The sequence below is a fragment of the Amblyomma maculatum genome, chromosome 1, assembly GCF_055883805.1.
Source record: "Amblyomma maculatum isolate TAMU_Amacu chromosome 1, ASM5588380v1, whole genome shotgun sequence".
Lineage (NCBI taxonomy): Eukaryota > Metazoa > Arthropoda > Arachnida > Ixodida > Ixodidae > Amblyomma > Amblyomma maculatum.
The window spans coordinates 62,427,288-62,668,406 of NC_139344.1; the positions used below are offsets into that span (position 1 = coordinate 62,427,288).

The 241,119-nt window shown below is 45.9% G+C and overlaps 5 protein-coding genes and 1 non-coding gene across 7 annotated transcripts; 3 read left to right on the forward strand and 3 right to left on the reverse strand.

Moving 5' to 3' along the window:
• Window positions 1–27,272: 27,272 nt before the first annotated feature.
• TRNAE-UUC (transfer RNA glutamic acid (anticodon UUC)) lies at window positions 27,273–27,344 on the reverse strand. Its single transcript has one exon. It is a non-coding gene; the product is annotated as a tRNA-Glu (tRNA).
• A 22,676-nt stretch (window positions 27,345–50,020) lies between these two features.
• LOC146202570 (1-acyl-sn-glycerol-3-phosphate acyltransferase beta-like) lies at window positions 50,021–62,876 on the forward strand. Its single transcript, XM_084584830.1, has 6 exons — window positions 50,021–50,217; window positions 52,451–52,584; window positions 54,523–54,704; window positions 57,428–57,523; window positions 61,840–61,912; window positions 62,283–62,876. The coding sequence occupies exons 1-6, from the start codon at window positions 50,021–50,023 to the stop codon at window positions 62,549–62,551; spliced, it is 951 nt and encodes a 316-aa protein (XP_084440956.1). The 3' UTR covers window positions 62,552–62,876.
• Window positions 62,877–83,187: 20,311 nt separating this feature from the next.
• Window positions 83,188–88,385, forward strand: Vps39 (vacuolar protein sorting 39). The gene has a single exon (XM_084588230.1). The coding sequence runs from the start codon at window positions 83,342–83,344 to the stop codon at window positions 86,087–86,089; it is 2,748 nt and encodes a 915-aa protein (XP_084444356.1). The 5' UTR covers window positions 83,188–83,341; the 3' UTR covers window positions 86,090–88,385.
• Window positions 88,386–95,836: 7,451 nt separating this feature from the next.
• Window positions 95,837–177,002, reverse strand: LOC146202572 (eEF1A lysine and N-terminal methyltransferase-like). The gene is made up of 13 exons (XM_084588231.1): window positions 176,542–177,002; window positions 176,210–176,438; window positions 175,842–176,050; window positions 175,574–175,709; window positions 171,383–171,501; window positions 165,270–165,413; window positions 155,718–155,904; window positions 146,903–147,083; window positions 142,977–143,093; window positions 142,808–142,884; window positions 121,303–121,435; window positions 115,068–115,196; window positions 95,837–96,110 (listed from the first exon to the last, which is right to left on the reverse strand). The coding sequence occupies exons 1-13, from the start codon at window positions 176,631–176,633 to the stop codon at window positions 95,854–95,856; spliced, it is 2,010 nt and encodes a 669-aa protein (XP_084444357.1). The 5' UTR covers window positions 176,634–177,002; the 3' UTR covers window positions 95,837–95,853.
• Window positions 177,003–177,201: 199 nt separating this feature from the next.
• Rop (Syntaxin-binding protein Rop) lies at window positions 177,202–216,211 on the forward strand. Of its 2 annotated transcripts, XM_084588232.1 has the most exons (16): window positions 177,202–177,329; window positions 178,125–178,256; window positions 178,419–178,495; window positions 184,174–184,252; window positions 184,367–184,470; window positions 185,951–186,099; window positions 186,739–186,823; window positions 189,011–189,249; window positions 190,608–190,818; window positions 191,060–191,198; window positions 192,223–192,332; window positions 201,060–201,146; window positions 205,431–205,532; window positions 211,056–211,150; window positions 211,615–211,769; window positions 215,070–216,211. In XM_084588232.1, exons 1-16 carry the CDS (start codon window positions 177,302–177,304, stop codon window positions 215,129–215,131), a joined length of 1,854 nt encoding a protein of 617 aa, XP_084444358.1. In that variant the 5' UTR covers window positions 177,202–177,301; the 3' UTR covers window positions 215,132–216,211. The 2 variants fall into 2 exon arrangements, with proteins under 2 accessions (XP_084444358.1, XP_084444359.1); XM_084588233.1 differs by lacking the exon at window positions 201,060–201,146.
• Window positions 216,186–223,257, reverse strand: RpL28 (ribosomal protein L28). The gene is made up of 5 exons (XM_084588234.1): window positions 223,201–223,257; window positions 222,911–223,002; window positions 222,713–222,836; window positions 222,495–222,616; window positions 216,186–216,316 (listed from the first exon to the last, which is right to left on the reverse strand). The coding sequence occupies exons 2-5, from the start codon at window positions 222,995–222,997 to the stop codon at window positions 216,224–216,226; spliced, it is 426 nt and encodes a 141-aa protein (XP_084444360.1). The 5' UTR covers window positions 222,998–223,002; window positions 223,201–223,257; the 3' UTR covers window positions 216,186–216,223.
• Window positions 223,258–241,119: the final 17,862 nt, after the last annotated feature.

Consider the following 241,119-nt stretch of genomic DNA (forward strand, 5'->3'; position numbering starts at 1 on the left):
CAGTTGCGGGCTACCACTAGGCACGGGCCCCCGCAAGCCGTACGAATGTGCCTGTGTGGCCTATAGAGTAATGGGCCTGAGTCACCATCCAAGAGCCCTGGAAAGTTGGTTTCTGTCCCAACCTTCAATCTCAAACGAACAGTCCGAGTTGGCAGCTCCTCCCAACTTTGTGATATCATGCGGTCTTGTTAGCTCATACGAACCACCCAAGAATCAGCACTCGGCCATAGGACCTTCCATCCGCCGCCTGAGAGCGCCCGTGAATGCTCATTCAAAACGCAGACAACGCCAAATTTTATTTCCAATGAGGCATTTAACGATCTCCTTTCAAACAGTGAAAGTGAGCAGGAGTTCAACGGGGATAGAGGAAAAGTATCTGCTGCCACCAGCAGTCCCAGAAAAGAGAATGTGTCCGTGCTCGGGCTGTTTATGATAATGATGATGACCTGAGACAAAATGGCACATACCCACGGCGGGGGATTGGCCAGGGTACATTGCAGATTGTAAATTTTCATGTTCAAGGACTGGAGTACTCAGATAAATATGGATATTTAACTAGAATTTGTAAAAAATAAAAAGGAAAAGAAAAGGTACTGAAATCGTACCTAGCATAGGAATCTACGTGCTGAAATTATGTAATCATGAATAAAATCGCAAATTGGTTTTAAGGCATATCCCTTGACGCTTGCTTCGAAGGAGAGGAGAACTGGAAGGGTTAGTGGAAGGCCTAATCTCGAAAGGGGAGTTGCTAAGTAAATTTTGCGGAGAAATGCGAACCTCCGGCAGAAGAGAAAAAAATGATCTATGGATTCAATTTCTTTGCAATACTCGCAGAGGTTAGTAGCGGATAGCCCCGAACGACATAAATACAGATTTAGTTTCGGTAATCTGCAGCGCAAGGGAGTTATAGACACTTCACATAGCCTTGAAACACACATGCGGCCACGCCAAGGCCATCTGAGGTGTTGGTAATCTGGTGCAAAAAGGAGAGGCTTGTTACTGAGGTGATGGAGACGTTGGAAATTTTGAAATCGTGCTAAAGTTAAGTAAACGGTATTGGAACAAGACGTCCACTAAGAGCGGATTTTGCTAAAAAATCTGCCCTTTCATTATATGTAATACCACAGTGGCCTGGGACCCATTGAAAACGCAAATCTGAAATGTGAGGAGGAAGGGAAAAATAATGTGAACGGCAAAGCAGAGTGTCCTTCGAATTTTCAATCGATGATAGCACGGATAGGATGTCAGAAAGAAAACTACCCTTATAAATATTACTAGGGATTTTAGTCAAGGCCAACGCAATGGCCAGAAACTCAGCAGCGAAAATTGGCGTATAGTGTGGGACCAGAAATGAATAACTCCAGTCAAGAGCCTGGGAGTATATGCCAACAGCTGCTTTTTCATCCTGCTGAGACGCATCTGTAAAAATGGCAATATGACTCGGAAAATTGTCTAGGTAATAAGGGCATTTAATACATTGGCAGACAAATGCTTAGCATTCCCTGGGAGGGTGTCACCAAATTAAATTATAGTATCAGGCCGCCGGTGGTCAACTTGTACTAAAGAGGTTACTGATACTGAAAGTTACGACAGCAGGGAATTAGTAAACACAACCTGAGGGAGCTTATACCTAGGCCAAATATTATCAAAGACGTATGATGGGATCGAAGCAATAATGGGGTTAGCCACTCCAGGGACTGGCTCCAAAGACCTCAAATACGTTCGCACAGTTAGAGGCTGAAACCGTGAATTTAGGTTAGGTATCCGAGCTTCCAAGTATTGCAGTGCATTGGCCACTGATTTGGGCAGACCTAAACAAAAGCGCCGAGCTCGTCGTTCCAAAACAAACAGGGGCTCAAGCTTGTACCTTGGGCACCCAGAAAAGAGAATGGAGCCGAATTCAAGTATTGGTCGTACGTAGGTCTTATAAAGCAAGAGCAGAGTGCCCCGACGCATACCATATTTCTTATTGCTGATTCTTATCAAACGGCCAAGGGCATGTTCACCTTTAAGCACAAGGCTTCTAATTTGAGGCCTCCAGTCTAACTGTGGGTCGTATAATACACCCAAATATTTAATAGAATCAACCTGCGGGATTAGGACAGAATGACAAGACAAGGAAATGTTAACAGGGGATGTCTGTGGAAATACTAGGACGGCACATTTGTTGACATCTAAAGTTAGCCTTAGGCTGTCCAGCCAGACCTCCAGGGCATTTAGATGATCTTGCAACAATTGATATATGGTTTTAAAATGTGTGGCAGAAGCGAAAAAAGCTATATCGTCTGCATACACATAAACCTTGACGGCCGGGTGAATAGGAATGTCTCGCATTAATATATTAAACAATAACGGTGACAGGACTGCTCCCTGGGGTACACCTCTTGACTGGGTGCAAGTGTTGGAATTTAATGCATTCTTTGTGCAGAAGAATGATCTATTCTTTAAAAATTCCTTAATCCACGCAAAGATGTATAATGGAGGATGTAGATCAGCTAGCTTATGAAGCAAAATGCTGTATTCTACGCTGTCGTATGCCTTGGCAATATCTAAAGTAACTAGAGCTGAAACCTCTTTTTGCCTCATGGCAACCCTAATACGACTCTCGAAGTCTACGTGTGCGTTCCAAATCGAGCATCCCTGTCGAAATCCAATCTGAGCCTCGCTAAAGCCTTGGAAAGATGGAACATGATCCGTGAGACGAGAGCAGACTATCAGTTCTATAAGCTTAACTAAATTTGAAGTGATAGCAATCGGCCGAATGTTCTCGAGATCAAACCCTTTCCCCTGGTCTTTAAGTAGCAAAATAATTTTCGATGTTTTCCAAGCTTGTGGAATCCAAGCTTTTCCTAAGACCAATTCACAATCTGCAATAGGTCCGAGGCAAAGTCTTTAAATAGTATTTTCAGCATGGTAAAAGATATTCTGTCAACTCCAGGGGCAGCCGAATGCAGGCAATTAACTACAGACAATAATTCAGATATAGTTACCTCAGTGAAGTTTATACCAAACTGCAATCGGGCTGAAGAAAAGGTAGTGCAAGCTTGAAAGCGCGCCGCAAGGCCTTGGGAAATTGATTCCAATTGATCTAATTCATATTTTTAGACAAAACAGTGGACTGGTTGGTATGAAAGGAGGGCAAAACTTTTGTACGTTCCATGTACCTATAGAGAGATTTCCGGTTGACTGGGTTAGACAAATAGGTGTTCAGATTCGCATTATAGTCTTCCTTAGCCTTGGACATTATTCTTTTAAATGAAGCTGCAAAGAATTTGTAATTAATTCAATTGTTTGGGCACTGATTATGGTCTAGGCGCTTCCATGTGGCTTTCCTCTGACGATAGGCTTTTTCGCAATCTTCATTTCACCAGCTCGAAGGAGTCTTTTTTTTAATGGCAGATTGAACTGTAAACTCTGATAGCCGAGTTGCGTCTAAAACTAAAGACAATACTTCAGGACCGCGATTCGATTTATCATAAGGGGCAGATGACCTGAATGCCTCTCCTAGACATTTCTTGAACAGGGTAATGTTGACAAATTTACACGATGTACCAGTTGACTTAATCGGATTACATGCAATGTTGAAAGTGATAGGGTAGTGGTCACTTGATGTACCGATGTCTATTGTAGACCACGATGATACTCCAATACCATTTGTAGCTAATGTTAAATCAATAGTTGAATGAGAATTTGCTCTCATTTAAGTATAGGCGCGACTATTATAGCATTGCATATCATTTCTAGACAACCAAGACCAAAGTAACTACCCGCTATAGTCTGTTCTGAAACCCCATATGACATGATGGGAATTGAAGTCCCCAGCCAAAACTACATTTGAATAAGGTGTTGGCAAATCTTCTAAACAATCTGTCCTACGGACGCCTGTGGCAAAGTAGATATTTGCAATTATGACCGGGACACACTGCGGGACAATTAACTCAACGGCAAGTATCTCACAATCATGCCCAATAAATTCATAAACCACTTCAGCACGATGAACTAGATTTGTTGAAATCAATGGTAACAAGCCTCTGCCCCTGCCGTGTGGGCGATCAGCTTTAAAAACCCGGTAATTTCTAATTGTGAAAGGACGATTAGGAGAGAGCCAAGTTTCTTGCAGTAAGATAATATCAGGGGTAATTTTAAGAATAAAGTACTGTAGATCGTCGAAAGAAGATAAGATAGAGCAACGATTCCACTGTAGTACAGAGATTCCCGCCATGATTATTGCTTTAAAAATGAGGCAGCAACAGCCTGTTTCAACACAACCGTTTTCTTTGCAATCCTTGTGTACCTTTCTTAGATTTCACATGCGGATGGTCCGATTTATTAGGAGAAGAGGAAGTACGACGCTTCTGAGATGGGCAGGCCATCTCAACATCTGACTGACATACGGTAGAAATAGGGATTGAGTCAGTATCATTTGCTTCCACAGGTGTGGACGCAAAAGAGGAGGTAGGTTGAATGTTATCTAATGTTTTATAGGCAATTGAGCAGGTAGACGGGGTTAGAGTATCTAAGGACAACGATGCAGCCTGTGCGGAAATTACTTGCTGCAAAGCATCGCTGAATGTATTAATCAAGCGATCAATTACCCTAGCAACAGCCTTCTCTACTCCAGCAACAGCCGAGTTTGTTAAGCTTGCTTCAACATCAGGAGTTGAGGTGCGGACAACATTTGCGTATGCACTCTGTTTTTTTGTTTTGTTTTTTTTTTGCTACTAGGGTATAAGCTTCTGCTCGCGAGCACCTGTCGCGTTGAATAATGTCTAGGACACTGCTCATCGGCTCTCTTTGGACAAGTGGGATCATCCGCTGTGTGACTGCATTGGCAAAGGCAGCAGTTAATAGACTCAGATGTGCAGTGATCTGAAGCATGATCACCGCTGCAAACGCGGCAGCGCGTTGCCGACTTCCACGCTTTGGCACTGTTCCCAAAACGCCAGCACTTTTTGCATTGTAATGGCCGAGGATGCACAGGGTCAACATGGTATATAATTGGCCAAACTTTAATTTCACTTGGGCAAGAGGACCCTGCAAATGTGGCAATTACTGACTCCGTTGGTACGCGTGAGCCTCCAGCCTGTCTGCTACAACGGTACACTGACATGATACCAACACCGGCCTCATGAAGGTCCTCAAGAAGGTACTCAAGAATCTCTGCTTGCGTAGTGGATGAATCAACCCCGCGGATTATTCCCTTAACGCATGCAAGCTGTTCTGGAATAAATGCCTTCACAGGCAATGAGGCAAATGTAGTGCGATGCAGTAAGTCAGCAACGCAATCCAAGTCATCAGATTTGCATAATAAACCTCTTCTATCAAATGCTCGCACCTCCGAAATATACAGGTATCGGCTGGCTGCAGCTTTCAGTTGATCTTGGATTAGACGAGGATTTTTTATTTTAATTAATCCATCTCCAACAGGAATAAGTGCCACCGGAATATGTTTGGCATCATTTGCAGAAAAGCCTTTTAGAGGTAGGTTATCTGCCGGCCAACTGGCGAACCAGTTTGCGGGACCTGAGCCCGGCGAAGACAATGTCATGACCGTAGCCCTAACTGGGCATGGGACCTGAGCCATAAAGGGGAAACGGCACTCGACTACTGTTCCCAAGGACGCGGGATCGAATCCCGGCTTCGGCGGCCGCTTTTCGATGGAGGCGAAAAGCAAGGTGCCCGTGTTCTGTGCGATGGCAGTGCACGTTAAAGAACCCCAGGTGGTCGAAATTTCCGGAGTCCTCCACTACGGCGTCTCTCATAGCCTAAGTCGCTTTGGGACGTTAAACCCCACAAACCACCTAAAGGGGAAACCTGGCAAAATCCCCCACTCGCGGAACGGCCTCACCAGTGCACAATCAGAAGAGTCCAAGACAGGCAGAGGACCAAGCCGCAGTGGGTCAGGCAACAGAAAAAACTAGGTCAAAACGGAAATGAGGACATTATACAACTTTTCAGAAATCAGGCTTCCCATTTGGACGATATAATGGCTGGTTTGCCCAAAATAACGGAGTTACTGTGTTTTTCTAGATTCTATGCAGCGCTGCTTGTCTTATATTTACAGCAACGTTTCTCGTTATTCGGATGCAGAAATTTTTCGTGCCGGTATTGCAGTAAAGATAATTAGGGACATAACTTGATTAAAAAGTTCGAAGCTGTAGTTTTATTCTGATGTCAGATTTAAGATGAGAAAATTTGACGCTAAGCGGCACTGTGGACACCAATTCAGGTGTGGTATTTGCTGCGCCCATTGGGTTTTTCCAATATATATAAAGTGTGTGTGTGTGTGTGTGCGTGCGTGCGTGCGTGCGTGCGTGCGTGTGTGTGTGTGTGTGTGTGTGTGTGTGTGTGTGTGTGTGTGTGTGTGTGTGTGTGTGTGTGTGTGTGTGTGTGTGTGTGTGTGTGTGTGTGTGTGTGTGTGTGTGTGTGTGTGTGTGTGTGTGTGTGTGTGTGTGTGTGTGTGTGTGTGTGTGTGTGTGTGTGTGTGTGTGTGTGTGCGTGTGCGCGTGTGTGTGTGCGCGCGCGTGTGTGTGTGTGTGTGTGTGTGTGTGTGTGTGTGTGTGTGTGTGTGTGTGTGTGTGTGTGTGTGTGTGTGTGTGTGTGTGTGTGTGTGTGTGTGTGTGTGTGTGTGTGTGTGTGTGTGTGTGTGTGTGTGTGTGTGTGTGTAAAGAAAGAAAGAAAGAAATAAAGAAAGAAAGAAAGAAAGAAAGAAAGAAAGAAAGAAAGAAAGAAAGAAAGAAAGAAAGAAAGAAAGAAAGAAAGAAAGAAAGAAGGAAAGAAAGAAAGAAAGAAAGAAAGAAAGAAAGAAAGAAAGAAAGAAAGAAAGAAAGAAAGAAAGAAAGAAAGAACACAAGGAAGAAAGCACTATTGCAACCTGTAACCTGTCTGGAACTCGCAGGCTGCACCAGCTTTGGTGTCCTCCAGATCATCATTATCGTCATCATCCGCCGGACTATATCCACTTCAGGGCGAAGGCCTCTCCTATTTTCCACCAATTAACCCAGCACTGCGATAACTGTATCCGCTCAACCCCTGCGAAATTCTTAACCTCATCCGCCCATGTAATTTTCTGCAGCCCCCTGCTACGCTTTCTTTCCCTTGGAATCGAGTTTGTTACCCTAAGCGACCATCGGTTATCCTCTCTTCGCACTGCATGTCTTTCCCATGCCCATTTCTTCTTGATTTCCACTAGAATGTCAGTAACTTTAGTTATTTCTCTGGCCCACTCGGCATGCTTCCTATCTCTTAACGTTACCCCTACCATTTTTCGTTCCATAGCACTCTGCGTTTTCCTCAGCTTAAGTAGAACCCTCTTCGTTATATAGCCTCCACGTTTCAGCCCCATAGGTGAGTACAGGTAAGATGCAACTGTTGTATACTTTCCTCTTGAGCGATACCAGTAAGCTGCTAGTCATAATATGAGAGTACTTTCCAAATGCGCTCCATCCCAACCTTATTCCCCTAGTTAGTTCCCTTTCATGGTCCGGATCTGCGGTTACTACCTGTCCTAAGTAAGCATATTCGCCTACCACTTCCAGTGATTCGCTACCTATTGGAAACTACTGTTCTTTCTCAATGCTGTTGAACATTAGCTTAGTCTTCTGCATATTGATTTGCAAATCTACCTTTTCACTTTTCCTGTCTAGGTCACTAATCATATTGATTTTAAAGCCTACCCTTCTACTTTTCTTGTCTCGGTCATCAATCATTATAATCATTATTTGTAGTTCATCCCATGAGTTACTTAGCAAAGAAATGCCATCAGCGAATCGCATATCACTGACACATTCTCCATCGACCCTGATCCCTAATTGCTCCTATTCCATGTCTCTGAATACATCCTTTAAGCAAGCTGTAAATAGCACTGGGGAGATTTTGCCCCCTCGCCTAACGCCTTTCTTAATTAAAATTTTATTATTTTCTTTACGGAGAACTATGGTTGCTGTGCAGCCATTATAGACATCTTCCAGTACTTTCATGTATGTCTCACCTGCAACCTGATTTCGCAATGCCTGCATGACTGCTGAGGTTTCCACTGAGTCGAATGCTTACTCGTAGTCAATGAATACTATGTAGAAGGGCTGATTATATTTCAAGCACATTTCTATTTAACGCTTGATAGTATAGATATGATCGATGGTAGAATACCCTTTCCAAAAACCTGCCTGATCCTACGGTTGATTGAAGTCTAAGCTTGTGCTGGTCCTGTTAGTGCTTACCTTAGTAAATACCTTGTATGTAACGGATAGTAAGGTGATTGCCCTGTAATTTTTGAAGTCCTTGTCATCTCTTTTCTTATGAATTAAGATAATGTTAGCATTCTTCCATGATTCCGGTACATTCGACGTCATCAAGCAATGCGTATACAAGGCGGCCAGATTTTCTCGCATGATAACCTTCACGCCCTTTAACAAATTTGTAGTTACTTGATACTTTCTAGCTGTTTTTTCCCTTTCCATAGCTTCTAAACCTTTCTTAACATCATCATTCATTACTGGCGAAGCGCCTGATTGGTCTTCACTACTGCCAATCTCATTATTGTCCCGACTACTTCGGCTACTGTACAGGTCAATTTAGAACGCCTAGGCTATCTTGATTATCTCATCCAAATTAGTAGTGACATTGCCCGCCTTGTCCCTCAGTGCATACATCTGATTTTTGCATATGCCCAATTTCATTTTCCCTGCTTTCAGGCTACGACCGTTCTTTAGAGCATACTCAATTTTCCCCGTGTTATACTCCTTTATGTCTGCCACTTTATGCTTATTGATTAGCTTTGATATCTCTACCAGTTCTATCACGTCTGTTGGGTTGGAGGCTTTCATAGTTTGGCGTTTTTTAATCAAATCTTTTATCCACATAGATAGTTTACCAGTATCCTATTTAACTATCCTACCGCCTACTTCTTGCGCGAACGCAGTAGTGATATCTCCAAAATCATTGTTCTTTGCTTCTAGGTTAAAGTCGGCTTCTTCCGTTAGCGCTGAATTCTGCAGCGAGATCCTGAATTCTTCTATTTCCCCCTTACCTTTAATTCGCTGATTGATTTCTTCCTCACTAATATGTTCCGTTCTCTCTTCGGGTCCAGATTAATTCGAGACCTTACTATCCTGTCTGCCTCGAACCTTTCCGCTTACCTCTACGTCCTGTACAATTCCAGGGTTAGAACACAGTATGAAATCAATGTCATTCTTAGCCTCCCCGTTAGGGCTTTTCCATGTCGACTTCCGGTTCTTCCGTTTGCTGAAGAAGGTGTTCATGATTTTTAGGTTATTGCGTTCAGCGAGCTCAACTAATAACTCCCCCCTGCTATTCCTTGACCCAGAGCCATAGTTACCTACTTCCTAGTCTCCAGCTTTCTTATTGCCTATACCTTGGCATTGAGGTACCCATCAGCCCACTATACTGTGCTGTGTTTTTACTTTCCCCATTGCCAATTCCACATCTTCGTAGAAACTTTTGACCGTCTACTCATTATGACATGTTGGCGCGTAGGCCTGTACAACCTTCAGGTTACACCACTTATTAGGCTTTATTACGATGAATGCCACCCTCTCATTAATGCTATAGAACTCATCTACATAACCAGATATATGCTTATTGAGAAGGCACCCCACTCTTAGTTCTCGCTTCTCCGGTAAACCTCGATAGCACAATACATGCCAGCCCTAGTATATGCCTAACTTGACCTCCTAACCTCACTAAGCCCTATGACATCCCATTTCATACCATCTAGTTCCTCTAACAGCATTGCTAAACTAGCCTCACAAGCTAGGGTTCTAGCGTTAAACGTTGCCAGGATCAGTTGTCAATAGCGGCTTGCATGGAGCCAGAAATTCTTGGCACCCTATGCTGAGTCACAGGTCTGACCACCGCCGTGGTCAGTTGCTCCGAGCCGCTGGGGACTGAAGGCCAGGGATTTATTAGAGTATTGATAGAAGGTTGTCCCCCAGGTGGTGCTTTCTTTCTTTTTTTTTTAGAAGTTTGCCATCAGGCATAGTGAAAAGGGAGCGGGGAGTAGGAGGAAGCTAGACGTGTAGTGTAAACAGGTTAAGTTGCCGATAAAATGATTGTTTAGCGTCCACTTTCTGTATACACAGTCAAGGTCCCACCGCAGGCCTACTTTAAGTAGGTAGCACTATCTCACGGATGCCGTAGCTGGTGTTACGTTTCGCCACCGACAAGTGGGACAGCTAACGCGGCCACCGCGTAGCAACAGGCAGAACTGCGAGCGGATCGGCCATTTCGGCGCCGTTCATCGGCCGCCCAACGCTTCCTCCCGCGGGCAAGTCTCGACGTGATCCTGCCACGCGCCAAATGTATGTGCGTGCGTGTGTGTGCAAACGCCTGCCAAGCCCGGAGCTCGAGGGAGAGTGCGTCGCCCTCGCCCGTCTGCAGGAGCTGGAGGAGATGCGGTCGGACCACCGGCGATTGAGTCATCCCGTCTTACCCAGACTTGTCGGGCTCTCCCTTCCCTGTGAGGGCTCCCCCTTTCCCTGTGAACTGGCATGCCTATAAAAAGCAGAGGCAGACTCCGCTGCGACAGAGACTACTTTGACGCGCCGTTGACACGACGCTAGACACCAGCTGTGTGAGAGTGTCTGTATTCTCTCTGGGTCAGCTTCTCTGCCCGTTCCTTCATGATGTTGTAGTAAAGGTTGTTTCGTTAGAAGACGCCTCGTCTTTGCTGGGACCGTTGATGCCGTCCGCCAAGCCACGGAGCCGCCAGGCCAACGCTACCGAGGGGCCGCGAGCCGCACGTAATAACTGGTGGCAGCGGTGCGATACCCGGGCACGAGTCTCAAATCTAATAACTGGTAGGCAGCGGTGGGACGACCAAGCCGTAACCGGGGTCGGAGGGACGAGCCAGGCGATACCGTCGCCCAACAACTGGTGAACAGCGGAGGGACGAGGACGACCAAGCAGTGACCGTGGTCGGTGAAACGAGCCAGGCCTGACCGAGGCGCAACATCTGGTGGGAAGAGCGGAGATGTCCGAGGCGTGACCCGTGAAACAAGCAGCTCAGCGGAAAGCCGGGAGCAGTGCAACGAGCCCTGTGTGATGACTGGTTGCCTGCAGCGGAACGACGGCTTTGAATTCTTGGCTGCGAGGTTTGGTGAGTGCGGGACTTTCTTCTACTCAGTTTTGCCAGGCTTTTGTTAAGTAGAGAACAGAGCTGGTAATTGTGTTGTCGTTGTTGCTGGGTTAATTGCAGCAAGGTAATAGTGGGCAGTAGAGAAGGCAGCACTCGGAACAGCCATGGATTTGGATATGAAGCTGTTGCGCAAACCGAAATTGCTGGAGCTTGCGAGGGAGTTGGGTCTGAATGTGTCAGACAAACTCAGAAAACAAGAAGTGTTAAAGGCCATTCTTGCGTTGGAAGCTGAAGATGACCAACTTTCAGAATGCCTTGAGATCACTGACGAACGTCAAGAGGAACGTGAACGTCATGAGAAAGGGGAACTCGAACGTCACGAGAAAGAGATTCGTGAACGTAGGGAACGTCACGAGAAAGAGGATCGTGAACGTAGGGAACGTTACGAGAAAGAGGACGCCCGCGTAAGGACACTGATGCAGCTGGAGATTTCAGCACATAGAATGAGCGTGGAAAGGATTAAAGCGTGCAATGCCATTCAGTGTAACGGTTTAGTACCGCGAGATGGTCTACCACCGTTCTTCATCGCCGAGGATATGACAGAGTATCTGGCAGACTTTGAGAATGTCTGCAGAAGTAAACGTTTCGAGCGAGATAGTTGGGCGCAGAAGTTGGTAGCTCTTCTTTCCGCTGAAGCGTCGGAAGGAATCAAGCGATTGGTTGGCGACCGCTTGAAAAATTACGATGCACTAAAAGAGTCATTGCTGATACGATATCAGATAACGCCTCATGATCTTCGGAAAAGATATGAGAGCGAGAAAAATTGTTACAAGTCGTACTTTGATTTGGCGTATCAGTTGAAAGCCGCTGTAAGCGAATGGCTAGACACTGCGGAAGTTTCAGAGCAAATTGAACTTGCACCGGAGTGTGAGGCACAGCACACTGAAATTAAAACCACGTACGCTGTAGACACAAGTCAGCCTGAAAAGTCAAAGGTACCAGAGAGTGAACTACAGCTTGGGGAAGCAGCCGAGCAACGTGACCGCAGTAGCGAGCCGACCGAGCCTCGAACAGAAGAGCATCGTGTTACCTTGGTCGAGCCACTAGCTGAGAATGTTAGCTCCGGCTTCAACGGCAAGAAGTCCGAAGTGGCACCGTTAAGCAAGGTGAACTGCACGCCGACCCACGTAGCTGTAGGAGATACAGTTCCATCAAATGAGTGTGGGGAACTGATAGTAACTGAACCGCCTCTCGAGCTAAAAGCAGAAGCTTGTGTAGAGCGTGGCGGAGATGGAAACCAGGTAGGAAATGAGAAAATTGCGGTTTCCGAAATCAGCTGTGTCGTAGAGCAAGGCACGCCGAAAAATAAAGTGCCGATCAGGGAAACTGCGCAGCCCGCGAGTTGTGATCAGCCAGGGCAGACCGACGAGAAGTGCGCGTACGCTGTAAAGAGCGAGACTTGCGAAGGCGACAGTGAGCGACCAGAGCAGAGTAAGAATCGTTCGTGCCCCAATACCACGCTAGGTTGTATTCGCGAAAGCAACCCCAGTGCGAACGCGGACGTGGCACACATGACCCTCACGCAATCCGAAGCGCCCAAGCTGTCGAAAGAGCTTGGATCGTGCGCCGGTTAGCTCTGAGCGAGGCGACGCACTGAGTGGCGAGTCGCCAGAGCAAATGCCTTGAAGGGGGACTGACGCAACTGACGTCAGCCGTAGTTGTGGTTCGGAATTGACTGAAAGTGAGTCCTGCGCTGCTGGCCGCAATGCAGACGCTGCGCCACACTTCGACGACACCCGTGTCCTACTAGCTCCAGTTACCGCTAGAACGTTGACCGCTAGCTTGCCAGAGCTCGCTCCGAAAGAAAGTAGGACTAGAGTATTCAAGTGCTGCCACCGAAAAACGCGGAAAGGCAGACGCGAGAAAGAATGCTATCATCGTAAGGAGAGCAAACTCAAACGATTGCAAAAAGAAAGAAGAAAGCCTGTGTTCCAGTGCTGCCACAGAAAAAAGCGGAAAGGCAGGCGCGAGAAAGAATGGAGAAAATTGAGGCTATCCCGAAAAAGAAAGAGACTATCCCAAACGCACAAATGCGCCCGGGTCGAGAAAAGGCGTGGCTGGTGCGCAACCCGTAAGGAGAGGGATAGGTTGTTTAGAAAAGTGAGCGACTCACGCTCATGCGTTTCTTTGCACAGAAACAGGAAGGTACGGTTGTTCCGTGAAATGGACCGCTGAAGCTTTAGTGAAAAGGGTGATCTCAACGGTAACGCCGATGGCTTAAATCGGAGCCCCTAACGTGAGAAGAAGCCTGTTTTCACTTGTTGGTGTTTTTCTTCCTGAAATAGGATTTTGAACATATTGTACTGTATTATCTTTGTTTCAAAGTGATGTTTTGAAAATGCAATTTTCAAATTTGTGGACGCGTTCCAAGTGCTGCTGAGCTGCCCTTTAATATAGATGGGGGCATAAGAGGGAAATAGTCTGGCATAACTTAGTGAAGATTGTGCCGTGCTTGCTGGCTGAACGGTTGAGTCTTTAGCGTGGTTTGTGACGTTGTGGGTTGTCAGCAAACTCTCCTGAAGACAAGTTGCAGAGTGCCTTGGAAACCCGGACTTGCCAAGGACTTCTTCAGGCTGACTGGCTCAAGAGAAACAGAGTCGGACGACCCCGGCAACATCCCTATCCCTCCGGACAGCGGATGCAGTTCCCTGCCCTTCGGGATCTCCTTTCCCCGGCGGGGCAGTCTGTTACGTTTCGCCACCGACAAATGGGACAGCTGACGCGGCCACCGCATAGCAACAGGCAGAACCGCGAGCGGATTGGCCATTTCGGCGCCGTTCATCGGCCGCCCAACGCTTCCTCCCGCGGGCAAGTCTCGACGTGATCCTGCCACGCGCCAAATGTGTGGGTGTGCAAACGCCGGCCAAGCCCGGAGCTCGAGGGAGACTGCGTCGCCCACGCCCGTCTCCAGGAGGTGGAGGAGATGCGGTCGGACCACCGGCGATTGAGTCATCCCGTCTTGCCCAGACTTGTCGGGCTCTCCCTTCCCTGTGAGGGCTCCCTCTTTCCCTGTGAACTGACATGCATATAAAAAGCAGCGGCAGACTCCGCTGCGACAGAGACTACTTTGACGCGCCGTTGACACGACGCTAGACACCAGCTGTGTGAGAGTGTCTGTATTCTCTCCGGGTCAGCTTCTCTGCCCGTTCCTTCATGATGTTGTAGTAAAGGTTGTTTCGTTAGAAGACGCCTCGTCTTTGCTGGGGCGTTGATGCCGTCACGGAGCCGCCAGGCCAACGCTACCGAGGGGTTGCGAGCCGCACGTAATAACTGGTGGCAGCGGTGCGATACCCGGCGCGCGACCCAAGTGCAATACTGGGCAGGTCCACAATAGATGCTGTACATCGCACAGTTCCGATGAAGCACCATAATGCGGTCACTTTTCGGTCACTTGAAAGCGTTCGTCACGCCACCGATGACGCAAAGAAGGGGTCAGAGCCGCTCCTTCCCGAATCCGGCGCACAGATACTTCCTCCTCCCGAGTGAGATTACGGGGGGTGAGGGTGTTCGCTGGCGCAAAGATTATTTCTCGGAAACATGGGACAGGAACGGATCTGGGGAAAGAGGGGAAGGTGGCGGGTTGTCTGATGTGTCAAGGTGTGTAACTTTATCCACATAGATATTGTGTAGATCGTGAGCATGGCCGCGAATCCAGTGTGTACACACAAGACAGGGGTATTTTTTGCAGAGCTGGTGAATGGATTGTGTAAAATAAGTGTAAATGTGAAGAGTATCAAATGTGGATTCGAGTGGGAGGGAACTATAATTGCGTTGTGCATTGCCTGAAGCTCCAATGCAAGGGGGGTGCATTTATCCACGCTATACGCTGCGCGAGAGTTAAGATGAGGATGGGGGTAATGTACACAGCGGTAACTCCCTGCAGTGCTGTGCGTGATGCAGCGGTGTAGTATATTATGCACCCTGGAGGTAAAAGCGCGGCTGATATCGGTGGCGAAACAGTGGAGCGATTGTCTGTAAATTGGCAGTACGACTAAGGAGGACGAGTATGTGAACGATGGAGCTGAAGTGACGTTTTACGTGCTCTGTTTGGCTCACGCTGGTCGATGAGTTCATTTAATGTATTAAATTGAGCATACCCTTCCAGGACGGGTATGGGTGCAAGACGCGGGAGATAGGTTATGGCGCGCATAGCCTCACGATTGATAGCTTCAAGGGAGTCCCATTGTTGGCGGGTGAGGCGATGGAATTGTACCTGGTACACTGTCCGCGGCTGAAGGAGGGAGCGCACGAGCCAACGAGCAGTATCAGAACGCGCTCCGCGTGAGCGCATAGCTGTGCGACGAATCAGACCAAGTGTAGCGTGAGCCGATGTACGGGTAGCGTTTAGCCAAGGTGTTCCAGTCCCAGGTGTATGAAGAAGACCTAGAGCTCGAACAGTCTCCGAATTTGAGAATTATCCGTAAAAGTGAAAGGGGCTGCTCTCCGTGAGCCAGATTTGTTTCTGATGTGAATGAAACATGATTTATTACACGATAGGGACCGACACAAAGTGGCGGAAGGGGGGGGGGGGGGGATAGTAAAAGGCTCTTACATTTTCAACTTCATTCAGTGCACGTGGCGTGTCGTTAAAGGGGTCATAACACCAATTTTGGAATATAAACTGCTTACTTCATCTTATTCCTGATTGCCAAGAAATTAAACCTCAAAGTTTCAGCTGCATATTGGAGCTGCAGATATTGTTAAAGCTAGTATTTTCGTTTCTTCGTGAACAGCTTGATGATCTTGCAACCGGCGCGGCCGGTGACGACATAGGCCGTTGCCGCGTTGTCTGCTGCATGTTCTGTGTACGAGAAGCGTCAACCGCGGTTACGCGAAGCCGCAGTAATGTGGGCCAAAGAGCATTCATACCGCTTACTGAAGGTATACCGCATACTGAGCTTTTCGTGGATCTTTAATTGTTACCGCTTTTAACCTAATAGAGGCGGGATTCAGGTGCACGTCGTCGCCCGAGTACGAAGGGCGCACAAGCTGACACGCTCGAACAGCGTACACATTGCACACTGAAACATGCCTCAAAAGCAACGCATAAAATGCGCAATCTATATAGTGTCGTCTGACGGCGATTTTGTACGATCTTCGGGTGCCGCCCGACAGCGCAGCACCGTTTACGCTGCTCGTTGTCAGGCCCAAGTATGACCCTAGCCGCATCATGAAAGTAGACGATAAGCTCACGATGCTTACAGCGTGCACCTGATGCCACAAGCTTACAGCAACGACGCCCACGAGCGCGAAGGACGACGGCACTCTGGCTGTCTGCTTCTCCCTAATCGTTGATAGGCCTAAATTACTTCGATCTCATAGAAGGCACAGCGGAAGGCACTTTGTAAAGATCAGTGAGGCGTTTTAGTAAATGTACAACTCGATCGTAAAACTTCTTTAAACTCAACCGCACTGTTTAGTAGTAAAGGAAATGATTATTTCCAGCGACGCCTTAGCAGCGTCGCTATAGCGTACAAGAACACGAGCACCGCACCGTGTGGCTGTGAGCAGCTCCCACGTATGGGTCGGCATTTCACAAGAAGCATTCATTTTTGAAATTGCTTTTTCGAGGGCCTATTATTATTACGAGAAAAACAAATTATAGCACGCTTTTCTGACACTGGTGCAGGGGATCCGCCGTACCGCTGGCGCGGACGACTTGCGCGGAAGTCACGGCCGGCGCGGATCGGACGATGGCGGCGGTCGCGCCGAAGGTGGATGCCTGGGCAAGAACTGAATCGTGCTTCACTACATTCTGTGTTCTGTTTTCAGAAACATGCTGAGTACACTTATTGGAAGTCATGTTGGCAAGCGCGAACACAGTGTGCGTATCGGCAGCTTATCGGCGCCGGCACAGCAGCAGACGATGCCGGTGTCCGGTGTCGCTCTGTGACGTCACCAATCTTCTCAACATGGCGATCGCTGTCGGTGGGAGGAGCTTCACGGTGACAACTTGAGCCACTTTTTTCGAAATAATTAAGGAATGCGTCAGGTGGCGGAAGGAGCGCAACTGGAGAACACGAGAAGGGGGGGGGGGGGGGGGCACAAGTAGCAGCGAGCGGTGGCAGAAGTGCGTGCTGCCTCGCCTGCGGAGCTGGTTACGAGGGACAACGCCGATGCGAAATACAGGAACGGGCGCCAATGAGCTGCGCTCTAAAAAGGGTAGAAGTTCAACTATCCCTGAATCAAGTTTCCATAGGCCTCAGTCGCTGCTGCCGCTTTCATCTTGGCTTCTCGGCAACGGGCCTGTCTGGCTTCTCGTTCGGGAATCTCGGCAGCCTTTCAGGTAGGGCTGCTCTGTCTTTAGCGAGAATGGCTTGTCGCCGAGCTACATTGTTTGAATGATCGAATTAGTATGATGCTTGCGCTGAAGCGAATGCACAAGCGGCCCAATCGGCGCACCATTCACGCCAAGACTGAAGGCTATGTTACACTCCGACGTACTCTGTTATACTTTGACGTGTCATTTGGCAAGTCAGGCTGTCGATGCCGGAAATTTTCTTCCCCTTCCCCATACTCCAGCCAGCGCTGAGCGACTGGCGGCTCGCATGCGCAGAACGCCATTTGTTCGGTACGCCGCTTGTCGCGGAATTCACGAAGCAGCGTCCCAGTAGCGGCTACGCGTTGTGCGCTGCGAGAAGGCTCAAGGTAACGGTGACGATGATGAATAACCTTGGGCGACAGCGTAGTAGGGATTACGTTCAAAAACATTTCGACGACGAATATATCACCCACAGGGCTCTCTAAGCTTTCAATCATTTTGAGCTGGCTCAAATATTGTGGAATGTGGTCATACGGGGCTTGAGTTTTGTAAACGGAGTGCTCTGCCTTTTGTCAAAAACATGACGCACCCTTGAAGTCTGCCAACTGGAGGCTGGGCGTTTTGCATGTGTACTCGATAACTCAGCTACATCCCCAACGCTGCGAACCAGGATGCTAAGGTGGTCCACCCTCGAAGCTGGTGGGCCAGCTCCACTTTGAACGCTAAGTGTCTCGCTATGTGGCAGGTGGGTCCAATAAATGTACAAAATACTCTCAACTCCATGCATATGTACCAGTTAGGTAGTGCGGACAAGACTACTCGAGGCGCTATAGGAAGTTCCTGCGTGAGTTCTGGCATCTTCATGAGTCAACAAATGATGTGCGATCAGGTGGAGTTCGAGGCGACAAGGTGGAAATAGGAAGGGGTCAGCATGTCACCCCTTTCCTGTGTTGCTCCCACAAGACAACAAATCAACGGATATTGACAACACGACAGGAAGTATTCCCTTACGCGAGACGAGAGCCGACTTCGTCAGGACCAGGAATGTCATCTACAAAATCAAAACTCAATGCTAATGCAACTGCCAAGTTATTCCGCCTTTCTGAATTAGGCGCGCACACTGCAAGTTACTCCACCGAATGATGCCGAGCAAAAATGAGAGATCAACCAAACGTGTTCACTGCGGGCTCAACGAGCAGGCTGTGAATTGAGATTAAAATTGGTCTTTAGCTTTCAAATGAAAATAAATGACATGATACTTGTGGTTATTAAGGCGAAAGTCTTTAATGCCTCATCGTGGTCGACAGAAAGTTGTCAGCAGAGGTGTCACGCTTTCGAGAGCGAGAGTTAAACATAAATTAATGAGCCTTGTCTCCACAGGGAATCAAACCTCCATCCCTTGAAACCCCAGCTCAGCGCTTTACCAACTGCGCCACACCCCGGATCGTTCATTTCCCCCTTGTCTACCTTCAAGATGATAGCGGAATTCCGCGAGTGACAAATACTGCGCCCTTCCTTTCCTGTAAACGAATTATAGAACGCCGGTGAACTTCGATGCGTTCATAGAAATGCTGGTTGTGTTCGACAAGGGGCGCGCGATGTACCGTCATGACAAGTCATGAGGTCACCAGGCGATTCATGCATATACGAAGCTGACCCCGCCGTGAGTCCGATCCAGGCATTCGTGCGGCGCCTTTCATTTGCCGCTTCCTCGACCGCCGCACCACACAGCAAACAGAAGCAGACCCTGATGTATAGGAGGCGTTAGTACAGCAGGCATCAGCGGCGTTTGAAATTGATTTACAGGATAGAAAAGGCACATTATATATATATGTCACAATTCTCCGCGGACAAATGTAAAGGAAGGGAGGAAGGCCGGAGTGAAAGCAGAGAGGGAGATAGAGGTGCCGTAATGGAGGGCTACGATCCATCGCGCTGTAATGGCTTTCGCCTCATCGCACTTTAGTGGTTCAAAGTACCCTCTAGAATTTTCTGCCTCTTAGTGATATCGTCTTTTGAGAGGTGCCGTAGTGGAGGGTTCCGGAAATTTCGACCACCTGGAGTTTTTTAGTGCGCACTGACATCGCACACTGCACGGGCTTTTCGCCTCCACTGAAGGTGGCCGCGGCGGTCAGTATTGAACCCGCTTCCTCGGAAGCAGCGATCGAGAGCCCTAAGCACTGAGCCACCATGGCAGGGCGAAGATATTACCTTACTTATGTCATTTGAAGTAAAATTAATTTATAATTACAACAATTAATTTATAATAATTAGCACGTTGTTAACAAAGGACTGCAACACGGGGTTTAATAAGAGAGATGTTAGATCACTAGAGTATATTTAGAGAAATACATACAAGTGAAGGTAAGGCCGAAGGGCTCTGTTCGCTCTTTCATATTATTTCCACCAGGTTAGAGCAGAGGGAGACGGGGCCGAGATAATTTTATTGAGTGATATGAATAGACACATTGAGGATCTGGATGGATACACCGACGGCAATGGGAAGTTAATGCTAGAAGCCTGTGAGCAGTTTAACCTAGTTATTGTGAATATAGAAGGTAAATGGGTGAAGGCCAGATCACGTGGGAATTCCGGAATAGGCAAATGACCATTGATTACTACTTGATATCACCAGGAATCTACAATAAACTCGCGAGGAATGAAATAGATGAAGAAGGCTCGTACGGCTTGGGAACTGGCCATAAACCTATTAGCCTGCAGGTGGGACACCTGGTCGAAAGTAAAGACCAAGAAGCACAAAGAACAAACGCAAATTTAACCGACAAACAAACTAATAGCATTGAGCACTGAGGAAACGATAAACACCCCACGAAGGAGTGGGATTATGAGAAGTTAGCACAACTCATCCGTACAAAAAAATCAGAAAGTAAAAGAGCCAAATTATTCGAAAGGTATAAGAAGACTCCTCGAAGCTGGTGGAATAGTGACATAAACAGGCAATCGAACAAAGACAGATGGCTTCCAGAGAACATAGAGAAGCTAAGAAAGCGCAGCTATCTCAAGAGGAAATAGACAGAAAATGGAAATCATATCGGCAAAAGAAACTGGAAGTGCAGATACTGGTGCAGAGTAAAATAAATCAGCGCACGGATCGCTGGATGACCGAAGTGCGCGACTCAACTAGAGACAGCAAAGAAGTTCTGGAGCCATATAAACTGCCTGGATAAGAGAAATCAGAGAGAGCAGGAACAGATTCAGGACACTGAGGGAAAATATCTAGAGGATGATGATGACATAGAATATATTACATCAGTTATTGCCGAATAATTTAGGCACGATGATGAGGTAATATCTCCTAATGAAGAAACACTATATCAAGCAGCATGAAGGAAAGAAGCTTACAACTGACAAAATTTAGCTGGAAGAAGGCGGACACAAATATTCCCGTGTGTACAGCCATGGGAAATGACGAAATTCCAATCAAGCTAATTAATGGGGTCCAAGAAGCAAGGACACTTTGTTAAAGGCATTGGAAACAGTCATAACAAATAATGAAATTCCGGACAGCTGGCGGCTGAGCAGGACGAATGTAATCTATAAAGGTAAAGGAGATAGGAAGAACATTAAATCATTTAGAGCGATCGCGATAACGCCAGTTACGTAAGCTGGCAATGCAGGCAGTGAAAGTAGAAATTCAGGCATGGATATTAAGTAATAATGTACTGGGAAAACTGCAAAACGGGTTCTGGAGGGGTAGGCGCCTAAATGATAGCATTTTCGTAATAACCCAATGCATAGAAATAGCCAGCACGGAAAACAGATCGCTGTGTGTAGCCTTTCTGGACATAAGCGGTGCATACAACATTAACATGGAAATTCTATGGAACATGCTCAAATCAAAAGGCATCGGTAAAGGAGTAATTGAATTGCTAAAGGGAGTATACAGAGATAATAAAGTTAAGATTGCACGGGAGGGGTTAAGAAGTACGTCTACTGTCGAGGTATTCAAAGGGCTTAGGCAAGGTTGTCCGCTGTCACCGCTGTTGATCGTGATATATAAGAAGAATATGAAGAGTGCAAAAAATCAACCTTGGTTTTAATCTCAAAGCTAGGCGGAACGGAGGTGCAGCAAACGCTTTCAGGATTAATGTGTGTGGACGACATTGTTCTTTTAGCCAATAGCCAGGAAGATTTACAAGCATTGGTTAATATATGCGAATACGAAGGAGCTACAGTCGGCTTTACCTTCAGCGCCCTTAAGTCGAGTCTGACGGTATTCAAAGATTTCAGTGATAAAAAGCTGACAATACAAGGGAGCGAGATACCAAGACTGGCAGGATATATGTACCTCGGAGTACGGGTAAACGAAGGACGAAGGACAGGTGTACATGGAAAAATATGAACAGGCCATCAGGGCGAAGGCGAGAAGGGATGTCGCGATTACGAAGCACGGAGTATTATGGGGGTACAACAGATATGAAGTATTTCAAGGTATTTGAAAAGGAGGAATGGTACCGGGGTTTACCTTTGGGAATGCGGCTAAGAATTCCTGGCTCCGCTGGACAGGCCGCCATTGGAAACTGACCCTGGCAACGTTTAACGCTAGCACCCTAGCTAGTGAAGCCAGTTTGGCAGTGCTGTTAGAGGAACTAGAGGGTATGAAAGAGGATGTCATAGGGCTTAGTGAGGTTAGGAGGCCGAATGAGGCATATACTGAACTGAAGGATGGGCATGCACTGTGTTATCGAAGTTTACCAGAGAGGCGACAACTAGGAGTAGGTTTTTTTGAAAATAAGTATATAGCGGGCAATATAGATGAATTCTGTAGTATTAATGAGAGGGTGTCAGTAATCGTAATTATGCTTAATAAGCGGTATAAACTGAAGGTTGTACAGGCCTATGCACCTACATGTAGTTATGATGACCAGGCCAGTTGAAAGCGTCTACGAAGATGTAGAATCGGCAATGCGAAAAGTAAAGGCGCAGTATACTGTACTAATGGGCGACTTCAATGCCAAAAGGTAGGGAAAAAGCAGGCAGGAGACCAGGCAGTAGGTGACTATGGCATTGGTTCTATGAATAGCAGGGGGGAGTTACGAGTTTGCAGAGCGGCATAAGTTAAGAATCATCGATACCTTCTTCAACAAACGGACGAACCGGGAATGGGCATGGAAAGTCCTAACGGGGAGACTAAAATGAAACTGACTTCATACTGTGTTCAACCCCGACATTATGCAAGATGTAGAGGTAATCGGGAAAGTGCGATGAAGTGACCACAGGATGGTGAGGTCGCGAATTAGTATAAATCTCCAGAAGGAACGCAACAGATTAGTAAGAAAGAAACCCATCAACGAATTAGTCGTGAGGGGCAGGACAGGAGAGCTCAGGATCTCGCTACAGAATAGATATTGGCTCTGACCGAGGATGGCGACATTGCCCTAGAAGCAATGAACAATAATTTCAGAGATATCGTTACTGAGTGTGCTGTAGAAGTAAGCGGTAGGATAGTTAGAGAGGCAACCGGTAACCTGTCTAAGGAGACCAAATATTTGATTAAGAAACGTCAGTGTATGAAAGCTTCCAATCCAACAGACCAGATTAAATCGGCTGAGATATCTAAGCTAATCAATAAGCGCACGGTGGCCGATATAAGGAAGTATAACATGCAGAAAATTGAGCATACTGTAAAGAGCGGGGGAAGCCTTAAAGCGGTGAAGGAGAAATTGGGCATAGGCAAAAATCAGATGCATGCGGTAAGGGATAAGGCGGGCAACGTCATCACGAATATGGACAAGATAGTCAAAGTAGCTGGGGAGTTCTATACTGATCTCTACAGTAGCCAAAGTAGTCAGGACCGTAATGAGATTGGCGGTAGGGAAGAACAGTCAGACGTCCTACCAGTGACGAAGGACGAGGTTAAGAAAGCAATAAAAACTATGAAAAGGGGGAAAGCAGCTGGAGAGGATCAGATAACTATAGATTTGTTGAAGGACGGGGGGGATATCGTGCTAGAAAAACTGGCCACCCTGTATACGCAGTGACTGGTGTCATCGACGGCACCGGAACCATGGAAGAACGCAAACATTATCCTGATTCATAAGAAAGGGGACGCTAAAGATTTTAAAAATTACAGACCAATCAGCTTACTGTCTGTTGCGTATAAGGTATTTACTAAGGTATAATCGCTAATAGAATCAGGGCAACCTAAACTGCAATCAAGCAAAGGATCAATCAGGGTTTCGGAAAGGGTACTCTTCTATCAATCATATCCATACCGTCAACCAGGTGATAGAAAAATGCTCAGAATATAACCAGCCCTTATATATAGCATTCATTGATTACGAAAAAGCATTTGACTAAGTAAAAACCTCGGCAGTGATGTAGGCATTGCGAAATCAGGGGGTAGACGAGCAGTACGTGGAAGTGCTGGAAGATATATATAGTGGCTGCACAGCAACCATAGTTCTGCATAAAGGAAGTAACAAAATTCCCATAAAGAAAGGTGTTAGACAAGGAGACACGATCTCTACAGTACTATTCACGTCTTGCTTAGAGGAAGTATTCAGAGACTTGGAATGGGAGAAGTTAGGGATAAGGGTAGATGGAGAATACTTCAGTAATCTGTGATTTGCTGATGACATTGCCTTGTTAAGTAACTCAGGAGATGAACTGCAAATAATGATTAATGACCTAGACAGGAAAAGTAGAAAGGTAGGCTTGAAAATCAGTATATGCGGAAGACTAAGGTAATGTTCAATAGCCTCGGGAAGGAACAGCAGTTTACGATTGGTAGCGAGGCACTGGAAGTAGTAGGCGAATATGTGTACTTAGGACAGGTAGTAACCGCAGATCCGGACGATGAAAAGGAAATAACAAAAAGAATAAGATTGGGATGGAGCGCATATGGCATGCTCTCACAGATTATGACTAGCAGCTTACCGGTATCGCTCAATAGGAAAGTATACAAGTTGCATCTTACCTGTACTCGCCTATAGGGCTGAAACGTGAAGGCTAACCAAGAGGGTTCTACTTAAGTTGAGGACAGCGCAGAAGGCTATGGAACGAAAAATTGTAGGGGTAACATTAAGAGATGCGTTAGAGATTAAGAGACGTCACGGCGAGCAGTGGCGGCAGCGCGCGCTGTCCCGGCTGCGGAGCTGGTTACAAGGGACAACGCCTGCGACGCCGACGCTGACGACGCCGCGAAATGCAGAAACGGGGGCCAAAGAGCTGCGCTCTAAAAAAGGTTGAGCATGGTGATGACTGTCATCACCCCGTTTCAAAGGGACGCTCCATCCATCTATCCATGAGGAAATGGGGCTGTAACGCAACGACTGCTACAACGTTGGGTTTCATTGAGCGTATCTAACTCTTTTAATCAGTAATGTAATCTGTTTAGGGGAGAGATAATTAAACACAAAGTAGAAGAAAATACAACGTGCCGATGGTGGGATCCGAAACCACGACCTCCGAATATCGCGTCCGGTGCTCTTCCAACTGAGCTACATCGGCCGCTGTCCCCCCTGCTACTTGCTTGGGTATTTATGTTGTCTGTATACGAACCTTGAGAGTGTTCACCAGCGCCACCCTCAGCCATAGCGGCGGACGTAGAACGTCCTTTGTTACCGCCAGCGTCACGTAGAACGTGATCAAGAGCGAGGGCGAAAGCTGTGCTAGAACCCTCTTACGCTACCTGTGGCTTCAAGACTGCCAGAACCGAGACCCCCGTAAGCTACAAGCAGATCAATTAAGGGGAAATGAGGGTGCTCGTTATAATACATGAAGGAAAGAAGCCAACAGTCGGCGAGGCCAAGGAAAGCGTTGGGGATGGTACCTTTATGTCTTTTTTTTTATAAAGTTTGCTTAGACAATCACAGAAATTAGTAATGTAATCTGTTTAGGGGAGAGATAATTAAACACAAAGTAGAAGGAAAAACAACGTGCCGATGGTGGGATCCGAACCGACGACCTCCGAATATCGCGTCCGGTGCTCTTCCAACTGAGCTACATCGGCCGCTGTCCCACCTGCTACTTGCTTGGGTATTTATGTTGTCTGTATACGAACCTTGAGAGTGTTCACCAGCGCCACCCTCAGCCATAGCGGCGGACGTAGAACGTCCTTTGTTACCGCCAGCGTCACGTAGAACGTGATCAAGAGCGAGGGCGAAAGCTGTGCTAGAACCCTCTTACGCTACCTGTGGCTTCAAGACTGCCAGAACCGAGACCCCCGTAAGCTACAAGCAGATCAATTAAGGGGAAGTAAGGGTGCTCGTTATAATACATCCTCGCTCTTGATCACGTTCTACGTGACGCTGGCGGTAACAAAGGACGTTCTACGTCCGCCGCTATGGCTGAGGGTGGCGCTGGTGAACACTCTCAAGGTTCGTATACAGACAACATAAATACCCAAGCAAGTAGCAGGGGGGACTGCGGCCGATGTAGCTCAGTTGGAAGAGCACCGGACGCGATATTCGGAGGTCGTGGGTTCGGATCCCACCATCGGCACGTTGTTTTTTCTTCTACTTTGTGTTTAATTATCTCTCCCCTAAACAGATTACATTACTAATTTCTGTGATTGTATTTTGTGTTTAATTATCTCTCCCCTAAACAGATTACGTTACTAATTTCTGTGATTGTCTAAGCAAACTTTATAAAAAAAAAAGACATTTAGGTACCATCCCCAACGCTTTCCTTAACCTCGCCGACTGTTGGCTTCTTTCCTTCATCTTTTAATCAGTGCCTGTCAATGGTACTTTTGCTTTCTTCATCGGGGTCGGATCAAACATGCGCAATATTTCTGGTGTTTCAGGGAAGCACGCCCATAATTCTTTAAAGGCTTTTTGAGATATGAAGACAGACGAGTAACGTTAAATATGCTGAGCTCGTTAGCTGATTTCTGTTTACCTTTCTCAGTTGCTAGAATAATGCGTCTTATTACAGTTAGAGATTTGCAGTGGGACATTAATAAAATATCCATATCAGTTTTTGAGAATTTTGAAAGCGGTTCGGTGCTGTGATTGAGTACATTTTTGCTATCTCCTTTCAAGACACGTGCAACTTTGCAAAACGTGCGCGCTATCCCCGCTCTCAGCAAGCACCACATCGATCAATGGCACAAGTGCCGCATCGCCTTTTGTTTCTCACATACGCTGGAGCAGCATGCTGAACAGAGACAATGATGCGGCACTTATTCCACTGACTGACGGCGCAGGCGGCGGTGCCTGCAGCGTGGACTTTCCTAAAGCGCGTCTCTTCGCGTGAGATGGCCAAACTTCGTTCAGCCAAAGCACCGAGGGTAATCGCGTTTTCAAAATTCTAAACACTAATTGATGATGGTCGGTTAAACATTTCTTACGGCAACTAACGCCTAACTATTATAGTTAAAAACATTAATCGGAGAATAGTTAACCAGATTGATATTTAATATTATTCTCTTTATTTTACGTGCTCCAACACATGCTGCAATTGCGCCGTGAAAGCTGTCTTCTTATCCCAAAAAGATTGCTTTTCAATATTGGTGAATGGCTTCCTTGAAACGCCTGGCATGGTTGCCTCTGCAGGCGCTGGCGAAGGGGAAGCAAGAAGGCGACCCATGCGAGAAAATATCCTTTTGTTTTTCCAACAACCCAAACTTTTTTGGGGCCATGACATGTAACTAGATTATATTGAGAACAAGTTTAACCCGAATGCATATAAAGGGCACCGAAATTTTCATCAGCGTATACATACTGCCTATAGAATGTCCACTTCAAGCGCTTCAACGGCACAAATTCTTTTAAGCTCTTTTGTGCTCCCCACGAACTACATTGCAATAATTAAAGCAAAGTTATAACATGTTACCATTACAGATTACAATGACAGGAAGTACTAATATTAACGACCTATCGAAAAGTATGCGTCGGCCGGGAATCGAACCCGGGTCAACTGCTTGAAAGGCAGCTATGCTAACCACTATACCACCGACGCTTGCGTTCGCGCTTTCATAACTGTGGATGTCCAGGCTGCAGCGGCAATAAAAAGGAGTTCTTGTCTGCCCAGATCGGTTGCATCCTGTCACGCGCATCCGGCACCTGCGTTTGCTTGTGTTCTTCTTTTCTTTATTTTCTTTTTAAAGCCGAGCTACCGAGCGCTTCCTTGTCAGAACAGCTGTGCAACTGCTTCTTGCCTCTGATAGGCCTGGTGCCATTTCACAGCGCTGAAGATAGAGGGGAAAAAAGAGAAATATATCTCGAGGATGCATGAAGGAGGAGGAGGAGGAGGAGGAGGAGGAAGACGACAAAACATCTTTATTTATTTATTCAGCGGGGGGGAACCCTCGCCTGATACTTGGCGTTTCTTCAGTCAATGTGGGAGCCTACTGCGCGCTCTAGAAGAAATATTTCTGATTTCGATTTTATTTCTTGACTGCATATTAGTGACGCGAAACTATAGATCTTTTCAAAATCTTCGGAGAAACTGGTTTGGCTGGGCTATTAAGGTGGGCAGTCGGCAACTCTTTCCTGTGCTACGAGCACAGCCATATGGCCGGTCTCGAGGGATAGCGCGCGCTGCACAGCCAAGTATCGAATATAGCAGTGCCACCCCGCCGGGGTGGCGCAGTGGTTACGGCGCTCGACTACTGTTCCCAAGGACGCGGGATCGAATCCCGGCCTCGGCGGCCGCTTTTCGATGGAGGCGAAAAGCAAGGTGCCCGTGTGCTGTGCGATGTCAGTGCACGTTAAAGAACCCCAGGTGGTCGAAATTTCCGGAGTCCTCCACTACGGCGTCTCTCATAGCCTGAGTTGCTTTGGGACGTTAAACCCCACAAACCAACCAAACCAACCAATATAGCAGTGCCATTCGCCCTTCTGTGAAAAGGTCTGTACATAGCGCCGCACCGATGTTATCACGATAGTTGAATCATTATCGAATATTATGATAGTATCACTATCGATAGTACGGATAGCAAAAACTAACCGTTCTTACGATGTATTTTGACTACACAATTACGCCGATCTACCGCGTTGGTTACGCAAACACTGCTGTATATTTTATATTATGACCTCTAAAGCTTTACTCAATAGTTTATCGCATCACGTCTGTGCTGCGCTTGACCTTGGCGCATGAGGGGGCAAATTGGAAAAGAGTTAGGGCAGGAGGGGGGGGGGGGGGGGGGGGGGTCACACGCTTTCCTTTGCCTGGGAATGTTCCATGCTCTTTTCAATTTGTGTACTAACGACGTAGAGTGTAGCTAAGAGAACCGGGTGAACAGGTGTAAAAAATTAAAAGAGGTTAAATTGATCGATTGAAAGCCCTTTATTGAAATGGAAGGCCCATGGCTATGGACGGGGGTAAAGGGGAGTAGGCAGAATCTTCATTGTTTGCACAGGTCGTCACTCCAATCATATTGCTCTGACCAGGGCACTAAGGGAGCCATACATGGCAAATATCATCTGTGTGTTAGCATCAGTTTCTAGAAGGGAACGGTAGTTCAGGCGGTAGGGTTCGATCTCGGAGCGTCCGGTAGAAAAAGCAGGGCAATCCCAGAGTAGATGAGATACGCCGCCGCGTGTTAGAGTCGTACAGTGGGGGAAAGTAATCATTTCCTCTGTATACTGATGCCAGCGGGTCATAATACGTGGCATGTAAGCCGCATGGGCGATGAGCTTATTCAAGAAGACTTCTTGACTTCGGGTGAGGTAGGTTTTTCGCGTAAAAGGTGGGTCTGGTGTGACCACATGCGTATTCTTCCTTACTCGACCTTGGGCGGGCAGCACACCCCTTCTCTTGCCCTTATGCACTATACACGGACCAGTCTTCGTAGCCTGAGGTTAAATATTTTATTCAGCTAAAGCTTCGCAACATGGTTACGCTTGGTAGAAGTGTTTATTCATAGATGGTTTGAACTTGTGGTTCTCCTTGATCTTGGCTTTTACTATCCTAGTATATCAGCAGGATGATCGGACGTAGCAAACGCCAAAGGGTACCGTTGCAGAGCGCTAAGCGCACAGCCGTGTCCGTTGTCTCCCATCGCCGTCTCAATTGCTCCACGCTCATATAGACCGTTTTATCATGGGCACTGCCGATGGATGGATGATGGAATATAGGAGCGCCCCCTTTGAAACTGGGTGGTAGTATTTGCTATCATGCTCATTATTTTTCCATCTACCCTAATTATTGTTTTAGATTGGTTAACTATACCATCATTCTATTTTTTGAATTTTTGTTTCTACATTACTAACAGTATGTCACTTTTCTGCTTTTAAGCCACCAATCTTCCAATCGTTTTTTGCTAGCTTCCACCGCAGGTTCATTCACCCGGCCACTGGTATCTCTAAACCCCCAGAGCGTCAGGAAGAGTGACTGCACCTGCATCGACTTCCGGATGGATACCATTGCATTCGAGTGTAATATGGTCAATTCTTTCAGTGGAGTTACAACATACTGCACATGCGCCATCTTCATTGTTAAATTTCATTTTGTAGCTGCGTGTTCTAAGGCACCCTGATCTAGCTTCAAAAAGTAGGGCACTGCCTCTTGAGTTATAAAAGAAAGCTTCCTTCCTGATCTGCCTTTTCCACTTTCGGTATAGTTCCACACTCTGTTTCTTTTCCATCGGATTTATCTAATTTTACCTTCTGTGTTTTTCACCTCTTGCTTGACGCTCTTTATTTCTTCGTCCTTGTGACTAGCATACTTACTAGTTAGTTTCCTAGTTCTTTTCCTCCATTGTGAGTGAACGCTTTTTATGTATAGGTATTTAAATACTTTAGCTGCCCATTTGTTACTGTCGAATTTCCTCAGGCGTTCCTCATATAATATTTTACTCTGTACTTCGACAAATGCCCAGCCCATATCTTCCTGTTCCGCTTCATTTGTGGTTTTGCCGTGGGCACCCAGTGCTTATCGTCCGACGGCTCTCTGATTTATTTCTAATGTCGACTGTACCTCTGATTTTGGCACACAACCGCATTTCCGAAAGTAAGCCCGGGCACCTTAATTCCTTTCCAAATACCCCTCAAAACCTCATACCTGTTGTATCCCCACAATGCCCTATGCTTCATAATTCCGGCATTTATTCGCCCGTTTGCCTTAAGTGATTGCTCAAGCTTTTCAAGTATGCCAATCCTTCGTTTCCCAAACCCGAGATATTTATGTTCTGCTACTCTGGGTATTTCATGGCCTGTAATTTAAGACGCTGATCAGTTGAGCTGTTGAAAATCATCAGACCCGACCTAACTGCACTAAAACTGACGCCTTGAGCGTCCCCTTCGTCTCCGCAATACTGAACTAGAGTTTGCAATTCTTCCTGACTCTCTGCTAGCAGCACAATATCATCTGCATACATTACACCGGGGAGGCGCTGCTCTACCGCCTTTCCTCCTAATCTATATGACAGGTTAGAACCTAGGTTACTTTCTTGTACCTCCGTTCCAGATTTATCATATAAAGCATGAACAGCAGCGGTTATAGAGGACAACCTTGTCTTAATCCTTTTCATACCTTGACAGCTTCCGTAAATCTTATCTCTTCCCATGTAATTTCTACTTTGTTATCCCGGTATATTTCCTGTAGGAACTCTATTATCTCATAACCGATACCTTCTTCTTTCAATATGTTCCACAGGAGTTCCCTCTTTACGTTGTCGTACGCCCCGTTTATGTCTAGGAAGGCCAAATACAGAGGTCTATTTTCCACTCTAGATATTTCGATGCATCAGGTAAGCGCGAACAGGCTATCATTTAAGCGCCTACCATTTCTAAAGTCGTTCTGAAGTTCTCCGAGTATCTTGTTATTTTCTACCCATGCTTGCATCTTTAATTTCACGGCCTGCATGGATGGCCAACCTGTATATAACGGATGTTATAGTAATCGGCCTGCAGAATTTTATGTGCATCCTTTCTCCTTTTCCTTTATAAATCGAATTCATTTTACTCTGCCGCCAGCTGTCCGGAATTCGCTTATTCGTTATGGCTGTTTCCAAAGTTTTAACAACGTTTTCTTACTTCTTGGACCAAGTTCATTAATCAGCTTGATCGGAATTCCATCTATTCCTGTAGATGTGTTTTTAGGAACATTTTTTTCTGCCTTTTTCCTGTTTAGATTGGTCAGTTCTAAGCTGCTTTGTATTCTGCTATCTTGTGTTGCTTCCTGATTTGCGGAGATTAATCTATCGTCGCTCTTAAATGACTCGGCTATAACGGATGTAATGTAGCTCACTGCGTTGTCTCCCTTTAAACAATTTCCCTCGTTATATTGAATCCGGTCCTGCTTTCTTTGATTCTTTTTACCTAGCTAGCATATATGGTTCCAGAATTTTCTTGGTCCGCCTCTAGTGGAACCGTGTATGTCAGCCATCCAGTGATCGGTGGACTGCCTTATTTTATTTTGGACGAGGGCCTGTACATCAAGTTTCTTTTGTCGATATGATTCCCATTTTTGGTCTATTTCCCCCTGAGATATCTGTGCTTTCTTTGCCTCTCGGTGTTCCCTTGAAGCTGCCCGTCGTTGTTCAATGGCTTCCCTGATTTCCTTATTCCACCATATTCGTGGCTTCCTCTTTCCATTCCAGCGGTTTGCTGCTTTAAACTCCTTAATTTTTCTCCTTGTGAGTAGTTCTACCTGTTCATATTCCCAGTCTTCCCTGGGGCTTTTCTCTATTGTTTCCTCTATGTCTGCTGCTATCTGCGCTATTTGATCCTCGTTTAATTTGGCGTTTACTTTTTGTCTAAATTCCATTTCTCTTTTCATCAAGGGCCCCATCTGCAGACTAATACGTTTATGATCACTTCCCGACTACACTCCCCTTCTTCGTCTTTTTCCATTTTTGTGACCTTGCTATAAATTCCCTGCGACATTAGACAGTAGTCAATGGTCGTCTGCCTCTTGCGGAATTCCCACGTGATTTGTCCTCCGCATTTTGTTTTTCTATTTACAATAACTAGGTCGGGTCGCTCACAGAAGTCTAGCATTAGCTTCCCGTTATAATCCGTGCATCCACCCACATCATCGATGTGGCCGTCCATGTCCCCCAGTAGAATAATATCGGCCCCGCCTCCAAACTGGCTTATATCGTCACTGAGACATTCAACGCGTTACTTGTTTTCTTGCCTGCATTGGTGTCTTGTTCCTAAATAAACTACCCTAGCCATGTCCTTATGCCGGCAATTGTTCCTGATACCCAGATATGTTCTGTGCAAGATGATTTTATTCTTTGCCAATTTGTTCCTTGGTGTATCAACATGCCTCCCCCTGTCCCCCTTTTTTCCGTTCTCGTTCTATTGCACCCTTCCCAGACGTAACCTTCTATAAACGGCGGATCTTCTAGATCCCTGAGATGCATCCCGTATAGAGCGTACACACCTATTTTGTCACCCTTCGACTGCTGTTCTATCTCTAGCCATTTCCCTCTTTATCTACCTCCTTGCAAGTTTATGTAGCTGATCCTCGTGTTAAATCTCTTTTTTTTTTACTTTCTCGACCTCCTCCTTGCCACTTTTTTGGGCGTAGCCTCCGTTATTACGCTTTCTTCTACTTCACTTCCAACTACCCCTGTGCACGGAGCCCTCGCGGACCCTCTAAAAAAGCTACAGCCCTGCCTGCCAGGCGCCAGCCGATCTCTACTCCCACCCTTCTGTTAAATGTATGCCATCTCGCTGAAAAGCCCTGCCAAAACCTGATTTATGCACCTCCCTGTTACCTCAACCACTTCGAAACGCTTCTCCAGGCTTAACTTTCTTGTGTCCTGATTAACTGTCACCACGTCCTTTTCAAGATTACCGTTTTGTGAATGCGGCGCCGTCTAACGGCCAAGTTGAGAACAACCGCATTCTGATATGTTCGGTCTCATCCGCGGAACGGGCGACAAGTAGCGCACATCGGCATTTCGGAACTTTCGCATGCAAAGTTTTGCTTTTTGGAGGTACCTGGCTGAAAGAAAAAAGTTTTCAGCAGCACCCAAGCCATTCGGTCAGAAGTGGCCAAAATTTATGCTCCTGATCGGGTCGGCTGAAGGCTACAAGCCTGATTACAGTTAGTGTGTAACTTTTAAGTGGCACAGAGAGGCGGTGGTGCACCACTGGTCGCGAGGGCGGTGAAACAAGCCAGGCAGGGCAGCTTTCGATCTACTTTTTATCCTTTTATGATTTCTAGAGACGGGCTACCGTAACAATTTGAGCAATGAAAGAAAGCGAATGTAGCCGTTTCATGTCATATTTAGGAGCAATGCTAATCGCGCTACATTTGTTGGATCAGGCGATCAATCATATACTCTTTTCTGCTTGAGCAGCTACTGCGGGAGTTCCCACACCTCCGTTGGTGTTCTATTCTTAAGGATACATTATCCATTTCGGATCCATTTACTCTGCCCTGGGCTACTGTTGGGTGACAAAGGCGAGGTGTTCAAGCGTCTACTACCAGGCAATCGAATTTCAGCATTGCCTGCATGACTCAACCACCGGTTTGCCGGTATGTGCGGGAAGCGGCGATGACTTATCGACGGCGGGAGCTGCTATCCTTCAATTTATTTAACTGGGCGCTAGCTGCGTTCGTTTGACGCTGCCGTCATGCTGAGATCCAGATGAAAGAGAAAATTGACCATTGGTACTTGTGGACTAATGACCTTAAATTATGTCTCATAATATCTCATCGAAAGTTGCTTTTATCAAAAATTTTATAGTCTATTTTATATATATATATATATATATATATATATATATATATAGAGAGAGAGAGAGAGAGAGAGAGAGAAGTGTGAATTTTGCAAAGGATGTATGATTAAGGTGCGCTAAGGTAGGGGTGGTGCTTAGGTAGATTGGTGAGGTGCAGTTGGCATAAATGGAGGAGCAATTGTGGCAAGGGTGGTCTGAATGGAGGCGATACTGTAAGAGATACACTGCGGAGAGAAGTGTGAATTTTGCAAAGGATGTACGATTAAGGTGCGGTAATATCGGGGTGGTGCATAGGTAAATTGGTGAGGTACAGTTCGCATAAAGGGAGGAGCAGTAAGTTTGCATAAAGAGAGGAGCAATTGTGGCAATGCTGGTCTGAATGGAGGAGATACTGTAAGAGACGCTCTATGGTGAAAAAAGTATGAATTTTGCGAAGGATGTGTGATTAAGGTGCGGTAAGGTCGGGGCCCCCTTCATGGATCACTGCCTTGTCGTGACGGAGGGGCTTGCGAAACTCGATGAAGTCGTGAGCTCTGCTGTGTAGGGCCACCCAAGATAGACAGGTCACGGCAGAGAGTTCTGACAAAATGTGATTCACTGGAGAAGGTAATGGCAACCCACTCCAGTATTTCCTGCCAAGAAAACTTTATGGCCAGTCACAATACCATTAATGATATGGCCCCGGAAAATGAGCCCCCAGGTTGGAAGGCGTCCCACATGTTACTGGGGATGAACAAAGGGCGATTCCTAGTAGCTCCAGGACGAATGAAGCGGCTGGGCTAAAGCCAAAAGGACGCTCAGTTGTGGATGTGTCGGGAAGCGACCGGAAAGTCCGATGTTGCAAGGAGATATATCACATAGCAACATGGAATGTAAGATCTATGACGCAAGGTAAACTGGATGTCGTCAAGCGAGAAATGGACAGATTGAACATTGATACCTTGGGTATAAGCGAGCTCAAGTGGACCGGAATGGGAGAATTTAACTCCGGCGACCATTATGTCTTTTATTGTGGGCACGAATCCAAGAGAAGGAATGGGGTCACTCTCATAGTAATCAGAAGAATGGGCAAAGCAGTGCTAGGGTACAACCCCAAAAACGACCGAATGATTTCACTTCGGATCCAAGGTCACCCTTTCAACATAGCAGTTATCCAAGTCTATGCACCGACCACTACTGCTGAAGAAGCTGACGTTGAGAGATTGTATGCGGACCTAGAATGCCTTTTAGACCGCACCAAATCATCAGACGTCGTTTTTCTAATAGGAGATTGGAATGCTAAGATCGGGAGTGAAGAAATATCCGGAATTAGAGGAAAGTTCGGTCTTGGCGAGCCAAATGAAGCTGGACAGAGGCTAGTAGGGTTTTGTCAAGAAAACAACCTGACCATGGCGAATACTCATTTTCAACAGCACAAGAGGCGCCTGTACACATGGACTTCACCGCACGGTCGTACAGGAATCAGATCGATTATATTCTTTGCCGGCAGAGATGGAGAAGCGCTATGCAAGCAGTAAAAACAAGGCCTGGTGCCGATTGTGGCACCGATCATCAGCTTCTTGTTGCCAAAATTAAGCTTCGATTGAGGAAAACGCAGAAAACTAGAAGGCCTTTCAGGTATGATCTGGATCAAATTCCATTAGAATATGATGTGGAAGTGAGGAATCGATTTCAAGAATTAGTTCTAGAAGACAGAGAGCCCGAAGAGATGTGGACTGATGTTCGTGATATAACACAAAAAGTTGCTACTAAGGTAGTTCCAAAGCAAAAGAAATGCAAGAAAGCAAACTGGTTATCTGAAGAGGCTTTGCAAATAGCTGAGGATAGGAGGATGGCAAAAGTTATAGGGGAAAGAGAAAGATACAAGGTTCTCAATGCGGATTTTCAGAAAATAGCAAGGAGAGATAAGAATGCCTTCCTGAATATACAGTACCAAGCAGTTGAGGACAACAGCCAATTAAGGAACACAAGAGCTATGTATAAGACAATCAAAGATATCAAAGGAAGCTTCTGTGCTAAGCTGGGCGTGATAAAGGAAAAACAAGGCAAGGACCTCACTGAAGCCTCAGAGATAAAGAAGAGGTGGCAGGAATACACAGAAGAACTGTACAAGAAGGACCTGAATGTGCAAACCCGACATAAGACGGTTGTGATTACTGACCTCGAGCCGGGTATCCTGAAGAGTGAAGTTGAATGGGCCTCAGCCAGCCTTGCTAAGAACAAAGCTAGCGGAATTGATGCAATTCCAGCTGAGTTGCTTCAAAACCTCAACCATGACGCTGTTAACATTCTGAATACATTATGTCAGAAGATTTGGACAACCCTGCAGTGGCCACAGGATTGGAGGAGGTCAGTTTACATCCCCATTCCAAAGAAAGGCAGTGCCAAAGATTGTTCCAACTACCGCACGATCGCGCTTATTTCGCATGCTAGCAAGGTGATGTTGAAAATCCTCCAAGGTAGGCTGCAGCAGTATGTGGATCGGGAGCTTCCGGACGTGCAAGCTGGGTTTCGCAAAGGCAAAGGAGCTAGAGACCAAATTGCTAACCTTCGCTGGATCATGGAAAAAGCAAGAGAGTTCCAGAAACCCATCTACTTCTGCTTTATTGATTATGCGAAAGCGTTTGACTGCGTAGATCCCAGCAGATTGTGACAAGCTCTCCAAGAGATGGGAGTTCCACTTCACCTCATCTGTCTCCTCAGGAACCTGTATGAAGGGCAAGAGGCCACAGTCAGAACTGGGCATGGTCTTACTGATTGGTTTCCGATCGAGAAAGGAGTGAGGCAAGGCTGCATACTGTCGCCCTGCCTATTTAACCTATATGCAGAGTGCATCATGAGGAAGGCCGGTCTGGACGAGTCTTCAGCTGTAGTGAAGATTGCTGGAAAACGTATCAACAACCTTAGATATGAGGATGATACCACTTTAATGGCAGAAAGTGAAGTGGAACTCAAGAGACTTCTGATGCGCGTACAAGAGGAGAGTGAGAACTTTGGGCTTAAACTGAGCGTTAAAAAGACAAAGATCATGGCGTCTTGCCCTATCAAGTCCTGGAGCATCAATGGACAAGAAGTGGAAGCTGTGACCGATTTTCTGTTCTTGGGCTCCAATATTACCTCGGAAGGAGACTGCAGCCATGAAATTAGGAGACGCCTGCTTTTGGGAAAGAGAACAATGGTTAGCCTTGACCGCCTAGTAAAGAGCAGAGACATTAGTCTGTCAAACAAGATCCGTATAACTCGTGCTATGGTCTTTCCAGTTGTGATCTATGGATGCGAGAGTTGGACTGTGAAAAAGGCTGACCGCCGAAGAATTGACGCGTTTGAATTGTGGTGCTGGCGAAGACTCTTGAGAGTTCCTTGGACTGCCAGAAGATCAAATCAGTCGATATTGTCGACCATAAACCCTGACTGCTCATTGGAGGGTCAAATTTTAAAGTTAAAGCTCAGCTACTTTGGTCATCTGATAAGAAGAGAGGAGTCGCTGGAGAAAGATTTGATGTTGGGAAAGGTTGAGGGTCGCCGGAGAAGGGGTAGGCAGCGAACGCGATGGTTAGATGGCATCCTCGAGGCACTGCAGATGAAGTTATGTGATGTTAGGAAGATAGTGAGAGACCGGAAAGCGTGGCGTGACATGGTCCATAGGGTCACGAAGAGTCGGACACGACTGAACGACTGAACTGAACTGAAGGTCGGGGTGGTGCATAGGTAGATTGGTGATGTACGTTCGCATAAAGGGAGGAGCAATTGTGGCAATGGGGGTCTGAATGGAGGCGATACTGTAAGAGATGCGTTTGGGGGAGAGAAGAGTGAATTTTGGGAAAGATGTGTGGTTGAGGTGCGGTAAGGTCCCGCTGGGGTGAGAGAAGTGTGAATTTTGCAAAGGATGAATGATTAAGGTGCGGTAAGGTAGTGGTGGTGCATAGGTAAATTGGTGAGGCCATAAAGGGATGAGCAGTAAGTTTGCATAAAGGGAGGGGCAATTGTGGTAATGGGGGTCTGATTGGAGGCGATACTGTAAGGGATGCGCTGGGGTGAGATAAGTGTGAATTTTGCAAAGGATGTGTGACTAAGGTGCGGTAAGGTCCCGTTGGGGTGAGAGAAGTGTGAATTTTGGAAAGGATGTATGATTAAGGTTGCGGTAAGGTAGGGGTGGTGCATAGGTAAATTGATGAGGTACAGTTCGCATAAAGGGAGGAGCAATTGCTGCAATATCGGTGCAGCGGTGGCGTAGCGGTAGAACATCTGCCTCGCATGCAAGAGGACCGGGGTGCCGCGCAATTCTCCACCGGATAAAACTAAATCCGCGTATCGATGGAATTGCATAAACAGGCTTGGGATGCAACCTGATGCCGGTGAACGCCTCCAGCAACACACTCCCTCACCAGAACAGGCGTTTGCCACCCAGTAATTGGCCGCAACATCTCATGATTAGTTCCATAAAACCCCGGCCCTCAGTCACCAGCGGCTGCGGAACAACCGCGGTCAGACCTGTGACGCAGCAGGGGGTGCTAAGAACTTCTGGCTCTGCTGGACAGGCCGCCATTGGAAACTGACCCTGGCAACGTTTAAAGTTAGAACCCTAGCTAGTGAAGCTAGCTTAGCAGTGCTGTTAGAGGAACTTGAGGGTATGAAATGGGATATCATAGGGCTTAGTGAGGTCAGGAGGCCGAATGAGGCATATACTGTACTGAAGGATGGGCATGTACTGTGTTATCGAGGTTTACCGGAGAGGCGAGAACTAGGAGTTGGTTTCCTTGTCAATAAGTATATAGCGGGCAATATAGATGAATTCTATAGTATTAATGAGAGGGTGTCAGTAATCATAATTATGCTTAATAAGCTGTATAAACTGAAGGTTGTACAGGCCTATGCACCTACATGTAGTTATGATGACCAGGCCAGTTGAAAGCGTCTACGAAGATGTAGAATCGGCAATGCGAAAAGTAAAGACGCAGTATACTGTACTAATGGGCGACTTCAATGCCAAAAGGTAGGGAAAAAGCAGGCAGGAGACCAGGCAGTAGGTGACTATGGCATTGGTTCTATGAATAGCAGGGGGGAGTTACGAGTTTGCAGAGCGGCATAAGTTAAGAATCATCGATACCTTCTTCAACAAACGGACGAACCGGAAATGGGCATGGAAAGTCCTAACGGGGAGACTAAAATGAAACTGACTTCATACTGTGTTCAACCCCGACATTATGCAAGATGTAGAGGTAATCGGGAAAGTGCGATGCAGTGACCACAGGATGGTGAGGTCGCGAATTAGTATAAATCTCCAGAAGGAACGCAACAGATTAGTAAGAAAGAAACCCATCAACGAATTAGTCGTGAGGGGCAGGACAGGAGAGCTCAGGATCTCGCTACAGAATAGATATTAGCTCTGACCGAGGATGGCGACATTGCCCTAGAAGCAATGAACAATAATTTCAGAGATATCGTTACTGAGTGTGCTGTAGAAGTGAGCGGTAGGATAGTTAGAGAGGCAACCGGTAAGCTGTCTAAGGAGACCAAATATTTGATTAAGAAACGTCAGTGTATGAAAGCTTCCAATCCAACAGACCAGATTAAATCGGCTGAGATATCTAAGCTAATCAATAAGCGCACGGTGGCCGATATAAGGAAGTATAACATGGAGAAATGTTAGAATGCTGTAAAGAACGGGGGAAGCCTTAAAGCGATAAAGAAGAAATTAGGCATAGGCAGAAGCCAGATGTATGCGGTAAGGGACAAGGCGGGCAACGTCATCACGAATATGGACAAGATAGTCAAAGTAGCTGGGTAGTTCTATACTGATCTCTACAGAAGCCAAAGTAGTCAGGACCGTAATGAGATTGGCGGTAGCGAAGAACAGTCAGACGTCCTACCAGTGACGAAGGACGAGGTTAAGAAAGCAATAAAAACTATGAAAAGGGGGAAAACAGCTGGAGAGGATCAGATAACTACAGATTTGCTGAAGGACGGGGGGAATATCGTGCTAGAAAAACTGGCCACCCTGTATACGCAGTGCCTGGTGTCATCGACGGTACCGGAACCATGGAAGAACGCAAACTTTATCCTGATTCATAAGAAAGGGGACGCTAAAGATTTTAAAAATTACAGACCAATCAGCTTACTGTCTGTTGCGTATAAGGTATTTTCTAAGGTCACCGCCGGTCTCGAGGGAGAGTGCGTTTCTCTCTTCTCTTACGGCCTCTCCAATGGGGCCTGTTTCCACCGCCCGCCGCGCCTCGGTGGGGTCGCCACCGCCCCACTGCTGCTCCTCCGCTACAGCCGTTCACGCGCAAGGGAAACGTGCGCTCGCTCTTCGCTCCGCCCGCATCGGTTGCAACCGGCAGGTCCTGATATTTCACCCCTTATGGCTTATAGGAAAAAGCCGTAGTCAGCGTCTGATTTATCGTGTATGAGCAATAAAATAGCCAATAATGCGCGTGCGTGCGAGAGCGCGCGCGGACGAATGAAGTTTCGGGTGCACTTACATCAACACTTTTTGCCCCTAAATATTTCACAAAACTATATGTACCATTTTATGCAGTGTGCCTTTGAAAGCTGTAAGCAGGTATAGCGCGACCTGACGCTTGTCTGCATGGCAAACTGTTCGGTGGATATTCAAAGTATTCTGTCAACCGCTGCCGTTTTCGTTTAGAGCAAAACAGGCACTGACGAAAATTCATAGCACGTCTCAGATTCAGAGTGTAAGGAACAAAAATTTACGCATACAGTTAAAATTTCAATTGTTTTATGAAGTGGGCTGTTCTATCTTCGTTTAAAACAAATCAGTAGGTTGAAAGACAGCATATGTATACGTAGTCTCGCGACTGACGCACACGTAGACAGTCGTAGTCAGTTTAATACCAGTGATAAAAAAAAAAAACATTTAATCAAGGAAATGGGCATAAACAGATATGCATAATTGAAAAGAGCAGCAAGAAATGAAAAAAATGTCCTTCAAAGTTAACACATGCACTCATTCATCAAAACGGTACATGCGGCTAGAAAATTAAAGACTCAAAATCCTTCTGGACGGTTTGTGCACATAAGGAGCTTGCCTTTCGTTCCTGTCTGTCACCTTCTTAGCATAATTGACAAGAAGGAGTCTGAGAAATTTCTCACATATTAAAGAAGCTGACCTTGGCTATTGTCAATGCCTTCCGGGCAACTCAGCAAAGGTGAGTTCTCAAGTGCTGGCTGTATTAAGATTTGAAGGACTTCAAGGACATTTGTGTGTGGTGGTGCACGACAGCTTTTTCAAAAAAAGACACAACCTTGTCCAAGAGGGCTACAAACTCTGGTTGTGGATAATGCAGTCCGCTAGAATCTTGTCCTCGCAGAATAGTGTACATGGGGCTGCTTCTTTCGCTGGTTTGAAGAAGGATAGCACAAGCGTCACACCCGAAGTCACTGATTAACTTCACAATGTATTCAGCGACGTAATCTAAACCAGAATACGTGACAGTGGGTAAAGGGATGACAGGAGATACCATCACTTCTTTCAGTTCCTCGGTTACTGATTGCGGTAGAGCTGAAATGATTTCGTCGGTGTCGACACTAGGTGCCTAGGCACGCAATACAGCGCGACATACAACTCCTATAGTCACCTCTGAATAAATAGCACAGAGAAAAGCTTTTATATCCATTATTGAGGAGTGTCCCATGAGTAACAGTGGCGAATGTGTAATAAGCAAAGCATTCTACCAAAATAATGGGGCAGCGATTGCTCTCTAAGACAGGCATTACTGCACAGATAGTTACAAGGAACTATTAGTTCAAAAACATACTAGAAAAAGAAAGAAAATATTGCTAGGAATTAGTGCTTGAAATTTATTTCCTGTTTTTTCATGAAATAATCATGATATCATGTAAACATTTCATTAAACCAACGTTTATTTGCAAAATTAAAATAATGTTTATAATACCACATAAAACATTTGCTGATCCATAAATTATAGCAAAATTGAAAACAAAACTTAAAATCGTTTACTCTGACGTTATACTACTAATATTTTATGTCATGTAAGCATTGTGCAACTTACATTACATTTTTATAAAATTATTTTCATCTTCGGTGTTACCTCGATGGTTTCTCATCTAGCGCTGAAAGACGGTTTTGCCATTGTTTCTGTTATGTTTGCCTTGAAGAAGCTTCGATGTGATCACTGCTCATTCACTTTTTTTATTCATCTTCTTGTACAGGCTTGGGCGAAAATTCAGATTAAAATGAACAAAAGTAGACACCATGCCGCAATACATGTCATATGCTTGTCGAACGTTTGCTGAGCGACAGTGTTTTTTTAATATAAAGATTCTTTTCACGTGTGCAGCACGCTGACAGGATGCCGCTGCAGCATCTACCTTCTGTATTCTTTCATTTAGGGGCTGCACTCACCACGAAACCCGCGGGCGACAGCGCGAAACCAGGCAAAAGCCACCCGCCGCTACTGAAGCAGATGAGGAGCGAACAGTGAGCAGGTCGCGCCCCTTGCGGCGGCGGAGAGCGTGACTCAAGGAGAAAAGTTCCCATTGTTCACGCGGCGATTGAGAAAGCCGTAAGAAAGAGCGCGCGCTCTCTCACTCGAGACCGGCCATGCTAAGGTATAATCGCTAATAGAATCAGGGCAACCTTAAACTGCAATCAAGCAAAGAATCAATCAGGGTTTCGGAAAGGGTACTCTTCTATCAATCATATCCATACCGTCAACCAGGTGATAGAAACATGCTCGGAATATAACCAGCCCTTATACATAGCATTCATTGATTACGAAAAAAGCATTTGACGCAGTAGACACCTCAGCGGTGATGCAGGCATTGCGAAATCAGGGAGTAGACGAGCCGTACGTGAAAGTGCTGGAAGATATATATATAGTGGCTGCACAGCAACCATAGTTCTGCATAAAAAAAGTAACAAAATGCCCATACAGAAAGGTGTTAGGCAAGGAGACATGGTAAACCCAGTACTATTCACAGCCTGCTTAGAAGAAGTATTCAGAGACTTGGAATGGGAGCAGTTAGGGATGAGGGTAGATGGAGAATACCTCAGTAATCTGCAATTTGCTGATCACACTGCCTTGCTAAGTAACTCGGGGGATGATCTGCAAATCATGATCGATGACCTACATGGGAGAAGTAGAAAGGTAGGCTTGAAAATCAATATGCAGAAGACTACGGTAATGTTCAACAGCCTCTGGAAGGAACAGTAGTTTACGTTAGGTAGTGAAGCACTGGAAGTAGTAGGCGAATATGTTTACTTAGGACAAGTAGTAACCGCAGATCCGGACCATGAAAAGGAAATAACAAGAAGAATAAGATTGCGATGGAGCGCATTTGGCAAGCACTCGCAGATTATGACTAGCAGCTTACCAGTATCGCTCAAGAGGAAAGTATACAGCAGTTGCATCTTACCTGTACTCACCTATGGGGCTGAAACGTGGAAGCTAACCAAGAAGGTTCTGCTTAAGTTGAGGACAACCCAGAGGGCTATGGAACGAAAAATGATAGGGGTAACATTAAGAGATAGGAAGCGTGCAGAGTGGGTCAGAGAAATAATTCAAGTTACTCACATTCTAGTGTAAATCAAGAAGAACTGGGCATGGGCAGGACATGTAGTGCAAAGAGAAAATAACTGACGGTCGCCTGAGGTAATAAACTGGATTCCAAGGGAAGGAAAACGTAGCAGGGGGCGGCAGAAAGTTAGGTGGGCGGATGAGGTTAAGAAGCTCGCTGGGGTCAAGTGGATGCAGCTAGCACAGAACCGGGTTAATTGGAGAAATATAAGAGATGCCTTCGCCCTGCAGTGGATATAATCAGGCTGATGATATATATATATATATATATATATATTGCAACGCTGCTTTACTAAATACGTTGAGAACCAATTTATTAGGTATTGTTGTAGTCAAGTGGGACATGTCCTTTCATACTTTAATTAACCTCAGGTGACTGAATCGAAATGGTTTTTCCTAGTGGCGGCATCTCATGAATATTTGCCGAGAGAAATATTACCCGCTTGTTGCCCAAAGGTTGCCGTTGTTGCAATGATATTCAATTTTTCCTGCCCCTTCTCTAAAAACACAGTGTTCGTAAGTCGCACTAAAGGCTGCCAAGACGAAACATTTTCGGTTGGGGTTTGAAGTTCAGAGGCTGCTCGTCTTCGCCCGACTGAAAGAGTTGCAACTGGAACAGCGTAGTGCGACACACGCGCATACCACTGCTGTTAATCTTCTTTTATCTTCTGTTAATCATCTTCTTTTGGTTGTTATTTTCTTGTTAATGCGAGCAACAGATAAAGAAAAAGGTTTTGCTAACCGCTACACCTCTTAGGAGCTAAACTGCGGCCGGCGGAGATGAGACGATCAGGGAAAGGAAAGAAAGAAAGGGGCGAAAGAAGAAAGAAAAGGGATGGGGTATGTAAAAAAGGCTTAAAGATAGCGCATCGCTCTCATTAGCTAACCAGCTTATACACTTTTCGGCTATTCAAGACATTTTGTGTGGAAAAGACTGCGCAACGCGTACGCTTTCTCCATAGAATGCCCTGGCGTCCCCGCTGCTATCACCGCGTCCTCACATACCAGAGAGGAGGAACAGCGCTGCGAGCGTCCGGTTCGGGGCTATTTTCCTCCTCGCCGCGAAAACTGTCTATACCCCAGCCGCAGCTGACGTCATAACTGTTTCCATCATGTGATGGCGCGGTGTGACATCATGTGACTAATCACGAAGCTCCGCCCCATTCATCGCTCTCGCAAACCATATTTGAAAACTCATCCGACATGTCCAAGGTCACCCGAAGGTCAAAGGTCATTGAGGTCATTCAAGGTCAAAGTTGAAATGGTCGAAGTATGACCTTATGGTAAGACACCAAGGTGGAATGCAAGGTTAGGCTGAAAGACGAACTTTCCTCTAAAGGGTTTTAATTGTTAATAAAACTCAGGCGCTGTTGCGCAGAGTGACTGCTATCGAGCTTGGGACGTGAACCATAATGCGTGTATTGGTACAGCGGTTTTTTATTCCTTTTATTCCTTTTTAATATGTTGCAGCTCAGCAACAAATGCCTCCAAAAAACAGCCACCCCTTCGTGTGTGTTTCTCACTTTTTAATGCATGTCTACGCAGTGTTTTTTGCCAATTTATAGACTCTCAATAGAAATCTCGCATTTAAATAAACTTCAAATGCTATTATTCGTTGATTTTAATTCGTTCAACTGAATGAAAAATAGTCTTACTTCTCGATTAAAATGGCCAGCACTATGTTTTGAGTGCTATCTTTCACCAACGTATGGGCACGTTTTTAATCAGTGGTAAACCTTAGGGAATCTCCATCACATTAATTTTGTTCCATTCATTTTGTACAAATTTTGTTTTTTGTATGCGTTGTATTTTAATGTTGCCATTACGTTTGTTAAAATTCCCACAGAGCATCTCAAATTTTACGCACGCAAAGAGAGAGAAAGAAACATGGCAGAAAATTAACCCCACAAGGCATTCGTATCTGGAAACTCGATCATTCATTAAGAATGTAGGGCTCGTGGCGCGCCGCGCATTCGAAGGCCGCGCCACTTCCCAATGCTCCCTGCGCGGTGCCTGTTTCCCTCTCCCCGCTCGCTCGGGGATAACCGGTCCCGCGCGAGGGGGCTATAAAAGAAGGCACGCGCCGCCGTCTCGCTCTCTCTTGGTCCCTGGCTCCTCGTTCCTGCTTCGCCCCTGGCGCTCTCCACGGAAACGACCCGCAGCCACCCGGACGACGACCTAGCACCGGCTTCAACGATCCCTGTGAGATTAAAGATGTTTGTCATACGGCCCACTGTGTGTTTGTCGTGCGCATCCCTCGGGCAGAGGAATCGCCCACAAGAAGAACGGGGTATATTAATAGAGTTCGTTGCATGTCCATGCCAGTGTAATGAAGCAAACCGATATTGAGCCACAACTGTGTGCTATCATCCCTTCTTTGTTATTTTAATCTCCTTCTGAGCTAGCTTGACGGAGGAGCTGCAACCAATAGGAATATATGTTGACCGACGATTAAAGTACCCATGCGAAATTTTAGCACCGCACGCTTCTCACAGGAGCCACCCCAGACAGACATCCGCGCCTCCACCTATGCACGGTGAACGGACTGGCCGACGCTGGAAGGGCCTCCTTAGTAATAGGGTGATGGGTGCTGCCCGTGCGCTATTTTTGTTTCGGTGTATTTCTTCAGCCGATCTGCCATACTAATGGCAATACGCTCAAATAGATCATACCATACGTCTTTACATATAGATTGTATGAACATTTACGTTCGCTTGCTTGCACTTATTTACTTCACCACTATTAAGTCACCAATTTCCCAATTGCTTTAATAATGTTTTCCTTTGAACCATTTAGAATGTCTCATGTAAACCCTACAGCCTCTGAGAGATCAACCGTACCTGCGTCGATACCCGAATGGAAACTGGCCCACGCTATTGAAACGTGTTCCAGTGTTTCTAGAGACTTCCCACAAAGTGCACGTGGGTCATCTTCACGACTAAATTTTTTCTCAATGGACTATTGCTTTTTGTTTAAATTTTATATTTTCTATACAAGTTTATAGAGTATCCTTTTTATTAATTGAATTAAGCCAGTCCTTACGTTCTGTGTTTTGTACCTGACGTTTACAGCTCGTCGTTTTCCTCCAATACGAATAGACGGATGGCGCACATACCTGCGGCACCATCTCTGAATGAGAGGTGGCATAACCTTCCGCTCCTCATGAACAGAGGGCTCTTGGATACTGAGTAGGGGGACCGAGGTTTGATTCCGGCCGCGGCGGCCATACCTAAATGGAGGCATTACGCAAGGCGCCTGGTGCTGTTGAATGGAAGTGCATGTTAAGGAACCTTTTGTGGCCAAAATGACCTAAAGCCCTTCACTGTGACGTCCTTCGTAGGCTGAGTTAATTTGGAACGTTAATCTCCATAAATTTAAATCCTCGCACATATTATCAGAATATGCACTGAAAGTGCATTGCACAAAATATTTTAGAACCGAATTTAGGTGAATTTAAATACTGAGAGTAGAGTAAACCGTGTGTGACGAATCAGTGGCATGTATTTTGAGAATTTACAGCACGATCTCTTGGTTGCGTGGTTTATGATGTTTAACGTCCCAAACTACTCAAGGCTATGAGGAAAGCCCGTGGTGGAGGGCTGCGGATAATCTCAACCACCTGAAGCTATTTAACTTCTGCTGACGCCGCACTGTGCACGGACACATCGCATTACGCGGGTTCCGTGTCCCGCCTGCAATTTTTATATATTCTGTAGGTTAAGGGGGTGATATAACCTTTCTCGACATTGCGATAAGCGCTTTGTGAGTTGGTGATAATACAGTGGTGTGAACTGAGGCGGCGAGAGCAATGGCTCCCTTTTCAGCATGCGCTATAGAGTTGGCCTTGAAGGTTAGACCATCGACTATGTCGCCATTGTGTATGACTGCGGCGGCCGTATACGCCACCCCCCCCCCTCCCCCTCCTCCCACCTTCCCAGACGAGGGCCGTTCGCCTAAATTGCTGCCCCAGTGGCGAGCCAAGGCTTCCACCAGCGCCAGGCGCCAAATATAATGGTCGTCTCGTGGCATGTTGGCAGGCAGAAGCCGCGCTCGAAGGGCATCTCCAGAGTTCGAAGATGCGGAACCTCACTTTGAGCTGTTTGTGATTAATGTTTAGCCGGGCAAGAAGGCGGCGACCCGATACTGTCTGTGTACGACGAATACGCTTCCTGAAGCTCCCTGAAAGTGTTCATCACTCCTAGGACCATTGGACGACCGTTGGAGAAGATGAATATTGAGAGGTCGAGGGCATGTTTCATGATTTTACGAACGGTGACCTCGACGGTATGCTTCTCATGCTTCCGCAAGTGTAGGTAAGGATTCGAATACAGGATTATGCTGGTTATACGAAGGCATTTTCCAGCCGCAAAGCGTCCTCATCTGTGGCCGACATGCTCTCCATGTACGTGGATGTGGAGCATAAAACCTGGGACCGAATTCTCCTATACGCCACGTACAGGAGCGCCTGTGCGCTTGCAATACGGCACTTCAGGAGACGACGCGGCTCCTTCCAGCTTCTATTCGGCCCGCATATCCGTACTACTAGATGCAGACTACTAGATGTTTGTCTTCGGCATCGCCACTTTTGTTCACCGTGCGTAAGAAGCTCGGCTACTAGGAAGACAGCGAATACATCTCCAACGGCAGTTTGACGCTGACCGCTAAAACCAGAGGCATATACATCACTTCGTTACCTTCGAGCCTGGCGACTACGTGTGTGTTTGGACGCCCGTACGTCACCGCGGAGTCTGAAAAATTACTGCCCGGATATTTCTGTCCTTACAGTGGCCTCCGCCGGATTAGCGACGTCATTAACGAAGTTCAACTTGCCACTCACGACCACTCAAGCCACAGACGCGAGCTTACTGACGTTGTACACGTCGTCCGGAACAACCACGACACTATCGGCAGGCCGATTCAGCTGACTGCTGTCCCGTCCTATGTTGTGATCCTCGTGTTGTGATATTTTTCACCTGTGTTTTTTTTTTTTTTTTTTCACCTGCCCGCAAATTATTTGCCATTACCCGTGAGATGTTGCATTCGGGGATATTTTGGAGCCAAATTCGGCATTTAAAAAACTTTGAAAGAAGCCGGGAGGCGAAATCTGAACTTGGAGCTCTGTGCCGTTGCGCGCGCGTAGGAAACAATATCTCGTGTCGGCGAATGTCAGGTTGTGAACAGGGTTGTCTCTCGCTAGGTTGTGCATGCGTTGCGTGGACGAATGAGACCCACCGTCTGTATTCGCAGGACTCTGTTTAACAGACAAACATTCTTCCATACACGTCATCCTTTTCTATGCCTTCAAGCAATCATCAATGCATAAAAAAGGATAATTCACGCACTTGTCTTCTTTCTTGGCGTGAGTCGCATGCGCTTCCTCCAATGAAGGTGATCAGCTGAGATTGCTTCGACGAACGATGATTGCGGCCGAAAGAAAAAAGACGAAGACGCTACAAGAAATTTCAGCGATATAGAATAACATGAGGAAAAAAGTAAACCCTATACTGTGCCCCAATTAACTCTACGGCTAGCCCCTGGGACGTTCGATAAAGTTTTTTTTTTTTTTTTTGTTTCCTCAAAGGGTCATCACTGCTGTCTCCTCAGTCGCGAAAAAACAGTGAGCAAGATTACTACCGCAACGTAACAATTCAAGCAACTGTGGCTGCCCCTTAGCCCTGAGGAACGTCCCTTGCACACGCAACGCAGGAGGCAGGCCGTTTTGAACAATTCCAAATACTGCACTCCCTGAACCGTGAGCGCATTCTTGCGACAGCGGACTTCGAACATCAAACATTTTTTTGTAGTTATTATCTTGCAGCGCGAGGTGGTGTGAGGTCTCCATGAAGCGCTTGCGCTGCACAATTTCTTGCTTCAATCGTTTATTTATATCGTTCTGAATTCGCATCGCCAAATCTTTGTGCGCCAGGCGATGACGTGAAAAACCTCGATGATTACATCCCATCCTGTCGGAAGTATGCTCCCGAAAAAAAAAAATTATTTGCAAATTTTCCTCCCAAAATTAGCGTTGCCATTTACAATTCCTATCCTCCTCTCCTTCGGTGCAACTGTGAAAAGGCATGCACTAGAGCCAGTGTAAGTGTGATCTACTTCATAGGTACAATATTGCAACCAGAAGATTTTTCTATTTGGTCTGCGCTTACTTTTATTCACCATTTTTTTTTCCTCGAATACAATCCCTACTACCTTAATTTTTTTCTTCAAAAATATTTTTCATCGATAGTGAATACTAATTCATGATTTATGTATGGTAAAGCCTAAGTCTGGATTAGTTATTCGTTGCTTGTGCCAGCACCAAACACTGGCAAACCCTTCTCCCCCTATGGGTATGTGCCATGTCTTCTGAGGCGCGAAGAAGAAGAACAGGCCAGCAGTGGCGGCGGCGGTGGCCCCGGAAGGGCGGCGATCAGCCATGCGGCTGGGCAAGGTGGTCGGCCCCTGGGGCCTGGGGACAGGTCTCATCCTCGTGGTCGTCGCGGCGCTGGTCAAGCGGAACCAGAAGTTCCGCTTCTTCTTCCGCTTAACCATCTACGTCGTGCTCCTGACGGCGGTGTGTGCGCTGTCCTGCTTGCCGAGTCTCTTCAGGCCCTTCAACCCGGCTAACATGCTGTGAGTCCCCAAGGCCATTAGGCACTCATTTCATATCGCTCAACAGGCCATTTCATTGGGGGTATTTTCTTTTTCGTACAGCGGGCGAAGGCAGTCGCTCTCCTCGAGTGCAGTGATTCGCGAGTGCCGTAACGGCATTTTAGATTTAACACCTACAACTGGTACGTGGTCCCGCTCCTCATTTGGTATTTAGCCACATAAAGCTCGGGTTCCACGAGTCAAAGCTGAATGCTCAGACAGCCTTCATCGTGCATTCGCGCTGCCATTTCAAATGAGTCAATGCGCTGAATTGAGAGCGCAAGTATTTGTTACAACGTTAGCTGCATTACAAACATTACACTGATCAGACCTCAGCACAGCTCATAGCCCTGCCAAGTAACCGGAAGCGAACCAGCGGAGCCGCGAGGAGAAGGTGAACACTACAATCGCGTTTCGTCAGAGTTAAAGGTTCTCGCGTGCAGCGCCGACACGTTGTTTTGTAGAGTTAAAAGTCCCCAAGCGACTCAGACTATGAGGAATGCCGCAGTGGACAGCGCCGAAAATTCTAACCACCTGGAGGTTTTCAACGTGCACTTACATCGCACATTTCACGGGCGCCTTGCTTTTCACCTCCATCTAAAAGCGGCCGGAATTCGGTCCCGCGTCCTTGGGTTCAGCAGTCGGGCACCCTAAACGCTGAGCCACTGCGTTTGGGCCGTGAGAGTTTATGCGGACTGCACACTGTGCGAAAAAGGATGAGGAGTGCGTGGACCATGTCTGATAGCGCAGGTCACACGTCATTGACTTGTAGCGTGTTGCAGGGGGCAGTGGCCGACTAATACGGAAACTTTCCATATCAAGCTGCCGGCTTGCTAGTGCTAGCACAGGGGAGCGACTAACTACAGTCGGGCTGCGACTCAAGCTAATGATAAAAAGAGCACGCGTTCAACATTCGCCAAGTGCACCTCCTGAAAAGTGCTTGGGGGCAGAGACGCCTACGCCCCTTGCTGCTGCCTTCGTTTGTTGCGGTCTCCCTTTCCTATCACTGTCCGCGCAACCGCGTACCACTGCTACATTTTGGTACGTCAGTGGGAGTGGTCCAATGGGAAGCTCACTGACCGGGATTCGTGGAACATTTTTACTTTTAGAAGAGCGAGTACGCCGACGGCCCCGTTCTGCTTGCAAATACCCGACGATGGCCGTAATGAGAACAACACTAACACCGCCGCGCTCTGTGATCACTCGGACAGCTTTATCCACGCTTGTAAGCAGCCGCCTAAAAGAGTTTGTTGCCGGAAGCGATTGAGCTGACGTGGTTTCCTGTGATGCGTCTATTACTCTAGTCGCCCCCCCCCCCCCTTTTTTTTTCTTTATAAAAGCGAAGGGAGCAGAGAGTAGAATGGGGGAACTTTCTGCTGCAGCAGTAACTATAGGGCTAACATGGTTGTTAGACGCACTTATGTTTTCTGTCCGACACTGCAGTGAGCCCAATCATGCGCAGTATTGGGTTAGCACATTCTAGAGACGATCTTGATGGTGCATGCGCTGCTGCGGCGGCAGCGAACTGAAAGTTTTGGCGCCTTTCCTTTAATTTCTCCTCCGTGTTCTCCCTACGCGCTGACAATGAGTGAAAAGCCTTTATCTTGAAAATTGCAGAACGGTTGCGAGACCATGTTAGAGCGTTTGCTGCGTTGTGAAAGCAAAACGTTCCTAGATATATGTCCTATTTTATTTTTGTTTTCTCGCATTCAGGCAGCCAGTGGTAAATACAGACTATAGTCCAGGACTGACTTCATTCATACTCTCGAGTCAACGTTATTTGAAATATCACTTACGTCACTAACAGTTAACTTGTACGTCTGTTTAGAAACACTGGATAGCGTGTCGTCCGCACTCCTTTGCTGTCGTTATAACCTTTTCCCACGGTAGACATCATTCGTATTGTCCCGCGGCACGACCCTCAGGTTGCGCATTACTCTGCTCTCGTCATAGCCTCCCAAGCCCCTATGCCCCTTTAAGGCCGTCATTCCCCTTTCATCATCTTCCCTCTCTCAATTTCCCTCTCCCCTGTCTCCTATAGAAATGGAGAGAATATTTTCCTCTTTCAACTATGTCGCCAACCAACCGTTGCAACTTGCAGATGCGCTGCCGAATGCGACAGCGAAGTCCGCGCAAAACTGAGGAGAGAGGTAATGAGAGTGAACGTTTTGAAAAAGGGAGATACGAAAACCGTTTCTTTCCCTGCGGCGCACAGCCTACTCAGCTTCATCCTGAAGCGGCTGGCATGGACCGTGGGCCTGAAGCTCGTCCTGCTGCACCAGGAGCGCATACCCAAGGACAAACGATTCATACTCGTCGCCAATCACCAGTCCAGCCTGGACGTTTTCGGTGAGACCAACTTGCTTTTAAGAAATGTGAGGACGAAAGTATCCGAGAAAGAAACGCGCAGTAGACGTGAGGGAGATTTAGCGCAGCGGGGACATAATATATACCGGTCTTCCGGCCGCAGGATGAAACGCGCGTGGCTATATTTCACATCCGCGGCACTTACAACGCAATCACAGGTCACCCTTTGATGACCACCAGTCTGTTCTCTGATCAAGCTTCTTGCGAATGCAGACATCTCTATGAGGTGCCCAGCCCTGCTGTCACAAAGCATGTTACAAGAGTCGCGAAAACTAAGCGCCGTGCAGTTGTACGCATGTCCACGTCTGAGACGGGCGATATAAAAATTGGTCCAAATATTTCAAGTCGCAGGAACAGGAGTCGAGGTTTATTTTTGTAAAAGTCTTTCTAGGCTTCATTTAGCACCAATCTAATTGACATATAGTCAATTTCATATCCTGTCACTCCACTGCAGATGCTGTGAAAAAGAGTGGGGATCAGGGCAAGCGTGTTTGGCGGTTTGTTTCTTCACGCTGGATTTTTCCCAGCTCGCAGCCTGAAGTTTTCAACGCAGGGAAAGCTATTTCAATTTTGTTCTCGAAAAAAAAAATTATCGCATCCTAAGCTTTCGAAAAAAAAAAGTCGGACGCAGTTCATACTACTGGACTGGGAAGGAGATAATTTGATTAGGACACGCTTGGATCAATTGGCTGGTATACCCCGCCCGGGTGGTGCAGTGGTTACTGCGCTCGGCTACTGTTCCCAAGGACGCGGGATCGAATCCCGGCCTCGGCGGCCGCTTTTCGATGGAGGCGAAAAGCAAGGCGCCCGTGTGCTGTGCGATGTCAGTGCACGTTAAAGAACCCCGGGTGGTCGACATTTCTGGAGTCCTGCACTACGGCGTCTCTCATAGCCTGAGTTGCTTTGGGATGTTAAACCCCACAATTGGCTGGTATGGCGAGTTATCCGGAAGTTAAAACAATAACTGATAAAACAAACAATTCTCCGGTCCTACACTCTAAACTTGCTGCACATACTTTCTTGGCTGAGCGGAACTCCTTCCTTCGAGGAGAAGCTGCTGAAATCCTAAAATCCGCAGCGTATAAGAAGGTTGTGTAGGGCCACACTACACTTGTAGAGTTGCATAATCCTAAACAAAAGTAGTGTGGCTCCAATCGTTAAGGAGCCGACTGGTGCCATTTACAGAGGCATAATTTAGACTACTGAACCTCACCGGTGACGCAGCACTTTGCATGCGCCCTGCAGCGCAGGGAAAGCACCTTTAATTACTGCGGTACCGTGTTGCCTACTAAGTTTATGGAAAAAAAAAAATCATGGAGCGGTGCACCGGGGTTCTTATTGAGCGGCAAGTCGATGATGCTGCTGCTTCATTTAAAAACTTATGAACGAAACGAAAGCAACAGCCTAGTCGCTTTATCAGACATTGCTGGTTGCTCACTGGTTGAAGTGAGCACTGTGAAAATTTCCGCATGTCTTGGTGCGCCATGCCATAACAAAAGAGTAGGCGCGAAACAATTTGAGAACCCCTGTACCAACACTGACCGCCGAAGCTGTATATTTTCATTGGGCGTATAATAATCAGGTATAGATGGTGTGAGGTCGCATCAGTAACCGCAGCGAACGATAGCGGACTCGCAGATTCCCGTTTATTAATGTTTACCACAATGGTACGGGGAGTGGAAAAATGAGGTAATGAGCTCAGAAGCAGGCCTTCTGGCATTTAGTGCAGTGATACACGCAGCTGTACAACGCTCACTGCAACAGCTATTATGCTCACGGCGCTGTGAAAAAATATCCCCCAACTATACGACTCGTCGGAGCGCCACTAGAAGTGTTGTGCCTGGACGACTGTTAGCTACGGCGACGACCGCGTAACTATATACCCTAGGGAAAGCACGTGACATGCTGGAATCTATGCAGGGTTGATGCACTTGTGGAGCGAGGTCCACCCGTGCGTGCCGGTGATGAAACGGGAGCTGATGTACACGGGCCCAATGGCGATGGCCTGTTACCTAGCTGGCAGCGTCTTCATAAACCGGCATGATCGAGAGCAGAGCCACCGAGCGCTTAACAGCCGCCTTGAGGACGTCCGGAATGGCAAAGTGCGCGCACACGCACCTTTACAGTCTCGTTATTTCAGGTCGCCATGCTGCTCGCAGGGGTGTAGTGTGCAACTCGCTCAAGCGCGGTGGAAGTAGTCATAGTACGACCTTCGAGCTTCCTCCACCTGCTCACAAAAGACAAAAGTGCAAGTGCGCTGACATCCGCGTGGACGGAGCGTAATGGTTTGTAGTACGAGGTACGAGCTTCAGTCTCAGGCATGATCCCGGCCCGATCCCGAGGCCCGAAGTCAGAGCCTGGCCCAGACCCGCGATTTCAAGCACGGGTTCGGCCCGGGGCGCCAAATTATCGCTCTACTGAGCCCAGCCCATCCCACACAGTTCGAAGTGAACCCCAGCTCGGGCCCGTTCTCAAAGTGATGGACTAACTGAACTGCTCACTCTGAGCAGGTATACTCCTGCTATGCAAATAAAGAACTGGCTGACAAAGAAGCTTAATTCACAGTAACGCTTGAAGATTCTTTTTTTTTTTTTTTTTATGAAAAGGAACTGATGATAAGGCTTGTTCGGCCGGTTGGCTTTTTGAGCAGTGAAATTCGTAGATGAGCAGAGATTGCATTTAGAACTCGGAAGGTCCGAGAGGCAAGTGAAAAAGGCTGCATTCACATGTAATAAACAACTCTGCGTTCACTCAAGATTTATAATCAGTCACATTTTATGACCCACGATGTCTAAATATTAAAGCGACTGGTCGCCTAGAGACGAAAAGCAAAACGACTTGCGTAATTACGTCCCCAGGCTATGAGCCACGCCGTAGTTGAGGGCTACGGATTATTTTGACCATCTATAGCTTCTTTAACATGCACTGACATCACACAGGTACCAGCATATCCGCCTTAATCGGAACGTGGCCGCTAAGATCACGATGAAACCCAGGTACACTGGCGCAGTAGTCGAGCGCCTTAACTGTGCACTTATGCCCTGCGGCGTGGTAACAGTAAATAAGTCAATAAGCCTTAACTTTTTGTCAGCGCGCACTATATATATATATATATATATATATATATATATATATATATATATATATATATATATATATATATATATATATATGTGTGTGTGTGTGTGTGTGTGTGTGTGTGTGTGTGTGTGTGTGTGTGTGTGTGTGTGTGTGTGTGTGTGTGTGTGTGTGTGTGTGTGTGTGTGTGTGTGTGTGTGTGTGTGTGTGTGTGTGTGTGTGTGTGTGTGTGTGTGTGTGTGTGTGTGTGTGTGTGTGTGTGTGTGTGTGTGTGTGTGTGTGTGTGTGTGTGTGTGTGTGTGTGTGTGTGTGTGTGTGTGTGTGTGTGTGTGTGTGTGTGTGTGTGTGTGTGTGTGTGTGTGTGTGTGTGTGTGTGTGTGTGTGTGTGTGTGTGTGTGTGTGTGTGTGTGTGTGTGTGTGTGTGTGTGTGTGTGTGTGTGTGTGTGTGTGTGTGTGTGTGTGTGTGAAGGAAAGAAGCCAACAGTCGGCGAGGCCAAGGAAAGCGTTGGGGATGGTACTTTATGTCTTTTTTTTTTATTGTTTACTTGGATAATCACAGAAATTAGTAATGTAATCTTTTTTGGGGGAAGATAATTAAACACAAAGTAGAAGAAAAAACAACGTGCCGATGGTGGGAACCGAACCCACGACCTCCGAATATCGCGTCCGGTGCTCTTCCAACTGAGCTGCATCGGCCACTGTCCCCCCTGCTACTTGCTTGGGTATTTATGTTGTCTGTATACGAACCTTGAGAGTGTTCACCAGCGCCACCCTCAGCCATAGCGGCGAACGTGGAACGTCCTTTGTTACCGCCAGCGTCACGTAGAACGTGATCAAGAGCGAGGGCGAAAGCTGTGCTAGAACCCTCTTACGCTACCTATGGCTTCAAGACTGCCAGAACCGAGACCCCCGTAAGCTACAAGCAGATCAATTAAGGGGAAATGAGGGTGCTCGTTATAATACATGAAGGAAAGAAGCCAACAGTCGGCGAGGCCAAGGAAAGCGTTGGGGATGGTACTTTATGTCTTTTTTTTTGTTTACTTGGATAATCACAGAAATTAGTAACGTAATCTTTTTTGGGGGAAGATAATTAAACACAAAGTAGAAGAACAACGTGCCGATGGTGGGAACCGAACCCACGACCTCCGAATATCGCGTCCGGTGCTCTTCCAACTGAGCTACATCGGCCACTGTCCCCCCTGCTACTTGCTTGGGTATTTATGTTGTCTGTATACGAACCTTGAGAGTGTTCACCAGCGCCACCCTCAGCCATAGCGGCGAACAGGGAACGTCCTCGCCGACTGTTGGCTTCTTTCCTTCATGTATTATAACGAGCACCCTCATTTCCCCTATATATATATATATATATATATATATATATATATATATATATATATATATATATATATATATATATATTTCATCTGTGACGCTTCTGTAACGCCCCAAATGTACTTCACTCTACAATGATGAATCTAAAGCTGGATATTGGCATGTGCGCGGTCCGAAGCACGACCCTGGCTCGCAGGGCCCGCAAATTTATCCCCGGGTCCGGCCCAGCGAACAGCTAATGCCAAGCCGGCCCGATCCCGTGCAGTGCTCTAGTTTGTACGGCGCACTCCAATGCACTGCGCTCGGCAGCGCGACTGACATGTGCAAGCTTTTTGTCAGTTCATGCAAGGCAGGCACGCGCTCATTTCTTTTCATGTTGTCGTCTTTGTTCATCTCAATGCGCACCTACACGCAGATGAGCTTCGTGGTGTTTCCCGAAGGAACGCGAAATCCAAGGCCTACGATGCTGCCTTTCAAGAAAGGCGCCTTCCACATGGCAGTGAACAGCCAGGTGAGCGCTCAGCTATATGGCTACGCATGCGAGTCTAAGTACCCCAGCTTGAGAGTGCACTTTCAAAGCGTGTCTCGTCGGGGCGCGGTGGTACTCCGCATCACATTAGGCCCACGTTAGCTTATCACGTGCTCTTTCCTCTTTTGTCCATTTGCTTCGCTAAACGCATGGCTCAGTACAGAAGGTAACTAACCAGTCAATTGATTCATCAGTTCGTACCCATATTGTTGGTCAGGCGCTTACCACACCGACGGCACGCAGAGGACAGTCAGTGCTTCACGTGGAACCCCGATGGAGTAAATGCATCACTCTAAATTTTAAGGCGAAAGCCTTTAATTGCTCATGACTCGCCAGCGTGTCCATCCGTGCATGCTCCGCGAGAAGTGTCCCACTTCTTCGCGAGATTCCGCGGATACCACGAGACTGTGACGTCATCAACTGGTGACGTCATGACCAGTCGTGACGTCATTATGATGCCACATTCGGTCACGTATAATAACCGGAACTGCCGTCATCATGACGTCACATTCCGTGATGACGTCACGTCTGGTCATGACCGATGACATCACCAGGCGATTCACACATGCGAAGCTGATCCTGCCGGGCGTCCGATCCGGGCGCCCGCGCTGCGCTTCTCATTTGGCGCTTCCTCGAACGCCGCACCACACAGCATACAGAAGCAGACGCAGTACAGCAGGCATCAGCGGCGTTCCAAATTGGAAATAAAAGGCGCAGTATCTGTCACAATTCTTCACGGACACCTGAACCTAGCCATAAGAAAAAGGAGGAAGGTGGCAGTGCAAGAAGAGAGAAAGAGATACCGTAGTGGAGAGCTACGGACCACTGCGCTATAAAGGCTCTCGCCTCATCGCACTTTAGTGGTCCAAAGCGCCCCCTAGAATTTTCCGTTTTGGTTGCATACCGGGGGCCTTTCAACACGCACCACATGTAGAGTGGGTAACAGTAACATCGGGTTACATTGTACAGCATACGACTGCTTCCGACGACAGCTGTTCGCATTTTGCAGTGTTAAAAGGTCGCTTGTGCGGGAAATAGCGGCCAAGTTTCGTTTACAAAATTGTGCAAAGAACTATACGTCCGCTGATGCAACATGTTTGATGGACGAATTAAATAAATCGTGGATAACTGAGATTCATCAGCAGCAAAACTTCTAACGAGTTGGATGGAGGCGAGTTGTGCGTAGCTCGGATGCGACTGAGACTCAAGCGCTGCGAGTTCATGGGGCCAAGATTCGCGGAGCAGCTCGTAATAAAGATGGGGAGAAACTAAAATATCGCACTCAAAAAACGAGATGGCAGCCGCGTTTCTGTCACGCAGGCCGCTCTTGAGCTCCTCTTAGCTTCTCTGAAGCAGTTGTTTACCTCCGGTGTGCGGGATTAAGTCGACGTATGCCCATGAATATGTAAGGAACGCGTGAACGCATGCATGAGGAGGACTTGGGCCAACTCTTTGCGCATGGCCAAGTTTGTATACAGCACAGCAAAGATCCCACAGAAATTTTTCGAACCGTAGGAGGCACGAAAAGCTTCCCGGAGAAGCGGCCGGGCACTGAGAGGTGCACAATATGCTGACCATATCCTACAGGCTGTGCCTGCATGCTTATAATAAGACGTTCTCGACCTCAGCCGCGACGGCATTTTGCAGCAACATGGGCGCTCGCACGTTCTTTGGCGGCATATAGCGGCGGCCATTTGACCTTCAGGGGCATGGCATTCACTGATAGTCTCTTCGAGTTGGCTTGCACTGTCTGTACTGATTCTGAAAAGCATCGCAACCAAGTGGTGCCTTGAGTGTGCAGCGGCAATTCTGATAGTGCAGGTGGAACCACGACACTATAACGCCTGACGGCATTTGCCAAACGAGTATGCAAGTGCCGACCTAGTCAGCCGAGCAGCCGCCAAAGTGCGCACAGTGGATAGCAAATATCGCTTGCGATAGCATGATCGCTATGGCCGTTCTTGAAGTCTTGAAACTGCCGTGGACCTGCTGGACTCAGAAAGCGAGGACGAATACGGCGACACCGGTGTCGAGTGCCGGTGAAGAGTTCGACGATGTGTGCATTGAAGTTGCCTGCGCGTTGGCGCGTGAATGCCACTTATGAGCCTGGGCACGAGAAAGTTGTGAGCAGGTACCGCGAGTGAGTATAACTAGAGAGATGTTTGAATGTTCAGTGGCAATAAATTGAAGGTTTCGGCCTTCTATCCATGAATTACAAGGGCGTCAACAAATATCTGAAGAAAGACACGTGCCTCGTTGCTCTAGTGTAGATAGACTCACAAACGTCGATGCATTCCATAGTCGACAAGTCTGATGTCAAAGAGCCGTCGTGCACGCTTGCGGCTTCGGGTCGATCATTTTGTTCCATCGCGCAATCGCCCGCTTCGGGAAAAGCAAATTTCGCCTTCAAAAGAGGTTCATAGAACCGCATCATTGCCGTCATCGTTGGAGGCCAGCGTCGACTGTTGTGCAGAAGAGGACATCTTGGTTTGTTTTGTGGGGGTTAACGTCCCAAAGTGACTCATGCTATGAGAGAGGTATGTAGTGGAGGACTGCGGAAATTTCGGCCGCCTGGGGTTATTTAACGTGCACTGACATCGCACAGCACACGGGCGCCTAGCTTTTCGCCTCCATCGAAAAGCTGCTGCGCGGCCAGGATTCGATCCCGCATCCTTGGGGCGCAGCAGTCGAGCGCCCTAACCACTGCGCAGCACGGCGAGGCGAACATCTCGGACCGCGAACAACAGTTTCGCCGCTGCGCGCCTGGAAAGATAAAAGCTAACACGGCCGATCATGATGCATAAAAAATAACGGGGCCTAACACAACGCGACAAGACTCTATTAATCGATCGTGGTCACCGTGAGTGCACGACGGACGAAAATCGTGCAGTGCTAGTCCTGCACCTTGACAAAACGAGGAGGAAAGCGCAGGGGATTCGCGCGGCACTGGAAAAACGAGGACGGCGATGCTGCATCCCTTGTATTGCAGGTGCAGCCGGCGCATCCAAACTGAAGAGGCCGACAGTGTCTATGCGATAACGAGGGAACCAGCAGGGTAAACTGGGTGTGCTTGATGGCTTTAAGGCGCATGCAGCACAAACCTTTATTTGCGTTTGCGATGTTCGGCCGCGATTTTCAAACCATGCAAACGTAGCCGAACTTCACGAAACAAAAATTCCTTTATTTAACGCGTTTACTTCGACGCGGTTGGCATTGAGACAGGTGAGCGCTATCGAAAATGGCTGAAAGGTTAAACGTGTTTGTCGCGAGTACAGTGTCTTACCGGGTTGTGCGTGGTGGCCTCCTGTGACTTTCGTTTACCCGGACAGGCATTTGTCCCGCATTTGGGTCTGCTGCTCACACACACTCGACCGCAATACATGCGCGCAGAACAAAAGAGTCTGGCCGCCTTCGCCGTCCTGGTCACGATGCCCTTTGGTCAGTTTAATACGCAAGCCATCAAAAAAAAATAAAAGAAAAGAAGATTTATGCCGATTACTGGACACTAGTGAAATTCGAAATCTTGCTTAAGCTGCAGAAATAAATGAATGAATTAATTTATTTGTTAATTAAGCATTTATTTGAAGGGATGGCTCTCGGCCACTGTTCAGAGGATTTGGGGACAAGAAATAAAAATATTTTCTGGCAGCATTCACCATGTAGTTTTGTCGACTTTTTTTTAATGTATTATGGTATTATTGGCATTTTTAACTTTCCAGCACACGTAGGTTAGAGCCACCCTCTTCCTATGCCACGCGGTAGAGCTGAACCGTATGTCGACTAGCTATTTTTCGAGGCCAGTAAGTTCACAATCCGTTCAGTTTCCGAGAAAGCGTTCATTACGTTTCAAAATACAACGCCTTCCGCTTGGTATTTTGCAGAAACTGATGTCCTCGCTTGAATCGGTATCCTATCTTGTGTATACTCCTCTGTAACGTAACGCAGCTCCAGTGGACTTCCAGATGACAAGAACGTTTCACGAAAAAAAGTTTGTAATTACGATGGCAGTGATATAACGGTTCACCGTGGAGCACTTCGCCATTGTGCCTGAAAATGTAATTCCATCACACTCTCTGATTAAATGTAGCCATTTACCTAATTTGGCGAAATATGCGCGCAAATAGTTCATACCGAACAGACTCAAGTGACGTTGACTAACAAAAGCGGAACGACCGCAATTTCTATTTCCGCTCTAATATCTCTGACACCGTCCGTCTGTAGACGACAACGCAGGCATGATTGCTGATTGTTTCATTATGAGCTTGAAGCTTCTGCTCGCGCTACCCTCTTTGTTCTAGGCCCCTGTACTCCCCGTGGTGTTCAGCTACTACAAGTCGTTCTTCAGTCCGGAGGAGCGAAAATTCAATGACGGTAAGCATTCTGAAAGATTTAAATCTAGAGCACTCCTCATGCGCGTAGTCAAACTTAAAGAACAAATTTCGCGATAAGGGATCGCGTATATATAGCGACGCGTTTAATTTATCGGTATATATGTACTCAAACGAAAATTACTCGTGTGTTCAGTGCTCAAAGCATTCTTTTGCTGAGCGCGAGTGGACAAGTTTGATACCCATGCAGAAATGAGGACGAAGCCCATGCGTTCTGAGCTTTCGGCGCACGTTTAAAACAGCCCTAGCTGTCGACATTAATGCGAAGCCCTTCACTACGCTGCGTCTGTCATATCCCGTGCTGTTTCGACGTAAGGCTTTCTCCGATCATCAGATTGACGTGCGGCACGCAGGCACTCTGACGATGACCGTGCTGCCAGCAATCAGCACCGAGGGGTTGACATCGGCCGACGTGGCCGACCTGACGACGCGCGTCCAAAACCTGATGCAGGCTGAGCTGGACCAGCAGGCGGCCTTGCAGCAGTCGTCGGCCGCCGCCGATGCCCGGCCGGCCGCGTCCGGTGGCGCCACACTGGCCGACAACGGGTCGACCATCTGCAACCGCCGCTGCCCCCGCCGCCGCCGCCGCTCCAGGATCAGCCGCGCCAGGCACTCCATCTAACCCCGGTGGCGGCACGCCGGAACACGGCGACAAAATCGTGATTGTTGCTGCAAGGATCCAAGCTGTGTTCAATAAAAGCGAACGATCTATAAGGGGGAGGATAGGTGTTTCACACACATGAGTCTTGAGCGTGAGCTCCTCACAGATTCTTGGAGATGCGCGGCAAAAATGACGGAAAGTTGTACTTCCACAATTTACATGTTAAGACATTGATCGATGCAGATTAAAGCTATATGCACTTCTTGAAATCTTAGTTGTCGCGCACTTTCTAGCCGGATGGGAGATTTTTGCGCGTTGAGAAAACAATTGTTCGGCAAATACAAGATATTTTATGCAGTAGATGCATCTAGGCACGGTAGAGAGTTATAGACAGGGAAGTTCAGTGTTTCGGATTTATTTCAGCCCTTGGGCTGCATGGAAGCTACGGCGGGCACCATGTTAAGAGGAAGAGTACTTCAATTAGTTCGCTCATTAGCCATACGCATAACTTTTCTCAAGTTTTTGTTATTAAAGGCATGCAGTATTGTAGAAATATAGTTCGGCCTCTAATTATTACAGCCGAGGAAAAGAATTGGATATCTGTAGCGTGCACCCCTTGTTGTCTCCTTGCCAATATCCTGTCGTTTCTGGGCTTTTATTCCTTACGATTAAAAATTTGTAGCGCGTGTTACAGGTTCACAAATATCAGTCTGATAGGCGGCTTCAATGCGTAACCCAACGGCAGTGAGTGCGTCTGGCGTAGATCATTCTGACTCAGCGCTTTGGGGCGGATTGCAAACGATATAACTGCGTGCATTGGGCACCGACGCGGCGGCTATCAGCGTGGCGGCGGACGAAACAAAATTGCAGCTTTCCCGGGCCTAGCAGGCTTTCAAGTGCCGCCATTGGTGCTGCCAGCAAAGTGACGAAATCTCTGGGTGGAGCGGTCTACGTCACACGCGCGTGCGACCGCTGTGTGGTAGAGCGCTCTGCTACAGTCCGATAAAAAAAAAAATAATAATAAAAATAAAAAAATAAAAAAACGAAGCATGTTTCACCAGTGATTTTTACTTTATTCATTACAAAAGAGAGCAGATAGAATGTATACTCAAATTAAAATTTATTCGCATAAGGAGCTGCGAGATTTCTCTGCAGTGAACGATACTCCAGGGGGCCATGACATCTCGGAAATCATCCCAGATATCACTTCATGCGTTGCAGGTGTAAAATGCAAGAAAGGGAAGTCATTTGTGTTCGGCAACTACATAGCGAAGTGGAAATTATAAGCAAAACAAAAGTGTCAGCTGCATCCAAAATGAGTCACAGATAAAACTACTCCAGCAGCATGGATGCAAACAATTCGGTACACCGTAGAGGTAAAAAGAAATTATTAAATATTTGCCCGCTGTATAAGGACTTCAGCCAAATCAGAAGCACAGAAAAATGCCAGGAAGTGATTTGAGGTTTGCCGGTTAATAGGGTGAATAATATTTAGACATGAAGCTTTAAAACAGTGTTGTCAGAGGCTCAGAGCAAAGGAAACATAATGTAGTAGGCACGCATAAATATGTACTAATTGCATTAAAAACACGGTGCAAGTAGTATACATTCAGTAACTACGGCGCGCCCCTAAAGGCTCTAAAAAAAATTAGGAACTAAAACAACAAAGTTCAGCCAAAACAACAAAATACACTGTGTATCGGCACGCATACCACAACCAATCCGTATTGAATGGACTCCGCGTGACCTTTTAAGTGCTCAAAGCCAGGCAGATTCTGCGACCCGCCTTTCCCCCTCAACCTTGACATCGCCGAACCTCATAAATTTGGACAATGCTACCTTACTTTTGACAAGAAAGGAACACCTCCGACGTCGTACACGTTCTCTGATACCTCCGTGTACGGTAAGCCTCCCACGCGGTCTAACCCGTACAGAGGAGGTGGCGCTTCGGAGGATTAGAGTTGGGGTATAGCCCTAACACCGGCAGTGATCAGAGAGTGGCTTCAATTTCGGCATTAGTATCCACACCGTGGGTGCCCCGTCTGCAAATCCAGAAATACAGAAGCTGACATCCATCACTTGCTGTGGGAATGTCCAGCATTGAAGCCAACGCGGATCCGGCATCTGGTGGCAGCTGGCCTATCCCTCCAAAGTCCGCAGTCATATGCGGCTTGGACGCAGGGACCACATAATCGTTCGCTCCTCGACTTCATTGCATCAGCCAACCTCTATTCATTTATTTGACCACACCCTTCATCATTCATAGCATTTTTATGCCCTAAGGTAATAAATATCGCAAAAAAGAACTGTCAAACTTGCGCATTAAAGGAAAACGAAGTCCATGCAGACCGCGCCAGCTGTTTATGGTGATTTGACTTACCAAATATTCAAGCAGCCCTGATAGCCCGGGGAGGGGGGGGGGGGGGGGGGGGTATTTTAAGAATACCTGCCACACAGCCTGTACGCACATAATCATCACCGAAGCAAGAATATGCTAGACGTCAAATGAGCTTACATCCGATAGGATTTCCACCAGAAGTTAGGAAGCTGAGCCAGCGTGCTGGTCTTCTTGAAGAGAACTGTCAAATAACCGGCACACATGGAGCCACCACAGAGGCAAGATTACCCGACACATCAAGAGCGCGTATACCTTTACCAGTATTACCTCACTGCCACCCAAACTTTATGAATCACAGGGAACCTGGGAGATCAATTAAGGGGAAATGAGGGTGCTCGTTATAATACATGAAGGAAAGAAGCCAACAGTCGGCGAGGCCAAAGAAAGCGTTGGGGATGGTACTTGATGTCTTTTTTTTTTAATGTTTACTTGGATAATCACAGAAATTAGTAGTGTAATCTGTTTAGGGGAAAGATAATTAAACACAAAGTAGAAGAAAAAACAACGTGCCGATGGTGGGAGCCGAACCCACGACCTCCGAATATCGCGTCCGGTGCTCTACCAACTGAGCTACATCGGCCGCTGTCCCCCCTGCTACTTGCTTGGGTATTTATGTTGTCTGTATACGAACCTTGAGAGTGTTCACCAGCGCCACCCTCAGCCAAAGCGGCGGACGTGGAACGTCCTTTGTTACCGCCAGCGTCACTTAGAACGTGATCAAGAGCGAGGGCGAAAGCTGTGCTAGAACCCTCTTACGCTACCTATGGCCTCAAGGCTGCCAGAACCGAGACCCTCGTAAGCTACAAGCAGATCAATTAAGGGGAAATGAGGGTGCTCGTTATAATACATGAAGGAAAGAAGCCAACAGTCGGCGAGGCCAAAGAAAGCGTTGGGGATGGTACTTTATGTCTTTTTTTTTTTAATGTTTACTTGGATAATCACAGAAATTAGTAGTGCACCGGACGCGATATTCGGAGGTCGTGGGTTCGGCTCCCACCATCGGCACGTTGTTTTTAAAGAGCACCGGACGCGATATTCGGAGGTCGTGGGTTCGGCTCCCACCATCGGCACGTTGTTTTTAAAGAGCACCGGACGCGATATTCGGAGGTCGTGGGTTCGGCTCCCACCATCGGCACGTTGTTTTTTCTTCCGAATATCGCGTCCGGTGCTCTTTGGTAGAGCACCGGACGCGATATTCGGAGGTCGTGGGTTCGGCTCCCACCATCGGCACGTTGTTTTTTCTTCTACCACATGAGGTTATTTGATATACACCGACATCACACAGCATACGAGCGCCTTGCTTTTCGCCTCCATCCAAAAGCGGCCGCGGCGGCCGCTTTTCGATGGAGGCGAAAAGCAAGGCGCTCGTATGCTGTGCGATGTTGGTGTACATCAAAGGTATCATTGGGCACAATTATCAAACGCCCGAGCCACTGCACCACCACGGCGAAGCTCTCCATATTTTCCGAGAAAGATGGTTCTTCGTGGGCTGGCGGTCACTAATTGACTATGATTATTTGTTATTGAGAAAAACTGATGAAACTCGTTTTATGACCACTACCATAATCATATTCTACCTTTTGCACCTCTCACAAAGAAGAGTTATAGTGCTGGCGGTAAAATTCTCTTTCAATATTGAACGTGCACAGGCCCCGAAGGCTGAAAAAAAAAGAAAAAAGAAAAACACCTGACATTTTTGAAAAAAAAAAAAAAACGTTTTTTTTTTTCGTTTTTTTTTTTTCTGCGGAAGAAAAGTGAAACACTGAATATTTCCTATGTAATTTCAAGGTTGTATGAGTGCTACCTTTCCATTTAAGTTTATTTTTCCTTTTAAATGAAGTACAGCATGCCTCGACGAAAGAGAAGTGAGAAGTTATCATCGCCTGCGGTTAGGTAACGTCCCAAAGCTATACGCCGGCTATGAAAGACGGAGGGGAGAGGTAGAAGCTAAGGGAGGGGGGGGGGGGGGGGGGGGCTTGAAATAATTTCTATTACAGTCAAACACATAACAATACCGGTTAGAGCAATATATTGGGTATAACAATGAATTTCGGCGGCACCGCGCTTTTCCGTGTTTTATATGGTAAAATAAACCGCTTATAACAATGCTGTCATAACAGAACCTTAAAACAGAAAAACCCAGAAATGCTACCTCCATGCCTGCCAAAAATTATGGGGGACATTTAAGCTCTGCATTTAAGGATATATGGCGCGGTAACGTATACGCTCTCAGCCCCCATATAAATCCCTGCTTTAACCAAGCCGCATATGAACGTCCCTGCGTGGCCTAGGGGTAATGTGAATGCAAGAGTCCTGGCAGGCTGATTCTGATATCCCTCAAATTCCGAATTGGCAGCTCCTGCTAACAGCAACGCCAAGCAACTTTACGGCCACGTCAGCTGCCAGCTACCGCCTGTCAGCGCCATGATCGTGATTTTTCGATCACAACGCAAACGCCGACGCCAGATTTTCGGTGAATGGGACCTTCGACGCTATGGTGTTAAAACGAAGCTCACAATGAGAAAGCGTGTGGAAGAGAAGCTGGCAAAGCCCACCAATGGACCGACTTGGTCAACCTGGGGCCATGGAAGTGACCACGCACACAAACATCGTGCGTTCCGGAGTCTAATACATGCCGCGGAGGCGTCCAAGGTCTCCATCGCTGTAGCCATCTATTATATTTTTCTGGGGTTGTGTCAGTCCCCCACACATGTATGTTCAGTAAACGGGCAACTTGCAAAGAGATGTGAACAAAATATGGCGTGAAGCAGTCAAAGATGGCATGATACGGATTTTTTCCTGGAAAGAAATCTACATTACATGCCACTTACTGTCATCAAATATTCTGCTTGTCGTTTGTTCTCTCTTTTTTGTTCATAAACCGGTTATAACAATGATAGTTTCTTAGCACTTCAATTTTGCGGGATCGAACTCGGGTCCTTCGGCTGAGTATAGTGTTCATCAATGCTATCACCTGACAGGACAGCGTTCGCTCTGCGACGAAATTGGCTGAACGCAGACCGTACAGATGCTCCAGGCTGAACATAAGTAAGACTTGATGCTTTACCTCACGACGCAAGTTGAACAAAATGTCTGAACGTTTTGCCGCACAATGAATACGGCACAAATACCACAAAGACTGTTGTCCGCGTAAGCTGATTTATCCGAATGCAGTCCTTCTTGAGGGTGGCATTGGTTATTGTATAGGTTCTTTTCGGAAAGGCTGTGCAATATCCCTATGCGAGATATGTTTGAGCTGCCTTTTAATGAACTTTAGAGGAAAGAAGAGAAAAGTTTTAACTTATACGGCCGCGCAGTCTTGCCGTATGAGCAAGCACAAGAGTATACTCATAGTGCATGAGAGTGGCGAGAAAGATTCACCAGTGGTTTAACATTAGGAAGCACGTTATGTGTGTGAAATGACCACTGGCGGAAAACATCGAGCAGTATGCATGTACACATGAATTTCACAGTAAAATGCGTTGACAAGACATCTGTTGTCGTATAAGATTTCAGCTGCAGAATGGTTTATCGGCGCACTCATCAAATCAAACAAGTGCGTCGGTACTTGCTTATGAATGATTTGATAAAGATGAAATTTGATGCTTCTGCCTTTTAGAGAATATATCCGCGCTGTTCTAACCATCTGTTTCATTTCCTTTTTCTAAAATCTTGAACATTTTTTTTTTTTTTATGAGAAAACTTGGAAATAATTTTTTTTTTTTCAAGGCATTGAAAAGTTCTGAACATTTTGCATCTCTTTAGAGAGCTGAATGTCGATCATCGAACGCCGAATGCCAGAGCCACAGAGCTGCCGCGGCGGATTTATGATCAGTTCCTGATGACAAATACTTCATATCCCACTACAAAATTTAGCAAGAACAGTGAAGGAATCGCAATTGCCTTGAGAATATAGACACCACTAATGATGCTAACATAAACAATAAGCTTTGCTAAAGTAAACACCGCTAATGGCAATTACAGCAAGGCGAATTGTAGGGAAAAATACCATGTCAGAGATATCAACTAGTACGTATATATAAAAAAAAAAATATGACACCCGTTTACATGTGCCTAAAGAAAGAGTCGATTTTAAGCTATCGTTGTCAGCACAAGTTATGACACATGATCATTTAGGGTTCAAACTGCTTGAAAAACTTCTTCAATATATATACTGCACGTAACGCTAAATATGAGAGACCAATCTGCACCCACTTAACGAGCGCAAACAGACTTTGTGTAATTACGTTCATCTTTACACTTTGAAATCTAAAACACACTTTGATACTGATTTTAAAGTTTCATAACGACCAAAGGACTCACACAAGGTGACTGTTTAACCAGGCGCAGTAGCAGCTTGACAGCGGTAAGCTTGATGCTTTCACGACACAAGAGAAATGAAAGCTGACCAACATTTGCGAGAACAATCGACGTTTTCATTCCATGGCAGCGCTGGTAGCAAAAGATAGCGCGACAAAACGCATTCAGTTCGCGCCCGCAGCAAGTAAACGCGTGCGACTGAAACACCAAATTACCAAAAGAGGTACTAAATTTCCAAAATAATAATATAGAAGCAGGCGAAATAAATTAATAAATAACCCCAGTTGAAAAAGGCTGCAGGACCGCGTCAAAAATGCGAAATATTCTGTAGGTCTGTCGTAACGACAGACTTTTTCTGTAGTCAGAACGCCGAAACCTGAAGGCAGGGGGAACCAGAGCCCCACAACTGTTTCCTTATGCGGGCTGAGCCCTCCTCCTTTCACCTGACTTCCTGGCTTATTTATTGTTATTATTATTATTATTGTTTTTTTTTCTTTTTTTTTTTTTTTTTTTTTTTTTTTTTTGCTGTAACCTAACTTCGAACCACTTCGTTTCCGTAAAATGGGCTTCTACCACGACCCCGTATAGCAGGAAATTTTAGGTTCATGACACTCGCAGAACACGAAAACGGACAAAGATGAGAGGTGCTTGACGTCATTTTGGTCTTCACATATAGAACAGCAGGTTACCGCTACTACCACGCTGAGCGAAACTTGCTCGCTGGTATCGCTGCGGAGAATTGCGACAAGTGACACAGAGTGAGCAAGTCCTTCTCTGTATATAAGCATTAAACAAAAACAAAAAGAACAAAGAATCCCCCCCCCCCCCCCCCCTGATTGCTGAAATTATATACTTCCGTCGTCAGTGTCTGTAGTTCTGTAATACTTCGGCATTTCCTTGAAGCTCTGTAATTCTTGCTGTAGGTTATCTTGTAGTCTGTAGTTGTGCAATACTTTTTTGTTGTAACTTCACAAAATTCTTATATTACTAATGAATTTCTATTGTCAAAACAAATTCACTGTTAAACTGCCCAAATTTTTTTTGAACAAGGAAGAAACACTATTATTTTGTTTCCCTCGAACCTATAGGTACAACTATACACGTATAGCTTGAGCAATGCTTTATTTCCCAATTTATACGGTTAAAACCATGTTGACATATGCATGGACCCCTGGCGGCCGTTTGCCGCCGATCAAGCCGGGCCAGATATTTTCGTCGGCGTACGGGCGATCGGCCGCTCCCCAGAGCCTGTCAGTGCAAGGAGTAAGGGCGCGACCCCCGGGCCCCGTCCAGTGGCAGCACAGTTCACTGTAGGCAGCACTTTCTGCACAACCATCGGGCTGCAGCTCCAAGTCGTGCGCGCCGACGATACGAAAAACGTCGAAAAAGTGGGCTAACGTTTGTTGCTCTCGTAAATAATAAACCGAATGTCGAAACTGAAGCTTTTTTGAGGATAGCTGAGCCGTACCGGGTCATTGGTAGAAGCTACAGCTTGCGATACAAGCAAGTTTCTGCTCACAGCCAGCTGCCGCCGTTGCGGCGCGGCTGCTCCGGCCCGCCTGCACTCCACCTCCTCTAAAATGTGCAGCCGAAATTAATCATATTTTGCTTTTATCATTAGAGAATGGAATTGAGAGTTAGGCAGTTTCGAGCGTATATACCATTTTTTTATGGCCCTGGGGAATTTCACAGCGCCGTTTCATGTGTCATCGATGCGAAACAAATTATGAAATATAAGCCTAGCAAGAACTAGGGAGCAGAGAGCACGGCCAGTGCGCTGTCGACGTCGTCCGCCGCGTTAGCGGGCGGCACCGCTTTGGTAAGGTCGCCTCATACGGGGCTGCAAGCGTTGTGATTTTGCCTACTTTGATGATGCAGCAGAAGCGGGACCTCTTCCAACGTTCCGCTCAACAACACTCGCTCAAACCCTGCTGCAAAGAAGAGACGAACCTGCAGTACCGCTGTTGCTGCGACGTCGGACGCACTCGAAAGCTGTATTATATAGCTGTCAGGCGCCATTTTAAACACTGCCTGATTTATGCGTTTGTCTTGAAATGTTTTTAGTGTGAAAAGAGTACCAAGAGGTCCGTCCATTTCTCCCCTTCTGCCGCGGACGTCTTTTCGGAGAGGAACTCTCTAAGGTACCCACAATAGTATGGCAAGTTGGGCTAGTTGGGTTATGTTCATCTTGAGGAAATATACAGCGCGAACAGAGACGACGGACGAGGAAGTACACAACACAAGCGCTGTCTCGCAACTAAAATTTATTCCGAAGGAAGACATATATAAAACGCCCAGAAACGCAGCGCATGTCCAGTGAACATAAGAGATAATCAACGCAGGATTACACTGTATAGGGGATATATCTGCCTTATACATTCCATGACCAGCTGCACAAACATTTTCTTCATTGAGTTTGTGTCATTTTATAGGATTTACTGTTGTATAAGTTCTTTTTCTCATCGTTACTAATATATTATGGTTTGGTTTCTTGTGCTGTTTCATCAATTCGATCTTTTGTTATGGCTTCTGCTTATTATTTAGATGTGTACTAAGCACAAGTGATGCAAACTTCCCACTTGTTATGTACCCTTTACTGAACTGTTGCTCGCGGTGATGTATGTCTTGTCATTATATTTACCCTGTATAATCTTAATGGTTTTTACTCTGTCTTGTACTGCGCGTTGTATTGTTCCTATTGTACTTCGCAATTTTGCCCCCCTTACTCAATGCTCTTCTGGGCCCTGTAAGGTATTTTGAATAAATAAATAAACATAAGGCACATTAAGTGTTGTCTAAGAACCAGATCTCAGAATCATGCAACGCAATGGAGGGCTGACTGATGCACGTGCTTATTTTTTTTTTTTTTTGTTGATGAAGAAAGCTTCCCTAATCTCCCTCGTGCGCTGATCACGATGCTGGTACAATACCTCGGTTTTCTCAAAACTCGCACATTTCTTTTTTCTTTCCATCTTTCATCAGAAGATCAGAATCCATCGTCAGATGTGTCTAAACGCTGCTCTGACGGTGCGGAAAGAAAGAAGGGAATGTAAGGCGATTTTTGAGAAAACCGAGGTACTGCACCGGCATCGTGATCAGCGCACAAGGGAGATTAAGGAAGCTTTCTTCATCAACGAAAAAATAAGCAGTGCATCATTGCGTTGCATGATTCTGAGATCTGGTTCTTAGACAACACTTGATGTGCCTTATGCACGGAGCAAGAAACCATTTAAGAGGTGAAACTCCTGTCAGCGCGAGCGAGCGCGGGCGACCAGATAAGGCATAGATAAGGTCACAATTGTAGCGCCAGTGGCGACGGCATGCGGCGTGTCGTAGAAGCAGCAGCGACAAAAAAGAAATCTGGACTGGTTGCCTTGGCAACCGAAACGGCGGTAACTTCTTTCCACGCCGACAGACGCCGCAAGCATATGACAGTGGCGCACGGTGGAAGAATATATCTTGCACCGTGCAGTGGCGCCGCGAGCTTGTGACCTTTTCTGGTCGCCGTAAACAGCGTAGTTTCCACTCCTAAAGGTTTCTTGCTCCGTGGCCTTATGTCATGCAGATAGCCCCCATACAGTGTAATCCTGCGTTGATTATCTCTTATGTTCACTAGGCATGCGCTGCGTTTCTGGGCGTTTTATATATGTCTTCCTTCGGAATAAATTTTAGTTGAGAGACAGCGCTTGTGTTGTGTACTTCGTCGTCCGTCGTCTATGTTCGCGCAGCATATTTCCTCAAGATGCCCACAATGTTTGAAAGTGCGTGCGTTAATTGTTACTCATTGTTTGTTGCCAATAGGAGCGCCATTAGTGTCCTCTCCTTTTCCTATGTGCGCGTCCTTTGCGTTGGTCAAGTGCATAGCTAATTTTAAAGAAGTAGGCGTGCGATGGTTGTCCTCCATGCTGCGCGGCGTAATGGGCTTCAGGTGTTCAGAAGAGGCGCCTGGTTAGACTGGAGTAGCCATTGAGCGCTTAATTTAAGCTACAGGGTATGATGTGTGATAGCGTCAATGGCTCCTCTTGCAGATGTCTCATTCTTGTAAACCCACTTATGTGAAAAACACCACTATCTTTGCCGCCCACATGTAATGCCTGCGAGGCCTAAAAGTAGCGTCGCCAAAATGATGAATCGATTAACCAGATAAACAAAAATGCCCGCGTTGGCAGCTCCTGTCATGTCATCGTACAACCTGCCGGCATATGCCCGGCCGTGAACGACACCCTGCCAGCCAAGCCCGTGATTTAATTATCGCTCACAAAGTCGGCGATGCCGGTTTTACGTGGCGGAAAGCATTTACAGCCAGCCGGTCGTGTAGACGTCGAGCTTAGCAACGGCCTGAGCCCACGTCGACGACGGCTACGGACAGAACGAGAGTCCGCTACCGTGATCCGCCACCGCGCGTTCCACTGCGCCACGGCCGGTCTCGAGGGAGAGCGCGCGCTTCGCCCTCGAAACCGGCCGTCACTGCGCATGCCCGGATTTCCTTGACGCCGATAGATGGCGCCACATACCGGATGTCGGCGTCCAGAGAGAGAGAGAGAGAGAGAGAAAACTTTATTTCAAAAAAAAGGGGGGGGGGGGGGCAGTGAGTGGAGTCTTCATTTCAAGACCCCAGTGGCCTGGGCTGCCGCTCTTGACTGAGTTACCAGCCTACGCTGGGTCTCTAGATCATAGCATTGCAGAGTGGCCTCCCACTGCGCCTCCGAATGGTGCATGTTTATGTGTGGAGGTTTGGGGCCTGTCCACCCCATGTGACGTGGTAGGCGGTGGGCTGGTCGTTGCACCAAGGGCATATGTCTGTGTAGTGTTCTGGGAACATTATGTTGTATTGATGTAGGTTGGGATAAGTGTTGGTTTGGACCTGTCTCCATTCCCGCGTTTCTTGTGCATTTAGTCCCTTGTGTGGAGGGGGATAAATCCTACGTTGTTCTCGTAGGAACTTAAGTCGCGCGCCGTAAGCCGCTGGGACAGGAATGCTGGTTGTGAGATCGGGATTGGTGGCCGCTCGGTTTGTGTGACCTCGAGCTAGCCTATCCGCGACCTCATTACCTTCCAATCCAGAGTGTCCCGGAACCCAAGTGATCTGATGTTTGAGCTGTGAGGTTGTAGCCAATGGGTTAGTTGTGAAGCGAGCTAATTTTTTGGGTATTCTGCCTGCAAGAAGGAGCCGACACGCCGCTTGTGAGTCGGTGATTACGTGCAGCTCTCGATTGGTCGCGTCTCCGTAGGTAATGGCCAGCACGATCGCCGCCACTTCCGCTTCTGTGATAGTACAGTGCGGGATGGACATGCTGGATACTTCTGTGTATGAAGAGCCCACCACCACTGCTGCTGCTGCGTTCGATGTATGCTCGTATAGAGCGGCATCCACATAGACAGTTTTCGGACTGCGTTCCACTGCACGTTTAAGATAATTCACTCGGGCGTGTCTTCTGCCTTCGTTGCGGACTGGAGACATGTTCTTTGGGAGCAGGGACACATATACTGTTGCCCGGTACGGAACAGGAATGTTAGTCGTTGACTGTATAGCTTGTACGTCCAAAGGATAGCCAACGCGCTCGAGAATGAGCCGGCCAGTGTCAGTTGACAGACGGCGTTCCCTTTGGGACAGGAGGACAGCCTCTTGAATTTCTTCGAATGTGTTGTGCAGTGCAAGAGCTTCCAATTTGACGTTAGAGGTGTATGGTGGGAGGCCTAACGCGTTCCTGTAAGCTGCACGTATCATTGCATTCACTTTGTTGAGATCTCTTCGGAGCAGGGTGAGGTAAGGTAGTCCATAGGAGAGGCGACTGATGACCAGCGCCTGCACCAGACGGATCGTGTCTTCTTCCCGCATGCCTTTTCTGTTTCTGGCCACCTGGCGGATCATTTTAGAGATCTGCTGTGTTGTATTTTTGAGGAGGTGAAGCACTTGGTCTACTTTTCTATCGCTTTGGAGCCAGAGACCCAGGATTCGTATGAGTGGCACTTCCCGGATTGGGACCCCATGCAGGAGGATGCTAAGATTGCCTGGTGATGTATAGTGGTACCCACGTATGCGGATGACCAGATTTATCTGGGGAGCATCGGAGCCCGCATCGAAAGGCCTCTGTTTCCAGGCAGGTTGCGGCTGCTTGAAGTGTTTCTTCTTTCTGGCCTAGAGAGCCGGTGGTTGTCCAGATCGTAATGTCATCAGCACACAGGGTGTATCCAATGTTCGGAACCTGTTGCAGAGCCCTTGCGATTCTAATCATGGCGATGTTGAAGAGGAGCGGGGAGATGACCGATCCCTGTGGCGTGCCCTTGTTTGGCATGTCTTGAAGATCCGATCTCATGTCACCAATTCCTATCGTTGCCGTTCGGTCGGACAAAAAATTCTTGACGTATCGGAAGGTGCTTTCGCCGCAGTTTAGGTTATTGAGCTCGGATAGGAATGCCTCGTGAGACACGTTATCAAACGCGCCTTTTAGATCTAGCGCCATAATGAGGTGCTCGCCTCCTCTCGGAATGTTAGAAAGTACCTCCTCCTTGAGGAGAAGAAAAGCGTCTTGAGTGGACAGGCCCGATCTGAAGCCGATCATGGAGGGATGGAAGAGGCCGTTATCTTCTATGTAGTGTTGAAGTCGCGTATGGATAACTCGCTCGTAGAGCTTGCCCAGGCACGAGGTGAGTGACATGGGTCGTAGCGTTTCGACCGCCGGCTTCTTGCCCGGTTTTGGAATTACGATTATCTCCGAGCGCTTCCACTCAGAGGGAATTTCATTCTTCTCCCACAGCGAGTCGTTCAAATACTTGGCGAGGTCGCTGATTTGTGCCTTGCTGAAGTTGCGGATCATGGCGTTGCTGATCTTGTCCGTTCCCGCCGCCGTGTTGCGGGTGCAAGATCGAACTGCAGCATACACCTCGGCTTTAGAAATGGGAGCATCGAGTGCCGGATTTTCCTCGCCCTGGTAGGTCAAAGAGCAAGGAGGAGCTGAGCTGGTGCGATATATTTGTGCTTAAGAGCTTGAAGCAGCGTGGCGTCGTCCCCTGGAAAAAGGTGAGCAATACGCTTCAGGGTCCGTGTAGATGCGGATTTTGATTTAGAGGGGTCAATGAGGTTCCTCAGGATTGTCCAAGTACGGGACGTTCCCAGCGTTCCTCTCAATGACTCGCAAAATTGTTGCCAATTTTGTTGTGCTAGGTTGGTGGCGTATGTCTGGGCTTCCTCCGTGAGCTGCGCAATCCGCAGACGGAGAAGTCTATTTAGGCGCTGTCTTTTCTATCGCCTCACAAGGCGGCTGCGCTTCTGCCATAGCTTGAGAAGATGGCGGTCTACCTCTGGGGCTTCCAGTGTGCGTTGTATTATTTCGGTGGCTTGCTTGTGTGCTTGTCTGATGTCTTCGCACCAGTCCTGTATGGACTGAATTGGACCTGATGGGACGTATGTGTTGCGGAATTTGGGCCAATCGGTGATGTGGGCAGCGCCCAGATCCCTCCGGATTTTGGTAGATGATATAGATACGCTTAGTATGCAGTGGTCGCTTCCCAGGGTTTCTTCTAGGTTCGTCCATGTAGCCTCAGCAACGTTCTTGATCAGAGTGAGGTCCGGGCAGGAGTCACGGGAGACGCTGTTGCCTTCCCTTGTCGGATATAGAGGGTTGGTGAGGAGTTCCAAGCCGAGGGCTTCTATTGCTCGCGCAACTGTCACTCCTCTGGCTGAGTTTGACTGGTACCCCTAGTCCCGGTGGGGCGCGTTGAAGTCCCCGACCACGACAAGCTGATTTGCTTGCTCCAGGTGTGGCTTCGGAAAGGAGGTTGGTGTAGTCGGTCTTTGCGGGTCGTGGCGGATTGTACATGTTGATGACGAATGTACTCTTTCGGCCTCGTTTGTTAGGCACTATTTATATCGCTAAGTGCTCAACGTCCGGTTCGGATAAGGAGTGTTCGATTACAGTGATGGCGTTTGCGACGAGGACTGCAACCGACGGCATGTGGGGTTGGCGGACCGTGTAGTAGTCGTCTAGCGTCGGTGACCTGTCGGCTCCTACCTCTTGCAAACAGATAATGTCAGGTCTGATGAGGGTGGTGCAGAGATATTGTTTCAGCAAACCCTGTTTTCGTCTGAAGCCCCTACAGTTCCACTGCCAGATTTCTATGCGTTCGATGTTCGTGCTACGGTGTGGGGGGCCAACGGGCAAGGGACGCGAGGCCACCTGACTGCTAGGGCCCATACTGAGTTAGAGCGCGGATTTTGTCCGAACTTTCGTGCAAAATAGAGCACGACTCATGTCCTGCATGATGATTCGACGGGCGACCGGCGGCAGGACAGGGGGCACACTTAATGTTGGGGTCCCGGACGGAGCGAGGGCAAGCCGCCAAAGCATGCGACCCCGCATAACGGTACAACACGCCTTCGAAGGAACATTCTTGAGCTTGCACTTCTTCAAAGTGTGGCCATCAGTTCAGTTCAGGCGTTCAGTCGTGTCCGACTCTTCGTGACCCTATGGACCATGTCACGCCACGCTTTTCGGTCTCTCACTATCTTCTTAACATCACATAGCTTCATCTGCAATGCCTCGAGAATGCCATCTAACCATCGCGTTCGCTGCCTACCCCTTCTCCGGCGACCCTCAACCTTTCCCAACATCAAATCTTTCTCCAGCGACTCCTCTCTTCTCATCAGATGACCAAAGTAGCTGAGCTTTAACTTTAGAATTTGACCCTCCAATGAGCAGTCAGGGTTTATGGTCGACAATATCGACTGATTTGATCTTCTGGCAGTCCAAGGAACTCTTAAGAGTCTTCGCCAGCACCACAATTCAAACGCGTCAATTCTTCGGCGGTCAGCCTTTTTCACAGTCCAACTCTCGCATCCATACATCACAACTGGAAAGACCATAGCACGGGTTATACGGATCTTGGTTGGCAGACTAATGTCTCTGCTCTTTACTAGGCGGTCAAGGCTAACAATTGCTCTCTTTCCCAGAAGCAGGCGTCTCCTAATTTCATGGCTGCAGTCTCCTTCCGAGGTAATCTTGGCGCCCAAGAACAGAAAATCTGTCACAGCTTCCACTTCTTGTGTGTGGCCATACTGCGCACAAAAAGTGCACAGGGGAACGTGCAGGTCCTCACGAACCTCGACGGAAGTCCAACCGATGGTTACACGACGCGCCGCACAGAGGCGGGCAAAAGCGGGTGGGTCAGTTTCAATAACATGAACAAACTGTACGGAGCGCTGTGCAAAAGAGAGCCTGACCTTACAGGAAGAAGGGTCCAGATGAAGAGCGTGGTTCCGATGATTGAGTGCCGCGATGAGCTCCTCTCGCCTTATATCGGGGTCAACCCCAGTCAGTCGTACGTGCGGGGAATTCGGACGTTCACGAAGTTCCGCGTTGCCTCGATCTGTGAGATTGCGGACTTCAGACGGTCGAGGTCCTCAGGGTCCCTGGAGGTAACCGTCAGGGCGCGATGAGAGGCCCTGAGAGTAACAGCTCCGATTCCCTCAGCTTCTGGATCGATGTTCGCCTTGAGTAGAGCCGCCACCTCGCTGCCAACGTTGTCCAAGGGTGCAACAGAAGTTAGGAACATCTGGTGCAGCTGAGGATCCGGGCAGGAGTCTCCAGGCTGAGGAGGCCTGTACGGATGAGAGGTCGCAGCAGGAGCTGCAATGGCAGCGCCTCCCTGTTGATGAGATTCTGAACCGCCGCTTAACGTGGCAGCATACGTCCGAGGGACCTGGGGTTGCCGCCTCACGTCGCAGAGGTCCGCCGCAGTAGTGGTGTCCTGGGTAGTCCCTCAAGCAAGCCGCATACGGAGGACACCCAGCTCATGCTCTCGCGCCGCCAAAGAGGTCCGGCGCGTTTCTGAATGGTTCAGCTCAGCGACCGCACACGCAAAGAAGTGCGCAGTGTGTCGGTACAGGGCACAGACCAGAGGCAAAAGGACTGCCTTGGTTCCAGGACCAATCTTGTTATCTTTATCCAGAATTGCCGCAACAATCTGCTCATGGACCCTCATGGCGTCCGTGTCTGTGCCAAGCTCAAAGCGGTTAGATTGCGGCGACTCCGAGTCCGCAGTTGTCCGCGGCGGAAGGCCCAGTAGCCCCGAAAGCTCAGAGATGTCGGGTTTAAAATGGAGACTGGCGGAGGTGGAGGCAGGGTGGGACTCACGAAGCGTACCAGGAGTTGGAAGGTCGTCGGGGTGGTACGAAGTCTGGTCCGCGGTGGTGTTATGAGCCGCCTGACATGAGGACACGTCGCACAGAGACGATGGGCTGCCTGGAGCAGCCTCGTCGGCCATGGCCAAACAGGCAGCCGGTAGGCCTAACCAGCCAGCAGCCAGAGACCAGAACGGGGAAAAAAGCGACCCGAGGGCACGGCCCGCCAGGAAGGAGACCACTCGGAGATTCTCCCAGGTCTTACCGGGCTCCTCCGAGTAACATGGGTACCTAAGACACCCGGAAATTAATATAAAAGCGAAGTAGCAAGAGAAGCGAAAAGAACCGCCTGTCAGCCAGCCATCTTCGTCTCGCGGAATGGTGGACGGCAGTGCGCAAGCCTATAATTTATTTACGTTTTTTAGTGTGTGTGTGTGTGTGTGTGTGTGTGTGTGTGTGTGTGTGTGTGTGTGTGTGTGTGTGTGTGTGTGTGTGTGTGTGTGTGTGTGTGTGTGTGTGTGTGTGTGTGTGTGTGTGTGTGTGTGTGTGTGTGTGTGTGTGTGTGTGTGTGTGTGTGTGTGTGTGTGTGTGTGTGCGTGTGTGTGTGTGTGTGTGTGTGTGTGTGTGTGTGTGTGTGTGTGTGTGTGTGTGTGTGTGTGTGTGTGTGTGTGTGTGTGTGTGTGTGTGTGTGTGTGTGTGTGTGTGTGTGTGTGTGTGTGTGTGTGTGTGTGTGTGTGTGTGTGTGGTGAGCTGTACTTTGTATTGTTTACTTATTTTAACGACTGCGGCGCCAACATGGTGTGCCCGCCCGATACGAAGGGTAGAATCAATAAATCATCATCGGCACATAGACCTGCCGCTTCGGTATAGCGTCGGAATCAATCAGTTTGTGCGCCCCGCCCACACGTGGTAGAGGGTCATGGTGGCGGATCGCGGATCACGGTAAACTAAATCTCTCTAATGATTTACTAATCATCATTTAAGTTTTTGTACAATTGCAGAAGAGTTAGAGAATACACTGCAGTCATGAGGATCACTTTCTCGGTCTACCGCAGTTCCTGTAGAATTCCATTGATTTCGTGAATTCCCAGGTTGTTGAGCCGCTGCCGTTTCGTATCGCAAATCGACGGCCTTCGATTCCGGCGTGTACCGGTATGCAAAGCCGCTTTTGCAGCTTCTGGTATTTTTCTACTGAAAGTACCGCAGATAAAGGGAAACAACACCATCGTTGCACCTCCTCAAGCGCTATACAACGGACATAGCAAAAGTGGTCTTGGTGAGTAAAAGAAATTTTCCTCTTCATTTCACATATTGCCCAAGGCCCCAATATAGTCCGACGTAACGCAAGCGCGCGCGCGCGTCGGTCTCCGCCCCAACGACACGGCGTGACGAACGTAGCGAGCTCGAGCCGATCCCGGCGCGGCCCAACGTCGCCGACTGCCTGGGATCCAATCCGTCAGCAGTGCGGCCCGGGCACAGTTGTGAGCTCTTCGCTGCAGTGTGCAATGTTCTATGCCCATTTTAATGCATTGCTTGAGGAAGTGTATACGATGGTGTTGTTTCCTTATTTGCAGTATATACTTTCAATGGAAGAATGCCAGAAACTGCAAACGCGGCTTCGAACGCGGCTTCGCATAGAGTTGTGACCGGTAAACGCGGCATCAAGGGCCGTCGATTTGGCGGCACGGAACGGCCGCTGCGACTTAACAACCTGGGAATTCGCGAAATTGATGTAATTCTACAGGAACTGTGGCCGACCGAGAACGGGATCCTCATGGTTGTGTAACCTCTAACTCTTCTGCAATCGTGCAGATACTTAAATGAGTATTAGTTTTCAGTAAAACACGCAAGTACACAATCATTATCGTTCGACCGTATATAGCTGTCGCCGACTCGGGCTCAGGCACTTGCAAGCTGGACGTCTCCACGACCGGCTGCAAATGCATGCTTTGTGCCATTTGAACATTCGCAGTAAGCACATATCGCATCATTGCTTTGACCACAATAGTAAGTGCCTCGATAGGCGACTTCCCCAGTTAGTCAATTTCTCCCATAGAGCCCTGTCGTCTCCTCGAAAATGCACACTGAAAACGTACCAGCGCTCGTGGAGGTCTTGTGCGCATGCGCGCTGCGGCACCGTGAACGCTAGACGGCCAGACTCGAGGCGGCAGTTTCTTAACGAGCTTGTCATAATCGCGGCATAACGTGACCGACACCACCGGCTCTGCCAGCCGCGCCGAAAACATTGGACTATATCGGGCGCTTAAAAGACAATATGGGCTATATGTGAAATGAAGAGGAAAATTCCTTTTCCTCGCCAAGACCACTTTTGTTCTCTACAGCGCGTTGCACAAATTACATGCGCGCCGTAGAATGCTTCTCTCCGCTAAACCGCTGAAGAGTCCCAAGGTAGGGCCCCTAGGGATCCCTGCTGACCTTCTCTAAGCAGTGCAACCAACCAGTCTTTCGGCTGGTTCCCCTTCTTTGGGAGTAAATAAAGAGTTTATCATCATCATCCTCACAGCTCAAATTTCGCACAGAAAGGATCCTTGGTCGGCAGTATTTTTGAATACCAAATTTGTTTGGAATACTTGCCCGATTCAATCAGGAGAAGTCGGATGTTTCTATCGTATGCGGCGACTGCAAAGCAAAAGCCGCTGCCTCAGCGCTGGCACTGGTGGCGCCATCTTGTACTGTTTGCAATAACCGTTTTTTTTTTAGCCGCCTCTCCTTTTGCAGTGATTTAGTTGGAAACAGCCCGAGATGGCGCCTCTGGTGCCAACGCAAGGTCAGCGGCTTGTCTTGCTTCGCAGTCGCCGCATGCGATAGAAACATCCGACTTCTGATTGAATCAGGCAAGTATTCCAAGCATATTTGGTATTAAAAAATACTGCCGACCAAATGCCATTTATGTACGAAATTCGAGTCGCCAGGATTCAACGGTTCAGCTGAGAAAAGATTTCTACAGCGCGCCTGTAATTCTGCTACGCGCTGTACATCTCGAACAGTTACATCGGTCGTTTTTTCCCACTTTCAAAGAATGGAAAAAGAACAGTACGGCTCTCAAGTAGTGAATCCGAGTATGGCGTACGTAAGCTTTTAATTGCGTACAAACGAGAGACGGGACGACGTGCAATGCGCAGTGTGAAATAGTGTGTTCTGCAGACGGGGAGACAGGCTGCGATGATAGCGGCGACGTTCAGCACTCAGCGAAATAGCTTCGAAATCCGCTTCGTCTTTTTTTTGTCCGAACTTCTGCAGAGGTTTTTGGCTACCGCTACCACTGTTTGGTACTACGTACCGCGGTGCGGACAAAAGTGAACGGAGCACGCAGTTTCCTTCTAAATTTTTTCATGCGTTGAATAATTCAAATTCGGAGTTGTGGTATGTGCGAACCAGTAGCAGACCCCAGTGCCCTTTCACTTGGACAAAAATTGTTTGCTTATCTGTATAGCAGAAGGCGTGATTTTTATTTGAACGGAAAAGCGTGCTCCGTTTACTTATGTCCGCACCTGTACGTACGGTTAGTACGGTATATACATGCCATACATGCTGCCAAGATGTTGCTAACAGCATTTCGCCCCTCTTAACTTCTCCAAGGAGCATATGTATTGTGTGTATCTTTTCGGTCTGGAAAGACAGAATTGAAAAAAAAAAAAAAATGGTTCGGTTTAAGTGGCTTGACCAACGTTGGCTGTGATAATACCAGTGGTCGTAGCAGCACAACCAAGGAAGTCCTAGTGTCCAACTACATCTACGTCCAGCATTAGCACAATTATGGATCATGCTGGCAACAAAACAAAAGACGTTTGTCTTCCGATCCAATTTAATCTGAAGCCAGGCGCAGCCGATAACAACTTCGTCATTTCTGTGCTGCATGTGTATCACGGCATCACGGGTGTGGGGGGCGTGCTAGGGGTAACTTTCATTTGTTGTGTTATGCTCGCTTGAGCTTGCAAGTTTAAATGCCACAATGTACGACGCCTACATTGCGATCCCAATACTCAAGAAGCTGCCATTGAAGATCGAGTCCGTAGCCGCGCACGACGACAAGCTGTATTTGGGCACGAAAGAAGGGCACCTGCTTGTTTACAGCGTTGTCGAGAAAGATAGCGCTGATGGTCCGAAGTTCACCGTCACTCTGAGCTGCTCCAACAAATCATTCGCCAAGAAACCGATCACACAACTGTGCGTCATACCCGAGCTCGGCTTGCTCATCAGCTTGTCTGACGGCTCTGTGAGTGTGCACAACCTCAGCCTTGAGCCCAACACGCCACCGATTGAGTGCCCAGCGTTGGTCAAGTGCAAGGGATGCACTTTGTTCGCTGTCAATGTGCAGCAAACGGCGACACTCACAGGCGAAGTGAAGATAACGCTCATGCTGTGCGCAGCCGTAAGGCGCAAGCTAGAGCTTTTCTACTGGAAAAATAACACTTTTTGTGAGCATCCGCAGGGTTTGTGTGTTCCTGACACGCCGCGATCCATAGTGTGGTGCGGCGATGAATCACTCCTCGTAGGATTTAGGTCTGAGTACTACATCCTTAATTTATCCGGTGAGACGAAGCAGCTTTTTCCCACTGGAAAGCAGCCGGAGCCGCTCTGCGTGAAGTTGCAAGAAAATAGTTTCGCCCTTGGCAGAGACGACATGACTATCTTTGTAAATCGCGATGGCCAGCCGACACACAAATATGCGGTCAACTGGTCAGAAGCGCCTATCTCTCTCTGCTATGACTACCCATACCTCATTAGCGCGCAGTCGTTCGGTGTCGAGGTGAGGACAGTGGAACCGCGTCTCCTAATTCAGAAGGTGAACCTTGTGAAACCGAGACTTATCGTGCCATGCAAGGAAGGCCAGCTCTTCGTAGTGGCGTCGGCTGGTGCTATCTGGTGTTTTGTGCGAACACGCGTTCAAGACCAAATTCCACAAGTGCTCAAGGACAAGTGCTTTGAACTTGCACTTAAGTTGGCTGACCTGTCAGACCAGAGTGATGAGGGAAGAAATGCCAGCAAGCGTCATATACAAAACCTGCATGCATTCGACCTTTTCTGCAAGAAAAAGTTTGAAGAGTCATTGAACATATTTATGGCACTCGAGACAGATCCATCGCATGTTATAGGTCTCTTCCCCGATCTGTTGCCTGAGGATTATCGCAACTCCATCTCCTATCCAGACCAGGCACCTGAACTCAGAGATGCTGACTTAGAGGCTGGCCTCTATGCACTTGTTGAGTACTTGGTAAATGTAAGGTGCAAGCTACTTTCAGACAACCAGCACGAACCGGCACTTACCGGCATAGTGCAAGGGAGCAAGACGGTGAAGAGCAAGAAGCAGCTGCTCCAAATCATCGACACCACTCTGCTCAAGTGCTACCTGGAGACCAATGTGGCTCTAGTGGCCTCGTTGCTACGCCTTCCAGACAACTTCTGCCATCTCGATGAGTGTGAACGTGCCCTCAAGAAGCACCAGAAACTTAGTGAGTTGATCATACTTTACCAGCAAAAAAACCAGCATGAAAAAGCTCTTGACCTTCTCATGAAGGAGGCACATAAAGCAGACTCTCCTCTTAAAGGTCACGAAAGGACTGTCGGCTACCTGCAGCACCTGGGCAGGAAGCACATAGAGCTCATACTGCGCTACTCATTGTGGGTACTTGAAGAGCATCCTGAGGAAGGCCTCAAGATATTTGTTGAAGACCAGCAAGAGAAGGAAGGTGAAGCCTTGCCCCGTGATGTAGTGCTCGATTTCCTCTCCAAAAAGGCCCCTCAGCTGGTTATACCTTACCTTGAGCATGTGATACACAAGTGGAAAGATCAAACTGAAATGTTCTGCAACACACTCATTCACAAGTACATTGAATCTGTGCGATCCTTGCTTGCTCAGAAGCATTCCCTTGTAGGTCCTGGTGAACCTGGTCCAGTGGGCAAGCTGCGCAAAGACCTAGTTCATTTCCTGGAGTTGTCTGACAGGTACACTGCTGAGAATTTCCCAACCCACTTGCTAAGTGATGGGCTCTTTGAAGAAGCTGCTGTAGTGATGGGCAAGCTTGGACGACACAGCGAGGCTCTTGAGGTCTACATCTATGTACTAAAGGACCCGCTCAAGGCAGAGCAGTATTGTGCATCACAGTATAGTCGTAATCCTGAGCGAAATAGAGACGTTTTTCTCATTCTGCTTCAGATGTACTTGCAACCTCCAGATGAGGGCTCAAGGGTTCTGGATTTGTGCAGGCGCACTGCAGCCAGCATTGCAGGGTTGCCACACCCACTAACAGTAATGGAAGGCTGCCGTGAACAAAATCTCAGAGGTGCCCTCAAAATCTTAATGGATCATGTCAAAGAGATTGATCCGCTACGTGCCCTTCAAATGTTGCCTGGCGATGTGCTAGTGTCGGATGTTCGAGATTTCTTGCGTGAGGTCTTGGACAAAGGCACTAAAGAGTTGCATGCTGCTGGTCTGCAGAGGTCACTGCTGTTTGCAGAGCACTTGCAGATGAAGGAGCGCTGTATATGTGTGAAGTCCCTGAAGATAACACTAACAGAGCTCGATGCATGCTGTGTGTGTCAGAAGAGAATAGGAAGGAGTGCCTTTGCAAGGTACCCAGATGGTGCAATAGTTCATTATTCGTGTCGAGAGGGATACGAGTTAAGGCTAGAGGATCTTGAGGCAGTGGCTCACTTATATTATGAAACCGTTGTTTGTAATAATAATCCAGATGTGTAGCTCGCAGCAGGGCCCTATGCAAACAAACTCTCTCTGGTTGTGCAGTGGGCTATGTGGTGCTTGTGCGGACTTGTAAGATGTGTGTAAAAGTACTAGAGTGAATGTTGTTCCTGTGATATTTTATGCCTTCCTGTAACCATATGCAAGAGTGCTGATTTGGGCCTTGCTATATTTTATGTGTGTGTGTGTGTGTGTAAGTGTTATATTCTGGGACTACAACATGCTAAGTGCAAAATTTTGTAAAGGGGTATTTTAGTTTGTGGCATAGTAAAAGCAGAGGTGTGCAGTTTTTAATAGATGCTTTTGTTCTTTGAGCAGCAGCCTGGCTGCTGCATATGTTGAGGATGATTGAGCCGACATGCACTTTAACAAAAAGGCAGTCGTTTGAACATGCAAGAAGTTGGCGAGATTTATTAGGGACAGCATTAAAAACAAGACTTCACGGCTAGTCTTTGATAAGTGCTCAGTGCAAAAATGCTTTTTACCAAGTATCCTATGACTTGTTTTGAAATCTGCATGTTGCAGAAAATATATATTGTTCTTCACAAGCTTGAAGGTATAGTGAGTTTAAATTCCTTGTGCAAGATCTGCTTCATGCCCACGCTAACAAACTATGCATCAAGCAGAGCTGTGCATGCCTTTCAGATGCTACATTATTTATGTACTCATTGTATGCCAAATGGCCACTTTAGTTTCCATTTGTCGTGAAACTTATACATTAATTTCTTGTCTCAAGCAAGCCATCAGAGTGTACTGCACTTGCACTTGTTGCAGAGAGAGACCCATTTATGGAGTGATGAGGGCTGTCATGTACGCGTGTGTGTGTAGACACGCGCACAAACATAGCCTTTTCATGTGTTCCGAGTTGAATCATCTCTCTAGAGGAGTGGAGAGAGACTTCCCTACTCTTAGCAAAGCAGCAGGCAGGCTTCCTCAAAGCATTCTTAATGCATGTGTTCTCTTAAAACACGTGCATTAAGAAGCATTGAGAGAGCGAGAACAAGCAGACGTTACATTAAATTGCTTACGAATTTGCGGTGATGCCAAAGGTTACTTGTACTTCCTTGTGCCCTTAGCATGCGTAAATAGTTTTCCTGAGAAGAGCATATGTCCCCAAGCTAATTTTATAACATTGATCCTTGATGCCATATTTCTACACAGTGAACTTTACATTTCCTTTTTTTGTAACAATTCTCTTTATGTATTATACCTTTTAAATTGGGTATTTATTTTTTTACTTCAAAACTTTATATAAATTAGAATCGCTGCTCAGTGCCAGTTAACTGGTATGCATCAGCATGGTTTAAAAGAGTGCAAACATCAAATTTTGTTTGTGTTCTTTCATTATAATGCGTAAGACATCAGTATACATTTATCACCGTATGGTGTTTGCGTGCAACCAGTAAATAATTAAGGAATTTCTTATGCAGTTTTGGTTGGAGTTTTACCAGTTGAATCGCTGTTATGACATCAAAATTCAGCATAAGCAGTGCGACGCATTAAAAAATTCCTATATTACTGCTGCTTGATTTGTGGCCATTCGAGGCCTTAAGCGTGTTAAATTGTAACGAAGCAGCAACTTGCAATTATATTTTTTGCCACACAAGATCTATACTAGACTTTGACATCACAGTCATTGTTCAGCTGTGAAACCAGAACTACGCAAGAGAAGAAATTCAGGAAATTATTTACAGACTATTTGTGGATATAATGTAATATTCCATGAAAATAATGTCATTTGCATCATCAAAACTGAAATGTGCAATGAAGAATTTGATGTCTGCACTTTGCTTTTGGATAATGTAAGCCATTAAACCATGCAAAGGTTGGATTGCATGATTCATTAATCTTTTGCTCTGCTGAGAGGGACAAACCTGTCCACTAAATTTTCCTGTATGCATAGAAATGAAACCCTCTGCTTGAGGGTGCATTTTTTCCTGGGGATCTGGCACCTATGCTAACAGGCACAAGCAGAGAGTGAATATTCAGCACAAGGATTTGGCTGCTATGTTCTGTGGTGATGAGTGTATGAATGTATGCTACAGCAGCTCCTTTTGAGTTTTTTGAAATCAACTTATGAACTTGCATAAGAAGAATGGGAGGTAGTCTTGATAATGCAGTAGATTTTTTCCTTGCTACTTAAGGACCTAGTAAACTGGTGTTCTTTAATTATTTAGGCTTCTTATGGTGGAACTGAGCTGGCCAAGTAGTAACAGCTTAGCTGTTACTACTTGGAGGCTTGGAGGTTGCCTTAGTGGGGATGTAATGACAGGAATAAATTTGAATGCTCTATTTAGGCTTGCCTCTGCTCTCTCAACCTATCAGTAACAGTTTGCAGTGCAAAGAAAACTGTCAAAAACCCAACCCTTAATGCTATCTTTCCCACATTATGCACCTGAGTGTTTTTAATAGCATAAAGGTACCATCATGCGCAATATGGTGCATGTTGCTTGCCCTTGCTTGCAACCAGTACATTAAAAAAAAACTTGACCAAGAAGCCACCTTGTGCAGGAATGGCTGCTGCACAGGAGAGCAGTGTTCGAAAAGGTGGCAAACCAGTGTCGAAGTAGCGACCCCGCAGGTGTGCTTTTTCAGCGGAGCATTGACAAGCGCAGCGATAAAAAAGAATTTACTTTTTACTGAAAAAAAATAGTTGATACATCTTTGAACCTTGTGCTGACTGCCAATGCTGTTTGCAAATTTGCCACAGGTCCAACAAATGCTTTATTGAAGAGACTAGCACAGTCTCATTCGTTGCTTTCACTGTATAAGCTTTTCCCCCTTTTTTTTTTTTTCTTGAGAACTGTAGCAGGGAGACAAAGGTAGAGTCAAGCAGTGCTACAACCACACATGAAACTATTGTAGCATGGTAAAGTTTTCATTATCAAATTATACTGGACGAGAAAGTATAAAAACTGCAGTGTAGCATAACATTTCTTTATCAGTGCAATGGACGCTCAAAGCCAATTTTGCTTGGAACTGTTCCTGCTGTGGACACAAGTGCCTTGAAACTTTTGGCAAAGGCAAAGCAGCTTTGCTCTGCTGGCAGGCATTGCTCGGCTCCACGAGGTGCTTTCCTTTTGCTTTTGGGCCTTACTCTTGTAAATACTTCACCTTAAGCCAGAAAGAGCTTTGTTCCCGCCTTGAAATTTTTTTGCAAAGCTAAATGTTAAGACTTAAGGTCAGTCACAGCTAGGCACTAGTAAATGATAGTGTGGCTTAGTGACGTTGTTTACCCCAAATATGTTAACCTTTTCACGACCTTGGAACTACCACTGCGGTAGTGCGGGGGAGGTTAATGTGCAACGCTTTCCTGTTCTATGCTCACAGTATACTGTTCAAAATGGCAGCACCCTTCAAACTGTCTTTAAAAGGTTTAATTTACTCCATGAACAGGAAAGGTTAGAAAAATTATTCCAGTGGTATGGTCAACCTGAAGCAAGAGTGCACATTTAATCCACATGCCATGGATAGCTGCATACTCCACGCACAAATGTTTTTGCTATAAAATAAAATTCAATTACCTAAGCGCAACCAAAAGAAGCTGCCTGTACTAACACTCTGCTAGCAGTAAAAGGCATAAAAACTGGAATGATAGGCTGACAGAATGCCAAAAAGCTTGAGCTATTTATGTCAGTGCACTTGAATGTAGCAATGGACAGCCTTCTATAAAGCATTCCACTGGACTGTACTGATGCGCATTGGATATGGTCTAATGACTCCAAAGCCGAAGCACTGCATGTGCTTTAGCCATTGTACTTTCATTCCCTGTAAGGCTTCGAATACTGTGTGGACTGTGTTTGAATGTTTCTTTTAGTCAACTTGCATGTGCCTGTTTTTGTAAACACTCTAATGTTCCTTGGACTGTTTGGAGCCAAAGATTGTGTAAATACAGCTGTAGTTCAGATGATTATTTAATGCAGGGTGTACCATCTCTCTCATGCAGTCTGAGAAAGTTTCGCTGGGTGTGCAAATGTTTATAAAACCTCACAAAATAAAACAAGAAAATGTTGTGGATTTCAAAAAGTTCACTGTGCAAGGATAAAAATGCATAACAAGTCTAATAAGTCTTAGACTTGTGATGCATTTTAAGACTAGTAAGACTTAGCTTGCTCAAGCTTTAGTAAGATTTTGTGAACTGTACAACAACGCACATATTCGCAACAATGCATGAATAGAGTTTACACGTGTGAATGTGTGTGCAGGTACCTTGACAACACAAAATAAAGTGAACAAGGGTTGTATAGGAGCCAGTCCACAATCCAATGTACCATGAAGGAGGCTTGGTCTTCATCCAGCTAATTCTCGCCGCACGTTACCACAAAACCTTGTAAAAACATGCCCTTTTCGTATGATTCTCTGCTCTATTCTCGTTAGTACATTACCTGTTAATGTGGTTTCTCAGCAAATACATGCATTGCTTTTAGCCAAATGCTGATCGTGTGTTTAGCAGCCATCTGAACGTGCATAAACAAACGAGTGGGCCTACCCTGGGATCACGCAGCACTAGCAGAAACTGAGTGGTAGCGAGTTGCTGAGGCAGCTTTTTCAGCATATGTGGGATGAGCATGCAAGACAAGATGCCAGCAACAACAAGCAAGATTTAACACCTATTCAAACCTTGAGCCAATAATTGCTAATGAGACTTTATAAGAAGTGCCAATAAATGCCTCTGCGGGTTCGTAGAGGCACCATGAAAAAAATTTCAAAGACCTATTCAGGAGCTCATCAGAACTTTGCAACACGTAAGCATCTGCCCAAATATATGGATTTTTATTTCACACAATGAAAAAAATTTGATCATCTGTCAAGATCGAGAGCACTTAAGCTGAATCCTCGTTCAATAGCTGCTTGACCATGGCTCAGCAGAACCAAAGATTTTAGTTTTCTGCAGCTCTAGTAAGGCTCACTTGTACAAAAAGAAACAACATCCAGCCTGGTATCTTTGTTAAAACAATGCAGCAGGTGTTGTTTCTGCAACAGTTCCATATTCTCAGACTAGCAAAGAAAGTTGGGCAAGTTAATACAGATTCATTGTAGACTACATGGACTGGACAGAAGAGGCAGAACAAGATGTGCTTTAGCAAGTACAATATCTCACTGTTGGCTAATTTATCTTCCTGCAGCACCGAGCACTTCAAGCAACTTGTTAAGGCCCGCTACTCATCTAGCGTGGAGCACATTTATGCATTGTTTTTGTATCTTTAACATGTTTTTTTTAAACCAGGCTCACCCACCGCACCAAGTAACACTTGCAATTCGCTTAGTGATTTTTGCTGTTCAGCGCCATGTAGTCATTTCAACTGCTGTTACCGGTCAACACACTTGCAAATTTACTTTCCAGGCACTCTTTCGGACTGCAGCATAATGGCATCAACATGCTGAGAACTACACTAAAGCTAAGCAAGCTGAAGGCTGCGTATAGAATCAAATGTCAATGCGTATGTAGTGCAACACAAACTAGCAGCAGCGAGCTCCAAGATAGTTGGAATAAGGACAGTCAAAAACAGCAAATGCTTCCAACATGGCTAGTCATTTGAGATGTGGCCACATTTACGAAAGTTGAACAAAAATTTTCAGCCAACAGGAAGAAATATAGGTGCCAAGAACAAATGTTTTCCCGTATTCACGGATTTTGCGAAATATTCTTGCTGCAAATCATGCATTTCATTTATGTGGTAGGATTTTTGAAGGACTTTCACAATTAAAAAAATATCTGCCAAGCACTTTCAACTGTCTTGAAAATGAGATTTTTAAATTCAAGGGTATTCAAAGACCTGTAGGCACCCTGGCCTTTGTGCTTCTATTATTAACTTTCTCTAAGAAATTGGTAGATTTGGATTGTATGTTTTCATGGATATGCTCCCTCCCCATGCCTTTTTTAAATAAACACATCAGTGTGGTTCTACTGTATTTACTCTACCTGCTCCAATTTCTCTCAATGCATTTTGCAATCTGCCCTGTACAGCAACAAGTCTGGGATAGGCACTCGCCTGGTCATGCAGTAGAGAAAGAAAATGTAAGGCCAGCTTTTGTAACAGCTAGAGTTTGGCCACCCACCCAGCAGCTCCGGTGCAGCTGTGTGTATGGCTGACAGGAAAACAAGCTGAGCAGATCTGTTCCTGCTCACATTTGTCTTTTCCCAAGGTGCAGAGAATGCAGTAGCACTCGGGCAGCCAATCTTGCAGACAGTGATGCATACATTTTTTTGAACTGCATGAAACAGGATTTCTATTGCACATTACTGTGCAAAGGCAGCAATAAACAATCTCCATAAGTAAATTCCGTATAAGAAGGTTTTTATGAAGTAGAATTCACGTGCAAATGTGACAGGATGAAATAACAGTAAAATTTAGATGAGTTGACACAGTGAGTGAGTAGTCTTTAATAATCAATGGAGCTGGCACGACGGCCTATTCAAGGGAGAGGGTTAGTAGGGTCAGGGAGGTCACATTTCGGCGTCAATGCCTGCCTCACGTGCAAACTTCCAGAGGAATAGCAGTGTGGGTCGGGCCCGAGCGTCATCGTTGCTCGGTGTTGTTCAATCACTGAATGTGGTGACATGGCCTGAAAGATGTGTTTTCCTGATGTCGTGGTAGCCAGGGCAGTCCCACAACACGTGCTGCACCGTTGGACGGTTGTCCATGCTGCATTTTCTACACATAGCTGCAGATATGTTTTTGTTGTCGTTATCTTGCCAATCTTGGCTCGGCTGTGAGGTCACGGTGACGGTGCAAGGCAAATTTGATGGGACAAAAAGAGAGAATAAAGGCACAGCAGAAGCACAAAGCACTTGTTGCTAACAAGATATATATTTACCTTCATAAATGTAGATGCATAATAGAAAAAATTATGACCCTTTTAGTAACTACTTCACCACATATAACGAGATGCTGCACCAAATGCCGAACTCAAATGCCAATTTTACCTCTGACAGTGCCGTAAGGCTGAGCTCCAAAGTTTAAAAAAAATGTACAGCTTTTACAGGAGAGGTACATGGCATATGAGGTACCAGAACTTGGTAACGATTGCGCAAATCTGGTCTTGAAAGTACTGTTAGTACTAGAACAGTTAGTACTTCAGAGAGCAACATATGGCACAATGAAATAACAGGGTGCTGGCTGCAGGCTGTGATACTGTATACAGAATTTTTCCCCTAAAGCAATTTTTCAGTATGAAAAAATATTCACTTCAGTCAGCACTTTATACATGCATTGCAAATGTGTTCATTCCAGCTTTGAGATGTCCGGTCAGCAATGGTAAGCACACCTTTCATACAAGCCACCACCAGTAGTGTCACTTAGCCCTAGCAAGCAGCTCCTTTGCACATCCCAAGGTGCAGTGCTTGTGCAAAACCTGAAAGCCTAGATTGTATTTTTGCAATTTGCACAGCAGATTTTCATTTACTTGAACATCCGGTGTACTTGAAATGACACTCTGGTCCCGTCAGCATAAGCCAGCTGGAAGGCAATTTGTGCAGTTTCGTAAAAATGTGCAGTACAAATAAGACAGCACACAAGGGAGAGAGATGACAAATGCACAAGTCACAGTTGTTTCTTTACAGTAGATGTGAGTGAATATAAAAGAAAAAATTGCAGGGGTTCAACACTGCTGAATCGAAAGTGGCGCGAAAGCTTTGGATGCGGCCGACCGAGCGACTGAGCGTTGCATCGAACACAAACCAGCGTTCCGTTGAACGCATCTATGTTCACCGCATTCCAGGCAGAATTCATGCCCTGCGCATGCGATGCCAGTAGATGCTTTCCTGCTCCACTCGATCAGCTTTCCGTGGCGGCGCGCGCTTGCGCAACGGGAAAACTATGCTTGTCCTCCTCTCCACGCCGGCGCGCGCATCTGCCGAGATGCCGCTACCCTCGTTGCGGCGGAGTCTGCGGCAGTGCATCTCTGACATCATACATGGCGCACCTGTGGCGAAAACCGATGTTGGCGCATGTGCACTGCCACACTTTTTCAGGCACCGCGGAATGCACGAATGGTCACTAGTATAGCTTTCGCTACAAAAAGGGGCAAAAATGGAGATGAGGAACTATACATGTGCACAAGAGAGCATGCAATACAACACAGAAAATGCAGCTACGCAAGTGAATCGCCATGTTTTCTCTAAAAATGAACTTTCATTCTTGCAAATAAGAGGCATAACAGAGGCAGTGCTTATACAATCACTACAGCTCCCTTTGATATGGAATGCTTCAACCAATTCATGGCTGTCTTGTGATTAATCCTATCTAGGCTCTTTTCTCCCTTTAGCCTTTTTCTTTCACTGCAGGCTTCAGGACAATGATGCAGCAAGTGAGAAACACTCCACTCTTTAAATCATGACCATGGGCTACTAGACACCCATCATAATTACATTGGCCATAGCCAATGTAGGGTAGCCTGTACGTCGGTGGGATCTGTTGTATGAAGCCCACTGCACAATTCACAAATGAAATTGCATCTTTATATTGCCTTCTACTTTCTCTTTTTCTACCACCAATATGATGAAAAAGATCGCTAGTGGTATTCAAAAATGTACAGGTAACAATTTATGTTTTTACTGCCAATACACACAAGAATCCCATTCAGATGTACTTACTTATCAGTAAAAGTTGTGCGCTGGTGAATACCTACTAAGACATCTGAATAATTTAGACTTTGAAGACAATTTTCTGTCAAAAACTCTCACGATATGGAATTTTTACACATCAAGTTGCAGGCTATATATTTTCTGTTGACATTTTTACCTCTTCTACTCAATTACACAAAGCAAGTTGTTAGCAGCTGTCGTGCCCTGAACAGAAAACAATGCGAAAATTTATTTACAAAATGCGACTAGAGCTTCTGTAGCCAATTTCATAACGGTGCTAAAGTATTACCCACCTTTCATGCTTGTTTTATTTCAAGACCAGTTTACTCAGAAGGGAGGAATTTATGTTGAGTGTTGCACATCTCCTGTGCTACGTAATATTTTTCTTGCGATCCTGCTTTGATAGATGTTAAAAATAAAAGTTCGCAAGTCTCCCCTACAGGTATGGTTCATCCTCTACACTTTTACCTTTTTTTTTCTTTTTTTTTTTGCTATATACTCACATCTGTTGTAAGTAAACAGTTGCAAATTGGGTGTGTCTAGTTCCTGTTCCTTGTGTGCCTGCTTATTTGTTCTAAGTTTGGCTAAGCCATTTTCCAAAAAATATTAGAAAGTGTTATGTAAAAAAAAACTTTCCCTCTCATTGAAATAATTTTCAGTACCTTTTGAGTTAAGTTATCATGAGTAGACTGTATTTGCTTTCCACAATGGTTCCGAGAAGTAAGGCCTGGCAGGGCATCATAACCAGAAAATGCAGTCTGAGGAACCTTCTGAAAGCTTTTGGCTTCGGTAAATAATTCTTAACTCTGGAAAGCATATGTTATGACTGGAACAATCCAGTGCAAGCAAGAGCATTCCGAATGAAAACCTGGAGGATCATAGTCTCTAAGCTACAAAATCAGAGGACAGGTAGACTAGTATTTCAGTGGCCATGAAAATGCATGGCTCAGTGGCATTACTCAAAAGCAGTGGTGGCATTTCTCTGCCAGTTTTCAACTTGTCTGCATTCTCACTGTTATGTATCAGACCTGGCAACCCTTTTAAATTGAGCCACTAACACCCTACCTATCTGGGCAGCACAGTTGCTACGGTACGCAGACACTTGGAAGATGAGAACAACTGAATGGTAGTTGCTGCAGTGAAACGTCAAAAAACCATACTCTTGCATGAAACAAGACTATGCAACTTTTAATCCATTCATGAGGTCAGATATGTCTGCATTGTCAACGCCCTTCAAGATCTTGCTGAGTCTCTGTACATTACTAATGAACCTGCGCTCCATTCCTTCAGTCTTGTTGTTGGTTAGGTAGACCACTTCATTTACATTGTCTGGTATCTTCTGAACAAGAACTGTGGAAAAAATGTTGTTCAGCCTTTTGTAGACTTCTTTCTTCAATGTTTCATTGCGGCAGACGAAGTTCATCACCACAGCACCTGTAAAAATAAAAAGGAAAAATTAGCAGAGGTTTAGCAAAGCAAACATGGAATTCAGCGAAAGCTTCATAGCATGGTTATGTTCGGTAGAACTTTTTCGTAGCCAGATTTAACTGGCATCAGTACGACTAAGCGCAGCATCATTGCCACCGGCATCCATGGCTGGCTTTGAGTCGAGGCGCTGTTGTTGCTGTATCGACTGTAGGAAGAAGGAAAAGAAAATTCATGGGCCTGTTGACTGGCTTTATAGCTGAGCCACAATCGCTGCCTCGTGCAGAAAGAGGAGAAATGAGAGAAAGAAAAAGTGAGTGAGCGAAAAAGACGTCGCAACAGCCATCGTCCTGTGCAAACCCAGCCATGTAGGGCCGGGAGCAGCCACCCCCCGTCTGCCTTGAGTCGAGGCGCGGTTAGTCTTCGTTATTATACCCACTGACTGACTTCATGGCTGTTTCCATCGTGTGATGGCGCGACGCGACATCACCCACATGATTAATCACGTGCTCCACCCCTTCCGCTCTTCTCCGGGCTCCAAGTTTGAAAGGTTCAAGGGTCAAGGTCATTTCCTTGTGGTGCAACACCAACGCGGTCCACAAGGTTACACAAGTGGTCGGATGCTTTGTGGAAAGGAAAGCACAGTATATTTATACCCCAACTTTGTCTTGGGCTTCTTGAACGTCAATACCTAGCCCACACTGACATTGTGTGTTGGTTTATAGGAAAGGAAAGGCACAGTATCTGTCACATTTTTCTGTGGAAACCTGAACCGCACAGGAACAGTTTGTCCTCTTGCTCCTTGAAGGTCAAGCGAAGGACAAATTGAAGCCCACGCCAAGACCAGCTCTAAAGTAAAATCTCGTTACAAGAGGCATGGTTACAAGAGACACTCGGTTATAAGAGACACTTGGAAATAGTTTGGTTGGTTTCCCTATGTTTGCCAAGTTAACAACATTGCATACAAGAGACACCCTTACAAAAGACGCATACAAAAGACACCCTGTTACTAAGGACAACTTTTGCAGGTCCATAAAGTAACTTCTTCACCGTTTAATAGAGACACAATTAACCCAGGTATGCTTATGCAATGCAGCTGATTTGTAACAACTCATATGTGCAGCAGTTTTGATTTACTTATCTAAATTCTATTCCATATTAGTGCCCTTTTTTGTTGCAGTATGTCAGGAGCCAAGGAGGAGTGCCCCCTCTCGACTGGGAAGTCAAAATGTCCCTGTTGTTTCAGTCACATAGAAATGGGACGACAGTGGCTGAAACAGGGACATTTTGACTTCCCAGTCAAAAGGAGGCACTCTTTCTTGGTTCCTGACATATTGCAGCAAAAAAGGGCACTGATATGGAACAGAATTTAGTTAAGGGAATCTAAACTGCCGCACATAGGAGTTGGTAAGAATTTTTGGTTACAAGAGACCATGGTTACAAAAGGCATCTTTTTCGGGTCCCTTGAGTGTCTCTGGTAACGAGGTTTAATTGTATATATTGATACGTGGCAAGCTTAGTCCATGAAGGTTAGTCCAGGATAACAGAGCACACAAAGCACAGAAGCACAGCAGCGTCAACCTTTATCAAACACCAAACGTTACTACCACTTTGTCTTCTTCTGTGTCACTGTCGCTGATCGTTGTCTTCTTCAACGTCCAGTGATGCAGGGCATATATGTCACATTACCCCCCCACGGAAAGCACAGTACCGGTGCGCACTAGGAGGAACTACTGCAGGGGTAGTACGGCTTCATCCTGGCGACATGAACAATCTCGGTGCGTGGCATAGAGGACTGTCGCGGGATGTCGATCGGCTGCAGGGATCCAGCAAGCATAACCGAGGGCTTCTTCCGTCGCTGACACCGGTCACAAGAAGCCACGTAACGACGAACAGAGCGATAGAAGCCTGGCCAAAAGAAGCGACGGCGGATGCTATCGTACGTACGAGATATGCCAAGATGACCCGCTGTGGGTGCATCGTGCAGCTGTTGAAGAACGGTGGTACGCAGATGTTCAGGGACTACGAGCAGAAACTCGGCGCCATCTGCTCGCATATTCCGTCGGTATAAGGTGCCGTTGTGAAGCACAAACAGAGCAAGGGTAGCATCAAGGTGATCAGTGCTGAGGCGATTGATAATGCTGCAAAGTTTGGGAACTAAGCGCTGCTTATGGCGAATGCTTGAAAGGTCAGAGACGGACAACACATATGTGTCATCGTCGCACTCGCTCGCAGGTGGCGGATCTACCGGGTTGCAGGACAGGCAATCGGCGTCAGCGTGCAGCCGGCCAGACTTCTGGACGACAGAAAAAGCGTATTCCTGAAGGCGGAGGGCCCAACAGCCCAGGCGACCAGTAGGGTCCTTCAGCGTAGAAAGCCAGCATAAGGCATGGTGGTCGGTGATGACGGAGAACGGGCGGCCAAACAAGTAAGGGCGAAACTTTGCAATGGCCCACACGAGGGCTAAGCACTCACGTTCTGCGATCGAGTAATTCCGTTCAGCCGCAGAAAGGATGCGACTGGCATAAGCAATGACGTGAGTGCGACCCATCTGCTGTTGGGCGAGTATGACACCAATACCGTGACCACTGGCGTCGGTGCGGACCTCCGTTGGTGCCGAAGGATTGAAGTGTGCCAGGACGGGCGGGTTGGTGAAGGCTGCAATAGCGCAGAAAAGGCTTGAGATTGTTCTTGGTACAGTCGAACCCGGATATATCGAACTCAAAGGGGATCGCGAAATAGTTCGATATACAAAAATCGGCTTGTGACGGCACTTACGATGCCAAAAAACGATACCGCATCCCATCCATGAACCCATCCTCCACTTTTGCACCCGAGATTTTGAAAAAAAAAAAAAAAATGCGTTAGGACCAGCTCGCTCACATGCAAGCGATTGAGCGATCTCAGCGACGAGCGGCAGCGACAGAGCGAAAAATTTCAAACTTGTTGGAACTGCGTCCCTCTTGCCGCTCGAGCCACCACGACAGCTTAATACCAGGTTTCTGCGTCGCTGCGGCAGAAATCGCGAGCGTTTTCGATTGCATGTGGATGGCGCGCGTCACTCCGTTTCGGTTGTCGCATCCACAGCTCATTTCTTGGCAGCGTGCCAAGATGCTGCGCAGCGATAACATCAGGGCGCGTTTATCTTTTTATAGCTCCTCCAGTGGCGGGGAGCGAACTTGGCAGAATGCCCGTGATGGCTTGATTGCACAAGCCTGGTTCGATTTATCACGCCGCGCTTGGAGCGGGCGTCATGGTCGCAGCGGCAGACCGCATGCTTCCGTTGATTCATACATGCAAAGATAAACGGCTCCCGTCAAAAAAAAAAAAAAAGCCTACCGCTTCTTAACGTCCGCAGCCGCCATATTTTACGCTACGTCGCACGTACAGCACAACGATAAGAAAGGATGACTCTCGCAAAAAAAAAAAAGAAAAAACAGGGAGAACTGCCGCTTCTTAACGTTCGCAGGCGCCATAGCCACGTCAGCCGTGGGCAGAGAGTTCGCAATACACGCTGGAGAAAGCGTCCGACGTCTGTCTAAAAACGGGCTGAGCTGCCTTGGCGCATGCGTAGCGCGTGCTGAAGGAGAGAGATAGCTCAGCAAAAGAATGGGCAGACCCACGCACATGGCTTGCAAACGTCATGTGTTGGCGCGCGGGAAACGATAACTGCAGATGTGCGCGCCTTTGGGGAATGGGCGCGGCACTGTCCAGAACTGTCCCCTCTCATTCCTTCCGCGCGTGGCTTGAAAACGTTACGCGGCAAACGGCCACGGGTGATGCGATCGTCTTTGGGGAAGGCACACTTTCCAGTGCGTGGTGCGGAGTTCGATATATCGAACGACCGGGGAAATTGAATTCGATATATGACGTGGCTTTCCTATACTTTTACATGGGATTTTCAAGGGGATATTCCGTGAGTTCGATATAACCAAAATTCGATATATCCGGGTTCGATATAACCGGGTTCGACTGTACCAGCAAAATGGAGCGTCGTTCTTCAAAAGATTGGTGAGTGGTTGAGCTGTCTCCGCAAAGTTGGGTACAGACCGCCGAAAATAGAAGCAAAGCCCAAGAAAACTACGCACGTCACTGGTACAACGGGGTGTAGGAAATGCACTTACAGCATGTATTTTGTCTGGATCGGGTTGAACGCCACGGGCGTCGACCACGCGACCTAGCACCTTGAGTTCATGTCGGCCGAAGCTACATATCTTCGAGTTCGGCTGAAGGCCGGCTCTTCGGAAGACACCAAGAATGGTATCAAGGCAATGGAGATGGCTCTCGAATGTAGAAGAAAATACAATGACATCATCGAGATAGCACAAGCACGTCGTCCATTTCAAGCTGCGCAGGAGAGAGTCCATCATGCGCTCGAAAGTTGCGGGCGCATTACACAAGCCGAAAGACATCACCTTGAATTGATACAGGCCATCACCGGAACAAAGATCAATGGAAGAGAAATAGCTGGCACCGTGCAAGCAGTCAAGGGCATCATCTATCCTGGGAAGCGGGTAAACATCTTTCTTTGTAATTTTGTTGAGGTGTAGGTAATCAACGCAGAATCTTCAGGTATTGTCTTTCTTTTTAAAAAGCACGACAGGCGGCGATGCCCAGGGACTGCTGGAAGGCTCTATAATGTTTTTTGCTAACATCTTGTCCATTTCACCTTGTATGACGAGTCGTTCAGAAATGGCGACTCGATAAGGTCTTCTGTGAATTGGGCGGGCATCTCCGGTATCGATAAGATGTTTAACGAGGGACGTTTGTCCTAAGAGGCGGTCACCAAAATCGAAAATATCGCTGTACGAAGTCAGAAGACTCGTAAGTGCTGTAGCTTGGTCGGGGCGCAAGTTAGGTGCAACCATTCCTGATATGCGGGCCTCCAGAGGTGGGGACGGTGCAGGTCCTGTCGACACTTTAGCAGTAGGGTCAGGTAAAAGAGCGGCAACTGTGACGTCAGACAGTGGGATCAGTTCGGCGAGAGTAATGCCCTCAGGAAGAATGTGCACAAAAAGGCCGAAGTTCAAGACTGGAATATAAGCGTTGTTATTTTCTACGTGCACAATGTTATGAGGGAGAGCGATTCTACGCTGCAGTGTCACGTCGGTTATGGGGGAAAACAACGTAGTCGCCATCAGGAACAGAGGGAAAAGGCGACATGAGCACGTACACTGCAGCTTCTGGTGGCAGACGAGTAAATGTAGAGGAGCGGAGACGAAGCGTTGAAGTATCAGAGGCCTGTTTGTCAGGACAGAGTGGCAGGCCCAGATGAAGCAGTCCAGAATAACAGTCAATGAGCGCGGAATGTGCAGTTAAAAAGTCGAGTCCTAATATAACGTCGTGAGGGCAACTGGTGAGGACTCTAAATAGCACAGGGATATGGCGGTCGGCAATGATAATTCTCGCAGTACACATACCAACCACAGTAGCTGCGCTGCCATCAGCAGCACGAACGGTAGATGAGGAAGCAGGTGTGAGGACTTTGTTGAGGCGTTGACAGAGCGAGGAACTGAGGACGGAATTGTGGGCGCCAGTGTCAATAAGGGCAGAAACTGAGACTCCGTCCACAAAAATGTCAATGAGGTTACGTCTGGGTGTGAGGGTCAGTTCCGAGTTGACAGTCCAGGTCGGTAATGCAGCGTCACTCCCGGACGCTGCACTCGCTAGCTTCCCGAGTAGGTGCCCGCGTATGATGGGGAGGAGTTGCGAGGAGGCACCGGTGAACGGGATCAACGAGACCGTAGAGATGGAGATCGGCTGGAGTGACGGACCCTTGAGACGGCTTCGGTGTGAGGTTCATCTGGGTGAGAAGGGAAGTGTCCAGGTCCATCATATGCTGGGCGGAGCTGTTCAGGTTGGGCAGGGAAGCGTTGAGGTCCGTAGTAGTACCGACGGTCAGCGTTGTAATGAGAACGAGGGGTGGGGAAGGTATGAGTGCGGCAATAACGTGAAGTGTGGCCGGCTCGACAGCAAATAAAACAAATTGGCCTGTCATTTGAGGTGCGCCACTCAGCAGGATTGCGACTAACGTAGCGACGTGGGGGAGCTTGGCTAGTGGTTGCAGCAGCCACTACAGGAACAGGATGCGATGGTGACAAAGGCAGTACGGGGTTGGAGCAAAGACCGACGTTGGCAAGTTCCTGGCGGACAACAGCCTGTATCATGGCCACGGTGTCGGGCAGTGGAGATGGGAGTGGTGCACGAGCTAAGGCCTCGAGTTCTCGCCTGACGATCCGAGCCATAGTAGTGGACTAAGAAGGCTGTTGCAGAGGAGCCAGATAAACGCAGGATGATGTAGCTGCCGTGTTCGGAAGGCGCTCAAAGCGATGTACCAGGCGTCGTTGTTTAGCTTGCTCAAATCTTCGACAAACTTGAAGCACCGACTCGACGGTAGAGCAATCCATGCAGAAGAGGATGTTGAACGCGTCATCTGCGATGCCCTTTAGGATGTGCCCTACCTTTTCACTTTCCAGCATGGAGCTGTTTGCCTTGCGACACAATGTGAGCACGTCTTGTATGTAGGCAAGGTAGGACTCCATGGTGGATTGGGCACGAAAGGAAAGTTCGGTGTTGGCTGCGAGGGCCCGTCCAATGGGCTTCCCGAACAAGTCGTGAAGCTTTTGCTTGCAAATTTCCCAGGTCATCAGCTCGTGCTCGTGATTTTGGAACCACGTGCGAGCGGTTCCCACCAAATAGAAAATCAGATTGGCCAGCATGATAGTAGCGTCCCAGTGATTGTTCCTGCTGCATCGCTCGTATTCATCCAGCCAGTCGTCAACGTCTGTCTTGTCTTCGCCATTGAAGATGGAGGGTGGCGAATTTTTGTGAGGACGAGTGGCTGCGCCAATGTTGATGCGGTGGTAGGAGCTGCCTCAGAGGTCATAGTGGCCGTTGTTGACATTGTGATCCCAGGTAGGTGGCGGCCACTGCGCAAATCCAGCTTTCGGCTACTTAAATGTATTTATGTGTGGACACGGGAATCTTTAGTCACCTCCACCAAGATGATACGTAGCAAAGTCAGTCCACGAAGGTTAGTCCAGGATGACAGAGCACACAAAGCCCAGAAGCACAGCAGCGTCAACCTTCTTCAAACACCAAACGTTACTACCACTTTGTCTTCTTCTGTGTCACTGTCGCTGATCGTTGTCTTCTTCAACGTCCAGTGATGCAGGGCATAATGTCACAATATATATACAGTTGAACCCCTCTATAACGAAAGCCCTCAAGAACGAAATTCTCGCGACAATGAAAAATTCTGGCGCCCCCGGCGAACTCCCATAGGGTTCAATGCATTTGTCCCCTCTCAACAGCGAAGGGTTTTTAAAAAGCAGTCCCGCATTAACGAAAGTTTGAGGCAGTGATCTGCAACATTTTTTCGGCACATCAGCCAGTCGGGAACATAGAATGGGCGAAACTGCAGCAGCACACTCATCCGACAAGTCGAGCCCGTTCATTTCACCTGCCAACAAGCACCGGCGCAGCCATTTTTGTTTACTTTCGGTTGGTTCGGTAATGATGATGATAGCAAAGCATTTTTTTTTTCCCGCTGAAAGCGGCTTTTTGCTAGCCTGTCTGTTGGCCACTACGCATGTATGTGACGTTTCACGCCACGTGACGACACTGCCGGCCAACCGGGGAAGAGCAAGGAACCTCCTTTTTTTTTCTTTTCGCTAGTGCGCCGACCACGCGACCACGCTATCTCGCCGATCTCGCCATCCGCCTTGTGCCGTTCGTGACTTGCCTGTGTACAGTGTTTTTTGTTGTTTTTTTTTTTTACTGTCGGAAACATGCAGCCTCCTGTAAAGAAGCGCAAGTTTTTGACGCTGCAGGAAAAGGCTGCAATTATCGCCGAAGCTGAAAAAGGCAGGAAGAAGACTGATATTGCGGAGGAGTTCGGTATCCCGTGCAGCTCGCTTTCTACGATTCTGAAATCAAGGAATGGCATCATGGCGGCACTCCAGAACGGCGCGCGCGCTCAGAACAAGACTTTGGCAGCGCCGGTCTACGAAGACGTGGACAAAGCCGTATTTCAGTGGTTCCTGGACAAGAGAGCGAACAAGGTACCTTTGTCCGGAAGCCTCCTGCAGCAAAAGGCGATTGACTACGCGTGCATTCTGGGGCACGACAACTTTAAGGCGAGTGCCGGATGGCTAAGTCGATTTAAAGCGCGGCACTGCATCGTCGCCAAAGTGTTGTCGGGGGAGTGTGTGAGCGTAGACGCTGAAGCAGCATCTTCCTGGATGGAGAAAAGTTACGAAGGCATAATGGACGAGTACGAGCCCTCCGAAATTTATAATGCGGACGAAATGGGCTTCTTCTATGAAATGTTGCCTTCAAAAACGCTAGACCTGAAAGGAAAAAAATGCCATGGCGGCAAGCTGAGCAAAAAGCGGGTCACCATTCTTTTATGCTCAAACATGAATGGATCTGACAAGCGTCCCCTCCTCGTGATCGGCCGGAGCAAGACTCCACGGTGTTTTAAACGTAACCGAAAGCTTCCGGTCCAGTACACTGCAAACCAAAAAGCATGGATGACGCGCGCAATATTCACAAGCTGGCTGGAAGCCTTTGATACGGACATGCGAAAGCAGGGCAGATCTGTCTGCTTTTTTTTGGACAACTGCAGTGTGCACCACATTGAAGACGTTGCCCTGACGAGCATCCGCTTGATTTTTTTCCCCGCGAACTGCACATCCGTTATCCAGCCTCTTGATCAGGGGGTTATCAAAAGTGTGAAGTCTGCGTACCGAAGAAGGCTCATACAGCGGATGTTGCTAAACATCGAAATGAAGCGACCGACGGAAATTGACCTCTTCATGGCGCTGGAGATGCTTGCCGGCGCGTGGATTGCTACTTCGGCCACGCTTGTCCAGAACTGCTTCAGGCATGCCGGTTTCGCAGCTGGTCAGCACGCCTTGGCAGAACCGGAAGCTGCAAGCAGTGACTATCTGCAGCCACTAACCGAAGCATGGAATGCGCTTCGCAGTGTAGATACAATGGTGCCAGAGGCTGTTGAACTGGAGGACTTTTTGTGTGCGGACGCCAACTTGATCGTGCACGAGGAATTCAGCGACGACGCTATTATCGACAGTGTGCGCAAAGGAAATGAGGCGAGTGACGACGAAGATAGCGAAAACCAAGCACAAGGTAAGCAAGTAAGCTCGCGTCATGTGCTTGATGCATTCGATGTGATCCGGACTTTTCTCGGCGACCACAACGACGAAGCTATGCATAGCTTATCAAGCTGCGAAGCCAGAGTCGTCAAGCTCCTGCACAGCAATGTCAAGCAGAGCAAAATAAGCGACTTTTTTAATTAAATCTTGGTTCTGGAAGGTAATGGGTGTGCTTATTTGTCCATTTTCACGACAGCGAAATTCTCGCGACAACGAAAAGGTTTTCCTTCCCCGGCGGTTTCGTTATATATATATATTGTAGGGTGTGTTTATTCGGTAAACCCAGATGGATCCAGCCACTCAGGAGGAACTCGCAGCGGAGCGTCAGGCGTGGCGAATCAGCAAGGCAGCGACTAACTTGTTCGTCCTAGAGTGCGCCAGCACGCGATGCATGGCAGTGGCTATGAAGACGAAGATTACCACACTACATTTTCCCCCCGGGTAGAGAAGGAGCCATCCTGGCGACTTATGGAGCCAAAAAAAGAGACTGATTGTAGTAGGGTTTGATTCGGTTCACATGAACTGTTTCGCGTCCACGGTGACGCAAGTCCTCAGAGGGCGTAACAGGCTCAACTACGTAATTGACAGGAGATGTTTTTTGAAGGACTCAGTATGGACTGTGATACTGAGCAAGAAGCTTCTTTGAAAGGCCGGTGGTTGTGGTAGGAACCCAGAGCCACACCAGGGAGTTGGGTGCATATGAAGGCGCCTCACCAGTGTCACAATGGTGTTTTTGTTGCCACTGGTTTTTCTTTGTAAGCGAACGAGCGAGCTGATGTCCTTCTTCTGCGTACTGGGCGGCGTCTGAGTGGCGTCGATTCAGAAACATCAGGGCGGTAGGGAAAAAGCGTGTCCATTGTGCAGGTTGGCTCGCGCCCGTAAAGAAGGAAGAAGGGAGAGAATCCAGTGGTTGTCTGTATCGCTGTGTTGTACGCGTAGGTTACGAAGGGAAGAGCCTGGTCCCAGTTGGAATGAGGGTCGTTGACGCACATGGCCAGCATGTCACTCAGAGTACGGCTGAAGCATTTTCTGTCAGGCCATTTGTCTGAGGGTGGTAAGAAGTAGCCGTGCGATGAATGATGCGGCATTTTTTCAGTAGGGCTTCAAGAGCGTCGGACAAGAAAACGCGTCCGCGGTCACTGAGCAGTTCCTTCAGAGTTCCGTGGCGAAGAATCAAGTTGTTGAGAAGGAACAAAGCAATGTCTCTTGCAGAGGCAGAGGGCAACGGTGATGTTTCAGTGTAGCGAGTAAGATGATCTACTGCCACGATAATCCACCAGTTTCCAGCGGGAGTAGTAGGAAGAGGGCCATAGAGATCTATGCCAACACGGTCAAACGGACGAGCAGGACAGGGTAACAGCTGCAACGAAACAGGGGACTTCTAAGGAGTTTTTCGGCGTTGACAAGATTCGCAAGCACGCACGAAATGTCGCACAAAGCGGTACATTCCACGCCAGTAAAATCGCAGATGTAGGCGCGTGTGGGTTTTCAATACGCCACCGTGAGCACATTGTGGGTCACCATGGTACGCAGCACAAATGTCAGCACGGAGATGACGCGGGATGACTAGAAGCCACTTCCGTCCGTCAAGCAAATAATTGTGGCGATAGAGAACACCGTCACAAATGGAGAAGTGGTGGGCTTGCCGGACTAGCGCTTTGGATGAATGACCAGGACTTGAGAGAAAAACCAAAAGTGTATTGATCCAGGGGTTATTCCGCTGCTCGATAGCCATGTTAATAGTGGCAAGAGTCGACAAATCGTAAGCACAGACGTGGTCAGACGAGGTATCACTAGGCAATGGCGAGCGGGAAAGAGCATCCGCGTCCGTATTCTTCAGACCTGATCGATAAATGACATGAATGTCATACTCCTGGACACCGAGAGCCCAGTGAGCAAGGCGACCGGATGGGTCTTTCAGAGAGGCCAGCCAGCACAAAGCGTGGTGATCAGTCACAACATAAAACGGTCGGCCATACACATAGGGACGAAATTTTCCGATGGCCCAAATAATGGCCAAACATTCCCTCTCTGTGACTGAATAATTTTACTCTGCTTTCGTCAATGTTCGGCTGGCGTATGCCACAACATACTCGCTGTAACCAGGTTTACGTTGTGTAAGGACGGCACCAAGCCCAATACCGCTGGCATCAGTGTGGATCTCCGTAAGCGCAGTCGGATCAAAGTGGCGTAGAATGGGAGGCGAAATCAAAAGGCGGCGTAAAGTGTCGAAGGCTTTATCGCAGGCTGGAGTCCAGGTGGAAAGGTCGGAGCTGCCGGCAAGGAGCTGGGTCAGAGGAGCGATGATAGAGGCGAAGATTGCCATATAGTAATAGCAAGAAATTTTGAGAGGCTGAATCTCAGCTCAACAAATTTCGTGCCACACATAATTCACAGGGAGGAAGCAGGCTTGACCATTTTGAAGCAGCTCAGGGAGAAGTAATAATGCAGTTTTGGAGCAGCTTTGGAGCAGTAAAGCAAGAGTTTTGGAGCATGTTTTTAGGATTGAACGCTTTTATTAATTGCAATTTTCTATTCCTGACATACAAAAAAATCCATTCTGATTCCTTTTATTTATTTATTTTCTTTTTTTCAATATTCAAGGCTCAGCTTGACTGTGCCTGCATCTCTAACAAGGCAAGACAAACAGCCAAAACATGTACAGCTGCTTAAAATATCACAGCTGACCTGAGCAACAATTTGGAACAACACTAGCAAATGGAATGCTTTCTACACTCTACGTCTGAAAATCAAGTCTGATTAAAAGCTTTTCGCCACTTGATAGATTCAAACATGGCGTTTACCAAAGTACTTTGATGCACTCAAGCACCACCACTAGTTTGGAATTCATATAAATGGGCAGTACATTTACGCTATCTTGTGCACATCCTTCTCGATCCTGTGCTTGTGTCGACAAATTCCTTAGCACTGGTCAGTGCTGCCTGCAAGGAGGATTAACAGCACTCATGGGTAGCCTTTTCTCCTCTTCAGATTATTTACTTCGTAAGCTGCTGCCAGCGGCTCCTCATAATTTTGTTTTAGCAATGCTGAGGCTACCTTAAGTTCAACACGTTAACGATATACCCTGTATGACTTTCCAATACTCTTGAAAAAATTTATAATGATTTGCACCTCCGTGGTATCGCCCTATGATGCTTCCAGTGTGCTTTTACCTCATGTAGGTTTGGCACATTTGTTCTTAACAAAGAGGCTCCATGGTGAAGTATGCACTTGCTTTCATAGTAAAATCATTAGAACTCCTCATGTAGTTCATTGCAGACAGAAAAGGTTCCTAGGTACACTAAGCAGTAAAACCAGGTGTTGCTGAATTTGATGGCAAAACATTAAGGTTTGGAGCGGTTTTTAAGTAATATTGCATTTTGGAGCAGGATTTAGCAGGGAAAGCAGTTTGGAGCAGAATGGAGCAAATGGAGCAGCGCTTCCACCCCCAATTCAATCCCTGCGAAAATTAGTTTCACAGAACCAGATAACTATTTTGCTCGACACATTCACTGCAATGTAGGTCACCAGCAGGTTACATAGTTCATGCTGTGTGGCCACAAATACCGTGTCACATGATGAAGCCATGGGGCAGTTTATTGTGAAGTCATCCTTCTTAGGCCTCAGAATAAAATCTGTCCCACTTCTTACCAGGTAACTTAGTATTCCTACTGATGAAAGTTGATGGAGATGGTGACGCACAATGCACAGTGTGAGAGTGCACTGCAGGTTAACACGTAGGGCAATCAGCTGCAATGATAGCTAAAATGTTCCATTTCCGTACTCAAATCCCACAAGGAATTCCAGGGCTCGAACCCACTGAGCTCTAATGTTTTTTTTTTTTTCCTGGACGCCAGTTGCGCATGCCAAGAAAGCGTTGTTGCTACTGCAGCTAAGCAGAGCCCTAAGATTGTTAACAATTTTCTTGCTCGGGGTAGGACAGCTTCTGCACAAGAACTCTCTCCCAACGGAATGTACGCTCTGATCACAAGCCCGAGCAATGCATATGCATTCCTGGCGGCTCATGACGAGCAAGGCAACAGCACCGGGTGGGTAGCGTTCGCTGCAAGGCATACACGCTAAACAAAACTATATAACAGCACAACACAGACATAGAAGTGCCAGTGGTGCCGTCTTTCTTGTGTGCGTCTGTGTTGCACTGCATACCGTTATTATGTCTGACAACCAACTAGCTCAGCAGTTAACTCTCTTAAAGGACAAAACTACAGTAAACCCTCGTTAACACGAACTCGCATATCTCAAAAAATCGGTTAGGTCGAAAATTTTTCACACCGCGCTTTCACCTCCTATAGGTGCTATGTACAGTAAAAGCTCGTTAATTTAAATTCCACGGGGCCGCCAGGCCAGTTCGAATTAACCAAAATTCGAACTAATGAAAGTGAGCAAAAATGAAGGCGTTTGATGCCCGGAGGGCACGAAAAACATTTATTTAGCAAAAAAGTCTGTTATCTTCTGCTTCTTCTCTCTGAGGGCTACCATACTCACTCGGTCTTCTAGCATGCGAATGCGACGCAGGGAGTCTTCTTCCCCCTCTTCAAAGCTGAAGAAAAGGCGCGCGACATTCAGCGCTCCCATAACTTCTGCCGCGGATGGACGCACGGGCTCTTGCTCCTCGTCGTCGTCCTCGTCTTCTGCCTCTTCTGGGACAGACTGCTCCCCAACAATTTCAGCGACAATGTCCTCATCACTTAGGGCACCGCACACTGCTGCATCGCTGTCTACTCCAACGTAATCATCAAAACTGACGTCCTGCAGCACAGCACGCACAGCCGCAGGCAGAGGCTCCGGACTCCCATCGTCGCCACTTTCTTTCATACTTCCGGTAGCAAAGCCACAGTGGTGGAAGCAGTTTGCAATTGTGGACGGCATGACCTGCTCCCATGCACGCACCAACATGTGCATTGCTGTGAGCAATGTGATGGTGCTAGTCTTCTGGTTTCCAGTGCACAAAGTCATGCGCTCGATCATGTGGCGCCTATAGAAACATTTGATGTTTCTGATCACCCCCTGATCCATCGGCTGCAAGGCCGGAGTCGTGTTGGCGGGCAAAAAGACGAGCCTTGTGGCTTTCAGCTCGGCGTCGACTTTGTGTGCCGAGCAGTTATCCACAATGAAGAGAACTTGACGCTTCCCTAGCTCCATCCTCCGATCGAATTTCAAGAGCCATTTTTTAAACAATTCGCCCGTCATCCACGCCTTGCTGCTGGCGGAGTATTCCGTCGGCAGTGTCCTAATGTTCTTGAAACATCTAGGCTTATGTGCCTTGCCGACAACAAAATGAGGGACCTTCTCCGTCCCGGTCATATTAGCGGCGACCAGAACAGTAATCCGCTCTTTGCTTCGCTTGCCGCCAGCGCAGCTGTCCCCTTTAAATGTTACTGTTCTGTCGGGCTGGAACTTATAAAGCAAAGCCGTCTCATCAGCATTGAATATATCATGTGCCGAGTAGCTTTCTAAGTACTGCTGCAGGGCACCGCTTCGCCACGTGGCACAAGTTTCTGCATCCACTTCTTTGGCTTCTCCAGACAACACCCGGAAGACAAGATTATGTCTGTCTCTAAAGCGGTGAAACCATCCTTCGGAGGCGACAAAATCTTCCACATTCAAGCGCAGGGCGAAATCGGCCGCCTTCGCCATGATAATTGGGCCGCTCAGTGGAATGTCAGCGCTTCTCATTTCTTTCACCCACGTGATCACAGCGGTCTCAATTTCCGGATACTTGGCTAACCGAAGCCTTTTTCTGTTGCTGGCGAAATCTTCGGCTTCATAGGCATCCTCGATGGCCTTCCTATTTCGGACGTACGTCGGCAACGTGCTTGGTGGAATCCCGTGCTTTTTCGCGATTTCCACTTTGCTGGCCTTCCGTTCATCCACCTCGCGTAAAATAGCCACTTTCTCCTTCACCGTCTTGGCACAGTATTTCCCACGCGAACACATCTCGCGGACACAAGCTCACAACAAGCGGCGTGCAAAACGAGGGCTCACGAAATGCAACACGAAACCGTGGTCGATAACACCAAAAGGTCGTTCCTCGAAGGAGTCGCGGCAGGAAAGACTGTTTAGTACTTGTTCCAGCACCCTAGCGGCGCCCCGATGGTTGTGCCATCTATCGTTCTGCCGTGAAAGCTTCCAACGATGGTTTTTAACAGCGCCGCTTGGCGGCGCGCAGTTCGAATTATGGGTGGCGGCGCCAATTTTTGAGTGAATTAACGAGCTGTTACGCGCATAGACTTCTATGCACTGCGGACCGGACCACGATGACTATTTCGAATTATCCAAAATTTCGAATTAACGAGTTGTGAATTAACGAGCTTTCACTGTATTAGCTCCCATTTAACTCGAAGCATTTTTCGGGCGTAATGCGTATATCTCGAAATTTTGACCGGAAGGATCGAAGGCAAAGTCATTACCGAAAGGTGATAGGGGCTCCGAACGAGCGCTTACTAAGTGCCAAACGCAGTCACGTTTGAAGAGCGAATACAAAATTCCCGCAGACGCAGCCATTTTTCGCCTTGGGAGCAGTCACGTGAGCGCCGATCGCGCGCGGGGGCTGATGGGTCATACCGGCAAGAACAATTTAGTGAATGCGTGGTTCTGCTTCATGGCGCTATTTGCACGAAGCGTTAACTGATTTTTGTTGTGTATGTGGTGTCCGCAACACTTGCTCTGCAAGTTGAATGCAACGGCGGCGACCAACGACTTATGTGACGCATTAGCAGCTCGAGGACACTTTTATCGGGACGAATGCAAACGCGAAGCGGTCAAGCATTGCCCAGTTCTTCCTTCAAAAATATAAAGTTGAGTTTTTCCTGAGAATTCTTTTCCGTTTATTACAAACGCTCCATTTACGCAGTGGAGCATCGACGGACGCGACAGGCTGAGGGCTGCCAAAGCATTTTCGCTCGTCGCTGTCGTGCTCAGGTTTTGGGTTTGTAGAAAATTTCGTGTATCACCCAGAAGCAGCTTGCCAAGCAGCCAATCACAGAAGGCTTTGGCTACTCAATTTCCGTCCTGGCTTTTTTTTTTTTTGCGAGAGTGAAGTTGGTTTTCCTAGGGCGGTTTGAGCGAAGAACCTGCAGACGCTCACTTCTTCTGATCCGTGCATATATGAGCACATAGACGCATCGAGACAATTCAGTAAAAGCTTGGTAGGGTAGTAAAAAAGAATAAAAAGGCTAGTGTGGCTAGATATTTTTCGAAAGGGGGCAAGAAGAAGTCGCTGCTTGCATCTCAGTGTAGTAGCGCACCGCTGGGCTGTGACCTTTTTTTTTTTTTTTTTGTACATGCGATGTATTAAAAAAAAAATTCATCACTGTTTTACCGTACGTCATGCTGTTGAACGTTAGAAACGGGATATAGCGTTATTGTACTCCCCCTAACCGAACGACTAGGCAGCGGTAACAAAGCAACGCTGAAAACGCGCCTCTGTCGCGGAGTTACGTCGTTCCGTGCGGTGTGCACCAGCGGCACTGACAGCCATTGGCGGCGGTGCCGCGCGACTGATCACCAGGGATTGTCGACAGAAATTTTTGGCATTTTGCTTAACTCGAAACTCCGCTTATCTCAAATTTTTCCCAGATTTTACAACTTCGAGTTAACGAGGGTTTACTGTATACACCGCATATCTTGTAGCACCATTCACTGGCGTGCAATGTAACCACTCGATGGCGCTTTTCCTGCTAAATTTAGCGGGCCACAAGACAATTTTATTGCTCAGAATAGGATGGCTAGATCACTACTTTCACACTAAAAATGTACACCCATGAGCAAAAGTGGAGAGACCACGCTAACCACTACGATTGCTTTTTTGATGTATAAAAAGATGTGACAGAAAAAATTGCTTGGGCAAGATGGCAAGTATACTAAGGAAGACGCATGTCTCAGAAATAACTGTTTCATGGTCAGAAAAAGCTGGCGGGTAGTTTTTTTGAAACGCATGGTCTCTCCACTTTTGCGTACATGTATTTGTGTGCATTAGCAAAAATGATTGCTGTGAAAATACAGAGGAGATTTTGAACATGCCAATGTGCAGGATAACATGTTATATGCAGGATATGCTTTGGAGGAAACTAGATTGGTGCAGTGGCATTTTTCAGGCCTCCCATGTTTAAATGATTTTCCATGTAGCTTATTTAAAAAAAACACCAAGAGCAATCTTTCTGATGTCAGCAATATCGAACAGTTTGGCGTTTTGTCCCTTTACAAAAGGTGCATTTATTGCTCAGAGGTTTCAATTCGAAGCTGAAAATGCACGCACTCAGAAAGTAGGTCTCACTTTCTTCGGCCTCATGATATTCACAGATATCCGCCGGCGGGACAAAGCCTCGTAAGACCATATCCTGTAAGCTCCTCCTAGAAGAGTCCCCTGTTCTAGCAAGGGCGAAAATTCGCCCATAACCGTACCAGTGAGTCTGACAACTTTGATCCTATAGCATATTTTGTTGTTAACAAGCATTACTGTTGTACAGCAACAAACGCCTTTTGGCATCGGCATATTGCCACATTCCTTTGTTTCCAAAGCATTGCCCATCATGATCAGTTTGCACTCAAAAGTGCTAGTTATAAAGAGGTGGGTCAGCAGTCATAAATATCGGCCATGAATAAGCAGAAAAAAATCCCCTATTAAAACCCCACACAATCTAACACTTTCCTGTCCGCGGGAAAAGGGGTAGTTTTCGGGTGTGTCATTAATTAATTTTTTTTTTTTTTGAACAAAACTTGCTTGGTACAGGAGTGTCTAGTTTCAAATTATAGAGGAGGAATTCCTCTTCACAATGGTATTATAGTGACAATTCACATATTTATTTTATAAGTGATGAAAAAAAAAACTAACAAAAAATTGTAGTAAAAAAGAAAACACAAAAAGTATCAGTTTCTTGATACAAATAAAGCATAAAAGTTTTTCAAAATACTATACGCTTTTTGCAACAGGAACCAATGCAACATTGCAGCAAATTCTAGCTTTCTGTGTACAGTATTCGCTAAGTTAGGAAAGAAAACAGTATTCGAGGTTGACTACACAGAGGTCGAACCCTGACTGTCCTCTAGCGGAAAACACACCTCCCTGCACTGCCGGCGGCAAATAATACTACCCAACAGACGTCACCCTGCAGATAACAGTTGCGACCTTCAGAACAGTGATTTCTTCCAATTAGCGCGTAACAAAAGTGGAAAATTTTGGGAAGCGAACGCGAAACCTATCGAGGCATGGCTGTCCATGTTCCGGATCAGTTTGACATAGCTTCACTGTCAGTGCTAAAGTCTGAAGAGCTAAATTCATCTTTCGAGTCATCACTGCTGCTGTTTGCATCCAAAAACGAGCTTTCCAATGCGTCAACTTCCTCGGAAACGGGCCGTTTCCACACAGCAGGAACGACGTCAATGCCATGATGTAAGCAAGGGGCATCGATCACCTGACTCCGGAGACCATCTGGACGGGCGCGGCACGGCGGGAAGATTAAATCAAAAGCAAAACTGAAAGAAAGGTTCTTCTATTTCCCATTGGATAATGCCACTTGTTAAGAAGCGCTTTGAAAGCGGGAAAATTCAAATCGTGAAGCCATCGATAGCGGGCTATCGATAGGAATAGGCACGTACAAGAAAGTGCTAATACTGTGGTCTAAAGAAATTTATATTTCATGTCAAAATTTTGCCATGCCCCCAATAATAACAAACGTAAAATGTGGAACAGTGCAAAGGCTAGCTGCAAGTGAAGCTTTTGTTTCTCAAAGCAGTGACTAATGAAAGCCCGAATGAATATGAAACATGCCTGTGTACTCGGTGACAGCTGCCACCTCTCTCAACTTCTGGTCCGTGAGGAACTCCGTGGGTGGACAGGTGAGCCCCTCTGTCAAATCCTTACTGTCCACATCAAGGAAGATAAGGTCATATTTTTTGCCTGCATATGAACCACAAAAACACAGCCATAACTTAAGTGAGATGTCTGAATAGCATAACTATTCTCAGAGTTAACAATGCAATAAAACCCAAAGTGAGCACACCATGCTCCTCCCTTTTAATAACAGTTAAATGTGAAGGTGATGCTATTAATGTGCCAATACTGAACCAATCTCACCAAACTTGCGGTCATGACAGCTCTAGTCCTTATCAAATAGTTACTGTGCTTTTAGCCTTAAGGCAACATTAAAGGTCCCCAGAAAGGGGTCACCAAGAAGGGTAAACAACGCCATAACACTGATAGTTATTGAACCACCCATCATTCTCCCGCAAAAATTTTCGATCTAGCTTCTGCAACACCAGAGATATCGGCGATTAAAAATGACCCTTCCAATTTTCCCTCTCAATTCGTACGCCGAAGGGAGCCATAAAAAAACTAAGAATACAAGCAAGTTCAAAGCTCCGCCCAGACATACGTCACTTCGACGAACTTCCGGTTGCAGCGCGCTCGCTCGCTGGCGCACTCCGCCAAACCCGTCCTCGCTTGCACACGCCTGAGGAGTTCGCCAGTTCGCGCAGCGACGGTTAGTGTAACCACGAACCCGTGGTTATCCTATGTTACACGGCGGACCAAACCATGGTTGCACCACTAACCGCGGTCACCGCAAACCGAGCTTGACGACCTCGGTTTGCATCGTTAACCGAGGTTATGACAGCGTCTGTTGACGGAAGCTACTCGTCGGCGCCCGAGTGCGCGAAACGTACGAGCGGGTCTGCTTCACAAAGTTATTCATTTGCCCACTGTATCACGTTTAAAGATCGATGTATAGATTTATGGTGCCGCCCGACGTCTTCGATTACGGCCGACAGCGCAGCGACTGCGTACTGAAGCCTTGTCGTGCCTACAGTATCGTTTGAACGGCTTGTTGCTGAGCAGAACGCCAAAAAATACGCGGCCTTAGCTATGAAAGTACACGAGTTTGCAACGCTTGCAGCACGGGATGCCGCGAGCAGGCTGAGATATGTACGTTACACAATTACCGCGGGGGTGGAACGTGCGAGCGCGGCGAACGCCGGCGCTGTGCGTGACCGTCCCTAGTCGTCGCTAGGCCTATTGTTTCACTCTGAAGCCGCGGCGGTCGACGCTTTGGAACATGATCAACGCTGTCTTAAATCGTCTACTTATGAAACTGCCTTATAGTGATTCCTATCCTGCCATAGTAAAATTATAGGATTAACTCTGCCGACGCATTAATCGCAGAGCTAGTACGAGCAGATCGGATCAGCCGAAATGCACCAGCGGCAGCTGGCTTGAGCAGAAACTAGCTTGTATCACGGCTATCGCTCTTACCAGCAATTTGCTGCTGGTAAGCAATCCTCACGAGGACTTCATACTTGATATTCGGCTCAATATTCCAGACGCCAACAAATTTTAGCACGCTTTATTTCGGACATCGGTGCTAATGATCCGCCGTGTGGTTCGCGAACGGTATGCGGGAGGAGGGGCCACAGCGGCGATGTTTACGGCGGTCAAGGAGGTGCTGCCATCGTGCGGTGCTTGACCGTGCTGTTGACGCCTCGTCGGACGACACTCCGATACTCCTGAAACCACGTTATATAAATAAGATATTTGTAAATGCAGCTTCGTTCTACCGATCCCTGCGTCGCTTCGGTTGTTGCACTTAATGGGCAATGGCCACCTAACCGATAAGGGCGGCGAGCTGTAACAGCCCGCACAGAGTTCGAGCAGCGCACGAGCAGACGACTTTCGCAGCTACTGGAAGTGTGTTCGTGACGTCATGGTTGCAGTGACCGCAGCGAATGGCAGCTTCTAGCAAGCCTTGCCAGTCAACCGACCCGTGACGTCACGGGATTAGGAAATAGTTCCATGCGACACCGCCAAGAGACATTCCCTCTGCCCGCGAATTTCAAAAAACGTAGTTTTTAAAAATTAATAATAAATCGCTGGCTTTGTTCCAAGGAGTTATACTTTGCGTTAATGCTCAAAAGGATGTGTTCTACACACTGAACACGTTTATCAGTGGTTTCTTGGGGGCCGTTTCCGTGGACCTTTAAGACAGATAAAAAAAAAAAGACATACCATATTATGATTCATAATGGACCGCATAAGCTGTTGAAACTGCTTTAGGCATACGTTTTCTTGCCTTTTTTGAAACACTGCAGTGCATGAACTGATGAAGTAATGGAGTAAATTTAAGTGCATCACTTTGTGGGAGACAAATAAACAAAAAAGCACTCACAGATAAATTTCGAAGTTGAAAACTCGTGGCGAGTTTGCCTACTAGCACAGCCAAATGCTTGATGCTGCGAACGGCAATTTACAGAATACAGACAAGGCAAGCTAAGTGTTCAGTCAGTTGCATTCAACAAGAGGTGCTTCGACCAGTCTGAGATCAAGCCATATTAAAATGTATTTCATCCTTGCTTCAAGCTTCATGGCATGTTGTAAATCCAGAAATTAAACAGAACTTAAATGGCAGATAGCACTAGAATGGCTTTGACGTGTTTAATGCACTATGGGTGACCAATAGGTCTCACCCTGTAATCAAGCCGCATTGGCCACAGATGCTGGGGCACACAGTGAAACCCTCAATAGGTCAAAAAATTAAAAGGGCCCAAGAAAATACACATGCAATATCGCTATAACTATCTGCCAGCAGTTTAGAAGCTGCCAACTGGCCACGAAAATGTAAGGGTGAGGCACACTGGTGGGCCACATTGAACAAGATTTGCACAAGTCTGAAAATCACTGCTGCAGTGAACATGTTAAACTAATTAGTGTAGAAGTCTAGAATTGACCATGCTGTACAAACCTGCACTAGGTTCAAAGCACATGACTAGAACTTACGTCACATGCAAGACTTGGCCCTGGTAGCGAGTGCATGACAAATCATGAATTATGCAATCCTGGTAATGAATGAAAGCAGGCACGGCTACATGTTTTTTTAGTATATGATTAGCCAAAGCCACTGTGGAGTAGATTTTGAAACAGCCAAAAGTGCCTTCTGGTGCAGAAAATTACCATATTTTTTATTGTATAAGTTCCATCGTTTTCTTTTTTTTTTATCTTTCATGAGTGGGACTTAGTGAAAACCGACATTTCCCCGCACGCCTTTTTCTACCATTCCTAACAACTCCGTTTTAAAATAAGAACAACAACAATGGACATGTGAAAGACAAAAGGAATTGAGCTATTAGAGAATTTTTGCAGTGTAATCTGCAGGAACCCAGCTGTACCTGCATTGCGGCAGGCATGCGCTCCTTGGGGCCACCTGCGTGTGAACAAACAGCTCCCAGTGGAAGCAATTCACTGTAGCCAAACACAGACCACACTATGCTAAAGCTGTATTTTTCTAATGTTATCCTTCAGGTAGATCTAACACAATCTCATAACAACCAGACTGAACGCGGCGCCCACCGCACCCCCTCAAGTCATGTCCTTGAAAGTTTTGATTTCAGCGTAGCACCTGCGTTGTTGGCACACGTGAGGCAAAGATATGATGCAAAATGTTACGTCCTGGTGAATGTGCGCTGGAGAACATCAATATGCAGAAGGGAAAGCTCGATGTGAGCAAAAAATTAACAGGGTTGATGCAAATCCAGAGGATCGCTTTGGTCAATGATGCCAAAAAAAAAAAGGCAGGTTACTCGCTGAAGCAAGGCCATACCTGTCACACCTCAAGCAGCGTCTACGCAAGGCTGCTGTGTGTGCATATTTTTGTGACAGCCCTTGACGAAGAGATCCTATCCTACGTCTCTCTGTGCCTCTATACGGAACACTGAGGGCAAACAGAAGTTGGCCTGTACCGATGCGGCAGCCTGTTTTAGTAGGAAAGAGACCGCTCCAACCAAAGAACGAAATGCAGCTATTGCCACCACCACTGGCTGCTTTTGGAAGAAAAATGCATGCATCAACACTGTTTTTTTTATATGTGAACTACAGAAGCTACACAACACTGGCATTGCCTTCAAATATCAGTGATAACACACTCGTCCTTTTTGATAAGAGTGTCATGTGTTTGAATAAACTGACATGATCTTTAAATCAAATTTTCTCGGCCATAAATGTGCCCTCTGCTGAACAAATGTCAACATAGCCCCAAAGAGTCGTAATTAAATTTTTTTTTTTGAGTCATTAACTGGATAGAGTAACCCTCAGTGTCCCTTCAAGATGGATTCCTCGCATTAAACGCCCATGTGCCACACAGAGCTTAAGCGTCTATCCTTATAGGATAATGAAGTGAACCTCAAAGCCAACGTCTACAGTGGACGCAGCGGTAACGAGCCATTACCCCACTTAGGCCAAGCGAGGGCAGTAAATTTAACACTGGTGCCATGCGATGTGGCATTATGCAGATGACACAATTATCTATGCTAAAATAACATGTTCCGACAACCAGGTTAGACTTAATGAACATTTGGATCAAGTAGAAAAAAACAGTTTTTATGCGGGTGACACGAAAGAAGACTCCACTTGTGTTTCATTACAAATTTGACACTATTCATTTACAGGAAACAAAATAATACAAGTCTCTCGGTATTTACATCACTAGTGACCTGAACTGGTCTGCACACGTTGACCATGCTTGCAATAAGGCGAACTTTAAGCTATTTACATTGAGGAAGAAACTATGTGGTGCTACGCCAGAAGTAAAGCTGTGAAGTAAAATGACTGTGAAGCCGCTTTTCACATATGCAAGTCATATCTGGCTACCCTATACTAAAAAAAATATACAGAAAGGTAAGCGGGTTCAGAACCATGCGCTTAGATTTATTTATAACGCCTACATTAGAACACAGTCTGTTACAGAACTCAGAAAAAAAGCTGGACTTGTTATTTCATATCAAAGAATAAGATACAATAGGCTGGTTTTCTTTTTTCAAATCTTAACTGGGTACTATCACGTGCATATTAAAAAACATATCACACCAGATATTTTTACTCATAAACAAAGCATGTGAAATGCATTACACTTATAATCTACAGAACCAACTGCTTCAAATATTTTTTTATTTTTAGTTCAGTCAATAGACGAGTGGAACAAGCTGCCAAACAATATTGTCATTCTTACCGAACTCACAGCGTTTGAAAATGCTTTGACGAAGTACTTGTTAATAGTATGACGATTTCCTGATGTGCTGTGTAAGTTATTCGGGTAATCATGAGTAGTTATCCCATGTATTTATCGAATTATGATTTGCTTCTTGTTTTATAATAATTAAGGATGTACGGACTTCTAGTAAAGTGGTGTGTTTTGTGCATGCAAGTACCAATGAATTGCATAGTTTTATCATTTCGTTTTTCTTCATGTATGCAATATTGTTATTGTCCATATCCTGCAACTCCTGTCCTAGCTCATGCTGACAGTATGAATAAATAAATAAAAAAAATCTGCATTTCTGGCATGTCCCCCACCATAGAATGACCAGAGTAAAAGCCTGTGTGCAGCAGACCTGTTTCACGTCTCTGATCATCAAGCCGGCTGACGACAAGCTTGGCCAGCACAAGGCCCGCCCATAATATACACCAATACACTAAAAACTAACTGAAGGAGAGTCAGAAAAAAATAGCTTTTCTGCTAATGCCACCCAGCACTGACGCAGGATTACATGCAGCGTACGAGAATTTTGTTTTCGTGAAAGTATGATCTTTTGGCACAGGATTGGTGCAAATTACTCATTTGTCACAATGTAGCAGGCCTTTTGGTGCACTTGTGCACAGTTGTCGTACCAATCGCATCACTGCACTCACGTAAAACACGTGTTAGCATGGTGCACAGAAAAAAAAAATTTTAATAAAATTATACCGTGTGTCTGCTTAGACTCTGCCAGCCATGTGGTCCATTAGAATAAAAGCGGGCAGTTGTAGTGAGAGCCTACAATTTTTATACAATGCACACAACCAAAGCCATGCCATACCACTAAAAAAGATAAGGCAAATGGAGAAATGCTTAAAACAGCAGACTGAACTTCAGTTTTAGGGCTCAATATCGCATTTAAAGATGTGAGTGAAAGATTCACATGCACGCATTACACATAAAGTATGGTGCCACATTGTATCCAAGAAGTAAGTGTGTAAGTCACACCTTCGTTGAAGAGCCTTTCGAAGGTCTTGATGCCGTCTTCCACAAAGATGTCCATGGGACAATGTTCAGGGAGGTACCACCGCCTGGCGATGGTCACTACCTCGGGGTCCAACTCAATGACTGACAGTTTCAGCTGCCAGAAAAAGCAGTAGCAGCAGGTGCAGAAGAAAAAAAGAGAAAAGAAGAGCAGATCACATAAGTTGGCATCCGTAGCAAATTACTCATTAAAGAAAGGTCAATATGCCAAAGGAATCCGGCTGTCTAAAAACTGGCTTCTTGTATCAGATACTGCACACCAGGTGTCCCAGTAAAAAGTACCCAGGTTTTTAAAGGGCAGCGTGCTGTCCCAGGCAAGTGAAAACAAATCAGCGCTATCAAGGGATGGGCTAGTCAGCAGCCCTTTAGTTTAAAAGTTCTAACACAGTATATCGCTAAAGGCTCCGTTCTCCAGAAAATCCGGCGTTGGTGTTGTGAGCAAAAAATCACAGGCACACTTCAGGCAGGTGGTAAATGGTAGGTGACATGGTCTGACACTGATTGGGTGGCGCAATGGATGACGTCACAAGAACAATTTACTTGGTTAAGTTGGTAGCTCCTTTGAGATGGGAATCAAGCCCTCTAGGAATCTTGGATACTGAGTCAGACATGCTACTCCTAGGCCAAGCAAGTATGTTCCTGCATAAAGTGGCACTTTATATCTATGTCACATGATCTCTCATATATTACGGTAGCTTATGATGGTTGGTTTGGTTGGTTCGTGGGGTTAAATGTCGCAAAGCAACTCAGGCTATGAGAGACGCCGTAGTGGAGGACTCCAGAAATTTCGACCACCTGGGGTTCTTTAACATGCACTGACATCGCACAGCACACGGGCGCCTTGCTTTTTGCCTCCATCGAAAAGCGGCCGCCGAGGCCGGGATTTGATCCCGCGTCCTTGGGAACAGTAGTCGAGCGCCGTAACCACTGCACCACCCCGGCAGGGTCGGTAGCTTATGACAGAGTAGTAATGAATATGTGTGAGACAACAAAGGCACTACAGATGAGAAGGATTTCAGTCATGACAAACTTGCATAGTGTGAATGAGCTCCAAGGATTAACAAATAAGAGATAAAAACTAAAACGTACGCCCAAGCAGCCGGCAACGTTCTGGACTATAGTTGCGGAGTTTGGACATTGGAATCAAAACCCAACGATGCAATGTAGTCTTCCGAGCCACTGCCGCTGATAGCATCCAACAACTCTGCTCTAGGGGCAACAAAATTGCCTCAAAAATTTTTTTTTGTGTGTGAGCGAGCACTATTGCCAGGGTTCATGCCATGTTGGGAATGTTCCGCCGCAACCTCAACTTCACTGGCGTTTGAAAAATAGCCGCCATGCGGTAAAAATACAAACCATATCCAAAACAAAAATACATTGTCCAAAGTAGAAACCAGATGGCGCAGCAAGTTCGTCACAGCGCTAGTGGTGGGAAATCTGAACTTGCAGTTTTTCGATCACCAATGATCTAATCACAGTGGCGTGGTAATGTTTCACCCCTCACGTATCTATAAAGCCTCAGAGACCACTCTGTAATTCACAGCACTTATTATACCCTGACACCGCACACTCAAAAAGTAACGAAAACATTAATTCTCTATGATAAAGGCGACTTCGATACCATAAACAGCAAACTAACGAAATTTAATCATTCTTTCCTTGCTAATTTCTCGTATCGCACTATTGAAACGAACTGGTCATTGTTCAAACACAAAATGGAGGAACTTATCCACCTATACATTCCTACAAAAACAGTTCTTATGCGATCGTCATGCCCATGGTTCAACCAAACATTAAAAAGACTGCTGAATAAAAAGAAAAGGCTCTTCCGTTATGCAAAACGCACCAACAGTTCTTACGTTGGCAACAGTACCATTATGCGGAAAAAAGTTTTACTTATCATGCCGCTAACGCTAAAAAAACATTTTACGCAACCACTTTACCGTCAATGCTTCACATAACCCTAGACAGTTTTGGAAAGCGGTAAGTCCTAAGCCACTCAACTCATTATCACTGTGTGACGACCAAGGTTCACCCATATCACAAAATCTTGTGAGCGAATCATTAAATCATGTCTTTTCTACCAACTTTACTAATGAACCCGATGACTGCATGCCTCACTATCCACATTTTGATTACCCACCTATGCCAGACATACAATTCGAGCCTAACGGAATAAAATTGCTAATCGAATCTCTAAAACTGTCATCCTCAGCCGGAGTCGATACCATCAATGCTAAAGTACTTCACAATACTAAAGATACTGTCGCCATCAATCTTTCCCACATTTTCCAGCAATCACTCGAACACAATGCCATACCTCATGACTGGAAAGTGAGAAAAATTATTCCAGCGCATAAAAAAAGGCTCACCATCGTCCCCTTAAAATTACCGCCCTATTTCTTTAACCAGTGTTCCCTCCAAGCTAATAAAGCATGTAATTCACTCACACATAATGAAATTCCTGCAGTCTGTCAACTTCTTCCATCCCAGTCAGCACGGATTTTTAAAAAACCTATCTCGCTCTACCCAACTAGCATTATTCACTAACGACATCAGCTCTAGCTTGGACACTAGCACACCAGTGGATGCGCTGTTTTTAGATGTTGAAAAGGCTTTTGACAAAGTTACCCACCGATGACTACTCTATAAGCTTTCACGACTAAACTTAAACCCACTAGTGCTTGAATGGCTGCAAAGTTTTTTGACTAATCGCCAACAGTTCGTATGGGCCAATAACCGCACATCTTCCTTGTCCCAAGTCACTTCTGGCGTACTGCAAGGTACTGTTTTAGGACCCTTACTATTTTTAATATACATTAATGATCTTCCTAATAACCTGTCTTCTACCCTTCGTTTGTTCGCCGACGACTGCGTCATTTACAGAAAAATAACAAACAGCATGGACTCATTTAAACTTCAGTGTGATTTGAAACTTGTTGAAACATGGTGCACTAATTGGTTAATGAAACTAAACGTAAACAAAACCACTCTAGTCTCATTTCATCATCGTGCATCATATTGTTACGACATTTATTTAGACAGATCTTAGGCTGCGCTAAAGAATAGCACACAAGAGCGGGGCAGAAACAGCTTCCTCCTCTTCTGCTTATCCCGCCAAACCTCATCTTCCTTCAATAAGGACCGCGGGAAGTGCGTGACACTGCCCCCTTCGCAGACGATGCCCGCCGGGTGAGTCAAGGTTCGTCCCGTTGATAGAAGGGCTTCATGCGGGCCAGTATAGTGGTGCAACAGTTTCTGGCACAAGCCGCACTTACGCAACGGCGTCCAAAGCCACACCAAGTCACCAGGGACATAATTAACATCTTGATGATGCTTGTCGTAGCGTTGCTTGTAGCGTTCCTGGGAGGCTAGAGTGCAAAGTCTAGCGAGTCGACGAGCTTCCTCAGCCAAAGAGAGAGTATGCGCTAGTGAAGTTTCAGCAGGGAGTGAGAAAGGCAGAAACGTGTCCAAAGTGATTCGTGGAGGTCGTGCATAGAGAAGAAATAACGGACTGTAGCCTGTCGTTTCGTGCTTAGCAGTGTTAAATGCGTATGTTATAAACGGAAGGACTTCATCCCAGTTTTTGTGGCGGGAGTCGACATACATTGCGAGCACATTGCTAAGCATCCGATTGGTGCGTTCGGTAAGGCCGTTCGTTTGTGGGTGGTAAGGAGTTGAATGGCGAAAATGGGATGAGCAGAGGCGAAGAAAATCTTTTACAACTTCTGCCGTAAGCTGTCGGCCACGATCGCTTATTAACACACGAGGAGGCCCATGTCGAAGAATGATGGACCGTAGGAGGAACGCCGAGACATCAGAAGCAGTGGCTGACGGTATAGCAGAAGTTTCACAGTACCGCGTAAGGTAGTCTACGCACACTATGACCCAGCGGTTTCCGTTGGAGGAACGGGGAAACGGTCCTAGAAGATCAATTCCCGCCTGTTCGAATGGGGTTCGTGGTGGCGTTATAGGCTGAAGATGACCCGGCGGTGAGCAGGTTGGGTGCTTGAAACGCTGGCACTGGAGGCAGCTGGCCACATAACGTTGAGTAGTTTGACGCATCTTCGGCCAATAAAAACGCTCCTTAGTCCTGTGCAATGTCCTTGCGAAACCCAAGTGTCCAGCTGTGGCATCGTCGTGCATTACCCGAAGAACCTGACACCTAAAACTTGTAGGAACTACCAGAAGAAGCCGCGCACCTACTGACGAGTAGTTCTTCCTGTATAGTACACCGTCACGAATGCAGAATGAGGTCGTAGGGTTCCGGGAACTTGCTGCCTCAAAAAGCGGCGCCAACTCGTTGTCGTGCCGCTGCACAATCTTGAATTCACCAACGTCAGGGAAACTTGTAGAGATAGCAGCTATATATTCATCCAAGACCTCATTGTCGCAATCAGTAGTTTCAAGTGGCAACCGTGACAAGCAGTCAGCATCACCGTGCTTACGACCACTCTTAAAAGACACAGTAAAACTGAATTCTTGAAGGCGCAAAGCCCACCGCGCAAGGCGTCCACAGGGGTCACGAAGGTTTACAAGCCAACATAAGGAATGATGGTCCGTCACAATTTTAAATGCACATCCATAAAGATATGACCTAAACCGTTGCGCACCGAATACAACAGCTAAGCATCCCTGTTCAGTTACTGTGTAATTACGCTCAGCCTTGCTCAAAGAACGGCTTGCATACGCAACGACATGTTCATCGCCATTGTGGCGCTGTATGAGCACAGCACCAATTTCAACTGCGCTGACGCCAGTGTGAAGTTCTGTTGGAGCTGATGGACAGAAGTGGCGTAGTACTGGTCCTGATGTCAAAATAAACTTTAACTGACGAAAGGCGGAGTCACAATCGGCAGTCCACTTGAAAGGCACATCTTTTTGCAGAAGACAAGTAAGGGGATATGCTAGATCAGCAAACTTCGGAACAAAACGCCGAAAATAGGAGCAAAGCCCCAAAAAACTCCTGAGCTGTTTTAACGATTTCGGCGGTTTAAAACAAGTGACAGCTTCGATCTTTTTCGGATCAGGCCTGATTCCATCCTTGTCTATGAGATGTCCAAGTACCACAGTCTGGCGTTCTCCAAAACAACATTTCTTGGAATTGAGTACCAGACCAGCTTTCTCAATACACTCCAAGACAACCTCTAATCGACTGTTGTGTTCATGAAAAGTTTTCCCGAATATCACTACATCGTCCAAATAACACATACAAATGTGCCACTTCAGCCCACGCAAAACTGTGTCCATGAATCTTTCGAACGTGGCTGGAGCGTTACATAATCCAAACGGCATCACATTGAATTCATACAGCCCGTCTGGGGTGATGAATGCCGTCTTTTCTTTATCTTCCGGGTGCATGGGGATCTGCCAATAGCCTGATCACAGGTCAACTGAGGAAAAATAGGAGGCGGAATGTAAGCAATCAATGGCGTCATCAATACGTGGCAGGGGATACACGTCCTTCTTGGTAACAGTATTCAGACGTCGATAATCAACACAAAATCGCTATGTGCCATCTATCTTTGACTAGAATCACAGGGGCAGCCCAAGGACTAGACGATTCCTGAATGATGCCCTTATGCAGCATGTCACGAACTTGTTCTTCGATTGTTTAGCGCTCTGATGGGGATACACGATAAGGCTTCTGGCGGATTGGATCAGCAGTTCCTGTATTGATTCGGTGCTGAGTACGGGAAATGGGAATCCGTGGTGGCGAGTCCCGAGAGAAATCGAAAGCTGCAGCATGTTTCGCCAGAACTTCCACTAAACTGTGACGGTCACTTGTTGGCAGGGATTTGTTAATCATGGCAAGAAATTTTGTCTCATCTTCTTCTGAGCATGCGGTAGGCTGGGAATTGTCTGTGCTGCGCACGGCCACTGATTTAAAAGTGTCTTCGTCAAAGTTGGCAAGTTTTAGACCACGTGGTAATACAACAGGTTCGTTAGAGCAGTTAGTTGTCCACAAAGAAGAATGTCCATTCATGACTGAGATGATGCAGCGGGGAATCAGAATACTTTTCTTCGCGCAGTTGAGGGTGAGTGGTTCAACCACAGCGTCGAACGCATCACTGGCGCAGCTGGAACTAACAACTCGTATAAACTCTGCTGACATTGCAGGAACGACTATGTCTTCCGAAACCGAAAGCGTGCTAGGATGGGTCCGCGAATTTTCACGCAAAGCAGATTCAATTCGAGTGCTCACAGAAATGTCTCCATTGCGAAAGTCGAGAGTGGCCCCACATTGCTCCAGAAAATCGAGTCCAAGAATTACGTCATGCGTTGATCGAGTAAGTACTGCGAATTCAGTTCGGAATGTGTGGCCGGCGATAACAAGATTCACGGAACAGACTCCAAGTGGGTTAAGCGGTTTGCCACCAACACCACATAATGTTGTCGCACTATCCCAAGCAAACATAATTTTACGACCAAGGCAGTTTTTAAAAGCGAGACTTATAATAGAAATAGTTGCACCTGTGTCCAACAACGCCATAGCACGTACACCGTCCACAAGCACTTCAATTCGGTTTTTTAACATCGAAATGGGCAGAGGCATGGGTAAGCTAGAATCTTTTGCGACCTCACCTCCACCGGCCGCACTCACTAGTTTCCCGGAGGTGGCGACCGTCGTCGGGGAGAAGGGATTGTCGTAGGCGCCGAGATGGTGGTGTCAGGCTACGGTCAGAGGCCGGTGATTCATTTCAGTTCAGCACCATTCTGCGTTCTTGTCGGCTAGCTGTTGATCTATACTCATTCCGGCCAGGTGTTCTTCTATATGAATCATCATTGTCAGCAGGAAGCCTTGTACGGGAGCTCACCCACTGTCGGCGATACTGCTGGTACGGACGACGGTTGCGGCAAAAGCGGGAAATGTGGCCGATCATTCCACAGGCATAACACACTGGCGGCTCACGTTCATTCGATGAATAAGGCTCATCGTCGCTTGTATTAAACGTTTCATGCTCTGGATGTGGTCGACGAGGAGGACGAGAGTGCTCGTTGTTGTAGGCGTTGATGTTGAGAGGCTGGATGTTCGGGCGATGAGCAGCAGAGCGTCGGGTGTCCGAAGGAGATGTAACAGAGGGAGCATAACAGGTAGAAGATGGGCTGTCTGACGAAGAGGTGCTCCTGTAGACGGGTCTGACGTGGCCCCCAATATCTTGATGCCTCCGAAGCTCTTCGCGGATGATCTGGCGAATTGTATCTGCCAGGCTTGTCGTTTCAGACACATCCACACTAGCGACAGTTGTCACATTAGGCAGCCGACCAAACTTCGGAATGATACGGCGTCGCTTCAAAGATTCAAACGTGCGGCAGTGTCGTGTTACATCAGCGGCGGTATTCAAATCCTCCTTGCAGATGAGAAAGTTGTACACATCTTGCGCTATTCCTTTGAGGAGGTGGCCCACTTTGTCTTCTTCTGTCATTCAATCATAAACTATTCTGCATAGCTTGAGGACTTCTTCTATATAAGTTGTGCAGGCCTCCCCCGGTACTTGCACTCGCTGAGCCAGAGTCTGTTCTGCGCTCTTTTTTCGAGCATCGGCATCGCCGAATCCCGCTCTCATTTCTTCCATGAAGCGATCCCAGGTGGTAAGGGATGCTTCATGATTGTCAAACCATGTTAGTGCAGTTTCTTCAAGAAAGAATACCGCATTCGCCAGCTTGGTATTCGCATCCCAGCGGTTGTATTTGCTCACCCGATTGTAGTTGGTGAGCCAGTCATCCACGTCTTCCCCAGGCTTGCCATAAAAGTGTCGGGGTTCCCGATAAGGCTGTGGGATGGTCGGTTGTGCTGCTGGCATGGGCGGCGTTGAAACATCTGCTTGCGCCATCTCCGTCCGTAGGGGGGTAGCCCAGCAATTCTTCTGCTCCGGCGAAGTAGGAGAGGTTCCGTGGTGATCTTTACCCCGCACCTCCACCACACTTGTTACGACGTTTATTTAGACAGATCTTAGGCTGCGCTAGAGAATAGCACACAAGAGCGGGGCAGAACCAGCTTCCTCCTCTTCTGCTTATCCCGCCAAACCTCATCTTCCTTCAATAAGGACCGCGGGAAGTGCGTGACAATATTGTAACGTAACGTTACACAGAAGGTGCTCTGGCACTCTGGCACCGAAGAACACCAACAGCCAGTCAGGGCAGCACGAAAGCGGAGCACCGTTTCGCTTCGTCGTCTTCTCCGAATCGCCGGTTCAAATCTTCGTCGTCTATGAATGGCATGTGTCATTGCCCCCCTTCTTGGCAGCATCGCCTCGATGCTGCAAATGCTGCTTGATGCGATGAGCTGACAGATGTTATGCTAGGTTGGTGTGGGATACCACAACACAAAACGGGGCACCATCAGTCTCAAGAATAGTCAGCGGGGCGATCGTGGTAGGGTTTCATCGGGACGACGTGTACAACATCAGTTAACTTGCGTCGTCTGCGGCTTGAGGGATCTTGGGTCGCGGATTCAACTTCGTAAGTAACGTCGCTGAGGCGGCGGAGGACACGATATGGGCCGAAGTACCGGCGCAGCAATTTTTCAGACAGCCCACGATGACGAACGGGCGTCCAAATCCAGACATAGTCTCCAGGCTCGTAGGCAGCGAAGCGCCGTCCCTTGTTGTAACGGTCAGCGTCTAGTTGCTGTTGTAGGTATATGCGCTGCCTTGCCAGCTGCCGTGCTTCTTCCGCACGCTGGGTAAAACTAGCGATGTCCAGGTCAAGCTCATCTTCGTCGTCGGTGTATACGGGCAGCATTGTATCCAGTGGAGTGGTCACTCGACGGCCGAAGACAAGCTCGAAGGGTGTGAGCCGCGTCGTCTCCTGAAGTGCCGTATTATATGCGAACGTGGCATATGGGAGGATTTGATCCCAGGTCTTATGCTCTATATCCACGTACATAGACAGCATGTCGGCCAGAGTTCTATTTAGCCGTTCCACCAAGCCATTAGTTTGCGGGTGGTATGCCGTGGCCCGTCTATGGCTAGTGTGTGTAAGGTTCAGTACAGCCTTAGTCAAGCGGGCCGTAAAAGCTGCCCCGCGATCGGTAATGATAACAGCTGGAGCGCCATGACGCAACACGATGTCGTGGACAAAAAACTCTGCGACTTCGGTGGCAGCTCCATTTGTGAGCGACGCGGTCTCAGCATATCGGGTCAAGTAGTCTGTCGCGACAACAATCCAACGCTTTCCGTTACTTGACTTCGGGAAAGGACCAAGAAGATCCATCCCCACTTGTTGGAAAGGAGTTTTCGGTGGAGCGATCGGCTGAAGAAATCCAGCTGGTTTCACGGGTGGAGTCTTTCGGCGTTGACAATCACGGCAGGTTTTTACGTAAGATCGCACTGAAGGTAATAATTTCGGCCAATAGTATTTCTCCCAAATTCTTGCAAGCGTACGACTAACTCCCAAGTGGCCGGAGGACGGTTCATCGTGACAAGCGCTTAAGATGTCAGGCCGTAGGTGCGTACGCACTACGAGTAGAAATGTCTCTTTGGATCTTTCAAAATTGCGCTTGTAGAGAACTCCACTTCGTAAAGCGTATGACTGCAAGCCACGACGAAAAACAAGCGGTACTCTACCACCGTGTCCTTCCAGATAATCGATGAGTGGCGCCAGCTCCGGGTCCTTGCATTGAAGGTCAGCCATATGGGATTGGGTAATGGCCCCAATAAAGGGAAAATCGTCGGCGTTTTCCACTGCAGTGGAGTCCAATGGCGCGCGTAACAAGCAATCCGCATCTTGGTGTTTATGTCCCGACTTATACACAACAGTGACGTCATACTCTTGAAGACGGAGGCTCCAACGAGCTAAGCGTCCAGACGGGTCTTTAAGGCTTGCCAGCCAGCACAAGGAATGATGGTCGCTGACAATACGGAAGGGTCGTCCATACACATATGGTCGAAACTTGCTGATGGCCCAGATTACCGCAAGGCACTCCTTCTCCGTGTGTCGAAAAGTTCGCCCCTGATCGTGAGAGTGTTCGGCTCGCGTAGGCGATAACCCGTTCTATTCCACCTTGCCACTGAATGAGTATCGCGCCGAGGCCAACGTTGCTGGCATCAGTATGTACGTCGGTTGCGGCGTCTTCATCGAAATGGGCGAGTATTGGGGGTCTGTGTAGGCGGCTTCTAAGCTCCTGGAAGGCTTGTTCTTGATCGCCTCCCCACAGGAAGGGTATGCCTTCTCTGGTTAGTGCTGTCAGTGGTTCAGTTATCTTAGAAAAATCTTGGATGAAGCGTCGGTAGTATGAACAAAGACCTAGAAATCGTCGAAGTGCCTTTTTGTCGGTGGGGCGTGGAAAATTTGACACTGCGGTAGTCTTCTCGGGATCAGGGAGAACGCCCTGTGCACTGACAACATGGCCGAGAAAGCGTAGTTCCTTGAAAGCAAAGTGGCATTTATCAGGCTTGATCGTTAGTTGCGCGCCTTTGAGTGCTTGAAGCACGATGCGCAACCGGTCCAAGTGTTGCTCGAAAGTATGCGAGAAAATAACGACATCATCTAAGTACACCAAGCACGACTGCCACTTTAGACCTGATGAAACCGTGTCCATCATACGTTGGAACGTGGCCGGTGCAGAGCAAAGACCGAACGGAAGCACCTTAAACTCGTACAGGCCGTCGGGCGTCACAAATGCAGTCTTCTCTCGGTCTCTCTGATCCACCTCGATTTGCCAGTATCCGCTTTTGAGGTCTAATGAGGAGAAGTACCTGGCGTCGCGTAGTCGGTAGAGGGCATCATCAATCCTGGGCAGCGGATAGACGTCCTTTTTAGTCACGTTATTTAACTTTCGGTAATCGACACAGAATCTCAAGGTGCCATCTTTCTTTTTGACAAGGACCACTGGCGATGCCCATGGGTTAGTCGAAGGCTGGATCACGTCGTCCGCAAGCATTTCATCCACTTGCATTTTAATGGCGTCACGTTCCTTAGGAGAAACCCGGTACGGGCGCTGGCATACCGGTAACGTGGTCTCATCGGTGATGATGCGGTGCTTGGCGACAGGAGTACGACCGACCTTAGAGCCTGTGGCGAAGCAGTCTGCGAAATCGCTCAGAAGAGCCGAGAGAAGATTCCTCTGATCGGGCCTCAAGTCGGGGTTAATTTTAACGGTCTGCAGAGCATGACAAGGTGCGGCCTCTTCTTTAGGGTTCGCTCCGGTGGTGCATAAATGAGGCAAGGCAGTAACATCGTGAAGGACGGCAACAGCCGTGTCCTTGGCGAGATGCCGCATCTCCTTAGCAAAATTTGTCAGGAGGACAGTAGCACAACTGTTCTGGAGTTGTACGAGTCCTCGAGCAATGGCTAATTCCTTCTCGAGTAGTAGCGGAAGGTGCCCATCCGCGATGCCCTCGTAATCGTGGAATAAGTCATGCTTTACAAGGACCAACACACTAGAACGTGCCGGAACCCTCACGTCATCGTCGACTATACGCAAAACGTTCAGACACGGATCTTCGTTTTCAATGCGCGCCACGGCTCGTTTCGTCGAAAAGGAAACACGCGCTTCTTTCAGGTCAATGACAGCGCCGTTGGTCTGCAGGAAGTCTAGACCAAGAATCAAGTCTTTCGAACACTCAGGAAGTAAGATAAATTCTCCGACATACACAAAACCACGGATGCCGACCCGCGCTGTGCACTTGCCTGCAGGTTCGATCAAGTGGCTTCCCACCGTGCGAATTTTCGGGCCGGACCAATGTGTCAAAACTTTCTTCAATTCTCGGGCGAGACCACGGCTCATTACTGAATAATCGGCACCAGTGTCGAGTAACGCGGTGACATCCACTCCATCAATCATTACACATAAATCGGAGGTAGTATGCCGGATGCTGTCGCTACCTGACACAAGCGAAATCTCGTCGGGTCGGCCTGACGATGACGGAGGATCTTCACATTTCCCGACATCAGCGACCCTGCCTCCGAAGGCCGCTGGTATTAGTTTTCCCGGCTAGGGCTGGGAGAGGAGCGGCGTCGGGAAGAGTGGGGACTTGTCGAACGGTAGCTCGTCGGGGACGTAGACCGACGCTCTTGGTAACCGGACGTGACGGGATACTGTCGCGCTGCAAGGTCGCTTGCAATCTCAGTAGGCCGTTCGTCATTCCGAGGGTGGAGTTCCTCCGAGGCGAAACCCCGCATGTTGACGCGGCGGTACGGGCACGCCCGGTAAAGGTGACTGGCTTCCCCCGCAATGATAGCACAGGGGCCGACGGTCCCGGGGCCGCCATACTTGACTTTTATGGGGTGGTTGGTAGATTGGCGGAGGGGAGTAGTGAGGCCCCATGCGGCTCCATGCGAGGCCCTCCATGCGAGGACCCTGCGGCTCCATTGCCGGAGCTGCGGCGTTGATACTATGGTCCGGCGGGGGAGCCCTACGTAAGACGGACGCGTAGGTGGGCCTCGCGTCGATTGTCTGGTGGGGAACGCGCTGCTGGGGAAAGTCAGCAACTTGCTGAGCTGCCATACGCACCTCGTCCCGGACGACTTCAGCCAGTGAAGGAAAAGCTGTTGTGTTGCAAGGCATCCGGAGCGCTTGCAGTTCCTCCCGCACGACAGAACGGATGAGATTTCGTAGTGCGTCCATGTCGCTGCCGATATGCACAGGAGGTGCGCCGGACCCAATGATGTTCACGTCACGGTTGTACTGACAGGCTCGGTGTTGCAGCGTTGTCTCCATGGTCGCTGCCCCGCTGAGAAACTCCGCCACAGTGCGCGGTGGACTGCGCACCAGTCCCGCGAAAAGTTCTTGTTTAACGCCCTGCATCAGGTGACGCAGTTTCTTATCTTCAGGCATTTGTGGGTCTGCACGCTTGAAAAGGCGTGTCATGTCCTCAAAGAACATACGCACACTCTCGTTCTGGCGCTGATTGCGCGAGTGTAGCGCAGCTTCTGCTCGCTCCCGGCGGTCGGCGCTAGGAAAGGTAGCTTTGAAATCACGACAGAAGGCTGCCCAGGATGGGAAGGCAGCCTCATGGTTTTCAAACCATGTCCATGCAGACTCTTCAAGAGCGAAGTACACGTTGTGGAGCTTGCGCTCATCAGTCCACCCGTTGTAACGAGCAACTAGCTCGTAGTTCTCAAGCCAGTCCTCGGCGTCCTCGAACACGTCGCCATGAAAGGAGGGGGGTGTTCGCGGCTGATGACACAGGATGTGGGTGGGAAGCCTGCTCTCAGATGTCATTGCAGTAGGTTCTACGGCCATCTGAGGATGCGTCGTCCTGGTAGCGGCCGGAAGGGGTCCGAATTCAGGGGGCTCTCCACGTAGGCGGCGGCCGAGGCGTTGATGTACAGGGGTGAGCTCCGTATTGACAGGTTGATTATGCAGGACTGGATCGATACCTGGCAATTCCTCCACCAGATTTGTAACGTAACGTTACACAGAAGGCGCTCTGGCACTCTGGCACCGAAGAACACCAACAGCCAGTCAGGGCAGCACGAAAGCGGAGCACCGTTTCGCTTCGTCGTCTTCTCCGAATCGCCGGTTCAAATCTTCGTCGTCTATGAACGGCATGTGTCAATATCACACCGAAAACTATACTTTATGTGGTGACAAAATATTGCATGCAACTACATGTAAATACCTGGGCATTTTATTTGCTCAAGATCTTACCTGGACATCTCATATAAATAACATCACTAATGAAGCTAACCGTGTTCTAGGTTATCTTAGGCGAACACTACGACTTGCTCCCACTCACGTAAAACTGTCCGCTTATTTAACCTTAGTCCGCCCCAAACTAGAATATGCTTGCTCGATCTGGGACCCACACCAATCTAACCTTACAAAAACACTCGAATCCATCCAAAACAGAGAGGTAAGATTTGCCTTTTCAGACTATTCATATCACACAAGTGTTTCATCACTAAAAGACAAAGCTAACCTTGCAAACTTAGAATCCCGCCGTAAAACCACCAGGCTCTGTTTTTTCCACAAATTTTATCACTCACCCCTGCGGAATGCCGTTATCACCCCTGCGCATCGCCACTCAGCCCTGATCTACCATCAACAAGCCGTCCAACCCCCTCATGCATCTACATCATCTCATCTCAAGTCATTTTTTGTTTTAACAGCAAAAGATTGGAACTGTTTGCCTGCCGAAGCTGTGACTCATCTCGACAACGCGCGCTTCAAATCATTCATTGAAAATATAACTTGATGTAAGCCCACCCCTCATGTAATGCCTCTCGTGGGCCTTTGAGGTACTAATAAATAAATAATAAATAAATAAATAAAAAAGGCCTACTTCAGCAAAATTTTTCGCTCCATAAAAGCAGTGTTTTCTAGCATATGTAATACATCCAAAGAGAGTACTATTCACAACTGAGGTGAGTGTTCCAGGAATTGTTTGTAAAAATTGCCATTTTTTGAACCAAAACTGGAAAAATGGTAGCCATTACTAAAAGGCAGAAATTAGTACAAAGAGGCACAATCGGATCCTTGGGCACTGTAGCTGTGGCATTTTAGCAGCTTTCTGCTGCTTGCAGAAACTTCACAGAGTGCGTACACAATACATTTGTGTATTGCAAGCAGTGTGAATGCAGGTGTAATAAATTTACATCTCTGCAAATGCCAACCACCAACAAGAATTAATTTCTTTTCTGCACTTCTTAAATGCACACAACATGCATGTTCTTTCATGCCATGTGCGTTTATTCCCCCCAAGGGCACACGGCATTTCAAAATGGCAATTGTGGCAGAAATTGTAAAAACTGCACCGCTGTAACAAACCTAGGACCTCAAAGTCACGTTTCAGCCTCCAGCTTTTCACTGCATGCTGTCAGACGTCACTCTTGAAACAATGAAATCATTTTCCCAAGAAGAATAAAGCCTCATTACAATTAAATGTAGGACTCGCCGATCACAAGTCAAATAAAAATTTCATTGCAGTTGGCCTTTAAGAGTACACAGATTTATTTGTCTTCACGTGGTACATAGAGAACACCTTAATAAAACTCTACAGGAGGAGGCCCCAAAGTAATAACTGTCAGGGGTACCTCCTGTGAGTGAATGTATCAGTTGAAAGTCAAGGGTGAGGCAGCAAAACAAAAGAGGTAAAAGAAGTGCACAGAAAGAGCTTAATCGTACAAAAAAAAAAATGCAAGAAATGTATGACTAAAATTCATTGTTACCATGTACATAAAGAATTATGCAAAGCAAATGTAAACTATAATAGCAAAGTCATCAACATATTGGCAAGGAGTAACAAAAGATGAAAGGGGTGTTATCATTGGTACAGGTCTATGTACAATGTAAAAATCTCATGAAGCCAAATTCATCACACACTAGCATAACTATGATAACGTAGCTAGTAAGTAGCTCTATGATGCATTATTGCTAATGGCTCCCATTCGTGACTCCCCTTTCATATCTTCATTCGCATACATGCACTTTGCTTAATCACTAATCAAACCTCTGCTATTCTATGCATATTCATTAGCACGCAGTCTTAACTTATCACATTATGCAAAAGCTGACTGGACAAAGATAATAAAGCAATACTTTAACCAATCCGCATGAGTGTAAATGCGTGACCTAGCCACTTAAGATTAGCAGATTTAACTTGGTATCCAAGGGTTCTGGTACAGTCCATCCCCATTGCACCCTCAAAGCAGCTGCCAATTCGGGCGTGTCATGAGGTCTTGTGATTTCACACAACCCCCCAATTAACCAGTGTCATGAACCCGTCACTTGCCAACTACCACCCCCGCCAGAGGCGTGCTCGCGACGTTTTGCTCACGAAGTTGACAATGCCGGCACCAGATTTTCTGGAGAACACAACCCTTAACACTTTCGTGTTAATATGAACAACACAGTTTCGAGAGCAGTCACCAAGAAAACACCGCCACTAAGATGCCCTTCTATGCTGTAAACCCCTAATTTCTTAAATCTTCAATGCCACACGGCAATGAGAAAGAGAGAGAGAAAAAAAACAAAAACAAATAAAGTTCACTCTAAATCGACTGGGCACATTCAAATTACATGGTTACCATGTAATCAAGCCACTTCTCCTTAAGAAAAGTTGACACCACTTTGCGGGAGCAGTTCACTAGGCGGGGAAAAAAAAAAAAAAAAAAGTTTGTTCCAACAGTTGATTCACATGAGTGCGCCCACCCGAATATTAGTCCACCACCTCAAACGCATGCAGTGACCCACCGCAACCACATCACTGGTTTTTAGCATTGTTCATTTCAAAGGTGTTTGCTGTTATCACAGCGCAATTCAAGAGTTTTGTGATAGTGGATGGCACAGGCCAATCGTGGCAAGATCAAATGCAAACATATAAGACAGTCAAAACGATCTACAACTTGTGAATTGACACTTTGTTACTCAAGCTCAAAATTCAATAGCTAATTAGCTATTATTAATCAAAAAAGCTGGGAGAATGAAAGAAAATATATATACTGCAGATTAGGCCATATAAAATTCTCAACAGCCCCCAACTGATTTCATTGGGATTGGGTACTTTCTCTCTCTAATTTTTTTTACTAATCCAAATTTCATTTCCTCTACAGCCTTTGGGCACTAAAGACCAGAGGTTAATTGGTACACTCATGCAAGAAGTGGCGGCAAATTACTACACCAGAGTGGCCAAATCCATCCTGGTGAAGGAGTGCATTCTCAGCAGTTTGCATTGCGATCAGGCCCCACCCCAGAACTGGCTATGCAATTTCATTGGCGCTCAAATTTCTTTATCTGGTGGAAAATTCCACGGCACTGAGGTTCCAACCACGGTCCTCTTTCATGCAAAGTGGATGCTGTACCTCCACGTCACCACTACATTAAATAAACAATGCGGCTAAAGTAATGTTCAACAGCCTCGGAAATAAACAAGATTTTACGATAAGTAACAAAGTGCTAGGAGTGGTAAAACAGTTCGAGAACAACTGGAGAAATGCATAAGCCTGAGCGTTGCTGTGTTGTCCGCGAGCTGTGTCAGCGGGATTCCGCGAAAGAGAGCTATTGCACCTTTCCTTTCCTGCAAACCAATTATAGAATGCCAGTTAACTTTGATGCATTCAATGGAATGCTGGTTGCATTTGACTAGGGGCACGCGATGTACCGTGTGCACCAACAACGCTCACGCTTTCGCATTTCTCCACTGCAGATTCTGCAGAGCTCTCGGAATTTTTCAGACTGCAGTTGGTTGATTACCTCTATTTACACACTTTCTAACAATTCCCAACCATTTGTGTGCGCAAATGATGCCCTTTCCCGCTCGTTCACATTCAAACATTTCAAATTTCCTGCCAGTGGAAGTGAGGCCTACGTCGCCAGAAGTCGAGCACCACGCGACCCCCTTTGGACGTCGACATTAGCCCTCCCGACAATTTTGACGTCCGATTGATTTAATTGGCTCAAAGTATTCAACTAATTAACCCACATCTGCCATTCTGTCACTTGCAAACCTCTCCTTGACGCTCTATCCGATGGTAACATTCTTTTCCTGATATACCGACTAGTTCGTCTATTACAGCACTGAGAAGGTCATGTCCCCGCTAAATCCGCCTACGCCACAGCCATACAATGCTTATACATTAACAGACTTGAGACACGTAGTGACCACAGAGCCAGATTACAAAGTATCAGATTGGAATGGAGTGCACTTGGCAAGTACTCTCAGATCGTGATTGGCAGCTTACCCGTATCTCTCAAGAAAAAAGTATATAACAGCTGCATCTTAACAGTACTCACCTATGGGGCAGAAACATGGAGGCTAACGAAAAGGGTTCAGCTTAAATTGAGAACAACGCAAAGAGCTATGCAAGAGCAAATGATAGGTGTAAAATTAAGAGACAAGAAGCATGAAGAGAAGGTCAGGGAAGAAATGCGAGTTTACTGACATTCTAGTCGAAATTAAGGGGGGACACCCCTCTTTGGACAATTCTTTTTATTTGCGGATCGATTGCTATGAAACTTTGGTGTTTCATAAAGTTTTATGCGCTGATTCTAAATCTGCATTTATTTTTTCTATATAACAAATAGTTCTCAAAATATTTACAATTTTATGTTTCTCATCTGGAGTTGGATAATTTTCCAAACAATTTATGCCATGATAAAATTTGGCATACTAAAGTAATGTTTAACATCTAAGGAATGCAGTAAAACAAGAATGAGCCTCTTAGGCCAATTAGGTCTAAAGCTAGGGGCTGCCAAACCCATTGCAACAAAAGTTCCCGCACCTGCCTTATACAAAGTATCTTTTTTAAAAATGTTACTGACCAATATGTGCAGTGAAATTAGCCTTACTACAGAGAGTAAGAGTTCCTGTTTTCAGGAGAACAAAAATTACTACGCTAGCACAACTACAAGCAAATATATGTTCACTCCAAAGCTGTTAGTTTGTCAAAATTGTAGTTTTGAGAAAACGAAGAAAAACAACGATTTCAAGTGCCTTTATGGCAACAAAAGCTCCTCAAATCACTAGAATGCACCTGGGGAATAATCTGGGTGCATCCCACACTGGTGCTTCTTTTTTGCCATCATCTGGAGGCCCAGTGATAATTCCCGTTTCTTCCTGGAAGCAGTGGTGTAACGCACATCTTTTTCTTTGGCTCTTTTTGAGCCGGAGTCTGTTATATTCACATTCATTTCTTGAAGAATGGCTGTTGCTGCATATTCATTTTCAGTATTGAAGCGTAGCACTGCTTCTGCAACGGCTGCCTCCACAGCAAAAAGGGAGAAAAGCTGCTCTTTTGAAATCATACTCCAGATGACAGAGTGAAACGATTCATTGGAGTTTTGGGTTCTCCCTCGCTTGCATCTCACCAGCAGCTTTCCATCTGCTAGGCGCTCGTACACAGGCAAAAGTGCCTTTGCCACATCCGCTGGCAAGTTATACTTGTGCCTTGGTTGTGGCTCACCTTTTGCTGTTGCCGCATTATGACGGCACCAAGAATCCTTGCCACTTGGGCACAGGCTGTGGTCACAGCAGCTTTCAATTGACGTGACATGGTGGTAAGTTACCATTACCGCTCTCTGCATGGCGTCAACATCACCACAGTGAGACTTGAGTACTCGACCATAATAGGCACTCAGCTTGCTGATGAGGTCTGCTGTGAGCCTCCCGTTCCCGCCAAGTCCCCGCATGCCTTCAGTTTTGTGCTTCTGGAGCAGGTTTCGAACCACTGCACCCATACGTTTTTGTACATGATTGATGCAGTCTTCTTTCTCTACATCCACGAAGCCGTACACCTTTGTATCCTTGATAGCATTAAAAGTGCGGCTGTCACCGTCACACAGCATGGTTGTGTATTTTACTTTGTTGCCTTCTAAAGACCACTGGAACAAGATCAATCCAGCCTCAACTTCCATTTCGCCAGACTTGCAATCAGTGTTCTTCTGGCACTGATGGGATTTCCTCCACCCAGCATATTCATCAGAGTCAGGTTTGGGTCCAATTTCACAGCCCTAACAAAAGTTTGAAAGCACAACGCAGTCCAGGATGTAGCCAGTAAATAGCTCCGCCACTGCACTTACTCCTATATGCAAAGAATCGCCCTGCGTCATCCAGGTGCCATCAAAGCACACAGCAATGTTCCCTTTGTGTCCAAAACACAAGTTTTCATAGACTGCAACCGCTTTTTCTGCTCACTGCACCATAACAGCCTCAGCTGCATTCGTCGCACTGGGGTTCAAAGTTTTTTTTAAATGCCGCTGAAACGTCTTGTTGTGGAAACCTCGGCCAGACAGGCCCATCGCTGAGAAAATGTCGTGCATGGCTGTCTGGCCATTACTTGTTGCGAGCATCGCGTGCCCGGCAAGGATAATAATTTCAAACGGGTTGCATTTCTTTTCACCCTGTACCTGTCGCGAACACCACTCAGTCACTATCTCACTGCACCGCTCGCAGATCAGCATCAGTTTCACCGCGAGGTCGTATTCGCGGTCTCCTCTCACCATCTCCACGCGTCCTTGACAAGTCTGGCAGCGCAAAGCTCCAAGGAGGGAGTTTACCGCACGCATGTCGACGGCAGTAAATGCTGCCTTACGTTCGTCTGTGACCGATGCTGTCGCGCCGCTCAGTTCCGTGAATAGCTCCATCTTTCGCGTCGTTGCTGCCATTGGCCCAAGCCGCTCGAGCGAAGCCTTTTCACACGTGCTTGCCTCCTTCACGTCGCTGTCGGTGACATTTTTTGAGTCAATTTTCACTTGGCCGGAAACTGCAGACGCGTTGGGTGCGCTGTTCGGCGATGCAACTTCCAGCGAGACGTTGTCTGGTTCTCCACGGCAGCCGGGCGGTTGCCCGTTCGTGCGTTGGTCGGAGAGTCTGGCGTCCGCAAGTGCGTTGTCATTGGGTGCACTGTCTAGCGAAGCATCGTTCAGCGAAGCATTTTCTGTTTTTCCGCGGCTATCGTGCTGCTGACGATCCGCAGAAGTGATGGGTGCACTGTTCAGTGATGCATCGTCCAGCGAAGCATTGTTTGCTTCTTCGCGGCTATCGGGCGGCTGTTCGTCTGCCCTTGCTCCTCGTCGGTCGCTGACTTCAGACGGAAAAGAAGACGATTCCCTACTTTCCTCTTCGTTTTTCTTCGTCTCCGGCCGAAAAGATACACCGAATGGTGCTTCTTCGGTCCCCCGGGCATAGTTGCGTTCCGTGCCGTAGCGTCAGCGAGGACTCGCTCAAAATGGCGAAATGTGCAGCTCTCATGCCAGAGCAAAGGGCCTAATCCTACCAGATGGTGCCATTCAGGTCACATGCATTTACCGACCAATAAGAATGCGCGTTGAAGAAAATTTTGCGCTTGTTTTATTTTACTGCTGCTGGCACATGGTGGCTGGCCGAGAGAGGATGGGAAGCCGGACGCACGAGCTTTCAAACAAGACCAAGATGGCATAGGTGCGGCTTTTCGTTTTTGCGCGGCGCACTGTCGAAATTAGCTCTGTCTGTCCTCAATTTAAAGGGCGCTTTTGGAAAGTACGCTTCTTTAAATCGACATTACTGCGCAATTACGCATCAGATTTAAATGAAAATTTGCTCAAAGGGGAAGAATTATGCCAGGAATCCAAAAATGAAAAGATTGAAAATCGGGGTTTTTGACCGATTTTCGGGCCCAAAGTGCCATGTCTCCCATTAAGAAGAAATGGGCATGGGAAAGACATGCAGTGTGAAGACGTGATAACCGATGGCCGCTAAGGGTACCAAATTAGATTCCGAAGGAAGGCAAGTGCAGCAGGGCCAGCAAAAAATTAGGTGGGCAGATGAGATTAAGTTTGAGGGGATCACTTAGACGCAGCTGGCATAGGGTAGGGTTAATTAGTCAAATAGAGAGATAAGGGAGAGGAATTTTCCCTGCAGCGAGTGTAGTCTGGCTGATGATTATTATTGTGATTTCAAGATATGCAAGTTCAATTTGTAAACAAAGGCAACTGATCTTACGGGGTGCATGCATGTATACCAGCCAACTCTTCTTACTAACTGTTCTGGTTAACCAGAAAAATACTGTGGGACAAGTTAACAAAAACTCACCGCAATCCACCTACCTCAGGAAACTTGGTAATCAGGAAAAGTGGAAGTGTTCCTCCACCCAATCCAACCATCAGTGCGCTAGCTGGCCCATCTGCATTTCACAGCATAGAACACGCACAGACGCTAGCAATAGCAAAACCCAGCACTGCAGAAATATATGTCCACATCAGCAATTTCTCTCACCTGTTCCTTTGGGCATTATGAAGGCAATCCCAGCTACCATATACTTGTAGTACTCGCAGAGGAGGTTCTCTGCAACAATCTGCCACACTTTAGCCTTCTTTTTTCCTTTGCACTTCACTGAAGAGAGAAAGAAAAGAAAAGCCATAGATAAAAGTCACAATAGCATACAGTGAATCCTTGTATATTGAGACTTCAAGACTGAAAAACTGTCAAACTATCCACATCATAGCAAATTTATTTTTCCAGGATCTGCACAACATAAAGTTGTCTGGTTTTGAGACAGACACTGCGTGGCAGCAATTTTTCAGCTTAGATAAACACACAGCAGTTCCTATGGGAGCGTTCACAGTGTGACACAGTGGTGATGGAGCGTCCTCAGAAATGGTGGCTTATGCACTAACTGAGAGTATGCGAGTACTACTGCATGCGTTGACTCACTGTGACAACGAAAGAACCACAGATATGGAAGTAAGCAAGGCAGACGTAAGTCAGTGTTAGAGTGGCAAGGCATCTTCTTTCCGGAAATGAAGACAATAGACACGTCAAGCGATGTCTGAAGCAGTGTCCAGCTGAGTTAGGCTAGGTGGGTGACACACGACAGACACCAGTGTCACCACAGGCTGACATGAAGATCAGATGAAAATTAAAAAATAAAAGCAAGACCAAAACCATCAGAACAAACTATTTTTTGACGAAGGGGTCGTCCCAAAATCACCATCATGTCTGCCGCTGCACGTATGCCAGAGGCAACAATACAGAGATTTAGTACACCGTGATCTGCGATCCGCAACCTTTCTACTACCTTTCTACTTCTCCTATCTAGGTCATCAATCATTATTTGCAGTTCATCCCCAGAGTTACTTGGCAAGGCAATGTCATCAGCAAATCGCAGATTGCTGAGGTATTCTCCATCTACCCTTATCCCTAACTGCCCCCATTCCAAGTCTCTGAATACTTCCTCTAAGCAAGCTGTGAATAGTACTGGGGAGATCGTGCCTCCTTGTCTAACACCTTTCTTTATGGGAATTTTGTTACTTTCTTTATGCAGAAATATGGTTGCTGTGCAGCCAGTATATATATCATCTAGGACTTTCACGTACAGCTCATCGCAATGCCTGCATCACCGCCGAGGTTTTTACCGAGTCAAATGCTTTTATGTAATCTTTACTTCAGTAAAAAAAGATTGTGCTTTTAAGTTGCTTTTTTTGTCAGTGAGAAAAATTCTTTTCCAATCGAAGGCTGAAATTCGCCTGTTAGAGGTAGTATGAGGGAAAAACTTTATACCTCAAAACGCATTTGCGTTATAATTTCAGGATTTAGCTGGAAAGTTCTGAGAAAGATTTAAAACATTTTATATGTTCTAGAATTTGTCTTACAAATTTGTTAGAGTTATTATCCTGTAAATTGAAATTTTTTATTCCCATTAAAATATTTTCATGCTTTACAAATTTTTTTCTATATTTGCACGGAGTATTTGCGTTAAAAGTTTTTTGAATGTGCATCCTATTTCCGTGATTAAAATGCTTTTTACCTATTTTTTTCTCACACAAAATGTGCAGTAAAATGTTGGTCAGAAACCTATGAAAAACAGCCTTTTTACTCTAGTACCAAAAGAATTAATAAGCAGACTGGTTAACTTATATTAAATAGTTAACGTTTTACTACTAACTGTCAGGGTTTTTATTTATTGAGAGGTTTGTCCCTAGCCATAGCTAACATTGATGCCAATTTTTAGATCTTCAAGAATGCCAATTTTGTTGCCACTGCAGTGCGAAGAATTTCGGGGCCGCACTCAGATGAAAGCGAAACTGAGCAGCAGGTGACAGCATTAGACCGAATACGAGGCATGCGGTGCACCTGTAATGTGCCCCCCCCTTGCCATTCCCATTCGTAACTACGTATTTCCTATTAGTTAACACCTGTTGGTTGTACACTTCCACACACAACAACTGGTAACACTAATCCAAAGTGCTCTTCTAACTCAAAATTACAATTCTTAAAGATCTGCGACAAACTTTGGTGAAACGAACTGCACAGCGGCTATCAATTTTCTGGACTTGGCGGGACCCAAAAAAATTGTCAGAATAACCTAGATGTCCTAGAATAACCTAGAAAAAAAAAGAAAAGAAAGAAAGGAAAACAAAGAAAAAAAAAAAGCCCTCAGCACTCAGTTCTTAATTTCAAAATTAAGTGAAACATTTCTGCATAGAATGAATCAGAAAACAGGCAGATATATTTAAGTCTGTTATCCTGAAATATTCATTTAACCGACATTCATATAACTGAGAGGTCGTGGTATAACTCGTCTTCCACCATGTTCTGTCCACAGGCAACAATATCAGCTTGCATTTCGACCAAGGTCATGGTTCTGCTATGTCACGCCCTATGGTATGCATCTGAACTCTGTCGATACTGTCTGTGCAGCCTGTACATCATGCTAGGGACCATGCCTTGAATGGAGGAGCAGTTCTGTGCTACTGTGCCGCAATGCATGCCCCTTGCTGCAATTCTGCATAAACATTCTCCATGTGACATTAGCAGTGGCCATTTTCAGTGTTATCAGAGCACTGGCTACTTTGTAAGCTGCATTTCTGGCGCGGCCACATAAAGAGAGGGAGAGGAACAAGGGTTGTTTCCTCGAGTGACAAAAATAAGCAGGAATTGCTATACACCTATCCGAGCCAATCCACCTGAACACTAAAGTTTGAAAGGCATATTCACTGGTGGCGACAAGCCAGTTTGACTGTAGCAATGATGCCTACCTACAGCTTCAGCATGAAAAAATCAAACCGAAGTTCCATAAACAGACATGTGGCCTGTGCACCCAAAAAGCAGCTTTGATCTTCACTTGTTAGCTGTCGGGTGCACAGTGTTCCAAGAGTCCCTTGACAGAGATACCTTTCCACAGAAACTCTCCTTGGGTACCACAGTCAAACCTCGCTATATCAAACACGAAGACAGGGAAATATTGGATAAAAACGAACTAAAATAAAAGTTTGGTTGGTCTATGCTTTATTTCTATGGAAGTTTTTTTCTGTATAATGAAACGAAAAATTCGAAATTTGACGCTAGATTGGTTATAATGAAGCAGTTCTTTTGCATTAAACAGCAGAACATGCGTAAAGGCGCCAGAAAAAACATCAAGAAACGCAATTTTTTAATCGATCGAATCGCCACCATAGGAGTGTGCTTAAATCGTCCACGCTTTCACGTGCCATATCATCTAGCAGCGGCAACAAAAACTACTGCCAATGGTTTATGGCCTCCGAGGTCACAATCCCACGCGCGGCCATGGCCAGACTCGAGCAGAGCCACCGAAGAGTGTTTAAATCACCCGCGCATTCGTGTGCCGCACCATCTAGCGGCAGCGACAAAAACTAGCGCCAACGGCCGATGGCCTCCGAATCACACCTCCGCGCAAGGTGATCTCGGAGGTCATGAACGACCATGGCCGGACTCGCACGTCGCCGCTGCCGCCCGAGTCTGGCCATGCAACAGTTGACAGGCGTGTGACTGGCATGTCATCACCATTATCTCGTCATGCTGTGAGCCCCTGCCGTGCCTCTGCTACTGCGACCAACCCGTGCGTGTGCGCTGCACTTTCTAAGTCCGTTGGCTCCGTTGCGAAAAATTGTGTGCAGAATCAACATTTATTCTTGACATCCATTTTTGCTCTTCAACACTGAACGAAAAGCAAGATTTCATGTTTATACCAAGCTTTTAATGAGAAAATTGAGCATTTTTGCATTTTTATGTTTTCTAAATTAGTGCGCATTTTGTTTCGTTTTATTAGCACACTTATCTACAGGAATTTGGGCCGCACCTTTATTACGAATATCGGATATAACAAACAAATTTTCGCTCCGCACACTACTTCGTTATAACGAAGTTAGACTGTACAGAGTGGGTTCAATACACGTGCTTACCTTGCTTAAGCTTTGCTTCTGTCTGGATGACATGAGGCTTGTCAAGAAATATCAGGCGTCTCACACCATCTCCATCATCCATAGTAACATCTTCGATGACATACTCTCCACTTAATGCACTCTTGCCTCGATGCCGAACCTCCCGTTGGCCTACATCCTTGCCTGCTGACAGAAATGGCACCTAGCATTGCAACAGAAAAATAAAAACTTCACTTTATTTTCATCTACAGACTGTTGAAAATAAACACCTTCACATCTAAGGACATACAAAAAGACTGAATACATTGAACAAAGACAAAGCTCAGTACTGCTGGACATTGTCTCATGCAAGTAGGAACACTTTTTTGGTTTGTAATTAATGATCCAATTAGGGAGTAAGAATCAGCAAAACTTCCTAATCCAGAGATATTAGAGTAACTGAGACACATGTCTACATACATCGGTACGAGCCAAGGCAACAGCAGATTGACCATTCTTATTACGCCCACCTAGAACTGCCTGCCAGCTATACACAGTAGACTCTCAGTTAAACTCAAGCAAAATAAATTCTCGGATAAGATGGACAATGTGAGACCCCTGCCTTGTTTACCAGGACCTTCAAAGTAAAAAGAATTCACTTCAGATGAGCACTGTCACATGTCCTTTGGTTAAAGTGAACTTTCACAGATTACCCTGCTGAGCACCTTCCAATCACTCTGAGCAAGATGGAAACAAAAATTGGGACACAGTGAGAAAGTTGAAATGGTGAACAAAAAAAAAAGAATGCAATTTTCAAGTAGGACAACTTGAGCTGGTTCCATGCTCTGTCTTCATTTCGCATCAAGTAAAGTGCTGTAAATGCTTTATTAGTGATAATACCATATCTTTTTACTGTTTTCATATAGCGTATATTTGGACACATATAGCATGATTAATTCAAGCCCAAGTGAGTTCATTTCTCCGGTTTAAAACTGGAACATTTTCCAGGCTAAAAGATCCGACCAGGGACTTCCAGGAAGCTCTTTCCTCCTACAGTGGAAAATAATTGCCACATGCAGTTAATAGCGTTTTTTTTTTTCTTTTTTTAAGCCTAGTGTACTCTAAATATGCATTATTTAAGGCATCTCTTTAGCATAACTGCCAGCTTTCAATGCTGAAAGTCGAGGAAAACACAGTTTTCTTAAAACAAATTTCCTTGGCGTGCCTAGTTGCAAGGAGCCTTTACAGATGGTGCTAACTGCACCAGTGACAGTCCGCGAACAGTGCAACATTCCAAACAACCAGGCGCACCATCACACGGCGGAAATATTTTGTGGAATGACACAACTACAGACTCTTGCCCCTGTAGCTTTGCTTTCATTGTCATGAAAAGCTGTCACCAGATGTATCTTTATACACACTGCTTGTCTAATGCAAAAAGCAACAAGAGCTAAAACAGGCACCTGGCTTAGATTCCTGACACGTTCTCAATGAATTAAATATATCACGCCATACCTTAACTGGCCTTCTTTTTTTTTCTGTTTCACTGCATAGAGAGATTGCAGTGACTTTCTAAAGAAATAAAGTTGACTTTCTGGGGTAATATGCTTAGCTTCCTGCTCATACCACCAACAACTTTATAACTTTTTCTTGCACCTGAAAGCCTGGATAGCTAACACCATCTATTTTATTACTCACTACAGACAATCCCGCATACATCGAACTCGAAAGGAATCGTGAAATAATTCGATACACTGATAAAGCTGCTGAGGACAGTACTTTAGGAAAAGCTGCTGATCATAAGAAGCACAACCTTGTTACTGGTGCACTACAAACACAATACTAGCCCAGTTAAAATAGGGTACAGTTAAATTCATCTCCTCTAGCAGCGAATCAGGCTACACAAGAACCGCTGCAAGTGTTCAGTCAGCAAGGCTGGCTTCGTCGCACAACAAAGTCGCATTGAAAACAAGCAAGCTAGACCGAAGGCCACTTGCAATCAGATTCGACCTTACCTCGTCAAGCGGTTGTACAGCGCTGGCAATTTGATATATCGCTGTTCGATATATCCAGAATCGACTATATAGTTGCAAAACAAAAACTTGCAACAGAAGGCCTCCGTAAGCCACGCATTAGTTCTATTTCTACAGAACAAGCAAGGTTCCTGCAACGCTTCACTCTGTATTTATAACACACACCATACATGCAGAGTAACTAGAATGCATATTTCATGCTCTTAACACTTTCCTGTCCACGCCTATTCCCATCGATAGCCCGCTATATATGGTTTCTCAATTCGAATTTTCCCGCTTTCGAAGTGCTCCTTGACAAGTGGAGTCATCCAGTGGGAAATAGAGGAACCCTTCTTTCTGTCTTGCTTTTGGTTTTATTTTTTCCACCATGACACGCCCGTCCAGATGGTCTGCAAAGTTAGGTGATCGGCGCTCCTTGCTTACATCATGGCGTCGCCGTCGGGCGCTCCTGCTGTGCTGAAACGGTGCGTCTCAGTGGAAGTTGACGCATCGGAGAGCTCGTATTTGGATACGAACAGCAGTGGTGATGACTCAGGGGACGAATTTAGCTCTTCAGGCTTTAGCACTGACAGCGAAACTACGTCAAACCGACCCGGAACATCAACAGCCATGCCCCGATAAGTTTCGTTTTGGCCCCTGAGAAGTTTCGTTTTTGCTGTGCGCTGATGGAAGAGATCACTGTTCTGAAGGCCACAACTGTTATCCGCAGGGTGACAATGTCTTTTTGGCAGTATTACTTGCCACCGGCAGTGCAGGGAGTCGTGTTTTCCGCTAGAGGACAGCCAGGGGTCGACCTTGACTACTGTTTTCTTGCCCAACTCAGCAAATATTGTACACAAAAAGCTAGAATTTGCTGTAATGTTGCATTGGTCCCTGCTGTAAAAAATGCATATTTTGAATTTTTTAATATTTTATTTGAGTCAAGAAACTTTGATGGTTTTGTGCGTTCTTCTTTAACTACAATTTTTCTGATATTTTTTTTATCACTTACTCAACACATATGTTGATTGCCACTAATACCATTGTGAAGGGGAATTCCTAACCTACAATTTGATATGTACCAAGCAAATTCTGTTAAAAAAAAAAGATATTAATGACACTACCCAAAAAAACCACCCCTTTTCCCGCAGACAGGAAAGTGTTAAATGTCATGCTAAGTACTCAGCTCTAGAACTACATAATGACCTCCCCCTGCCACCCTTTCAAGTCCTTGCTACAAGCAAATATGAATGACAGGCTACCGCAATCTTCACGTGGCAATGATAAGGGCATTAAAGGTCAAGAAATGGACACTGAAAAGCACACAAATGAATGTAGAAACATTATTAGGGCTCACTAAAGTAAAAACAGAAAAAGAACCAGAGCCAAGTAGCAGAAGCTCTTTCTTTCCCTAAATGGTAGATTATTTAGCACAGGATATTCCACAAAACAGCCATGCAGGTACAAAGGCTTGCCAATGTTAACCAAGAAGTTTCAAATTCAAACAAGAGGCACAAAACTGACAATAAGTAAGTAGCCTTCTCTCGACCAAAACGTTTAAAATGCACTAATAAACAAAGTCAATATAAAGAAATATGGCAATAATATGGTAGTGATCTATCTAGCTGTACTTCTCGCACCAGACCATGAATGATGCTCTACTTACATCATGGAATGAAACAACAGTAATAAGTCATACACACAGCTTTCTATAACAGCTCGATACCACTTAACTACAAAATGTACACAAAATTTGGTGCTCGTCACTTTACACCCACACAATCACAAAATACAGTAAAATCTCGGTGATGCGAATTCGCGAAATTCCCAGGCCAGAGTGCACTGTGTACAATGGGCCAAATTTCAGATGGTCCGAACACTCTCCCGCGCCACTACGGATGATACGAACGCGCAAACTGCGACCGCAACCTTGAGCACTAGCACTGCCTGCACATTGTTGACTACGCGATTGCCAGCCGCGCTGTATAGACCTCCTTCACTACGGCTACGTCACGAAAATGCGGTGGCGCTGTCGTCGTTAGTGACTTTCTCCTGGTAGGCAAAACAACACTTCTGTCGCTTTGCCTACCGTGATTACGCGATGGCTTGCTGCTGCCGGGAAATGCAGAGCACCATGCCGACTTATCGCGTCGCTATGACATGTGCTGAAAGGCACACTAGAAGAAGTTTAGTAAGCTTGCACAGGTTTCTTGCCCTACAATGGTCGCCGTAAACTGTGGTGGGCCGCCGCGGTGAAACGCCAAGGCTGGCTACCGATGCCTGCTCATCGAATATGCGGCAAACACTTCGTCACGGCTAAGCTGGAGCTTATTCACCTTTACGCCAGAGCGGTCTACCGGATTAAAGGTCGCGAATAACTCGGGTTTGGCCTTCTTACGACGCGTGATGGGATCTTGGTACTGTTTTAGTGCCGGTGCGGGTGCGGGTGCGGGTGCGCAGGTAACATATGTAGACGAGGCCGTCATATATATGTTATAATGCGTAGGCCTGTTTCTTTGTTGGAGCATGCATAGATGTTTTACCTATGTAAACTGTTCCTCAAGCCCCCCCCCCCCCCCCCCCCCTTTTTTTTTTTTTTTTTTTTACTTTGGTAATTGTATGTATGCGCAGTGAGCTGCTACGCGAGAGATGAGTGTTGCACTCCTCGATCCGTGGTATATATATGTTGCATAACCTTGGCCACGTTCACGTCAAATTATTTTAATCTACTTCCTGATGAACATTCCTACTTCAAGTTGGCAGCTACTAATCAATTGGGTTGGAGCTGCATTTTTTTATTTATGCTGAGTGCTTTTATTTGTATTCACAGCGGTTGATTGTGAATGCGAGTTGGGAGGGCTTATCCTACATTAACGCGGCCACAGTGGCCGAAACCGAACTGGGCCGCCTTAACTACGGAACCACGGGTGAAAGTAAAAACGACCCCAGAAAAGAGGTCCCAGAAAATACAGCCCCGAAAAAGAAGGTCCGTGGAATATACGGCCCCAGAAAAAACGTGCAGAAAGGTCCCCTCAGGAAGCGGCTCCTAGGAAAAAATGTCACCGAAGAAATTGACTGAAAATCTGCCCGGAACTCACTTCGCAAAAAACTGAACATCTTATTGGATGCCCTTTTTTTTTAGAATAGATATAACCATTGTCGGGGCACTGGGCCATCTGGGTGCTTTACACATTTACAGGAACTGGAGAAGGCTTGGCGAGAAAGCATTGCGAAAAAAAAAAAAAAAAGGACCCCACCACTATATAACATCCGGCGAGTATTATGCAGTGCATAAGTTGTCAGTTTCCAAGCTGGGAAATATCTCTCTTTATTATAGGTCTAATCACCCGGGTAATATTACACATTCGAGAGACGTGCTTGTCCTCGACCGCACAAATTTCGGCGCCATAATGATTTTTTTTTTTTTTGTAAACGCATGGCATCAATACCAAGTTTTGCAAATTTCAAGCGGACGGGTAGAAAGAATCACTGTAGCATACATTACTGCGGCTATAGACATGAGGAAACTCAGTCTACGCCTTTAGTAAACAGAACTACAAAACGTGAAAAAAAAAAAAAATAAAACGGCGGGGTTCAAGATATAAATAATGTTCAAGCTAAAATCACAAACGCAGGTGTAAGATAGGAACAGTAAAAGTTGATTAGAATGAGCGCTATTCAGCGCTGATAAGCCAAGCACCAGGCAAGGCGAAAGCTCGACTTTGCAGTACGTTTGATTCCATCTGTTTGGGGACGTTTTATCTGGGGCCATTTTTTCCGGGACCATTTTTTCCTGGGACGATTTTGCCGGAACCCACGGAACCACAGCGGCCGCTGCAGCTCGTAATGGTAATGGAAGCTTTAACTACCCGGGATAAAATTGCTAGCATTAACGACAACAGCCGCCCACGAACAGAGCAGATAACCATACAGCCACTCGACGCTAGCGAGGTGCTTCGTGCTTATCAAGAACGCTCATTTGCCGCTCGGTGTGAAGAATCATCCGATAACGCAATGATGCTTCGAGCGCACTATTTCGTACGCGGTTTGCGCGCGATATTTATGGCGAGAAAAATCACCGTCAGCTTACTCGACTCAAAGTAGTTGTAAGCATCCGAAGCTTTGTAATTCTCTATACGTACCGCGCCTAATTTTCTGGGAGAAAACAGCGAATAGATGTCAACGTCGGTCATTTTCTCTGGCTGGCAGCAACGCTACTCTTGGGCGCCTTGAACCCAGTCTCCATCGGTACGGCGTGCGGGTGCGTACACTGCACGACGTGTACGTTTCAATGTATCGTATTTGTCTTCACCGCTGAGGCTCACGAAATACTAGCACATGGTCATTTCGTCTGCCAAGAAGGCGCCTACAGATCACAATAACACGGCCTTGGCAAGCTTAGCCACAGTGCCGCGGCCGCGGTCGTGCTTTTTGCCTACCGTGGGATCGCTGACGAGAGCAGCGCCACCTCGATCGTCTTGTTTGTTTGCAAACATGAAGGAGGTCTATACATGCATCGCGAGCAGTTTGCAGTGACGCGTGGTCCACACCTCGCTGACGTCGCAATTTTCTGTCGGCCTCACGCCACGAAAAGCTTTCAGTGGCGCGTGCCCCACAAATCACACCCGTCGCAACCGCCGTATCTGGCAATGACGTACGCGGCCAGTGCGCTGGCTCCAGACATTGCTGGCTCCGCGATCGCGATCCGCGAGCAGTTTTTGGTGCCGCGCGGCCCGCATGTCGCCATCCCCATTCATGCTGTATGCACCGCAAGAAGTATGCGGAGGCGGGTGGACAGCACATCGGCGGCATCGCAATCGTTTTCCACGCCATGAAAGGTTTGCAGCGGCGCGCGGCCGCGAGCACATGATGCGACACGAGCGAAAAATTTCTGTCCAGTCGCATGTCGTTGCAGCGGCAGTCGCATCAGCATGCTTGCGGTGCCAGCGGTTTCTGTCGGTGCGGCATGAGCGGTGGCACCATCATATTTTACCAATAATAAAGGTAGAACATGCCCAAGATTAAATGTTGTATCTAATTTAGGTTCCTTTATCAGAACGTAAAGCACTTTATGCAAAAACGACATTTTTAACTTTTTCGTTTCGTATGCAACTACGTGCAAAAATCACATCAGGCTCAATTCCATTGGCTGGCAGCAGCCTCGTTCGCAACGAATGCTGCAACGGTGTGGCGTGCGACCAACTCGATGGAAGTCTGTCGTAGCCGCTCTGCGATGGAAGCAGCATGCCCTTCTGTCGTTGTGCGGCTGAAATCGCACTCTGCTGCGGCAAGAATCGCATCATGTGAAACGGCCTGTAGTCGGCGGCGCACGCGGCAGGCGTGCACTGGCCGCACATCGTAGATTTCGTGACCGCTAATTGCGCTGTACACATCGTGAGCAGTCTGCGGAGTCACGCGACTGGCATGTCGCTATCTCTTGTCGTGCTTTACCCGCTGCGAGAAGTCCGTAGAGGCACGTGGCCCATGCGTCGCGATAGACTGTCGTGCTGTGTGCACTGCGAGTGGCGAGCTATGACCGCGTGACTGTAATAAAACTTCTCGGACGTAAACAGATATGTGAGACTGCCTTTCTTATGTTTCTGCATACTTACTTTCGTTCGTTTTTGATGATACGAATGTTCGGATGATGCCAATTTTTTCGCGACCCCGTGCGTTTCATATCACCGAGGTTCTATTGTATAATGACTTTCAGTACTGCGCTCAGTGAAACATTATTTTCAGATAAGTAATCAATATGACACATGCATGCACACACAAGTACAGTAAACGCTGATTCATTCGACCCCCCTCAATTAGGAGATTCGGATAATTTGAACAAGGAGCGGGTCTCGGCCATGTCCATGTTAGTCCATTGCATCAGACGCTCGTTAATTCGGACATGGGTGGGCTCGCACCAGTTAATTTGGATGGGGCGGGATGCGGGCAGGGGGGATGTGTCAAGATATGACCTGGGAAGTCAGCGGTCATCCAAAAAGTGCTCTCCGAAGCTAACTGCATGAAGAAGTGGTGCCCATGCACCTCAAGTATGCATGCCATGGCAGGCACCATGACAATTGGTAGTCCCCTATTGCCACAATAGAGCCCAGCAGCAAAGTCCAATTTCGTTTCTTTAAAATTCATGCCATCTCGCTGCTGTCATCGGGCGCATGCATCAGCCAGTTTCGCTGTTTCAGACACTGTGTTACACGTCATCGGTCTCTTATTTTGGGATAGTGTCATGCCGTTCCCCCCTCCATGCATGTTTCTCTCTTACATCCACACACTTCCTCATATCTCCCCAGTAATGTGAACTGTCAAGTTTTGTAAATGAAACGCACTGCACTTCGCCGCACAATCGGTGCAGTGAACCATCCTTTAAACGTGACGTGGCCGTCAATGAAGAACCACCACCCCTGGTACTGCATCGCACTGCGAAATGGGCTGTGGAAGCGCAGTGTATACAAAGCAAAGTATGCGAATAAGCCCCCAAATTATGTTTTCTTAGTTTTCATCTCAAATGTATAGACAACAATGACCGAGACAGTAGATAAAATTACTGCGATGCAAATGGTTTTTGGCACTTTCCTAGGGCCATTTGGTACTTCAAGCTATCAGATAATGCAATCACTTTTCTAGTCCTTTGGCAGGCAAATTAACGAGATATTGCTGTACAAATCTGCAAATATATATATAGTTTCACTCATATCTTTTCATCACCAGTGCCGAGGAAATTATGATGCTCCCATAAATATGAACTGGCACCACACAACAGAAAAAAAAAAAAGAAAATAACAGTGGAAGACGGGGATCTAAAGAAAAAGAAAGAGAGAATGAACAGTGCCAACCTGCATTCCCAGCACATGGGAAGGTGGTGCTAGCTCCATTATGTTCTGGGATACCTCGTTCTTGACTTCTTCCATTCCGGAGTAGGTCTGGTCACGGCACAAGTGAACCACAACCAGGCGCTCAGCTTGGCAAGATGCTGTTAGATGGCGACGGCCCTCCTTACAGCCAAACAGCCACTCTGACTCCCTGCACACTCGCCAAAACAGACATCACAGTTCTGACTGTGCTCCATCAAGGTGGGTGGTTAAATAAGTGAAGCAAAGAAAAGCAATTACTCACCTTTTAGGCAAAAAAAATTATCACGCATCAATATGACACAGCTGCGGCATAAATTTACTCAAAGCCCACTCCGCAATAGCCTCATCGAGGCTGCAGCGTGTACAAATAAGTTAAGTTGAAAAATGCATACAGAAATAGAGGCAAATTACATTGGCAGCTCCAAATGTCTTTTGATGGTGTCCTGCACTCAGCACTCACAAGTGGCCACTTTACAAACTAAGCTGCAAATACCAGTATACACTGTAAAGTATAGCTTAAAATCTCTTCATACACACTAAATAAGCAAAACAATCCGGTTAAAAGCACAGCCACCTCAAATCATCCCCACTAAAATTGTGCGCGAACATGAAGCTGTAACTTCTGGCAGCTAACTGAAGCAAATTTTCAAGAAGTTGTTCACATGTACGAATTCTACTTGAACCGTCATGGCCTACATACTGGGCAATAACGATAGCTGAAATTATGACAGGCAACACAATGGCCTGTCGCAAATGATTTTTCCTTCACAATTCAGGGGGTTCATTAGCAGACAATAGGCAAAGCTTCTGTGATGCAGTACTTTGATGGAATAAAGCGTGCACATTGTCCTTTCCCATGTGCACATCAGATGGTGTGCTTTGAATGCAATGAATTTAAGTGCACCGGGCCCATCGATAAGCGTCCCATAACCTGAACAAAGAATATACAACCCAGTGCCTTGAGCGCACCACTGTTAGCCCTTGTGAACTAAATGTTACCAATTCCGTGCTATCCAGTTATCTGATATCTGAGCTTCCAAGTTTGGAGCACACTTTCTGCACAGTATGTCAGGGAACTCCTTGAAATTTTTTGTTGTAGTTTAATCAAAAGGTCAATTAGTTGATCCACAATGAAATGATATGAGTAGAGAAGTTTCTGTTTCGAAACCTCATCTGCAACTCGGGCCGCAGACAAAAATTCCAGCCTATTTTGGAGGGCAGGAGTACCCAAAAATGACTGGTGTCATAGCTGCTATGACTGTGATGCGAGCGAGGCCCGACAAAATTTTTTTTCCGCTTGCTGCGGACACTTCTTGTCCATGCCACTTGCGAGCCAAGTAGACTTATAAGCTCATAAGGCTTAGCTTGAACTGAGGACAACAATCCAAGCTATGGAATTAGATCTCAGATTATAGGTGTAGCATTTAAGAGCAGGAAGACCATAGAATGGATCAGAGAACAAATGCCAATGTAATAACATTTCAGCCTGAATCAAGCAGACAAAATGGACTAGGGCAGCGTAGGGACTGCGAAGGCAAGGTAAGTGACGGTCACTAATAGTAAGGGACTGACTTCCAAGAGAAGACAAGTGCAGCAGAAGGTGGCGGAAGGTTAGGTGTGTGGGTAAAATCAGGAACTCTGAAGGAATAAGGTAGCCACAGCTGGTGCAAGACAGGGTTAATTTAAAGGTTTTGGAAGAGGCTTTTTTACTGCAGTGGTCATGTAAGGCCGATAATAAGGATGATGATGATGATAGGGGGCAGTGCAAAAAGTATAAACGATCAAAGAGCGAAAACAAAAAGCTTGCATAGAAGGACAAGGTGACTGACTAATGACCGACTTCTTCATTTTTTCCGTTAAGAACTCGGCAACACACACTGAGCTGGCTACAATCCTCTCATTTGATTGGACAATCTGCGAACTTTCGAAAATTTAAGAAGTGGGAGAGGTTGGTGCGAGGCAAAGTTTCAAGAATGTAGTGCATGAAGAAATTCACACAAAGCAGGAAATTGGGTGCTTCCAACAATTCAGCGCTACCAAAAGCAATTACCCTTTTTTCTCTGTGGCAAATGCTATGTATGATGCCGCAAATGACTGAAGATCAAGCATTCCTTTGAGGAATACTTGCAAAGTGAAATTCATAACTCACGGCCCACTCTTCAGGTTACTGATATTGCATCTACTTTTATTCCTGCACTCTAATGAAAAAGCAAATAAAAGTCAACCTAGAGCTGTTCATAATATGCCAAAGAAACACATCAGCATAACTTCTGCAATATTCTTGTGATAATGTAGACAATAAAAGTAGAAGAAAGGAGCAAGATTGGTAGAGTGAAATCTACAACATTAATTATGATTAATATTACTAGCTCCGAACAATCAGTAACATGCAAGCACTGCACCAACATGTGACACCTAAGAACCAAGAGGACAGGGTTCTGCTACTACTAAAGGGTTCTGCTGTAATGCATTAGGTTTTGGGATGCATAAGCGACTAAGGCTATCATGCGCCGAGAACACTATTATAAAGGTGTACAAAATCCTGGGAGCAATATCTGCCCTTTCGTTCTTTTGTTGGAGCTATAATGGCTCATAAAATAATTGATGTGTCAATTAACGCACTTTTGTTTCGGTAGCCGGGTCCAGTTACAAACGCACGATAATACCCCAATGCTCCCTTGATATATTTTTTTTCCAACCACTTATTTCAATTATTTCCCAAACTCAGGTAGTTTGAGAGACATGGGTTGGCATTTGAGGAAAGCTGCAATGAAGAAAGCTCTCCACAGGTCCCAAGCCAAGTGATGATATATTTTTTAGAATAGAGAGACTTCCTTTTCTTTGTTTTCAGGCAAGTATGCCAGCACAACCAACTTGCCTACAGGCTCAAGCCTTTGCTGGTGCATTAAAATTCACTCTTAACGCTCCTTAACGAATGGATCTTACCATAATTTAATAAATAAAGATTTTTGTGCTTGAAGAAGCTATACTTCATCTCAAGGTATCTGCAGCACTACGAAAGGCAGACGAGCTTTCGCAATTGTGCTCCTAAGTGTCTCTCGTCCCTGCACACTATAATAGAGAATTGTGCTCCTATTGTCATCCCCACCAATTTGGGGGGCGAGAGGCACGTAGGAGCACAGTTGCCTATTGTAGTGTGTGTGATCCTGAAAGCCTCTGCCTTTCCAGTGCTTCAAACACCTTGTGAGATGAAGTATAAAGAAAACCTCTATGTTCACTCTACGTCTGCTTCAATAAAGTATGACGATGCGAAAAAGGCAGGAATTATAGTATAGCAAGCTGAATTTGATATAAACAAGGGGACCTTGAAAATTCTACTTCTAAAAAAAAAAAAAGTGAAGTGGAGTGGAGTGAAGCACTGCAATCACCTTGCATCAAAAGTACAGTAGAATATTGATGGTACGATTGCAGCCGATATAAATTCATAAAAACCACCTTTTTCACGAGATGTGGCGGCCTCTGGGGGAGTGAGGAAAATTCGTCTGATATTGTGTGAAAACAAATGCACTTGGGAGATGCAGCCGTGATCCGGTTCCATGAGGCGCCAACTGCGCCTGCGAAAGTGACAAGTGTTGCGTGCATCTAACATAAACTGCATATTCGCAGTTGAAGCTGGCAGTTTGTTCTCAACCAGTGGAGCTGCAGAAAAAGAAGCGTGCAGGCGCGGAGCATCCTTGTGAAAAAGGCCGATCCCCTGGCCAGAGTGCACTGTTTTAGGTGTTCTGTACGCTCTTCTGCAACTACTAGTACTACGAACAGTATGGACCCAGCGTCAGCTGCAACTGGACCCTTAAAGGGCCACTGTCCAGGGAAGGCCCTTTTAAGAAAAGGAGCCCAGTGTTTCGATCAGGTACCGGAGATAGTCTGTGCAAAATTCTACAGCGACACGCGCGCTGCAAAGCATCGAAAATACAATTCAAAGCTCCCTCATGCTCTCCTTTGAGAAGCCAGCTTCACCTTTTCCTGCGCTGGCCCGACGGGCCCCGATAATGACGTACGTACCGCGAACGACGTCCATTGGTCCGTCTTGCTGACTGACGGGAGAAGGATGGGTGTCTACCGCTCGCAGCGCGCTTTTCCCTCGCCACGGCCAGACTGAATCCAGCGGCGCGCGCTCCCTCGACCGTTTTTTTTTTCGCGCTCGCGGAGAGCCACGCCCCACCTCCCGCCAAACGCGGAGGAGGAAGGGGAATTTGTATTGCGGAGGCTAGACGACCTCGGGCAGGAGAGTGAAAAACCTTTGCGAGGGAACGGAAGGAGAGAGGCAGGATAGAATCGGGTGATTGCGGTGGCTGTAACTGCGTTATTAGTTACTCTTTTCAAAAATATTTTGCGGCCTTGCGTTCCAGGGGCGAAGTCTCACAGTCACCGGGGAAGAAAATATTTTCGACCGGAGGGTGGACAGTGGGCCTTTAAGGGGGGACGCGGGTCTTAAAATCGCGAAAAATGGTTAAAAATGGCAATTTTCAAAAATTGCTGTTTTGAAGTCTTCAATGTCCCGACTATGCCTCTACAAAATATTATAGCTCAATTCCTACTCAAAGTATTAAAAAAAAACGGCAATTTAGAAACGTCGGTGAGTCGAAATCGAATGCCAAACGCGAAAATTTGCACCATTTTCAAGCCGCCGTAACTCCGCGCGGCGCGAACCGATAGGCGCCATCTTGGTCTCGTTTGAAAGCTCGTTTCCCGCTCTCTCTCCTGGCGTCTCTCAACACGCTGTAGGTTTTAGCGCAGCGGAGCTTTAGGCATCCGTCCGCAAGGGGTGAATCGTCGCGAAACAGCCGCTGATTGGGTAAAGCGAGTGCTCTCCGAGGCGCAGCTCTCTGATTGGCCGTGACGCATGCCTCGCCTCCCGCGACCGCGTTGCCGACTCTTCGTCGTCTGCTTTCGCCCGCTGGCACGTGATTTTTTGCGCTCCTCTTTGTTTCCTAGCATTTCTCGTTCTGCCTTTTTTCTCATCGTCCCTGTAAATATTTTGACTATTAACTCGCTCCTCTTAGCTTCAAAGTTATTGTTTTCGTGTGTATTTGCCTGCCTGGTGTCTGTTCCGCGTGTCTCGATGGCGCGGGATGCGCGCTTGAAAGCAAGCACGCGAAAAGCAGTCGGCAAAAAGAGACGCGCGTGGAATAAGAAGAGTGCCACATCGAGAACTACAGCTTCGGTGTTGCTGCAGGCTGCAGGGCCGTCGGCGGATGCGGCTGGATTGAAATCATCGACCACAGTTTTGCCGATGGACGCGGCTGGACCGACATCGTCGATGTCAGCTTCGTTGGTGGACGCCGCGGCTGGACCGTGCCGATCGGCGTCAACTTCGATGTTACCGCAAGTGTCTGCGGTGCCAGTGGATGCGCCTGGACTTAGCCCGTCAAAAATATCGACTTTTGATGCTCAGTGAGTCGCTTCGAATTCCGTGTCATCGGAAGGGGCCCAGACGGCTGAGCTAAGCCTAACGACGACTTCGGCGTTTCCGCACGTCGCTTCAGCGCCGACGGACGCGGCTAAACCGAGCTCGCGTGCTCAACGTTTGGACATAGTGTTTCTTTTACGGAGGCGGAGTGCGCGGGACGCGAAAAATACGCAGATAACGCCAAGACATCATTGGCGAAGAAGTCCGCGACTTCCCGCAAGTTCGAGCTGATGAACGTCAGCACAGTAATACCCCTGTTACACGGGCGTTTTCAACGGCAATTCAGTTGGCGGTCAGTTGAACTGAAAGGCAGTTAGCGATGTTACACGGCAGCGCCAACTGCAGTTGAAGTCTCAACTACAGTTCAGTTCAACTGAGGTCGGCGGTCCTAGTTGAACCAGTCAACTGACAAGACGGCTTTCAGTGGACGCGACGCATCGACCGAGTCGGCGGCATTTCCAACCGCTGTGCGTTCTAAAATCACATGAAAAGCACTGCCTTAGCTAACACAAGTCCCAGCCTGCAACTTTACTCAAATGAGTGTCGAAACACAAGCGTGCGAAGTGGCACCAAATAACAACGATTAAGCAGCGAAGCCAGACGCACCTCAAATGGATTGACTTGGCTTTGTGTCGAGTTCATTTGTTCCATACTCGAAAAAGAAAACGCGTGCAAAATGTGCAATTTAATAATATAAGGTGTGCAAATGTTGTACAAAGTATTTTATATATTAAAAATAAAGCACTTTTTTTTAGTAAGAATTGCTTGCATGTGGAGGATCACGTGATTCTGGGGGTCAACTGAGGTTTGCGATATGTTCCGTGTAACTACAGTCGACTGCCGTTCAGTTCATCGTCAGTTGGAACGCTGAACTATGATTTAACTGAACGGCAGTTGAAATTGCCCGTGTAACACGGGTATAAGTGTAGACAATCGCGGCACTGAGTACATAATTGTTGATATGAGCATACTGAAGAAGCTGTTTGCATCCACAAGCTGCAGCAAGTGTGGGATGGCCAGTGTTCAACTCGCGAAATGCAGCAGAAGAGAGTATGGCTTAGCTGTGAAGTGCTCACATGTTCGAATTGCGATTTCGCCGAGCGGCACTTTTCGTCGCCATGAGTGCCCGGGAAATCTAGCATTACACCTCTGAAGTAAATCTGCGGGCGATGAAAGGCATACAAAGTATTGGGAAGGGAGTGACTGCTCTAGCGGATTTTTGTGCAACCATGAACCTCTCCCACCGAGGACTTCACCACAAAACTTACAGGGGGCACATGAACACCATGGTGAAAGCTTGCCAGGCAGTTGCTACTGCTACAGAAGCAGCAAGTGTCAAAGTGGTGAAGGACTTATACAAAGACTTCCTAAACCCAACAGGAAATGTAGACGTGATATTTGATGGCACATGAAAAACGCGTGGCCACAATTCAAATATTGCAGTTGGCTGCATTATAGAACTGTACACTGGCCTTGTACTCGACCATGTTGTGCTTTCGAGGTACTGTCGTGGGTGCCAAGGGGCACCTGATCCCAGTGATGATGGTTACGGTGACTGGGCTGTGAACCACAAGTGTATGAAGAACATTTACTGCAATGCCGGACGAATGGAGACCGAAGCAGCTATGATTTTATTCAATAGGTCCTTGGAAAAAAATGGGTTGCGATACACAACCATACTTTCCGATGGTGATAGCCGCACATTTCATGCATTGACGCAGGAAGGCGTGTATGGATATATATCCATCGAAAAGAAGGACTGCCTCAACCATGTCCACAAGCGGATGGGGACGGCTCTTCGCAACTTGGTTGAGAAAAAGAAGGCACAAGGGCAATCTCTTGGTGGAAAGGGCAACCTCACCCAAGAAAAGATAAAAAAGATCACCAATTACTATGGGTATGCCTTGCGGAGCCATAGCCACGACGTCGCAGGCATGAAAAAGGCAGTGCAAGCCACGCTGTTGCACCTGACCTCAACAGATGAAGCCCCAGATCACAGTTGCTGTCCTCAAGGAGTTGATTCATGGTGTGCCTTCAATCATGCTTTGGAAAACCAGGTGGAGCCTCCACCACACAAGAACCCTCTGCCAGGCCATGTTCGCACAGCGCTTGAGCCAGTTTTTGCCAGGCTGGGCGACGAGGCCCTTTTGAAGCGCTGTAAAGATGACTTTTTAAAAATTTCCTTAGCTTTAGGATAAAGATGGCATGACTCGTGCTATGGTCTTTCCAGTTGTAATGTATGGATGCGAGAGTTGGACTGTGAAAAAGGCTGACCGCCGAAGAATTGACGCGTTTGATTTGTGGTGCTGGCGAAGACTCTTGAGAGTTCCTTGGACTGCCAGAAGATCAAATCAGTCGATATTGTCGACCATAAACCCTGACTGCTCATTGAAGGGTCAAATTCTAAAGTTAAAGCTCAGCTACTTTGGTCATCTGATGAGAAGAGAGGAGTCGCTGGAGAAAGATTTGATCTTAGGAAAGGTTGAGGGTCGCCGGAGAAGGGGTAGGCAGCGAACGCGATGGTTAGATGGCACCCTCGAGACACTGCAGATGAAGTTATGTGATGTTAGGAAGATAGTGAGAGACCGGAAAGCGTGGCGTGACATGGTCCATAGGGTCACGAAGAGTCGGACACGACTGAACGACTGAACTGAACTGAAAGATGGCATGACACAGAATGCCATCGAGTGCCTGCACTCTGTCATCTGGAGCCAATGCTCTAAAAACACGCATGACTCTTTGCTGGCTGTTCAAAAGGCTGTTGCAGAAGCAGTTTCTCACTTCAATCAAGGGATGGCAGCAACCAGCAGAGCTGTTGCAGCGCAGCTTGGTTATAGTCCTGGCAGGTGCCTCATTCTTAGGAGCCTTGAAAAAGATAAACGGAGGCTGTGCAGGTCTGATAAGGGTCACACCGATAGTGAAAAGGTGAATAAGAAGATGGCCAAGAGGCACAGGCCTGACAAAACCCAAGACTACTGCCCAGGACTTATGTGAATGATTTAAGATTCAGAGACTGTAGCAAGTGACTTTCTGAGCGTCTTTTTTTGTCAAGTGCCAATGCCGTACATAGATTTTCACAGCCATTACATGAACAAATTTATGTAAATTTGGTGTCGTTGTGTTTAGCAATAACTGGGCTGCATGCTAAAGCATTACATTTTTTCATGTGATTGGAAAACAAAAGTGGCACAGTGAGTAAAACTTTGAATGCAGTTTTCCCAGCTTTGTTTATTTGGTAAAAAGCCTTGCCTTATGGAACTTTTCATAATGTTTGCATGCACGGATTTTATTGAACTTGGTATCATTTTTTTCAGTAAAATCTCAGCTACATCCTAAAGCTTTCTGTTTTTGATAAAGTCTGATAGACTAGCAGTTAGATCAGATGTAAACTAATTACTCCTACATTGTTTTTTTTCTCCCAACTTTGTTATTCATTCATGACCTATGTAATGACTTTTTAAAAATTTCCTTAGCTTCCTTAAAAATTTCCTTAGGATGTGCAATAGGCCCTTGGAAATGACAGCATATTTTTAAAACCAGTTTTTTCTAATTAAAAAAATACCGTAATGGCCCGTAAGAAAAGACACTATGTGCAGTACATTATCTTGCCATATCTTCATGTCCAGATGAGGTATTTCAAATCTAAATACATATTTGGAATCAGCATTCAAAGATATATCACCATGAAAATTTTCAGCAAGATAGGCTAAGAAATAAAAAAAAGGTTTTAAGACCCTCATCCCCCCTTAAGGACTGAGCATTGTGCACACACGCATCGCTGATACATGATCTCCAGTCATGCAGTAGTCACCATGAGCACTGTTGCAGGGAGCATACAAATCCCGTCAGTCACAAGCAGATCTACGAGAATGCATTTATGCACAGATTTTGCTCATTTTGGATGACAGAAATACTTTTTCACACCACCCTGAGATTTGTATCGACAAGCTTCCGCTGCGTTCACTCTTACAACGCAGCATTCATCCCCTAAGTGAGCATCAGGTAAAAACTGAAGCTGGAAGCCGAATTACCTGAGCATGCTGCTATTTAGCCGTATGTGTGCTCGTTTTCACATCTTAAAAACACAAAGGTAGTGCAATCACCTGCCCTGGGGAGCAATGAAGATGGCAAACTTGATAGGCGCTGAGGACGCCGGGGGCCGATCACAGACGAAGAGACGGTAGCGAGGCACACCACTTCCAGCACTGCAGAGCTCTAATGTGACCTCATCACCACTTTCAAGCCTCCTGCAGGTGCCAGAGGAAAGCAGAGACTGTATAATAGAGGAATGGAAGCCACAAAAGAAGAAAAATAACAAAAAAAAAAATAAAAGACAACTGAGTGGAACTTTATTGTCACATGCTCGTCTTGTACAATTTTTCTACATCTCTGCATGAAATTGTGAGCGATACAAACGTGTCGTGAAGTTAAACTACACTCTTCTCCTGCTTAATACATTCCTGAATAATGCAACTTTTCAGTAAGTGTGCTAGCAATTTTTTAAGTTTTGATTTACAGCATGTTGAGCAACCGATAGAATGTATGCTAACATTACAGCAGGCCAAGCCCGGGTGGAGGGGCTGCACTTGACATGAAGGACAGAAACACGTTAGCAATCAGACAGTTACCACAGTGGCTTCTCTGCAGGGTGCAAATACAATATGGGGCAAAGCACCAAAAACCAAGCTGGTGACAATAAAGAGGATCCAGCTATTCCACTCTTGCCATCATTGGGTTTAAAAATATATACATATATATATATATATATATATTTAATATGTTTAATAAGTTTCTTCTAAGTTAAAAACAATGAAAATGTAAACTGGTGCCCACAAGCATTAGAAATCTTTCTTAGACCTCGTGACAAACAGTGCAAACAGGAACTTTTTTCGGTAAGTTAAAGCGGTCTAGTTTTCATTTCTTTAGTCACATTTTTCAGATTTAGTAGCTTCAGATGGCACAATTTTCCTGGATTATATACATTAAAAATTATTAACAAAGTTCAATGCGGAAGTGGTTGTGCACTAATCATACTGACAGTTGCAAAGCTATATAGAAACCACAAAATGCTTCTCTCAAATGTCATATAAGCATTTATCTTTCGCAACATTAGTGCAAAAGCACTCAACCGTTAGAGCACAGTAACAATCTTGCTTGTGCCTGACACCTGATAGGGTCGCCAGAGTGTGACATCACAGTCCACATGTCATGGAGTGGGTCATTCCAAAAGCTCGGTCAAGATGGAAAAAAAAAATCAAAGGGAGCATCAGGGCAAAGCCGATTCTAACCCAGGAATCTATTGTGGGAAGTGGGTAAGCAATGCAGCTACGCTGCAGTCTATTGCTCGCAGATTCAAACACACACTGACGCTGTGCACTGCATGTCGTCTCGATCAACTTCAATTTCTATTTGTGCGCAAAAGCTTTTACGCGTCATAAAAGCCTGGAATTTTAACGCTATAGCGTTAAAGGACCCGTTCACTTAACATCCGCCATTGGCGGTCGTTCGCTTGTGTTATAGACCTTATGCAAAATTGCTGCCATCTATCGGACCTTCAGCGAACCGCGCTACGCGATGCCATGTTCAAGAGTTGAGTGCGTCACCTGCGCTTACGGCTGCTGCCGTCGCGTTAGCTGCGTCTGCTTTGTGCTGTGATTTCAGTGTATTTGTTCGCATTCAAAGCAAAAAAATACGAATAATAGACGATTGACTTGTCCACGCTGCCTACATTCCAATTTTACTTCGTGAAGCGATAGTGCACCACCAAAACTTCTCGCGAACGGTGGTAACAGCGTAGCTACAAATGGCAAAACCTTCGTTGTTGCTCCGGGGTATTCCTTGATACGCTACTCAAATATGCGTCCATAAAAGTGCAAAACATATTGATATTGCTCCCGGGTGTAAAACATGTCTGCGATGTCATTACGTGTACACGAAGGAGCTTAAAGTTGTTTCTTGTGTGTGTGTTTTTTTGTTTTCTTTTTGATCTAGGACTGATGCCTACTACCTTAGATATGCGGATGATACCACTTTAATGGCAGAAAGTGATGTGGAACTCAAGAAACTTCTGATGCGCGTACAAGAAGAGAGTGAGAAGTTTGGGCTTAAACTGAACATTAAAAAGACAAAGATCATGGCGTCTTGCCCTATCAAGTCCTGGAACATCAAGGGACAAGAAGTGGAAGCTGTGACAGATTTTCTCTGCTTGGGCTCCAAGATTACCCCGGAAGGAGACTGCAGCCATGAAATTAGGAGACGCCTGCTTCTGGGAAAGAGAGCCATGGTTAGCCTTGACCGCCTAGTAAAGAGCAGACATTAGTCTGCCAACCAAGATCCGTATAACTTTTGCTATTGTCTTTTCATTTGTGATGTATGGATGCGAGAGTTGGACTGTGAAGAAGGCTGACCGCCGAAGAATTGACGCGTTTGAATTGTGGTGCTGGCGGAGACTCTTGAGAGTTCCTTGGACTGCCAGCAGATCAAATCAGTCGATATTGTCGACCACAAACCCTGACTGCTCATTGGAGGGCCAAATTCTAAAGTTAAAGCTCAGCTACTTTGGTCATCTGATAAAAAGAGAGGAGTCACTGGAAAAAGATTTGATGTTGGGAAAGGCTGAGGGTCGCCGGAGAAGGGGTAGGCAGCGAACGCGATGGTTAGATGGCATCCTCGAGGCGCTGCAGATGAAGTTATGTGATGCTAGGAAGATAGTAAGAGACCGGAAAGCGTGGCGTGACATGGTCCATAGGGTCACGAAGAGTCGGACACGATTGAATGACTGACCTAAACTGAACTGATGCCTAATAAACATTGCTCTCTGAAGGACCTTCACAGTTCCCAGTGAAGTGCGTGCACTACTGTTCCCATCCTCTGTCTGAACGTTTAGCAGCTGATGCATCTTGTTAGCGTGTAATCAACCATATAGCAGATCCAATATTCTATATATTACTGGCTAAAAACCCCAACCACGTGAATTTGCCGGCGAAATGCGACAGGTCACCGACGTGATTCCATGCGCGCTGATCCTCCTCAGATATGTAGCTCCTGTTGCCGTCATATTGTGGTTCTATTTCGTTTAATATCAATATATAGCAGATACTGCTGCCTGCGAAGTCACATAGTAGAGGTCTGCCTTACAGCCAGATGCAATGTCAAGCTCCTTTGTGGAGGCGTATTCGAGCAGTGCTTTTTGCAATGCGCAGTTTTTGCAGCAAAGTCTTTTTCCTCTCCAATACTGTATTTTTTCTTATTCTTTCCGTAATTCTTGATGGAATTTGAAATATTTCAATTGTTTTTCGTTGTCCACATCAGGGATGAGCTCGGTAGTGAAACAAGGGGGGGACGAACGAGAATTAATGGCTTTCTTTGCTTGTGAAGATATTGAATGAAAAAACTAATCGCACTGCGTTCTCATGCAATATTTTGCAAAGTCCGAATTTATGGGGTGTCCAGTCAGTTGACACCTGAAAGAACACAAATGTTTTCAGTGTCGAGCTGTGATACATGGGATTTGCTTTTTTTTTTTTTTTTTTTTTTGCCATTTTGCAAAACAACAAACATTATTTGCCAACGGAAATTCGGGGAAGTAGTAGAATGTACCAAGCAATGGGCATACAGAAAATGTGATGCATACAGGTATGGGGCTGGGTACTTTTAGACACAATAAAGTTGGAAGACAAATGTGCGCTCATTCTTGCTTCTACTGCGATAGCTGCAGTAGCAAACCTCACTGCTAAGCGCGGTAAAGCTCGCTACAAACGATACTGCTGTGGATAGTATCAAATGGTTGACAGTTTCAATCCCTACCTCATTACACTGTTTTCATGGCGTGCCATGAAGGTTAAGCGAAGAAACAGCATTATTCAGTAATATAGATGGGAGAAAAGAAAACTGGCGTGGTCCAAATTAAGGCGTAACTCCTTTTCGATGCACCTCACACAACTCGCAGAAAAAAAATTCACACCAATAAAACAAAAGCAAACAGCGCGGTGATCACCATCACTATAGCAACAACAATCATGCGAATTTGCGGTAGACGAGAGCAGCTAAACGGTAGGGGCAGTTCCTGTCACATATATACTCTGAGTCATTTCTTTTGCAAGTCATATTCTGGAGACACATCTCAGCAACTGAAGCCTGGACGTAGTCGACTGTATTAAATTCATCGATGAATCGAATGCGTAAAGATGTTAGAATATCGCGCTGGAATTTAAGAGAGCAGCCTGGCGCCTTTGAAGTGCCGAAACCTGTTCTATCCGGATACCTGGACGTATACATACGGGAGAAATCTGTTTACAGCTTGTATGCATGAAACCTTAAAAGCTGAGAGGAATTAGTGCAACAAGGAAATCAGGAACAACACTCTTGGACATCTTTTATGCTAAAAGGCGATGCGCAGTCCGTCTAAAGGCAAATTTAACACACCATGGGCGATATATTTCGTTTGCCTTTGCACCGGGTACTGATTTGCCATCTTCCAATGCGCGCTAAATAAGACATTTTATAACTCAGGCGCGCCATTGATCGAAAGTGCGCCTAGCGCGACAACCACGTGAGAGCAGATTAACACAAGCCTCAAGAAAAAAAAAAAAGCTCAAGAGATGTAATTTGCCGCTTTTTTTCTTCTACACCCTTATTTTAATTTTGCATACAACAAGGGCACAACAGTATGTCGATATTATCAGCAACAATGCGCATTAATGCAGCTGGCTGCGTCACCCCCTATGCCGCTTGCCACTCTTAAATGCAGCTACCCTTGAACATGGCGGAAACACGCACGGCGGCCGATAGATGGCAGCAATTTTGCATAAGGTCTATAAGAGAAAAATTGCAAGCATAGCGCTGGCAGGCAGTAGCTGGCAGCTGACATGGCACAGCACTAACTGGACGTAGGGTTGCCCGACATTATGCTTGGCAGGAGCTGCCAACTCTGTCCTCTCCTTTCTTATGGGAGGGTGATATCAGAATCAGCCTGCCCGAACCCTTGCATTCACGTTACCCCTAGGCCATGCAGGCACATTCACATGGCTTGGTTAGAGCGGGGCTTTATATGTGAGCTGGTAGCCTACACTACCGCGTCATATCCTTAAAAGTGGAGCTTAAGTGTCCCCCATAACTTTTATGTTAGGATGATATACTAAACTTGCCCAATTCAATAAGAATTAATTACAAACCTTTGTGATTTGCAGTAATGGCGAACCAAAACAAGAAGCTTTCGCATAACTGTAAGATACTTGATACCAGTGTCGCCATCAGGAGCCAGGCATGTATCGTCAGAAAGCCTGTTTTACATTTGAGGTTGTGATTATCTCATTTGGAGATATTTCCTAGACTGTTTCCATTGTACTAAGCACAGAAAACGTTTCTATACAAGGAAACTAAAGTTGATGAAGTTTGGTTCATACTTGCAGGAATAAATGATTTATTCATTCCATGGATATACACCAGAAAATACCATCAACATAAGCTACGCAATTGTTGCTTGTTTTGGGTTGCTGATTCTGCAGACAACGAAAATTTCTAATTAATTCTGATCGAATCAGGTAAGTAGATCACCAAAATATGGTACTAAAAAACACATGCCATATGCCATCTGGTCTGTGTGCCAAACTTCAGCAAAAATAATTAAGCGGTTCAATACAGAGAAGCATTTTAAGGTTTGCGTTTAGCACTGCAACAGTCAGTGCATGACTTTATGTATATATAGTTGCCTTTTCACAATGCAGTTTTAAACTTACACTCGCTACACCAAGCACATAAAACAAAACCATGTGCGAGCTCGACAACTGATCGTCCCTAGCTGATCAAATAATGGTGAATATATAAATCACCATAACAGTAATTCACACCCTAGCATTCAGCTGTATAATCAGCAGAAAGAAGTACATGCTCGGCCACAAAACACCACAGCTAAGCACACCACTGTTGCCAGTGAAATAAAAGCAAACAAAAAGCAACTGCCACATACTTCCTAAAATGTATATGGCTTTTTAAAGCAATGACATTCATTTGTAGCCTGATTAATACTACTGCAACAATTAAATACATATTTCGGCCTTAAGGTAACATGCTCTGCCTTGTTAAATCTGTCAGCTTTCCACACTCAAGAGGCAGCTCAAGACCTATAAAAACATTTCCAGAAAGGAAACATGCCCATGCCAAACGGTATGCAGTTCACATGAGTGAAATATGAATAGCACAACTTCACGTTTCATACCGTCTGGCCATATGATGCCGAAGAAATGCATACTGCTGCACAGAAGATACCTCAGTGTATACGGTGGAGGCAGGAACACGTCTTGGTTTCAGGTCGGGATCAAGAACCAGTTCTGTGACCTACACATAAATGTATACAAAAGCAATGTACAAGCGAGCAACTCAAGAAAAAGGAAAAGAGACAAGCAAAAATAGCTGCTTTCTTGAACTGTACTGTTTCCAAGCAATTCATAACCCTGAACACAAAATTACTCAACGTATTTTATAGTATGCTGCAGGAATCCCAAAACTCAGCAGCAACTTTACAGCTTGTTATACATTTGATGCATTTTGTAATGTCACATATTTTGAGGCTCTGCCTGATATTATCCTGTAGTAATTTATCACGCATTTATTAATTGATCACACCAATGCCAGTTACCCTAATGCTGCTGAAGCTTCCTCAGTGAGCAACCCCCATTTCTCATTGGGAGCATATAGGTCGGCCATATAGGTCAGCTCCGTGTGCTGTGCGATGTCAGTGCACGTTAAAGAATCCCAGGTGGTCAAAATTTCTGGAGTTCTCCTACGCCATCTCTCATAGCCTGAGTCGCTTTGGGACGTTAAACCCCACAAGCCAATCAGCTCCAAACCTACCGAAGACCCCCCCCCCCCCCCCTCTCCTCCTGGGAATAATGCATGCATGAAGATACTGCAGATATTGCATGCATAAAGACAAGCAATTCGTTATAGGCTGTTTTAAAATAGAAGTTTACCCCGCAGCACAGTTTCACAGTTTCGCTCTATACCACTCGAGTTTTCAACAGGATAGTACGAGTATAGTATGACGGGAAATGACCCCCTGACCAGAGCCTAGAAAATCATTCTTGCCCCCCTTTTTTCTATCTGACATCAAACTCATATAGGTATATAAAGGAAGCCAAAAGTCAGAAATACCAAGCAAGGCATTCAAATAACTAACATTCCACAATTAGATTCATTTAATTTACTCTAGAAGTAAACATGCATACACCCTAGCAAAGGCAGTCGTAAATCTTTAGCACAATCCTTTTTTTTTTTTTTTAAGACTGGATATAAAGCAAGCACCACCACTTGGTCAGCTGCATAATTCATCATCACCAAAAATCATCAGCAATTACAATGCAGCCCTTATACGCCTCAAGTGACCGATGCTAACTTTGACATTACAGTCATCATTTGACAGTTGACACTAAAACCAGGGGCCAAATTATGCTATGATCACATGACAAAACCAGTCACAAATTGGATCAATTAGCCCAGCTCCTATAAAGACAAAAAAAAAAGAAAAACCTAAGCTATGGCCAGCCCTGACTAGTGGACATATCAACCAATAGGAGCAGGGCTAACTGACTGGTTTGCGACTGCCTCTGTGATGCTACCGTTCCATAATTTATCCCCAGAACAGCATGAAAGGAAAACCCTAAACACATTTTACTAGCCGTAGCCAACCACGACGCGATTCTCCATGTAACCCTTTGCAGTTTGAAACTTCCACCAACACTGTGGCCATTCTGGTCCAAAACTACTTTGCTAGTTTTAGGCAGCGCAAAAGGCAAAAAATAAGCAAGCAACTCATGAAAAATTTTCTTTTTGGCATTTCGTTGTGTCCAAGTCTATAGGGATGTTTAGGCAGCCTGTGCTACTGCTGAAAACACTTTCCTGTGCAGCACTGGGTTATAACTGAAAGTTTTGCAGATAAACACTGTTTCCTTCCTACCATTTTTGTTTTGTGGTCGCTACAAACAGCGTAGTCCATGCTGCTTCGGCCAGGGATCCTGATATAGAATGAGGACTCTCATTCAGCCACTTTTCACAGTTCAGACGACATGCAGACGGGCTGTGCTTTGTAGCGCATACTCTCACTCAGCCACCAACTGCTCGATCAGGTGGCAGTACTACTGTAGGCACGCTGCATCATTAGTCTGGTTAAGCTACTGCATCCTCATCGAAATTAAATTGTTGACAACTGAAACTTTAAACAGCCAGAAAAAAAGCTTTATCCCCTATTAAGGCGAAAGCCTTTATTGCCTCATCGTTGTCGTCAGCAAAAGTGTCACGCTTTTGCGGCGGCTCTGATTGGTCGAGACAGGATGACATCATGGAAGTCTCGACCAAGCACAGAGCATCACCACAGTATATGCGAATGCATGCCTTATATGGCCATATGCCAATCAATGATCAATTACTAATGAATGACTAATTGAATATCATTAATGTCAGTCAATGATCAACTGCTAATTAATTAATTAATACTAATTAAATAAGTACCAATACTTGATTAAATAAATAATTATCAATTAATGACTAATTAAATATTAACAATAATTAATTAATTAACGCTAATTAGTAATTACTGACAGTTACGTAATTAATTCATAATTAATGCCACACACCGGGTAAAATCAGCCACATAACAGTAAACAAACAACTGCAAAGATACAAGGAGTGCGATTTCATCGTTAATGAGCTGATGTCATCTCCCCGAAATGCTTGCACCTGAGGACAGGCGCAAATTTAGGAAGGGTCCTGTCAGCGCTAGGCCGACTAAGACGCCTATATAGGCATTGTCTACTTCGCCTATATAGGCATTGTCTACTTCGACCATCCAACGCTGACGCCGCTATCCGACACCGGACGTCCCCGCGCACGAAATGGCAGAGCAGCATCACGTGAGGAGAGAGCGAGCCGTCTGTGATGTGTACAGCTGCATGTGTGTGACTGGCGTACGCCTCGACCGACCGTGAGAGAAACGGATGTGAGGGTGGTGAAATGTGAACGCCCGCGAGAGCCATTTAAAGCTGACAGAACAGATCGCGCATCGCAATAGCGGCGACCAAGCAGTATTCACTAAATAAATGCACTCGCAGAATGTGAAAGAGTAGTCGCTCGCTTTACTCATAGCAGCAGTCATCGCTACATGCGCAACAGTCGCGTAGCAGAATGCAGCACTCAGGCTTTCGCCCCTCATCACTTTAGTCGCCAAAGTGTCCTCAAATTTTTTCAGGTACTGACAGGAAAACGAATAGCTCCCACAATAGTATTGGGTCGCATATTGCCGCTGTCTCCAGTGCAGTCTTCTTCGTTGCTGCCGGCACTTGCTTCAGTAGAATGACTATTATCATCTTTTGAAGACATACTGTTACCTCCCTCACTAATATCTTCACATTCACTCACAGCTTCTGAATTCTTGCCACAGAAAACACTTGCCAACAATGACATGATGTTTCACTGTGACTAACGCAGATATGCCAAGGTTCCAAGGAAAAAAAAGTTTACAAGGGCTGTTCCACAGCGTAAAAAAAAGAAAAAGCCACGAGTAAAAACAAACTTTGTTTACTCTTTAGAAGATGGTGCTTATGCAGAGCTCAAAAATCCAAGCAATTCAGTCACATAAAAGCTTGACCAGAACAGCTATGTCAACAGTCCTGATGAGGAAGGAGCCTGATAAGGGACTGCAAAGGGTTGTGTCACACATGATTAAAATGCAGACAACATGCAAGTAAAAATTTGGTGACTACACTATTCTAAAGGGACTCTGAGGACAAAATGAATTTGGCCTCTACCCACAGATTACCACATTATAACAACAAAGATGCTAATTTCACTAAAAAGAGAACTTTTATAAGCTAGAAAAGGAAAAAAATAAAATTAAAGCTTGAGCTTACTTCTAAAATTGAGACACACATTCCTTTTCAACACTGTTTTCACCATAACATGATCTGCTAGTGCACAGGAAGGCAGTGATCTTTGGAAGACCAGTCCTGAAACATTGTAGCAATGACCCAAAGCGACTCAGCCTACAAGAGATGCCGTAATGGAGGGCTCCATTTAAGTTTGACAAATGCGGGTTCTTTAAACTTGCACTTACATCACGGAGTACATGGCTGTTTTGCATTTCACCTGCACTGAAATGTGACCACCATGGCGGGGATCAAATACGGGCAACATGGCTCAGTGGTCGAGCACCCTAATTACTAAGCCACCTCAGTGGGGATGTTCCAACAATTTTAAACGTCATGAAACTTGCCTCTAACCTTCCTAAACCAATGTTGCCACTGTAACAAATGTTTTATAACTTGTCAGAACACTTCGGTACCATATGTAAAATTGGCCATAAAAATTCAAACCTCATTCCTACAATTTCAAAACAATGCCAACAACAGCACTTAACTGTTTCAAGCCCTTGTAAGCGCTTCAGCTTTGTGAAGACCACCACGAATACAGGAAGCACTAGCCTGGATGCAACTTCATCCACCTTTTCTGCATCTGCACATCGGTGAACTCGAATTACCCAAGTCCAAGAAGGGCTGAAAAATGCAAAGAAAAAAATATGGTGAGGTGATTATATGGGCTACCAGACTAAGAGGTGAGAATTCCGAAAATCTACAACAGCAGAACATGATAAATTAGAGAAGCGTTGGGGTAAAAAAACTTCTTACTCTGCGCAAAACCATTTGAGCAACGCTTCCAAGACATGTGCCTGCAGCAGCGAAATGCACACAAATCGGCCGCCAACCCTGAGAACTCTGGACACTTCAGCAAGCACTGCAGACAATTTCTTGATTGTAGTTTCATCACTGTTCGGAGTCAGAGCATCCACTGTCCCCTTGTCCAGCACAACACTGAATTCTTCATCTGTGAACTGCATCTGCAAGAGACAGATGCGAAGAGAGTATGTCGACACAACTCAAATATGTGCATCACACCTATCGAAGGCCCTGCTAAGAATCGAATATCACTATACGAGAACTTCCGAGCGCTCACACGACCAGGTTTGGTCCCGAAGCAAACAACAAGGAGGACAAACCTCAGCCGCATCCATTTGCTGAAACTGCATGTGAGGTCGTGTCTTAGCATACTTGTGCTTCATTTGGCGGATGACCACGTCGCTGATATCGATGCTGACATTATTTGTGTACCCGCTGTCATAGAGGTCTGCACTCAAACTCGAATTGCCGCAGCCAACAATCAAGAGCTTGTCAGTCTTCTTAAGGTAGTTGCATATTGTCCCTGCGAGCTGCCAATACTCCCCATACCTAATTGAAAAGAACAATGTGATATTAAGCAACAAGAGCATGCCAACATACATGCGACGCGAAGACCAAACGTGACGCTAGCACGAGAAAAGCGAAAATTTACCATTCAAACGCTGCTTTTCCCCGCTTTCGGAAAAACTCGTTCCAGTACTTCTCACTGGCGAATTCTGATGATGTCTTCGGCAAAAGATTCATGATCGGCACTCATTTACAGGACACACAAGAGATGGAACCCGCTGTTGACAAGAAAATCGAACGTTTCTAACCGCGTCTCTAAAGCACGTGTAGCGCGTGTAGCCAGTAGTTCGTAGACGCCCGAGGGACAAGTTGGACAAGCGCAAGTCGTAGGAAGCGCCAAGTTAGAGATATTTAGTTGAATTGAAAGCAGGCCTTTTCTTTGATCAGGATATCAACAGAAACGTGCCATGCAGTGGGCACCTATTTACATGCTATACTTATAGCAGCAGAAAAACTCAACAAAACAAAACAAGTTGTTTAGCTCAGCGTTTGTCAGTGCACATTTTCGCTCCACTATCCAAGGCAGACTACGCCGCCCAATGCCGCTGAGGCTGAGTCGCTGAGTACCCTACCGGCATGCGAGAAAACCGACTGTTACAAATTAATATGCCATTAACCTATTTTTAAGCATGCAAAAAAAATATTCTATTCAAAATATGCCTCAAAAATGGCCTATATTGCACGCAAATTATTTTTGTACACTTTACCTAGTGCAGTAACAAACTACGAGCATACCGAGCATACTACTGCACCGGCCACCTCGCGTTCTGATTCGCTGGCGTCGAAAGCTTCCTTGACGCAGATGTGTGACGCATTATTGACGATACGACGAGTAGGGCACCGTAATGGCACTGAAGAGTGTCGTCGGCTTGAGTGAGTAAACTTTGCTCTTCATTTGAGAAAAATATGCTTGTTTTGGTCCTCTGTATGCATCAACAAAGGATCACTATTCGGCAGTAGTTATCCTCCTTTCAGTTTTGTCAAATGCTTGAGGCCGCTGTGTGAAAAACCGCCGGAGCAGTTCACGCCCATCTTGGCTCTGTTGCATCTTTGACGGACGCCCACATAATAAAGTGCGATCAGTGGCATACTGCTCAGTGTAATCACTACTCAACCTCCACGTGAACGTAGACATCGAGCGTATTATGTGCTCTTTCATGCCATTCAATTTTGTTGCTGGAGTTTTAGAATCGCAAACGCGGGAAGTAGTTAGTTTCGCCGTGTAGTTGGGTGTGTTCGTGGCTGTAAAGACGGAGCTTCCCTCAGGTCCCTCTGTGGTTTGCTGGCATGATCAGTGTCGGCACGGAATTCAGAATGTTGTGAATTACGAGACCAAGATGATCTATTCTTGAGAGACGTGACGGTCATGGCATTACATTTGCGTCATTCTCCCTTATTGTCTCAGCTGTTTATGTTCACACAAGGCGTCGCGCCCTGCGCACAGAAGGCATTGCAGGCAAATTTCAGCCCATTGCTTGTGCATGTATTGTTGGCGTTGAACTAGGCACGTCATGGTGCATGTGGGGAAAAAACAAATGCTTTCATGCTTAACTGAGAGCTTACTGTAGTCCTTCATAGGTCCGCATTGCTCGGACCCATGAAGAGCAGATCACGGAAGATCGCATTTTCAACTGTTATATTTCTCTCGTGTGTCCTCGCTTCTTTCAGAAATCACGAACGATGTTATTCGCGCAGTCAAGAAAAAGGGAGAATGGAAGGTTCTTGTGGTTGATCAGCTGGGGATGCGGATGATATCCGCGTGCTGCAAAATGCACGAACTCGCTTCGGAAGGAATTACGAGTGAGTATTTGATGTAACATCCTTCACTATTGTGTAAAGTGTTGCCAGTTCTGGGGAGCTTTGTATGGAATTTATTTCGTATTATTGCATAAGGCATCTTGGTAAGGAGTGAGCTACTAACGAGCTTGTTTATTCTTTTTTTTTTTGTGTGTGTGTGTGCAGTTGTTGAAGATCTGAACAAGAAGCGAGAACCTTTGCCAAACATTGAAGCTGTGTATCTTATCGCCCCAACAGAAAAGGTCTGCTCTTCATTTTTTACATTTTCCGTGAACTAGTATTTCAAAGCGTAATTATGCGACATGGTATATTTTTGTTTGTTTAATAAAAAAAGAAGGACCATTTTTTTTAGACATTTCAGAGCCTTCATTTGATATGTGCATTTGCAATCTAGGAAGCCTAGTTATGTTACCCTTTGTCAAGTTTGCCCCCCTGTCACACTAACACTTTCGATCCTCATCGAACTCTATATGAATTCAACTCGATGCAGATTGAGGTTGTCACACGGCAACTTTCAATTGCAACCAAGCTCGAGACTGCTTGACTCGAAGCTGCTTCCTCAATCGCTTCAAGCACACTCGAAAGTGGTTGTCGACACCCTTGTCATCAGCGAGCTCTAAAATTTGAAAACAAATGAATGCAATTGAACCGCATATAATAACATATAAACATATTAAAATGCATGAACATTCATAGAACATTAAACTTTTTATATTGAGCTAGATTTATAATCGCTACACCACGGTTCACCGCTAGTGGAAGCAAAGATGACGTCATCATCGACTGCGTCGGTGGTGAAACTTAGGAGCGAAAGAGAAACTGCAGCACTCATTGACTACTGGGAAGATAGATTAGGTGACCTGAAGTACCAAAAGCGAAATGCTGCTGTGTACGCTGAAATTGTGCAATCATTACCCCAATCTCTCGTTTCTTTTTGAGACTCATTGCGATTGACGGCAGACAACAGCTGATGACAGACCACCGTGCTTTGGCTGTCGGCAGAACATTTGGCGTCGCAGTGCACACGAAGGAAATTTCTCAATGTTCATTGAAAATGCCCGTATAGCACCGGATGCTTCAATCCTTCTTGAAAACCTCAATGCAGATCGAGTTCAGTGAGGATCGGAAGTTCGGAAGTGTTCGTGTGACAGAGGTATACCACTTCGTCTGCAAGTACTGAAGTCCCTTCGAAATTTTGCTACTGTTGAAAGCATGTTGAAGCCTGCATTGCTAGCATACCTGAGTAATGATGATTCATTCATACATTCATTATTGACCATGAACACCTTTGGATTGCTTTTATGTAAAATCCTTGTACAGCCGCCCTGATTTTTAACAATATAGCGCGAGCGTCGACCAAACTGCTGCTCAGCGCCTTATAACGGCGATAAGCGTGCAACACGGCGAGAGTTCGCGCACGCGCACGAAGAGAGAGCGTCTTCTGCTACGCTGTTCGGATCACAAAGACACACGCCCTGCCACAATATCTGTTTGCGACGTTCCACATTCTTGCGCATGCACGAACTTTCGCCGTGTTGCACGCTTATCGCCGTTGTAAGGTGCTGACCAGCAGTTTAGTCGATGCTCGCGCTATATTGTTAAAAAACAGGGCGGCTGTACATATCTTATACAGTGAGAGAATGGCATAGGATTTGCAAGGGGCTGTCTTGCATTATCCAATTGGTCAAATGTTATTGTGGCAGCATCGGGTGTCAATAAGGAGGAGGGAAAGAATTAAGGAGAGGCTGTTGCATCACACTTCTTGAAGCCAGACGGGAAGGCTGTTCTTCGCCCAGTTGGTCACGCGTTTGTGGCATTCAGCACATTTGCGCATGTGCCCATGAAGCAGGTGATCTTGCATCTCTCACTGTGCCGGGCTGCTGCCAGTTTCCTTGGGCTTCGAGAACTACTTACGGCGGCATGCTGAATGAATGAAAAGCGTAACAATGAATACCAACACTTAACTGTAGACCTCCAAATTCTTGTGCTATCCTCAAATTGCAAATATTGCATAAAAATGTGAATTCCGAACTCTACCTGGCCAGCTCTGTCAACGTCTGTATGGGCGATGCAGATGGCACGAGATGAAGCGTGACCAAGGAATCCCAGTCATCATCATCATCACCAGCTTGACTACACCTACTGCTGTGCAAAGGCCTCTTCCATATTCCTTCAATTAATTCAATACTGTTCAAGCTGCATCATTTGATCGCCGCAAACTTCCTAAATCGCATCCACCCACCCAACATTCTGCCGCGCCCTGCTGTGCTTGCATTCCCTCCTTAGAGACCACCGGTTATCTTGCCTTCGCATTACATGGCCTGCCCGTGCCCATTTCTTCTTCTTGATTTGTATTAGAATACCATTAACCTGTGTTTGTTCCCTGAATCATTCGGCATGTTTCCTGTCTCTAAATGTCACACCTGCCATTTTTCATTCCATAGCTCTCTGGGTGACTCAGTTTCAGTTGAACTCTTTTTGTTTTCTGCCCCACGATGAGTACTGGTAAGATGAAGCTGTCATATACAGTTGAAACTCGATTTAACGAAGTTGAGGGGAGCCGTGAATTATTTCATTAAATCGGGAACTTCGTTAAATTTAGTGAGGCATTTCTTGGTCCTATAATTTGGTGCATTAGATTATAAGGTGCGGCGGTATCCAAAAAGCTAACACGGCATCATACTTGCGAAGCCCTAATGCTCCCAAAATGAAATGCGGCGAGCAAAAATGACTGGCGCCGCTAGCACATAAGAAACAAAACTTGTTACTCATCATGAAGGGCCCGAGAGGACTACAAATTTATTTTCTAGCAAAGAAGTCAGTGATTTTTTGCCTGTGTGCGTATTGTGAGCAATGACCGCACAGATTTCTTGTAAGTCTGAAGTGCTACGCAGCACTGTAGGCTTGACAAGCTGATGCACTCAAAGGCACGAGGAAATATCCGCAGAAGCCGAATGGCTAATAAACCACATGAAGCACGCCACAAAAAAAGCATTGAAGTGCAACATCGCCCATTGGAATGTGACATGACAATTTTTTTTTTTACCACTGGCATCATCTAAACATTATAAATGTCATTTTGTGCCGTGCAGTTTGAAAAAAAAAAAAAAAAAAACGGCGAAACGAAGGTGCCCCACCCTGTTACCATTGGCTCGCAATCAATAAATTTTGGGGTGCTCTCCACAAAATACACTAAAAATAGCCCTTTCCGCGTTCATTTTTCGAAGGTTTGTTAAATCGGGACAGATCATGGAATTGATTTCGTTATTACGAGTTAGTCAAAGCATTGGATCCTATGGGCGTCTGAGGGGGAATTACGATATCTTTGTTAAATCGGGACTTTCGTTAAATCGAGTTTTGACTGTACTTTCCTTTTGAGGTATATTAGTAACCTGCCATTCATGATATGATAGTACTTGCCGAATGTGCTCCAGCCCAATTTGATTATTCGTTATTTCCCTTTCATTGTCCGAATCTGCAGTTATTACTTGTCCTAAGTAAACATATTCCCTTACCGCTTCCAGCTGTTCGCTACCTATTGCAAACTGCTGTTCCTTTCCGAGGCTGTTGAACATTACTTCTGTCTTCTGCATATTAATCTTTAGACCTATTCTGCTTTGCCTGTCTAGGTCAATAATCATTCTTTGCGTTTTGTCACCTGAGCTACTCAGCAAGGCAATGTGTCAGCAAATCTCAGGTTACTGAGGTATCGTCCATTAGCCCTTATCTCTAACTGTTCCCAATCCAGCTCTCTGAATACTAATCAAGCAGTGCATATTACTGGAGAGACTATCTCTTTGCCTAACACTCTCGCTTATTGGAATTTTATTACTCTCTTTATGAAGGACTATGGTTGGTATGCAACCACTGTGGATGTCTTATACTACTTCCACATATGTATGGCTCATCTACACCCCGATTTCGTGATTTCGCAATGCCTGCATGACTGTTAAGGTTTTGAATGAGTCAAATGCTTTCTCAAAATCGCTCAATGCTATATATAGGGGCTACATTCCGAACATTTTTATATCCTGGTAGCCCTCGCCAAAGCATATGACTTGTCACACTTTTTGTTATGCACCTCAGATAGCGTGGGCCTCTCCTATGCTTTCCTTCCTCCATGAATTTCGATGAAATATAGGGGGGGGGGGGGGATAGCATTTGATACTGTGTCGTTCTCACTGCTCGTTAACAAGCTGCAAGTGATATATATTAACTGTATTATGGTACATTACTTGTTTCAGTGATAAAAGTTTATTGTATTAAATGGGAAAGTTCAGGCTATGTAAATGTTACATCAGGTAATCTACATGGCTTGGTTTCAGGACCATTCTTGTTCTTGGCATATCAAAATAGTACCTCTTAGGGCACTTATTCTCAGGTATCCTTTCTGCAGTTCTTTGGCAACAATAGCTTGTGTATCTGAAACTTGTCAGTAACAGGGATACTTCACGCTTAAAACACAGATAACGTGCATTAAGTCATGGTGTTCCACTTTGGAGATTGATTTAAAAGTTAAAAAGGCTGTTCATGTCTGTTTTACAACAAACAAAAACCTATACTGATTCGCGTTATATGCTTAACAATTAAATATGTAAATGGTTGCGTATAAATATCTTAAGGCATAATGGTGTCATCCGAGTGTTCGTTGAACGCACATATTGATGACTTGGTGTGCAGGACTAGTAGGGCACCGAATGTTATTCAGAGGAATTTGAGGCATTTGCATATCAAAGTAAAAAAAAACATACCGCCTAAATACTTTGGAAAATTGCTGTATATTGTGGGATTCTTTGAAGATGGTCATTCAGCATATTAAAAAAATTCAAAGGAATGCTGCCAGGTTCGTCTTGAAATGATTCAGAAGGATGGACAGTGTAAGTTACATGAAAAACAAGCACAACTGTGAACTATTTGCCTGCCATCAAAGGAGATAACGGTTGAAACTCTCATACACGATGCTCCTCAATAACACCAGTATTAATAGGGACACCGATTTCAGATGTTTCTAGATGTACAGAGCGTACTCCAAAAATTCATAAATATTATATCAAAGCTTGACCTTATGTGAACACTTCTTTGTCAAAATGATTGGGGAGTCTGCTGACTGAAATTCAAGCATGCCGAGCTGCAATGGCTCGGTAGTTAGGGTGCCTAACTGCTGAGCTCAAGGACAGGTTCTGTCCTGGCCGGAGCCTTCCACTGCAGTGTCCCTCTCAGCTGACACCACTTTGGAACATACTATTATACCAGATAGAAGTGCTCTGTGTTAATGAACACTTTTTTTTTTTTTCTATGTGGTAACCTCTGCTGCCCCTCCCCCCTCTCCCCCAGCCTTCCCCCCTGCTTTGGGTGCTACAGGGTAATGACTGGAGAGAAACTGAAAGCTTTCTTTTTTGACCTCTGAAATGGTAACTGTATAGTTTCTTCTGAATATCTATGTAGCATGTTACCTGCAGGATCTTATGATGTTTGGCATCTGTACAAACAAAAGCACTAGTCCCATAAGTGTTTTTTCGCATACAAATACACAATGGAGATGGAGGCCTAGTGTGTATAGCTTTCCTTTATATAGTGGTTGCTTCTTTGCTAAGCACTGTGCTACTGTGCCCGAGGATGCGGGATCGAATCCCGGCCACGGCAGCCGCTTCTCGATGAAGGCGAAAAGCAAGGTGCCCGTGTGCTGTGCGATGTCAGTGCACGTTAAAGAACCCCAGGTGGTCGGAATTTCCGGAGCCATCCACTACGGCGTCTCTCATAGCCAGAGTCTTTTGGAACGTTAAACCCCATAAACCAAACCAAACTATCTTTAAGCACTGAGTGGCTGTTAGCTGCCATAGTGTTGACGTGATTTCAGTGGCAGCTTTGCTTTTTTGTCAGTGACAATATTCTGAGATCTGTGATTATCTTTACATTATAGTCAGTTCGTGCCTTGATGTCGGACTTCCCTACACCAGCCCGACACATGTACCGGTGTGCGCATATTTTCTTCACAGAAAGTGAGTAAAAGAAAGCCCATGATGGCCTATTTATGCCACTGCTTAGCTTGCATACTTTTTGTCTTCATAAAACAATGCTGCGTCTTCATGCAACAGTGCTGCTTGGTTTTTCAGAATGCCCAGATGACCTGTTCACGGATATATGCAAATCACCCCTGGCAAAAGTAATAAAGACTCTAAAGGAAGTCAACATTGCTTTTCTGCCTTATGAAAGTCAGGTCTGTTGAGGCAGTTTTTGCTTAACATCCTTAACTTTTTTTTCTTCATAATTTTGCATGACTGTGTTGGCAGCCTCTGTAGCAAACTCTCATTAATTTAGCCTTCAAATGATCAGGAAAAATTTCCGAACTAGCTGAAAGTTTGAATTATTGAATGGTTCTGAAAAAAACTTCCAAAAACCATTTGGATCACAGTAATTTTATTCAATGAACTCCTGTATGGTTAAGATGAAACCCAAGTGAGAGCAACGGATTTTACCAATTTCGTCATATGCTTTACTTTGTGCGCACTGTCAGGCACGTTGGAAGAAGTTCTCCAAGATGGTAAAGACCTATGCTACCCCTTTTGCAGTGCGACACAGTAACAGTGGTGCCTCTTCACAAAATAGCCCCGCCACGTTTCGAGGATGCTTCACCGCACATTCAAAGTGGTGAAGCATCGCAGCTAAGGGCGCAGTGTGGTGAAAGTGTGCATGTCCAGTGCGCAGCTTCAACCTTACCGCTAGCAGCATGTGGATGCACGTAAGAGATAATGCACAGGCATTAGAACAGCATGCTGCCATTCTAAAACAGTGACATTTCAAGCAGTGTCCGAAACAGCACAACTGGCCAATACATTACATGCCTTATTGCTGCAGCGAGATGTCGTGAAGTTAAGGATAACAAAACTGTGTGACTGAGCTTTATTCCAGAAATTAGTAACTTGATTGTAGTCGTGCCTGCCATAATACACACGAAATGCGTGCCAACACTGTTCTATACAATTGAGGCTCTGGTGTTCACTGGGTGTACGGGTCGTACCTCTAAGCAATTGCTTTCCAATTAACTGGAGTGAGGACTGCCCATATCCAAATTAACGAGCGTTCGACGCCATAGACATAAGCATCGGCCTGACCTGCACTTCCAGTTTGAATTATTTGAATTCTGAATTAATGGTGGTCAAATTAACGAGCTTTTACCCTATAGATGTCATAAGCTGTTGTAGCATGAATTTCTGTAAGTTTTGATGTGCGGCAGTAACAATTTTTAATTGGTATTCTGGGCAGTTTCCAGACCTGCAGATGAGGAATCTTCTTTCACTGCTGCATTGAGCAATCCTGGCTGGCTGGCTTCCTCGGTGTAGGAATGTAGAGATTAATGTTTTGTCCTCTTATCTGGGCCTAAAAGGTGCCAGCCACTTCTCTATGCCAATACCGCTCGGTTTTAATGAGAGCAGCAAGCAAAAAGTTTATTAGCAGACCTTTTCAATGAGTGCCCATTTTTTTTCAGTAATGAATCTATTAGCAAAAAATTATATTCTAATGAACAAATTAGCAGATATATTCATTAACTCCATAAATGCAGTATTTTAACTTGTGCTCCTGGTAGCTTGATGCTGCAACACCTGCTGCAGCTGTGTGTACCTGAGCTTGGGAGGGTACGGGCATTTGTTAACTGCATTCTGTAAGACTCATTGTGGCCTGAAATGCTTTTTCTACAGGTCTTTTCACTGGACTCTCCAGAGACATTCCAATTCTACTACAACCCAAACCGCATCAGCGAACGCACTTCCAACCTAGAACGCATTGCGGAGCAGGTGGCAACACTTTGTGCCACGCTGGGAGAATACCCGTCTCTGCGGTACAGGAGGTGAGGTGTGGCTGGACATCCTCTGTAATTATACCCGCACACTCCAGCGTTTCTCATTACACATTTTTTTGTTTCACATACCTAGCACAGGAATGATGTGTTCCTTGACATACCTTCTGTGGCAACTTGAAAGTAAAGCAAAGAAATCCTGCTAGTGACATACCTAATTGCTAGTGGCTTCAATTGGAGCCTCAGTATGGGGCCTGTTGCTTCTTCAAGCCAGCAAAAAGGCAGCATTTGCTCATGAGCTTCTTGCATCAGCAGGGGCAGCAGATGTTCTAATTTAATAGTGCAATAATCACAGGATGTGGAGACGCAGCAGTTTTGCTTTTAGTACCTATTCGTGAGCGGAACAAAAATTTTTATTGGACGAGCCCTACTTGCTTCAAAACGGACAATGCCACAAAATGCACGAGCCTTACTCACCCAAGTCCGCTCTCTGACATGCAAAGGTGTGGTCGGCTGCTTTTCATGGTGAAAGGTTTTTGTCTGACTTGACAGTATATAAATAAGCTTGGTTTATTAGAAAGCATTGCATATCAAATGCAAATGCAATTTGGTGGTATGGCCTCACTTCTTAGATTTCATACTAGTACTGCCTACCTACCTACAAGTGTGGTTATTGCATCATCTTTGCAGTGATTTTGACCACAACGTGGACCTGGCTCAGATGCTGTATCAAAGACTGGATGCCTACAAGGCAGATGAACCGACCATGGGAGAGGTGAGCATTCTAATACACACGAGAGTGATTGGCAACAGGCAATCTGGCAGTGATGGCCAGGGCAGCACAGATATTACTGCACAGTATCAGACTCTACATGTGACCTCCTTCGCTAGCTGTTTTTTTTTATCTTTCATTGCTTTTATTGGCAGGTTTTACTAAATGGCAGTTCTAGGCATAGTGTTGCCAATGTCTAAGTGTGTCTATACTTCGTCTCACTAGTGGTTGCGATCTAATCCAATTAAACACTGCATGAATGTGTTCTTCTACGAGCATCATCTCAAAACTAGTCACTCTGTCACTGGGAAGAAAAAGGAGTTGGTATGCAGTCTGCACCTGGGAGATGTGAGCAGACTGGTGGCATCATGTTTGCTGCAAATGGTGGCACAGCGGGCTTATGTTCATGCTGACTTTCTCTGTTAATTTAAACATTGAATTAAACTATCATTATACTTTCAGAGAAAAAGGCAGTGTTCTTTTTAATTACAGCAATGATTGTATTTGAAAAATAGTTCAGCGCTGCAGAAGTATTTCAGGGACAATTTGCTGGGCTCCTGCAGCCTTGGTTGGATTAAAGAGCTTTAGGTGTTTCAGTGCTGCAAGCAGCATGTGAGATGGAATATAGTGGTTTGCTAGTTGTTGAGCCGCGGCTTGGAGTGAACCTCTCTTGCCCATTTTTCTTTTTTTATTCCAATTAGTTTGGGAAATTGGTTCTTTCAAGGAGATGGGGACAGAATGAAAATTGGGGAAGGTGGTGTGGCTAACAGTAGTGCAGTGTGAATTCCAAGCTGTTAAACACAAAATTACCCAAGTTTTCCTCTAAGCTTTGGTCAGTGGTGGCAAAGTGTTAATTTGATTTACAGCATCAAAGTAGGGAATAAATTAATTGCAAATATTCCTGTGGGGATCAGAAAAGCGAACTGATAATGATGTATTGATGCAAATGGCCAGTGTCTATGCAACAAGCAATATTGTAACCAAAGAAACACTTTTCTGGCCGAAAAGTCTGTTGTGAAGTTTTTGTACAAACCATGTTCACACCAGGGAGCTGTTCATAAAGTGATTTGTAAGCTAAGATTTGCATGTGGTATTTGACATGTTTTTACAGTGTAGACCGCTTATTAGTGTAAGACCGGTTGTAACGTGGTTTTTACCAGCCTGTGGTCTGCCTCCCTTAGGACTCGATGTAAAGTCATACCGCTTATCATGCGATCGCGCGAAGTGAAATACCGGTTATAGTGCATTTTTAAAATGCTCTCGGTGACAGTGTGGAGCAGTAAGTGCACATTCCTGCGTGGCACAGCACATCTCACCATGTGTCAACACACCCGAGTGCTACTTGTTTAGTCTCCTTCAACCTCTACCTCTACGTGTTACTCCCGTTTTGCACAAGATTGAGCAACAGCTACCCTTTTTTCCTCTGTCATTCTTTCGATTTTCTCCTTTCCATGCATCTGCATCACACCACGTTTTCTTGCCATGACCCCTCTAATGCTTTCCTTTATTCGCTCATTGCCCTTTTCGTAAAAGAGTTAGCGGAAACGATCGTTGTGATTGTGTCTAGTTTGGTCACGCAGCGGCAGCTCCGCATTTCTCGCTAGGCGGTGAACCTGAAACGTCTGTGCGCCGCTGTAACATGCTTGGCCAGCTTTCTGTGACGTGCAACGAACAATTTGCGCGAAGTGATGTTTTCGTGATGACAGAACCATCCCACTGGAGCTGCCCTAATAGCGCACTGAACACAAAACCAGGATTCCTCTGTCAGCCTCACCACAAGGCTCTTTTTTCCAACCGAAAGGTCTCGTTCCGAGATGTATCACCTTTTTCGTGGGAACGAAAAAAGGTGATGCTCTAACATACCGCGTGAAGCGGGACTGCGGAACTTAACGCGAACCCCTTCGCAGAATTGGGCATATGTTGATAACAAGTACGCATGCAGTTCCGTGGTGGCGGGTGCGCGGTATACTAAATCTAATCTAAGTGTGAAGCAGATCCACTTAGTGGGTTGCTTTTTGTTAATAAGGTGTTTTTGAAAGGGGCTCTACCTATCTGGCATGTGTCTTGACCTCAAAAAATAATGTTTTGATTACAATGCGGATTTTCGCGGCCCCCGTGACTGACGTTATAACCGGTCTACACTTTACATCACCTTGATGCCAGTTGCATTGCATCCACTGTGTTTCACAGGGTCCCGAAAAGATGCGCTCGCAGCTTATAATACTTGACCGAGGCTTTGACTGCGTGTCCCCACTGCTGCACGAGCTGACCTTCCAGGCCATGGCCTACGATTTGCTGCCCATCGAGAACGACGTCTACAAGTTCGAGTCGACTAGCGGCAACGACGTGCGTGAGAAGGAGGTTCTTCTGGACGAAAAGGACGACCTATGGATCGAGCTGCGTCACCAGCACATTGCCGTCGTCTCACAGTATGTGCAGGGCAGATAAACTTGCATTTCATGGCTGCAGAACTGAATGAGATTGAAGATGGACTAGTTGAGCAGTTTTTGTATCGTTTCTCTTGTTTTCACCACAAGAGAAATTATGCTAATTAATTATGCTTACCAAAGGGCATACCATATTGTGCCGGAAAAATACTCTATATATCTTAGCAACTTGTTCATAACTTTAGAGGAACTGAGTGGATGTTTCTCGGGCATAAACTTCAAGGTGACATTACAACCTGCCATGCTTTCATTTGGGAAGTTTCAAGGGAAACCAAAGGCTACTAGATTGATGAATGTACTGCTTCTTGTTTGTATGCTACGAGTAAAAGTTACATTAGAAAATGAAGTGAATTTTTCTCTTGACAGCAAAGGAGGAATGTAGACCACTGCATAAGTTAATGGAGTTGTCTACATGCCTTGATTACTAGTGTGTAGTCCACTGCACGATATACAATTCACATTGTTGGTATTATAAGTGCAGTCATATTATCCACTGTCATTTAACCCCATAGCAGATTGTTGCTGAAGGTCGAAGAAAATGATGCAAAATTTATAAAAACTTGAGTGCTGTATTCGAAATATAGGGAATGAAACATATTTCAGTTGAATGGCAGTGATTAAATTATTTCTGGAATTTTTTAATAGATGTATATTTTATTTTCAAATTCAGGCCTATGATATGGTTTGTTTAGAATGTCAACGAAAGGTGCAGAAATATTGCCCTCTCTGAGCAACTTCTGATCTCAAATAGTGGGCTGAACTCTTCTAAGCAATAACCTTACTGCCAGTGCACTACAGGAAAACATATGGTAGAAGAAACCTCCACTAACAAATGATATGAGATGGTATGGAATGTGTAGGGTATTTGCCTTTTCTTTGCAGTGATTCAATCTGTTTACTCCATAAAATAAGAGCTGTGTATTTTATTAGCTATCTTCATAATGTATTCACTTACACATGGATTGGTATAGACGTAAAGAAAGGTGAGGTATAGTTCGGAGCATAGTGAAGTGAGTTCGATCTGCTTAAAATTGAAATACTATTTTTTTTTTCTTCTCGCGAAGTCAGACAGTTGGATGAGAATTCCAAAAAATCAGTTTGTAACTAATGCAGAGCCATAGCTTTTCAGGCTGAAGGTGACCTTTACTCTGGAAGTTGGGATGTGGCATGAATGAAGTGAATTTGAAAAGAAAAAAGGTATGAATGTGACTCTAGTGGTCTCTTAAGCCGAATTTCAGTTGCATCTTTAAACGCTTAGTTCTTGTATGTAACTCCAGCGAGGCCGACCTAACCTGGTCTCGGGCTAATCATTGCTTTTTGGTCCATGCCGGGATTTGCAGGGCTGTAACGAAGCAGCTGAAGAAATTTATCGAGAGCAAGCGCATGTCGTCCAGCGGGGACAAGTCCAGCTTGAAGGACTTGACAACCATGATCAAGAAGATGCCACAGTATCAGAAGGAGCTGAACAAGTATTCCACCCAGCTGCACCTGGCGGAGGACTGCATGAAGTGCTACCAGGGCTACGTTGATCGGCTCTGCAAAGTTGAGCAGGTGAAGCAACTATGAAAGTCACTGTCTTCTATTTCCCTGTGGAAATGCTCAGTTGTGACTAGTGTTGGCTAGATTTCCTTTTTACACAAGGTTTAGTAATTTGTATTCGTAAACCTTCGTCGGGTTTTCAGTCATTGGCATTTAGGTGCAGTCAGGACTAATCTTATTGTTGTGGCAATTATCAAGTTCCAACCCCCTCCCCACTCTCAATTTACTCTTGGTCGGACGCTGGCTACTGCAGGACCTTGCCATGGGCACAGATGCAGAGGGTGAGAAGATCAAGGATCCCATGCGCAACATTGTGCCCATCTTGTTGGACACAAGTGTGTCCAACTTCGACAAGATCCGCATCATCCTGCTCTACATTCTGTCCAAGAATGGTGAGTTCATCTGAGATCGTGGCTGCAGGTGTGCACGAGGAAATCAGCTCTGGACCTAGCTATTGATGTTACTCTCAGGTTTTGAGTCCCCTTTGACTGCACTGCATAAGTTTAAAGCAGCTGGGCTACAACATTTCAATATTTTAAGCTTTTGTTGTGCTCAGTAGCATAATGTTTCAGTACAGCAGTCGTGTGCAGCGCTGGAATTTAACGCTTAAAGGGTTTGTAGAAGGCTTTGGCTATCCAAGACTTGTTTACTTTCTTTCCAGGATATCAGAGGATTAAACTTTTTTTTTTTTAAATGCCTTTTTTACTTGAAACGTGGGCATGTGAAAACAGGATGTAAGTAAGCAAAGCTTTGCATGCAGTGCTACATTGTATGGTGATTGGAAGGGATAGGGTGGCTTCTGAATGCCAGAGTTGGAGCCATGGCAAATAATTTTTTTTTTTTTCATAGCTGAATACAATTTGCCTTTCTTTTGTTTTTCAGGAAAGTCCAGTAGGGAGCAGAAAATGCATTATAATGTTGCTCACATCGAGACTGCTGGTTAAATGTCTTGGTGTAGCATTCAGATCTAAGGCTGGACATTGATAGCTTATAAGCCTAAGAGGTTAGCTGTATATGCATACTAGCATGCTCAGTCCTGAGAGGTTATTTGTAATTATAAAAGAATCACTTGCGTGAAGCGTCAAGTCATAGTTCCGCAAATTGTAAGCTGCAGTTTTATGTGCCAGTAGTTGATTCAGTTTGTTATAATTTACTAGTCTCTGCACTGTGAACAAGTCTACAGTTGTATGCAAAAAAAAAAAATTACAGGATGTGTTATGAGCAGGCAAAAGCTGCTTCACAAGTTTTGTTTGCTTTGATGACAAAGATGGTATACAAGGGGAACCTTGCAGCCATTGACTGAATTCTGTTCTGTCTGGTAAGCTGCTGCAGATTGGAGTTCTGATTTGCAGCTTGATGTAACCTGTGTACTAGTCTTTCTTGGCAACAGTGTGCCTTTATGTGACTTGCATGCAGGTATCTCTGAGGAAAATCTGACTAAGCTGATTCAGCATGCTCAGATCCCAGCTACAGAAAAGTGCATCATCACCAACATGGCACACATTGGAGTGAACATTGTGACAGATGTAAGTTCTTTCTCTGCCACTTTACTTGTGCACTGTGTTTTAGTTCTTAGCCTGTGAATCTGTTGTTGCATCCATTTTTTTCCTCTGTGGTGTCTGTTAGATTGAACCGTTGCCCTCTTTAGATTTGAAACAGGCTCTGAACCAGAGCCCGAATATAAGCTGGCGCTCGCCCTCACCTCGAATCATTCGATTGGTGGAAGCTCTGGAATGGGATGTTGATTCGGTTGCCACCACTTCCAGTTCCAGCATTTCTACTAATGAGATGAGGGCAAAAACTCTAAAAAATGACACATATGAAAATGACTCAAACTTGGAATACGGGCCGAGCTCTTAAAGGCCCACTGTCCACCCTCCGGTCGAAAATATTGTCTTCCCCGGTGACTGTGAGGCTTCGCCCCTAGAACGCAAGGCCGCAAAATGTTTTTGAAAACAGTAACTAATAACGCAGTTACAGCCACCGCAGTCACCCGATTCTGTCATGCTTCTCTCCTTCCGTTCCCTCGCAAAGGTTTTTCACTCTCCTGCCCGAGGTCGTCTAGCCTCCACAAGACAAATTCCCCTTCCTCCTCCGCGTTTGGCGGGAGGTGAGGCGTAGCACTCCGCGTGCGCGGAAAAAAAAAAATGGGGGAGGGGCGCGCGCTGCTGGATTCAGTCTGGCCGTGGCGAGGGAAAAGCGCACAGCGAGTGGTAGACACTCATCCTTCTCCCGTCAGTCAGCGAGGCGGACCAATGGACGTCGTTCTCGGGAAGTACGTCATAACTGTGGCTCGACGGGCCAGCGCAGGAAACGGGGAAGCTGGCTTCCCGAGCATGACAGAGCTTTGATTTGTATTTTCGTTGCTTTGCGGCGCGCATATCGCTAGCATTTTGTACAGACTATCTCTGGTACCTGATCGAAACACTGGGCTCCTTTGCTTAAAAGGTCCTTCCCTGGACAGTGGCCCTTTAAGCATGGTGAATTGGCATGCTTAATGGGCAATGTGTGCCACTAAGGATATGTCAGCCAGGCTACATAGTCCCGCAAGGTGCATAGCATATATGAATGGAGCGCAAAAGTGGCTTATCATTCAGGAGAGTAAACTGCTGGGGGCTAGTTGGTTCATATTGCATATAAAGAAAACCAACGAAAATAGACGCAGGACAAGAGCAAAGAAGACAAAAGTGCCTTCTTTGCTCTTGTCCCGAGTCTGTTTTTGCTGGTTTCCTTTCTATGGCTTATCAGTCCTCATGGCTTGGAGGAAGCACTGGTGTGACATTACAAAGGACGTAGCAGAGCTAGCAGGTGGGCCCTTAATAAGTGTAGCAGTGTTAAGCAAAAAAAAGGGAGAAAAAAATGCGGAGGGTTTTATTTGGGAAAAGGGCAGTAACTAAACATGGTGAAGCCTCGTTGGTATGTTTTTACGCTTTTCTTAAATAATTCAGGGGTGTGGGATGTAAATTTCGGGAAAACATGCGATCCAAACTTCCTGACTCTGAAAATTGCGGCTGTTGAATGAGGTAGAAAGGCATTTATTTATTTACACTTCGACTTGATAAAAGTGTTGATCAGCATTCCTTAGCATGAGGCATGAACAGCTCCTTCTTTTAGTTCCGGTAGAATTCAGTTCATACTTGCATTGTGCTTAGTGGGGAAAAAAATTCACAACACGCTTGTTCCCATTGACTGCAACGGTGAACAGAGATAGCTTCCTCATTGTTTCCAGATGCTTTGCCCCCTTACAGTAGTGCATTGGGGAGAAGCCATTCTGGTGGCTGACCATGATTGTGTTCTTGCTCTTTGTGCTGCGTTCCCATGACCCGGCCCGCTCGTATGCAAGCGCATAGTTGTAATTCTCAGATGCTTTGCCCCCATGGCCCTGTGAATAATCCGCTTCATTGTTCCTTTTCACATCGTGTTTCTGTGGGAATGGCCCTCTCATATGTTAGCTTAGTGGCCTTCTTTGATGCTTTGCCTCTTTGCACCTAGTCACTGCAAATAAAGTTGCTATGGTGAGTGAGCGCCTCTGTTCTCCAGCTCTTCATGTCTCATGCCCCCAGGTTCAGCCCACCCGTATGCTATCGCATGTAGTTGGATTGCTGTACATGTTATACGACCATATTTTGTCAAAAGTTTGAATGGGTTAGCCTAGAAATTGCGTTATCTGGGAACATATTAACCAGGCAAAAATTGCGCTACTCTGTGGGAGGTTTTTACTGCCCACAGTTTTGAGCTTATAAACCGGTAACATATAAATTAGGTCTACTGTATTGCATTTGATTTCTTTGTTCCTTTTGTTTGTAAGAAATCATTTTGAGAAGCGCAACATTATATGTAGGATGCCCTGCATCCTGCATCCCCCTCCCCTGTTTGGTTTTTCTCACAGCAGGGAGGGGTCTCTCAGAGCCTTGAGAGCTGCTGTATGTTCTTGCACACGTAGCCCCTTAAAAGTGACTGTTTCTCCTTGAACATATACCCCACACAGCGCATTTCAACTCTGCGCTTATTTTGTAGGTACAAGGCTATCTAATTGTGCCAGTTTGAGCCTTGACTTTGTCACAAATGTCTCATGTTCAGCATTTCTAATGTTTGGTGTGTCAAGTTTCGACCTTGTGTGTCCGAAAACTAAAGTGCATTTTTGTTTGCTCCGCTGGCTGCATTCATAAATGTGAGAAGCCTTTCCCGCGGCTGGTAGCTGCAGTATGAAAGACAGCAGCTCATTTGCGCACAATCGCTATCACACACAATCATAATCACAAGCCTCAGTCACTTTTGGATGTTAAACCCCATAAAACCAAACCAAACAACATCTCAGGTGCGTATACTCCCAGAAAAAAAATGATCTTAAAGAAACGAGTGTGGTTTTTACTCATGCTCATTAAGTAACGAATGGTTGAATGCTGATTTTGCTTTCCTGCAGATATCGTTTGCATTGCTATTAGGAACTGGGATGCGAATTGGTGTTTAGAAAGTTAATGCACATGTTGGACTGAATAACTATTTTCATCAGTAGGTATGCTATGCATGTCTCTTCCATGCTGCTGTATATACTGTAGAAACATGCTGTTACAAGTTTCACGAAACTGCGGAAAAAAAAAAATTTAGCAGCCAGGAAGCGCGCGTGAAAGAAAACGTGCATCGTTGTCTACCAGGTTCTTATTTTCTTCTAGTAACAGCGACAAGTTTCTTTGAAATTTGCAAGGCTTTCTGACTCTTGTGATAGTTTTTATGCACAAATGTCCTGAATGCCCCACGGTGGCTCTCAGCTTGCCTAAGCAGTTGTTGGTGGAAAGGAAGTTGCATTAAAGAGAGAAGGCGCGTAGGGTTGGCAAAGTTTGGACACACTTGTGCACACGTGCACTTTTGTGTTTTTTCTGTGGCAGTCACTTTAACACTACACTGTCTTCGTAAATATTGGCAGCTATAAACGGTTCTTTAAGCTGCTGGCAGCGGGGAAAACATGACAAGGAAAAGTGGGTTTTTGAGGCGCCTCTTGTATAGTACTGGCCGTGCGGTGTTTGCTGTAGCATAGCAACATTTCCTGGCCCCCTCGGTTGTTGGCGCTTGCGCCGCAGCGCCAATGGAACTGCACCAGGCATCGGTGGGGGCGCAACACACTGGAAACTGGTGGACACTGGCAGTGGTCAGGCATCGATAAGAGTGTAGAGTACCTCTTTGGCCAGTGTACATGCTGTCGCTGTTCCACCACGCCTGCTAACGTCAAAGTGCCAGCACAAAGTAAAGCATTATTGCAAAAGACAGTAACTGTGTAGCATGTAGGAAAACTGGTACAATTGGAACCCAAGAGCCGAGTTATTATGGCACGAGTTCCTGTGGATGCTTGGACAGGACTGGCTCAGGTAAACATAGCGGCTAGAAAAATGTGCCTTGCCTGGGAACATCAGTGCGTGGCTCATCTAGCAATTCTAGTCATCTAGTTTTGCATTCTCTGCTTTAGGCGATTCTGATTTTCAGAATAACATGTAGTGGCTTCGGTAATGAAGGCAGCCATTATTTTTTCTGTCAAAGTCGCTTTATGTCCTTTGTTGTAAACACAAAGGTTATGAGAACACTCACATAGAATAGAGTGGGTCTGCGCTGCTAGCGACAAGCTTCCTGCGGGAGTGTGCCGCCTGCCGACGTGCGGGGCAGCAGAGCACTGGTAGAACAGTGGTCTGTGGTTGCTGTTAAACCTAATAGCTGCAGTGGGTAACTGCTACTACCACACAGGTTGTGTTGGAAACGGCCACCGAATATTGCAGAAAAGCCTAATCCTGTTAACCAGTTCACCATCAACACAATAACACTATTAAAGTGATGGGATGTTAATATTAGTGAGGTTGGTTTCTGCGACTCCTTGTGTAGTGAAGCAAGTGTGCAAACAATGCTTGCTTGCATAGAGCAATATTCCAAACCATCTATGAAACTGTCATTGTAGCCAGTCATGCCAGATTTTGTCATTATATGCGCATTTGTGGATAACTCTGGTTTAGAATAACATCCACTGATGGGACGTCTGCTAGTAATATGCGATTTGTTGAGATCGTAAGTTTCTTTACTTCATTGATCAGTCGTACCAGGTGTGGTTTCAGCTGTAGCAGCCTGCTTTATTATCCCATCTTCACCATTTCAATTATGTCACCTAGGAACCCAAGAATAACTGTACTGCCCAAATTATTATAAATCATTAGTGATAAAAGATGGGTTCATTATGTGAGAATATATGATAGGTTGCTGCAGTATCATAGACTAACCGCCCGTTGCATGAACAGACAGCTCTGCTTGCGTCTCTGCCTGTAGACAAAAAAATGTGCTTCGTTTCCCCATGTCTTCTACTCTCTTTCTTTGGGAGTCGTTTCCCCTGGCCATGCTCTGATTTGGTGTAAATTATTCAAAGCAATATTCTAGCCTTACTACATAAAAGTATCCTTGACAAACACTTGCTTTTAATGGGTCTCAAAGCTTGGTTGCTGTATTATTGTCAGCATGAAAAGAAACAGGTGCATCGTAACTATCATTGTTGCCATACTAACTGAGCTGACTGAAAAAAAAAATGTCCTGTGCGCTACCATGTAGTAATGTGGAAATACAATGTAGCCTTCCTGCGTTGTTCCAGTTAATGCAATCTGCAAGGTAATTGGCTCCTGCCAGTTTCAGATTGCCATGGTTTTGTTGCCAGAATGTTGGCTTTCATTGTTTGTTTGCTTATATTAAGGTAATGAATTCAGTTAATTTTAATGCACTGTAGTTTCATTGCACTGAAAGTGGGTCTACATGAAAAGTATTATTTTGCTAAGTTATATACAGATTTCTTGTAGGTTGTGCACCTGTCGAAGCGAATCAGTGGCTGTCGTGTCCTGCTACTGAGCGTCAGGTTGCAGGTTTGAATGCCAGCCACATAGCCCCACATATTTATGGAGACACAATAATGCAAGAAACCTCGCTTACTAGGATTAAGAAGCGTGTTTATGGTTTTATTTCATCCGTTTGAGGTTAAAAGTCCTCCACTAGACGTGCCTGATAGCCTGAAAGTTGCTTTAGCTTATTTTTAAAACATATATGTAAATCAAATCTTGCGGATTGTGTTATCATTGTGTATTTTCCAAGTGTTGCCTAAAATGTGAGTTCCTGCTGGCAAGAACCCTCATTTCACTCTGATGATTTCATATTGGTTGGCAAGAAACCAGAGTGCCTACAGTGTGCCCAGCAACATGCATCAAGAATTTAAGGGTGAATCACTCGAAAGAAATTGAGCCAAGTAAATCTTGTCAAACGGCACATTTAGCAGCAACTAGTTTATATTTAAAATTATAATTGCACCTGCTTAATTTGGAGGCATTTAGTAGGCAGCACTTTAGTTATTGCATGCAGTGCTTAGGTGCTGTTTGGATAACTACAGGGTTCTAAAAGAAATGCTATATTCAAAATAACTAATGAGGACATGCTTAATCAGGGAATGCGATAGTATCTGAGTGCTCAACTGCATTTCCTTTGCATGTTTGCTTCAGTTTCTCTGCTGAATTTGTCGGTGTATCACCCGACACCCATCGATGGTTCAGGTAGAACCCTAGATTTTCTGCAGCCTGCAGGACTACAGGAGGTAGTCCTGTGCCTATTGCTGGTACTCATGTTAATTAATGGTATAAAAAAATGTATATATATATATTTCACACAGCTCTTATATAACTTTCTTTTGAACTGACTCCTGAGCACTGAAGTCTGGATCTAAAAAGTAAATAATTGCATCTAATCAGTTAAAGTAGGCACATTTAAAAAGAGGATTTACAGTTGCTATTACATGTGACATTTTTTTTCCACTTCTATGTAACAGGCCACATTTTTGTTTTTCATTATCATGGCACATGTTAGTAAAGATGTTCTGCATGCGATATGCTCATATTTTTGCCCATTTGAAAGGAAGCTTTAAAGGGACACTAAAGACATCGAAAGATGCTATGAAAATCTAATAAACTACATTTGGTGACACTGTCGCCACATATCCGGCAGCAAAAAATCGAATAATTGCTGAGATATTGCGATAAGAAGTTGAGGTTTTTTTCTTGTTCCCGCCGGTCGAATTCAAACTGTTTCCTCCGACTACATAGTCGGAGTTGAGTGACGCACACTATGACGTAAGCGGAGACTCCGTGATAGCTAGCGAGCCAGCGTGGCCCGCGGCGTCGCATCCCTCAAGGGCCAACATGGCATCAGCGTACTCGCAATGACTGCCACAGCTGAAATAAATAAAACGATGAAGAGAGTAATTTACCGAGCGATGGGCCCATAAAGGAAGAAAAAAAAAAAATAGAGTGTGCTTGTAATGCACAATATTTTAAATGTTTCTCAAGCTTTTGCGCTCCTTCTTGCACTGTGTATAAACAAACCGAGCCCTCAGTCATCGCAATGCTTCCCGACATGTTTACATACAAATAAGGTTTAGTTACCAGCAAAATAGTGTCCTTGCTGCTGCGCTTGTCAGTTTTGAAGCTTCGTCGCACTTTTTTCCTTCAAGGTTTGTGCTACCGCTCAGTGTTCAGCGAAAATTACGTCCACGGTAGCAGAGCATGACCGAAGTGCCGGCGCCACTAAATTTACCAGCGCTGTGAAATTCCACATGTTAAAATGGATCCAGTGCACAATATAGTGAGCATAGGCATCCATAACATTAGTTGCAAGATGTGAGAGCAGGCAGCATGCGCCGATGGTCAAGAAGTTGTAATTTTTAGACCGGCAGCAGAAACATTTTATTGTAAATGGGGCCATGACATATAGATCAGAAACATTTCGAAGGTTCCTGTGGCGCGGCGTAGCCGAGCGGTTAGCACCGAGCGTTACGGAACAAGCAGTGGCGAGTTCGAATCTTACCGCTACTGGCGTTTTTTTTTTTTCTACAAATCGATTTTTTTTTTACCTTTTGTAATGTATTTCTGGTGCTTCGTTATTTTTAGTTTTTACCCGAGGCCCTTTTTTTCACCAGGCGACGAGCGCAATATATCGACGCTCTCCTTTGTATGAGCGGCAAGTATGATATGCCCCTTTTGTTTACGACGCCTGCAAATAGCACGTTGAAGGTCTTGTTGACGCAGTATGTTGGTCAGATGTGCCATGATTTAGTGAACAATTGAATGATAATGCGTTTTTCCTTCGGTACTTAGCATATGTATGCTTTTCGTGGCGTACGTAGCTGCAGTCGAGCGGTCAGGTCCCAGTCGAAGCGGCGGCGGCAGCGATATGTTGGTGCAGAAGTGTGAACGAAGGAGTGTGTCGACGGCAGCGGATTACGCTCGCTCGCGCCTCCGAATGCTCAGATGGGAACCAGCAAGGCGCATCTGCTGCTCCAAGCTCGTAATTCAGGCACTGCAGGTCCAAACAAACTATCCGAGTGCGCACAAAATGCCTGAGCCGAAACATAACCAAAACTGAAGTGGGCGCCTGTGGCGCCTCCAAGTATATTTTTGTATTTGCCTTGCAACGTTTACATTGTCTTTTCGCCGTCGTTTAAGTATGATAAAAGCGTGTTATTATATTCGAGACAAAACCTACGACCGCATTCAAACGGGCAACGTAATTCGCATTTGTCAGCCTTCGTGATCCCTAGCGCGTCACGTGATTTGTAGTTGCGCATTTCGGCTGTGGCGGCGATACCTGTATTTCTGTTCTTCCTCTTTACTACCTTATAACAGCTCTGTTTTCAGTAAGAGTGGATTTTTTGTAATCAGGAATAGGCATTCTATCGATGCAAGCCCACTTCAGTTTTCTCTTTAGTGTCCCTTTAAAAGGAAATGCCTGGTGTCCAAAACACTGAAGGAATTGCTTGTTATGAAAGCTCACAAAGAGCAAATGAATGACATTCTGAATGGCACAGAGAGAAAGTTCATATTTGAGTGGTGTTGGAAGAACATTGTTGAAATCGTGTCCACAGCTGCGGATTGGTATTGGAAGCAGAACATGTCAAATATATAGTCATCTGACTCAATCTTTGAATGTGTGCTGCTTCTGCCAAGGAAGCTAGGTTGATTCAGCAGCATAATAAAGAAAGTAATAAAGATTGACTTTCACTCAAGTAGTACTTTCTTTCTGTGCCAAGCCTTGCAGTGTCAGCTTTCTTCGCAGACTGTGAGACCAAGGATGTGCTTTTGTGATTTTGATGCTGTGAGAAATGATTGCATAAGCAAAACCTGCACATTTATGTGGCTGGTAGACGTGAAGCAAGGGAGCGCCTGACCACATGTGTGAAGTTTTGTTTACAGCAGCGAGAGCTTGAGAAACTGCCACCGTTCAACTCGCACACCCCGCTACTGTTATCTCAACAGTTTACCAATGAAGTTCTGGGACTAGTACGTCACCACTTTTTTTGTTCCTCTCTTCTCGCGGCGGGACCAACCGGGCCACATGCTTGCTCTGTCTCTCTGCGCGCTGCCTGTCACCAAGGGTGCCCTGTGTGCGTGTGTGTGTGTGTGTGATGATGTCTGCCGGCACTCGTCATGAAGGCACACAAACCTCCATCCACACTTGCCCGCCTCTGCTCCGCTTTGTCGTTACTTTCTAATGCGCATCTGCTGTATTGCGGGAAACATCCTGTTGTCCCCCAGCGTAGAGAGTCTTCCCTTTGTGACCCTTGGTAGTCGGTGGTTTGGACTCCTCTCAGCCCATCACACTCTATGTAGTTGTCTTCAGTGCTGCTTTTGTGTGGCCGTAGGCAACAGCAGTAGTCTGCTTCATCTGGCCAGGGGTCTGAAATGTCTGGCCTGCAAAGTTGACTTTGAAACCCTATAGTAGACAGATACCAATGTAGACTGTGTGACCTCCTGAAGAGGGCTTCATCATGATTTTTCAAGAAATGGAGAAGGTGAAGTAATGAAGCATTTGTTAAAAGGGATGGATTCGTCCAAAAGCAATTCTGAATCGAATACACTTAATTTTATGCTTAATCCCTCAAATAGAAGGCAGTGGTAAAACTGCCCCTAAATGTGGATGTACAGTAATGCAGTTATTTATGATGATCTAGTAATATGTATATATCTCACTTATTTATATCTCTAGAGGGGGCCGTTGCAGTGTTTTAGAAATGTTATGACCCCCTTCACCCCTTCCCCGTCACACTGTTGCCCTTCTTACGTGAAGCGGTGTTGCAACACTTGCATCCAAACAGAAAATGTCTCCTCAATCAGAGCTCATTCGATGCTATATCGGAACATGGTGCAACATTGCTACTCTGCTTTGAGTATTTTCAGAGTAATCGTTGAGCCTCCAGTACGGCATCTCATAGCCTGAGTCGCTTTGGAACATTAAACCCCACAAACCAAGCCAAACCATCATAAAAATTAGAAGTCACCTGTGAATCTTGGGGCTTTAGGTGAATGAAGCTTGTGTAGTCATGGCGCTGCAGTGAGCGTGCTGAACCATCCTTTGCATCTTTCATTGTTTCTTGTAATGAAATAAAACTAAATTGAAGTTTCCCACGTTGTGCAGATTTGCAAGCTCGGTGACAGAAAAAATAAATATGAGCAAATAATTTTATAGTGCTTCTTGCTAGTTACAGGGGAGTAGGTGATTTCACATTGCAATCGGTGAAAACTTTTTCAAGGGATTGTGTTTGGTTGTAGTGGATTTTCAACTCTCTGCGTGCCAGCTGTGGCCTTGGTGTATGCTCTCTTCGTTCATTGCCTGGAAGCATGCAAGGTTGTTTTTCTTTTTCAAATGGTTCCGCTAGCTCACATTCAGCAAAAAAAAAAAAAAATGCTGACAAAAATGCACACTTCGTTTTCAAATGGAATCACACCATTTTAGTGCAAGCTTTGACTAGCAAACAGCTCATTACGAGGGATCAAGTGAAAGAAGTCCTTTGCACCATTGCAGAAGGTATGATCAGTGCACTCGCTCTGTACCAGATAAAAAAAGTATTTAAACGCCTTCTGTGCCAAGAGTGCCTTTAAGGTCAGGTTCAATGCTAAACAGGAGGTTCTCACTTAAAACAGGCCACACTCAAACCCACATAGGTGTCATGTTACAGGAAACATCGATCATTCCTAAAGCCCGAGGGTGGCACATGAATGTGAATCAATTAACTGTGTATAATTGTCCTCAGAAATCCCATTTCAGTTTTGGGTGAGGTTTCATTCTTCTATCAAAATATGGTTTGAGTTGCACTGATCTCGTACAAAGTCCCTTCTTCAATCCCCTGCATGCCAGCACAAGTTGAGACCTCTGGCCAGTTACAGTGCCATCTCATTTGTGATGCCCCTTCATTTTTGGTGGTGTGCACATTACTATAGGTGCACTTTGTTCACATTGTCTGTTGTCTTTTGGTCCTTTCTTACGTGCTGCGTTTCCAATGGTGATGGTGGTTTCCAGTGGTGTGGTGCACATTGTGGGGGGTCTGTGCATTGTAGTCTGCGGGATTTTTTTTTTTTCCTTAGCGGGCACTGAAATGGGTTGCTGTGCACTGCCTGACTTATAGGACTGGGGGAATGTAATTTTATTGCTGTTAGTGCACAGAATATCAGACAGTTACAGCTTCCAACCAGTTATATATATTTTGAAGAGAATTTTTGTGAAGGACCAGTAGCGACACATAGTACTCCTCTACTGGTTAGGGTTCTCACTTCTGCTCAACAACTTAGCAACTCAGTTCTTGAACTTAGCATCCCCCAGGAGCCAGAGTTTGCTGGACTTGCTTTTGCTTTTATGGTTGAGATGCCACCCGTTTTCTTTTTTCTACGGCTAGCACCTGTAAATCTTGGTGTGGTACTTTCTCAAATGGCACCTGTCAACATTGCTAGTATCATTTTGTCATGTTTTTGGACAGCTAAAGGGGGGGGGGGGGGGACACTGCTGAAGATTGAATGAAAAGTAGGTCTAGGAATACATAGAAACACATGTTTTGAAAGCAGTAATGCACCTGTGGTGTTAACCTTTGGCAAAGGGCAACTATGAACATCTTAGGACAGATTGGGAAAGTATCGAACATCATTTTTAAATCGGAGTATTTTTGAAACTTGAAACCTATGGGGGTACAAGTCAAATGTGCAACCCAGAGGAAAGCAAATGTAAGCAAAACTTACCGAAATATTTTCCCCATTTTACAGAGCACCAATAATGGTGGCATGTTGTTAAAAGTTGGACAGTACTTCGAAGAATAGTGCCACAAAGCATTTGAGGGAAGTCACTGAAAATAATGTTTGTTGCGAAGCCGCACAAAAGGCTCTCTATACCCACTCAGTATTTCTTCAGATCATGCAAGCTTCTCCTATAGTTGTACATACTTCCACATGCGCAGAATTCGCTCACTACTGTTCTAACTATATAGCTTTGGCATCACAGCATTTAGAAAGCATTTTTCAAATGCCACTGCAAGCGAACAAAAGAGAACCGCACACTGTAGCAGGTGACTGTGCAGATGACACCCACGGCTGCATTTAGTCCTGGCGGCTGTAAGCACTACCTTTGTGCGTAAACACTGTGTTGGTCATCTGGTACTTTGTGCGGTTCATTTACCACTTAACAGAATGTCCGAGGACAGCCGTCAGAGTGAAATTTGGCATCATTTGAATGGCAGTATTTGCGAGGGAATATAGCATGTGCGGCAGCGTATGTTGCATTACGCGATAAGCGTGCTGAATTTGGGAGAAGCACCCTGCAGATAATGAGCCTTTTGAAGGTATGTTTGGCTTCGCAGCGCACATTTATCAAGTCGTTTCAACAATGCATTACCTTTGAAAGATGTAGCACACTTTGTCACACACCTGCTTTTAACGAGAGGCCACCACCTCTATTGGTGCTCTCTAAAACGAAAAAAATATTTTGGTAAGTTTTGCTTAAATGTATTTCTATGGGTAGCGCTGCGGGCATATGCCCTGTACGATTCATGATGTTTTAAAATACTCAATTTTTGAAATGGTGCTTCATACTTTCATAACCTGTTCTAACATGTTATGGTTACCCTTCCCGGAGGGACATAATCATAGGAGCAGTGTGAAATCTGAAAACTGCTTTGAAAACATCAGCTTCCATGTAGCCCTACGGATGCCTAGCCTACTTTTCGCTGCCAGTTGGCCCAGCTGCTATGACAGCACCACTGCATCTTGCTTACGTAACAGATTAGTTTTGATCTAAAAAGTACCTAAAGTGGGAATGTGTGGTTTTCTTAATTGCTAAAACGTTTAATGGGGTGTGAGCTGCAGTTTGCCTTACTTTGCATATCTGTTCGCAAGGTATTTGAAAGAACCCACAGATGGAAGCTTTGACTGTCTGACTTTCTGTTTGTGCAGTGTTACAAGTTTCTTAGCAGTGACTAATTGTGCCGTACAGTGTTTTGCTAAGATAAGCTGAAACAAGGTATCGTAAAGATGGCTTCAGTGAACTTTCAAGGAAAAGGTAGTTTGTTTTTTTCAAAGATTTTGTCAGCCATATTTAGCAGTAGCAGTATTGGAATTGGACTGCATGCACTTTTAGAGTTTTCTGGGACAATATGTGAGATGGCAAGAGACCGGAATCATCGGCACGTGGTCTTGAATAGCATGTTTTCTCTGGTGCACCACTGGTAAATTATAGCTTGCATTTATTAAAGGAGCCAGGCAATCTCTGAGAATGGACATAACTGGTGGCGCACATCATTGCAGGGAAGCCGCAAGAAAGTCTACCATGTGCCCCGAAAAGAGCGCATAACTGAACAGACGTACCAGATGTCCCGCTGGACCCCTGTCTTGAAGGACATCATGGAGGTGAGACGCTGTATACTGATGTATACCGAGTAGGGTTCCTTTTTAGCTCGGCTGATTCTCTAACACAATAAACCTGACCTACTACATTTTAATACCTTGGATGTATAAGTGAAGCGACTAGTCCTCACTGCCCCATTTATGAACTGTACACCATAGCAGCAGTGGCTTGATACGCATTTTCCACGCCTTGGTGTCGTTTGTTGCCCACAATTCAAGAAATTTTGAGGTGATGTCTGCCTTTGCCGCATAGTTCACATACAGTCGAACCCGGATATATCGAACTCGAAGAGGATCGCGAAATAGTTCGATATATCGATAATTCGATATACAGAAATCGGCTTGTGACGACACTTACGATGCGAAAAAACGATACCGTATTTGTCGCGTAATCAACCCACTCGCATAATGAACCCACCCTCCACTTTTACACTCGAGAATTTGAAAGAAAAAAAAAAAGAAAATGCGTAAAGGCCAGCTCGCTCACATGCAAGCGATTGAGCGATCTCAGCGACGAGCGGCAGCGACAGAGTGAAAAATTTCAAACTTGTTGGAACTGCGTCCCCCTCGCCGCTCGAGCCACCGCGGCAGCTCAAAACAAAGTTTCTGTGTCACCGCGGCAGAAATCAGAAATAATCGCGAGCGTTTTCGCTTGCATGCCGATGGCGCGCGTCACTCCGTTTCGGTGGTCTCATCCACAGCTCATTTCTTGGCAGTGTGCCAAGATGCTGCGCAGCGATAACGTCACGGCGCGTTTATCTTTTGATAGCTCCTGCGGTGGCGGGGAGCGAACTTGGCAAAGTGCCCGTGATGGCTTGATTGCACAAGCCGCGCCGCGCTTGGGGCGGGCGTCATGATCGCAGCAGCTGACCGCGTGCTTTCGTTGATTCATACATGCAGAATAAACGACTCCCGCAAAAAAAAAAAAAAAAAAAAAAAAAAACGCACCGCCGCTTAACGTGCGAACAGCACAACGATAAGAAAGGATGACTCTAAAAAAATTTAAAAAAAAAAACAGAACTGCCGCTTCTTAACGTCTCCAGGCGCCATAGCCACGTCAGCCGCCGCAGAGGGTTCGCAACACACGCTGGAGAAAGCGTCCAACGTCTGTCTGAGCGCGTGATGAAGGAGAGAGATAGCTCGGCAAAAGAATGGGCACACCCACGCACATGGCTTGCAAACGTCATGTGTTGGCGCGCGGGAAACGATAACTGCAGATTGCAGATGCGTGCGCCTTTGGGGAATGGGCGCGGCGCTGCCCAGACCAGCCGTCGCCGAACTGTTCCTTCTCATTCCTTCCGCGCATGGCTTGAAAACGTCACGCGGCAAACGGCCAAGGGTGATGCGATCGTCTTTGGGGAGGCACACTTTCCAATGCGTGGTGCGGAGTTCGATATATCGAACAACCCGTGAAATGAAGTTCGATATATGACGCGGCTTTCCTATACTTTTACATGGGATTTTCAAGGGGATATTCCATGAGTTCGATATAACCGGGTTCGACTGTATAATGCTTACTTTTGCTTCTAAATATTGGTGGGTGCTTCTAAATATTGCTTCTAAATATTGTGCTTGCTGCAGAACAAAGCATAGGCTGAAATTTTGTTTTACGCTGAAATGCGCATCCTGTGCCTCATATTTTGCATGCAAAACCACTTCTGGATTTGATTTTGCAATTGACTGTGGCTCCCTTGCAGTTTGCATCGTCATGCATGTCCCTATGGTGTTGGAGGGTAGCTACTTCAATTGACTTGTCTACCTTATATCTAATTAAGGGTGTAGGTTGTGTATGGGATCATTTTGAACAAACTGTGCTTGGCTCACCAGCGTCAACTAGTACAAGCTGTGTATCAGACCATGTGTTGGTGAATGAGAGTTACTTCCAGTTGTAGTAAAGTCGAGCCCACTTATAACAGCCGCAGATATAACAAACGCTCGCTTAGTACGAACGAGGGCGGTGCTACCGTCAAAATATATATTGGGGCAATGGCACAGTGTCTCACATAGAACAAACTGTTGTGGCCTCGACACTCGGTTAGAGCGAACGGAAGGCTGTCGGGCCCCCGTAGTTGACCGAGCCGGCGGTGTTTGGCGCGGTTTCGCTCGACTGCGAACCCGCAGCAGGTGAATTTCGCGCACTTTGTGTTCCCCTGACACGACGCGAACACAGAGCGCAAAAAGCGTCCCCCGGCACTCCTTTGCGGGTAAAATAAAGTAAAAAAAGCAAAAGCGCGCGTTGAAAAATGAAAATGAAAAAGCGCGTGTGCGCGGTGACAAAAGAGAAAGTGGCGCCGCCCGCGTCCCTGTGATGCATCCACGTGATCTGCGTCGGCCAATCCGGAAAGTCAGGCGCCTGCTCTACCGGCTCAAACCGGTTCTCCATTTGTTGCTCCGTTGCCACCCTGCGCTGAGGGCATTGCACCGTCGATTCTTTCTGTGCGATGGCACTGCGTTGACATCGTTGCCGCATCCGCCTTTCCCAGATCGGGGAGTTGAAGGCTGCCTCAACGCGCGAGCCCAAGGGCTTGACTTGCACCTGGTGCGATGGAGGACTGTACGCCGGACCTCTTCAGGTGCTAAAAGGAAAGCTGTCGACATCGCAACGCAGATGGCCATTGTTAATGAACTTGCTCAAGGTGCAAAAAACTGCGAACTGGTCAAGAAGTACTGACTGTCGAAATCGACCATTTCAGCCATTGCTAAGGGCAAGGAAAAGATTCTTGCTGCTACCGTGAATGCCGACCCGACGACTAGAAAGCACCTTCGGAAGGCGACCTACGCGGACGTTGAGGACGGACTGCTGAAGTGGTTCGCTGACACCCGGTCTCGCAACGTTCCGATCAGTGGACCGCTGATGCTCTCCAAGGCTAAAGACTTCGCCTTACTTTTGGACTTTCCCGATTTGTTTTCAAGGCGGTCGTCGGCGAGGCCACATCTGTGAACAACGAGGACGTCGATGCGTGGCTTTCCGACAACCTCCCAACAATCACGAGCTATGCTCCACAGGACGTTTACAATGCCGACGAGACTGCGTTGTTTTATCAAACGTTGCCATCTAAAACGCATGCCTTGAAAGGCGACAAGTGTGCAGGAGGGAAGAACAGCAAGTTGCTCATAATCGTTCTTCTGTGTGTCAATATGAACGGCAGTGACCGGCGGCTGCCTTTTGTCATGGGCAAGTCACGTAAGCCACGATGCTTTGGAAGCTACGTGCCCTTACGCTACAGGAAGAATACAAAAGCCTGGATGAGTCATGACTTATTTGCCGAGTGGCTTGTCGAGTTCGACCGCGACATGGCACGAAAAAAACAGGAAGGTCCTGCTCGTGCTGGATAACTGTGCGGCACACCATGTGCAGCCTTCCTTGAGTGCTGTGACACTGCTCTTCTTGCTTCCCAATGCGACCTGCAAAATTCAGCCGCTGGATATGGGCATCATTCATGCGTTCAAAGTGTGCTACCGGCGACGCGTCATCCAACGCTTGTTGATCGCGATTGATGCTGCCATGCCAGTCCACATCAGCTTGCTGTGAACGCTTCAACCGTGATCGGTTACATCGCGTCGCTTAAGGAACTCGTGTGCAGCAGAGGCCTTGGCGATGAACATATTGCCGCGCTGGAAAAATTAGAAACGGCAGTGATGCGATCAGCTTTGAAGAAGCAGACATGCATCACGGACTTTTTTCAAAAATAAAGTTAACTTTCGTCTCACTTGCTCTTTTTGCCCGTATTATGGGTGGTCCACTTGCTACGAACTTTGAATACAACGAACAAATGCTGCGTGACGATCAAGTTCGTTATAAGTGGGCTGGACTGTATCCACAAAGCATTGTAAATTGGACTGTTTTAGTGTTTTAGTTGCTAAGCCATATTTGCTGTCAAATGTGACCTAATTCACGCAGTTATTACAGTGGTGCCTCATTAACTGCGTGAATGTAGACTGCTCGAATTGCGGACAGGCTTTTTTGGGACTAAACTACTTTAATGTATTCATGCCTCGTTATTATGAAAACCCACCATCTAGGCAACTTAACGTGAGATCGTTGACAAATAGCTGAACATCCTCAGTGTGGCATCAGTGAACGGTCAGGGAAAATGCAAAGATCACATTAAGGCTCGTGTTTTTTGTCACGCTAATATGGACCAGTGACCTGTCAGTGCACCTTACCATATTCTGTATTGCATGAATGGCTGTGAAGAACACTCTCTGCAGCCTGTGCTGCGTAGAAAACTGCATTCAGCAGCTTTCAGCTGAGTTCCAATCCGTACCACCAGTTTGTGGGGTTCATTTGTCCATTAGACGCTTTCAGACATATATATCTCTAGACACATCAACTTTCACCACAGTATTTATGGGGGCAGAGATAATGGGATTATAGCTCCCAAAATTATGTCTAGTAATTTGAACTTGACAGGCCACCACTATGCTCAAAAGCGAACGTTAGCCGTCGCATTTTTTTTTTATATGTATATATATTTTAGCAGTTAATTTTAACGGCATCTGGCTTTATGGACAGTTGGGCTTAGTAACCGAAGTGCCCACATTAACAAGCAACGACTGTATATTAACAGCTAGTATGGCTCAAGCAGATTTAGCTACACTGTGTGGAAGTTGTGTAATGGTGAGTATATAGTACTCTATTTGTGCTAGATTGCACCACTGCACCGAGTAACTTTTTGTGAGAATTGGGGTGTATTTGGTGAAGTTGCACTAATTTCGTGCCTAAATATGTTTCTACATTTCCCACAAACAAAAGGAGTCTCCTTAGTTTTGCCTTCACTTGATGCAAGGGTCATGATTTATCGTAATCCGCTTTGTACGATGACATCATCAGAATGTGGTATAACTTGAAGGAACACAGGATGACAGGGTGACATCGAGAGAGAGGAAGCTGCGCACCCTAACACTGGCAAGCCACTGACTGAATTCACGTCGCTATTCGCATGTAAGAGAAGTTTGTGACAGGCAGGTGCTTTGCTGCCTTGTGCATTCCTACGATTGGACAGTGCATGTGTCCAGACTAGTCGCTGTTCTTACTCAGACTCATTTCTGGAACTGTTCTTACTTGCAGACTGCTTTGTGCGCTATCCGAGCTCTGGTGCAAGTTCTAGCTTCCACAGTGTTTGTGACTATGAAATTGTTCCAAATCCTTCAAAGGCTGTGACGAACGCAAAAAATGCACTTCAGCTTTCAAACCAGTTTTTTGGCACATCGACTATACTCGTCCAACTGTTATCATTTGCATAATACCTGCTTCCAGGTGCAAGTGCAGACTATTGTCTCAGCATCTTTTAAATATATTAATGCCTATTATTTTGGTGCAAAATTTGAGCACATGGTTTAATTGAATTTGAATTTTAACAATTTGTCGACATTTTTATTTGACACTTCTTCATTTTTAAAACCCTCAATCTAGTTTTTTCTTTCCTTTTTTTTATCCTTTCTTCCAAGACCTTCATCATCTTTGTGTCATGACAACACCATTAATATTGAATGTGAATTATCTTCATCACCAATTTCTTACAGGACGCCATTGAGGACAAGCTTGATGTGAAGCACTTCCCATACTTGAGTGGAGGACGTGTTCCTCCCACAGGCTATGGGAGGTCGGCGCCAACAAGGTGATTAGTCATTTAAATTGAATAGTTTGTCCAACACAAGTAGTAGTATAGCAGTGTTTACTCAATTTACACTAATAGCCACACACTCACTAGCTTCGTTGCCTTGCCTAGTTAACCTGGGCCTATGTATGGCATCTTTTGAAGTTCAAAGTAGAGCTGGTATTGAGTGAAATGTACTAGGATGGTTTCTGAGGAGTTTGGTACACCCTGCTGCTGTAGCACTTGGGTGCCTGCCTAGTTTAGTAAGCAATATCGGGGGATGACTGCATGCCTTGCATACCGCTGCACCTAAAAGTTGACCGTAATTGTTACTGTGCCTTATAGACAATTAGTGTTACTTGTTGTTACTTACTAGCTTGTGGTTTAGGTTAAGAAAACTGAACTTTACTAGGGTGAAACTTTGAATTCTCTTTTGTGCTAGTTCTTGATGTGTGTGTTGATGGTGAACAAATGTTTGTTTACAGTCAGCGCTATGGCCACTGGCACAAGGACAAGAACACACCCAATGTCAAGAATGTGCCTCGCCTGATAGTCTTTGTCATTGGTGGCATGACCTACTCGGAGATGCGCTGTGCATACGAAGTCACCAAGGAAGTGAAGAACTGGGAGGTTATCATTGGTGAGTACCATTATTTGATCGAGTATTATGACCTGCAAGCTTTGCTTGCATAGATGCTTCCTAGCAGGATAACGTTTGTACTCCCCCTTTTTTTTTGATCAGTGAAGCTTCCAGCTGATATTAAGCTCTTCATTGGCTATGGTGGCTCCGTGGTTACAAGTTCTGGTAATGAGCATGAGGTCACAGGTTTACTCTAGCCACAGCAGATGCAGCTCAATGAAGGCAAAACACAAAAATTCTTGTCTTCAGATTTTATCATGTGGTAATTAACCTGACATGTTTAAAGAGCCCAACATGCTTGGCTTGCAGAAAGCAAATCTACAAGCCATGGCATTTTTTTTTTCTTTAGGTGTACTGCAATACAGAATTCAGATTATTTTTTTTTTTTGAGAGAACATTTACTAGGAAGCTTTTTCTGAGCGTAAGTGTCGAATCATGCAACCGGTATGCAGCACTGTGCATATACCAAGTTGCTTATCTCGGGCCTGCCCTTCACATTGCTATTTCGTCATGAATTTTGCGTCACTTTTGCTGGCATACAGTTTAAACTAGAGCAAGTGTTTGGAGTTTTCTGTTTACATGCAATGTATTCTCAGCTAAAAAAAAGAAAAAGAAACAAAAACATTGCAAATGTGATCCCAGTGATTAATCCCTTACGCACTCGATTGTGTGAGTGTTGCTCCTGGAGCTGTGGACATTTTTGGCCCACAAGAATATAGGACCACAGTGGAAGAAAGAGAGGTGATCCGACGGTGCCGCGAGAAGCGGCCGCTTAGTGCAACTTTTACACATGATGCGGCCGCCAGTGGCAGCACCGGCACTGGAGGCCTGTCTCGTCGCTCGTTTCGCTGGTGCTTCTATGGGCGCGCCTGTGACGGGTGCTTGATTTTGACACATAGAGGCGTTCGCATGCTTGGAACAATTTTTTGGAGGGGTTAGAGGTATGTACCTATATTCCTGCCCATTTTCTGGGTTATAATTTGACCCAGGGCAGCATGAACGGTTTAACTGATATGCAACTTTGAGGTTTGCACGATAGTTGGGTAGTGTAATATTGTCTGAAAGCACTCGAGTGAACGCCGCGTAAAAGGCATTCAAAGGAGTGCAAAAGAACTATATTAGCCTCCACAGCTGCCAAGATGCTATCTGGATAGAAAAGGAATGCGGACACTGAAGCGCCCACAATATTCGCTATTCAAATTTCTTCTCATTGCGTTTCTAACCGTGATGAGAAATTCGAATAGCAAAGCGCGCTATTCAAATAACATGTTAACCACATCAGTTATAATGCAGACGACTCTAGTGCTTTTTTGCTGCCACCCAGACATCAACATAACGACAAGATATTCACAGCAGAGCCTGCAGGTGTGCCAATGTGTTCGCATTTCTTTTTTATCACGTAGTAAAGCATTATGGCACAATTTCAAGCTAGGATGCTACAATCGATTGTTTTATTTGTTTACTTGTAGAGAAAGCTTTGTAGTCCGTAGGCCTTTTTTTCTAATTTACTGGAAAATATGTACGTGTGAGGCATCTAAGCAGGTAGCTGATATCGTTTAATGCATCCGGCACCATTCTACTTAATGCTTAAATGAAACAAAGTGCATAGTAACTAGTATCAAAACAAAAAACCACAACCAGCACTACATGTCGATAGGCAGCAACCAGCTTAGTCCGTATCAAATATCAGCGAGCACACTCCGTGGGCTCAAAGTTACTCCGCAGCTGTTTAACTTTGCATTACCGAGCACTGCTAGACACATGAAGCCTCGCAGCAACTGTAGTACATATGCCGTCATTCGATTGTTCGATAGCCAGCTAGCTGTTTGGAGCAGCTGTTTTTTTCAGCTACCGCAGTAACCTATAGTGACTTGCGCGGGCTTTCTCGAACTGCACGACTTTTTTTACTGTCTTTGTCTGCCAAACAGTCGCAACCTCACTGCAGCATAGTAATTTAGGGGATGCGCTGTTATAGTATTTACTTTGTGTTCAGCGCATTGAAATATAATGCGATTCGTCGATGGTGAGGTAAGCATTAAGTTTACAGCATATTTTTGGAAAACTGCTTCTGCACTCTCAGCATTTGAAAAATGAGCAGCCAGGTCGAGCAGCTGACCTTCTCGCTTGAGGTGTACAAGAACACCTTTCGGTAGCGAAATGCACTAAAGCTAAATATTGGGTCGAAGCACATGTGTCTCTGCTGTCTCAGTGTAAGAGACTGTGCGAGATGGTCTGGCTTATTGTTGTACACGCGTCAGGTAGCTGCCCATCACCCGTGAGGCATAGCTATCGGCGGCATGATGACATGACACTGCTCTTTTTTGACCACACGAACCAGCAATCCGTTAGAAGCGCATTCAAAGCGCGCTCCGAGGCGGCGAGCGCAAGGCGTCTGCTCAAGCAGACGACGCTTCTCTCATCTTTCTCGAAAATTGAGTTATTTGATCAGTAAGCGGTAAAAAGACTTCTGCCTGCTCAGAAATTGAGGTGCCAATAATGGAAACAGAGATGCGTCGATGTTATGGTCCTTTAGTCCTGATTTAAGTTGAAAATTATCAGCATGTGTGCCACTGCTCCATAGGCACGCCAGCAGAATTGGCAGAGAGAATAGCCCCCAGAACATGTGCTGCCCCTAACGGCTGCCCTCTCTTCCGGTCACACTAAGCGGCTGCTCTCTCACCGCAGCGCGTTCGCGCCGTCACAGCACCCCTTTCTTCCAACATGTATGGGACCATTGAGCTCATTGCAGCTACTTGCTTATGGGTAGCTGCAGCAGTGTGTGAAAAGCTGTGCAAGTGAATTTTATTTTATTCCCTTGCCACTAAATACATTTACCTAAAACGTATGCCTCTGATAGCATGTGGGTGTGTGCATTCCTGCAACCATACTAACAGCACAGTCAGCTCGGTTAACTGGTAATAAAATGCCTCGATGCAGATTTTGCCAATGTAGAGACTGATTTTAGTCCATTTTGGTTGGGAAATGATCAGTACATCCATTAAAATGTGCTGCAACAGTGTTATGTTGTGGTTGCAAGATGCTCTTCTAATCACTAATACTATACCTGTGCTTGGGATGCCAAGATGGCACGTGTAAAAGCACTTTTGAACTAAAAGCATTGCAGCATGCAAGATTTTGCTTTTTATGCTGAATTGGAGGCAAAAATAAAGTTTTAGATAACTGTGAAGACAAATTTGCAAACTTAAGCTGTCTTGATATCTGGTTGCCAGGGCAGTGTCAAGCTTTGGACATGGCAGAGAATCCTGCAGTAGCGCTCTGCTTGACTTTCTTTTCCACCAGGCTCGGACCACATTCTTACACCCGAGGGCTTTCTCAGTGACCTTCGAGACCTGAGCACTTGAACTGCTCTGCACCAAAGAGAAGGAAGACATTCCTGTTGAGTGGGCCCAAGGAGCTTCCTTCCACAACCCCCCAGCTGCCGAAGCTCTCCGGGAGCTGTAATTTAGCAGAAGTTGGTCTATGTGTATGTATATCTTTCAAAACTAGAGTGCGCAACATGCATCGTTGTCACTTCTGCACATTGGCCAGTGTTGCAGACTTCAACCTGCATGCATCGTTGCGTAAAAAAAAAAAAGCTACTATACCTGCAGTCTTTCCCACCCCCTCCACTTTTATGCACATGGGGTTGTGGCAGTGTTGTTCAGGCAATCTTAGACCTAGGCAAAAAGGCGTTATGTGCATAAGAGTGTCCAGCATCTAATTCCCTAGTGGCAGGCAGTAGGTCTTCCTGCACTTTGCAGGTGTGTGTGGCATCGGGTGAAGGCAGCCACTACTAGACTTCTGCGTGTGCAAACACTTTCTGTGCCATGTTCGCATGGCAGTGCTTATGTCATTTTTTTTCCAGACCTTCAATACATGTGCTGCCAAACTTGTACTGATATTCAGTTGTAGTTGGCACATGCAATACTGCAGACAATGTACAGGCTCTTGCAACATGTTGCTTTTTATGTGCAATGGTCAAAACTGCATTAGCCACTGGGGAAGTTTCAGATGCAGCCAGTGATAGAAACGAAATATCAAGCATTTTCCCGTACCTGTACATGTGTTGTGGCTCCAGTGGTGTTGCAAGAGCAGTGCACTGTATACTTATGCTATTTATTGTACGGCAGTGCTGTAACGATTGTCCCGATGGAGGCAAGGCTGTCCTAGGTGACGTAAGCATTGCCATGTAGAGCAGACACCTTGTGCACACCATGCCGAAGCTCACTAAGTCACATGCTGCATCCTGCTCTGTTAATCTACACATCTAATGGAAGTTTTTGCGTTTACTATTACTATAATGTTAAAAAACTGTGCTGTTGGCAGTGTTGCATGTCCTCTTATCTCTCTGGGACCCGTGTTCTCATGGTTGTCCAGTATGGAACAAGCAAAAAAATCCACTTTCGATGCAATAAATCTGCTTTGAAGCATGTTTTATTGGTCTGTGCGTTTACTCAGTCTGCCTTCTTTGCAGGGCGAGAGCTCTTCTTTTTAGGCACAATGGCCTTCTGACTCCTCAGGATGGCACTGGCACGACGCATGCACAGCTGTAAAGATAAAGATTCATGTTACCATTACAAGCAGTGCCTTACCACAGAACAAAATATTTCAATGCACACAGCCACCTATTAGTGCTGCAGGTGTATAGTGCAGAGTGCTGCTGCACTATACACCTTTCCAATAAGTGACACCATACTGCTTGCTGGTGTAGTGCAGTGGAACCTGTTTTACAGCAGTGCAGTCCAGAAAGGTGTCACCTAATGGTAGTCCCCAAAAGGAAGTGCTGGGCTCCTTAAGCTCTCGGGATGCTTGGTACATAAATCAGGTTGTCATAAACAAATAAATCTACCTACTATGTTTGCCTACACTGACCCATTGACATATGAAATTAGGGTTATGATCACTAAGAAAATGTCAATTTCCTTTTTTTTCCTTCATGCTACATATGGTCCAAATATGGTTGTGACCATATATATTTTGAGAGAACTTGCAGCACTGGTAATATTCTCTACCTAATAAGGGTTCTTTAACATGGTTTGTATAAAATAGATTCGTTCAGTGCAGGAATAGCACATAGGGAGTAATGGCCTGGTAGTCCATGATCCAGGGTGCCCAAATGAGCAGTGTGGCCTATGAAGTGTATGCAGGCAGTGATGCTCGACACTATATTCATATGGGTACTCGTCCTTTCAAAAATCAGGACAAAACCAAACACTGTGTTAGCTGCCACTGCACTGATGCTACTAAATGTGTTGAAACAATTCTTAATGCTTTCTTCCCCATGACATAAGCTCCTAAGCAAGGGACACCACTAAACAGCACAGGCCTATGTTGTACGCTGTTAACTCCTTGCATCTACAAAGTTTGCATTGCAAAAGTATGTGCATGTTAACCCTTTACTACAGGAATTTTTTCTTTTCTGCCCAATAAATACAGGGTGCTCCATTCATGACGCAAATGTCTATCAATGTTTGTTTTCAGAAAAACTGTGGTTGCCACAATTTTGCAAAGTACCATGCATGATACAACATGCAGTTAGGGGCATTTTTGTGAAAACATAAAATTGCTTGTATGCTGCTTTAACTGAAGAATTGCATTATAAATCACTAAACGACAATTTTATGGCAAAAACGCTTTTGTAAAGATCCAGACAGACCGGGTCTAGATAAATCATGACTGCAGCACATGGTGCCCACTTACAGCTGCTGCATTTCCTGCAACGCTTCCTCAATTTTTCTTCCTCTTACCAACTAGAGAATGTAGTCTTCTTTTCCTTGGCAGTCAGTGCACTGTATATAGAAATCTCTAATACACTTTCAATGTGGCTACAAGATGCCAAGAGCACAAGGAGCACACTTTCGCATCTGCCATCCAATGTGATAACACTACATTGATTAGAATGAGTAACTAATAAGGAAGGGAAAGTATGACCTAAAGTTGCAAAACTATGCCAAATAATTTGAGTGCAGTGAATTGATTTCCTGCTAATGAAACTATGTAACACCATAAGTGACAAAAATTATCTAACTGCTTGGCTTATATCTCTTATCACAATGTAGTCTGTAACAAAATAAATCTCAATGACATCCTAATTTTTTATAAAGAGCTGCTTCCAGTCAAAATGAAAAAAAAAAAAAAATCCCTCTACCCACAAAACTTTACAAGAAATAAAAAATGCTACTTCCGTGCACATTTGCAATGTAAATACATTATTCATTCCAATATTCAGTTTTGATTCCAGGCAATACATACTTTGGTATTATATAGGCAAAATTTATTTTCCTGCTGTTCAGAACTATTTAGCAAAAAAAAAAAAAAGAAGGAAACTTGCTTTATCATATATGATGCACTATGTTAGTTCAGGTAACTAATTGCACGCCTACCCAGCTTTTTCATGCTGGCAGTCGCTCGTTTGGACAAGTGGCAGATAAGAGCGAACTGATGGTAATCAGCGGGGTGTGCACGCGCTGGGGTCCAAAATTACTGCCTTGGGCAGGCAGCGGTCCTTGGTGCGAAGACCAGACCAGGACAAATTTTTCAATGCAACAGATTTAAAGGCCCCATTCACCAAAAATTATGATGCTGGTGCCAGCATTGTGAGCAAAAAATCACTGGCATGGCACTAACAGCAGACATAGCTGCACACTGAGTGAATGAAGGGTTGCCTAACAATACGTTCGGCAGAAGTGCGAACTTTGTCCTTTCCCATATGAGAGAGATATCAGAATGAGCCTGCTAGGGCAGTTGCATTCAACGTTACAGCTTGGCCACACAGGCACGTTCAAATGGCCTGCTCAGAGTTATATGTGGGGTTTATATAAGTGTATGCTATCGCATCACATCCTTATAGGCAGAGCATAAGCGTCCCACATAACTTTTAAATGAAGTTTCTGAGAAAGCTGTATAGCTCTGCCTTGTAGCCAATGGCTGCACTTGGTTAGATGCTAAGAAGCAATTACTTCCTTTTCACACTTCACAAGCACTGGACCAAACGGCCAGGAGTGCCATGCTACCACTCCAATCTCATACTGCGAAAATGCTTGGAATACAGTTGCCAAGCGATTTGGATTCAATATGACCCAAGAAATGGTCCAACCAATTGGAACAGTTCAGGAAATCCATTACCTTTAAATCACTTCCCTAAAAAAAATTTGGAAAAAGAATGCAAATTCTGCCATTTGCACATTCCGTGTGGAAACCATACTAAAAGCTCGTATTTTAACTTTGCTCATGCTTTAAACGTCCACATATCACCTCACCAATGCCAAAATATGCGACACAGCCCCAAATCGTGTCGTAAACCATGTCATGGGCCCATTCTGCACTAGCACAGTGCATGCCCTTCACCACCCTGATCCACATTGCGCAAGGCAAGGACATGACCATTTCCCCAAACTCCGGATAGACAGAACCCCCATAGAAACCAAGAGCTTCAAACTGTATTCCTCACTCTCAACACAATCAATCATTCCCCCTCTCCTTTCCTCTCCCTACCCAATAGACAGCAGTATCTCAGCTGCCGTCCGTTATTACCACTGCATACTCTTTGTACCATGAACTGCAGCAGCAACAATAAAACAAACTGCAAGTCCTACCAAAGCAAATCCATTTTTCACTGAATCCAAAATAATGCCTTCTATAGCAACGAGTTCACTGGTTGCGGCAACGATGCTTGCTCGCAGCTCGCTTACATCTGTCAGGTCAAAAATTGACCTTTCAGAATCAACAGAGTCTGAAATATTGAATGTAAAGCCTTCCTGATTTTTAACAATATAGCGATAGCGTCGACCCAACTGCTGGTCAACGCTGTATAATGGCAATAACCGTGCAACCCTGCTACAGTTCGTGCACGCATAGAGAGTACCGTCTGCTATGTTGCTCTAATCACTGGAACAAACACCCTGCCACAATATCCGTTTACGGAAACCCTAACCCGACGGGCAGTAGAGCACATGCACATGAATAACATAACACTTAAGCGTGATTTTCCTTTTTTTTTTTTCCTATTACGGGAGGCCACGCTGGCAAAGCAGAATTAGAAAAAAAAAAGGAAATAAAGCAGCAAGTGGAAAGCATCGCCTGAAATGCAAACCTTCTGATTTGAGCAGCTCGCTGTGAGGTGGGAACACTATAAAAGAGGCACCAAGCAAAACTGCCCCCCCCCCCCTCTTATTGCGAAACAGATGCTGTGGCAGGGCGTGTGTCCTCAGATCAGGCCAGCGCAGCAGACGAAACTACCTTCATGCGCGTGCGCGAACTCAAGCAGTGTTGCACGCTCACTGGCGTTATAAGGCACTGACTAGCAGTTTGGTCGACACTCGCGCTATATTATTAATAATCAGGACGGCTGTGAAAGTTCTGATTGGGCACGTGACAACTTCTAAATAAAGGCCAAAATTCGGCACAAGTCCAAATTATTACACTGAGGACACCTGTGAAGCTGTTTTCCAGGCATGCACAAAAGACACTTCACATAGCTACGTTGAAGCTAAAAGCAGACAACTGTGTACTACCATCCACCCCGCTTTTTTTAGTGTGCAACACAGAGCCCCTTATGTAACGTAGTGAAGCTATCCAGCAGTGAATGGAGCACCCACCACTTGGCAACGAGGAGTGCGCTGTACCTTGTGGGGACCGCACCAGCCATATTTAAAGGGAGTGCTTTTCCCGCGGCTACCGATGCGCCGCCGGTTTACCCCTTCCCTCTCTCCCGCTTGTTCCGGGATAACCGGTCCCGTGCGGGGGCTATAAAGGAAGGCGCACGCCGTCGCCTTTCGGCTTCCACTCTTCGCTCCAGGATTACCCGCGGCACGCTGCCTGGCTGCTCCCAACGACGACCCCCCTGCCCTCCCGCATCAGCATGGACGGACACCTTTTGTGAAATAAATGTTTCTACCGCAGCCCACAACCTCATGATTCCACACTTGCTAAAAAGCTGTGAAGAGTGTTCTATATAGTTCATGTTAGATATGCCAAAGTCTCACTGCACAAGCATTGCAAAAAAAAAAAAAAAGCACCTGCAATGCCAGTTTTTTTTTAACTTTCTCCTCCTGTGCATTTTATTTTTCAGGTCGCACTAGCCTCCTTCAAACATGCATGAACTAGCCAAAACTGAACTTTTACACAAATAATGAGAAAAACCAAACGAGTGAATGAGTGCCTCCTTATATGTTATAAAACATGACAATGCCCGTGCTGCACCTTGTCTTGCCTGCACCATTTTAGAAATAGCTTTCCCTTGTCCACTGGTGCCCAACACTTATTTCTTGTTAATTCCACTAATGTGTTAGTATTTCATCCCCAGCTTAAAGCTTACACTCTGTGACCATCTACAGAAGTCTACACATTTGTCTCCAGCACTCATGAGACACGCTTTGTTGGGTGTTATTATTAGCCTCAGGATACAAAACTGCTTAATTCTTGAGTGTGCAAGCTTATGAATGCATTCTGTTTCCGTGCATTTCATGCGGCCTGCTACATGTTGAGGCACAATCCCCACTACATAAATCACAATGGGCATTGTGCACCTCATTCTCCTTTAGTTTTAACAATCAGTAGTTTCATTTTCAATACTCCTCAAACATGCTCAAGAAGAAAAATTCAACTTGAGGTATACAACACAGAGACAATGGCAAGAGGCAGGTGAAACGCACAAAATGATCACTTGTGTGTTCCACCCATCCATTCATCTTATTTCTACACAACTCGCTTCAGGACATATCTAAAGTGCTAGGCACACTTTTGAATTATACTGAATTCCACACTCTCAAACCAGTATTCAAAGAGGTTCTGCACTAAATACCACAGGACTGATTATATCGCCCAGTTCAGTCCCTACGAAGTTGCTAAGCGTACAAACAGGCCAGTATTTGTACACTGCGCTGTGAACTGGGGACCGATAGTTCAACACCAATGATATTCCCTCAAACACATTTCACCAGTAAAGCACCAACAAAGCATTCTGAAAGAAAGTGCTTTTTCTGCAAAACTGGCACCAGACGAGTACTTCCACCAAGTTTTGAATCCAGATTACCTGCTCCATACAATACTTAACACATCCCACCTACAGTTATGCAAATGCCTGGGGTACACATGGGCACACAGAACAGTGCAAGTGGCACAAGTACGGAAAAACTGCACTAACATTAGCCTGGACCTCTCATGTTAGTGCCATTTTGCCGCATCCACTTTACTTGGGCCCTTTATTCTCCGCTGAACCTTTGAGAATACCTTCGCTTCACCAAGTTAAGAACAGCACACACACTGTTCACCAGTGAATGAAAAAAAAAATAATGGCAAGGGACTGCTGCACCCAAACACCATACTGCAGTAGCAGGCATATCACAGTGTGCACTTTCATTTAGCGGTTTAGCTTGATAGGTGACTGGACGTAGAGAGGGCTGCATTATGTTCCTCATGACACTTCCTTCCAGATGCAAAGTGCAGAAGCTGAAACTGATACAGGTTAAATGCAAACTCCGGTTTTTAACCACGTTACGTGTACAGCAAGGCATTTTTACAGCAGTCGATAAACACCCACAGCTGAAAAAGCAACCGTTTATAAGGACGTGAGCCATTTGATTATTTCCTCACGAGTGACTACACAGATCCACAATGACGCATTCGAAGGAAACCCGGCCCCAGACGTGGTGGGGCAGAGTTTACCGGATTTTTATCCTTCGATGGAATCCAAGGAATGGAGGCTGGCGCGATAGAGCTACTTACCGTCTGCAAGTCCTTCCTGTAGTATTTGTGCCCTTTCACCCACTTCTTAATCGAAGACATTGTGCGACGAGCTCCATGCTTGAAAGATACACGGTCAATCAGCTTTGCCGGCTTCTTGCGATCTACGGGACAAGGGAACAAACATGTCACTCGTTCCTTCACGAGAACCACGTGCACCGGCCACACTTCACTGAGCGTCAACATGTGCGTATACTCACTAGCTTGCCTCTTGTAGACCAATGAGACACCCTTGCCGGAGATGTCAGGCTCGATTGTGAGTGCCTTGTCCCTTACGGTGCCACTGTATCGCTTGGCGTGAGTTCCCTTAGGGTTCAGGGGGTCCTGCGTTAAGCGAACGCACTACGTGACAGCGGCAGTGGAAACGGTAACGGCAGTTATAAGGCAGCAAAACTTACAATGCTAAACCATGTCTTAATCATCCGCTTTTTGACCAGGAAGCTGGACCGATCCTTGACGATCATCCACTGAAGTTCGGCCGACATGGTTACTGCAAGACAAGATAGCAACTGTTAGGCTTAACACATTGACGACTACACGTGGAACAGCCAATCGCCACAAAACTGAAAAAAAACGGTCTAGCTACGCGCACACCTTCATTACTGAGCATCCAGCACTACCACAATAATTAAAGCGGTACTAATTTTGTACATTCACTATCTGGAGAAGCACTAACACGTGTACGCACCTCAAGTACTCGGACAGAAAGAAAACGAGCCGGGTGGCGGCGCCTTAGCTGGCGGCAACTTGATGCGTCTGTCAGCTCGGCTGCCGCAATTTGCAACAAACGTGAGCGAAATGAGCTGTTTGCTTCAAATACAATATTTTGCTTGATAATATATCGCAATTTTTTTATTACCTATAATGTGACCGCACAGTAAGATATACGAATAAGCTCATGACACAATGTTTTGCAACTTGCTGCCGCTAAACAGCAGCACCTGTTTAAGTAACAAAACGCGCTAAATCCGAACGGTCATACCGCAGTATGCATGAATAGCTCCCTTGGAGGCCCCCTAGGGTCTGACTGAGGGAGAGGAGAGGCCTCTACGTCGACGACAATAAAGTTATCTTGAACTTGAACGTTTCACGGAGGGACAGCGATTATTCCTACACACCAACAAGAAGAGTGTACGCACCCTTCCCTTTGCTTTCCTGCAGGCACTCCCTTAATTCGTAATGAATTACTTAATTTTTTTTCACGTGAAGGGTGACGTTTGTTCATGGAGCATGACCAAAAGCACCTGGCAAATTATAAAACATTATATGGATGTTTGATTTAAGTTAGAAAAGAACAAGAACAAAAAATGAAAAACAAAAAAAAAAAAAAGACACACGTAAGCGATTGGTGCTACTATCCCCAAAGTACCTTTCAAGTAACCTGTTCCTTCCAGAAAGAAAATCTCTACGTGAACTCCTAGACGCCGCCAACATCGTTATTCTCCTAGCTAACAAAGGCAGCTCTACTTTAGTGTGGCGATGAACTGCCGCGACTACGAAGCAGTTGGGCATATCAGAAGCTTCGCGGAGATCTGACCTCGCGAACCCAAATCAGTCTCAACAAAACCCTTGCAAAGCAAGATAATTAATCAGCACCCCGATTTGTGAGTTGCAATTAATTTTCAGAAATAGTTCAGCTCCAGCTTTGGCGGCCTACCAGAAATTCACAAACCTGGCATCCCTTTGTGACTCTGCCTCGTTTGTGGCGTCTTTCAGAATATCTTAACAAAGAGCTAGTACTAGCTCCTCGCCAGTGGAACACCTACACCCGTGCGACACCCGGACATTTCGTCCATCCTCGGACTTGACCACTGAGGATGACGAGAGCTTGGTTTCCTTTACGGAGTGTTGTTAGTCACCAGTGCCCTGACAGTGTTAGTCGCTCGCAGCGTTGGATCTTTCTACAGAACGCTGCACTAGCGAGCACCGCTGAGAATCGCCGAGGCATGCCACTTCCTCGAGTTTTGCCTCCGCAGTGCCTCTTTCATTTTTCTTGGATAATTTTTCAAGCAAACCAATTAAACTATCGGTGTGTCAATTGTTGCTCCTAGTTGTTCTTCCAACGTGCACGCAGACGATTGCTTCTGTGTGATAAAACACTTCAGATAAAAAACCTCCGGTCTGACTTGAATTCCTTCAAACGGTCCCTACAGTCTATCGTCGAGCGCGAACGGTAGGTCAGTCTTCCCCCCCCCCCCCCCCTCCTCCCCTTCACACACACACAAAAGAAAACTACGCTTCCGGGTCTCGGTGTACAAAAAGCCAACCCATACGGTCAACCCATAAGCAAACCTATTTGCGCCATACCTCCAGCCACCGCAACCAGGATACTTCCTGCTCCTTTCCAGAAGAAAAAAAGAAGCGGAAAGCTAGAACTGGGTCCTCTCTTACCTTTAAAAAAAAAAAAAAAAAAAAAAAACGGCTTAAACGGATTTGCACTCCTTATGTAAAAGGCGTCATTGAAACCTTGGTGCGTATTCTCGGCAAAGAAGGATATATATATATATATACCACATGGTATACCACATGGTATACCACACACAAACCGATTTCCACCACCAATGCCTCCTTACCTCAGCCAAAAGACCGTCACCCGAAAAAATAGCCTCTTCGAAGTGTTCGGAGTCGGACAAAGGAGCCTTATTTATGGATGCTGCAGGTCCCTGTGAAGGCACCACAACAGCAGCCGTCACTCGCCTAGACCATATGGTAGCGGGGCGGACGACAAAAAATTCAGACGTCGAACAAATGAAGGAGGCAGCGATAGCATTAACCGTAACACACACCGATTCCATATAGATTGTCCCCGACTCCCAAACCGCCTACAGAAACTACATGCGAGGCCGGGTTCCTTATTTGGCCTGTAAAATCTTATCACAATTAGGCCAGACACCAGGCCTCAGACAAAGATGCGGGTTAACGTGAGAAGTTGGGCGAGTTGGTAGGTATTCCTGCGAAACGAGCGCAAAAGAACAAACACAGAAGAGAAGACAGCATAACACGAGCGCTCACTCGCAACTGATTGGTTTATTCGGAGAAAAACAGCTTAAGAACACAAGAGTGGATAAAAACAGACAAAACCCGAAGCCGCATCAGAGATCTAATCAGGGAATGAAAACACACGCATGAGAAAAAGTGAAGAAAAAGCAGAGAACACCGGCACATAAAAAGCACGCGGCAAGCTCATTTGTCACCAAGAAATCCAATTTCAGAGGTTGTCAGGGTGACCCAGGGAGCGCTGACACATGTGTCAATTGATTTTCAGTTCAGTTCAGTCATTCAGCTAGTCGTGTCCGACTCTTCGTGACCCTATGGACCATGTCACGCCACGCTTTCCGGTCTCTCATTATCTTCCTAACATCACATAACTTCATCTGCAGTGCCTCGAGGATGCCATCTAACCATCGCGTTCGCTGCCTACCCCTTCTCCGGCGACCCTCAATCTTTCCCAACGTCAAATCTTTCTCCAGCGACTCCTCTCTTCTCATCAGATGACCAAAGTAGCTGAGCTTTAACTTTAGAATTTGACCCTCCAATGAGCAGTCAGGGTTTATGGTCGACAATATCGACTGATTTGATCTTCTGGCAGTCCAAGGAACTCTCAAGAGTCTTTGCCAGCACCACAATTCAAACGCGTCAATTCTTCGGCGGTCAGCCTTTTTCACAGTCCAACTCTCGCATCCATACATCACAACTGGAAAGAGCATAGCACGAGTTATACGGATCTTGGTTGGCAGACTAATGTCTCTGCTCTTTACTAGGCGCTCAAGGCTAACCTTTGCTCTCTTTCCCAGAAGCAGGCTTCTCCTAATTTCATGGCTGCAGTGTCCTTCCAAGGTAATCTTGGAGCCCAAGAAGAGAAAATCTGTCACAGCTTCCACTTCTTGTCCATTGATGCTCCAGGACTTGATAGGGCAAGACGCCATGATCTTTGTCTTTTTAATGTTCAGTTTAAGCCCAAACTTCTCACTCTCTTCTTGTACGCGCATCAGAAGTCTCTTGAGTTCCACTTCACTTTCTGCCATTAAAGTGGTATCATCCACATATCTAAGTTTGTTGATACCTTTCCCAGCAATCTTCACTCCAGCTTAAGACTCGTCCAGGCCGGCCTTCCTCATGATGCACTCTGCATATAGGTTAAATAGGCAGGGCGACAGTATGCAGCCTTGCCTCACTCCTTTCTCATTCGGAAACCAATCAGTAAGACCATGCCCAGTTCTGACTGTGGCCTCTTGCCCTTCATACAGGTTCCTGAGGAGACAGATGAGGTGAATTGGAACTCCCATCTCTTGGAGAGCTTGCCACAATCTGCTGTGATCTACGCAGTCAAACATTTTCGCATAATCAATAAAGCAGAAGTAGATGGGTTTCTGGAACTCTCTTGCTTTTTCCATGATCCAGCGAATGTTGGCAATTTGGTCTCTAGTTCCTCTGCCCTTGCGAAGCCCAGCTTGCACGTCCGGAAGCTCCCGATCCACATACTGCTGCAGCCTACCTTGGAGGATTTTCAACATCACCTTGCTAGCATGCGAAATAAGCGCGATCGTGCGGTAGTTGGAACAATCTTTGGCACTGCCTTTCTTTGGAATGGGGATGTAAACTGACCTCCTCCAATCCTGTGGCCACTGCAGGGTTGTCCAAATCTTCTGACATAATGTATGCAGATTGTCAACAGCGTCATGGTTGAGGTTTTGAAGCAACTCAGCTGGAATGCCATCAATTCCGCTAGCTTTGTTCTTAGCAAGGCTGGCTAAGGCCCATTCAACTTCACTCTTCAGGATGCCCGGCTCGAGATCAGTAATCACAACCGTCTTATGTTGGGTTTGCACATTCGGGTCCTTCTTGTACAGTTCTTCTGTGTATTCCTGCCACCTCTTCTTTATCTCTGAGGAGGTAACAAATTCACCCGAGAGGTTAAGGAAGCCTACTACATCGCAAAATCAATTGACACATGTGTCGGCACCCCCTCACAACCCCTGAAATTGCATTTATTGATGACAAGAGTTTGCCGCGTGCTTTTCGACCAAGTATTCGAGCATGAAAATTTATCTGCAAGTGTACGGGCTATTTGCATCTCCCATGTAATAAATACCTAACTATTTGAAATTCTGATTTCATTCTTCGCTATCAGGTAGTTTTAATTTTTATTCTGTGCGTTATATAGTTGAATATAGTACTAGTCTAATAGGATGCCTATACTGAAGAAACATCAGCTTTGTCCAACTTGAAATTACAATTTTTGTTTAAATTGCTACTCCCAACAGCTATTCTTACCCGGATCATCGGACAAGCGCATGAAAAAAATTTTATCATAGGGTTAGCGGGCTCGAGTCGATTTAGTTTACAAGTAATTCCCGGAAATTACAGTGCGTTTCCTGAAAATATCATGGACGAAAAATGAGTAGTCGTGTGAGGTCTCACTGTTCATGGAAGTCGCTGAAGAATATCCTCATTCTGAAAAACCCGGCATTTCGGAGCAAGGTCGACACCTTATTTCAGGAAGGGCGAATACAGGAGGGAGGAGAAGAGGGAGTGGGTGTGGAAAGAGGCAATTGAACGGAGGGAAGGAAAGGGGGGGGGGGGGGGGGGGGTTCAAGGCTTAAATGACTGCGACATTGCAACTAGCCATGAACTAGCATGAAAAACGACAATGGACAGCGACAATAAGGTATGGACGGGATAGCAGGTGCAGATGTGCTCGCTGTCGTCTTTTTTTTTTCGGTGGCCAGCGTCGAGTGAACTCGGCACTGCAGGTGCACACCAGGAAGATTGCTTCTTGTTCCGTTGGGGTTGCCTGACTCAAAAAGCATCTTTTTCGATAATTGCTATCCGCCTATCCGTCTCCAGAACGGAGGTTTCTTGGAAGATTGTGTGGTCGGAATGTTCGGCTATAGGGTTGCGTTGACCTCATTCTGAGGTTGTCGAATTTTTTCCTTTAGGTATTTCTTTTGTCAGCGTTGCACTCAGCACAAGAAATTTTGTAAAAATAGGGAGATTTAGAATAGGGGGATCCTATCGGTTAGGGGAATAGGGTAATTGCGGGGCAACAATGCGCACGAGGGACATGCTGTTTTTTTTTTTTTTTTTGTGTGTGTGGGTTAGTCCACAATGCACTTCATTCTATAACCAGATCATATATGTACACAACCTTACTTCTTCGGTGACTAACTTTCCTTCAATATCATAAAATAAAATTGAGGCGACACTAAGTAAACAGAATATTGAAACCGATTTCCATAGCACGTGCATCACATTCGGCTTATCTCAACTCGTCACCATCAGAACTAGGCTTGAACGAAAGGAGGAAGCTGGTCAGACCAGCCTTTCTTCAGTGATATTTTTTCCAACTTGACAATGATCCCCTTATCATGAAAACTACCATATCATTTGTTTTTGCAGAAACATGCGCCAATTCAATTTTTTTTTTTTTCAGGTACAACATTATAATGTCGTATTGACAAGCTCACCGTTTTGTATTGCTCAACAATTTGCATTTTTTTTTTTTTTTTTGCTTTTATTTTGCAAATGCATACTATCACATGAGCTCTCCTGCTTGGACATGGTATACGCGCAATATTTCCTGAATGAGATTGACTTATATATTGTCTTTTTATTTGAGCGTGAAGTTTATTATTATTTTTTATTTGAGCGTGAAACGAGACAGCTCAAGCAACTAACAAGAACTGGGGGTCCGGGCTACTGCAAGGGGCACCATCTTTTACACATACCTTTTGAATACCCTGGGGCGCAGACTAGCACTAGTAGAGGAAATTCTCCCCATTGCTTCTTTCTTGGTCACAAGTGGCGTGCTAATTGTCGAATACAACGGATACAACTATACCGTGAATACAACTAAAGAAGAAAGCTCTAGTTTCCAAGATTGGACAAGCACGAACAAAAAATAAACAAGGGCGACTGTTGACTGAAGTTCAGCTAATTATAGCTATATTATCATATTTGTAATCACGTTTGATAAAGCAAATTTCTGGTGACCGCAAGAGCTGACAGCTTCCACTACAGTCAAGAAGTGTTCCGATCCTTACTATATCTATGGCATCAACAATAGGGAGGTTTAGAATATGGTACCCCTACCGCTTAGGGGGACAGGGCAATAGCGCGGGTGACAGTAGGAGCACAATTCTCTATTATAGCGCGCACGCTCCGCTATTACTCTATCCCACTTACGGATAGGGTCGCCGTATTCTAAAGCTCGCTAATGATCACTCGAGTGCACAGCCCAAAATACGAGGATCAAAAGAACACAAGACAGGCGCCGACTTCAACTAAGGTTCATTGACGAAGTGTGCAGAAATAGTGCCATTCGCTTTTCCTTTTCACTCGTACTAAGATTGCACTGTGCAATCATGTTGACACCCTGTTTTATTTGTGTTCAGTCAAGCTAGCCTACTGCAGTCCAGTCCAACCCCCCCACGCTCGGCGGGTAGGAGCAATGTTCGTGGCTCTACAGCGGAAACTATACTTCGTCTCACAAGATATCTGCAGCACTGCGAAAGGCAGAGGAGCCCTTTCAATTGTGCTCCTAAGTGCCTCTAGCCTGTGCGCACTATAATAGAGAATTGTGCTCCTACTCTCACCCCCGCCAATTTGGGGGGGGCGAGAGGCGCTTAGAAGCACAATTGCCTATTGTACGCGTGATCCTGGTTGGACCGGCTGGGGTGCCTCTGCTTTTCGCTGTGCTGCAAACATCTTGTGAGACGAAGTATAGGCAAGAGAGGGAAGCCTCTTGTTCAATTGTCAGGGCGCGTATTGTTCGAAGTAGTGGTGCGGTGGGTTGAAGAGGGGAGTTCAATGGGGCAGCCCATGCTGCGCAGGACGGGGACAAAAATCCTTCCCTTCTCTGCCTGGACACTGCTGTGCAGCCGCAAAAATCTTTGAAAGTCCACGCAGCGACACAAGAAAAGCGTTCAGGCAGCTCAAGTCGAGAGGGCTGAGTGGCTGGGTACTCAATTCCTCAGTCATGGATTAGTGGCGTAGCCTGGTGGCAGAATCTGAACTACTTCCAAGATGGCGACCGTAGAACCGCCACCTTAAACGAATCCGCCTGGCTGCGGTTCCTTTAAAAAATAAGGCGTGGTGAAGCTTTTTTTTTCTTTTTTTTTTTCATCTGCTAAATCCAGCGTTGTCCCGCTCTATTCTAAAGAATAGATGGATGCCATTGGTTGTAGGGAGGCCATTTCAAATGCGACGGCCGCTTTTTATTTATCATTTTTTTTTTTAGTCATTTCCGATTACATAGTTATGAGAGGCTTTGGCTTAATGCTCGCTTAAGGTTCCGCTGTACTCAGTCCTGAGACGGGCTCATAAAAACTGCTCTAAGCGCAATCGTGGTTGCGCCGAACACAGTCCCCGTGGCCGATAAAAACGCGATTATGCCGGTAACTATGCGGTTATCGCAAACCGAGTAACATAGGAAATTGCGGCGTCTTTGGACGGAGGGGCCCCTGAAGACGCAGTCCATGACCGGCTGCGTAAAAATTTTGATTCGAAAGCAGGTAACTAGTGGCGCCACATTGAGATCCGTTTTTGGTTAGCTCCCTGCAACAATGTTATCTGTTACGCCCAGGCGCGTAGCCAGGGGGAGGGCTTATGGGGCTCTAGCCCCCCACGAAATTTTTTTGTACTGTCATACATCGCTGACCAAAACAGCTACCAGAGCCGGAAATCAATCTGGACTTTGTCTCCAGTATGTCTTTTTCACGCTCAAAAAGAGTTTTCTGCGGGAATAAAAAAAGCGAAAGGTGCATTTAGTTTTCTGAAATCATCCATCGGACCATACAAAGGAGACAAGCCATACTACTAGATAAGCTGATAAAGCACGCAGAGATGGAATGCATGAGGAAGTAATAATAACAAAAAAACAACAACTAGGAGAGAGCGTGACGCCACGTGCGCAGCCTCCACAGGCCAAACTCGATCTTCTGACGCCGCGCTGTCTTCTCCCTGTCGGGCCTCTTGTTCGCACTGAATCTGGGTGTTTTTATGTTGAAGTGGTCTGCTGAGAGTCCTCATCTGTTCGTAACACTTTAGTTTGTTAGAGTGCAGATGCTGCATTATAATCAAAATTATAAGCACACTGGAGAGAGTGCAGAGAACAATTTCATCCGCGGGTCCGTCAAGAACACTACGTATTCGAGCTAATGTTAATTGTATATGGCTGAAAAACTGCCTGTGAAGAATTTTCAGTTCTGCAATTGTTAAATTAAACGAATGATTTTCGTCTGAAACAATTCATGTGCAGGTTACTCTTCCGTGCAATCTTTGCATCCCGGCATGCACAATTTATGGCGCAGTTGAGAGGTGACAGGTTGGCGACAGGTTCTCGATACTGAGGAGGCTGAGCAGCAACGTCAGCCCCCCGTCGAAAAAAATTTCTGGCTACGCCACTGGTTACGCCTTGTTCCACTTGCCTCTTATAGACAACGGCTGTTGCGAGGCCAACCTTATGGGCGCCATCGAGAATTGCCAGCGCCGAGAGATATTCGTGAGATGTAGTTGGCAAGGCTTTCTTTCGCCTTAAAATAGTGTTCAGTGAAGAAATTGGACCTTAATACAATGTTATTGTTGTTACGGGCAGAAAACGTGAAATGAAAGACAAGTAAAAGAAAGATATATTTTCATCATTATTTTCACTGCGACAAAAAATAACATATATATATAAAAAAACGTGGTATAACAGAAACTTTTGTCAATTTACAAAGATTCTTTATCAGTTGTAAACAGAAAAAGCTGTAAAATCACAGAAAAATTAAAAAACAGAAAACATAGCAGAACAGAAAATTTTTTGGCAGGACAGCTGCCAGAAAATTTCTGTATTTTTCAACAAAAATATTTTACAGTGTATGTCGGCAACGTCTGTCATTTGTATGACCGGACTTGGTCTATACATTTTCAATATTGGGCTGATGCGTTGTGCTGCTTGGGTACAAGTTCACAACGTTTACAGCAAACGGGTAGTTCGAGCTTACCACAACGACGTCGACTCGCGAGCGGCACCATAGCGGGCCACCCGTGAGAGCAGTGGAGCAGAACTTAGGCAGTGTACGTCCCTGCTTGTTGTTTCGCATCGAAGCCTGTAAACAACGCTTTGGAATTAATTAGCGCTATGGTAAATAGTCTACTATTAAACTGCCTTACTGTCAATCCTAGTGTTTCGTAATGTCCTCCTGATTGGGAGGAGGTGCATCCTGTTGCGTCGTAACTCATGCCCATCTTCAGGTAACAGTAATGATTACCATGGAACGGCACTCTCTTGCACCCGGCCCCTCATCCTGCCCCAATGTCCGTATTACCTTAGCGGCACCAAGTTAATACTGAAAGACGTAATTTGACACTTTCACAGGCTCTGCCGGTTCATACAGTTCAAGGATAGCACATGACCCTAAGCGAGCTTTGAACGCCCGCACTCTGTCTGGTGTGCAATGGTCCACTATATGATTGTGCCGCCCTTAATAAGATCATGCATTAGTGCAGTAGCGGTAGACGGCTGTCTACCGCAAGTATTTTCTTAGGCAGTTTATGAACCCCCATCTCGATCCTCGGCACATCGGTATTAGTAGCAGGCAATGTAGAATATCATGAAAACTAGAAACGCTGGCCTATTAAATATGCCCTTTCTGCTATAAAATAAATATTAACAGCAGCAAGGGCATAAGGAACTCTGTTTCAAGCCCAGTTTATATTGATCAAGGTAAAGTGTATTCCTGTTCCTTGGCCCTTACAGCGTATAGCCTTCAATTAACCTTTCGTTATACTATTCGCACGTTCGGACACACAAGGACATCATCAGCATAGGCCACTGACGCCCGACAGTCCCTATAGAATCTGACACATAGTTTAAGCCTAAGATACACACAGCCTAAGATACCGGTACCGAAGATGGTGGCAAAAGTGCATATCCTTGAGGTTTACGACTCCAATTGGATCTGATGGAAGCCCGAGTTGGCATCCAGAGTTGAGAATCATTCGGCACCTGCCAACTTCACCTCAGTATCCTCAGATTTAGGCAGCTGACAATGTCTTGGATTTACCCACTTATTTATCGCTTTGGGGTCAAGGCAAATACTAAGTTGACCAACCTCCTTCAAAGCAAAAGCCAATAGACTTAGTCAGTCTGTTGGCTCCTAAATTTCTATGATTATGTTAGCCTCGGACAAACGTTTCAGCTCCTGCTGTAGCGGCTACAGCAGTGCCTGCGAGACTCGACCAGTTGTTAGCACTGTAGAAATATGGCTGGATCCTTGAGGAGCGTATAGTACGTCTGTTTAACTACCAGACCACCGAATATCTTTGGATACCCGGACACTATACGCCGTCACAAATGATATCGAAAACGCGGTTAACAAATCCAGTTCGTTGGCACGAAAATCTAGTATGGCAGTGCAAAACTTCTTGGCAATGAAGAACTCAGCAACCTGTTTCATTTCGTTGCAGGCCACCTACAGCTGGGCTTTACCAGTACGTGTGATTACACTTCCATTGTAGCTGAGCAGAAATCATCGTGCTCGCCAGTATAGCGGCGCTTTTTTCTCTATATGCTTTTTTCAGCATGAGAATGGGTAAAGGTTCGCCTGTGCCCTGATATCATTTTTCAACTCGGCGTTGATACCATCTCACCTTCGCTGGTGCGATCGAGCCACTCACGTTTACCTCCTGCACTTAGCATGCATGCCAAATTCCGGGGGATCAAATTCGTCTTCAGTCATTTGACCTTCGGTAGTGTTGTCTTCACTAACTTCGTGGATGGTCGTTTTCAGACTGCAGTACGCCGCAAGATAGCCTATTCGCTTATATTTCCGGCACTCTTTACCCTCTACCGGGCAAGCTAGTCCCTTAGGAAGGTACGCGCACTTATCGCAACGTTGTCTGATTGGCGCTTATGCCAACTCCGTTCCCCATTTCTATAAAGCCTTGGTTCGCATGGTGAATACCTTGCTTTTCTTCGCCCCATCACCTACTCTGCTTGTTCGATAACTTGTTAGCCTTGCTACATGTTAATCGCCTTCTTGGGAGTTAAATCAAGTTCGAGCTGCATTTTTCGTCGCAGCTTCTTATTTATGACTCCATATACGACATGATCAAGGACCACAAGGTCAGCAGAACTGCGTAGTTCGAAGGTTTGAGCTTTCAGCAACAGATTCAGGTCATCATCGTCATCATCATCAGCAGTAGCAACAACACCAATAACAACAACAACCTGACCACCCACTGCAAAGCAAATGCATCTGCCAAATCTTCCCAGTTAACCCGGTCCTGTGCCAGCTGCGTCACCAAATCCCTGCAAACCTGATCTCAGGCACATATATCATCCGTCCACCTAGCTCTCCGGCCTCCTGCGGCACGCTTGCCTTTAGAACGCAGTTCCACAGAGCAAGTGTGACCGATACCGCTCCTTCCCTTTCCTGTGAACCAATTATTATTGTTCCTTGAACGCCGCACTACACAGCATACAAAAGCAGACGCAGTACAGCAGACATCAGCGTCGTTTTAGATTGGTTCATAGGAAAAAAAAAAAAAAAAAAGGCGCAGTATCTGGTCACCTGAACCGAGCCACAAGGAAAATGACGAAGGTGGTAGTTAAATAAGAAAGAGGTGCCGTAATGGAGGACCGCTGATCACTGCGCCATAAAGGTGTTCGCCTCATCGACTTTAGTGGTCAGAAGTACCCCCAAGAACTTTTGGTGCCGCCTCTCGAAGACGTGCCTGCATACACGGTCGAGTCTTCAGTAGCATATTTTCTTAATGATGTTGTTTTTGTTTGTTTTGTGGGCTTTAACGTCCCTAAGCGACTCGCCCGTCTCTTCTTGATTTCTACTAGTATGTCAGTGTTTGTTCCCTGACGCATACTTCACAGTTCCTGTTGTTTAACGTTACACCTATAATTTTCCGTTCCACAGTTTTTTGCGTTGTCCTTGGTTTAGTTGAACCCTTTACGTTAGCATCCCCGTTTCAGCTCCATAGATACGCAAATGTGTCCGTGTGCTCTGCGGTGTTAGTGCAAGTTAAAAATCTCCACGTGGCCGAAAATTTTCCGGAGCCCTATAGCAAGCATCTTTTTCTCCCTCTCTCTTCTTTCCGCCCCACCTACCTCCCTCCCCTCTCTTCCCTCAGGCGTCTACTGCGAAGTGTGGCAAATACTGCGTCTTTCCTTTCCTATAAGCCAATTTAATTTTGCAGGTATACTCCTGTGGGAGCCCACTATGCAAAGGCTCGCGAGCCGCTGTAAGTGACAGGACTCCTAAGTGGTGAGCTCGAGTATGCCCTGGTCTGCACGGGCAACGGGGCCGACAGACAAAAACAGTAGCGTAGACTTTTTGAGAACGAGAACTGTACATTTTGTTTGGCCAAAGTGTCGACAATGCCGGGCTCTTAGAGCACACACTCAGAAAAATAATTATTTTTCTTGATTTAAGTAAACATCGCTTCTTTTAAAATTACTGAAATGAAATGCAATAAACTTGTTACATCCTGCCATGTTGCACTCTTGGCACCTGGCGACGATGACGAAGTGTCTCGCAACTACTTGCATGAAAGAGAACCGAACAAGGGTTGAGGGGAAGCTTCAGTTTGCAAGCCAAGCTGACGTTTCGGCTTGTATAATGAGCCTCTCCCTCAATTCTCGTTCATTTTTCTTTCATACTTTGTAGCTATCTTTTTCCTCTCGTTCTACCCTGAATCCTCTACTAAACTTGCGATCGTACGCATTTTTCTTGAGCCACCTGAGGGCGTTCTCAGCTCAAAACTATCTTTTCTACAGGTTTAGTACTTTTTTTGCTTTGACGTATTCAATTTCATTTGCTGCAACATTTTTTTTTAGGCAACATATGTCCATGGAAACAGAACAACAGTTTCTTAAATTAAGAAAAATATATATATCTATTTTACGACAGAAAAATATGCGATTCAAATCGTGTAGAAAGCCGAAATCTGTGTAAATGTGATGAAAAAAGTTATGGACTTTTAATCATTTTAATTTTTCATCCCTTATTGAACGGTGCCAATTGTTTGACGCATTTCCTAAGTGCTTAAACCGTGGACACCTCAATAATCAACCTTTTTCGGCAAAATATTTTTGATATACCGATTACAGATACTGATACAGAGGACAACCGAGGGTCGCTTAGGGTAAAAAAATTGAGTTCCAAAATAAGGAAAGCGTATCAGCGGGCGCAAGAAAGTTAGATGTGCGGATGAAGTTAAGAAGTTTGGACAGGATTAATTGGAAGAATATGGGAGAGGCCGTCGCCCTGTAGTGGGTATGGTAGTCCGGCTAATGATGATGATGATGATGACAGATTGCGTTAAGTATTCATGAACATTTGCGGATAAATTGGAGGTAGACGAGAGCAACACAGAGAATTTGACACAGATTGACCCTAAACGAAAGGAGTTGGACAGCTGAAAAGATGGCGCGACTTCTCAAGCGAATGTGAACAAAAAGGAGGACCAGTAGTTAGAAAACAACTTTATTCAACGCATTACTAAGCGTCAAGAAGGCGCTGGTATATCTGTTGACCACAGCCAGCATATTATAGCCGAAATGCGTGATTATAGGCTAATATTTCACACTACTGGATATATGTTGCTAAATAGAGTCTAATGAAATTGAATTGCGAAGCTTGTACAAGCCTGCTAACCGCTTACTCGGCGCAAACTTCCGCGACAATGGGAACTCAGCTATTGTAAGTTCAGCTTTTGCTGCTTGAGCAAGCTCGAAAAATGACGGCCTGTGGGGCGATCATTCATGACTTGAAAACCACTGTACACGGCGCAAAGACGACAACACAAAAAATAAAAGAACGCCATGTGAGCATGTGCTGTCCTTTTCTTTCTTGTGTTGTCTTCTTAAATTTGCGCCTTATGCATGCAGTGGTTCTCGAAAATATATGTTCACGGAGTTTTTTTTTTTTTTTTTTCGTGCCATAAACTGCATTCAGGCAGCAAATTAATTGATGCACTCGGAGTAGTAAAAGACACGCTTCCGCGAGAAATCGGATGCTTACAACATATACGCCTCGCCTCTCTCAACAGTTATGAAATTAACACGGCTGTACTTTTTGTCAAGGAAGCTAGCAGTGGAGCCGCCGTTCATCAGCCCGAGATGCCTACTAAATGCTTGTTTTCACACTCCTAGAGCTCCTGTCAGGTCCTTCCCTATCGATCAGAACACTGTCTACACGAATATAGCTAATTCGCAATTCTGCAGTTATCTGAAAATTTTCAGATTAAACTGCTGATAATGGACGGGGGATGCTCAACTGCAAGCTTTTAAGATGTGTTCAATAATGACTTGTGGCAATTTTTATGCACCTTTCTTCCATAAACAGCGTCGACAGCAAATTAAAATTCACGATCCAGAAGGCAGGCGCGACAAAAATAGGTGCTGACAGCTGCGGCCTATAGAAATACTGATACAACTTTACACGCTACACACGTAAACCTACGTGTCTCTGTACTTTATCATCGCGGCCGTGAATTACAAACCTCATAAAATTGGGCAATCGAGCGCCGCAGTCATTTTCATACAAGCGCCTTAATTCACTTTTCGCCAAGGACTCCGGAGAGAAATCGGACACGCGTTTGCAGTTAGAAACCTCTTAGTTCATCTTATAGCACCAGTAGTAGCAAACTTGCTAATATATCCAACCTCTGCATGGCTGCCACATGCAAATCTAAAAAGTGTGGACGAAGACGGTACGTTTTTCTAAAGCGAGAAGGCTGCGGTCGCACGAACGCAACCCCTCAACCAGCAGAGCGCTACATTGAAGTCTGCGGTGGCGCCACCTAGTGCATGTGACACAGACTGCGTCAGGAAAGGAGCCCCAGTGAGCCCGCTACCCCATTCTAGCTCACTTTAGTCGCGAGAACACTTGTTTGGTATAGGGGAGAAAACCTGGGCGAGGGGGCGCTGCGCCGCTCTGTGCGTCAGCGCCCTCCATGGAGATCCCGTCAAAACTTACGCGCAGTGCGGCCGCGTCGTCTGCTCCCCGCCGCATAGAAAAGCATGCTGTCGTCTGCTCCGCGCTAAAGCCCCTCAATAAGTTTATTGAGGGGCTTTACTCCGCGCTGCTCTCCAGCACGTGTTTGCGCGCGCGCGCTCGGTTGTTTCTCTCCTCCTCCGGTCGCATTCTGGCCGCCGTCGCGCTCCAACAAAGGGGGCAAGAAAAAAAAAACTGGAATGAAAAAGTGACGGCGCGCTTTTTCGCAAAACTCGTGAAAGTGTTTTTCTCTCTTTCGTGTTGAAACGATGGTTGTCGGTTTTTTTTTTAGGTGTCTCGTACCGCTCGTATCTCGCACCTCTGTTTGTAACTGGCGGTGCCGCAGCAGCCATCGCGGAACCAAGTCGGCCTCAAGAAACAGATATATGCCATTAATGACATCACTCGGCGCTTATAAAGGGAAAACACATACGTTAATCGTTCTATCCTCATACGCGATCCTGCTTCGGAAGCTCAAAACTACGCATTCGCTAGAGGAGATAACTGAACTAGGGATTGCGCAGCGTAGCTGTGGAATTAAAAAGACAAAGGTTTACTTGGAGAGATGTCCCGCCTGCATGAAAAGTCGTCAGGCATTTCGTCGCTCTTCGTCTCGCGGAGAGAGGAAACTGCCGAAAAAAATGGCATGCCTCGGCTTCTCGTCAGTGATCCAGGTAGTTAAGAAACCTCTCATCGTTAAAGGTAGATAAGTCATTGACTTCGGCCACAGCAGCGAACTCCCCCTGACCGCTGTCAGCAGGAACCAAAAGGTAAGGCGGCATGCTTTGTGCCTTTGTAGGGAACGCGTCCTAAACGCGCCGAAAGCAGGCACCACGGCGCCGGCAGCATCGCCTAATACTTCTGTCCCCAAAGAGTTGAATAGGCCCCTTTCAAGTGAGCAGTCACAAATGGAAAGGAAGCTCCCCAACCAGCGCCCGGAGCACTCGTCGCTGTGTACAGGCGTATCAATTCTCAACGAGAAGGCTTCATTCTCTGAACAACATGGAAGAGACATCAAGAGGTGCCGCCTCAAGTACTTCAAAATACCTGTCGCTTGCCTCTGCCTTCGAGTACCGAATTCGCGTTCATGTTTTTTTTTTTTTGTCTGAACCTGCCAACAAGCGCTCTTCGAAAGCAATGTCCGCGGCGATCAATTATAATTTCTCACTTTCGAAAGCACCGATAAAAAGCGTGCCTCCAGCCAGCCTCTATGTCAGCCGGGGCACAGAAAAAAGCAAAAATAAGAAACACCACTGGCAAAGAGCGCCGGCTTTGCGCGCACAGACGCACGACCATCCCCCCTCGTCCTCACTCTCCTTCTCCCGCTCCGCGTGCACGTGCGGCTGCCTGTAGCACGCGCTCCCGAGCGAGCGGGCTGCGCAGACTCCGCAGACAGCCGCGCGCAGCGCGGGCGCGGATGCGTGTAGGTTTTGTAGTTCCCCTCCGCTCCGCTGGAAACCGAGCGCTGGCGTCGCGGAGCAAACTCCAGCTTTGGTTCCCTATCGTTGTGTATCCTGGTCTCTAAAATGCCGACACAAACATCTGCAGTGAGATCGGTAAACGACATTATAATGCGGCTTCTGACGACAGGAACGATGCGTTGTAAAGGTGGCAGCATTGTCTATCATTAAAAATACTTATTGTGAAGCTTGAAGTTTTCAAGATTCGTCTCTTTTCTTTTTTCGTGTGAATATGACTTCTTGCTTCAGCTTTGTTAGCAATAAACTTTTCTTTGCGCAGTCGGCTCAAGCTGCCAATGAAATGCACAGTGAGAATTGGCGGTCGCATGCGTGGGCACAGAACTGAAAAAAAAAAGAAAAGGTCTTTCTGTTTCAGACAGGCTACTAAAAAAAAAAAAATGACCCCATGATTGCATTTTCAGTCTTTCCGAAATTCGCAAATAATTTCATCATATTCAATGTCTTCAATGCATGTGCTGACTATTTCGCTTAAAGAAATAAGAGAAGAAAGGAAAGCCTTTCTAGCGAAAACAAATGGGACGAGAAGGTTTGCACATGCGTAGCGGTTGCAGTATATATATATATACTTGGAAATATTTTTCTCTCCTCAGCATTCCGCCACAGAAATTAATGCACATCCCCTTCTACAATGGTTCCCTTAAATAAAAGCTTAATAGGGAAAGATAGAAGAGAGGAATAAGGTCAAGAACAAGGGCATCAAGCAAAGGCACTCGCGCAGTAAAGAATGCCGGAAAGGCAGGCCTGGTGAGACGATTGTAATGAAAGGACGAGGAATGCAGCGTTTCATCTTCAAATTTTTGAAAGATGCTTCATATGCTCTATGCAGTCGGTCTCAAAGGGAACTAAGACCACCTACAAGACGGCAGGCAATCGTTCAGATTACGTGACGTCCGCGGAGAGAATATAATATTACTGCGCATGTGTACAGTGTTCCTGGCCCCTGTTGCTGCACTGAATGTCACGCGCTCCCATGCTAGCGGTCAAAGGGATCGAGATGGTACGCCTGCGTATATATAACTCAGCAAAGGGCCCATCAGCACCACGTCCTTTAAAGTCCTTTGTTTCGCGACCTCCGCTGTTGGGAAGAGATGCTGTTGACTGTTGCCGTCTAATTCGTGGACGATGCAGTTG

What these genes read in the sequence shown, in the direction of transcription:
- RpL28 (XM_084588234.1), bottom strand. Translation starts at nt 222,997, where the DNA reads ATGTCGGCCGAACTTCAGTGGATGATCGTCAAGGATCGGTCCAGCTTC. An exon ending in TTAAGACATGGTTTAGCATT is followed by an intron (nt 222,837 to 222,910) that starts GTAAGTTTTGCT and finishes CGCTTAACGCAG; the next exon opens with GACCCCCTGAACCCTAAGGG. An exon ending in GGTCTACAAGAGGCAAGCTA is followed by an intron (nt 222,617 to 222,712) that starts GTGAGTATACGC and finishes CTTGTCCCGTAG; the next exon opens with ATCGCAAGAAGCCGGCAAAG.
- Vps39 (XM_084588230.1), top strand. Translation starts at nt 83,342, where the DNA reads ATGTACGACGCCTACATTGCGATCCCAATACTCAAGAAGCTGCCATTG.
- LOC146202570 (XM_084584830.1), top strand. Translation starts at nt 50,021, where the DNA reads ATGCGGCTGGGCAAGGTGGTCGGCCCCTGGGGCCTGGGGACAGGTCTC. An exon ending in GTCCAGCCTGGACGTTTTCG is followed by an intron (nt 52,585 to 54,522) that starts GTGAGACCAACT and finishes GAATCTATGCAG; the next exon opens with GGTTGATGCACTTGTGGAGC. An exon ending in GGAGCGAAAATTCAATGACG is followed by an intron (nt 61,913 to 62,282) that starts GTAAGCATTCTG and finishes TGCGGCACGCAG; the next exon opens with GCACTCTGACGATGACCGTG.
- LOC146202572 (XM_084588231.1), bottom strand. Translation starts at nt 176,633, where the DNA reads ATGAATCTTTTGCCGAAGACATCATCAGAATTCGCCAGTGAGAAGTAC. An exon ending in CTCAAATGGTTTTGCGCAGA is followed by an intron (nt 175,710 to 175,841) that starts GTAAGAAGTTTT and finishes TGCATTTTTCAG; the next exon opens with CCCTTCTTGGACTTGGGTAA. An exon ending in CGGCATCATATGGCCAGACG is followed by an intron (nt 165,414 to 171,382) that starts GTATGAAACGTG and finishes TGGCACCTGCAG; the next exon opens with GAGGCTTGAAAGTGGTGATG.
- Rop (XM_084588232.1), top strand. Translation starts at nt 177,302, where the DNA reads ATGGCACTGAAGAGTGTCGTCGGCTTGA. An exon ending in TTATCGCCCCAACAGAAAAG is followed by an intron (nt 178,496 to 184,173) that starts GTCTGCTCTTCA and finishes TTTACATTATAG; the next exon opens with TCAGTTCGTGCCTTGATGTC. An exon ending in GGGAGGTCGGCGCCAACAAG is followed by an intron (nt 211,151 to 211,614) that starts GTGATTAGTCAT and finishes GTTTGTTTACAG; the next exon opens with TCAGCGCTATGGCCACTGGC.